Genomic DNA, 243021 nt, shown 5'->3' on the forward strand with positions numbered 1-243021 from the left:
ATTCTTCACTAGAAGACAGCTTTTTGTAGGCTTGGAAACTTTAATTACTATCAGGCATGAGACCAGGACTATTGAGAAAGGGCTCACATGTTTCAGACAGCCAGCTTTACTGTCCCTTGTTTCCAAAAGAAATAAAAAAAGATGTCCCTGCCACCAAATGGAGGATAAAGACAATAAGAATTGAATGGTGATATGCTATCAGCAAAGATCGTGGAACTTATATAAAACCAGAAATTACATAAATCAGATAGGTCAGATGTAATGGCCAAAGTAATATTATCATTGGTCTTGATGTTAGGTATTAAATGTATACCACTGACAGCTTGGTGGTGTCACCAGTGAGACATGTAAGAACAAAAGCAAAGTATCAAGGTCAAGTCACTGAACTTTGTCCATGGAGCGGGCTGGAATTGCTCAGATCACAAAAAGAACCAGGCAGAAGCCTATTGCTTCAAGGCTCTAAATGTTGCTGCTGCTGCTGCTGCTGCTGCTAAGTCACTTCAGTCGTGTCCGACTCTGTGTGACCCCATAGACGGAAGCCCACCAGGCTCCCCCGTCCCTGGGATTCCCCTAGATTATGCCAAATTAAAGTTATGTAAGAGGATGGCTTCAAATCACAAAATTTGTTTCTGAATCTGTCCTTCGTCATGACCACAACCTTTCCATGCCCAAACTCTTGCTTTCTCCTTTTATTCTTCTATTTGCATTAATTGCATTTTAGGCTGTGTTGCTTACTTTATCAACTTCTTTATCATCAGATGCTGCTGCTGCTGCTGCTGCTGAGTCACTTCAGTCGTGTCCGACTCTGTGTGACCCCATAGACGGAAGCCCACCAGGCTCCCCCGTCCCTGGGATTCTCCAGGCAAGAACACTGGAGTGGGTTGCCATTTCCTTCTCCAATGTGTGAAAGTGAAAAGTGAAAGTGAAGTCGCTCAGTTGTGTCCGACCCTTAGCGATCCCACGGACTGCAGCCTACCAGGCTCCTCCATCCATGGGATTTTCTCGGCAAGAGTGCTGGAGTGGCTTGCCATTGCCTTCTCCGATGACCTACTTTATTTTCTTGTCTCCTAATTCACCTTCCTATCTTAGCCTCTCCCCCTACCCCTCACAACAATAGTAAATTCCCTTCTTCATTTAATAAACATTTGTTGAAGTCCTACTATGTGCAAGCAGTTGGACTAAGTAGATGATCTGGCTTCGTGGAGCTAGGAGGCTTTACTTTGACCAAGGGGAGAGGTCAGAGTGCAAACCATTATCAACCTGTCTTTGGCAGTGGAAGCTGGTCAAAATAGAAAAAGAATTTTTAGCACCTTCCATAAATGGGTTTCCGTGGCTCTGGATGCTGGGGAATAAAGTTCTAGGCTCCTAGAGGCTGGATCTCTGAAGACAAATGACCAAGAAAAGGCTACAACTCCATAGAACATACTTTCTCATCACTTTCTCTTTTGACTTTGCCAATTATTCCCCCAAGGAAAACAGCACTGAAGATGAGGACCACTTTCCCAAGACAGCAGTGGCTTGCTGCAGTCTTTGGCTGCTGGCCTCCCTCTGTCAGAATAGAGTAGGCCTGAGGATGGAGGCGGGGCTCAGCTGCCCTGATGTAGGATCTCAGATATAATTGCTCCTCTTTCAACCAGTCAAGATTCTAGTGCTCAGAATGAATAAAACTAGACAAGCAGGATTTTTTTAATAGGAGCTTTTGTTAAACAGGACATTTCTGCCTAGGCATGACACATATTACACTTTTTCAGAATTTAAAAGAAATTTCAGAAATTTAAATTATTTCTCATTTTCAAAATTTAAAAGTCACTCATTTTTTTTGCAATTTTAAAAGTATTAAAAGGTGAAAATAATTGGGTCATGGGATGGAATTGTAATTGGAAAGAAAAAAGCAACTGTAGGGCAATTATGGGTTTTGAAGGGCTTCCCTGGTGGCTCAGACGGTAAAAGAATCTGCCTACAATGTATGAGACCTGGGTTCCATCCCTGGGTTGGGAAGATCCCCTGGGGGATGGCATGGCAACCCACTCCAGTATTCTTGCCTGGAGAATCCCCATGGTCAGAGGAGCCTGGCGGGCTACGGTCCATGGGGTCGAAAAGACTCTGACATGACTGAGCGAACTAGCACAGTACAGCAGTATGGGTTTCGAGAAAGGAAATGACATATGAAAAATGTTATGAAGAAAGTATTTGTATTCAGTTAACTAATAAGCTTGGGACGTTTTGGTTAATTAGGCTCATGGATTCAGAAGGTGATCACCTATATTCCATTATTTTGTAGGAAACGAGTCTCCAAAGCAGGCTTCCCAGGTGGCTGGGTGATAAAGAATCTGCTTGCCAATGCAGGAGCCACAGGAGATGCAGGTCCCATCCATGGGTCGGTAAGGTCCCCTGGAGGCAGAAATGACAACCCACTCCAGTATTCTTGCCTGGAGAATCTCCATGGACAGAGGAGCCTGGTGGGCTACCGTCCATGGGGTCACAAAGAGTTGGACACAACTTAGTGATTAAATCAGCACCACCACAGCTTTTAGGAGGGAGGTACGAAGGAAAGTTATAATTAGAATAACCTCTGCATGCAGAGAGACCTTTTACCCAAAGCCTTCTGAGTATTTGGAGAACCTACTAAACCCAGCAACTCTCACAGCAGAACTTGATTTTGAGCCAAAGAAATGTCTTGCAGGAACTCTATAAAATTTTTTTTTTTTTTACTAGAGAGAAATATAGAGTTAGATACATATCTGAAATCATGTTAGGTAGAGAATTTCTGTCATGTTCCTTATCTGTAATACCTTATTGCATTACCTCCCTAATTCTCTTTATAGCTACTTGGCTTTTAATATGTGTCTAATAAAAATTCATCAGTCTGTCCAAGAACTCTGCTATTAGGCCATGTGAGAAATTTATAAGAAAATCCACAATTGTATTTAGCTCAAAGTAAACAATGCCAGAAGAAGAACTGCACTATATATCCAGAGAATAAATGCTTCTGTGGAAATTTTCAGAATTCAGAGGAAGCAGAAATTGAAGGAATCTTTGTGATAAAACAAGGAGCCACCACAGAGTTTTCCTTATGGTACTGAATACATAAAACCAACAGGCTGAAATAAAAGAAACACAGAGAAGGCATCCTGAAATAGACACATTTGTTGCATGTAATAGAGGACTTTTCTGTTTTTAAGAAAGAAAAATTCCATTCAGTTCAGTTCAGTTCAGTCGCTCAGTCATGTCCGACTCTTTGCAACCCCATGGACTGCAGCACTCCAGGCTTCCCTTTCCATTACCAACTCCCGGAGCTTACTCAAACTCGTTTCCATTGAGTCAGTGATGCCATCCAACCATCTCATCCTCTGTTGTCCCCTTCTCCCGCCTTCAATCTTTCCCAGCATCTGGGTCTTTTCTAGTGAGCCAGTTCTTTTCATCAGGTGGCCAGAGTATTGGAGTTTCAGCTTCAGCATCAGTCCTTCCAATGAATCTTCAGGACTGATTTCCTTTAGGATTCATTGGTTGGATCTCCTTGCAGTCCAAGGGACTCTCAAGAGTCTTCTCCAGCACCACAGTTCAAAAGCATCAATTCTTCAGCGATCAGCTTTCTTCACAGTCCAACTCTCACATCCATACATGACCATGGGAAAAACCATAGCCTTGACTAGACGGACCTTGGTTGGCAAAGTAATGTCTCTGCTTTTTAATATGCTATCTAGGTTGGTCATAACTTTCCTCCCAAGGAGTAAGCATCTTTTAATTTCCTGGCTGCAAGTGAGATTACTGAATTGTGCACATCCTTAGATCTAGAGTGTTTGAAGGGCTCTTATAAACATTCCAGAATATAAATACCAAAGCTAGGTAACCAAGTTACCAAAACTGCCTTCAGGGGTAGGAAAATGATAAAAAAAAAAAAAGGTCATAAACATGTTCTCACGAAGTGTAGCAAACAAACAAGTACAGAAATAACAAAAATGACACAATGTGCTTACCTATTATTTATATCAACAGCTTCCTCCCAAAAGTATCTTTCAAGACAGCTCTGTTTTATTGGATGAAGTCACCGCAGGTATGGCAATGTTTTTTAAACACATGGAGGATAACTAAAAAACCGCAGGTCTGCCAATCCTAATCTCTCAGATCATCCGTCTCCCCTTCTCCACGCCTCCCACGTGTCTGTTCTCTATTCTGCTTCCCTATGCCTGCCCTGGAAATGGGTTCATCTCTACCATTTTTCTAAACTCCACATATACTGGTTAATATACTCTATTTGTTTTTCTCTTCCTGACTGACTTAACTCTGAGTGACAAGACTCTAAGACCATCCACAAAGCTAGTGGGAAGCTGCTATACAGCACGGGAAGTTCAGCTCTGTGCTCTGATCACCTAGATGGGTGGGATGGGAAGGGGCTGGGAGGAAAGCTCAAAAGGGATATATGTTTAAGTATAGCTGGTTCACTTTGTCTCGCAGCAGAAACTAACGCAACACTGTAAAGCAGTTGTACCCCCTCCTTCAAAAAGAAAAAAAAGTATTAGCCATCTCCCATCAAAACATCAGAAACTGTCACGTAATAAAGAAATTCTTTGACTTAATTTGCTAGTTTTATGACTTGAGCCAAATTTTTATGTGCCGTTTTTTTTTTTGTCGCAAAGCCTGAAGATACAATTGCAAATTATTCACGGTATATCTGAAGCTCAGGATACCGTTAGGGCATGTGACTTTCTTAGTGGGGCCCCAGGCTGACGGAGGCGCACCCCCGCGAAGCAGAGGCGGAGGACCCAGTCAGCGGAGGGGCGCCGGGACACCCTGGCAACCCAGGGCTCGGCCCAGCCCCGCCGGCTCGGCTGCCGCCTGCGGTGTTGGGTTCTCGCGCAGTCAGGTGTCTCCGGAGGCAGGCGCAAGATATTTATGACCGCGGGGTTGGGCCGGGAATGCGGGGCCGAGGAGCGACCGGCTGTGCCTCCTTCTCCCCCGCCTTATTCGCAGCCAGAGACCCCCTTCCGCTACACCCCTCAGCCGAAGGCGCTCCGACAGGTGACTCCAGTGCGGGGCGGCAGGCGTGGGGTCGCTCCGGACAGCGGCGGAGCTCGGCGCGCCGACTTCTCGCGAGGTTTCGGGCCCCCTCCGCCCCCTCACCCGCCCCCTCCTGGCTGAGGCGCCGGCAGCTCCCGCTATGGCTGCGCTGCGGAGGCTCCTGTGGCCGCCGCCGCGGCTGCCGCCTCCGTGCTCGCCTCATCATCCCGCCCCTGGGCCGTGGGGGCGGCCTGCGGGCACAGCCCCGGGCCCTCCGGGCCGGCCCTTCTCCTGCCGGGAGGAGGACGAGGGGGCTGTGGCGGAGGCGGCTTGGAGGCGGCGGCGGCGCTGGCGGGAGCTGAGCTTCGCGGCCGCGGCCGGCGGGGGTCTGGTGGGCCTGGTGTGCTACCAGCTGTACGGGGACCCCAGGGCCGACTCCGCGCGGGCGGCGAGCCCCTGGCTGCCCTCGGAGAGCGCGGCCGCCGAGCCGGAGGACCCGCCGGGCGGCCGGGCGCTGCTTCCCATCCCGGTCGCCGCTGCCAAGGAGACGGTACGTGCGTGGGAGCGCCTGCGCGCGCCTGGGCGGCCCGGCAGGTGACTCCCGGGTGAGGACCGCCAGGTGTTAACACCTGAGCGCCGGGAGAGACGGGGTGACGGCCGCGCGGGGCGCGCGTAGACCGGATGTTGGGGGTTGTCGCAGTGTGACTCTGGGGCCGCCGATCGGGGACGTCCTGTGAGCGAGACCGAAACCTTCTAGGCCGGGCAGCCCCGAGTCTTCACCTAGCGTGGGGAAGACACACCTGGTGCATCACATGTCTTGACGCATCACATCAGGACCTTTAGATTGCTGCAGCCGACACCTAGGCACCAGAGCCCAAACCCACGACAAAAAAAAAAACAACACCCCTACCCAGCAGAAGCCAAGGGCAAGACAGGCTGAAAGTCATGGCACAAAGAAGGGCTGCATACGCGGGAGAACAGACTCCCAGGCTGAGCCGGGCCTCAGCTCATGATCAAGGAGGTTCAGCGCGGTAGCAGAGCATCAAAGGCGTGGTCTGAGATCCCAGAGGCCGCTGCGTTATTGTATGGAGGTTCATGAGTCCCAAGAGCGGAAATGCCAAAACTGTGTAGCCTCCTTATAAAAGGTCAGAAAGAACGAATGAAGATGTCACCAGATTAAAAAAAAAACCAAACAATTATTCAAGAAGTATATTTCTCTCTCTCCCTCCTCCCCCAGTAAAGCCAGATACTCTCAAGTACGGTCAATAAGCGAGAAGATGGATAGGACAGTAAAAGTAGGAAACTGAAAGAGGGTTAACTCTTGTAGAGGAACTTAAGAGGAAACTGTTCAGGTATCATCGTGTAGTTGACAATATAAGGTAAAGGTGAGTATAAGGCAGGAGTGAGAAGAGGGGCTGGAAGCTTTTGTCTTAGTGTATTAAGAGTCATGCATGACTAGGAAGTCATCTAGGAAAATTCTTGCAAGAGGAAGAGTATGAAGGGCTTAGATGACAATAATTGGGGAAAGAGACAGCTATTCTGTTTTGAACTTTAATATAATTTATATACCCTTTATTCTTTGCCCAAATAGGTGATGGTGATCTGATGTAAGTTCATCAGTTCTTTTGGTGGAGATTGTTGATTTATTTAGAACAGGGAATTTATTTAGAACAGGGAATTAAGGACCAGCATTGTTCTTGCCTGGAGAATCCCAGTGATGGGGGAGCCTGGAGGGCCGCCGTCTATGAGGTCGCACAGAGTCAGACACGACTGAAGCAACTTAGCAGCAGCAGTAACAAATCACAAATATTTATATATTTGTGATGTATATATATATAAGCCAAAGTATATTTATACAGTGAATGCTTAAAATACTAGCAAATACCCTCAACCTTCATCCCTTTCCCCCCGCCACAAACACATGTTAAACTTGTGTCCTGTTTAACCAAGTGAAAGTGAAAGACGCTCAGTCGTGTCCGAGGCTTTGCGACCCCTATACAGTCCACGGAATTCTCCAGGCCAAAATACTGGAGTGGCTAGCCTTTCCCTTCTCCAGGGGATCTTCTCAACCCAGGGATCTAACCCAGGTCTCCCACATTGCAGGGGGGTTCTTTACCAGCTGAGCCACAAGGGAAGCCTTTTTAATCAACCACAGTTATCTGGGAACATTGAAGATTCAAATGGTATTTTCTTCTTTCTAAAAATTATACAGAGTGAAGTAAGCCAGAAAGAAGAACATCAATACTGTATATTAACGCATATATATGGAATTTAGAAAAATGGTGACCTGAACCCTGTATAAGAGACTGCAAAAGAGACATAGGCATTTAGAACAGTCTTTGGGACTCTGTGGGAGAGGGTGAAGGTGGAATGATTGGGGAGAATGGAATTGTAGCATGTATATTATCATAAGTGACCAGTCCAGGTTCGACGCATACATTTTCCTCTGTTCATTTCTTTGCATTTGTGCTTTTTTAATAAAATCCTTTTTTAGAAATAAAAAAATAAATAAAAAATAAAAATAAAAAAAATAAAAAATCAGTTTTACTTTTAAAGTTGAGAGAGTGTCAATCAGTTTTTGAAAGCCCACACTCAGAAAGCTGGGAGTCTGGTTTTATCACTTCCTAGTTGTGTAATTACTGAAACTCAATGCCTGTTTCCTCTTCTGTGAAATTAATAGAGTCTGTCTCATAGAGTTGTGACAGTTAAATGAATTAATATATTTAAAGGAGTTAGAATGGCACTCCTAGCATGTAGTGAGCATTCAGCAAATTTGTATTTTTATTTTATTCATTTGTTTACTTATTTATTGTCTATTTATTTACCTACATTATTATTGCTTGGTGTTTATAAAAATTCATGTACGTTGTTTTAAAAATCAAGTAATACTGAAGTCGTGTCTTACCTTTTTTCCTTTAGTATTTTGTTTTCCCCCCTCTGAAAACTTTTATAATCTTTTTCCCTGGTGTTTGAAAATTTCAGGATAATTAGCTTTGGTGTGGGAATTTTTTCTTTTATTGTGCCTTACATTTAAGGATCCTTTCAGTAAGGAAATTCACATCTGGAAGTTCTTTGTACTTTTCTTGTATTATTTCTTGGACAGTTTCTTCTCTGTTTTCGTTTTCTGGAATCTGTGTCAGTCTGAAGTTACACTTCCTGACAGATCCTAATCTAATTCAAATTCTAATCTTACTTAAATTCTAGCTTTTTAATATCTTTGTTTATTTTTATGAGAGGTATCTTTGACTTTATCTTCCAACCTGCCTTTTAAATGTTTTATTTCAACTCTCCTAATTTTTTAATTCAAAGAACTATTTTGTGTTCTCTGCTATTCATGTATTTCAGCGTTCTGTTTTGTTTTATGGCTGCTAAAATTCTCTTTGTATCATAAGGATATTCATTGTAGGGTTTTAAAAAATTGTCTACTACTCCATGCATTGTGTTGTTTCCTCCAGATTTTTTTTTTTATTATTTTCATTTGATTTTCTGAGCTCTCACTTCCTTTTTGGAGGTTTTCCTTGCTTACCTGTGGTTGTTGCCTGTCAGAATTTGAGAAGCTCTTTGTACCTGAGCATGACTTTTCATTTGGTAATCTGGGCTTTTCATTAGGGTGGCATGCAAATGTCAGTATTTTAAAAGTCTTTTTCTCTGGTGTCATTGCACTTCTGTAAAGAATAGGTGAGTTGGGAGGAGCAGTTGTCTTCTGGATTCAGGCACAGGTGCACGTTCGTGTGAGAGCATGTGTGCTGGGGGAGTGTCCAGGGATGGGCTTCCGTGCTGTTATCTCATCCTCTCTTTTCAGCCCCACTGCTTGCTCTGCTTCCATGACAACATGTGTTCCCTCGGCCTCATCCTTTCTGGGGTCTGTGCTGAAAATCAGCCAACTTCTGTTTGGCCTCCTCCTCCATGGCACCCAGGGAGTGCCTCTGCTTCTGTAGTCATTTATCACTCCGCCAGGTCTTCAATTTTATAAGTCTGATGAATTCTCTTGAATGTTTAAGTCTCCTTTCCTTCTTCACTTTTTTAGGCCTTGTGTGTTTACACCTTTTGAGAGATTCATTTATTGTGATCTTAATGTGGTTAGAGGAGGAAGGGGCTGAAAGTCATGAGCTCAATCTGCCATGCGTCAGAAATAGTTTCAACTTGTGTTCCCTTTTCGTTTATTATGCTTATATTTTATTTCCCTGAAGTGATTCCTTTTGATGTTTCATACTATAGCTAAGAAACTTTGATTTATAAAACCTCTTGTAAGCTTCATTTTATACTGAACATAAACCTAGTATATAAATTAACCTGTAGCTGTTATGAGACTAATATAACTGATGGGAGTGAACAACATTAACCTATAGAAATACAGTTCTGTTACCTTGAAGATGTTTGTTTTAAAGACACTGCATCTGAACTTCCTCCAGAAGGGCTTCCCTGATAGATTTGTTCAAATACCCCTGCTTATCCTGTATTCGCAGATGATGGCTTTTGGCAGTTTTTTGTTAACTGTCTTCTCTGCTGTCTTAGTCTTTTAAGGAGCAGCATAGTGTTGGTCTTGATCACCTTTATATCTTCATTGCCTGGTATGGAGCCTATTCCTGGTTTCTTGTTGTTTAGTCCCTCAGTCGTGTCTGACTCTTTGCCATCCCATGAGCTGTAGCCTGCCAGGCTCCTCTGTCCATGGGATTCTCCAGGCAGGAATACTGGAGTGGGTTGCCATTTCTTCCTACAGGGATCTTCCCGACTTAGGGACTGAACCCGCATCTCTTGTGTCTCCTGCCTTGACAGGCAGATTCTGAGCCGGCAGGGAAGCCCTCTAGTCCTGGTAGGCACACAGTAAATATTTGTTGAGCAAATAAACCCATGCTAAATATTTGCCCAGGACATACACATTGAAAAGACACAACCCCATTCTGTGAGAATTAATAGTTTCATATTTTGTTCAACTAAAGTAGTTATTTATAGCATTAGAATTGGGAAGACTTCAGCCAAGGTCAAAATTCCAGGCTTTGGGAGACCAGACCACGTGACATTGTATTTATTTTAATTGTGCAAGCTTGGCTTGCCAAAATTTTTCTGTAAATATGGACTTGAATGTTATTAATGCTATAGAGAGGTGTTGACAACATTTTGTTTAGAACCCTACAGTTAACCTTAAAGCACTATTTTTATCAGTGGAAAACTTTTTGGTCTAAAACTGCCTTTCTGTTTCAGGGTCAGAATTTTTTTAAATCTGCTGGGTTGCTTAGCGTACCTTAACCTAGTATTTTATATATTATTTGTAACGCATGACCTATTTTATGATTTGTTCATCTCAAGAAGAAAAGAGAACATTTTTTTTTGTTATCTCGTGTATTTCTATAATAATGGCCAGTGGTCATGTATTTTTAAGTTTCTTTCGCTGTATACCTTTTCCAACCTCTTTTTAAGGCAACACATTTTGATACTTGAGGTAATGCTTCTTCCTTCTCAGAATATTGAAGAGCTTGCCAGATGTGTAAATGTAGAAGAATTTTATGAGAGGAGTCACATAGATGGGAAACTGAAGATAGGTAAGTTCTGTGTAGAATACCCTAGTTGTATAGGAAGTTAAACTAGGTGATCCCCTCTTTTGTTTTCCTGGTAGATTCTGGGCTTCCCAGGTAACTCAGATGGTAAAGAATCTGCCTGCAGTGCAGGAAACCTGAGTTTGATCCCTGGGTTGGGAAGATCCCCTAGAGAAGAGCATGGCAACCCACTCCAGTACCTTGCCTGGAGACTTCCATGGACAGAGGGGTCTGATGGGCTACATACAGTTCATAGGGTCACAAAGAGTCCACTAGCACCTTCACTTTTTCACTTTCAGGATCTGGTAGATTTATTCGTCACAGGGTGGCCAGGTGAGATGCTATTGCCTCTTAGAGAATGTTAGAGGGTATGGTTCTCCACATTCTTGGTTAAAAAGAAAATACACATCAAGCAGTGTATGTTGTGTCATTTTTGCTCTGCTTTGAGGCTTGTGGGATGGTAGTTCTCTGACTGAGGCCCTCAGTAGTGAGAGCATGGGATCTCACCACTGGACTACCAAGAAATTTCCATGGCAAGCAGTTTTTAACAGTGATATTTCTTTACACAAGAGATGGTTGTGGCTTTACTAGGAAAATGACAGTGAGGCACTTAGAAGTTGCTGGATGGGAAAGAGATTAGGAGATCAACAGGATTGGCAGTTGATTGGTCTTCAGGAATGAGAGAGATGGAAGTGTCTAGGATGAGATTCAAGTTTTTGTTTTGGGTGACTTGGGTGGGTAGTGCAGCATTTCACTGAGACTAGGTCCTCAGGAGAAATAAACAGAAAGACAGGTTAGGGGTAGTATACATGGATGATGAATTTCTAACTTGCACAGTGGATCAAAGGATCTTTGGACAGCTGAAGGGATGTTTCCAGCTCAGTACATAGGTCAGAAGCACTGAAGAGAAATCTTTACTATAGATATTGACTTGGGAGTCTTCAAGTGTTGAAAGTCGTAAGGATGTATGACATTATTCAGAATACACAGAACAAAGAAAAGCACTTAAGGAGAGAGCCCTGGTGAGCATCAGCAATTTACAAGACCAACAGAGAAATGGAATGCTGCAAAAAGCTGAGACCCAGACAGATTAAAGAAAGCCAGGAAGGTCGTGGATGCCAACTAAAGATTGCAATTCAAATATTCTAAAGTTTATTACTCAAAAGTGCTCTCATGAACTAAATATTTAACTTTCAAAAATATTGCACCTATATATCACCAAATAATTAAAATCTAGAACTTATCCTGAGTCATTATGGTAGTTACCTAAAAGGTGTTCTAAAACTGTAGGCAAGGAGGCAAACTTCCCAAGGTGCCTGCCACCTGCTGGCAAATTATAAGAGAATAGCACTTGTGTCTTCTCCCTACACTCCTCCCCACACCCGCCATGTCTCAGAATTTGAAACTTGACTGAAGCCGTAGATCGAGTTGAACATTGATCTTCAGTAGAATGGTGAAAACTGGGAGTATACGGAAAAATGAACCAGACTGGAGTGATCTAAATGTCAAGATTTATAAGGGCAGAATTTGCTGGGATTATAGGGGGTGCATTGTTTGATGATCGACTGATAGAAAAATTCTGGAAACATGACTCTTCCATGTTTCGGTGATATGTTTTATTCAGGACTTAGATTCTCTTAAAATCTGTAGAGAAAGTGGCATTCTTCAATGCATATGTAAGCTGCATTACACCTGCAGCTGTGCTCTCTTAATTGTAGGTGAGTACAGTGACTCCCTAGGAAGTTTAATTCCTTTGGAAAAAAAAAAAAAAAAACTGGGAGACAGTTACCTGACCTAGAAAAATGGGTGGAGGCACTCTGGTGTAACTCCTGATTCACTAACAGTGTCACATACTAGTCAGAAGCAATTTGATCTTCACTTAATGTTTAGCTTCTGCCTGGGAAAGTACAGATCTTCCCTTCCTTTCCCTCCTGTCCTCCCCCTACAGTGATCTGTGCCCAAGGCTGCTTGTGATTGCCCTTTTGTAGTCATTCAGTTGCTAAGTGGTGTCTAACTCTTTGCAACCTCATGGATTGCAGCACGTCAGGCTTCCCTGTCCTTCACTGTCTCCCAGAGTCTGCTCAAACTCATGTCCATTGAATCGGTGATGCCATCCAACTATGTGATCCTCTGTCACCCCCTTCTCCTTTCGCCTTCAGTCTTTCCCAGCAACAAGGTCTTTTCCAGTGTGTTGGCTCTTCACATCAGGTGGCCAGAGTGCTGGAGCTTCAGCATCAGTCCTTCCAATGAATATTCAGGGTTGATTTCCTTTAGGATTGACTGGTTTGATCTCCTTGAACTCCAAGGGACTCAAGAATCTTCTCCAGCACCACAGTTCAAAAGCATCAATTCTTGGCCGCTCAGCCTTCTTTATGGTCCAGCTCTCACATCTGTACATGACTACTGACTGCCCTGTGCCACAGCTTTAAACTCAGGGATTAAAGTGATTATGGAAATAACATAGGTTGAAATAAGTAAAAGCAATGTGCCATGAGGAGCAGCTGGCTTGAGGTCAGGAAAAAGAAGTCAGGATGATGACCTTGCCTTTACTCTCCTGTGCCCTGTCTGGCTGAGTCAGCAGCCTTTAAGTTGACTTTCCAGGAAGTCTCAAAAAACAGTTTTATTTACATTCAGTTCAGTTCAGTCGCTCAGTTGTGTCCGACTCTTTGCGACCCCATGAATCACAGCACGCCAGGCCTCCCTGTCCATCACCAACTCCTGGAGTTCACTCAAACTCATGTCCATCGAGTCGGTGATGCCATCCAGCCATCTCATTCTCTGTCGTCCCCGTCTCAGGCAGTCTACCTGAAAGAGAATTCAGAATAATGATAGTAAAGGTGAGACCTCGGAAATAAATAGTGATGCAGATAAATAGAATGCAGGCCCTGATTGAGAAGATACAAGAAACATTTAACAAGGACCTAGAATAAATAAAGAACAGACAATCAACAATGAATTACATAATAACTAAAATTAAAAATACACTAGAGGGAACCAATAGCTGAATAACTGGGGCAGAAGAATGGATAAGTGAGCTGGAAGACAGAATGGTTGAAAATAACTGAAGCAGAGAAGCATAGAGAAAAAAGAAAAAAATTAAATAACAGTTTCAGAGACCTCTGGGACAACATTAAGTGCATGAACATTCAAATTATAGGAGTCGTGGAAGAAGAAGAGGAAAAGAAAGTATATGAGAAAATATTTGAGGAGATTATACATGAAAAATTCCCTGACTTGGGAAAGGAAATAGCCATGAATGTCAAAGAAGCCCAGGGTCCCACACAGGATAAGCCCAAATAGAAATACACTGAGACTCATATTAATCAAGCTAACAAAATTTAAACACAAAGAAAAATTATTATTTACATTAGCCAAAACTTAATCAAACGGCCTATCCAACTGCAACAAAGCCTGAGAGATATGACCTTGTTCTGTGTGCTCTTGGGCCCAGCTAAACACGAGTCCTCTTTCTAAGGAAAAACTAGAGAATGAGCAGTAGGTATATATTGGTCTTTGTCGGTTGTGAAATATATTGTATTGGGAGAACAGCTTTTAAGTGGAAAGAAAATGCTCCTAAATAAATTATGGGATGTTCACTTAATAAAATAAATGGTTTAGACGTTTGGTTTTATCCATACAGCATGCTCCATAATCTGTCATCAAAATATTTTAAACATCCTTTTAAATACCATTCCGTCCTTTTAAGAAACTAAAGGAAATTGCCAGGGCAGAAGTAAAGAGGAAATGAGGAGCTAGAATAGTATGAGCCGTGGCTTCAGTGAGAGAGCAATGAGTCATTATTCATGGAATCCTGGGGGTTTGGATTTTAAGGCCTTCATGGGGACAGGAGATAAGACCTTGGAAAGTTGGAACTGAAATTCCATCTACCTAAAGCCAGAGCCTACAGCAACAGAACAAATGATGAAAGAATGATTCCCAGACTCCACCCCTCCCTCCCGGTACTAGGCAATGACAGGGAAGCCTGAAGATCACTGCATAGGCTCTAAGTGGAAAAAAGGACTCTCCCGAGAATGTATAAAAATGGTCCCACACTACCTCATGGGGCTTCCCAGGTGGCTCAGTGGTAAAGAATCTGCCTGCGAACTCAGGAGATGTGGGTTCAATCCCTGGGTTGGGAAGATCCCTGTGAGAAAGAAATGGCAACCCACTCCAGTATTCTTGCCTGGGAAATCCCTGAACACAGGAGCCTGGTGAGCTACAGTTCATGGGATTGCAAAAGAGTTGGACATGACTTAGCAAATAAACAACAACAACACTGCCTCATATGGGTTTAGAGTTAGCACTTCTATTACCCGGGCCAAAAAAAAAAACAAACTGATAAAGTCGGCAGAAAAATAGGCAAAACTTCTTTGAGGGAGTTGCCCCAAACACTGGCCACCTGTAATTTCTACAGAGAAGGCCTCCAGGAGGATAAACTCATCAAACTGAGTGATTATATTCCTCACAGTTTAATAATAGGATCATTTGGTTGAGTCTCTCAATTAAGGATATTCAGAATGATTAAAGACATAATGAAAAATCAGTATGAAGAAGAATGGTAGATTATAATAAAGAATCAAATAGAACTTCTCACAATGTAAAATATGGTCTTTGAGGTTGGCGAGATTAGGCAGCATATAAAACATAACTGAAGAGGCAATTGGTAATATGGAAGATAATTTTGAGGAACTACACAGAATGTAACACACTTTTAAAGAAATGGCAGAACTTCTCTGGTGGTCCAGTGGTAAAGAATCCACCTGCCAATGCAGGAGAAATGGATTAGATCCCTGGTCTGGAAAGATCCCACATGCTGTGGGGCAACTAAGCCCATGTGCCACAACTACTGAGCCTGTGTTCTACAGCCTGTAAGCTGCAACTACTGAAGCCTGAGTACCCTAGGGTCCATGCTCTGCCGCAGGAGAAGCCATTACAATTAGAAGCCTTTGAGGTCACAACTAGGGAGTAGCCCCTACTTGTCTCAACTAGAGAAAAGCCCGTGCAGTGACCAAGACCCATCACAGCCCAAAATAAAAAATAATAAAAAAAAAAGAAATGGCAAATACTAAGGAGTGTTTAAGAGATGTGGAGATAGACTGAAAGGGTCTAAAATTCCTCAGTTAGGGATTACAGGCTCAGAGAACAGAGAGAATGAGAGGCAGTATTCTAAGAGAGAATACCTGAACAGTTCTTGGAAGGAACACAAACATTAATCCTCAGATTCGGGAAGTATAAACAGTCCTGAGCAGGATAAATAAAAATGGTCAGATTATAGTGAAACTGAAAATCAAAAAATAAAAGAAGATAGAACCAGTTTCCTAGAAAGGCATGGCTGTTGGCCTGATTGAAAGACTAATTTGTGACAATGGATAAAAGTCAGGAAATACTAGACTATATTTTCAAAGAGGTAAGAGAAAATAACTACCATTAGATATCTTTACCTAGATAAATTATCATTTAGGAATGAGGATAAAATAAATTCATTTTTCATAAGTCTGAGATTGCTTACCAATCTCTGATCATCATTGAAGGAACTATTAAAGAGTGACTATCAGGAAGAAATGAACATGAAAAAAGGGTGAAATTTAAGAAGCAACAGTAAATAAAGAAATTGGTAAAGATGAAGTAAATCTTAAATATTGACTACATATTACAACAATAATTATTATTATCTTGAAAGCTAAACCAAACTGGATCTCAAATATTGGATAACAGTGATACACAAAACAGTAGGACTTGACTAGAGTTGAAGTGTTCTGTGTGGGAAGCAAAAGTAAAATTAGATGCCTACCCCATTGCAATAATAATAACCCAGGTGGATTACAGCGTTAAAGGTGATAAGTAAAACTTTACGATATTTAGAGAAAAATATATGAAAATGAAATTTTGACCCTAGGAGGAGAAGGATTTTCAAAATAAGGCAACGAACACAATTTCGGATGGAAAACACTGCCTCATTTCACTTCATTAAAACAAAAATATCTACGAAAATACAAAGAAGTCTTGGAATGGAAGAAGATACTTAAGATACATAGCATCCCATGAAGTAAGTATCCAGAATATATAGTGATGATCTACAGATTAATAAGGAAAACAACAACACAATAGAAAAATGGACAGAAGGTCCGAATAGGCAATTCAAGAATAAAATATTCAAAAGACCAATAAATACATGAAAAGATGCTTAATATTACTAGCAATAGGGAAATATAACTACAGTGAAACATACTCTGCCGGTTAGGTGTAGGGATGGTTGATTTGATCTATAAGTTCTATTTCACTGATACAGTTTTTTAATCTCAAAATCATTTTACTCTTTCTAATATTTTATTAGAAAGTTAGAACTGGACATGGAACAGCAGATTGGTTCCAAACTGGGAAAGGAGTATATCAAGGCTGTATATTGTCACCCTGTTTGTTTAACTTAGAGTTAAACAAGAGTACAAAGTTAAACAAGTTAAACAAGTACATCATGCGACATGCCAGGCTGGATGAAACACAAGCTGGAATCAAGATTGCCAGGAGAAATATCAACAATCTCGGATATGCAGGTGACACCACCCTTAAGGCAGAAAGCAAAGATAAAGACATTCTTGATGAAAGTAAAAGAGGAGAGTGGAAAAGTTGGCTCAAAACTCCACATTCAGAAAACTAAGATCATGGCATCCAGTCCTATCACTTCATGGCAAATAGATGGGGAAAAAATGAAAACAGTGAGAGACTTTATTTTCTTGGGCTCCGAGATCACTGCAGATGGTGACTGCACTCATGAAAAGACGCTTGTTCCTTGGAAGAAAAGCTATAACAAACCTAGACAGCATTTTAAAAAGCAAGAGACATTACTTTACCAGCAAAAGTCTGTCTAGCCAAAGCTATGGTTTTTCCAGTAGTCATGTATGGATGTGAGATTGTACTATAAAGAAAGCAGAGTGCCGAAGAATTGATGCTTTTGAACTGTGGTGTTGGAGAAGACTCTTGAGAGTCCCTTGGACTGCATGAAGATCCAACCAGTCTATCCTCAAGGAAATCAGTCCTACATATTCATTGGAAAGACTGATACTGAAGCTGAAATGCCAATACTTTGGCCACCTGATATGAAGAACTGACTCATTTGAAAAGACCCTGATGCTGGGAAAGATTGAAGGCGGGAGGAGAAGGGGACAATAGAGGATGAGATGGTTGGATGGCATCACCAACAGGATGGACGTGAGTTTGAGCAAGCTCTGGGAGTTGGTGATAGACAGGGAAGCCTGGTGTGCTGCAGTCCATGGGTCACAAAGAATTGGACATGACTGAGCAACTGAACTGAATACTTTATTGGGTTATTATTAGTAATTGCTCTAATTTTGTTGCCATCCCTTAATCCTCTCCAAACTTAATTTTAAATCTGTTTTATAAATGAAGGCAGTAGTTTTATAAACTTTGTCCCAGATAATGCCTTTTCAGCTTTCCTTTCTATTAAATTCAGGTAACATTTAAGTTCTTCCAAAAAATTTAGTGCCAGTGTAATGGGAATAAACTACCCAAACTACATCATTTTAAAACTTGTTTATCCTTTTCAATAATAATTTCAACAGTCAGAAACAAAAGCCACATGGTAACTTGAACAGTTAAGGTTCAGTATAAAGAAATATTAACCATTTACAGGGGATTAGCTACTAAGATCTTGCCTGGAGAATTCCAGGGACGGTGGAGCCTGGTGGGCTGCCATCTATGGAGTCGCACAGAGTCGGACACTACTGAAGTGACTTAGCAGCAGCTACTAAGAAGGAATCAGGATTATAAAGAATGCCCTTGGGCTAAGAGAGGGTACCCAAGGGAGGAACAAAGTTGGAAGGGCAGCAGCAGTGGCCTCCCTCGGTTAGGAATCAGGCCTCTTTGGAAGAGGTGTGTTCACGCTAGAGTTGGTCCAAGTTGCTGGGCCAAGGCTGGCATAGAAAGAACCACAAGCTAGGACTGGCAGCCTGCAAGCCTCCTGCTGGGGTACCACTGGGCCAGTGTTGGCAGACAGGGAATCCTGGACCGGAAATGCCTGCCCCCCTCACCTTCCCACCCCAAGCTGGGATGCATACAGGCCAAAGCTAATTGGGCCGGGAATCTCAAGTTGTAACTAGCAAGCAGGGATCCCGCCACCCTCACCCCCACTGGGGTACAGGTAGGTTGAGGAGTCTGAGACTGATTTTATTTAGTGTTTTTTGTTTGGTTGTTTATAAATTATCCAAAAGAGAGGGAACATAGTTAAATCTCCAAATATTCAAGTTCTTCCAAAGAGTAAATTGCCGAACTTGATGGGAAGGGCCTATAAAAGAACATTTTTAGGGACTATGTACGTGAGTAAAGGACAAGGCACATGGGTTGCTCTATGCTTGGTGTTCCAGACTGAATGGAATACTTTGGAATAGTATCTCCCCAAAATTCATATGCTGAAGCCCTAACCCCTCGATTAGGGCTGTATTAGGAAGTGAGACCTCCAAGGGAGTAATTAAGGTTAAATGATTAGGTCAGGAGAGTGGGCTCCTGGTCTGATAGGATTAGTGTAAGCAGAGGCACCAGAGAGTTTGCCCTCCCTCTCTGTGCGCACACCCTGCAGAAGGGCCATGTGTGGACGTAGAAAGAACGTGGCAAGCTACAAGCCAGAGAGAGAGATCATACCACGTCAGTCCTGGCACCTTGATCTTGGACTTCTAGCTTCCAGAACTGTGGCAAAGTAAATTCTGTCACTAAGCCATCCAGTCTGTGCTATTTTGTTATAGCTGCAGATAAATTCAAGGTGACTTATTTAAGGAAAAATAGCCGACTATTAATGGTATGGCGTGTTTCTTTCAGTTGTAATCTAGAAAAACTGTTTGGAGTGATTATGTAATCAGGCCCCAAAGACAATGGCTCTCATAGCCAGAGGTTTTGTCATTGAGGGTCAGCCATCACTCTCAAGAAATCAGTAGAATGTGTGGTTTTGCATAATACCACATATGCAATATGCACATATTGCATAATTTGGATGTTTGGAGCTTAGGATGATTGAGAGAAAGGTCATAGCACATGAAGCCAATGGGAGCCACAAGGAAATGTCAGGCAATTGGAATTGTTTGGTCACCATGAACGTATTTAGAGAACTCCCAACTTAGAGTGACAGAGAAGTACTGAGCTGGCAAATATATGCGTGGAGCTGAGGTGTCAAAGACACCTGGTGACTGGACCCTGCTGATTAACAGATAGGATACTCTTCATAAACTGATTTTATTGACCAGAAGAGATGGAAGTGTTCCCATTTAATTTTCATGTAGACTCTTGAGAGTCCCTTATACTGCAAGGAGATCCAACCAGTCCATTCTAAAGGAGATCAATCCTGGATGTTCATTGGAGGGACTGATGCTAAAGCTGAAACTCCAATACTTTGGCCACCTCATGAGACGAGTTGACTCACTGGAAAAGACTCTGATGCTGGGAAAGGTTGGGGGCGGGAGGAGAAGGGGACGACGGAGAATGAGATGGCTGGATGGCATCACTGACTCTGTGGACATGAGTTTGAGTGTACTCCGGGAGTTGGTGGTGGACAGGGAGGCCTGGCGTGCTGTGATTCATGGGGTCGCGGAGAGTCGGACACGACTGAGCGACTGAACTGAACTGAACTGAACTGAATGTTTACACTTTGTGGTTAATGCTTGCTGTTTAGTCGCTCAGTCGTGTCTGATTCTTTGCTACCCCATGAACTGTAGCCCGCCAAGCTCCTCTGTCCATGAGATTCTACAGCCAAGAATACTGGAGTGGGTTGCCATTTCCTTTTCCGGGGAATCTCCCAGATCCTGGGATCGAACCTGGGTCTCCTGCATTGCAGGCAGATTCTTTACCAACTTTTTACAGTGAAAATGCTAAAGTTTAGAAATCTCTTTTTCCCAAGTTTACCTAATTAAGAAGTATTGAAACTGGCATTTGAACATAGGCCTGGAGGATTGTAAAATAGGTGCCCTTATATTTCAGTGTACCAAGTTGTGTAATGTGGAAGAACACTCAGTTGGGTGTCCTAAAAACTGAGTTTTGGTCTCAGACTCATTTGCTGCCTGAGTGGCCCTGATTAAGTCCTCTCTAGATGCTGGACTAAGCTAACTGTTTTGTAAAGTGGAGCTAATATATGTTCTGTTTGCTTTTAAAAAAATAATACACCATTCCACAATTTTTTGTCTATACGCATATGTCTATGTATGCGTGTGTATATGTGTATGTATCTATATGTGATATATAAATGATATATGTTTAAGAATGAGCTTTTTTGATTTTATCTTTTTATTTTTTACCCATTCTTCCGTAATTTACTTTTTCTCACTCTTCTATGTGTCTTGTGGCTCTTACCATAAAACCACCTCTAGATCTACCCAATCAAATCCTTTTTAAATGATCACAGACCTCTCCAGTGATGTGCCATAATTTATTTAACCATTTTTCTACTGATAGGAATTTTTATTGTTTCTGTTTTTCCACTGTTAACTGTGCTACAGTGAATATCCAGGGTTCTTTGTAGATGCAAATGTTAAGTTGCTGGGTCCATAGCTATTATATTTTGAAAGAAACTATCAATTTGTTCTTCAAAATGGTTATACTAAGATATACTTTTGCCAGCAATAAGTCATGGGCTTCCAGTGTCCCCTTTCACTTTGTCAAATTTGTTTTTCCAATTTGAATTTGAAAAATGATTTACCATGATTGTTATAATTTCCACTTCTCTGATTGTTAGTGAGGTAGAGAATTTTTTGTTTGTTTATAGTTTCCTGGGGATTGCCCATTAATATCCTCTGCCAACTTTTATTTTTTATTGACTGACTTTTAGAATATGTCAAAATATTAAATCCTGTTTCTGCTTTATAGGTCACAAATGCTTTTCTGCCCTCAGTGCTTTTAAAAATGTATTTTACAGGCCAGTAAACTAAATACATATCATTTCCTTTTTAGCAAAAATGTGACCATACTGTACATATTATTCTTGCCTTTTAAACTGATATTATATTGAGATATCAATATATGATAGGTCTCTTCTTATATTTTGATGTCTTCCAAACTATGGATATGTCATAATTCAAGTTTACTGTTTATTCCATTTTCAGTTCTTTTTAAAAATCAGACTTGGTAGAGGTTTGTCTGTTTTATTATGTCTTTTGAAATGCCACTTTTTTGTGTTTACTGTTTTATTGGGGGATTTTATTTCTGCTTTTATCTTTATTGTATGTTCCTTTCTATTTTCATCAAATTTATCTTATCCTTTTTTAACTTCTTGAGTTCTTAATCCTCTTTTTTAGTTTCTATGTAAATAAATACTTAGTTCATTAATTTTAAATTCTTAATTGTCTTATAGTAAATACATAGATGAATTTTTTTATGTCCGTAATGGCATTGACCAAATTATACAGGGGGCTCTTTGTAAATTCCTAAGTGTCATTTATTTTCAAAAAGCTAATAATCTCAGTTTTTCTTTCTTTTTTTATTTAATAGTGTATCTTAAATTTTCTGAAGTGGCCTTTTTTCGTTTAGTCTTTTTAGCATTTTTCCCACGTGCATCGGGGAATAAGCCTTGAAAGAATTGGTTTTTTAAAACAGAACATGTCTAACCTTTAAACAGATAGTAATGCTATAGTGCATATTAGCTGTGTATGTATTAGCAGCTTAAAGAATAAACTACCAGCATATGTACCTTCTCTTGTCAAGGTCCGCTCTTCCCCAAAGAGAAAACCATTTTATCATTCCCATAAGTTTTCATAGTTTTATTGCAAATGGATGTATCTCTGATGCAAAACTTATTTTGCAACTAAAACATTTTATATAAACAGTACCTACCTTTTTATAATTTGTCTTTTAAGTTAATGTTTAAGAAGTTTATCCATCTAGACACATGTACTTCTAGTTCATTTTCACTCCTATATAATGCTCTACTATATGAATATTTCATTAAACCTGTATAACTTTCACAGTTTTATCTTATTGATGTTTTCATGATGACTGATAAAGTTTATATATTCTCTGTTTATTGAAATCAAAGTTAATAAGTATAAGGTCAAAACGGCCCAATGATGTTAGATAAAAAGAACTCCAAAGACACCAAATAGGTGGTGTAACAGGCTAGACAGTATATTAAAAAGCAGAGACATTACTTTGCCAACCAAGGTCCGTCTAGTCAAGGCTATGGTTTTTCCAGTGGTCATGTATGGATGTGAGAGTTGGACTGTGAAGAAAGCTGATCGCTGAAGAATTGATGCTTTTGAACTGTGGTGTTAGAGAAGACTCTTGAGAGTCCCTTGGACTGCAAGGAGATCCAACCAGTCCATCCTAAAGGAAATCAGTCCTGGGTGTTCACTGGAAGGACTGATGCTGAAGCTGAAACTCCAATACTTTGGCCACCTCATGAGAAGAGCTGATTCATTGGAAAAGACCCTGATGCTGGGAGGGATTGGGGGCAGGCGGAGAAGGGGACGACAGAGAATGAGATGGCTGGATGGCGTCCCCGACTCAATGGACATGAGTTTGAGTGGACTCCGGGAGTTGGTGATGGACAGGGAGGCCTGGCGTGCTGTGATTCGTGGGGTTGCAAAAAGTCAGACACGTCTGAGCGACTGAACTGAACAGGCTTCAATGGCGAGGTGCCCTGGGGCTGGGTTCCCGGACCCAAGCAAGTGAGGTCGAGGAAGTCCACGCATGAACAAAGACAAAGAGCAACTTATATAGCTTCACAGCAAGGTTTGGAATGGTGGTCTCTCATAGGTCAGTTAGTTGAGGTGGCAAGACCGTGTTGGTTGCCCGATCTGCTCAAGGTTGTGCTGACACAGTGGAATAGTTCTTGCTGTTTCTGGGCTGCTGCTGCTACTGCTGCTGCTGCTAAGTCACTTCAGTCGTGTCCGACTGTGTGACTCCATAGACGGAAGCCCACCAGGCTCCCCCGTCCCTGGGATTCTCCAGGCAAGAACACTGGAGTGGGTTGCCATTTCCTTCTCCAGTGTGTGAAAGTGAAGTCGCTCAGTCGTGTCCGACCCTTAGCGACCCCACGGACTGCAGCCTACCAGGCTCCTCCATCCATGGGATTTTCCAGGCAAGAGTACTGGAGTGGCTTGCCATTGCCTTCTCCGAAATATGAGCATAAACAGATGCAATTCTAATTCTGAAATACTTCTGAACAATTCAACCCAAACACCTTCAGGGTACCTAGAAGACACCTGCTGCTACTTGAATGAGGACTACCACTCCATGCTCCTTCAGGATGGCTGGGTTTTGTGGACGTAAATGTATACAGAGGGGATGGGAGTCTGAAGGCTCCAGAGTGTTGACACTTTGAAAGGGCTTGAACCAAGCACAGGAGGAGTCAAGGAGACTCCAGAGAGATTCCGATTATCCTTACTGCCACCATGGATGGCAGTGAACCTGATGGGGCTCTATCTTCTCAAGCCTGACTGGGATGGGGAAGAGAGAATTCTTCAACCCTCTCCTTCCACTGAGGACCCATGCTGCTCCCTCCCTGAAAGACTGGCTATCGTAGACCAAAGCTGTCAGCTAGACCTTGGCCTTAAACCTCAAGTCCACACTCCCCAAGTACAGCCATTCCACCAGCTTCACAAAATAGCCACAAAGTAGAAACTGAGTAAAAAGAGTGGGAGGATTAGGGAGGGTGACCAGGATACACTAAATGGAGGGTGCGAGGACTAGCTGTAGCAGTTCTCACTGGGACATCAGGGGAATTCACACGTCCCTTCTGTGCCTCACAGCAGGATGAAGAAAGAAGAAATTTAAGTTACCAGAAAGTAGCCTAGGAGTGATTAACATTTTAATTTTAATCTAAATAAAACTTTGGAGGGAGAGGGCAAAATGGGTGAAGCGGGTCAAAAGAGACAAACTTCCAATTACAAAATAAGTCAGTCCTGGGGATGCAATATACAGCTTGGTGAATACAGTAAATACCTAGGTATCTGAAAGTTACTCAGAGAGTAAATCTTAAAAAGTTCTCAATACAAGAAAAAAAGAAAATTGTTAACTAGACTTACAGTGATGATCATTTCACAACATGTATAAATACCAAATCATTTGTTGTACACTTGACACTGTTATGTCAATTATATCTCAATTTTGAAAATAAAACCTTCTTTTCCTCTTCTCCTCTATCTGCAACCCTTCATGTTCCTCTCTTCCATCTCCATGCTCCTGTGTGTTTCCCAGGGCTACCATGACAAATTACTACAAACTTCAAACAATAAAAACTTACTCTCTCACAGTGCTGGAGGCTAGAACTCCAAAATCAAGGTGTGGGCAGCACCATGCTCCCTCTGAAGGCTCCAGTGGAGGGAGGGTCCTGCCTGGCCTCTGCCCAGCTTCTGGTGTCCCCCAGCAATCTGGTGCTCTTTGGCTTGTAACTGCATTGCTCCAACTTCTGCCGTGGTGTTCATGTAGCCTTCTCTGCATCTACCATGTCTGCTCCTCTCCTCATAAGGACACCAGTCACTGGACCTAGGGCCCACATGAATCCAATATGACTCCATCTTAATTTAACTACCTACCTCCAGAAAGATCCTATTCCCAAATAAGGTTAGGCTCTGAGGTTACAAGTGGACCTTAATGGGGGGGTTGGAGACGTGCTGTTTCTGGACAGGAGGTTAGGAGGGGGAGGTTAGGAGAGGGTTGATTTCTGCCAGGGACCGATACATCAAGGACACTCCAGCAGTGGGGGAGAGAATGAGGGAACAGAGCACAATAGTCAGAGCTCTGGTAGGAGCGGGGGGAGGAGAGGCCAAATGGCCACCGAGGTCTGACCTTACAATAAGCACCTTCTTTGTTTAGTTACTCAGATCCTTTTCTTGTTTCTCCACTTGACCTATCCATTTCTAATAAAAAAGTATTGACATCTCAGCCATGATTGTGAGTTGATCAGATTGCATTTTAACAGTTTTTTTTACCATATAATTTTAAACTGTTTTGTTCATGTGTGTATTACCTTCTTGGTGAATCTTTCTTTGTCCCATTTAACGCCTTTGGTTCTTAATTCTATGTATTTTCAAACACTCTTGGTAATGTTTTACTCTTGTAAGGAACATTTAATAGTTTTTTTAAAAAAAACACAATATGAGAGTTGCTCATTTTAATGGAGGAATTTAACCCAATCTTGCTTATTATAATTGTGGACATGTTTGCATGCGTTTTTGCTGTATTATGTGTATGTGTTATTATCTCTTTCCCCTTATCACCTAGCATTAGATTGGTCTTTTCTTCCTTTATCATTTCTCTTCCTCTAGTGGTTTGAAAGTTATACATCCAATTTCCAGTCTCCAGGTGGTTACATATCACTTTAACAAACTGTATATATTTTAATACATACATCTGAAACTTGATATAAATGGTATAAGAAAATTTACCATTCGAAAAAAAGACACATTACCATTCCAAAAAAAGACACATCGTTGAACATGTTTTCCTGTATCACCTTCCCCACTCCTGTTAGTACCAGATATTAACTGGTTTTTTAATTAGTTCAGTTCAGTTGCTCAGCCATGTCTGACTCTTTGTGACCCCATGAATAGCAGCACGCCAGGCCTCCCTGTCCCGTCACCAACTCCCGAAGTTTACCCAAACTCATGTCCATCGAGTCGGTGATGCCATCCAGCCATCTCATCCTCTGTCGTCCCCTTCTCCTCCTGCCCCCAATCCCTCCCAGCATCAGGGTCTTTTCAAATGAGTCAACTCTTCGCATGAGGTGGCCAAAGTATTGGAGTTTCAGCTTTAGCATCAGTCCTTCCAGTGAACACCCAGGACTGATCTCCTTTAGGATGGACTGGTTGGATCTCCTTGCAGTCCAAGAGACTCTCAAGAGTATTCTCCAACACCACAGTTCAAAAGCATCAATTCTTCATTTCTTAGCTTTCTTTATGGCCCAGCTCTCACATCCATACGTGACCACTGGAAAAACCATAGCCTTGACTAGACGGACCTTGGTTGGCAAAGTAATGTCTCTGCTTTTTAATATGCTATCTAGGTTGGTCATAACTTTCCTTCCAAGGAATAAGCATCTTTTAATTTCATGACTGCAGTCAGCATCTGCAGTGATTTTGGAGCCCAAAAAACAAAGTCTGACACTGTTTCCACCGTTTCCCTATCTATTTCCCATGAAGTGATGGGACCAGATGCCATGATCTTTGTTTTCTGAATGTTGAGCTTTAAGCCAATTTTTTCACTCTCCTCTTTCACTTTCATCAAGAAGCCTTTGAGTTCCTCTTCACTTTCTGCCATAAGGGTGGTGTCATCTGCCTATCTCAGGTTATTGATATTTCTCCCAGCAATCTTGATTCCAGCTTGTGCTTCTTTCAGCCCAGCATTTCTCATGATGTACTCTGCATATAAGTTAAATATGCAGGGTGACGGTATACAGCCTTGACATACTCCTTTTCCTATTTGGAACCAGTCTGTTGTTTCATGTCCAGTTCTGACTGTTGCTTCCTGACCTGCATACAGGTTTCTCAAGAGGCAGGTCAGGTGGTCTGGTATTCCCATCTCTTTCAGAATGTTCCACAGTTTATTGTGATCCACACAGTCAAAGGCTTTGGCATAGTCAATAAAGCAGAAATAGATGTTTTTCTGGAACTCTCTTGCTTTTTCAATGATCCAGGGGATATTGGCAATTTGATCTCTGGTTCCTCTGCCTTTTCTAAAACCAGCTTGAACATCTGGAAGTTAACAGTTCACATATTGCTGAAGCCTGGCTTTGATAATTTTGAGCATTACTAGCGTGTGAGAAGAGTGCAATTGGTGAGCATTCTGTGTGGTAGTTTGAGCATATGTGAAGGTACTTTGTAAACTTATAAAGAATCCTGTAATGTAAGCTACTATAACAGTGCAAGTGGAGACTTTAAAATAAATGGTCAGTTACTTTTTTTTCCCAATGTGATCTTAGCCAGGGAAGTGCTTCTTGACTGATCTTCAGTTGTGTATATTTCCAAATGGACACATTTAGCGAGCATCAAAATATTTCTCTTAGAGGACTTTGGGATTTTCCCACACTGAGAACTTGATGTTTAACCTTTCGACCACCCAACAAGCAAAGAAAATGTTACCCCTTTTATCTTCTTAGAAGATTTTGAATCAGCCTGAAGCCATTTGAGAAAGCCAAATGTAATACTTCCATGAACATCTTTTTAGCTAGAATAAAAATAGATGTGAATAGAATCTCATGCACATCTCTTAAGATTCTTGCCCAGAAAATATAAAATAAAGATCTAAATTCAAATGATATTTGCTCTTTAATGTTTTATAAAAATGTTGGTACAGTTGCCAATATCAGGTAGGGCCTCACACTAAATGATCACCATCCTACATGAAATCAAATGCATGTTTTAATCATTCTTTACTTTAAAAAATTAGTACTGATTTGATTTCATAAAACATTTAAAAAATAAACTACTAAGCATGAGTAATTGAAATAATTTTACTCAGTACAAATGGTTTTATTTTTCCTTCTTCCATCCTTTGTTCTCAGGTCTCTGTTTCTCAGCTGCTAAAAGGTAATGCATTTTATGGTGTTTAGATAATTGATATAATTGTTTCAAGTTACTTTTTAGGTTATTATCAGCTTGTAGGCATCAGTTTCTCTAATTGTTAAGTAGTGAACCCTTTATCTGGCATTTAATCTTGCCTCCCTGGGAAAACCAGACCTTACTACAGAGTAAATTTTCAAATTGCTGACCTGAAGTAACATGAGCCGGTGCCTTGGCAGTGAACCTTTGCTTTCTGTTATTCACAGGAAGGATAATGATGTGGCCTGAAGGCCCTTGTTTCAGTACCTTAAGAAGTAACATCCAAGTACTAGTTGCAAAGGTCTGAGCTTGGAAATTCCAGAGAAAATAATAGCATTGACACACTATCTTTTTATTTCTTTTGGGAAGATGAGGTAATTAAAAAATGTAACTTTTATCATTTCTACTGTTTCTTAAACCACTTGTCTTACTTATGTTGGCATGACTTAGAGGATCCACAGTTACCTGAAAATGATCATTATTTATTTTTATGACTAAATTATGACTGTTATTTTACAGGTGTGTTTGAAAATTTTATTTCCATCTATATACATGTATATGTTCTATTTTTGTAAGTAACAGGACTGAAATTTTAGAACTTGAATGTAGAATGTTTTACAATTTCTCGGTAAAAGATAGCAGGTTTTTTTTTAGAACTAGAAAAAAAGATTCCCTAAACATGTTCAGCAAACTTGAAAAGACTGTTAAGCAAATCCCATGAAATAATTTCCTAAAACGTGTAAAATGCAGTTTCCTAGCACCTATAAAATGAAAAGGCAATTTTGGAAAACACATTTAAATTTTTTTATACCATTTTTAAAGGTTACACTCCATTTACTGTTATAGCAAAATATTGGCTATATTCCCTGTGTTATATTGTATTGTGCATCCTTGTAGCCTGTCTTACATCCAAGAGTTTGTATCTCACACTCCACCACCTCTCTACTGCACCTCCCTTCCCTCTCCCCACTGGTAACCACTAGTTTGTTCTCTATATCTGTGAGTCTGCTTCTTGTTTGTTATAGTCAAGTCATCCTAAATTGCACCAAAACTCAGTGTACTCCCAAAGTATCAATGGAATTTTGGATGAAACTGGAGCCTATTATACAGAGTGAAGTAAGCCAGAAAGAAAAACACCAATACGGTATACTAACGCATATATATGGAATTTAGAAAGATGGTAATGATAACCCTGTATACGAGACAGCAAAAGAGACACAGGTGTATAGAACAGTCTTTGGGACTCTGTGGGAGAGGGCGAGGGTGGCATGATTTGGGAGAATGGCATTGAAACATGTATATTATCATATGTGAAACAAATCACCAGTCCAGGTTCGACGCATGATACAGGATGCTCGGGGCTGGTGCATGGGGATGACCCAGAGGGAGGATAAGGGGAGGAGGGAGTTGGGAGGGGGGTTCAGGAAGGGGAACTCATGTACACCCGGGGTGGATTCATGTCAATGTATGGCAAAACCAACCAATATAATATTGTAAAATAATTAGCCTACAATAAAAAAAAAAAAAACAGAACCTGACAGATTAATTTCAAAGCTCACGTAGAAGAAAAATTGCATATCAGTCAGCAAAAATATTTTTAAAAGATTGACAGTCATATGGAGTCTTGCTTTACCTAAAGTCAAAAACATAATCAAAAACTATAGCAATTAAAGCATTATGGTATTTGAGTATGAAGAGACAAATCAGTCAGTGGAAGTGAACAGAAAGTATAAAAACTGACCCAAGTATTGATTTTCTGTTTTGCTCTCTATCCCATCAGATCCTCCAGCCAGATGAGCTCAGTCCTACCAGCTAATGGTAACTAGAATGCTCTAGGATCAGGCCAGTTTACTGTGATTGCATGAGAAAATTGTTTTTTACTTACTACCAATCTGTGGTTCATTTGAGCAGTGCCAACTTCATGGCAAAAAGATGGGGAAAAAGTGAAAACAGTGACAGATTTTATTTTCCTGGGCTCCAAAATCACTGTAGATGGTGACTGCAGCCATGAAATTAAAAGACATTTGCTCTTTGGAAGAAAAGCTATGACAAACCTAGACAGAGTATTAAAAACAGGGACATCACTTTGCCAACAAAGGTCATCTAATCAAAGCTATGGTTTTTCCAGTAGTCACGTACGGATGTGGGATTGGACCATAAGGAAGAATGAATGACAAATAATTGTTGCTTTCATACTGTGGTGTTGGAGAAGACTCTTTGAGAGCCTTGGACTGCGAGGAGATCCAACCAGTCCATCCTAAAGGAAATCAACCCTGAATAGTCATTGGATGGACTGATGCTGCAGCTGAAGCTCCAATACTTTGGCCATCTTATGCCAAGAACTGACTCATTGGAAAAGATCCTGATGCTGGGAAAGATTGAGGCAGGAGAAGAAGGGGGTGGCAGAGGATGAGATGGTTGGATGGCATCACCGACTCAGTGGACATGAGTTTGGAGCAAGCTCCAGGAGATGGTGAAGGACAGGGAACCCTGCTGTGCTGCAGTCAATGGGGTGGCAAAGAGTTGGACACAACTTAGTGACTGAACAACAACAATATGTATTATTACACCATGTGATTTATCACACTAAATTGAGCAGAGGCGATGGAGGAACCTACACAACTGCAGTAGCTGGAGGCTCTTTTAAGCACTCAGACTCTGGTTATCTTTTTTATATATAAATCATATTCTTCCCCTTTAGGATATATATATGCCATATATATGTATACCAAAGATATGTGGGTATATAAATATATATTTATATTTATATATATATTTATAAATATTTGTATTTGTCTGGGGCACAAACCGTTCCCAAACTCCTCCACACACCTTCTTTTAAGGTGATAAACAGACGAGTAGGCACCTAGTGCCATTATCAAAAATGATGGGTACTTTTGCTGAGGCAACAAGAGGTAGAGCTCATACATACAGTGATGTTTTAATGAAAACCTTTAACTCAGATTTCTTCTGAAACTGTTTCTTGTGTTCAAAGAATACAAATTGTTCCACAGTTCCGCATGTTTTTTTCTTTCTTTCTCTCAACATAGGATAGAATAGAGACAAAAACCACAGGCCATAACTAAAATTTTAGGGAAGTAGTGATTGCATAAACAAAGGTAGTAGCAGTGGGCGGATGTGAGAAATTAGAGGGAGAACAACAGGCTTTGTTAATTGATTGTTGGTAGAAGTTAAGGAAAAGGAGGGTTTGTCAGCATTAGTTCATAGGTAGATCAAATTACCAGCTGCAGCAGGGAGGCAGGCGTGGTGTGCTGGGACCAGGCTTAAGGAGGGATAGTTTGGTGAGCGACAGGCACCTCATGAACACTAGTGGCAGCACCAGGTAAGGGCAGAAGTCACACATAAAGTGCATATTAGGTCACAGGAAATAGGCAAAAATTGTGGTTCTGGGTGTTAGATTGATGCATGACTTCAGATTATGGTGCAGAAGCAGTGATTGCCCCTCATCAAGTGGTCCTCCAGGGAATTCACTGGAGATGAGTCATGGTTGATGGGGGCCACCTCGACCCAAGGAAACAGTTTAGCAAGAGGAAAACAGGAGAGTAAACTATGGTCACAGACAAGATTGGTTCCCCTGCCCAGAGAGGAAGAAAAAGCCCCTGAGACAGAGATGCAGATGGGGACTTAAGATGCTCGATGGATCCCTGAGGAGTATTCAGGGACATTATTGCTCATTACTGACACCGAGTCAGTGAGTCACTCCTTCCCGATGTGCTCAGTCGTGTCCTACTCTTGCAACCCCATAGACTGTAGCATGCCAGGCTCCTCTGTCCGTGGGACTCTCCAGAGTGAGTTGCCATTTCCTTCTCCAGGGGATCTTCCCAACCTAGAGAACCCAGGTCTCCTGCATTGCTGTCAGACTCTTTACCGACTGAGCTATGAGGGAAGCCCTCCTTACCCATGGTAGAGCCCAAATAACTTCCCAATACAGGGATTATCTGACTTTGCTATTAATACTGCTGAGCTAGCTTATCTCTGTTACCATGTTGCTTTGTCTTTCTAAAGCACCATTTTCTTTCTGTCATTACTTCACTCAAGAATTTCCTAAGGCCATTTTTGTTTTCTGTCAGATGAAATCCCGGTCCTTTAGTCTTTCATTCAGAAATTGTTAACAGTTTACCTATACTTTTCCATGAATGCAAAACTTTTGTTGCAGGAAGATGATTTCAACCTTCAAATATGCTGTGTAAACCTAGAATGCTCATATCTCTTCCTGACATTAAAATTCATATGTTCTTCTTCCTGTGCTTAGTTGCTCAGTCATGTCCGACTCTTTGGAACCCCATGGACTGTAGCCTGCCAGGGCTCCTCTGTCCAAGGGATTCTCCAGTCAAGAATACTGGAGTGGGTTGCCATTCTCTCCAAGCGATCTTCCCAATCCAGGGATCTAATCCTGGTCTCCCGCATTAGAGGCAGGCTCTTTACCGTCTGAGCCACCAGGGAAGTCTTCTTAAAGCCTTCTTACTAACCTCAACCTATTGTGCTTTTCTTCTGATTACTCTTTCTTTTCCATGTTTGTACCTTTTGTCCCTCCAACTAGCATTTTGTCCACCTGTATAGATCATATATTCTTTAAGGGCTGAGACTAGATTCTACCTGTTACACAGGCCATTTTAAAAAGGCATTAAAAATTTTTTTTATTTGACTATTTCCATTATGTTTTAAAAAGTCTCAGTCTTCAGAGTAGTAGAAAAATAACTAATAATTTGCCTTGCTTTTCATTTAATAAGGTGTAACTTAGAAATATAAAATGTACTTTCCTTACTGAAAGTTCTTATGGTCTGTTTTGATACAACTTCTCAAAATAGTGGATGTTTAAATAATTTTAAGTTTATACACTTTGGATAATGACTTCGAAGAGGCAATAAGGAGATTAAGTTTGTTATACTAAATAAGAATTTTTTTCTGATATAAAATGTTTTGTGTGAAATGTGCAAAGGTATTATTTTATATTGTTGATAGCCTTGTAAATTGCCATAAGCTTCCTAGAAGCATCTCGATAATGTGTATGAAATGACTGTGTTTGACCAATCAAGTTTACTCCCAGGAATTAATCCCAAGGAACTATTTATAGATACATCTAAATATTTTCAAGGCTGGCCGTTATGTTAATAACATTATTTTATAGTAGTGAAGTACTATGAATTACCTAAATATTCAACCATGTGGAATTCATTAGTTAGGCAACAAACATTTACTATGAAATATTGCATGGTTACTAAAACTGGACTAGTGACATGGAAAAATGATATATTAATTAGTGAAAAGAATCAGATAACCAGACAGTATAGTATAACCTTGATTTTTTTGGCAGAAAACCCATAAACAATTATAAGTTTTTAAATTCTGTCTTCTGAATTATATACAGTAGCTATGCACTGCTTTTGGAATCAGGAAAAAAATCATTAATAGTTTTGTTACAATTCAAAGAAAATAATAGAAATTATTTATCTACAAGGAAAGATTTTTAAATTAAGGAAAACAAAAGAGAGTCCCTTCTCCCCATACACACACACTCCTTATTCTGCTTATCTTAACCTTGGGTAGAATTCAGAGTGATCATTGGTGGTAACTCTACCGTAATGACCTAGAGTTAGCAACTTCAGCACTAATCTAAACTCTGCCACTAAATGGTTTCCTTAGTGGTTGCCATGAACAGCCTCTCAGGGTTTCCCTTTCTTCTTTTATAAAATTAGCAGACTACAGTGAAAAGAGTTCTAATTAAATAAGTAGGTTGGAGAAGGAAACGGTAACCCATTCCAGTATTCTTGCCTGGAGAATCCCATGGACATAGAAGCCTGGTAGGCTACAGTCCACGGGGTCGCATAGAGTCGGACACGACTGAGCGACAGAATGGAATGGATATGGAGAGTACATAGTAGGCATTCAGCAAGTGTTGGTGTTCCTTCTGAAGAAACTACTAGCTCAGAAATTTAACGTTCTCCGAGACTGAAATCACAGAAAGAAAGAAATCACAAGTCCTTCAAAGAGCCAGTGTAAAGTCTTCAGAATCTGAATAATGTTCGTAGTAGGATCTTCTGAACGTTTATTTATTTTATTCATGTGGATATTTGTTTATGATTATGTATTTTCACCTTTTTTTCTTTTGCTCTGTTAATTCCCTATCAACATAATTGAAGACATGTATCTTCTGGAAGAAGGTGTCACTTCACGCAGTCCAGACTTACTTGTTTTCTTAACTTCAGGTTGCTGTTGGCAGAACAGAAGTTGAAGACCTGGACCTCTACGCTACATCTCGGGAAAGGCGATTTCGTTTGTTTGCTTCTATAGAATGTGAAGGGCAGTTGTTCATGACTCCGTATGATTTTATTTTGGCTGTTACAACAGATGAGCCCAAAAGTAAGTATATTTCTCAAGTTTATCTCAACAATGTTATAACATTTTTTATCTCTTATTTTTTAAAACTGTGGAGCAGTGTAAGTTTTTCAGAACAACTAACCAAGTAATGTGGTACTTCAAAAGATACTGTGCTTTGGTGTTTTGATACTATCTATCAAAAGATACAATGTTACCAGACTAATACTTCTTATAAACCCCTACTGGTATCTTTTCTGTTTTCAGAAATTTCATTTGTTTCCTCTTTCTCAGTACATCAGACTAAACACCCACCTTATTTTTAATATTCTTGATAAAGGTTCTTATTCTGCCAAATCAGTTCTTATATCCAGCCTGGACAGAAAAACTCAGAGGACTGGCTTTGCAGTTAGACTTGGACGAGAATTCTTCCTGTATTTCTTCTGAATATGTCATGGTTCCTGCAGTGTAAATGTAGACTGTTTCTCACCTTTCCATGTGTGAGGGCAGTGGTTCTCAAACTTCTTGGCATTATGCACATTCTTACAAAGTCACTTTAATGTCTGACTTAATAGAAGACATCTGGATTCTTATATCTGCCTTTGTGTTCAATTTGTTGCAGTGTTTGTTTTCAGAAAGTATTGACAGATGAACAAAATCTGCCTAACAGATATAGAAGGAAGAAAAGGGAAGGGTATTACAAAAGCCTTTTCAAATAATCATAGATATTCTTCTTTGGAATTATATCAGTACTTGGCTGCTGGTAGTTTCTTAAAGTTTAGCTGCAATGGGAACTCTTGACATTTTTGTCATCTGTTTTGTTAAAATCCATTGACCTACATTGCATATTTGAATGGCTCTTTTTTCTTTATATTGATATAATTTTGTACTATCAGCTGGAAAATATTGGTTCATTAAATTACACCGATCTGTCAAATGTTGCCATATTTCATTGTATAATATTTTTTAAAAATCACATTCACTAATACCATCAGAATCTTATCAGAAGAGTCTTTGCTTGTTGGAAAGCTGTCAAATGCATAGTGTATACAAGCTTTCCAAAATTTTAATTTTCACTTGAAATCTCAGATGTTATTATTGACAACAAATATTGTCAGGTGTTTTCTTTAAGCAAGAAACTCAGATTAACATTAGCTAATTTTTTTAATTTAATTATTTTTTATTTTGTATTGGACTATAACCGATTCACAATGTTGTGATGGGGTGGACAGTAAAGGGCCTCAGCCGTACATATACATGTATCCATTCTCCCCCAAACTCCCCTCCCATCCAGGCTGACATATAACATTGAACAGAGTTCCATGTGCTATACATAGGACCTTGTTGATTATCCATTGTAAACAGAACAACAGTGTGTATAGGCAACCATAAGTTCATTCCCTAAGTCTGTGAGTCTCTTTTTGTTTTGTAAGTAGTTCATTTGTATCATTTTTTTTTAGATTCCACATATAAGAGATATCATATGTCACACAATATTTTTCCTTCTCTGTCAATATCAGTTAATTTCTAATCAGTACTTATAAGATGTAATTAAGAATGATAACTGATCAAGATATTTGTAAAAGCTTTTTTTTAAAGTATAGGACTTTAAAAAGAAATATTTACCTCAAAAAAGAAAATATGCTTCAGAGACATAATATTAAGTCATACACATATCAAAATAGCATATTAAAATTAGACAGACTTGTGTTTAGATCTTGGCATTTTTTATGAGCTTTGAGAACCTGAGTAAGATATGTAGTCTCCTGTTTCTTCATTTATAAAAGTGAAAGTAACAAAAAGTCTTAGGTTATGATATCAGTTATGTTTAGTGTAATACCAATATACAGTAGGCACTTAATAAGCTTTGCTAGGTGTCATTGTTATCATCATCATTATCACTTGAATTAAGAACCATTATTTTTTAAAATCCTTAATTTTATGGCAACATCAACATGAAAATGCTATGCCATGTAAACATTTGCTTAATAATTATAATTCAAATAAATGTTAATTAAGATATACATCAGATCACTGATTATAACTTTATGTTTGAAATCAGGAAAATTTATTTTACCTACTTATATAGAACTGAAAAGGTAAATTTTCCATCTAGAACTAAAATAAGTAATTATTTTCATGTAGCTTCAAATATTTTTTAATTTTAAAGAATTTATTGTTTAAAAAGTTCAGACTTACATAAAAATATAATGAATATCAACCTATAGCCTAAGAAATAAAATATGTCCAAAAGAATGAAGTTTCTTTTCACCTTATATATGCAGTAACTTCATTTAAAATAAAGAATTTAGAAAATCAGAAAATCCTTTGAAGAACAATCTTAATGGCTCTTTAGTTTTATTTTTTAAAAAGCCAGTAATACTGAACATGGTGACATATCCGGCAGAATGAATATGTCTTCTGTGAATAATTTACCCTGGAAATCTCATAAACCCTACAAAACTCAAGAGCGTCTAACTTCCTCTTCTGATAAATACCTTCTGAACATTGCATAAGAGCGTGTGCTTGTACTTTTGTACCATTTATTTTTCTTCCTTTCTTATTGCTATATTTCAAAAGCAAAAGAATAATAAAATTATTTACATTGTTGTGTTTACTATGTAAAGGAAGATGTCTGTGAAATGAATGTATAAAGTATTATCCGTTCCGTTCCGTCGCTCAGTAGTGTCCGACTCTTTGCGACCCCGTGGACTGTAGCCTACCAGGCTTCTCCGTCCATGGGATTCTCCAGGCAAGAATACTGGAGTGGGTTACCGTTTCCTTCTCCAGGGGATCTTCCCGACCCAGGGATCGAACCTGGGTCTCCTGCATTGGCGGCAGATGCTTTAACCTCTGAGCCACCAGGGAAGCCCCAAGGTTAAATGCTGAAGTCTACCTTATAGACCTGTGATTTTAATCACTTGATTACAGGGTTCCATATTAACTATCTTAGGTAAAGAAAGGATGTTGTTACTGCATAGAGAAGAAAACTATCTTCATAGAAATCAGTTTGCTAAATTTTAGAATATAGTTCTTCCCTTGTGATCTTAAAATGACTTATTACATTGCTTAAAAGAGAGAAAAATACATAGCAAAAAATCCCTATCTTATAATCTTGAATTTGATATATTATTTATATTAACTATGGTTAATTATATAGAAAAACCCACGTGACCATGGAGAAAAAATATTGCTTTGTCATTATTGTGCTGTAGCTGAAATAGTTAATGTTTACTAGTTGCTGATACAGTTGTGTTATAGGACTTAATCACATCCAAACCTGGAGATAATTCTTGGACAGGCATTATATATTCACAGTGTTCAAATCTGAGCAAAGAAACAGCACTGTTGACTGCACTTATTTTAATATTATAAGACTTATAGTGTTTGAGGTCTTCAGGGATGTGAGGAGAAATCAGAGAAAGTGACCTCCGTTATTTTATTCAACTGTAACATTCTTAGAGAAGAAGAGTGGAAAACAGGCCCAGTCTTTCTAGAACATCGCCTGTTCTCTCCTTCATCTCTTTTTATCTTTGCCCTGTCCTTCCCTTTCACTGTAGAGAAACCCAACCTTCAAATTGTAATCAGAGATACTAACACTGCAGAGATCAAAGGTAACACCTTAAAATTATAATTTCTCTATTATTTTATATTCTAACAACATTTAATGAATATCATTATTTGTGTTTTAAGCCCATAGAATATTTAACTTGGAGTAAGTTAATTCACTTTGTAAATCTAGAAATCCCCAAAGTGAGATGATGATTATGGAAAATATGTTTTCTACTCCACTGATATTATTATAAATAGTTTATAGTACATGAGACAAATACAAAATGTATAACATACATAGGTCCAAACATCTTGAGGTTAAAAAAACTTTGCCTTTTAATGTAAAAGTCAGTGTCATGAGTTACGATATAGATGGTTACTGGATTTTTATATATATTACATGAAGTATTTATTATCCACTTTTTTTGTTTGTTTTTTATAGTTGCTAAAACATGGAAGTCACTTTCCAAGCAGGTAAGTTAAAGCTCTTGCTGTACATATGCATGCACACAATTAATGTGTGTATATATATACACATATATATATATTTATGATACATACATTGTGATATGTACATATATGCTGCTGAGTCACTTGTCGTGTCCGACTCTGTGTGACCCCATAGACAGAAGCCCACCAGGCTCCCCCGTCCCTGGGATTCTCCAGGCAAGAACACTGGAGTGGGTTGCCATTTCCTTCTCCAATGTGTGAAAGTGAAAAGTGAAAGTGAAGTCGCTCAGTCATGTCCGACCCTCAGCGACCCCATGGACTGCAGCCTACCAGGCTCCTCCATCCATGGGATTTTCTAGGCAACAGTACTGGAGTGGCTTGCCATTGCTTTCTCCGATATAAATATACATAAAGCTAAACTCAAAGGAGATTATTGGCAAATTTTGCTAAATTAAATATTAAAAATTTTGGCACACAAAAGACAATGTCAACAGTGTTAAAAGAGGTATGACGTGGGAGAATATGCTTGCAACCTATGGACAGAGAAGGCTAAGTATCTTATACAGAACTCCTGTAAATCAATATAAAAAAGATAATAAGAAAATAATGGATGGACATAGAGAGGCTAATAAATATGTAATCAGGGATGTGCAAACCTCACTAGTAATCAGGGATATACAAATTTAACCAATTATATGGTACTGTTTTACACCCATCAGGTAGTCAGCGTCTAGAAATCTAACAATACCAGTAATTATCAACAATAGAAAGCAGGAACCAGGTGAGAATGTAAGTTGGTGTTTTCTCTTTTGAGAGAAATTTGGCAATATCTTATGCACATCAAAAATTCTGCTTCTAGAATGTTTTTAAGAGAAACATTTGCATGCTTATACCAGGAGCCCTGAAAACATCAGAAACAATATAAATGTCAATTAGTAGAAGATTAATAAAAGAATGTGAAGTAGGCATATGAAGGACAAATGCAGAAGAGCTAAAATGAGTAATACATAAGACCTATGTTTATCAACATGATTAGGCCTAAAAAACATAGGGTTGAATAAAACAGCACATTGGAAATAATATAAACTGATTTTTCTTAACATGCAAAGAACTTTTGGGGGCATCCATAAAATCAAGACTGTCTTCATAATTAACTGAGAAGTTGCTTGTTCTGTTACTCTCATTCTCTCACAAGGGTACAGTGGAGTTTTCCAGAGGCTTCATGATGAGTGATGACATCATCACTCTGAGAGAGAATAGAATATGTGCTTATGTATTTTTGCATTTTAAAAATATATCGTTTCCTGGGAATATATCATTTCCCTGGTAGCACAATGGTTAGAGTGCTTCCTTGGTGGCTCAGTTGGTAAAGAATCCACCTGCAATGCAGGAGACCCGGGTTTGATCCCTGGGTCAGGAAGATTCTCTGGAGGAGGAAATGGCAACCCACTCTAATATTCTTGCCTCGGAAATCCAATGGACAGATGAGCCTGGCAGGCAAAATCCATGGGGTCACAAAGAGTTGGACACGACTTAGCGACTAAACTACTACCACCACAGTGGTTAGGACTCAGCACTTTCACTGCTGAGGTCCAGGTTCAATCCCTGGTCAGGAAACTAAGATTCCACAATCTATGGGGTGTGACCAATAAGAAAAGTATCATTTCTATTTCTACATGCATTAAATATAATTAAATATAATTCACATAAGCAATCTCTTCTGGATTCACAGGTTTTAAGAATATAAAAAGTTACTCAGAACTGCCATGTAGCCATTAAAATGAAAATGAAGAATGTTTGGCAGGAAAATATGATCATGATGTATTAAGTGCAAAGAGTAAGTTACAAAACTTTACATAGAAAATTATTCAATATTTGCAACAAGAATGACAATAAATAGATAAAGAATGAAATTAAAATGAGATTAAATAAAAATTTTAATTGTGGTTAATCCCTGGATCACAATCTGTTTTTATTTTCTGCACTTCCTAATTTTCCTGTAACATATATATTATTTTCTTAAAAAATTGTACTCAAGAAAATTGTATAAATCCTTTAAAAGGCATCTGTAATTCTAGGTAAATGAATTCAATCCAGCAAATATTTATTTAGTCCCTACTTGCAGCACTGCAATTTAATTCTGATATTGACCATCCAGAGTTAGCATCAGACCCCACAGATTTAAGGACCCAATCCCCCAAAAGATTGCCCTCATTTCAGATGCCAGCTGCATTTCAAGGGATCCCAGACCACCCACACTTCTGACCAAGTGACTACAAATTCAGATAGTTCCCACAACTTCCCTCAAGTTTAATAATTTGTTAGACAGACTCATAGAACTCAGAAACATTCTACACTTAGATTTCCAATTTATAATCATCATTATAAGGAAACAAATCAAGGCCAGCCAAATGGAGAGACACATGCAGCAAGGTGTAGGAGGGTTCTGAACACAGCTTCTGTGCCCTCTCCCTGAGGGTCAGGGTATGGCCCCATCCTGGCACAACCGTGTGTTTACAAACCTGAAAGCTCTGCTGAGCTTGGTGTCCAGAGTTTTTATTGAGGGTTTCATTGCATAGCTGCGATTGATTGAATCATTGACCACACAAATGAATTCAATCTCTGTTCCTTCTCCTCTCCCCTCCTCTCCCCTCCCCAGAGGTCAGGCTAGCTTTCACCCCCAACCCTTGAGTCACAGGGTTGTTTTTGAATGTCAGCCCCCATCCTGATTCTTCTCCTCGGCATAAACTTTGGTGTGGTCTAAGGATATGGAGTCTTGCTCCCAGAAACCAGGGACAAAAGCCAATCATTCTCTGTCTTCAATACTATTGCCTTTAAGAGACTAAGATAGGCACTGGGAGTGGGGAGACAGAGTCTGAGCCTGAGCAGAAATACAAATTTTAATAAAATTTAAAAGTCCCTAAAATTGACACGAAAGAAGATCAGTGTGTCACTTGGAGGATCTAGACCAGACAGAACTAAATTATTACAAAAATAAACTGCTTAGAGTGAGTAAGGATCTGGCCAGTCCCTGATTAATTGTGTGATCCTGGGTGAGTTACTTATCTTCTTTAAGACGCAGTAATATATGCATAATGAGAATTAATTTTTAGAATTAAAAGGAGTGTGCATTAGCACATTGCTAAGCACATAGAAGAAACTCAAATAAAAGGTAGCTCTGATTTTTTGGTTTTAAATTTTTGCTGAGCAGAAGAAATGGAGTTTAATACATGGAAAGAGTTCAAAGGGAGAAAGAGAGGTAATATCAATATAATAGAGACAGTATAAATGAAAGTGTATAAAGTGTACTCAAAATACTTTTTAATCTCCTGTTTTAACAAAAATCTTTATGAATTTACTGTTGTTTAAACATTAAGCATCATTCAGTTCATTTCAGTTCAGTCGCTCAGTGGTGTCCGACTCTTTACATTAGTCGTGAATTCTGACCTCTGTGCCATTGCTATCCTAGTGAGACAGTACTCAGCATTGGTGGCATCTGTTGCCTGCCGTGCGGAAACAACAGTATAAAGGAAGTGAGCAACGACTCACAGATGGACTTCAGGGCCTCTATAAATCCCCTAAAAATACCTCTCCTGCCTTTGGCATCCCAGAGATTCCCTATTTGTCTGCTAACTCAGCTCTGTAATGAAAAAGATGGTTTATAAATGTCACAGGGCTTTTTAAGGTACCACTACATCGGGAAAGGGGGGAAGATCCCTTGGAGGAGGGCACAGCAAACCACTCCAGTATTCTTGCCTGAGAATCCCATGGACAGCATTTTGATATACATGGGCTATGGTCCACAGGGTCGCAAAGAATTGGACACAACTGAAGTGACTTAGCACACACATCAGAAAGGATTGGTCTAAAGTGCTTCTCAAACTTGAGTGTACATAAAAGTCATTCATCAGTTCAGTTCAGTTCAGTTCAGTCGCTCAGTCGTGTCCGACTCTCCGCGACCCCATGAATCACAGCACGCCAGGCCTCCCTGTCCATCACCAACTCCCGGAGTACACTCAAACTCATGTCCACAGAGTCGGTGATGCCATCCAGCCATCTCATTCTCCGTCGTCCCCTTCTCCTCCCGCCCCCAACCTTTCCCAGCATCAGAGTCTTTTCCAGTGAGTCAGCTCGTCTCATGAGGTGGCCAAAGTATTGGAGTTTCAGCTTTAGCATCAGTCCCTCCAATTCATAGATTTTGTTAAAAGTAGATTCTGGTTCAGTAGGTCTGGGAGGGGATCTGAGATTGTGCATTTCTAACAAGCTGTCTGGCAAGGTAATGATGCCAGGGCCTTTAGGGAACCACACTTTTGAGTAGCAAAAATCAGATCTGGAAAAGAAGCACTTCCTAGTGTGTGTTTGTTTGTTTGTTTTTCAGTGTGTTATTTAGCAGACTAATTTTTATTTTTAATTTCAAATTATTTCAAGTTATCTCACCAAATCCTTTAATAATTTTTCTAATCTATTTATAATTTTTACAGGGTTGCTCTTAACACAAGTATGCACAATAAATACAAAATTGTTTTAGTATCTGAGCAATGAGTCAAATGTTTAAATTTTCCAAAATAGTCCCACTTCTGCTTGGTTTAAAAAAAAAAAAAGCTGACCAATCAGCAATTGGAGTGTGTATTCTTTACTGAATATTTAGGTTAGAATTCAGAAAAAATTGCAACAATGACTGTAATAACTCAATAGCCTGTTTTCCCACTTCATCTGATGTCATCATTCTTTCAGTTCAGTTCAGTTGCTCAGTCGTGTCCAACTGTTTGCGACCCTATGAATCACAGCATGCCAGGCATCCCTGTCTATCACCAACTCCTGGAGTTCACTCAAACTCATGTCCATCGAGTCGGTGATGCCATCCAGCCGTCTCATCCTCTGTCGTCCCCTTCTCCTCCTGCCCCCAATCCCTCCCAGCATCAGAGTCTTTTCCAGTGAGTCAACTCGTCGCATGAGGTGGCCAAAGTATTGCAGTTTCAGCTTTAGCATCAGTCCTTCCAATGAACACCCAGGACTGATCTCCTTTAGAATGGACTGGTTGGATCTCCTTGCAGTATAAGGGACTCTCAAGAGTCTTCTCCAGCACCATGGTTCAAAAGCATCAATTCTTCAGCGCTCAGCTCTCTTCACAGTCCAACTCTCACATCCATACATGACCACGGGAAAAACCATAGCCTTGACTCAGTTCAGTCAGTTCAGTTCAGTCACTCAGTCGCGTCCGACTCTTTGTGACCCCATGAATCACAGCATGCCAGGCCTCTCTGTCCATCACCAACTCCCGGAGTTCACTCAAACTCATGTCCACAGACGGACCTTTGTTGGCAAAGTAATGTCTCTGCTCTTTAATGTGCTGTCTAGGTTGGTCATAACTTTCCTTCCAAGGAGTAAGCATCTTTTAATTTCATGGCTGCAATCAGCATCTGCAGTGATTTTGGAGCCCAAAAATATAAAGTCTGACACTGTTTCCACTGTTTTTCCATCTATTTCCCATGAAGTGATGGGACCAGATGCCATGATCTTGGTTTTCTGAATGTTGTTTTAAGTCACTACGAAATACTCTTCATTCTTTCCCAATATAATCTGTTGCCCAGTTGCTTCATCTACCCCAGAATTGCCTAAATCCAAATGGGCTACAGAAAACAGACAGTATGTGAAATCTGCTGATCATATCTGACCTGCATTAGGCGTGCACCATTTCTTACGGCTTCCATGGAACCATCCTTTTCTAACTTGCTCCAGAACTTAAATTCAGTGTTTTATCTTAATTAGATTATCATATATACACATATATAATATATATATGTGGTGGTGCTGGTGCTCAGTCATGTCCAGCTCTTTGCAACCCCATGGACTGTAGCCAGCCAGGCTCCTCTGTCCATGGGATTTTCCAGGCAAGAATACTGGAGTGCGTTGCCATTACCTACTCCAGGGCAACTTCCCTACCCAGCAATCAAACCTGCGTCTTTTACATCTCCTGCATTGGCAGGTGGATTCATTACCACAGGCGCCACCTAGGAAGCCCTATATATCCCCAATTAATGCATTTATCTCTAATTGAATTTAATGTGGCATCTTTATCACTCACTTTTACTTTTTCACTTTTGGTCAAATATTGGGTTTTACTGTTGAATGGACCACAGAGATAGTAGTATAAATACAGCCATTATCTGAGGTCTTCCAAGCAGAGAATTTTTTTTGCATAAGCATTTAAATATTTTTGGTCTATTTTATAAATAAGTGACTTACCTGTTAATCAGTAAAATGATACTTTATGTAACAGGAATTAAATCAAATGCTATCAGAAACACCACCAGTTTGGAAAGGATCGTCAAAGCTATTTCGAAATCTTAAAGAAAAAGGTAAGTTAACTTTAGTATTTATGTATTTTAGTACTGACACTGTATTGTTTATACTATTTATGCATGTATATTGTCCTCATGCTTAAATAATTTTACAGCTACATATGTGTCTGTACAGAGAGAAGAAAACTAAAAAGAAAAATACCAAAATATCAATAATGAATGTTTCTTGGTAGTGAGGTTAAGGGTGGTTTTTATGTTAGTTTATTTATGATACATTATTCGTATCTTCCAACAAAGTGAACTTTGACAGTTTAAAAAAACCCTTTTTAACCATATTGAGAAGTATATATTATATTTACCTACAGAAAGCATTTTTCAGAAATACTGATTTCCAAATCTATTTTTTCTTCTTTCCATTTACTTCCAGGGGATTACAGATTTTCTTAAATTTAATCAGTATGAAAAGCTTATTGGATATATCTTTTGGCTGTACAATTTGAGCATTTTTTTAAGAACTCACTGCAAATTCCAGTTGTTTCAACTTACTGTATTACCCATATCTATATATATGTTAACTCGTTAATTCATGTATGTCCTTGCAATCAAATTATATAGCTGTTACTGCAATTTTCTTTTACAGTGTACTTTTTATAAATATTTATAGTAGAAACTAATCCGGAGAAGGCAATGGCAATCCACTCCAGTACTCTTGCCTGGAAAATCCCATGGACAGAGGAGCCTGGTGGGCTGCCGTCTGTGGGGTTGCACAGAGTCGGACATGACTGAAGCAGCAGCAGAAACTAACCAATATAATCTCTTTAATCTTAGCAAGGAATGTTTCTTAAAAATATGTACTTTTATATTCAAATATAAGCTATACAAAATAAAAATATAAAGCAATTGTATAAACTTACCTTTTTCTTTTTTATCACTTTTAACCAATATTGGTTTGAAAATAATATATTTAACGTGAAGATAAATACTTTAAAAGAGTAGTTATGTTGGAGAGTGTTTTGCCTACGTTTTCCTCTAGGAGTTTTATAGAATCTGGTCTTACATTTAGCTCTCTAATCCATTCTGCAGATGAATGGATAAGAAAGCTTTGGTACATATACACAATGGAGTATTACTCAGCCATTAAAAAGAATGCATTTGAATCAGTACTAATGAGGTGGATGAAACTAGAGCCTATTATACAGAGTGAAGTAAGCCAGAAAGAAAAACACCAATACAGTATACTAACGCATATATATGGAATTTAGAAAGATGCAAATGATAACCCTGTATAGGAGACAGCAAAAGAGACACAGATGTATAGAACAGTCTTTGGGACTCTGTGGGAGAGGGCGAGGGTGGGATGATTTGGGAGAATTGCATTGAAACATGTATATTATCATATGTGAAATGAATCGCCAGTTCAGGGTCGATGCATGTTACAGGATGCTCGGGACTGGTGTGCGGGGATGACTCAGAGGGAGGATAAGGGGAGGAGGGAGGTGGGAGGGGGGTTCAGGAAGGGGAACTCATGTACACCCAGGGCGGATTCATGTCAATGTATGGCAAAACCAACCAATATAATATTGTAAAATAATTAACCTCCAATAAAAATAAACATTAAAAAAAAACAAAAAAAGATAAAAGAGTAGTTATAATTCATATATGTTTATCTAAGTAGAATTAGAAATTCAAATTGCTTGTACCTAGATCTCATGGACTCTGGATGGAGGAGACACCTTATCTTTAATTGTAGGCTTTTCATAACTAGGGTTTATACATCTTTGTGAAGTCTGGGCTACGATATCTTTAAAGTTCTTAGAAATTTTTTTCTGGAAGTTGTGTTAAAGATTGCCATTCAAATCTTAGAGTGGAATGATAGAATCAAGAAAGTTCAAAGCTCAGAAGAATGGGGTAAATTGGTGAATGTAAAAAAGTATTTCCTTAATACCTCTCATGGGAAAATAAAATTGAATCAAATATAATCTAAGAAAGATAAATGGATGGAAGAAGGAAATTCATTTTAGTTAAAGGGAGGCTTAAATCTGGAAGCTATAGGTTTAGGCAGGTCCTGATCCTACTTACAAAAAAGATCTTCATGACCAAGATAGTCACGATAATGTGATCACCGACCTAGAGCCAGACATCTTGGAATGTGAAGTCAAGTGGGCCTTAGAAAGCATCACTACGAACAAAGCTAGTGGAGGTGATGGAATTCCAGTGGAGCTATTTCAAGTCTTGAAAGATGATGCTGTGAAAGTGCTGCACTCAATATGCCAGCAGATTTGGAAAACTCAGCAGTGGCCACAGGACTGGAAGAGGTCAGTCTTCATTCCAATCCCAAAGAAAGGCAATGCCAAAGAATGCTCAAACTACCGCACAATTGCACTCATCTCACACGCTAGTAAAGTCATGCTCAAAATTCTCCAAGCCAGGCTTCAGCAGTATGTAAACCGTGAACTCCCAGATGTTCAAGCAGGTTTTAGAAAAGGCAGAGGCACCAGAGATCAAATTGCCAACATCCGCTGGATCATGGAGAAAGCAAGAGAGTTTCAGAAAAACATCTATTTCTGCTTCATTGACTATGCCAAAGCCTTTGACTGTGTGGATCACAATAAACTGTGGAACATTCTGAAAGAGATGGGAATCCCAGACCACCTGACCTGCCTCTTGAGAAACCTGTATGCAGGTCAGGAAGCAACAGTCAGAACTGGACATGGAACAACCGACTGGTTCCAAATAGGAAAAGGTGTACGTCAAGGCTGTATATTGTCACCTTGCTTATTTAACTTATATGCAGAGTACATCATGAGGAACGCTGGGCTGGAAGAAGCACAAGCTGGAATCAAGATTGCCGGGAGAAATATCAATAACCTCAGATATGCAGATGACACCACCCTTATGGCAGAAAGTGAAGAGGAACTCAAAGGCCTCTTGATGAAAGTGAAAGAGGAGAGTGAAAAGGTTGGCTTGAAGCTCAACATTCAGAAAACAAAGATCATGGCATCTGGTCCCATCACTTCATGGGAAATAGATGGAAAAACAGTGGAAACAGTGTCAGACTTTGTTTTTTTGGGCTCCAAAATCACTGCAGATGCTGATTGCAGCCATGAAATTAAAAGACGCTTGCTCCTTGGAAGGAAAGTTATGACCAACCTTGATAGTATATTAAAAAGCAGAGACATTACTTTGCCAACTAAGGTCCGTCTAGTCAAGGCAATGGTTTTTCCCGTGGTCATGTATGGATGTGAGAGTTGGACTGTGAAGAAAGCTGATCGCCGAAGAATTGATGCTTTTGAACTGTGGTGTTGGAGAAGACTCTTGAGAGTCCCTTATTCTGCAAGGAGATCCAACCAGTCCATTCTAAAGGAGATCAATCCTGGATGTTCATTGGAGGGACTGATGCTAAAGCTGAAACTCCAATACTTTGGCCACCTCATGCGACGAGTTGACTCACTGGAAAAGACTCTGATGCTGGGAAAGGTTGGGGGCGGGAGGAGAAGGGGACGACGGAGAATGAGATGGCTGGATGGCATCACCGACTCTGTGGACATGAGTTTGAGTGTACTCCGGGAGTTGGTGATGGACAGGGAGGCCTGGCGTGCTGTGATTCATGGGGTCGCGGAGAGTCGGACACGACTGAGCGACTGAACTGAACTGAACTGATCCTACTTAAATTGTATGCAGATTTGTATATTTTTTTCAGGGAAGATAATGTATTCAATGCTATCCAGTAGAACTGTCTACAGTGACCGGAATGTCCTTACCCCTAGAGTCCATAGCCTTGAGTCAGTTATTGGCTATGAAGAACCTGAAATGGGGCTACTGTATCTGAGGAATTGAATTTTTAATTTTATTTACTTTTAATTATTTCTAAATTTAAGTAGCCCTGTGTGGTCAGTGACTGCCCTGTAGAACAGTGCAGCTCTATGTCATAGAGATGGGATTATCGAGGTAATCCATGTACCCAAGTTTTAGAACCATTGGGTTAGGTGAAGTAGAGAGTTACAGTCTTGTTGTTTAATAGATTAGGCGGAAGACGAATCTTAAAGCTAAGTTTTTAGAGTTGTTGAAGACTAACTTACAAAGGAATTCCATCAGCTTAAAATACAACCCGGCAAAAAAATGTTAGACAGTTTTACAAAAATTTAATTGGTATGTAGCATTTATGAAAACATGAATTACACAGACTTAGTTATAATAGCCAGCTGTAATGTATCAGGATATAGGAACTAAACAGTGTGGAGCTTTTAAAGGAACTTCCCTTAGAATTTTTTAAATTGAACTTTCAAAGGAAACCTAGTTGGCATCTTTCTTATCCTCTTTTTCTAAAGATCACAAGTTTACTATATGCTTAGCATTTACTGTTATTTTATTTTTGACTCTGGGTGACCTTAAAGCAAATTGAAAGATTAGTCTAATGATTCTCCATTTTTGTAATTAAAAGCATGAATCTACAGTTCATGTTTAGGAGTATTTTCTCTTCTTGACCATTTTTATTAAATTTTATCATGAGCTTCTCACTTTGTTTTTCTCTGCTGTGGATGACACCACCTCAAAAACCAAAAACTCCTCAAAACACCTCAAAAACTCTGTACTTCAACAAGTGTCTACTGCAGTACTCATGATCAGGACACCTACTGTTAAGTAATCCTTCACTGAGGGGACTCTTGAGTTGATTACCAAGTAAAAGATGTACCGCAGATATTAAACTTCTTTTCACTAACCAGTATCTCTTGTGTATTCCACCACATCAGTTAGAACAGCAGTCAGTGAGACTGGATTGTGGAGATCCAGAGCCCATTTGCAATTCTTTTTTTTTTTTTTTGAGGGATCCCTATGGAATCTAGGTATTGTATCTTTATACACATTGACCATTCTAGAATCTTTCTCCCATAACATTCATGGCAATCAACCAGAACTATGTCTATAGGTCACAGTATTCTAGTATAAACAAAAGACGGGAATGCTTTCAGGCCTCCTAGCTCGGTCCCTTCGCCTCTTCTGACAGACCGCCTGACAGGGCCTCCTCTTCTCTTTGTTCTGTAACAAAGAGGATAGCCTCAAAGATCATCAGGTAAAGTGGAGTTTTGAGGTTCACGATCTGATCATTTAAGAGTTTTTATACTGTTTTACCAAACATAAGGACTGTCTAGTATCTGGGTAAGTATTATTGGCTTATTCCTGATTTTAATTTTCTCAGGATCTGCTTGGAAAATCAGTTAAGCCATTAATTCTAGTTTTGGGTGTTATCATTCAAAAGCAAGAATTTGAGTAACAGAAAGTATATTTTTTTTACTTTAAACAAACTCCTTTTAAAGTTTATAATTATGAGATTACAGAGAACTCAGGATGTAATATGCAGAAAGTGTAAGCCATTTAATTAAAACTAAAATTTCTTAGACTTAATAGAAGCATGAAATATGTCAAGAATAATGAATAATAACTTAAAGGCAGAAAAGTAATAACTATAGAGTTGTATTTTTTGAATGCAATACAGCAGTCAAATCTCTAAGCAAGAATATCTAAGTGTTTTGTTCAAGGATGTCTAAGAAGTCATTAAGCACTTCACAGAGTTAACCATTTTCAACCTTCTGCTCTTTAATTAGATTCATATACTGAAAGCTCTAGCAACACGTTTAAAATTTACAGCTATATGTAAACATTATTAATAATTTTGCTTTTGTGTCATATCTGGAAGCATTAATGTGAATTTTGTTTCTAAGAGGGCATATGAAACAAAGTAAAATTTATTTCTTGCTTCTTTTGCTCCGATCTTATGGTAATAGTTTGGTCTCATTTAAAACAATATTTAGCATCTTTAAAGTCTTAATTTTTTGCAACTATTACTGCTATTATAAGAATAATATTTTACTTGATAAATATGAAAGAGAAATATTTTATATATAGCATAACTAGTATTATTTTTCTTCTAGGTGTGATTTCTTACACAGAGTATCTCTTTCTTTTATGTATTTTAACAAGTAAGTATACTCCTTAAATCTATTTCTGGATGCAGTTTTCTTTCTCAAGCATAACCTTGAGAAATAAATCTTTTTTTAGATTCTCTTACTTTGAAAATCAGTTTAGTTCTATCTACACTGTCTTGCAAAATTCATGTCTAAATGCCAGTGGAAAATGCTAAGCATAGTATTATCAAGTGTCAAAACCATAAATATGATTATGATTATTTATTGTAATAAAATGCTCATAAATTAAGAATTTAATACCCTACATCAGTCCTTGTGGTTTAATCTATGTGGGAACCTAAAGGTAAGGACAGGTAATAATTTGTAAATTTTCTGCTACACTCATTCAAATCACATTTTCTTCAAGACTAGTGTGAAAGAATGAGTCTTTTAACTACTGAGTCTATCAGGAGACCCATCATACATCCTCCAATAGCTTCATTATTCTCTTCTTTTCATATGCAGCAATTCTTTTGAAATATATGAAGAGTTTACTAAAGTGTTCAGTTAAATTTCATTGCATTTAATGGGGGAACTTATACCCTGTAGTTCACTGTGTTCCAACCATCTGTCTGACATTTTAAATTCCTGAAGTCTCATTTATATTTTCTGTTCCTTCTACCATCAATGCTTTTCCTCAAGATCCTCCAGATAATAAAAATAATTCAGGTTTTCTTTGAAACATGAAAGCTTAGGGAAGCCCTACTTAACTACCCTCCTTAATATCGCTCCCTCTTCCACCTCTCCCTTTTTCTCCCTGTCCAGTGTTGTATTTTCTTCATAGCACGGAAACTATTTGAAAGTACTTGTTTATTGGTTTACATGTTTTTGTCTGTGTGGGTCCACAATAGCAAAGATTTTATCTTTTTTGTTCATTTCTGTATCAAGAACAGTGTCGGGCGCATGGTAGCCTCTCAAAAAATAACTGGCAAATGAACGCAAGAAAGTGACTAGTGGAATTTCCAATTGTGGATATTTATGGAGATGTGTGGAAAAAAAGAACATCAATAAAACTGCATCATTAGAAACCAGTCTTAAAATTCCTGTACTTCCATGATTGGAAGATAACACAGCCACTGTTTTATTCTGAATTTAGTGATGGATGATGTTATGTTGGAGTTCTGTCACAGGAAGTTTGGGAAATGTGTGTGTACGTGTGCGCACATGTGTGTTTCAAAAATTACTGCCTTTTTTCTTTTTCCTTGCTTTTTTTCTCCTGGCTCAAAATCATTTAAAATGACTGAAGAAAAGTAAGTATTGTGCAGTTAGTACTGCCTGAGGACGTCCAGACTGGAAACCCATGGATTTAGAGTCCGGTTAAGGATGAATGCCACCATGGAAATTAGAGGAGTGGATGCCAAGGAGTGTCTCAGAGATTTGTTCCAAAGTTATCTTGTTAGCTAGAACAACTTTGGATGCAAAATCAGAAGTTATAAGTCTCTGAACCAGCATAGTGGTAGGTACAAGTAAAACAAAACTGGTGAGGAAAACCACATGTTGAGTGTGGACAGGATTGGTTTTAGCATGTTAGAAAAAATCCCATATAGTGATTTTTGCTTGTTACAGAAAAGTTAGGATATTTGAGTGCTGTGACTCTTCACACACACACACAAAAAAAACCCAAAAAAACATTATGGGTGTTATTTAATTATAATTTTTCAATTTAAACTCTTTCTCTAAGTTGAGTTCTGAATTCCAAATGAAATCACAGCACTCAAATATCCTAACTTTTCTTTAATTATGGGTGTTGTTTGGGTCTTCCCTGGTAGTTCAGCAGGTAAACAATCAGCTTGCAGTGCAGGACCCAGTTCAATTCCTGGGTCAGGAAGATCCTCTGGAAAAGGGATAGGCTACCCAATCCAGTATTCTTGGGCTTTCCTGGTGTCTCAGATGGTAAAGAATCTGCCTGCAATGTGAGAGACCTGGGTTTGATGCCTGAGTTGGGAAGATCCCCTGTGGGAGGGCATGGCAATCCACTCCCGTATTCCTGCCTGGAGAATCCCCAAGGGCAGAGGAGCCTGGCGGGTTATAGTCCATGGGGTTGAAAAGAGTCAGACATGACTGAACGACTAAGCACACAGGAAGTGAGCTAGATAATCCATGTTAGATGTGTATAGTTCCCCCCCCCTTTATTTTTTATTCAGTTCAGTTCAGTTGCTTAGTCATGTCCGCTCTTTGTGACCCCATGAATCACAGCCAGGCCTCCCTGTCCATCACCAACTCCCTGAGGTCACTCAGACTCATGTGACTTTATTTTCCCTTCCAAACAATGCTTGTGAGGACTTATTTCTGTGTGTATCTTCAAGATCTTTTTAAAGCTTAAAACTTGGTCATTGGAGATGGTCTAACTTTTTATTTCTTCCACAAGTGAATGAGAATGAAAGTAAGTCTAGATTCCTAAAATACATGCAAAAAATGAACTTGCATAAAAGGCTTTCATTTCCATTATTTTCAGAGACAGCCATTACTGGTTAAGAAAGCAAGTCTGTGTGCTTTGCTTTTGCTGGGTTCACAATTTCAAAACACTTAGTGGCAAGTGTACCTGTGGGAGGTCCCTTTTTAAACTTTTTGCCAGTCATCTCAAAAGAGGTCAAATGTTTTGAAAAAGGCATGTACACTGAGATCTGCTTTGAAGGATGCATTCAAATTTTCTTCTGTCCAAGCATTTTTCTTTTTGCTTTAGAAGTGAAAGGAGAAGAGGTATTGAATCTTATTATAAGTTTCATACAATTACAGCAGTTCATAGTGTATGAAAGTCTTTCTCAGAAAAGCAGTTTTTCCATGTATTTGGGGGAAAAAAGGAATTAATTATTCAAGTCCTCTTTATATTTCTGTATTTGAAGCCTCTGGAAGTTCAACCCCAAGTATGTAATCTCTCATGCCTGACTTTTTTTTGTGGGTTATTGTGTTATAATTTCCCCAGGATTTTAGGCTGGTCCATTGTGTTGTATTTTTTTTTCTTCTGCTCTAACTAGCTGACATATTAAAAATATTTCAAATGCACTTAGATGATATTTTCCTTTCAAACAAACTGACAGACTTTGGAAGAGAAAGAAATATTTATTTTTGGAAGGAAAGGAATCAGATTTTACTGTCAATGATAGGCAGCAAGTATCACACAAGTAGATTTCAAGTGTATTATCAACTGTGTTACTAAGTGTGCTAATATATGAAGCAGAAGTATATATACTTACCTATAGCTTTTATTATTGGAGAAGGAAATGGCAACCCACTCCAGTGTTCTTGCCTGGAAAATCCCAGGGACGGGGGAGCCTGGTGGGCTGCCGTCTCTGGGGTCGCACAGAGTCGGACACGACTGAAGCGACTTAGCAGCAGTAGCATAGCTTTTATTATATTTAACTAATAGTAACATGTTGCTTTTAATTTCTTGGTTAGAGTATTTCTGCACAGAATATGAATTGTTTACAACTAACGTGGATTTTGAACTTTGAAAGCATTTTTCCATTTCACGAATACTTTCCTGTTTTTGTCCGGCAGAGCCACATGCAGGTTTTAGAATAGCTTTCAACATGTTTGACACAGATGGCAATGAGATGGTGGATAAAAAGGAGTTTTTGGTGGTATGTATATTATTGGTTACATTTTATCAATACATATATTGCTTACTTATATTTTTTATGTTTTTGCATTATTTAGAGTACCGTTGTAGAAAAAGGGCTTCCCTGGTGGCTCAAACAGTAAATTGCACCTGCAATGCCAGAGACCTGGGTCTGATCCCTGGGTTGGGAAGATCCCCTAGAGGAGGGAATGGCAACCCACTCCAGTATTCTTGCCTAGAGAATCCCCATGGACAAAGGATCCTGGCAGGCTACAGTTCATGGGGTCGCAAAGAGTCGGACACGACTGAGTGACTAAGCACAGCACATTGTTGAAAAAAGAGTAAAAGTGTTATGCTTTTCCTTTAATAAAGTATACTATACTCATGTACTTCATTTTGAATTATTTTTACACTATAAAATATAAATTTATTCACTGTATAAAGATGATTATAGGGCTTCTGAGGTGGCTCAGTGATAAAGAATCCACCTGCCAGTGCAGAAGACACAGCTTTGATCCCTGGGTGGGAAGATCCCCTGGAGAAGGAAATGGCAACTCACTGTGGTATTCTTGCCTGAAAAATCTCACGGACAGAGGAACCGAGTGGGTTACAGTCCATGGGGGTCTCAAGAGAGTCAGACATGACTGAGTGACTGAGCACACACACACATGAAGATGATTATAATTGTTTACGCATATTCTGGAGGTTTGAAATGCATATTTTCCATGGGGTGAGAGACCGGCAATCCTGGCCGTTACACATGCCCAGACCCTGTCACATCAGCCACCCAGCTACAGGCAGCTCTTTGCCTGCCTGTGGAAACTTCCCTTCCTTCTCTTTAAAGGATTTACAATATTGTTTTTCTCTTCCACTCGTTGCTGCCTTGTATTCCAGACGCCCTTTCTCCCACTGCCTTCCCTGGTCTTTGACCAAGGGCTGTTAAGTGTGTTCTTGGTATTTGTCTTTCAGTCTTTCTTACCTGACTGGTCCCATGTTGGTGCTGGTCTGGCAGCATCATCAGCTACTCACTCATCTTAACCACCCTCTCCTTCCAGAATTTTTCTCTTTTTACCCATGTATCCTGTATCTATGTCTGTGGCAAAATGCCTTTTCTGATTTTCTCTAAAACAGAGATTAACATTAGTTTACTCCTCCCAGTAACAAGGTCTACCTTTAGCCTTTATGTGCAACTCAATATTTACCTCTACTCTATTAGCAAAAAGAGAAGGGGAAAATAACATAAATAGCCATTTCGTTTTCTGTTTTTCCTTTGTAACAAGCCAATAAAAATCCCTTGGAAAACCTCTTAGATAGCTTAGTATTTTCTTCAGAGGCTGGAGCACAGAAGAGAAATTATGAAATCATTCTTTTCCATGGTAGGAAAGAGGCGAGAGGGAAATCCTCACCAGAACAAATTAGCAGCTGCTCAGAAGGAGGCGGGGAACTAATTACTGGGATCTGTCAAAAGGCTTCCACATAGCCCTTGCCGAGTACAGCCCCTGAGCAAGTCTGGGGAGCTGGACCCACAAAGGGCCCCTCACTGTCGTGCTGCTCGCAACGGTGGCCGGGGGGAGCTTCACTGCAGTGGAGAGAGATGTTGCTCAGGCAGACTTGGTTCACTAGAGCTCTGTCATGATAGTGTACAGCTGTACTTTAGGACTTTCAGAATGAGCCTTGTAATCCAAACAGTCTTCAACAGACTTCCTGTGGCAGCACGGCCAAGTTCCACCCCACTGTCTTAAAGGCTACCTTTTGGAACTCATTGCATTGGAAGCTGCCTGTGTAGATGTCTTTGGGACTCTTGTCTGTTTGTGGAGGTGGGAGGTAGAACTTCAATTTGTTTCCACTCTACACTCTTACAAAAGTTGCTCTTCCTTTAAAGCAGTGGTCTACTCTGCCGTGGCCATACTAATGTTTTATTGTTTGTTGTTGTTTGTAAATGGCTAAGGGCTGGTAAAGAACCCGCCTGCCTAATGCATGAGATGTAAGAGACTCGGGTTCAATTCCTGGGTTGGAGTGATCCCCTGGAGGAGGAAATGGCAACCCACTCCAGTATTCTTGTCTGGAGAATCCCATGGAGAGAGGAGTCTGGCAGGTTGCAGTCCATAGCATCGCACAGAACTGAAGTGACTTAACACGCATGCACATAAACAGCTAAGAGTTCCTAAAAGCAGAGGTGGAGTTGGGCAGAGTTACTAATAGATTTGTAAAATCTATGATCCTCCTGCCTGTTTATAAAGTGGTATTAATAATGCTTGCTAAAGAGAAAAACTCTTTTCACTAAGATAAAGTATGGAATATATGTTTTAATAATTTACAGTTTGTACTGTATTTTTAAATTGTTATTATATAACAATTCCTTGGGAGGGAATACATTTTGGATTTCAGCTCTAGCCATACTAAGTGAACTAAAAGATTTTAGATAGCTGTTCAAATTACACAGACAAGAACAGTGAGTGACCTTACCAGAAAACTGAGATAAAGATAGGATTAAGCTTCCATGTGTAAAAGAGGATTTTAAACAGGAAATAATGCCATGTATAATAGGGTGTGTGTGCTCAGTTGCTGTGTCTGACTCTTTTGTGACCCCATGGACTGTAGCCCACCAGGCTCCTCTGTTCATGAAATTTCCCAGGCCGGAATATTGAAATGGCTTGCCACGTCCTCCTCCAGGGGGTCTTCCCAACTCAGGGATTGAACCCATGTCTCCTGGGTCTCCTGCATTGGCAGGCAGGTTCTTTACCACTGAACTACCTGGGAAGCCCATGTGTAATAGTAGCTAACATTTCTTGAGAAGTTACTGTGTGATAGGCAATGTGCTTGTGCTAAGTAATTACTTGTAATGTTTACTCTGCACATTATTTTTATAAGACCTATCAATTATATCTAGTATAGCTATAGCTATATCAATTATATCCAGTAAAGCTAGAGAAAAAAATATTGCTGTAAGGTAAGAAATTATTCATATTCCCCATATGGAAAACAGGCCTTAAATGATTAGAGTAACTTGCTCAAAAGGTTAGACATGCAGAGCCCATGTTCCTGCCATTACCTGAAAGAGACCTTAGAGGTCATTCAGTCCATCTTCATTTCATGTATGAGCAAACTGGAGCCCAGTGAGGACCTGTCCCCCATCCATAAGATTGGTTTATGACAGAGGATGGGCTCGAGCCTAGACCCCTGACTTCTGGTCCAGTGTTCTTTATTCCTCCGTAGGCGTCATCTCTTTTTATATATATGCCACAGGCTCCATGTGTTTGTGTCTTAGCAATAAAATTAAACTATAGGAGATACTATCATAAAGCAAAACTATATGATGGACCAAAGGATCTATTTCCTTTTTCTTAGGAAAAAAACTGGTATCAGAAAATGTTTTCATACTAGTTTTAATGTTCTTGGTGTATATGAAACTAATTATTTTCTTTGTTCTTAGAATATATCTAGCATGGGGTGTTAGATAGGTTCCCAGAAATTCATATCAGGTGTTTAATTTTTGATTGGTTTTCTTTTCAGCTTCAAGAAATATTCAGGAAAAAAAACGAAAAGAGAGAAACTAAAGGAGATGAAGAAAAGCGTGCAATGCTGGTAAGAATAATTTATAATGGTTTCAGGTGGGTTTTCTAGGTAAGAATTATTTTATTCATGTTGAGAAATAGTAATTAAAGCCTGTAGCTTTGGATCTGTCTGTTTCTTGAAAACTTTCTGAAGTTCTTATGTAGAAAAACTTCAGTATTTATATGCTCTGATATCAATATTTATATCAAGTATTGATATTAAACATCTGTATCCATAGCCATATTCATTCAATCATTTTCATCCATATTGTTGTTATCCATGAGATTTGAAGGGTATATCATATAATAGGTTAATACAGATCATTATGCATGTAAAAATTAAAGGTGAATTGCAAAGATTTAATTATACATGTGAGTAAATTTAGTGGTACTATAATAATATGAATGTTGAAGCAAAAACAAGGAAATAATATGTTTCTTTTCATTCATAGAAATATGTATTATAGATTCTTCTTCTGGGAAGAGTAATGTTTCATTTTATTTTGAAGGTAGAGTTAAGCAACATTTCCCTCCATTTTCCTTCTAGTTTTCTTTTTGCTTGTCCCAAGTAAATATTTCAGCCTGACAACATCCCAGGTTCAATTAATAAAAATAACAGACAGGTACTAAGACTTTAGTATGAGGCATTATATTAGACGCTTTGCATGCATTTTCTCTTTTAATCTAACAAACAGTTCCCTTATTATCTATAGTTATAGGTGAGAAAACTGACACTTGGAAAGGTTAGTATCTTGTCCAAAATTCCATAACTATTAAATGGCAAAGCCAAGATTTGAACCCATGACTGGCCAGCTCCAAAACCTATACTTTTACCTGTATCATGTTTCTTCCTCTGGTACTTAGACAGCAGAAACATGGTGAATTTTGTTAGCATGTAAATGATAATTGTTTCATTTGCAAATTAGTGGCCCTGTGAAATAGTTTAATTGGTTTATCTGGAGTTCAAATAATTAACTTTAAAGAGTTGCAACACTTTTTATTTTTCTCACTGTTACAAGCATATATATTAGGTTTTTTAAACATGGGTTATCTGTAGCAGATGGGTGTCATTTTCATCCCAGTAGATTTATAAACTGTGTATTTATATTAATAAAAGCAGACTATCAGGACTATGAATGTTTATTATTTCTCAGAATATTTGACTATGGTATATTTATCAGTATTTTCTTAACCTCCCCGATAGACTAAATTATGGAAGACACTGGTAGAAGACACTCTCTATTGATAATATACTAAAAGAGTAAACAACTATTTTAACTTTGATGGATTGCCAGTGATTAACTGGATAGGCAAGTTGTTGACAAAATATCATTTAGGAGGTTGAATTATGTTAATGAATCTTTTGGTACACCTCAGTGATAAAGTAGATAGTGTTTCAATGGATACAGATTTCATTGTTTGCTTATTTATACTAATTCCAGAAAAGACTTAGGGATCTTCCAGCAAAGTAACGATCCTGTTCTAATCAGTAACCTTTACTAAAATGCCCGAGTGAGTAACAAAGGCAGAGAGGAAAGGGATAAGAATAGCAGACAGCCCACACTGGGAGAAGTCACCGTGTCAGCACAGAAGCGCCACTGCACCCAGGTGAAGTAAATGTAATGCCGATGGTACAATGCAAGTACGTTCATAGCAGTAATAAAGCAAAACTTTGTTAACTTGGATTCTGTAGGGAAAGTCTATCTGAATTATGAAATCTAAATTATATCTGCTGCTGCTGCTGCTAAGTCGCTTACAGTCACGTCCGACTCTGTGCGACCCCACAGACGGCAGCCCACCAGGCTCCCCCGTCCCTGGGATTCTCCAGGCAAGAACACTGGAGTGGGTTGCCATTTCCTTCTCCAGTGTATGAAAGTGAAAAGTGAAAGTAAAGACGCTCAGTCATGTCCAATCCTCAGCGACCCCACCGGACTGTAGCCTTCGAGGCTCCTCCGTCCATGGGATTTTCCAGGCAAGAGTACTGGAATGGGGTGCCATTGCCTTCTCCGCTAAATTATATCAGTATACCCTAAATTGTGTTATTTTATATGAACATACGTAGATCAGTGAAACATTATCTAGCAAATATATGGGGAAGGAGACTTGTTTTAAAGAACAGATAAAAATAACTTTTAAGTATTCTATCACTTACTTATATGGAAACGAATGCTTGCTAAAGACACTGATCTCCATAGGTATTCCCAGAGGTGTTTATCTTACAGTTCAATCAATGCTCCTGGAATCTCACTTATAGAATTTAACTATCCAAACTATTTCTTAAAACAATCCAGAAATAATCTTTAGTCCAGCTTCTGAACTAAGCAATACTCTAGGACAATACAGCTCTCTTCAAATATTTTTTTACTGTGTTTTACAATAATAATAATAATTAGTGGTAACACTGGTAATAGCTGTCACATTTTAAACAATGCATGTCTGAACTGATGAGATTTTTGAGTTTTGAAGCAACTGAAATTTAGCTTATGGTGAAAATATATAGATTATGTTAGACATTGTAGGAGTCAGATTTTCAAGTTTTGACTATTAGCTCTGCCATTCATTACCTCTGTGACCTTGAACCAGGTCCTTAAATTTTTCTGTGCCTAAGTCTCTTCATTTGTACTAGAATAGGAGTAATGAGCACATATGATGATTATGGGGGTTAAATAAGTTAAACCGTGTAGCCACTTAACAGGGTATGAAATATAATAAATACTCAAAAAGATTAGCTAATTGTGAAACCTGAAATTCTCTTTTAATTAGTAGAATATTTTAAACTGAATAGTACATCCCCAAATCAAAAATTAGGCAAGACTAAATTTTAAAATATTTACATATCAAAATGAACTATGCTTCAGAAGAGAGAAATGAGCATAATATTTCTTGGGACACTTAACTATATGCTAAGGTTTGTACTATCTTCATTACACGTTACTCTCATTTAGTCCTCATTACATTTCTCTCAGGTAAGTCTTCACACCTTGCACAGAAGAGAAAACCACCTGAGAGAGGTTCATTAAGTTGCCTGGGTCCATGACACGACCAGGCGCTGAGCAGGATTCCAGCATAGGTCTCACGCCATCCCCACCGCCATGCTGCTGCATCGAGATCTGCCCCCTCATCGCACATGGAATTGCTGAAGCATGTCTCAGGAAAACTGCATACTTCGGAGTACCATGTTTAATTCAAAGCAATAGTTCCACCAAAAACTTATAATGAAAGTGGTTGAAATGAGCACAGGTTCACTTAATGTTTAATTATACGAGATTTTAAAAACTTTGCTACTCATCTTTAACATTTATCCCACTTGTACTGTGTGCGTGCTCTATAGAGAATGTAGCATAATGATTTGCCCTTCCTAATTGATTATTTTGTCGTCTTTTTCTTTTTTTTCTTTTGCTATACTTGGGTTCATTCTGAAATGTGACACTTCATTTGGCCCTTTGTGCTCTATGTCAGCGTCTTCAACTTTATGGATACCATTCTCCTACTAATAGTGTATGTACAACCCTTTAAATGTTCTTTATGTAAATAGCCCTCACCTGTTATACTTGACAATGCTATTTCTTTTGTAAAGCCAGATCTACTATCGAGACTGTTTAGGAATTTATTGAATATAATAATGTGAAACCAAGCCCCCAGTTTTTATTTCCTTCCTGCATTTATAAGAAAACTATAAACTTACAAAGCAATTCTTTCTCTTTAGCTTTAGATTAAAATAAGGTGAAGGTGAGTGAACAAGAACCCAAAACTCTGGTAGAGTAATTGACCTTTTATATTTTTCAGTGGTATTTGAAGAGTTAAGTACAATTTATGGAGCAGATTCTCAGGCTATGCTCCTGCAGGACACAGGTATTTTAAGAGCTAGATCTCTCCATCTGATATACAGTTCTTTTCTTAATTCTTATACCAAAGATATTAATGGATAAACTTTTGCTAGTTTTCAGTATTTCTCCCCATTTTTTTTTCTAAAACTTTTGATGCCTGCCTACTGCCTTTGGTCTCTACAAAAGTCTTGTATAAGATGACACTTGATATGTTCAATATATCACTGTAGCATGTTGTTTCTCAAGAGGATTATGATCTTCAAACTCGTCTTTTCCTGAAAAAGTTGGGAGTTCTTATAAATGATCTTCCAGATGTACTCTTCTGATGCTACGCTTTCGTTCTTTTCTTTCTCCCAGAAAGTCATAGCTTATGGATCAGCCCAGTTGCTACACAACCGAGAATAGGGCATGGTCTCTTCTGAATGTAAAAGGCACAGTCCATCTGATTTTCCCTGGCGTCCTTAAGTCACTTAGATGGATCCCTCAAATTATACAAATCCACCTGAGAGAAACTCTCAACTTTACAGTGCCCTTCTCAGTATTGTCCTACTGGAAGGTTCCATTATAGTGTAGACTCTAGCTACACTAGACTCTAGCTCCTGAAATTGATATTTAATAAAAATTCCAAACTCTAAAAACTAATTCTCTTTGAGACTCAAGTATACACTAAAGGCTGATGCAGCATAAAATAAATGTAAAATATCTAAGTCACAAGGAATGGACCTAGAATGGGTTGGAAAACAAGCCAAGTCCATGGGAATCTTATGACTGACTGGCTGTTTTGATTCCTTACAAGATACTTTAAAATTTTTCTGTGAAATTCACTGTTTTCCATGGAATAAAGCCTACCGTTCTCTTAAAATTTTTTAAAGATTCCTCTGTTAATTATTTCAAAAATATATAACAATGTGAAAGATGGAAATCTCAGAGATTCTAATGCCACATGCCCTGTGAAACTTAATAAATGTTAATAATAATTATGACTTTGTTATTTATTTTTCTAATCTGTCATTGCATGAGCCATTTTTCCAACTGTGGCAATTTATATATTTCCTTTAAACTCAAATAATTTTCATATAAGAGACAAACATGTTTTTTAAATAATACATTTCAGAGTAGTATTGTTGAAAGGAAACAAGTACTAATATGGTTCTAGTTTAAGCCACATATACAAATTGTAGTTACTTAGACATTAAGAGAATATATTGAGCAGCAGATTTAAATTACATGTTTCATTTATATTACGCTTGCTTATTTAATAGGTAATTTACATTTTATTTTAGTTATGTATATATATTTTATTAAAACATCTTTTTTCCATCTAAGAATATAAAATACATATAAAGTGATGTAACATGATGTCATTTTATTATCCAGTCTTCACTGGATTGCATGATTTTTCAAGTTGTATAAACTAATAAGAAATTTTTCCTCAGAAAGGAATGATTATTTTGAAAAAAGTCAAACAAGGAAAATTTATTTAAATTAGAAAAAAGTCTGAACATTTATATGAAGTATCAGTGATATATGTCATACAAATATAACAGTATAATGTTATGAATTAGCTGGCAATTATCTTTTAGTTTCCAGAACTGTAGATCAACTGTAGATCCAACTGTGGAACGTGTCAGTGCCAACTGTAGATCAACTGTAGTGATAAAGTATCTAATTTGAGTATAGTTCATGGAACTAATTATAACCTCAGATTCTACCTTTAAGAGTATGTTCCTTCAGGAAATGCAGTACCTCTGGATTTTACTATTACAGATGGAGGTTCTGTGGTGTCTGCAGTAGCCAGTTTCAAAATTTAATCATTCCTATGGTAGATTTTGCCTCTACTCTGTCAGATTATCCCTTCCTACAGTGTAAAATTGAATATGCTCCTTTGTATTCTGGAAGATAGTTACATTATAGCCTTTTTTGTTCCAAACAACCCTAATTCTTTTCATATTTCTTATAAAATCAATTCTTGATTATCTTACTATGGTGATGAAAAGAAATATAAAACATCCAGAAGAATAAGTAAGGTAAACATGAGGTCAATAATGCAAAGTCAAGGCATGATTTTGACATGCCTTATATTTGAGAAATTTTAAAAGCTTATTATCCAAATTTCATTGGAGTCCAAAAATGTACCAGTTATTATATAATTTTTTAACATGCATTGAATTTGTTTTATGGACTAAAACAGTGCCAATATTCATAAATGATCTTTGTTTGAAAATAATGTGTATTCTCCAACTTGGGGTACAGGGTTGTAATATATGCATGATCAAACATATTAAATATGTTTTAAATCTCTATCATTACTAATTTTTTGTCCACTTGTTTGGTTAAATAGTGTGTTAAATTACACATTCGTATGATAGACTTATTAATTTCTACCTGTAATTCCAGTTTTATTTTATATATTTCTAAGCCTTGTTATTGCCTCTATAGGAATATATTTAGATCACTTAAATCATCTTAGCAAATTAAATCTTTGATTAAGTACTATCCCTAGATCTCTAGAAATGTGTTTGTGTTAAAAATCTATTTTAGTTGTCAAAATAAATATACTACCTTTATTTTTGTTAACATATGACTTTTCCCTTTTTGTGTTTTTTACTATCTATTTTTGCCTCTAGTAATGATGAAGCTTTCCTTGATTTTTTTTAAATATATATTTTAGTTTGGAAATTTACTGCTGATAGAATGTAAATATGAAATAAAAAATAACAGAAGTTTACTATATAATATAGATCAAGAAATTAAACATTACCTTTACTATGCCCCAAGAAGCCCCTTCATATATCTCCAGTCATAATCCTTCTCCTGGAAAAGATAATCACAATCATGATCTTTATGTCAGTCACTGCTTTGTCATTTTACAACCTTTTTATGTATCTTAAATGATACAGTTTGGTTTTGCCCACTTTTGATCTTCAGTTAAATGAGATTGTATTATATGAGTTTTTCTGTGTCTTGCTTCTTTGACTCATCATGATTGTCAGCTTCATCTACGTTATTGAATCTAATGAATGGTCCTAGTTCATTCATTTTTATTACTATAAGCAACAGTGCTCAAATGTTTTGGTCTCAGGACCCCTTTACATTGTTGAAGATTACTGAGAATCCAAAGAAGTTTTGTTCATATTTTGGATATATTTCTTTATATTTACCATATTAGAAATTAAAACTCAGAAAATTTTAAGTAGTTATTCATATATTTAAAAATTATAAAAACTCACTTGTTATCATAAACATTTTTTATGAAAAATAACTTCAAAAATGTAATGAGGAAAGTAGTATTTTTACATTCTTTTCAAATCTCTTTAACACCTGACTTAATAGAAGACAGCCGGTTTCTTTTAGATGCTTCTGTATTCAGTCTGTTCAGTATATTGTTGTGGCTACAAATACTATCAGTTGTTTTCCTTGAAGCGACAGGCTTACTGGGTTCATTTTCCAAAAAGATGTCTGCCATACAGCAAAGTCTAAATAACCATAGTTTGTCTTATCAGTTGTTCTTTCAAGTAAAAATGATGGTTCATGAAAAAAGTGGCTAATTTACCTTGCAACACAAATCACCACCTGGATGTTTTTTCTCAAGACAACCATAGTACTTCATTAGCAGAAGTGCTTTATGTTTGCTTCCCTTCACACTGAATGTTAAAAAGATGTGTGCTCAAAGATCAAATTAACAAAATTATGAGTTCTAGTCCTTCAACAAGTATATTCTTAAGTGACTTTTATTTTAACGTGAGTTAAAATATGAAACTGAAGAATGTGAAAGTTTCTGAAGAATGTAATGACATTGGTCTTTTGTCCCACTGCTGTCATAGTGCTAAGGCTTCAGAAACTTTACCCACCATTGCTTTTGTACCTGAAAATATAGTACAAAAGGCAGATAGTGTCTTTAAGATGCTTTAAGATACATCTATATTATATTTTGTCTGGTTTTTTCAGTTGTTCTCAGTGAGAAGATTGGCATTGTTTTCTAGCTTGTCATTACTAGAAGCCTGGTTTATCATTTTCAACCTATTTTTTTCCTTATATTTTGGATATGTCTTTTTTAAGTGTATCTTGTGTACTTTGTCAGTTTCTTTTTTCTGGGTGGATAACATGGGCTTTTTAATAGGAAATTCAGTTTATATTACTGTGATGACTAACTTATTTGGATTTACTTTAGCCATTCTATATACTGTTTTTTTTCTCCTTTCTTCGTTTGTATTTATACTGATACAAACTGGATTTATTTTTAGTTTCGAAGACGTTCACTGTATTTCTTTTCTTTATGTAGTTATTCTTGAAATTTTAGTAAATATACTTAAAATAATAAAGTCTTAGATTGGACCGTATCTTTATTCTCTTTCTCAAAAATAGAGTTTAAAATTTCTTTAATGCCATTCTTTCTGCTCCTGGCATGTGTACTTAAAACAATAATGTCTACCCTTGTCTTTTTTAATCCACGAAGTTAGACTTCTAAAATATGTATCAGCCATGTTTTTTTCAAATTACTTATATATTTGCTATTCTTCTCTCAGTAATTCCCTCTTAAATTTCCCCCTTTCTTAAATCTCATAATCTTATACTCACAAAGTATATCCCCAAGTGATGATCTTCTGATAATTTTTTTAAAACCCTCTCTCAGGAAATCTCTTTATTCTGCCCTTATTTTTTTTCCAGTTTATTGAGATATAATTGACATATAACATGGCATCAGTTGACAGTGTATAACATAATTTGATATATGTATTTATCACAATAATCACCACAGTAAGTCTAGTTGACATCTGTCCCATCACACAGTTACAATTTTTTTTCCTTGTGATGAAAACTAAGATGTATTGTCTTAGCAGCTCCCAGTACACTGTACAGTATTGTTAACTATAGTTACCAGACTATGTTAATTACATCCCCAAGACTACTTATCTTATTCCTGGTAGTTTGTACCTTTTTACCACCTTCACCCAGTTTCCTACCACCTCCAGTCACTTGCCTCTGGCAACCACCAGTCTCTTCTGTTTCTGTGGATTTGTTTGTTTTAATTGAGACATAATTTGCATATAATATTATATTAGCTTCAGGTGTATAATGATTTGATACGTATACATGCCATTATTTTGAAAGATAATTTTACTAGGTATATTATTATAGATTGACATTTGTTCTCAGCAAATTGTGATGTCATTCTAGTCTTCTGGCTTCTATTGTTGAAATGGGTCTAATTATTCTTTTGTAGTTAATCTGTTTTCTTTCTGGGTGCTTTTAAGGTTCTCTTTGCCTTTGCTATTCTACAATTTTCTTACAATCTATCTTTCTGCTTTTACTTATCATGAAATTTATTGGGCTTCTCAAATATGAGGATTGTTGCTTTCATTATTTCTTGAATGTTCACTGCCAGTGTCTCTCTGAATGTTTCCTCTCTCCCATTTTCTCGACTGTGACTTTCTAGAGCTTTCATATTCATGTTTTATGTCTGTCAACTCCTCTTTAATATGCCACATTATTTCTTTTCACACTGCATTCTGTATAGTTTATTCATATTACCTTTAAGTTTAATAAGTTTCTCTCTAGCTGTATATAGTTCAGTTAAATTTCAGTGGTTCATTTTTCATTTCTAGAAGTTTTACTTTTTCTAATCAGCCTAATAATTTTCAGTAGTCTGTTTTTCCTAAAAAATCCCATCACATGCAACTTCATATTCTTTAAATTTATTAAGCTTATTTTGTATCCCACACAAAATATGGAATACATATTTTGTATGTATTTAATCATTTAAATACATTTAATTATTTCAACATCTGAAATCTGCAGCTCTGGTTCTATTTGTTTTTTTCTGCTAGTTCCTACTTGTGGTGACTTACGTTCTTTCATGGAAGGGCATGGCAACCCACTCCAGTATTCTTGCCTGGAGAATCCTACTGACAGAGGAGCCTGGCAGGCTGCAAGTCCATGGTGTTGCAAAGAGTCCGATATGGCTGAAGCAACTTAGCACGCATGCACAATCTCATATTATGAGCATGTATTTGTTGGAATGTGTCTGTGGTGATTCTTGAAGAGCTGGGTTAAGGGTGTGTGTTTTCCAGGAAGAGTTGTGCGTGGGTGTATTTCTGTGATACACTACAGAGACCTGCAGTCCCATGTGACTTTATATTACAATTCTCAGATTATGGTCTTAGGGCACAGTTGTTGTTGTATTGGCCCAAATTATAAGGATGTAATTTTCTTTTCTTTGTTTCTATTTTTCTGTATGTGTTTTTAAATATCACTAATAGCAAAGACAGTTTCCTGCCCAATTCTATGGGCTGCTATTTTGGGGATTTTTTTTTCATCTAGTTTGCCTAATCTCTGGGTATAAGCTTTCTCAAATATACTATATATATATAGTTTATTTGCCTATCTGGACATGATCAACCTTAGGGCACCACTGCTCTGCTTCCCACAGTGGTATATTCCCATTTCTAAATCAGTCTTTTTTCCCTCTAACCACCTTTTTTCTTCCTTTCTTCTATCCTCCCATTCTCCCTTATTTTATTTCCTTCCTTCTTTCCTTCTGTGTTTGTTTGAGCTGCAGTATAAAAAATACCATAAAGTGGGTGACTTATGATGAATAATCATTTTTTCATAGTTCTGAGAGTTGGAAGTCCAAGGTCAGCAAGCCAGCAGGGTCAGTGTGGTAGTTGCTGAGGGCCTGCTTCCTGGCACCTTCTCACTGTGTCCTCAGGTGGTGGGAAGGGGAAGGGAGGTCTTTCAGGTCCCTTTGCTAAAGGCACCAGTCCCATCCTTGCAGGCTCTGGCCCCATGACCTAGTCACCTCCTAATCACTAAAAGCCCCACCTCCTCCTAATGCCATCACCTTGGGGATTAGGGTTCCAGTACCTGAATTCTTCACACTCTAGCTTCCTCCTTCCTCTCTCTCTTCCTCTTTTCCTTCCTTTCTTCCTCCTGTCTCTCTTTTCTACTCTCAGAAGATACATTTTTTCCTATAGTGATCCATGTCAATATAGGTTGTCAAACTAATTTTATCCCTTCATATGTTGTAAATATTTTTAATGTCATCAAAGTCTATGTGATGGCTGGGAGGGGTGATGGTGACCAGTGTTTGAAAGTAGGGGAGAGGCCTGGCTTCAGAAAACAAATGTCCTGTTGTCCTCCTAATAATTGTGCAGTAAGCCTAATTTTCTAGTTTCATTGGTTTAACAATCCTTTTCTTTATTGTATACCAACTTTCTAGTTACAGTTTAAAAATATATCCACGGTCAAAATATTTAGATAACTTGGCAGAGTATTTAATCTAGTAACCATTTATCAAAGTTCTGCTATATCTATGGAAAAAAAAAAAGAACTGTGTTAGCTCTCCACTCAGCTAACTTTACTTGGTGAAAGCTTATTTAGTTACTAAAGGGGGTGATGAGCACAGTCTCTTGCCATATTACTATGTTTACTGTTACGGTAGTAAATACATCTATGTTATATAAGTGACTCCTGCTCAATGATACCTTATTATAAACATTTTATTAAGAGTTTATTAAAATATGGGCAGTAGGCAGTGTTTTCTAGTTCTTAATAGTGAATTAAAATATAGGTCTTTGAAATAATTCCCAGATGCTTACAAATTCATTAGGGGCACTGGACTTTTGAAAATTCACACAAGAAATGAGATTCTCTCACCGTCAGCCACTCACTCCTAAGTTCATTATGCAGCATTTTCTTCTCACAGTAACCCAAAGAAGACCAAGCCTGAGAATCTGTGAAATCTTCCCTGATAAATTCTAACAGAAGCCAGATTTACTTTTGTTTATACAGCCCAAGTTAAGCTTGAAGTTCTACAGTTCATATGAAGATTAGACAACACTTCTTCATCTTGATTATCACCTTCAGACTAGCCTGTGCTGAGGTAGAAGCTGGTGCTGTGTCCTTGGGATAAACCAGAAAGTACACGATCTATTTACCAGAGACACACTTACCAAATCCTTGGTTAGCTCTGAGTGGTTTGCCTGAAACTCACGTACTTCTTTCTGACAAGTTTTGGATTGATCTAAATTTTCTCTAACGTATGGATGTGGTCATTTTGATTCTTTGATGCACTAACATATGCTAGCTAACAATTCATTTTTTAAGTTAAGCAGAATTTTCCTGGGTTGCTATAAAATTACCAAAATCTCCTCCAAATGAATTTACTTCACACAGGTGTGAATTAGATTTTTATTTCACACTTTCTTAGAAGTAATGTATGTCTCAGTAGAAGGGCATGGGCCGGGGAGTGAAGAAGGTGAGTTTTTGACAAAGCCACATTGTACTTAGAGTGGTTATATGTGTTACCGCTTTGAAAATGGCCTGGTTTACCAGCAATATAATACAATACTGTTGTGTGCAGCAGAAAACAAAAAAGGTAAGCTAATGTGTTTTCTTTCCTTTTCAAGTTTGGCTAGAAGAGGTTTAGAGTGTATAAATTATCATTGTTTGGGACTGTTCTTTAGATTTCAGTTGTGCTTCTTAAAAACTTCTACAGGTACTTAAAACAGATGTTGAGGAACTCGTCTCCAGAAGCTACTGGGACACACTGAGACGTAACACAAGCCAAGCACTCTTCTCAGACCTCGCAGAGGTATAATCGAACCGCAACCAGGTCCTTGTACCATGCCACTTTCTTAATCTGGTCCTTATTTCATTTTAGGGTCACAGTGATGAAACCAAAAATGTATTTTCTATTTTCCCTTTTCTCCAGGAAAGCGATAATTCCTATATATAAATTGGTATATTTGAATATGTCAGCTGTGCCAGCAGGGGCTGCAAGGTCACCTTTAATTGTCTAAATCTACCTGCTTGTTGTAGAACACTTGACTTTCCAACCTAATTGAAAGGAAATATTATTTTTCACTTTAGGATCACTTTTAGGAAATTTGAAAATACTATTTATGGTTTCACTGACTCTTTTAACATTATAAGCGTCAATGTTACATGAACTTGGTAAAAGATATCTAATGCTTTAGAGTTACAGTAGATTTAAACAATCCAGTTTCCCACTATTCATAGTGAGTGGCTTACCAAGGGTGGGCATGGGGGAATTGTGCTAAGAGCAGTCGGTCCAGGAAGGGAGGAACATTTTTCCTTGACATTGGTTAGGATTGCCAATGCATGGAAAATTAAAAGCAGCCCGACCATTACATCATTCATTATTGTTTTTGAATTCCATAGAGACATGTACCTTTTTGCTGCACTCAGGAGGACGGCTCCCACCACCCCACTCTCTTTTTGCCTGTTAATAGGAATTTGTCATTTTTAAAGATGGGCTATGTGTTGTAGATTGAATAATGTTTTATGTTTCCTATTAAGAATTTTTAAGAACTTTATTAGAGATGGCTGGCTGGCCTATCGTAAAGGACTTTTTCAGTAAAGACTAAGAAATGTATTTTTCATTATCTTTTTGTCCTTAAAGTTAGCTTCTCATTTCTTTTTCTAAAGTTTTGTTTTAAAAAATTACACTTAAAAATATCTAGAGAAGTAAACTGGATCAGATATGACTTCTGTTACCCATATATACAGTGTTACTCAACTGACATCTCGAGAGCATGGTAGACACTTAGAGATGCTCATTTTGCCACTTGTGCTCAATTTTAAAATCCCAAAACAAGTAAATAGAGCATTTTCCCCTATATTTAGTCTGTATGTGATATACAAATATGATGTGATTATGGCTAGTAATTATTAATGTTTAAAAATCACCTTTTAAAATTCTAGCCATTTTGGGGCATAAAGTGCTAATGGATATTCCACTTACACATATTTTAGAAGTGCTTAGTTCTGTAATCATTTATGTAGGCACAGTAGTCAGTGCCTAAAAGTAAGAGCAACTGGGGACACTAGTCCTTACAGCCCCTACAAGCCAGCTGTGCCCAGCTTCAAGTTAGCAGTTCTGTCTTGCTGTCTCTCTCCACCACAGACTGTTCGCCTCTCAGCCTCCAGCCTATCTTTAATCTCATTTAACTCTGCCAGAAAGAAATTCTTGCAGTTAAACACAATCTGCTTTAATTTAAATCTTGGGAGGTTTAATATCAGAAGACCAGTCGGCTCATACATATACTCAAAGATCTTATATATAAGATTCGCCTAGGATCTCTTGAAGATGTTTACCGCTCTTTCAGACTTGTGATGGGGCTGGCTTTTACAGCACATCTCTTCCCAGCTCAGTATTCTGTGACATCCCATTGGTACCTTCATAGTGGCCATGATAGGAGTGTATTAGACATTTGCAGACACCACAAGTCTGACTTTTTTTTCCCTTTGCAAGCTAGTTTACTAGCACACCATTGACTGTAATCAATTCACAGCTATAATCATAAGCTGGCTAATTTAATTAAAACATCATGAAAATGGATGGAGGGAAGTATGAAGAAAAATGAAAAGAAAACAAAACTTGTGTTTTCAGGTAGAATAATTATTGAGGGATTATCTCTGTTACTACCTTCCTAACATTAGAGAGGATAATTGAGAATTAGCTGTAGTTAAATTCCAACTCATTATAATTCCTTATCAGTTATTACTGATGCCAGTGTAACATTGAATTGTTAATAGTATCAGTATTTCAAGATTCAAATTAGTTCAGAAAGAAAGCTTAGATCTATATATATTTGTATTTCTTTCTTTCTTTTATATTTAAAATGTAAATATTGAGAGTAAAGCAGGTCTTTTTACATAATGTAGGTAAACCTGAGATTAGCCTCTCATATGCTTATTTCAGAGCTGTTTCTAACCATAGATTTTTTTCAATGATAGTAAAACCCTGTGATAATGAAAATTTGAATATGCCACTTTCAGAAAAATTATACCACTTTCCAACCAAAATAATAGATAATAAATTCATAGTACAATATGTCTATTGGGCAACTGTTGAATACAGTCTGTGAGTACTGGAATTATACAAACTGTTTTGAGCTTTACAGATGAAATTTAGATTTTTTTCTTATTTGTTTTAAACATTACTAACCCTTAATATGTTTTAGTAAGTTATTTAAAACCTTCACTAACATATCAAGAGTTTGAAGGTTTCCTCCAGCTATTGAATAGAGCTTGATAAGATTATCACATAGTAATAATAAAAATACATTAAAAGAATTTCTTAAAACTCTAATAATTTGACATTTTTATTTTATGCAGGTTTTTAAATTTAATTCATTCTTGATGAAGTCATTTAAAGTAATTTTTAGTCAAAACAGAGTTAGATAATGGCTCTTCATGTAAATGGCCCATGGGGTTCTTTTTTTGCTTTGTTATGAAAACACCTGAATTCATTTTATTTTAACAATAAGCACAAGAATCAAAGGGATAAAGTCTCTATTTTTGTCTCAGTGCTCCTGTGATTCAAGTTATATAACACTTTGAGGACACCAAGGACACTGGTTCAGTTTTCAGTGACCGCCAGCAGTGCTCTGTTTCACTGAATGAGGGGAAAGGTTTTCACCATTTCCACTTTCTAATTTTTCTCTCTAATGTCCAACTGTTATTTATGCCTCTGTGGATCTGGATTATCTGGATCAGTGCAACCTAAGTCTAATAAGATTTTGATGATGAAAGACTATAAATGAAGATTTGCTCTGCTCAATGGGCATGAGAAAAACTGGCCGAATGAGGTCATTATTTAAAAGCTGTGAGAAACAAAGCCATCTCATTTCAGTGTATTATGTCTCGAGGTCAGGAACATGACAACACCAGAGGAAAACATTCGTAATTATGTTATCTAAGTTCACTAACTTTTAGTGTTCCTATATCCTCTCATTGTAAGGCATTTTGTTAGATCTGTATCATATATGTAGTTTCAATAACACAAAAGAAGTAAGAGCCATGTAAAAATAGTTTTTTGCATTAAGTTCCAGCATTATTTCCTGTCTTGTCTAGTCCTTTTTCAACTTCTTGGAATATACAGATTTGACAGAAATGAATAATAATAGCTAACATTTTATTGAGCATTTACAATATGCCAGTGATAGTGCTGACTAACACGGGTTATCTAATCCTCATGACAATGCTTTAGGGTAAGTACTGTTGTTATTCCTGAGGATAATAATATCCTCAGCGAGATTAACTTCCCCACGGCCACTTAACCAATAAGGGAAAAAGTCAGGATTTAAAGCTCAGAAATCTGACTCTTGAGTTCATTACTCCTGTTTGCTCATCACACTACTGCTTATTTGTGAAGTAGCAACTTGTTCTAAAACCTGTCCCCTGCTCCTCTTCTTAGTCATCCTGACCTTTTCCACATCCCATCCCTCTGGCCTGCAGATGGATACTCCAGTCCTTCTTGCTGACTTCTGATCAGCTTGAGCCTCCACTCTTATGCTCCATTTAGGCATGCTTCTCAATATCTTGATATTTCCTCCCCCTACTAAGTTAATCTGTTCCTTGGATAATAAACTGACTGACTAGAGTTGATTATACACAATCACAGAAGAATGTAATTAACAGGAGATATCTTCTCTCCCCCTCCAAAGGTTTTAATGCTTTTGTTCAAAACATCTTATGACTATCAATAAGGATATTTGTATATTTCATTTACACTCACATTCTAGTTTTATCCTCAAAATGGTTATTACAGATAGGATTTTTCCCATTTTACAGGTAAGGAAGCCAATGATCAAAAAAGTCAGTAAGCCCAGGTCTTCTGATTTCAAATCCTGTCCTCTTTTCATTACATCAGTCTACCTCCTCAACCTAAAGTTACTGGTAAAAGTAGTAGTGCCTTTGAAGCACTACTCAAAAATTATACTAACCTAGTGTCTGGTGACAGTAAAGAATCTGCTTGCAATGCTGGAGACCTGGGTTTGATCCCTGGGTCGAGAAGATCCTCTGGAGGAGTGCATGGCAACCCACTCCAGTCTTCTTGCCCTGGAGAATCCCCTGGACAGAGAAGTGTGGTGGACTACAGTCGATGGGGTTGCAAATAGACACAACTGAGCAGCTAACACTTTAGTATCTTTATTGTCACATAAAGGGTCTTGAAAGACTCAAACCACAATGTGAGGTTGAATACTTTTATAATCAAAGCTTTAAGCTTTTTGAAGGTAAACATCAATTTCATCTATAATTCTGTTTTCACATTTTTAACTTCTTATTAACTGTCATGGCATGTGTTGATACATCTTTATGGTTTTTCAGTTCAGTTCAGCTCTAATGTTAATATATTTACATTCTTTGGGGGATATTGGATATTCCTATTCTGTTTTGCTGTAACTAACTTTCAAATTGTGATTTTTTTTTTTTTAAGCGTGCTGATGACATTACAAACTTAGTAACAGATACTACACTTCTTGTACACTTTTTTGGGAAGAAAGGAAAAGCTGAGCTCAACTTTGAAGATTTTTATAGGTGAGCTTAATTTTTATACTCGTATTGAAAAATGTTAACATGCTAAAGTCAGAAAGCAGTCATCTAATGCAGTGACACTCACCTCTTTGCTGCTTTCATTTTAACTAAAGACACTCTCTATAACAAATATCCACTTACATCAGTGCCTATGTACCAGTAGTTATATTGGTAAATATAATAGGAAGTCACTGAATGATAAAAAAAAAAGTCTAGATATCTGGATTATTTCCTGTGTGTTCAGAAGAAAGAATATTACCAGTTCCTTAGTCTTAGTAAGCCACAGTAACAATATAATAAGCATGTATACAGTGCTTACGATAGTGAATACTAGGCAGGACACATTAACTCCTTTAAGTGTGATCACTACCCTGCAAGGTATTGTTATGCCCATTTTACACAGTGAGGAGCAAAAGTCTTCAGAGGCTAAGTACCATCTGTTACTATCACTCTTCACTTATCTTATTCATCGCTTATATATTTTTTGTCATAGGTTCATGGATAACCTCCAAACAGAAGTTTTAGAAATAGAATTCCTTTCCTACTCTAATGGGATGAATACTATCAGTGAAGAAGACTTTGCTCATATTCTTTTACGATATACAAATGTGGAAAATACATCAGTATTTTTGGAAAATGTGCGTTACAGTATACCTGAAGAAAAGGTATCTGATCCTCATTTTTATTTTGTTAACAGTACGTTATTAGCTTGTAATTATATAGGTCTGTAAAATATATTGTCCTGTTAGTTCTGCTCCCCTGTGGATTCATACATACTTTGAATATATTCCACTCTTTGTTCCTATGTGTCTTAAGTGCTCTGCTAAATTTTAAAAATTGATGAATTTAAAATTTTGGGTACATATCCTTATTCTTCTTTTCTAAAAATTATTAAATTTTTAATTTATTTTTACCCTTATTTTTCTTAGACATGTTGAAAACCTTTAATGTTATCAACAGTTGTTTTATTCACATTATGAATATCATTTTTCAAGAGAATTCTGCTGAGCTATATATGCTTTGGCTACTATGTAAACATCACCTCACATAAAACAGTTTATATTGACATCATTTCAGTCACACTTTATTTAATAAAAGGTCACTGGAAGACAGCTATTGATGAGTGAATGATTTTATCAGTAGTTGAAGTGAGGTTTTTCAGAGTTTGGACAGCATGAAGGGTGAAGAACCTGGGACAACTGATTGTCTGTTTGTTTAGTAGCACATATTTTGTCAGCAGTTCTGAGCAGTTACATTATCTAGTGCCATTTGAATGCATCACTGCAACCGAAGAGAACTGGTGTTACAAGCACCTCTTAAAGCATGGGGTGTTTGGGATGTATTGCCTTCTGTTTGTGTTTGCAGAAGGATCAAGTTAATCTATCCAAGGAAAACTTGCAAACAGTTTGACTTTGTTTAAAATGGATACACTGTGACGGTGCTAACAATTCTGCAGGTCCCCATGGAATGAGGAAAAAAGGACTTGATGTTTTTGACTATTAGTTTATATAATCTCTTAGGTTTTTTTTTTTAATCTGTTTTACATGTTGAAATAAATTTCTTCCAATTCATAGGCACTTCCCTAAGAATAAATATTGGAAACTGTACTATTTTCTCAAGCTACTGGTGTATTATTTAGGGCCTTGAGGTATCTGCTTTTTCTCTTTTATCCAGTGGAAAAATTTTAAACTACATAATTCAGAAAATTCAATTCTAGGGTAAAGTGTGTAGGGAACTCTCTGTACTGTTTTTTACATATACATTTTTACATTTGACTTCTTTGTAACTATTTTTTTACATAAAATTGTTTCAAAATAAGAAATTTTCTTTGGGTAATTCCCTGGCATTCCAGTGGTTGGGACTTGGTGCTTTCACTGCTATGGCCTGGTCAGGGAACTCTGATTTTTTTTTTTTTTTTAGGGAACTCTGATCTTGCAAGCTACATGGGGTAGCCAAACAAATAAAAAACAGAAAATTTCCTTTTAAGTTAAATTCAGCTTCTGAAAACTTTTAATTGATAGAGATATCTTAAACATACAGTTTTCTTGGACTTCCCTGGAGGCTCAGACAGTAAGGAATCCACCTTCAGTGCAAGAGACCTGGGTTCGATCCCTGGATCGGGAAGATCCCCTGGAGGAAGGCAAGGCAACCCACTCCAGTATTTTTACCTGGAGAATCCCATGGACAGAGGAGCCTGGTGGGTTACAGTCCATGGAGTCACAAAGAGTCAGACATGACTGAGCAACTAAGCATAGCACATCTTAAACGTAACAAATCACTACAATGAGAAAAGGAAAATATGGCAAGTGAACCAGCATTGATTCTCACTGATTTTTTTCTTTTTTTTTCTGCATTATCTCATCAGTCCTTCGAGCAACCTTTCAGATATTGACAGCTTTCTTTTAGAAAATGGAAACCTGAGGCTCTCAGGCACTTAAAAGACACTTGCCAAGGATTCAAACCCAAGACTCTCAGCCAGTGTTGTTCCTACCACATCTTACTTCTGCCGTTCCTTTCTCCTGTCATTTTCATCTCTCCAAAAGAATAACAACTAATAGTATTTCAATAGCACTTTACATTTCTAAAATGTTTTTTCATTTCCACTTATTTGTCTAGGAGATACTAAGCTATTATTTATAGTATTTACTAGGTTTTATTCTCCTGGAGAAGGAAACAGTAACCCACTCCAGTATTCTTGCCTGGAGAATCCCATGGACGGAGAAGCCTGGTAGGCTACAGTCCACGGGGTCGCAAAGAGTCGGACACGACTGAGCGACGGAACGGAACGGAACGGGATTCTACTGTTTACTAGGCCTTACTCTAGCCACTGTGGATAAAGTGATAAGATCAACAAAATCCTTCTCTCATGGAATACATTTCATTGGAGAGATACAACAAACAAGTAAAGGAAAAACAGTAAATGATATCTTTTCAGAAAATGGTAAATATTATAAAGAGGACCAAAGGTCATAAGGACTAGAAAAGGAGATAGGCAGTCCCTGAAGCTCTTCTCTTAGATATACACATGGCTCACTACATTACTTCTCAATGAGGTCTCTCCTTCCAACCTAATACATACTTACCTATTATATAAATATTATTTATTAATAAGTTTCCCCTCCCCTGCTACCCCAGCAGGAATGTCAGAATTTGTTAAGCCTAAGCTCTTGGCCCTCTGCTCCTTTCTCAGTTTATTTTTCTCTCTCAGTTTTGTTCATTTTGCTAAGAAGAACACATTAATTAAATACAGATCTTCGTATCCAAATCTATATTATCAGAGATACATTGTGCTTACCTTAAGTAACTCTCCTGTTTAACTGAAGCTATAACAGTGGCAATAATTTCATTTTATGTAAATAACATTACTGAGTCCTGTCCATGATCCTACCCCAAGCCCCGTGCTGGGCCTCCCAGAGCTCTACTTGCATTGTACCTCCTTCTGCTGTCCTGGCAGCCTTATCATAGCAGGAACAAGCAAAAACACACTACTGTGGGTTTTTGGACATTTTTATTTTGCATTATCATTATAAAGGCATTAATGACCTAATGCCAAAATATATTTAAAGAATACATGTACAGGAGCAAGTTTGTAAACTTTTTTTCTTAATAGTCATATTTACTTTTAAGGCTTAAAAAATCCAGGCTTGAAATAAAATTGAAACTTTTAAGTGTATTTTTATTGTAGCATTTTTTTAAACTCTGTGCTGACAGGACAGTGTTTTCACCTATCATTGCTAATAGTAGCAACATTACCCATGGGAAAAAATTGAGTGGAATTTTACATTGCATTTGGAGAAAGAAGGTTTTAGAAAGTACCCTGGAAATATTTACTTAGAAGATATATTGCCGAGGCTTAGTGTATTTATTTCTGGTAAGTGTGGATATTTATTTTAATTTGACAATGCTAAATATATTTACATGTATTTTCTCAATATAGGGCATTACATTTGATGAATTCAGATCATTTTTCCAGTTTTTGAACAACCTAGAAGACTTTGCAATAGCTTTGAATATGTATAATTTTGCAAGTCGTTCTATAGGACAAGGTAAGTAATAAACTTCCAAAAATTAAAAACAAACCATAATTCTTTAGCAACCTTTGACAACAAATTAACAGATATGTCTGTCATATTCATCATCTGTTTTTGCCTAAAAGTTTGGTGTATACTTCAATAGGAAATTTGTTTTCCCTAAGCACAGTTTAGGGAAATATTCTCAATTTTGGTATTAAACTTAATTATTGCCTTTCATTGCATATTATGGGGAAAAGCTAATGATGTTTGTAAAGGTTCAAAGAGGAAAAAACCTCATGGCTGCTCAGTAACATAGAGGGGTATGTGTCTCCCTATAGAAGGGCCATCCAGCCATGCCACACACATCATCACAGGTTGACATTCATAGTATTTGTTTGTATTACTGACTTGACCCGTACTCTCTGCTGGCTCAGAAACCCGAATTTTGTCAGCAAAGCCACCTCTTAGAGATGGACTTAAATTAACCGAGTTTTAAGAATGTTATATAAAATGACAGTTTTACTTAATTTACCAAAAACTACAGCTGCCCTAGAATTCAGAATGCTATTGTCCTCAGGGCCAACTCCTTCCTTCCCTGTAGGGAGGCTTTTTCCTTCCCTTGTGGTCATATCATTTTTAAATATTCTTGCCAAATAAGGACTTTTTGGTTATATCTTTACAGTGTTTTACCTATGCCATATCTAGTAAGTGCTAATCCCCCAGTTTAATTTCAGAGGACAGTCTCATTATTTTATTACCAAGTTCCAGGGAGAAGGCACACTGAAGCCCCTACATGACAATTCTCTCTCCAAAACACATTGAATCCCTTCCATAGCTTTATTCACTTTTTCATTGAGTAAAAGAAACCTGAAAATTTTTCATGTTTCACCCTTTGACTGATCTCGATGTCCTTAACGCAGTTTAGTGTTTTAAAACCAAAACCTGGAACTTCCCTGGCAGTCCAGTGGTTAAGCTCCATACTTTCACTGCAGGGGACATGGGTTCGATCCCTGATTGGGGAACTAGGATCTCATGCAGTGCAGCCAAAAAACCTTTTTTTCAAAAATTTAAACCAAAACTTTTGGGAGCCCTGCCTTAACACACCAGTGTTTTATTGCCATGATAAATCTGGACGAGTAGCCCGCCACGCTCCTCTGTCCACGGAATTCTCCAGGCAAGAACACTGAAGTGGGCAGCCTTTTCCTTCTCCAGGGGGTCTTCCCAACCCAGGGGTGGAACTCAGGTATCTTGTACTGCAGGCGGATTCTTTACCATCTGAGCCACCAGGGACGCCCAAGGGAAGTGAGTCAACCCTAAAAAGAGAAAAAGAGTCAGTACCTGCTTACCTGGTTCAGAATGGAAGGCTGCTCTTTTACTTTGTGGAACTGGGAAATGAAAAACATCATTCTTGGCAGGTGCTAGGAATAAATCTGCCTTTTTTTTTCTTCTTTTTCTGCTGCAACTTCTATCACCTTAATTCAGGTTCAGTTCAGTTCAGTCGCTCAGTCGTGTCAGACTCTTTGCGACCCCATGAATCACACAGCACGCCAGGCCTCCCTGTCCATCACCAACTCCTGGAGTTCACTCAAACTCATGTCCATCGAGTCGGTGATGCCATCCAGCCATCTCATTCTCTGTCGTCCCCTTCTCCTCCTGCCCCCAATCCCCCCCAGCATCAGAGTCTTTTCCAGTGAGTCAACTCGTCGCATGGGGTGGCCAAAGTATTGGAGTTTCACCACTTAAAAAGAACTATTGCTGTAGCCAGATCAGTGGTACTCGCGCCATTATCCACTCTACTCTTCCATGTTTCCGGGACAACGCACAAAATAACCTTCCTATAAAAAAGATTTGTCAACCTTTGACACACCGAAAACTCTTCAGTTCCCCAGTTGTCTGTTGAAGAACACACAGGTTCTTCAAAGTCAGAGCATCCCAGCCTCTGTGTGTCTGGGCTGCGCATGCTCTGAACGTGCATTGTGCTCCTGTTCATCCCACAGCCCCGCCCCCGCCTTTGTTTTTCCGTGTCATCTGCCGTTTCCTCTCGTCTCTGAAGTCCTCTATTCCGGGCTCAGCTCATGTACAAACCGGCAGACTTCCCTGATGGCTCTCTTCTCTATCCTTCCCCGGCTCCACACTACAGGACACTCACCATACATTTCCAAATTCCCATGGTGCTCTGTTGCTGCTTTCTGCATGATCCTGTGCAGTGATTATTTGGGCAGGTATCTCATCTTCCATCTGAACTGTATAACTTGAGAACTTATTCACTTTAATAACATCTAAAGTATCTGTGGTTGATACCAGGCCCTTTTAACCAAAACCACAAAAATTTTCTGTTCCCTAAAAGGACGATTAATGAAAAGAGTTACTTGAACATATGATCATGACCCATGTTTATGGGGGAAAAAAAAAACTTCCATTGTAACTTCGTTGACAACTAACACATATTATAAAAATAATATTAATGGTTTACCCCTTGTCTGTGTCATTTATCTAGATGAATTTAAGCGTGCTGTCTACGTTGCCACTGGCCTCAAACTTTCACCACATTTAGTGAACACAGTCTTCAAGATTTTCGATGTTGACAAAGATGATCAATTAAGCTATAAAGAATTTATTGGAATTATGAAAGACAGACTCCATAGAGGATTCCGGGTAAACCTATACATTTCAAACCTATTGCTCTCCTTTTAAAAACTGGGGGGAGGGGGGAATCCATCTAAGTTTCAGAAATAGTTTATATGAATATTTTAAAGTGTATAAACATGAAATGTTATATATTTGAAAAGTAAAGCATAAAGTCCAACCTGCTTTCAAAAATAATTTGAGGTGATAAAAGGACGTGCTTTTTTAAATATAAAATCAGTTTGAATTTCAAAGACTTGTTTTCATATTCAATTAGTTTAATGGATTTATCCCAGTTTGGGGTGGGGGGGAATGTTGCCAAACATTTTTATTACTTCAGTCTGAACACTGGCTGTTCAAGACTTGTTAGTATACAAAGATATATCACCATTTCTCATTTTATATGATGCAGATTACCACTAGGCAGCATGAGGTTCTTAAGTCACTGCATATTCAGTACTTTTTATATGGAAAATCAGGTAAAAAATTTTTTTTTGTTTGTTGAACTGTTCGTTCCTGTTCACATCTTACACTGCATAATAATTTCAAGAAATTCAATGATTTTTATCTCAAATATATATTTTAAAGAGTGAAATGGTGCATAAATCAGTGCATGTTTACACATTTATTTTGATATGCCACAAATAGAAAAAGAAAAAAAAAACTGTTTTCTATTCAGCTAGAATATTCAGCCTTCCTTCTTTGGTAAGAATACCTCTGAGTATTATACATTTAAAAAGAGAAAAAAATATATGTACAAAAAAATCAAGATTCATCATAGACAATGTTTTAATCCAAACTGCCTCGATAAAGATACTGTGTATTTAACTGCCACCTAGTGGTTAGTTAACATTCGCATTGGTGGCACAAGTCAAGTGACAATCATTTTTTCCCTCAAATATTTTAGAGTGGCAAGATCAAATTAACACATAAATTATGTATATGCTATAAATCCCAAACACTATCTTCCTCTCTCGGGTGTTATGCATTTTTATTTTTGCTTTATTTATTGCATATCTATGACCTCACAATATTTTATTTATACTTTACTTTTAATCCTCTGTTCCACAGGGTTATAAAACAGTTCAGAAGTATCCCACTTTCAAATCCTGTCTGAAGAAGGAACTTCATAGTAGATAAGTATGTTAGCACCTCTATTTGTCAAAATTTGCTCAGTAATAATAAAAGAAAGGGGTCATTTATTTTTCTATTATAACATTTAGGTAATAGCTAAAAGAAATAGTATTATAATTTCTTTTTAGATCTTAGGTCACTAACTCAATTTCAGAGTCAGTCTTGTAAGGTTTTCATTTTGGACTATAATTCAAGAATAGTTGTTACAACAAAGCATTAGTTTGCCACTATTAAGTTGTGATCTAAAAATGAACTGGAATACTCATCCTGCTGAAATGCTCATGGAGTGTCTTGACTGAAAAATTTTCTGTTTAACCTGCAGTTTTGTATGTGAGCAGGTACAGTAGAATGAATCCAGATTGCATTTGTATAATCAAGGATCATCAGCCTCTAAGGGATATCTTTTACTGTTTTTTAGAATGATGAGTCCAAACATCTGCTACAATAATAACAACTAATTTTTTTTGAGTTATTCTCGGTGCCTGGTGCTATGCTAGGTGTTCTTCTACATGCAGTATCTCATTTAATCCTTACAGATAGAAATCCCATTTAACAGCAGAGAAAATAGAAACTTGGTGAGTCAATTACCCAAGATAACTTGCTACTCAGCTGCAAAACAGGATTTGAACCTCATTCTATGTGATGACAAAGCCATCTTGGCTATTATTTACTGCACTATCACCAGAGAATGAAATGGTTGAGGAAGATACAGGAGATTTGTTCCGTTTGTATCAACCCAAAGAAATACCTTAAACTTGTTGATGATCTCCAGAATAAGAGATTTGTTTTTCCTTTTTTCTTTCAGTTTTTTCTTTTTTCTTTAAATAGTCAACTATAAAATTTTGGTCAGTTGTGAGTGCTGATTAGTTCTCAGAAATGAAAGTTTTGCTCATTTACATGCTTGCAAATATCTGTTTTTTCCTATTTTTCTCAAGCTTAAAGCATTTATATTTGTCTATAGCATCATTACCAACGAGGTCCATATGCGTAGGATATCAGTGTATGTTACTTAAAAGACCAAAAGCTATTTAGAAATAACTATGAGAAACATAAACAATCATAATAAACATGATTAAACATGTTACTTAAATGGGACTAATATCTTAACATGCCACTATTGATTTGTCTCCTTAAAAGAAAACAGCAGTATTCGATATTTTGCAAAGCTTTGAAGCCTAATGTTTTATGGAACTCAGTTAGGGGATTGCTGGTTTAAAATGTTGAGTGATAAGTAGGCTTATTTACTTAGCTAAGGTGGTAACTGTCATTGATTGAGCTAACAAAGTCAGGTCTTCCTAATCTCTGGGAACTTTATATCGCCCTTATTATAAAAAGTTAAACTAAACATTTTTTTAAAAAGTAGTAGGATTGTACTATTCATATGTTCTTATAGATCGTGTATCTAACCAACTTAAAATAGTGTCACATTAACATCATTGATTCTATGTAGTAGAATATAGAACCATATCTAAAAATGACTACATAGAGTCTAGAACTTTGTAAGACTGAGGATTAGATAAATTAGTAAAACATTCAACTTTTAAATTAAAGGAAATAATTTATAAGTCTGATTCTTATATTATCTGTTGGGTGTTTTTATTATGCTCCTTCCTGTTTCTTGTCATTATTATAATAACTGATCAATGCCATCATGTCCGAATTTCATTCTAAATAAATGTTACTTTTATGTTATTAAATATTTTTTTAATTAGGTGCTGCTGAAGCAGAGTTTAAAGGATTATTATCTACTTGAAAACAAACAGAAGCAAACATTTCAGAGGGCGGAAGCAGGCCTGAAATCAGAACTCGTAGAAATGAAGGAAAAGGTGAAACGCTAATTATAATTTTTTCTTGAACTGAATTCTTGAACATAAGACAGATAAGATGCATCTTCTTACTAATTACAGATGTTGCGTGTTATGTTGAGCTTTTGTGTTGATTTACTGAACTCTGCACTTTTTCATTCCCTTCAGAAGTATATAGATTCTTCCAGTGACTATTTAAGAATGTATTTTAAATGTTTTTTTAATTTATTAGAAATTTGTCTCATTTTTGAATAATGTATGACTCCTGGAATCTAGATAACTTAAAAATGAACAGCAACATATTCCCTTTGGTTTTGGACTGTGAACTTATTTTCAGAAAATGAATATTCTTTGAGATTTATCTTAGGGCCTTTAGAATCATTAATAAATCTCCATTACTTACCAGGTTTTTAATTACACTGAAATAATTTTGAAACACAAGTAGAAATTAAGCTACTGTACAATATGATGGTTTACATTGTACTTTTAACTTTTAAAAAGTACTTAATTAGCATTATTGTTTGAATCATATAAAGTTTTTTTTTAAGTTATTGTTCATTTACCAAGGTCAACAGAATATCTGGTATTCTTTTATGTGTAAAGAAATTTAAAATGTAGATCTTTTTTTCTCAAAAAAAGTCATACATCGATGGTGGAAACAGTGGTAGTTTTTGTAACAGTAGTCACTGTTATTGCCATTATTGTTTTAAACATGGTGCAGCTCTGACAACAGATGGTACATGTTAATAACACTAATAAAATTAGTATCTTATGGCACTGTAACTTATTGCATATTGTTATTATATGTCTGTAGTGTCAAAATGAATACTAAAAAGACTAATATAAAATGGTTTAGAAGACTGATGTATATATTAAGTAGAAGTTAATGTTTTGTTTCTTGTGAAAGGACCACATGGAATAGTGAGCCCAACAGGCAGTAATGATGAATAATTTAAATATAATTCATTATTTTAAAATGTCTTTAAAAAGAAAAGAAAAACTTTCTTTTGAAAAACAACAAAATTCAATTTTCACCTGGAGAAAATAATACTATTTATTGGAAATCTGTTCAATTTAAAAAGTGTAGTTTATAAAAGGATACTATACAAAAATAGAACAATGGATTTAATTTATATACTGTATGTGGAAGATAGGTTAATTTATCTTCTTTTCTAGGATGTATTAAATATAAATTGCACACACTCCAACTGTTACCTTGCTTTGCACAGGAAAATGGGAAATACTGACTTAGGTTTTGTAAGTTATTAAATGTGAAATTGATAGTTCTGCATCAGCCTATTTATTAAAGTATTATTATTTCCAAGAAAATGCTGTTAGCATTGACAGTGCATTTGGTAGACTTTTTACATTCTTTATCTGACTTATTTATTATATTGACATAGAAATATATGAATTTCACCTGCTTTGAAGGTTGTGATAGACTAAATGAAGATACCTTCTCATTTAACATGTCCAGCTTTATTTTACCTTACATTGAATGGCCTCAATATTATTTGCTATCTAAAATAATGGAAAAATAATGGAAAATATGTGAAGAATTTATGGAGCTAATGGAAAATTATAATAATGGAAGTAATGCAGCTTATTTTTATCTTTGATTATAACCTGTTACCTTGCATACATGGAAAAATTGATATTTAGAACAGTCCTATCAATAAAGATTAAAACTGAATTAGCTCATTAATGATTATTAATAATTCTGCCATTCTCCAAGGAATACTACCTATGCAAACTTCACTCATTATTGCTTATCACAATGGTATTCATCTAAAACTGCAGCATAATATTAAACTGCAAATAAATAAAAGTATTCTGATCAATTAAAATGGGAAATAGTAGTAAACTATGGTGATTCTCCTTGTTATCACTGTTGAACTTTTATCATCTATAAAATGGGAGGTAAAAATATCTCACTGGACTGTTGTTTACATCAATTTAAAAAATTTTAAATGCTTTGAAAATAGTACTGTACTAAGTACATGTATGCAGTTCTCAGTATCTTCTACAAATTATTCTTTGGAAAGATGAAGCTATTCATAAAATTTTAGTATCATACTGTTTACAGGAGACGGTGTGATAAAAGGTTTATGGTCTTCTAAAAATCATTTCATACTAAGAGTGTCATTTAACTTAAGTTGTAGTCTATTGTTCTTATTATAAAAAATAACTGTAAAGTGACCTGTCTTACATTCTTACCATAAAATAAATATTCTTGCTCTCAAATCAAGAAATGTAGTACTTTGCTTCTATGTATATTTGTGAACTAAATAATGTCTTTCTGAAAAATGGCACATATAAACTTTGAAAATCTTTGCTGGTTACCACACCTCCATTGATCTTATGTCGTCTGCTATATCAGTACAGGCCAAGAAATTAATCTCATCAACACTTCCGTAAGTAAATAAATCACAGAGCCATAAAACCTCTCAAAGTGCCTAATAGGAGTCAAACATTATAGAATTATCATCGGTACTGGAAAACTTTCAGAAAGTTTACATGTGAATGGAATATCAACTTTGCTTTGTAAGTGGGCCATTTTAATGACTTAAAATAATTAAACCACACTACAGCAGCCCATTTGACTAGTGTTGGTATCTTGTAGGCATCATCTTACCAAGACAACTCCTAGAAATCTACCAGTTCCCAAAATAAACTGCAGTAGTCCTCCTTTATCCACAGCTTCACGTTCCATGATTTCAGTTACCTGTGGTCAACTTGGGTCCAAAAATATTAAATGGAAAATTCCAGAAATAAATAATTCATAAGTTTTAAACTGTATGCCATTCTAGGTAGCAGGATGAAATCCGACTATGTCTTTCCTGAGTTGTGAATCATCCCTTTGCTCAGCATCTCTTGCCTGTTAGTTATCAATCAATTGTCATGGTATCACAGTGCTTAAGTTCAAGTGACCATTGTTTTACTTAATAATGACCCCAAAGCACAAGGTTAGTGATGCTGGCAATTTGGATATGTTAAAGAGAATCCGTGAACGTGAATGTGTTAGTCGCTAAGTTGCATCCAACTCTTTGCGACCCTATGGGCTGCAGCCCGCCAGCCTCCTCTGTCCATAGGATTCTCCAGGCAAGAATACTGGAGTGGGTTGCCATTTCCTTCTCCAGAGGATCTACCTGACCCAGGGATTGAACTCGGGTCTCCTGCATTGCAGGCAGACTCTTTACCATCTGAGCCACCAGGGAAGCCCAAGAAGCTATACAGTGCTTCTTTTAAGTGAGGTGAAAGTTTTCAACTTAATGAGGAAAAGAATACAAATCATGTGCTGAGGTTGCTAAGATCCTCCATTCTACCTTTCCTGAAATTGTGAAGAAGGAAAAAGAAATTCATACCAGTTTTACTGTCACACCTCAAGCTGCAAAAGTTACCTGAGCATGGTAAGTGCCCAGTTAAGATGGAAAAGTCATTTAATTTGTATAAGAAGATATTTTGAAAGAGAGAAAGGCCATGTTCATGTAACTGTTATCATAGTATATTGTTGCAGTTGTTCTATTTTATCATTAGTTTCTGTACCTAATTTGTAAATTCATCTGTATCATAAGTATGTATGTATAGGAATACTTTTGTTCTCTTCATTTACTTTTCACTGTCTGCTGTTCATGTTTTGCATATTCATAGCTTTTATTCTCTCTGATTCTTTAATTTCAGCTTATTTGCAGTTTTCTTCTCTCTTCATTGCCTCATTCCATTATTCTGTTTGTGTTTTGGGTGTCTCATATTAAAGGTTTTTCTCGAATCTCTGGTCATCTTTTGCTATATGTTTGTATTTTAAAACAAATTGGAAGCTCTGTGTGCATGGAATGGGTTTTGGTTGATGGGTTCTGCTCACTGCTGTTTTGGCGGGGCCATTTCAGGCGAGGGACCGTGACTATCAGTATTGCTAGGTTTTTTTCTCTTTGTCTGGTCAGATTTCTCCTACCTGGTAGTCCACAGCCTAGCTACTGTTTTTTTTCAGAAGGCCCTTTGACGATGGAGCCATAGGTATATTTAATGAAGGGAGCCATAAGCTCATATATTTAATGAGCTGTTATTGAGCTATTTGAATGTTTTCACCATGTCTTTGTTTACTTTTTCAAGAAAAGCACATTTTAAAAACTTAGGACCTCATTCTGGTCCTAAATCATGAAAGTCATGTGCTAGATGGACTCATTTACCAAATCCAGAGTTAAGTTACCTCTTCTTGAACCAAATAATAATAGTTTTAAGAAAAATTAAAGTATAATGGTGATTGTGGACTTATGGAACTACCACATATTTAAGCTTGGATGGTAGGCATGAGAAAGACATTAATTGATAAAGGAAAGTCAGTGGATATCAGTTATTGGATTTGAAAATTAAAGATAGCAGCCGTACTCTCTTACAGAATGTATTTTGTGATGTTTACTGAAGAGAGAAAGAACTGAACTAGACCACTAGTCTAATTCAGTACAGCATTTCCTATTGCATATTTTCAAGGATGGAGCAGGCAGCTTGACGGTAAGGAGATTCATCTAGCAGATTTTAAAATATGGTAAAATGAGAGTTTAGGACAGAAGGAGAAACAACTAATAAAGATATTTCTAATCCATGGTATATAATGCTTTATTCCTTGCAAGCTCTAGGTGCTATAAGAGTTAAAAGTTCAAGCTGAAAAACCTACCCAAAAAACACGCTGAAAATCTATACTTTTTTTTTATGTCGTTGCTCTTTGGTGCTAAGAGGTTCTCAAGAAGGTGAGTATCTTATGTACCATTTGTGCTGTAATATTTAATTACAGTGAGTGTACAGAAGATTAGCTGTCTCAAAGATTCTTTTGAAATCAGATTGCACATCAGAACTGCATTGTGCCCTGCTAAGTAAGCAAATTTAAGAAAGTGGAGAAGGTGATGTCAAGACTTATTGCAAAATGAACAAATAAAGGAATAGGATTTGCTTGGTGTTCAGCCTATTAAAGCATGGCCAAATGTCAGTCTTCATTTGTCAACTTAAATATGTTTTTCTAAAATTTACAAAGATTCAAGTCAATGGAAAGTGTCCTTTAGCTAGTATCTGAACTTGAGAAATAAATTAAGCAGCACCAAATGCTGAGCAGATTATACTAATAACTCAATTTCTCATAGTGATTAATTACCACATAAACATGTACATTACTAATTCATACAGATACCTGTTGTCCTTTTCTGTTATTTTTCTGACTATAATGTTAATGCTTGTGTTTTTGCTCCCTAATATTTGAAGTTTAAGAGACTCAGAAGTTAACTTCTCCTCCACAATAGCTAGACTCCCCTCCCCACAAAAAGTAAAAGTAAAATTTTAAATAATCCACAAGCCAAGCCCCAATTAACTAGGTAGATTAAGGTAGCTTGTAGCCTAAATTGAACTCCCTGGAAATAATCAGGAACATAGGTGAGGATCTCAGGCCAAAGCAACAAAGTTCACAGGTGCTTGAAACTAGAATGATAGGGAACCTCCAGACATTAAATAAAAAAATCAAGAGTTGTGGGTCCAGTTGTGATTAACTGGTATTAGAGACAGTGTTCTGTCAGAAACTACAGCATTGTGCAACAAATACTTTAGGGCTTTGATCCTTGAGAGGAAGGACATTCATGCAGTGACCTCTACATTCACTCTGGCTTGCTGCCTGGAAGCACTTTCCAAATTGCAACAGAGCGAAATGAAGCCCAAACAGAAAACAGAAGATGGAAGAAATGAGATGAGAAAACAGCTTCTGGAGGTCACACAGGGCTGGGAGACACTGGAGTTCAAATCATCCAGTGTGTAAAGTCCTGACCAAACAACCCAAGAATTAAATTAAGGACATGCCTTAGGAGTAAGACTACTCTGCTGCTGCTACTGCTGCTGCTAAGTCGCTTCAGTCGTGTCCGACTCTGTGCAACCCCATAGACGGGAGCAAGCTGATCTGCCAGTATAGTAACTACCCACCAAAACAAAATCCAGTACTCTTTAAAGGAAAATAGCAAAAATCCACATTTTCAATAATATCCACAACAGGACTTCCTCAATGGTCTAGTGATTAAGAATCCACTTGCCAATGCAGGGAACATAGATTTGATTCCTGGTCTGGGAAGATCCCACATGCTGTGGAGCAACTAAGCACATGTGCCATAACTGCTGAGCCAGCACTCTAGAGCCTATGAGCCACAGCTACTGAACCCAAGTGCATCTACTGAAGACCACATACCTGGAGCCCATGCTGCAACAAAAGAAACCGCTGCAATGAGAAGCCCATGCACCCCACTGAAGAGTAGCCTCTGGTCGCCACAACTAGAGAAAGCCTGTGTGCAGCAACCAAGACCCAGCACAGCCAGAAATAAAGTAACACATATTTCTTTAAAAAGATAGTACATACACTCACAAAGACAAAACGAAAAAAGTAAAAGGAAAAATATCCATAATATCCACTGTAAAGCAAACAAGTATGTATGCTAAGCAAGAAAATGTGACCCTTAACCAGGGGAAAAATCAGTGAATGGAGACAAATGTTTGAGTTAGTAGATACAAACTTTAAAATTTCTTATAAGTATTGGGTTTTCTGTAAGATGTTATGGAAAAACCCAAACGAACTTTTTGGTGAACCCAGTGTATTAAAAGGTTTAAAGGAAAGGATAAGCATAATGAGAGAAGTGGGAATTACATACAGTCAAGTTAAAACTATGAAAAATAACCAAATGGAAACTCCAGGATTGAAATAGATAACGTTTACAATAAAAATTGATCACATGGACATAATAGAAGATTTGAGACAGAGAAAGAAAGGATGAGTAAACGTGAAGGCAGAGAAATAGACTATCCAAAGTGATACACAGAAAGGAAAAGTTACTGAGGCAATCAAAGGTTCCTGCTATCACTATTACTGTTTCACATTCTTCTGAAAGTTATAGTCAATGCAATAATAAAGGAAATAGAAATATGAACAATAATACAGGAATGGCAAAGATAGTTACTATCATTTGCATATAACATGACTGACCAACAGAAAACTCAGCTTATAGAGGTATAATGTTAATTTTTTTGGTGTCACCTTGACTGGGTCATGGAGTACCCAGATACTTGGTTGGACAGTATTCTGGGTGTTTCTGGAAGAAACATGTTTTTTTGCATGAGATTGATGTTGAAGCTGAATCTCTGATACTTTGGCCACCTGATGCGAAGAGTTGACTCACTGGAAAAGATCCTGATGCTGGGAAAGATTGAGGGCAGGACGAGAAGGGGACAACAGAGGATGAGATGGTTGGATGGCATCATCGACTCGATGGACATGGGTTTGGATGAACTCCGGGAGTTGGTGATGGACAAGAAGGCCTGGCCTGCTGTGGTTCATAGGGTCTCAAAGAGTCAGACACGACTGAGCGACTGAACTGAACATTTAAATCAGTAGACTGAGTAAAGCATATTGCTTCTCTAGTGTGAGTGGGCATCATCCAATCAGTCAAGGGTCTGAATAAAACAAAAAGGCTGATTCTCCCCCAAGTAAGACAGAATTCCCTCCTGCCTGCCTCCCTTGGACCTGAAACACTGGCCCTTGAGCCTGCCAGTCTTTGGACTGGAACTAAACCCTCAGCTCTCTTGGTTTTTCAGGACTTCCTGAGACTCAGGAACATTACAACGCCTTTATAATACTTTTGTCCTACCCAGGAACAATTATTTCAGTTATTTATTCTCAGGATTTATGGCTTTTGCTATCTAAGTCATACTTAGAAGGTCTTTTCTAGATCCTGCACACTTACTGTTTCTAGATTACTGCGTACTTATGGTTGCTTTTAAGAGTTGGAATTCTTCCCATTAGATTTTCTATCTGATTACTGTTGGTATATGGAAAAGCAATTTGATTTATTCAGCCACTTAACTGCTAGTAGTTCTGACATTTTTTTTTCTATTGATTCTCGAGTTTTCTGTTGGTCAGTCATATTATATGCAAATGATAGTCTGTCTTTGCCATTCTTATCTTACTGCTCATATTTCTATTTCCTTTATTATTGCATTGAGTATAGCTTTCAGAAGAATGTAAAATACTAATAGCAATAGCAGCAATCTTTTTATTTCCTGTTTCAATAGGATTATATATAATGTTTCAAATTAAGCATAATATTTTCGTGTCAATCTGAGACAAATAGTTTATCTTGTTAAACTATCCTTTATTTCCTTAATTTGGATGAGTTTGAAAAAAGGAATGAGTATTGAATCATCTCAAATGCCTTTCAGCTTCAACTGAGATAATTAAACATTTTTCCAATTTGATCTCCACATGCAATATATCTGCTTTATAGGCTTCCTAGTATTAAATGATCATACATTATTGTAATAAACTCTGATCACAGTAGACCGTTCTTTCATTTCCTGGTCTTAGACAGGTTGCCTTTCCTATATCAGGTTCCTTATCTCTTAAATTAGAGCTAAAAATTGTATCTGCCCCATGTTATAAGGGTGAGATAATTCATAGAAAGTAAACTTATGTAAACTGTTTAGCCCTGCAGTCACCACCTTGAAATTAATAATGTTACCTTTGGATTTTTGCTTTGTAGATGAAGTCAGTGAGACAGTGGAGCTTGTGCAGGGGCTTGGAGCCTCTGCTCACACCCAGTCCTCCTTCCCACTCCCCAGGATGGGTTCTTAGCCACCTTCTCCTTTGTTCAGCTTCACCCTCCCCACCCTGAGCAGAATCCAGTGCCTTGGCAGGGGTCTGTGTGTAGGTATGGGTAGGAATGGGGAAGGGCACCCACACCAGTCAGAGCCTTGGGGCAGAGTATGGTGGAGACCATTGTGCCCTGGACTAGCAGTGCCATGGTGCCTCAGCGGGCAGCCAGCCAAAGGGCATGGCTTGATTAGATGAACCTGCCCCTAACCTGAGGACTGGGAGCTTTTTAATTTTGACATCTCAATAACCTGAGGGGGGCTTATCCACTATGGGTTGGGGTACCATGCCTATAGAAAGAAGAAATATCTGTCTGAACTCCAAGGTGTTCCCCCAGCTGAAGCCCGGTGCCTCTCTCCAGCAGCCAGCATGAGCAGGTGTGTGTGTACCCTGAGTCATGGGATGGGGCCCAGGACACCTGTGAGGTGCACACTCACCTTGGAAACACCCCTGTACTTGAAGGAGCATACCCATGGCTTGCTTCATGCTGGATGAAGCTTGTCTTCCTCCTCCCAGCCTTCCTGAGTCTGACTTTCAATGCCTCAGAAGCTGTGCCATTAAATATGAATTATATTATTTCGGTGTTTTCACATAGAAGGTAAATGCTCTGATATTTGCACCTTAAACAGGCATTCCATAATATGAAGGTGAATGGTAAGAGTCATGCGAATAACTTAAAATTTTAAATTTGTATTTACTTAAAATGACATTACTTTGCCAACAAAGGTCCGTCTAGTCAAGGCTATGGTTTTTCCAGTGGTCATGTATGGATGTGAGAGTTGGACTGAGAAGAAAGCTGATCACCGAAGAATTGATGCTTTTGAACTGTGGTGCTGGAGAAGACTCTTGAGAGTCCCTTGGACTGCAAGGAGATCCAGCCAGTCCATCCTAAAGGAGATCAATCCTGGGTGTTCACTGGAAGGACTGATGCTAAAGCTGAAACTCCAATACTTTGGCCACCTCATGTGACAAGTTGACTCACTGGAAAAGACTCTGATTCTGGGAGCGATTGGGGATGGGAGGAGAAGGGGACGACGGAGAATGAGATGGCTGGATGGCATCAGCGACTTGATGGACATGAGTTTGGGTGAACTCTGGGAGTTGGTGATGGACAGGGAGGTCTGGCATGCTGTGATTCATGGGGTCACAAAGAGTCGAACACAACTGAGCAACTGAACTGAACTGACTGAAAATGACATTAAATAGCCAATTAAAAAACATGACATTCTGAGAGACTATGGAAGGAAGAAAAAGCTTTATATTTTAATACCTTACTACTTTTTTCTGCTTTGTTGAACAAAGAGCCCTGCATTTTCATTTTGCATGAGGCTCCAAAAAGTATCTAGCCAGTCCTTCCCTGGAATGTGGACACTGGGGCCACTGTGCAGGGGTGTCTGTGGGTTTGGTGAGATCCAGGATGGCAAAAAAAAAAGAAGAAAATAACATTTTATGCTACTTGGGAGTGGACTTTGAGTTTCTCAAAACACTAATGGAAAAAATGGTTTCTGTATAAGAAAAAAACAAGAGAAAAGAAGGCTAAGTGTGCTGCTCATGACACCCAAGGTGTACAGCAACAGCAAGCATTAAGGCCTAAGGAGAACTTGATGTCTAGAGAGCCGTTTTGATGAACTGTCTGAACTGACCACTTGCGTATTGACTATGTGACTTAGGGACCCTACTTAACAAAAAAAAAAAATTCCAAGTGGGTTCAATTTTTTTAAATGTATGAAATTAAGTTTATAACTAAAGCAGAATGTAAATTTATAAAGAATAAATAATAGCAATATGTTATAACGTTTAAATTTCACAAGGCAGAAGGGATTTCAGTAAAAAAGGGTTTAAAAGACCCACAGAACGTACCTTCAACTGTGGGTTTGAGCTGTGGGCTCTGGGCAAACAGCTGTAACAGATATACTAGTGAGTGAGTGTTAGTTGCTCAGTCGTGTCTGACGCTTTGCAACCCCCAGGACTGTAGCCCACCAGGCTCCTCTATCCATGGAATTCTCCAGGCAAGAATTCTGGAATGGGTTGCCATTTCCTCCTCCAGGGGATCTTCCCAACCCAGGGATTGAACCTGGATCTCCTGCCTTGCAGGCAGATTCTTTACCATCTGAGCCACCAGGAAAGCCCCAATAGATAACCTAACCTTGGAACAAACTAAGAAAGGAAATGAATGACAGCTGAAAAGAAGGGAAAAAAAGCAAGAACTAGCAAATAACGAAGTCAACTTCGTATTTAATGTACCCAGTACTGGAAGGAATACTGGTCACCTCAGTAATAAATACACAAATCATCATCTTCAAACAGAAGAAAAGAATAAGGAACAATTCTTTAAAAGTCATTGTAATGGTTCTCACATCCAGTACTTCAGTAATCACTGTTGTCACACAGTGTCTTGCTTGAGAAGCATTTTTCATTCAAGATGAATACGTGGTTGATTAGCACTTTTCAAAAAGCAATTGTCTGAGGTTCTCTGTACTTGATATCCTGGTACCATTTTCTCATTAAGATGATTCATGAAATTTTTCAATTAGGTTCCTATGGTATTTTAAAAAGTCAATTTGGTTTCAACCTTTCAACTAAATGAATGAGTCAGTGTATCATTCAGACAGGTGTGGACCTGCATAATTATAAAGTTAAATGATGCTTGAATAAAATTGAGAAAATGAGAAAAGATTTAAGGCAGAATGCAAGATGACATAGCTATTTCAAAAAGGACATACTGGAAAATATGCATGAACAGGTGAGATACAGTTAGCCCATCCATTCAGAATGGTGTGGTCTTGAGTCAGCTTCAATGGTTCAGATCCCGACTGTCACTTTCTACCTTTGTAGTTAAGCAAAGCTCTTACTACCTTTTCCAAATCTCAATTTTTTTTTTGTATGTAAGATGAGATGACAACAGCAGCTAAGTCTTAGGGTAGTTGTGAAAATTAAATGAGAAATTGCCTGTAGAGAGCTGACTTTAGCAAACAGACAATGCATGTTAGTTATTACTATTCCTAAAATAATATCTCTATTCATTTAAAATTTGCTTATTTGTAAACAGGTTCATCAACTTAGCCATGAGAATTAACACAAAGGCAAAAATTCATGAGCTATGAAAAATATAAAGTGGCATTTTCATTGTTAAAGTGGACTAAAAATAGTGAAAAGAAAATATCTTTTTAAAATTTCTTTTGATAAATATGGCCAAGCACTTTAAACCTATCCTGTACGTAGTTCCTGTTTTAGTTGTTGACACTGTCTTCGTCTACTGAATCCTCTTGGTTTCCAGGCACCTTCTTATATTGAATATTTTATGCTGCACATGTGAAATATATAGTCCATGTACCTAGGACTGTTTCTGTCTACTAGTTTTTCTTGCTTCTAAAAACAGAAAAGCAGAATGCCTACAGCTAAAAAGAAAATTCTATCTTTCGTCAGTTCCTTCTGCTGATATTTCAGGACTCCAAATTATATATTCACATAATTTGGTTTTTCTGACTCTCAGTTTTTTTAAAAAACAACAACATGAAGTCAAAAACTAAAATGCATTGCTTTTCATAGCAGAAAATAGCTTCAGTTGCTCAAAGCTAATTTAGAATAAAATCCACTCAACCTGAAAAACATAAAATATGTATATATTTAAAGTTTGCCTGCAGATCCCTTGTCACTCATAGTCCCATACAAACATCTTTTATATCTTTTTAATGTAATATTCAAGAAATGGGAATGAAGCTTTATTCTTGTTGAAAAGCATTGCTCAATCCTGCCCTTAGCATAGTACCTGGGATCTGGTGAATTATCAGTACAAACTTTGTTGAAAGAATAAGTGGGTAAACCTATGGAATAAGTGAATAAATAAACAAAGTAAGGCATATCAAGCCTGAAGAACACAGTCTTTGCCTGACTTTTACTTTACTCCTTAACACATTTCCTAAGCTGTGCCTCTTCTTTCCAATATTAAAACTAATGAATACAATTACATACTTGAGAGCTTCCTAGTAAAACACATAATTAAATTGCTTCTGCCTCAATGAAATGAATTTGCCTTCTGTGACAGTAAATGCTGACAGTAGCTAACATATATTAATCATATATCTTATGCATATAAAATACTTAAGAACAGTGTACACATATACACATGCTCTGTATATATAACATCTCTCTACAGGCTGGGCACAAGGCCAGGCATTTCTTACATAATCTCATTAATATCCTCAACAACCCTATGAGGTACTAGATACTAATATATTTCCCAGCTTATATCTGAGGCTTAAAGAATTTAAGTAATTCCCCTAAAGTCAAATAGCCATTAAATGTCAAATCAAGAGTCAGACCCCAGTTTGCCTAATTCCTGAGTCAGTCTCTTAACTGCTGTGATGAATTCCTTTCTGTGATACTTGATTACTGGGAAGCAGAGAGAGGAGACTTCCTCTAGGAAGAGGACACCTAGAAGAGGTGTCAGTGGCAGCTATGGTTGGGTGAGAAACAGGCTTCTGAGCAGACTGGAGAGAAGTGGTCCATGGGGGAAAGGAATAGCAAGACAGAAAACTGGCCTGTATTAGAGTCATATAATTGATCATCCAAACCAGGATACTTTTGAAAATGAAAGGGAACTCATTCAAAATGACACCAGGGTCACACCACAAACGGGGACTGTCCTGGGAACACTAGGACATACGGTCACCTTTCCCACATCCCTCTCTTGCTTTTCCTCTTTTATTCCTTCTTTCTTTTTCCCCCTCTTCCTTCTTCTTTTCTCTCCTCATTTGTTCTCCGCATGGCTCTCACCAGCTTTTTCCATATACCTTTAGTGGCAATAACTTGCCATGATTATCACGAATTGAGATGCTCACTAAGTGTCCCATATTTGAACTTATTTAGACAAATGCTGGAAAACAGCATTTCCTTTGCTGCTCTGTTAGTTACTGCTGTGTAACAAATTACCCCAAAATGCAGTGGTCTAGGAAAATGTGTATTATCTCACACAATTACTGAGAGGAATTCAAGAGAAGCTTAGCTGGGTGATTCTGGCTCAGGGTCCCTCATGATGAGCAGTCAAGCTGACGGCTAAGACTACAGTCATCTAAAAATATGGCTGGGAACTGGAGGATCGACTTCCAGGCAAGCTCACCCACATGGCTCTTGGTTGGAGGACTCTGTTCCTTGCCATTTAGGCCAACCCACAGAGCTGCTCACGACATGACAGATCACTTCTCCCAGAATGAATGATCCAAGAGAGAGGAGAGAGGCACAGAGTGTCTTACGACATAGTATCTAAAGTTTCCTTCTGTGACTTCTACTGCATTCTATGGTAGAGACACTGAGGACTTGACCAGAGCTAGAATATGCACTTCTAGGAAGACTCACTCACATGACTGTTGATGGGAGGCTTGTGTCCCTTGCTATGGCCCTTCCATAGGTCTGCTCCTGACAGCAGCTAACTTCTCCCAGAGAAAGTGATCTGGAAGAGAGAAGAGGAAGTCACAGTGTCTTTTTAACCTCGTTTTTTAAGCCATCCACCATCAATTCTGCTTTATTCTGTTCATTAAAAGTAAGTCACTCAGTCTGGTCCACACTCAAAAGGAAGAGAATTAACCTCCACTTCTTGAAAGGAGGAGTATCAAAGAAGTTGTAGACATACTTAAAAATCAGTGCAACTGCATAATTTTTTTTTCAAACTCTGACTCCTTGATTTAATTTTATTCAAAATATTTGATTTTATTCAAACAATAAGAAACAAGAGAATGCTATACAAACTAAGCTATTTACATTATATTTTACCAGAAAAATTAGAAAACACACCTAACTATACAGCAGTGGAAGAATGGTTTGATGAATTACAGTACTTCTATGGAAGAGAATATTGTACAACTATTTAAAATCACTCAGAAGCCTGTGTGTTAACATGAAAAACATTTATGATGAAATATTTATAGGAAAGAACAGTAAATTGTACATTGAAAAAATATGCATAAAAAATAGATCAAATGGGAACATACCAAAATAACAACAATGGTGAATCATGGGAGGTTTGTCTTTCTCTGTTTCCACATTTTCTGTGGTGTAGCTGTTTCCACGATTTCTGTTGTATATTATTCTGTAACGTGTAATTTTGTTATGATTATTTTTTATTTTAAAAGATAATTCAAGATAATACTGACTTTCTAAATAAGGATTCAATAGGCATTTTTGTATTTTTTTTTCCTATGTAGCAAAAAACAGACTGTGCTCAGATTTTAGATAGAATTCTAAGGGGTTAAGTCTCTGGTGGCTTAGATGGTAAAAAATCTGCCTGCAATGCAGGAGACCTGGGTTCAATCCCTGGGTCAGGAATATCCCCTGGAGAGAGGTATGGCAACCCACTCCAGTATTCTTGCCTGGAGAATCCCATGTACAGAGGAGCCTGGCAGGCTACAGTCCACAGGGTTGCAAAAGAGTCAGAGCCATTATGTTAGTGGTGAAAGAGTAGGAAAGTGGTGACACACTCAAAGAAAAGTGGTAATTAGTTAAGAATTTAATTAACGGAGACAGAGTATGGTTGAACACTCTAGGGAGTTAGATACTCACCCTTCTTTGTCTGAAGAGGCAGAGGGAGAGACTAGCTGTAGCTCATGGAAGCTGTGATCTTCAGTGATCAGGCTCCAGGAAGTGAAACAAACATCCCCATACTATTCTCTGACTCTCTAGATCACCTGCCCACCTTCCACTGATGGAACCAACCAGACTCCAGAGTGGAAGGATTTCTCTGATAAAAGATGATCACATACATAACACAAAGAAGGGGAGAAATTGGATCTGAAAGAGTAAGTAGAAATGCCTAGCATATGGGGATTATTTAAATTAGCTGGGAGATGCTCTGATGAGAAGATTCTAAAGATCTTACAATTATACCTCTGTACTAAAAATGTATATCAACAATGTTTGAGGACTATATATTTTGGCAATCAAATTGTTCACATAAACATGTCCAGATATCACACTGGTTATGGACATTTTCACCCTTAGACACGCACACACTGCCTGCATTTTCAGTTCAGTTCAGTCACTCAGTCATGTCCGACTCTTTGCGACCCCATGAATCACAGCACTCCAGGCCTCCCTGTCCATCACCAACTCACGGAATTCACTCAAACTCATGTCCATCAAGTCGGTGATGCCATCCAGCCATCTCATTCTCTGTCATCCCCTTCTCCTCCTGCCCTCAATCCTTCCCAGCATCAGAGTCTTTTCCAGTGAGTCAACTCTTCGCATTTTAAATCACCGTAATTCATACTGATTGTTGCATCTGTTCATGCATATCTTATACCAGGTTTTATATTAGTATAGACAATATGTACACAAACCAGAAGAACATTTTCAATAATATACACACCAGTGACCCCCCACCCCCCGGTAAAGTTATTTCCTTTGAAATAAGAGATGTAGAAGTGGACATATCCTTTAGTTGAACCATGAATCTCACCAAGGTAAGCTCCTTGTTGGGTTGAGTTTCATTTGATTTGGTTTGCTTTACTTTGCTTTTTTGCTCACCATGTAATCTCCACACATCATAATACCTCAACAGGAAGTCATCGAAATTTGTTGAATGGATTTATTAAGACTTTATCTTTTAAAGCCCCTACTGACAGTAAAGCAGCCTCAATAGAACCATGATTTTTATAGTTTATGAACATGTTGGAAACTTCAGCTCTTTTGTAATGATTATAGTTACAACTGATCTTTTTATAAACAAAGTTAATTACTACTCTTAAACTAGATATTTTATTCCAGTATAAGTCACTGCAGTGTTCTATATTTAACAAAATAATAGAATACTGATGCTTTTAACATTAACTTAAGTCACTGGAATTTGCATTCACGTATGTGTGTTCATATTCCTGCTAATTAAAGAGTAATTATAAACTTCTATAGGTAACTATCTTTACCGGTGTGAAAGTTTCATTATCACATTCTGTATAAAGTCCAATTTACCTTATATCCATTGAAAATATTTTAAAACTGTATAATTTCTACATTGTGATTAAATTAACATTTTGAATAATTCACAAGATGACCATGCCAAGTTGTCGAATCTTTTCCACTTGGGAATTAAAAATGTTATCTTCACTATTTTATGGAGTTTAAGAGAAAGCTTAAAAGAATGAAAATGTATTACCCAAACCCATTACTTGGTTTAAAGCATAAAATCCAGAACCTCTAATCATTTGGATTTTGAACTTTCAACCACTATATAGAGTGCTTGAAAAACCAAACATCCATGTTGTCTCATATAAAGGTTATTGATATTCCACTGCCAATCTATTATAGCATTTCATAGCATGACCCATTATCAAAAAGACTGAAATATAAGCAAATGGAAAAAGGTTTTATCAACCAGTGAGACAGTCCAAAGAAATTCAGAATCTGAAGTGTCCAAGCATCGCATTGTAGACTCAAAGAGTCTAGGATTTCCCAGATGACACCAGTGGTAAAGAACCTCCTGGCCAATACAGAAGACTCAGACAAGGGTTTGATCCCTGGGTTGGGAAGTATGGCAACCCACTCCAGTATTCTTGCCTGGAGCATCCCACGAACAGAGGAGCCTGCCAAGCTACAGACCATAGGGTCACAAAGAGTCAGACACAACTGAAGCAACTTAGCATGCATGCAAAAAGTCTAAGGTATAAACCATAACTCACACTGAGTAAACTCTAGCTGATGGAAGAATTCCCAATAATCAAATTTTTTTCTACTACATATTCGAAGTCAACGTGACTTTTTTGTTAAATGTCATCATTAAATATTTATTCTCCATTTTTCCTGCTCTTTTTAAAGACCTGAGAAAATTCCAGTTAGATATTTTTTTCTTCTACAGTAAAAAATTGCAGTGTGAGCTCGATCTCTTAAGTTTCATTTAAAATCTTTGACAACACTTGAAATACTTACTAATATATAGCAGGACAAAAGCATGTCTTGAGCCAGAGCCAGTGTGAGTGAGTTTGTACAGACCACTGAGCAAGATGTATTAATTCCACCTCCTCCCACATCTGCCATACAGAAAATCCAGCATGACCTGTCCAGCCTACAGCTTGACAGAAATAGTGCTGAATATAACCCACCGTTCTTCAGGTCCCCTTGCTTATTATCTGCTCAACCAAAAGAGCAGGAAGGGTATTGATGGCCGCTGGATGAAGACCCATGATTCTGTGCTTGAAGGCTGGAGTTATCGCAGAATAACGCTGTGTCAAGCACTTTGAGATGGAAAAACCAAACCCAAGATGTAGCTTTATGGGTAGGAATTTGAGTGTAGTATTGTAACACATTTCCCCCTGCGTATCCTTTGGAAGTAGCAGTTGCTGTTCAGCCACTCAGTGCTGTCTGACTCTTTGTGACCCCACGCACTGCAGCACACCGGGCTTCCTTGTCCTTCACCTTATCCCCGAGCTTGCTCAAACTCATGTCCATTGAATCGGCGAGACCATCCAACCATCTCGTCCTCTGTTGACCCCTTCTCCTATCTTCAGTATTTCCCAGAACAGAGTCTTTTCCAGTGAGTCAGTTCTTCGTATCAGGCGGCCAGAGTATTGGAGCTTGTTTCAGCATCAGTCCTTCTAGTGAATATTCAGGATTAATTTGCTTTAGGGTGGACTGGTTGGATCTCCTTGCAGTCCAAGGGACTCTCAAGAGTCTTCTCCACAGTTCAAAAGCATCAATTCTTCAGTGCTCAGCCTTCTTTATGGTCCAACTCTCACATCCATACATGACTACTGGAAAAATCATAGCTATGACCAGACAGATCTGTGTCGGCAAAGTAATGTCTCTGCTTTTTAATATGCTGTCGAGATTGGTCATAGCTTTGCTTCCAAGCAGCAAGCATCTTTTAATTTCATGGCTGCAGTCACCACCTGCAGTGGTTTTGGAGCCCAAGAAAATAAAGTCTGTCACTGTTTCCATTGTTTCCCCATTTATTTGCCATGAAGTAATGGGTCAGATGCCACAATCTTCATTTTATGAGTGTTGAGTTTTAAGCCAGCTTTTTCACTCTCCTCTTTCACTTTCAACAAGAGGCTCTTTAGTTCTTCTTCACTTTCTGCCATAAGGGTGGTGTCATCTGCATATCTGAGGTTATTGATATTTCTCCCGGCAATCTTGATTCCAGCTTGTGCTTCCTCCAGCCCAGCATTTCCCATGATGTACTCTGCATATAAGTTAAATAAGCAGGGTGACAATATACAGCCTTGGCATAATCCTTTCCCAGTCTGGAACCAGCTCGTTGTTCCATGTTCAGTTCTAACAGTCTCTTCTTGACCTGCATTCAGGTTTCTCAGGAGGCAGGTCAGATGGTCTGGTATTCCCATTTCTTTAAGAATTTTCCACAGTTGTGATCTACACAGTCAAAGGCTTTGGTGTAGTCAATGAAGCAGAAATAGATGTTTTTCTGGAATTCTCTTGCTTTTTCTATGATCCGACGGATGTTGGCACTTTGATATCTGTTTCCTCTGCCTTTTCTCAATCCAGCTTTAACATCTGGAATTTCTTAGTTCAGGTGCTGTTGAAGCCTGGCTTGGAGAATTTTGAGCATTACTTTGCTAGCATGTGAAATGAGTGCAATTGTGCAGTAGTTTGAACATTCTTTGACATTGCCCTTGTTTGGGATTGGAGTGAAAACTGACCTTTTCCAGTCCTGTGGCTGCTGCTGATTGACTGCAGCACTTTCACAGCATCATCTTTTGGGATTTGAAATAGCTTAGCTGGAATTCCATCACCTCCACTAGCTGTTTGTAGTGATTATTTGTACATAAACCTCAAGTGGAAGAATCTAGAGTGTGACCTCTTGTCCCTCTGGTGTGGTACAGTTAGCTCTCGGCGCTTTAGATTCACATCTTCAAGAGAAGAAAGCTCCTAATACTATTAACCTAAAGTGTCTTCAACTTCCCTGTTGTTCAGTTGCCAAGTCATTTCCGACTTTTTGCGATCCCATGTACTGCAGCACGCCAGACTTCTCTGTTAACTTCCTATCAGCTCTGAGTTTTTTGTTTCTATAAAACAGTAGAGCTATAATTAGAGATAATTTTTTCCCTTGCAGTTATAAACATATGGCTTGCCTCATGAATATTCAGACGAGTAGATGTCTAAGCAGCCCTGTTGAATGGAACCCTCTGTGATGATGGAAATGTTCTAGATTTTCACTGTCCAATACAATGGCCACTATTGTCATGTGGCTATGAGCCCCTGATGCATGGCTATTCCAACTAAGGAAATGGAATTACGTTATTTTACTGTAACTGATTTTAATGTTGAATAGCCACACAGGCGGAGAAGGCAATGGCAAGCCACTCCAGTACTCTTGCCTAGAAAATCCCATGGATGGAGGAGCCTGGTAGGCTGCAGTCCGTGGGGTCACTAAGGGTCGGACACGACTGAGCAACTTCACTTTCACTTTTCACTTTCACACATTGGAGAAGGAAATGGCAACCCACTCCAGTGTTCTTGCCTGGAGAATCCCAGGGACGGGGGACCCTGGTGGGCTTCTGTCTATGGGGTCACACAGAGTCAGACACGACTGAAGTGACGCAGCAGCAGCCACACATGACTGGTGGCTACTTACTGGACAGTGCAGGTCTGGAGACTGATTTGAAAGCACCAAGTAGGAACCTCTGTGCCCCAGTTCCTGTATCTCTATTTCTCGTAGCACCTCAGCCTCCATGACCCTTTAAGAAACAGGGTGCTGAATGAGATTAAAACTATGTTCCAGGCACAGTTCTTATTGCAAATACAAGTCAATGCTAGTGGACTTACACAAAAAAAAAAATGTTTTTGTAGGTGTGTATATACCCCACAGAATCAACTGGAAGCCTGGAGAATTGAACTTGAACTGGCAGTCTCTGAGGATACCACTGCTGGCCTTGACACTGCTGGACACTTGCCACCTCACTGCCTCCCCTGGTCACTCTGCTGGCCCCTGAACTCTCAACTCCACAGTGGCCACGTCTCATCACTTCTAATTGAACTTTTTGCCATTGTGTCCCCACTCTAAGATCCTGCCAGTCCATGAAGAGGAAATATCTGCTCACCTTTTGGGTTCATAGATACAGTTTTCTCCCTGTTTGGGGCAAGGGATGGGGGTCGATGTAGACAAAAGCATTCATTTAAAGGAAAAGTTCCAACTTTATTTCTAAAGAGATTAACCTTAGCCAACTGAAAAGAAGTGGAAGCAGAAACAGAACGATTTGCTAAACTGAAAAAATGTTCTCTTAATTGTTTTCAATTTTCTGAATATGGCTTTTAATTACTCATTAGCCACTAAATTATAGCATAAAATTGTATAATTATAATGTAATTATAATTTGTTACAAGTATATATAATTGGTCATGAAGTTATAATTCATAATTTGTAATTGGCATGGTTAAACTAATGACTGATGCCATTGAAATCGCTATGAAAACATGTCAGCAGAGCTGTACTGCATGGCGCGCGCCTGCCATCTAGTGGCAAGATGCTATTAACACTATCATAGAGATCCCACACTGGAAAAGACCCTGATGCTGGGAAAGATTGAAGGCAGGAGGAAAAGGGAACAGAGGATGAGATGGTTGGATGGCATCACCGACTCAATGAACATGAGTTTGAGCAAATTCCGGGAGATGGTGAAGTACAGGGAAACCTGGTTGCTGCAGTCCATGGGGTCGCAGAGTTGGACATGGCTGAGTGACTGAACAACAGAGATCCCACAGGGCTTGAAAGGCAAGCCAGAGTTTTTCCCACTCTACAATTTTCTCAATGTTTTGACCCAATCCATCCGACACTCATTAGGCCTTTGCAATTCTCTCCCATTATATTCCAATCTATTCCACTCCAGGCTAATTGTACACTATAAATCTCTGAGAACCAAAGAGTATCTGAGCAGCACTTTGAACCACATTCCCTAAACCAAGTTCCCTTTCTAAGACTGCTTTTATGTTACTTGTGTCCGGAGACAACATGTGGTTTGGGCATGCTATTAACATCCCACAGAGAATATCCTGGCTACTATTGCAAAAGTGCAAATTATCACTGGAGTCATGGATGTCACAGTTCTCTGACTTCTAAAGGGATTTTTTCCCTCCAAAGAGTGATAAACTTAGTTTAAGAAAATAATGAAAGAGGATCTATCAGTATTGTTTTCAGACCGCTCTAAGGTGGTTTGGCTGGAAAAATGAGATGAGGTTGCGATAGGCAGCAGGAGCGGAGGTTCATGCTCCCTAGAGATGGCCTGGGTCCAGGGCTCCCTGGGGGTGGTTCAGGCTGTTCTTGATTCATTCTATGAAAGGCAATAAGCAAATATTTTCATCTGGATCTGGAAGCAGGAGGAAGATTTTGGAGTATTAACCAGGAAGGCAAGATGGATTTGAAGTTGGGGACTGAAGGATCTGGGGATTGTTTCCAATTAGATCTTGACTGGAGGAGACAAGAAAAATCATTTTCTCGGTGGGGGCAGGGTGTCATAATAGGAGCTTTGAAAAGCAAATGACTTCCATAAACTACTAAGTGGATGGAGCATGGAGACAGAGAGGCCTGGTAAGGATAGATCTACAGTTCTTAGAGACTCTCTCCTGCCCTGCTTGCCAGGCCATCCCCTTCTTCTCTCCTTTTGTGTCACTCTCTCCTTTGCCATGGTTGACTTGCCTTTTCATAAATGGCAGTAGCAGTTTTATCAAAGTTATTACATGGAATTCATAATTTGATATAATTAGTGAATATCTAAAACTGGTGAGTTGAACCTTCTGTACTTCTCTCTCAGGAGTAAGTCTCCAGTGAAGTTTCTTCATAACTGTCGATGACCTTCAGATTGTTTTCTCATCAATGCATGGCTCTAAATAAAGCAAAAAAAGGTGGGTGTGGGGGGCTCTATAGTCCTAAAAACTAAGTTATCCTCCTCATTTCCATCAGAGACTATTATCTAGAGGTTGCCCACTCACCAAAGAGCTTACATTTGTGCATGCATGCTTGTGCCTGTCTAATTAGTGCATGGTTGTTGTTTAGTCGCTAAATCATGTCCCACTTTTTGTGACCCCATGGACTGTATGTAACCCGCCAGGCTCCTCTTCCATGGGATTTTCCAGGCAAGAATACTGGAGTGGGTTGCCCTTTCCTTCTCAGAGGGAACTTCTGCCTCAGGGATTGATCCTACGTCTTGTCTCCTGCATTTGCAGGGGGATTCTTAACCACTGAGCCACCTGGAGGTGCCCAGGCAGAGCTAAATCCTGTCTTCGTGTGGTTTTAGAAACAAGCATTCATGAACTAGATTTTCTTTTTTAGGTAAAAGTGATACATTCAGAAAACTAAAATCATGGCATCCAGTCCCATCACTTCATGGCAGATAGATAGGGAAACAGTGGAAACAGTGGCTGATTTATTTCTCTGGGCTCCAGAATCACTGCAGATGGTAATTGCAGCCATGAAATTAAAAGACGCTTACTCCTTGGAAGGAAAGTTATGACCAACCTAGACAGCATATTAAAAAGCAGAGACACTACTTTGCCAACAAAGGTCCGTGTAGTCAAAGCTATGGCTTTTCCAGTGGTCATGTATGGATGTGAGAGTTGGACTATAAAGAAAGCTGAGCACCAAAGAATTGATGCTTTTGAACTGTGGTGTTGGAGAAGACTCTTGAGAGTCCCTTGGACTGCAAGGAAATCCAACCAGTCCATCCTAAAGGCGATCAGTCCTGGGTGTTCATCGGAAGGACTGATGTTGAAGCTGACACTCCAATACTTTGGCCACCTGATGCGAAGAGCTGATTCATTTGAAAAGACCCAGATGCTGGGAAAGATTGAGGGCAGGAGAAGAAGGAGATGACAGAGGATGAGATGGTTAGATGGCATCATCGACTCAATGGACATGGGTTTGGGTGGACTCTGGGAGTTGGTGATTGACAGGGAGGCCTGGTGTGCTGCAATTCATGGGGTCACAAAGAGTCAGACACGACTGAGTGACTGAACTGAACTGATACCCTGGGAGAACTCATTGATGATTCAAAACAGGTTGCAATTATTCCCCAAATATTATAAATTACATTTTTTGTGCTCATTCACATCTGACTCTTTGGGACCCCATGGACTCCAAGCCTCCCTGTGCCAGGGCTCCCTGTCCCTCACCAACTCCCAGAGTTTGCCCAAATTCATGTCCATTGCATCAATGATGCCATCCAGCCATCTCATCCTTTGACACCCTCTTCTCCTTCTGCCCTCAATCTTTCCTAGCATCAGGGACTTTTCCTATGAGTTGGCTATTCACATGAGGTGACCAAAATACTGGAGTTTCAGCTTCAGCATCAGCCCTGCCAATGAATATTCAGGGTTGATATCCTTTAAGAAAATGTGAAGTGAAGTCAGTCGTGCCCGACTCTTTGAGACCCCGAACCCGGGTCTCCCGCATTGGAGGCAGACGCTTTAACCTCTGAGCCACCAGGGAGCTGCCTCTAAATGGCTCAGACGGTAAAGAATCTGCCTGAAATGCAGGAAACCTGGGTTCGATCCCTGGGTTGGGAAGATCCCCTGCAGGAGGGCATGGCAACCCACTCCAGTATTCTTGCCTGGAGAATCCCATGGACAGAGGAACCTGGTGGACTACAGTCCATGGGGTCACAAAGAGTCGGACACACAACTGAGTGACTTAGGACAACAGCACAGCCTCCTTCAAATTCTCCTGCATATTCTTCCAAAAGGGTAAAAGATGTGAAAACTGTAGAATACTCTCCATTTCTGACCACAAAACCTTGTAAGACTGCTTGAAGAGAAGCAGCAGAGGACACTATAGCATCTAATATCCGAAGAAGCACACTTGGTACTTTCTTCCACTGTTTCTAGCATGGGAAAATTGATCCCTTACTTTTCATTCCTTAGAATTCATCAGTGACCTTCAAGGCTGACTTTCTCATATTTATGGAGGTATCTGAGCCCTAGTAGGGACTTTCTTGCTTTTAGAGTCTTCTGACTGGGAACATAGTTTGATATCCAAAGGTTATCAGGTTGAGGATTCCAAAAAAAAATGTTTTTATATTCATTACCGTATAACGGTACAAGGCCTTTTACCAACATTAAGTGATTCACTGGGATAGAAGTCATCTCACTTCAATAATTCAAAGTCTGACAGAAACTTGACAGGCATGTTCTATGCATTTTAAAATAGAAGTGCAAAGAGAGTTGGTGTGTGTGTTTAACATAACAGCTATTTCAGGACGGAAGATTAGCTTGCTGTTTAATCCAGCCACAGAAAGATAATCGCAGATATAAGACCTTAAATTTCTTTATGTAAATAGGTACTTCTTTTTATCGTTCATTCATTCCACAGATGAATACGAAGTAATTTCATCCAGTATGGCAGTTGTGTGGTGTATACACATATATCCATTAATTGTTAAAATCGCACACATTATATATAGTGATTATGCACATAATTCAGAGACACTATATTGACTGGGGGGCGGGGGGTGGTTTCCACTTGTAGCCCCGTTCGTTCGTAATCGGATGAAGGGGAAAAGAAAACAATTTCAGAAGCATTCGTATCTTTTCCGTTTCATCAACCTTAAAGCCAAGGGCGTCGGTCTCACTACATTCAGGATTCTTGCAGGATTTTTAGCAATGGCTTTACAACCAGCGATATGCTATGTTTAGAACTGCCCTCACAAAAGAAAACACTGTAGTGAAGAACCGGCCGGGGAAAGAGGACAGACGGGGAACCCCCGGGCTTTGGGGAGGGGCGGTGGGAATGTTTACTCTAACAACCACAAAGTGACTCGAACGAGTTCAAATTCCCAGAGCAGGGAATTGGTGTTTCTGACTCCAGGGGTCTCTGGATGCCCAACCCAAGGTGCTCCCTCCTCACGCACGGTGCACCCCCACGTCCCCCCAAAAGCCTCGCGGAACGGAGGCGCCCGGGCCGTAACGCGCCAGCCCGGCCCTCGCTGCCCCCCGTTTACCAGGACCCGCAAGCGGAAGCGACCCTTTCTGAGACGCGGGAGGCGGGGACCTCGGCCTGGGCGCCTGAGGACTTGGAGGTGGCGCGCCCCCAGGGCGGCACCTCGCCCGCTCAGGGCTGGGCCAGCGAGGGGCTCGGGTCCGCGCCGGCGGCTCCCGGGGCGGCCCCTCCCCGGCGCGTCTCCGCGCCCCGCGCCGCCGCCCAGTGTCCTCGCCCACGCGGGGCCGGTTCTTCGTGGTCCGGGGACCCCGGGCGGGGATGGAAGGGCCAAGGTGGGACCCTTCTCTCCCCGCTCGGATGCCCGTAAGGTGCCCCGCGGCGAGGGCCTGGGGCGCGGCAGGCAGCGGAGGCAGTGCCCCGAGCGCACGCCGGAGGGCGCCGCGGGCCGCGCGGGGCCGGCGGCCCGGAGGGGGACGCCGGGGGGCGGGCGGGCCGCGCGGAGGCGGGGCGGAGGCTCCCGCCGCCGCCGCCGCCTCCTCCTCCCGCTCGCGGTCCGCTCCTCCTCGGCCGCCCGCTCCGCGCCCTCCTCGCGCAGCCACCGCCTCCGCCGCGCTGAAGAGCGGGGAGTCCGCGGCGCCGGCTCGGGGCTGCGGGATGGGGACTTAGCGCCACGGCGGCGGCAGTGGCCGCGGCGCACCCGGCCGCCGCCCCGGGGCCCGTCCCGCCGGGACCGCCGGGCGCGGCCAGCCCGCCCCGGAGCCAGGCCCGCGGGCGGCGGCGGCGGCGGCGGAGCTGGGCAGGTGGATGCGGCTGGAAGATGGCGCCCTCGGGTCCGGGCAGCGTGAGGCGGCGCTGCCGGCGGGTGCTCTACTGGATCCCGGTGGCGTTCATCAGCCTCCTGCTCGGCTGGTCCTACTACGCCTACGCCATCCAGCTGTGCGTCGGTGAGTGAGCGCCCGGCCCGCCGCCCCGCGCGCCCCCGACCCCGCCGCCTCCCGCCTGGCAGTCCCGGGACGCGGGCACCCCCGCGCCAGGCGCCGCGCCCACCCCGCACCCCCGAGCGCCCCGGGCGCCAGCAGCTGGCTGCGGCTCCTCCGGCGCCGCGGCCGCGAACAGCCTCGGGGCGGTCTCCTTCCACTCCCAGTACGGTCGCCTTCCCCAGACAACTCTCCGGTGACGGTGGCACCTCCACCCCGGCGCGCTCGCAGCCCAGCCACACCCCCTCCCCCGTCTGGCCGGCGCCCGGCAGAGCGGGGGACCCCCGGCGCCCCGCCGAGCGGGGAGGTCCGGGGAGGCTGCGCTGGGCCCCGGAGGGCCCCGGGCTGGGCCGGGAGCCGAGCTGCGCCAGCCCCGCGCGGGGGACGGGGCCTCGGGTGTCCGAGCTGTCCCTCCCTGGTGGTCGCTAATCCACTTTTGAGACATCCGTGACAGCACGCACGGCCGCTTTTGCTGCCTTTACGATTTGAACATTGCCAATTGGACACTTTCTAGCTACGGAGCGGTGGAGGGAGGAGGGTGGAGCGGGGGGCGAGGTGAGCTACTAGAAAGTGTTTTCAGAGATCTATGCGATACGCAAGACCAGAATTTAGCTGTCAGGATAATAGAAGGAAAAGAAGAGGCGACCCTTCCGCTGTTGTTTGGTGTTTTTTTCTTTTTCATCCAGGGAGCCAAGTGGCTCAAGTCCAAGTTTTAGGCTCCCGAATTGGTGGATTAGGGTGCTGTCAGTGCTGAAGATGAGAAGAAAACAAAAAGTTGATTATGCACAGCTAGGGAATGCAGTTATGTTCCTTAATGTAAGCAGGTTTACGTTAGAGGTTTTGTGAAAGCTCATGTGTTGTCAGAAAAGGAGAAACCAGACGATGACGTTTCTGCCGGTGACTTGTGTTTTGTATTTTGATCCTCCAGAGCACTAGCTTCTGGTGAGACCGGGAGAAAGGTTAAAGAGTGGCCTGCTCAACTTAAGCGTTTTTCAAGCTGCCAGATTCAGACAGAATCTTCTCCGAAGCTGTCTTACCCCAAAATGTTGCCCACTTGTGAGAAATAGCAGGTGTCAGAAGAATACACCAAAATAATGACTCACTTTTAAGAGAATTGAGACTGATTTTCCATTTTGTATAGTTTTAAGATTTGATATTATTACTTTGTTTATTGGATTAAGAAACAATATTTCAGTACCAAAAGAAAGTGAGCTTTATTTTTTTAAAGGATTGTGTACTGAAATTAGGACAGCTCAGCTAAGTACCTAGTATTCAAGTTATCTAAAATGTATAGCAAGAAAGTTTTCAGAACCATGTTGTACTTTTTGTATTAACTGTTAGTTTTAAAATGACCTGCCTTGCTGAGGGATACTGTAAATGTTACATAACTATTAGAAAGCTTTGTTGTATTTCATTCCTTCTCTCTCTTGGATGCAGTGAGCAGCTCCAATTAATAGAATTGATACAAAAGAGGGGAGTCTCAAAAGGCCTCAATTATCAAAACAGGCAAACTGATTCACCTCTCTTATCACATTAAGCTAAGAATCTTAGCCCGATGCGGTCTCATGTCCATCAGGAAGAAACACATGAAGGCAGAGAGAGCTGTTTGACCCTTCCAGTTACTTCTGCCCCGTGAGATCTGCATGGAGGTCTTCCTGTGTTGAATGGACAGGTAATGGGGAAGGAAGTAAATGGAAGATTGCTGTCTTCTCTGGATATCATTTTTATATATGTGTATATGTATGTATATGCTCAGTCATGTCCGACTCTGCAACCTCATGGACTGCAGCCCTTGAGGCTTCTGTCTCCATGGGATTTCCCAGGCAGGAATACTGGAGTGGATTGCCATTTCCTACTTCAGGGAGCTTCCCCACCCAGGGATTGAACCTGAGTCTCTTGGGTCTTTTGCATTGGCAGGTGGATTCTTTACCACTGCACCACCTGGGAAGCATATATATATACATGTATATACACATATATATACTTTTTTTCTGTAACTTTTTTTACATATACTTTTTAAGTTTAAGATAAATCTAAAGTATCCATGAAATCCCACACCAGTATTTTGCTGCTGCTGCTGCTAAGTCACTTCAGTCGTGTCCAACTCTGTGTGACCCCATAGACGGAAGCCCACCAGGCTCCCCCTTCCCTGGGATTCTCCAGGCAAGAACACTGGAGTGGGTTGCCATTTCCTTCACCAGTATTTTAGTAAGTGTAAACTTGACTAAGGGAGGAATGCCTCTATTTTTTTAAAAAAATATTTTGTTATTCTTTTATTTATTTTTATTTCTTGATTGTGCTGGGGTCATACGGGATCTTAGTTCCCTGACCAGGGATTGAACCCATGCCCCCTGCATTGGAAGGGCAGAGTCTTAACTACTGGACCACTGGGGAAGTCCCAAATACCTCTTTTTAAACTAAGTGACATGGTCTGTTACTGATCCTTTCCGTGATCATCGAAAGTGAAGTCTGATATTATTTGTCTCACTGCCTTCCTAGCCTGGTACAATGCCTGTCATGTTGAAAGCAATCAATAAATAGCCTTGAATAAGCAACAACAAAATGATTCAGAGGCAATATCTCTGAAGTTGTCAGAAAGTAGTTTTTATACTAAAGCCATTGGAGAAGGAAATGGCAACCCACTCCAGTGTTCTTGCCTGGAGAATCCCAGGGATGGGGGAGCCTAGTGGGCTTCCGTCTATGGGGTCACACAGAGTCGGACACGACTGAAGTGACTTAGCAGCAGCAGCAGCAGCAGCAGCATAGAAACAGGTTGTAAGTAACCCTATGAAAGGTCTAGATCCTAGAGTCTAGAGTGCATGCATGCTCAGTCGTGTCAGACTCTTTTTGCCCCATGGACTATAACCCGCCAAGCTCCTCTGTCCATGGGGTTCTTCAGGCAAGAATACTGAAGTGGGTTGCCATTTCCTTCTCCAGGGGATCTTCCCCACCCAAGGATCTGTCTCCTGACCCAGGGATCAGACCCGTCTCTTTTGCATCTCCTGCATTGGCAGGCAGGTTGTTCATCACTGGTGCCATCTGGGAAGCCCAGAGCCTAGAAGAGCAAATTGAAAATGAACTTAATTCTAGAAACTGTGGCAGTTTAAGAGTGATAAACTCTAAAAGCTTGGATAGTCTTGGTTGGGGGGCGGGGGTTGAAATTAGCTGTGCGATTCCCTGAAGATGATTGGTGGTGGTTTCCTCGCTAAGTCATATCCCTCATAAGCACCAGGAATGAGGGCCCCTAGTGTGGCGGGCACACAAAACCAGGCTTCAGTCCTTTTCACAAACAAAGAGGAATGCCAGCCTTCCCTACCCACCCCCACCCCCAGCATTGTTCACATCTCTGACTGCCCTGCCCTCTGTAGATTCTTTTTCTCTGGGAAGTAACTGTTTACAAGCTGATTTTCCAGATTTCACCCAGAAATCATTGGCTAGGGTTGGGACCAGAGGGTGGGGGTTGGCAACTGGAGCTGGTGATGAACAGAATAAAAAAGAGGGCGGTTTAGCCTTCCTTCTGCATCTGCTGGCAGCTGGGATGACCCTGAATATAAATGACTTTGTGCCCTTTGCTGAATTAACTGCAATTTAGGAGTAGTGCTTACCCTGGTATCCTTGGAAACCAGAGATAATGGTTCTCATTACAGTGGGTTTCTATATTTAACAAGCTGGATGTGTGTGGCTCTCTAGGCACTTTCCAATTAGCATAATGTTTGCTTAGTGTTTGGATTTTAGAAAAATAAACTCACATCTCTTTTTGGAATATGTGTACATAAAAAATATAAGGGGCGTACATACATTGTATGAGAGTCAAGTACTTGGGGGTAAGTTTCCTTCCTGTTCCACCAAAGAAGAGCTAAAACAGAGCTGCTAATATTTGTGATCACTCAGAATGTGTTTATCTAGTTTATTGATGAACTGGTTTCTTCTGTGCCTTCCTTCTGCCTCCCACTACTGTCCCCACTCCAGCTTCTTTAATGTCTTATCTGTCATTTGCTCCTTTTAGTTTCTAGTTAGCTCATTTTCCATATAGTAAGATATTAGGCATTTAGAACAGTCTTTGGGACTCTGTGAGAGAGGGTGAAGGTGGAATGATTGGGGAGAATGGAATTGTAGCATGTATATTATCATAAGTGACCAGTCCAGGTTCGACGCATAAATTTTCCTCTGTTCATTTCTTTGCATTTGTGCTTTTTTAATAAAATTCTTTTTTAGAAATAAAAAATAAATAAATTAAAAAAAATAAATAAATAAATTTAAGGGTTAAATGTATAAGGTGGGTGTTTAGGATGCAGGATAGAGGGGATGAGGGTAGTCTGCGGGCATGCTTGCTTCAGGGAACATACTGAGCATGGGTGATGTGTTTTTCAGATCCATTATGGCAGTCTTTTTGTTAAATTTGTTGAATACGGTAACTGAAGTTTCCCCCTTTTAAGTGAGAACATGTAAAATTGCTTTAACCATTTTTATACTCTGGGGCTTCCCTGATAGCTCAGTTGGTAAAGAATCTGCTTGCAATGGAGGAGATGCTGGTTCGATTCCTGGGTCGGGAAGATCCGCAGGAGCAATAGGCTACCCATTCCACTATTCTTGGGCTATCCTTAGATAGCTTAGATGGTAAAGAATCTGCCTGCAATGTGGGAGACCAGGGTTTGATCCCTGGACTGAGAAGATCCCTTGGGGAAGAAAAGGCTACCCACTCCAGTATTCTGGCCTAAAGAATTCCATGGACTGTATAGTCTGTAGAGTCGCAGAGTCAGACACAATTGAGCAACTGTCACTTTTTCAAAGTTATAGGAGAGTTTCAAGAATCACACAGTAAAGCTCCGCATACCTTTCTGTAATCATTTTGGTTTCCACTTTTCTGAAATGTTTTCCTTCCCTGCCTTGACCTTCGGTGGGTGCCAGGAAATATTTGTTATTAAGTTGTGTGCTCATAGGGTTCCAAGTTTGTGTGTGGGCTTAGTGAAGTCATTTCAAGGAATCAGGACGATTGAAAAACTTAAATATCGTTTAGGCCAACTCCCTTTGGCATTTGTAGATGAAGATGTTAAATGTCTCAGAGTTGCTACCAATTCTATGTCCTTTTTCCAAATTAACCAATGTGACTTCAGCTGCTGTGCTGCAAATGTTAAAATGTCTCCCTTTCCTTGCAAACTTCTTGCCAAATCCCTCTAGCCCAATGAAGTCCCTTAGCAAATTTGTTAAACTTTATGGCTGTTGTTTAATGAGTTAACAACTCATTAAAAATAAGCTTTACACTGATTTCAGAATTTTAAGAGGGTTTATAATTTGGGCTAGATAGTTACAACACTGCTGTTGTAGTACAAAAGTACCGTTAGCTAATTTAGCAAATGGGTCTGACTGTTCCAATAAAACTTTATTTATAAAAATAGGTTGGACTGGGCCCTTGAGCAATACATTACTGACCCTGGAGTATGTTAGAAGTTAGACTATTAGAACTTTGTGATTGTGCAGTCTTTATTAATAAACACCTCTCAGAAATGATTGCAACCTCATATTACACAGTGATTATTGAAGATGTTCAAGAATGAAAAGAATTAGTCTACATATTTAGGGGTCATTTTGGGAGATAGAACATTATGTTTTCCTTCTTTTAAGGATATCTTTAAGGATTAAACATATAAAACCTCATACATGGATTCTATGGTGAACTACCATTAACTTAAGGCCATGACACATTCAAGGATGGAAGCTGAGTGGGAGTCTAAGTTGTTTTCCATGAGGAAATGAATTTGAGCCCCACAGAGGAAGAACTGCGTTTTTGTTATTGGTAAACTATCATTTTTAAAAATTATGCAGGACATTAGAGCTTTTTAAGAACAGAAGTACAGACAAATGATCTTGAGAATACAAATGTTAATTATTAAGATCATTTTAAGTGACATGGAAAGTGACATCCATAGAAGATTTACACGTACAAAATATTTAATGCCTAATTAGAAATTATTTCTTGTTGACAGCAATGATGTGAAATGTATTAATTCTGTAACTTTTCTTGATATTATCAAATATTTCAAAGATTTTAAATTATCTAAATAGAGGGATAAGAACTCAACATTACTTCAAATCTAAAATTCAAATGTATGAAATATACTGCAGATCCTTAACCTATGTACCGTTTGACTTTAATATAAATGGTCAGTGGGAAGGAGAAGAAAAGACTCTGCTTTATGCTTTCTTGATTCCATTTAGTGTGTCAGAAAACTACTTTTAATTTGTATTTTAGACAATGCAGCATTACTATTTGCTATTAAATCCTATTAGAGACAACAGAAGTAAAGCCGTTACTATAGCACTTATAATGCAGAGGTACTCAATAAAAGTTGAATGAATTAATGTCGGTAAATTTTATGAAAACATGAAATTGTATCATGTAAATAGATGAGAGAAGAGGGTGTAGAAGTAAAAACAATGTAAAGTTTGTTGGGAAAAAGTTTACTTTCAAATGCTTACTGAGAATGTCATGCATGCCATCAAATTAAATACTTCCTCGAGTGTTTCCAGTAATTAAGCCAGAAGCTGGAGGGATGGTTTCTTAAGTCAAGATAATTGTCTCTAGAGAAGGTTCGTTTCCACAAGGTTAGAAAGAGGCCAGCCTCAGAGAGGCAGTGGAGCAGGATTCATTCAAAAGCATCTATTGAACCCTTGTAACGTGCCAGGCACTTTTTCCCCACAGAGGTGGTTTAGAGGAGAACTGAATAGAGATCTTTTCCTAATAGCTAAGGGGGGAAATTGCTTCTGTAAACACAAGGCAGAACTGAAGCCTTCTGTCCAGCTTGGGCATAAGGAGAAGGGTGGTTAACATGCAAAATGCCGCTCCCACAGCTCAGGGACAGGAAAGCAGAAATGGAAAACAAAACATCCCTCTCCTGGGAGCAAGTTGCTGGACCAAGGTTAAATGAGAGTGATCAGTAGGTAAAAAGAGCTGATGGGGAGTGTGTCACTAATTTTTTCTTTCAAGAGTTTATTTATTTTTGGCTGTGCTGGGTCTTCATTGCTGTGCACGGGCTTTCTCTCGTTGTGGAGATCGGGGGCTCCTGTCTAGTTGTATTCCATGGGCTTCCCACTGCAGTGCCTTCTCTTGTTGCGTCTCCCAGGCTCTAGGACTCACGGGCGTCAGTAGTTGCAGCTCAAAGGCTTAGTTGCTAACCGCATGTGGGATCTTCCAGAACCAGGGATTGAACTAGTGACCCCTGCACTGGCAGGTGGATTCTTACCCACTGGACCCCCAGGGAAGTGAGAGCGTATCACTAGTAATGGGGCTGTCTACTCATATTAACAACCTTGCACATATAAGTATCTCAGAGCAAGGTTACGAGCAGTGATTTTTGCCTCAGCTGTGGGGCTGTTTCCGCTGCTTCATTTCTTCCCTGTTGCCTGGGCATCTCTCACTCTGCTCCCAGCTCAGGACCTGTGACTTGCTGAGTGAATGTGAGCAGGCAGAGAACTTCCCGAATGCAACTCTTAGAGTCCACGGGAAGACTGGAGATCCCAGCTTAGAAAATAAAGCAGAAACCAAGAGAAGGTGGCTGAGCTGGAGTGGACATCATGCCTTTGGAAGGAGCTGCTGCCCTCGTGACTGGCCATGCCCGCGCCCTGGAGCTGCCCTGCTCCTGTGACTCAGTAAAGATGCTTCTGGGAGCATCAGCCGCCTGGGCTGCTGTTGAGCCCACATCCCAGGCAACAGGGTTTATTTAGCAAGAGCAAGGTGCTGGATCTCTTTGGCCTTCATGGTGGGGAGAAGTGCCAGGGAGACAAAAAACAAACAAGACAAATATTCCAGAGATTAGTATGGATGAGGAGTTCTCAGTGAGAAAATTCTCAGTGGTTTTTTGTTTGTCTCATGTGTTTTTCTTTTTCATCTTGATGGAAAATTATGGAATCATGGCTTACGTGTTGTGATTTATACTGCTGATTTCATGCATTTTGACTGTTGTATTGCAGCTCTCAGCCCTCTTAGGAAGTGATGAGTTTGTGGGTCCTCTGAGACTTCAACACTGTTTGTGATGACTCGAGAAATATTGTCTCATCTTACTTGCAAAGTGATAGGTTAGCCATAGATTCTTAATGTTCGCTGTTGGGAAAACAGTTTTCCAAAGATCATTTAGCAAGATAGTCTTACACTATGTGGAAACCTATGATTTTATATTACCATGTAAATATATTACAGAGAATTAATAATAAAAATATAATATAATTGAATTAATTTCTTTAATGGTCCATTAAAAATGGTTGTAATGTTTTTTCTCTTATTCTTTTAAGGGTGATTTTGTTACATCTTAATGGTTATCTCAGTCAAATGCTGAGAATGGAAAAGGGTGGAATTTTCAGGGCAGGGTTGGGATGAGGGCAGCAGGGAGGAGGTAGATGACCTGATTTCTTAAGAAGCATATGTTAGCAATAAAGTCACCAGCTATGATGGCTTGATATTTTTCCTTTCAAAATGAAATCGCATTTGAAACCTTTGTGTAGCATTTTTCCTAATTTGACTTTTCATCTGACTATGGCTTTTAAATTGAATTATAAATATTAGTGCCAGAAATGTTAAAAATCATATTTATTTGGGAGACACTGGAGCAGAAATATCTACTGCATTTATCATCTCAGTGCTTCTCTGCACTCTGAAATGCATACTTGACAGCAGTTCATTTTAGATATGTTGTTGATTACATTTTTAAATGCAAATGAAAGAGAAGTGCTTTTATAGATGACTGAGCTTTATTTCTTGGCCAGTTTTCCTCCATGGTGTCCTGAAATTTCTCCTCATGTGGAATGTCAATTACGCTTTCCTGCTGTACTTAAAATATCTCGACCTCTTTGGGTTTATTCAGTAGCATCGCTACCCTGGAGAAACAGAATAGTCCAGATCAGTGCATCAATACATTAAACACCAAGCAAAAATAAAACAAAAAATCTTTTTCTCTACATCCTTTAAAACCAAATGTCCAAAGAGTACAGTAGTTTCAAGGGGTAGTTTATCTTCATGATTATATTATGATAGGTATAATCCTTGTAAAAAACATTTCATGTATTTCCAAGAACTTTATAGATTTATTTGATTATTAACTTGATGAAATTTGCAGACCAGAATGCTTTGTAATGCGTATCTATGTTCTTACATGTAGATAAAGTTAAATTTCTACCTCTGTTGATCGCATTATGTAAAAAATGGATTTTCACAGTATTTAAGTATGTTTAGGATGACGTGACTTAAAACCCAGACTAGACTGTGTCGCTGATGGTTTTGGGGGGCCCAAAGGTCAGCTCAGGAGAGGTAGTAGGTGGCCAAATCTGAAGTGGGGCTTTTCACCAAGTCTGTAAGGATGTGAGAGAAGTACAGTCTCTGTAACGTCTGTATAATTCAGACTGGAATTACGGAAGACAGCCCGCTCGAAACAGCTGATGCTGAGCCCTAAATGAGAGACACCTGGTACCATTTACCAACCAAGAAAAAGATTTCAGTTTTATGAGCCTCACACTGGAAAGTTCTAAGCCAGCTCTGAACTGCAGGGGCTAATTTGTGATCAGGGTTTTTATACAGTGGACAACTCCATGTGACTTGTTCTAAGAAGAAAGGCAGTAAGGGATTTATGATGCTTAACTATGAGTAGTGATTATCCAGGGCACCTCCAGGGAGGTTCATTAATGTGGAGGGATGAAGGGCAGAGACCAGCTGGACTTAATCAGAGTTTTAATTAGAGTCTATTTTTAATGAAATGCGGCTTATTCCAGGACTAGAACACACTATAAAATATGTGGAACTGAGCGCTTTATGTTGGTTGGAAGGGATCCTTGTAGGCCCCCGTAAACTTGCATTTTAGCAAGCAATTTTAATCCAAGAGTTGAATGCATTTCAAACCGTCCATATTGCTACCTCTTCATTCATTCATTCAAAAATATTTGTTCATGGCTCTTAGAGTTTACACTCTAGTTGGAGGATAGAAAGAACAGCTCAGAGACAGTGAACAGAGATGGTTGGGGATGGGGTGACCGTGGAGCCACAGTGGTATGGAGCCGTGGGAACAGATACTCTGAGTAAGCAATTGCACAGATGAGTTTGGCATTTGGCAGAGAGTCTGGACCAGAAAAATTGGGGGAGTCCTCAGCATATAAATCAATTTAAAGTCTTCACCTTGGATACATTTGTTCCACCAAGGGAGTGAATGTAAATTAAGCAGAGACGAGAACCAAAGATGACCAGCGTTGAGAGTTTGGGAGATGTGTAGGAACCATCAGGGAAGACTGAGAAGGGATTACTAGTGCAGTAGAGGAAAGCTAAGAGGTTGTGGGGTCCTGGAGCCTGGGGAAGAGAGGGTCTCAAGGAGGAGGGAGCAATCCCAGTTGACAGATATGTTCAAATGGCAAGTAAAATAGGGACTGAGAACTTAACAGTGAGAGATTAAACTCTTGTTGGATTACTAACTATGCTCTGAAGACCCCCTGAATTTAATCTCAAAAGTTCTACCAAAATGAAAAACACATACCAGTGTGTGAGTTGATGGGATATCTGAGTTTGTTCTATCCAAATTACAAAGACTTTATTCTGTTAGGCAAGCTTAACTTTCTTATATTCTGAAGATAACCTGTAGAAAATTTCATGAGAGCAGTAACCATGTCTGGTTACCATTGTAGCCTGGTGCCTGACACAGAGTAACATTCAAGACATAACTTCTCTTAAATGAATGGGTGCTCACTGAACTTGTTAACTGACCCTTTTGTGATCACAGTAGACATTTCAAGCTTCAGAGAACATGAATCCTTTATGAGAGAATTATCTGCTTCAGCTTTTTATTGTATGATCACTCAGATGTTCATAAGTTTGTAATGTTTTTACAGTTTCAATTTATTATGGGCCAAGTTGTACTGTCACCCCTGCACCCTACTCATATGTTGAAATCCCAACCCCCAGTACCTCAGAACATGACCCTATTTGGAGATTGAGCCTTTAAGGAGGTAATCAAGTTAAAATTAGGTTGTTATAGAATGAGTCCTAATACTGTATGATTGGAGGAAATTTGGACACACGTGTACAGAGTGGCCATGTGAAGACAGGGAAAAAATGGCTGTCCACAGGCCAAGGAAAGAGGCCACAGTAGCAACCAAGCTTGCTAAATCTTGATCTTGGATTGCTGGCCTCCAGAATTGTGAGAAGATAAATTTCTGTTGTTTAAGGCACCCAGGCTGTGGTACTTTGTTATGGCAGCCCTAGTGAACTAATATACAAATGTAACATTCAAATGCCTCTTTTTTTTCTTTCTGAATATTGAAATGTAATCATTTATAATAAGGATTTAGATGACAAAATTAATTGTATAACCCATTTGAAAAGTTATAATTTAGACTATGCAAAATATTTGCCCCAATATACTTATAAAATAGTCAGCCAATGTTGTCCAGAGATACGATATTAGATTTTAAAAGTTTTCAGATAACTAAAATCTCCCCTGATAATGCTAAAAGTTTAACCCATTTTAGATTAAACAAAAAAGACTTCCTAAAAGATTGCAACTTCCCCTTCCTTGCCTCAGCCTTCTTAAATAGAGTGTGCTGTACATAATTTCGGAGAAGGCAATGGCAAGCCACTCCAGTACGCTTGCCTAGAAAATCCCATGGATGGAGGAGCCTGGTAGGCTGCAGTCCATGGGGTCGCTAAGAGTCGGACATGACTGAACAACTTCACTTTCACTTTTCACTTTCACACATTGGAGAAGGAAATGGCAACCCACTCCAGTGTTCTTGCCTGGAGAATCCCAGGGACGGGGGAGCCTGGTGGGCTTCCATCTATGGGGTCACACAGAGTCGGACATGACTGAAGTGACTTAGCAGCAGCAGCAGCAGTACATAATTTAACTTTAATTTGAGGCCATCGGTCTGAGACAGATGTATGTATGAAGTGACTATCCAAAAATATCCAAGACCCTTGAAGTCCTTGGATTTTACATTCATAGTTACATCTATTTCCTATTGACTGTAAAAGGCCAAGGAGGCGTGGAATTTGTCATTTTGCCTAGACATTCTTCTGAATCTCAAACACTGAGAATCTGGAAGGACACATGAATGAACCACTTCAGTGGAAATGCCTAGCTAGACATCTGTATCTCAATAAAGCTTTGTTTTTCTCTACTTACCGTTTCTGAGCTCACATTTCTGAAAAAATTAAACAATGAAAAAACTCCTCATTGTGGAAATAACCAGAGATGAGAAAGAAGACTTTATCTGCAAGTGAATATTACCTTAATTTGTGGTTTGAGAATAGTCTCTGGAGCAGATGATTTTTTAAATTTGTATTGTGGTAAAATATACATAAAGTAAAATTTTTCTGTTCTCAGTGTGCAGTTCAATGGCTATGCAAGCATCATCGTCAACCATCTCCAGCACTGTTTTATCCCAAATGGCACTCCGTACCCATTAAGCTGTAACTCCCTGTTCTCCCTGTCCGCCAGCCTTCCCATTCTGCTTTCCATTCCTATGACTGTTCTAGGGACCTCGTCAGAGAAGGCAATGGCAAGCCACTCCAGTACTCTTGCCTAGAAAATCCCATGGACGGAGGATCCTGGTAGGCTGCAGTCCATGGGGTCGCTACGAGTCAGATATGACTGAGTGACTTCACTTTCACGCATTGGAAAAGGAAATGGCAACCCACTCCAGTGTTCTTGCCTGGAGAATCCCAGGGACGGGGGAGCCTGGTGGGCTTCCGTCTATGGGGTCACACAGAGTCGGACATAACTGAAGTGACTTAGCAGCAGCAGCAGGGACCTCGTATATATGGAATCATGTATTTGTCTTTTTTGTCTGTTTATTTCACTGAAGCGTATGTCTTTAAGGTTTAGCCATGTTGTAGCATGTGTCAGAATTTCTTAATGATCTATTCCATTTTATTATATACCACATCTTTTTAATCTCTTCATTTGCTGGTGAACATTTTGGTTGTTTCCACCTTGGGCTATTGTGTATGCTGCTGCTGTGAACATCCATCTGCAAATACACGTTCAAGTCTCTGATTACAGTTCTTTGGGTATATGCCTTGTTGTTTGTTCAGTCGCTAAGTTGTATCTGACTCTCTGTGACCCCATGGACTGTGGCACAACAGGCTTCCCTAAATTGTTGGATTATGTGGTAATTGTGTGCCTAATTTTTTGAGACCCGCCAGGTGTTTTCCTGGAGTAGGTGATTTTTGCTGGAAATGTGATTCCAGAGCTGCCTATAAACATTATCTAAGTTTAAGGGTCCCTGGAAGTGTCTGTGAGGTCCATATCAATGTCACAAGAGCAATTTTTTACTGCCTTGCCCTTTCACAGTGCTGCAGGAAAGTTGGTGGTTGGGGGACTGTGACTAATCCCATCTTGCCCATGCAGCAGACTTTTACTGGGGGCTGTGTCCCTCATGAAAATGCTGGCCATCAGGTGCGTGTTGAGACCTGCTGGCCGACTGTGCATAGTCTAAAATTCAACAACAGTGTTTGGGTAACTAGAACACTATTGCTAATTGGTAGAAATTTTAGCCTTTCAAAGAGCAACATGTTAGCGAGTTTAAAGCGTACATACACTGGGCAAACATGAGCTGGTGGGGAGCCATGGGGGGAACATACATGTGTCTGTGGATGTGTCAATAACCTACCGTGTTAATTATGAGCTAGATCCTTGTACACAGCACAGAGAGGAAACATGATTCATGAATGAATAGCAGACTGTTTGTTTTGTCTCCAGATCTGGGGTAACTGACAGTGGTTTTAGGAACAGAAAACAAAGATCAATACATATAACTGGTGGAGAGATACAAGTAGGAAATGTGAAATGCAGCTCACACATTGAGCAGAGGAAGAGACTCAGTCCAAATATTGATGACTGTCTTACTCAGCTCTGTACACAATTGTGTAGCGCTTCCCCTTTACATTAATGAATACATCTAGTCAATAATTAGGTGGTATTTGTGTACTACTGTGCTTACACCGTGGCTTATATCAGTAGTTGTACATGCCTTTCATCTGTGACCTGCCAGTTTATGATTATATTAAATTTGCTTTTGCTGCAACTGGATATATGTTCTATCTCTGCAATTACTGTCAGGCAGACTGAGCTGGTGCTGTTAATAAATGCAGTGTAGGACAGGGCTGTGATTTGCTTCAAGTAAGAGGAAAAATATAGACTGTAACTCAAGCTGAGATCAAAGAAAGATTGTGTGTGAGAGAAGTTTACTTCATGAATAGATGGCAGTATAGTTATAAGTAAAAATACTGCTTCTTGGTGTCCTAGACTGCAGGGAACCATTCTGCAGTGCTCTACTGTAGTAACTATTGCTGCTGATAATGTTGTTTTAAATCTTTTAATTCATCCCTTTATATGTGCCACTGTTAATTCTATCCTGATGAGCATCATAAAACCGAGGCTGGAATTATAGCTTTGCACACTTCCTTTCTCTAGAGTACTACAGAAGTGTCAGATAACTCACAAAGAACCTAGAAATATTGGTTTAATTTTTCAATATGTTTTATGTGTTCTATTCTAAGTACTTTGATGATTTGGTATTCAATGTATAGCTTCAATCCCTGGGAGACAGTTTTAGAAGGTTATCTGTTTCCATAGAGAAGCAAACAAGAAATGTTGATTTTTCTACTTAATCAGAAAGTGATTGTTTGGTCCTCTGAGTATACCAGGTAATAAGAGATTGACCTAATGACATTAAAATATAAACTACAAAAATTGTTTCCATCTGCTTTTATATGTGTATTTTTAAATGCTGAAATATCCAAAATACAAGTGGGATTTTTGCTTATTACCAATAAATAAATACACACATATATAAGAAAGATGAGTGGTTACATTGAGCAAAATAATAATTAAGGTCGTTCCAATTCTAAAATGTGGGTTCTGACTAATGAGGGGAATGTTTTACAGGATCTAAAATCCCTGCTTGACCTTCCCCCCAGTAGTGGACAACCATTATTCGAGGAACGTGTAGACCTTGCCTGGGGCTTCCCTCACGGCTCAGACGGTAAAGAATCTGCCTGCAAAGCAGGAGATTCAGGTTCGATCCCTGGGTCAGGAAGATCCTCTGGAGGAGGAAATGGCAACCCACTCCAGACCTCTTGCCTGGAGAACCATGGACAGAGAAGCCTGGTGGGCTACAGTACAGGGGTCAGCAAAGAGTCAGACACGACTGAGCACAGCACATTATAGACCTTGTCTGAAGACTTAGTGTCCACACCAGCCTGCCTGGTTCAGAGGGGTCGGTCATGCCTCCGTGGCCAACCCAAAGAAAAGCATCTGGAATTGGAAAGGAAGGGGACTGGAGTTGAAAAGACCCAGGCATTGTAGGAACTTGAGCTGAAGAGGATGGACCCATACCATTCTAACAGAATAAATAAACTCATTTGCACTGAAATCTGCAGAGCTTGCTGGCACCAGGAGTCTCCTCTATTTTAATTGAGACAAAGGGATTAGAGGATTCCAGTGAGTAAGCTTTGAAGTAAGGACGCTAAGCCAGGGACCAGCCCCAAGATCAGAATTCATTGTTCAACAGCCCTGCTTAGTACACTTAGTGAGTCAGGGATTGTTTTTCTCTTTGCTAAGGCAAAAGTGGTAGCAAGTTCTTTCAGGGCCAGAACTGGTACATCGGAAGATCAGCACACCCTCAATGGTTAGGTACAGACATTCTTTGTGTTCCCAGCCTTCCTCTGGGAGAGTTCGAAGTGAAGTGAAAGTTGCTCAGTCGTGTCCAACTCTTTGTGACCCCTTGGACTATACAGTCCACGGAATTCTCCAGGCCAGAGTACTGGAGTGGGTAGCCGTTCCCTTCTCCAGGGGATCTTTCCAACCCAGGGATCGAACCCAGGTTTTCCACATTGCAAGTGGATTCCTTACCAGCTGAGTCACAAGGGAAGCCCACAAGGGAAAGTTAAGAGTTTATGCCAGATGTTTCCATAGAGCTTCTTAGGTATTGAGAGGAATGATTTGGTCAAATTGTTAAGAAATGTGGAGAGAAATAGAAGAACTTCTGACTTAGAAAAGTTTAGCAGTAAGAATTACAAATTCCCATTCCAGGATGGCTGTATGGTTCCATCCTTCTTCATCATCAGTTTCTACAAGAGAAGGATGTTCCTGTCAGGGAGTGTATCTGGGCAGCCCGACCTCAAGACCGAGCTTTCCATCTACGGCTGAGAAGGGGGTACGGGAAGCCCCCATGCCGTCCGCCAGTCTTCCCGGCATCACCCTCTCACTGTCGTCCTGGAAACCCGGAGCTCGCTTCCTTCCCCAGCTCTTGAATTGAGAGCTTAGGAAAGCTAAACTCTTAAGCACTGAAATATAACCAAATGTTTGCATTTTTTGTGCCCAAAGTTTGTAAAAATGACCTGTTTCCAGGTTATATTTAAGTTGGCTGATGGAAGAAGTGTGACAAAAAAAGGACATCTTAAACCCTGATCTCTAGAGCATCCCTCATCAGAAATACCAGGTAACGGCCCAGGTGCCAGTGTGTGGGAGCAACTGGGAAAAGAACAGCTCCCCTGGAGGAAGAAGCCTGGAGGGCATTCAGATGTCACAGATCCTGGGGGGCCAGGTGGGATCCTTGAGAGGGTTTTGGAGCCAGGAAGACTTGCTGTTTAGATCCCGTGTATGTCAGTCATCCAGTCATGTCTTGACTCTTTGCGACGCTACGGACTGTAGCCCACCAGGCTCTTCTGTCCATAGGATTCTCCAGGCGAGGATACAGGATCGGGTTGCCATTTCCTTCTGCAGGGCATCTTCCCAAGCCAGGGATTGAACCCAGGTTTCCCTGCATTGCAGGCAGATTCTTTACCATCTGAGCCACCAGGGACGCCCCATCTAGATCCTAGCATCATAGATTATGGCTGAATGACATTAGGAAAGTTACTGTACTTCTGTGAGCCTGTCTGCCCAGGTTTCAAGATTATGACAGTAATACCTTCCTTTCAGATTGTTGTAAGGTTTCAGTGAGATAAACATTTGAAAAAGTTTAGTGCAAGTCCTCGCCTATAGTAAGCATTTAACAAAACTCCATCCCTTTAGTTTCTTCTCACCCTCGTCATTTGACCATCACCCCTTACCTGATGCCCTGTCACCCCCACTCAGTCTTCGTGTGTTTAGGCCGTGCTGGGTCTTCATTGCTGCACTGGCTTTTCTCTGGTTGCGGCACGTGGTGGCTACTCTCCGTTGTGGGGCATGGGCTTCTGACTGCGGTGACTTCTCTTGCAGAGCCCAAGCTCGAGGGCACGTGGACTCAGTAGTTCGGGCTCCTGGGCTCTTGAGCCCAGGCTCAATAGTGTGGTGCATGGGCTTCCTTGCTCCACGGCAATGTGGACTCTTCCCAGACCAGGGATCGAACCAACGTCCCTTGCATTGCAAGGTGGATCTCAATCACTGAACCACCAGGGAAGTCCTAAGGCCGCAGTCTTATCTCATAGAGTGTTACGGGCTGAATTGTGTCTTCCTCCAAGTTCTTCGGTTGAAGTCTTAACCTGCAGGACCTCAGAATTCAGAGATAAGGCCTTTAAAGAGGTAATTAAGCTGCAATGAGGTCATCAGGGTGGACCGTAATTCAACATGACTGGTGTCCTTGTAAGAAAAGGAAATTTGGATCTAAAGATGAACAGGAAGAAAACTCTATGAAGATACGGGGAGATGATCGGACACAACTGAGCGACGGAACGGAACGAACGGAACGGATGGTGATCTACAGCCTAAGGAGAGAGGCCTCAGAAGGAATCAGTCCTACTGACACCTTTATCTCCAACTTGACGCGTCCAGGGCTGTGAGGAAATAGCTGTTTGATGTAGAGGTCACCCAGTCTGTGGTGCTTTACCAAACAGACTAATATGGTAGCCATCACTGAAGACTTGGGGTGGGAGGAACATCTGCTCTCATAGCCTAGCCCGTAGGAAAAGAGGAAAAGGGCAGCCTCCTGTCTACTTGGTAGAAGGGAGGGGAGTGTGGATGCAGCAGACCAAAAAGGCTCACTTGACACCAAGCAGCGAATTTTTGTAGTGTTGTTCATTGATAATTTTGTGATGTTGTTTCAGGTACATTCAGAGGCTCCTGGTGGCTGATATGGAAGCCTGACCACCCAGATAACACATGACTTGAATAACCTCTTGGATTATAACATGTTTGGTTTTTTTACAACTTTTATTATAGTTGATTTACAGTGTTGTGTTAGTTTCAGGCATACAGCAAAGTGGATCAGCTGTACATATACATCTATCAGTCTTTCTTTAGATTTTTCTCCCATTCAGGCCATTACAGAGTACTGAGTAGCGTTCCCTGTGCTATACAGTAGGTTTCATATTAGTTATCTATTTTATGTATAGTGTGTGTGTGTTAGTCGCTCAGTTGTGTCCGACTCTTCGTGGCCCCATGGATTGTAGCCTGCCAGACTCCTCTGTCCATGGGATTTCCCAGGCAAGAATACTGGAGTGGGTTGCCATTTCCTTTTGCAGGGGATCTTTCTGACCCAGGAATCAAACCCGCGTCTCCCGTGTTCCCTGAGCTGCAGGCAGATCCTTTACCGTTGACTTCTCCCCAAATCACACCAATTCCTCCAGTCCTCACAGTGAGATGCTGATGCCTGCCAAACCCTGTCAGAATATGAACAGGGTGGGGGTAGGAGCAAATTTGAGAGAAGAGCTCTGGAAGGAATAGAGAAAGAATATGTAGTTTTTTTTAAATTCACTGATTTAGTGTTTTCTCATTATGTTAATTTGCCCACATTGTCATTCACCTGCTTTTTTTTTTGCTTATTCACTCGTTTTTCCAGCAGTTTATTCCCATCTACTTGGTATTTCACTCTCCAGAAAATGGTAGCACTGCTGCAAGCTAAAAATGCATCGTGTTCTTCTTTCTTCAGGTTGTTTATAGAACTGTTAACACTCAACTTTGGGGAACCCCTCCTCTCAATGTTTCACTGTTTAGCGATTTATTGTATTTATGCTCCATAATCAGCTAACATCTAGTGAGCTCCTCGTAAGTCCCAGGTTCTGTTCTAGGTGCTTTTACTTCTATTACCTGATTGATTTCTCAGAGCAGCCCAATGCGTAAATATAAAGGTAAGGCTGAGGTGAGGGTAAGTAATTTGGCTGAGATAAAACATCAACCCCAGGCACAGCCAGGAGTCAGACCTCAGTGACGGACGTGGAAAAGGAACAAGTAAAAGCAGTTACAGATTGTGCTAAGAAACTGTGTGGCCAGAGTGGCTGAAGTGCAGAGCATGAGATGGGGAGAAGCGTGAGATGAGGTTATCAGCCTGGGAGGCAGGGACTTCCGTTGTCAGTAAAATCACAATGACATGTGAGGATCACAAAGGAAAATGCAGTTTGATAAAGACCTAAAAATGTAAATTTGTTGTAAAGAAAATAAATTTTAAAACATGTCTTAGGAAGAAAAGAATGCAGTTGAAATTCAACTGAAATATCAGTGTGAATAATGTATTTTTCTTTGGGCTGTCATTAAAATGGTCTAGCAGCAGTGTCACCAGTATTCATGAGAATGATCTGATGTATTTCTCCTACTGCCCCAATTCTGATCTCTATTACATTCAAAGTGAACTCATGCTTCTTGGAAAATAGCCAAAAGGACAGAGGATCTTGCTTCAAAGGGTTTTCACTGGCCAGTTTCACCAAAGAATTCACTGTCAGTTCAACAGAGCATTTCAAAAAGAGAGCAATGAATTCTGTTAGAGTAACTTGAGTACTGAGATTTAATAGAGAGAATATTGGTGACCTTGATGGGACTGATAGCAGTGGAATGTTGGGGGTGCAGAAGCGCCTGGTGTTGATGGAGAAAGTAACAAGAAATTAGGGGATAGAGGCCATGCATTTGGATGATTGTTAAAATAAGTTTTCCTGGGAAAGGACAAGCAAAATGGAATGACAGCTAGAGACATGAGGTCTCAAAGGAGAGAGATTGTTAGGACAGGAGATATTAAAGTATATTCGTAGTGCTAGTACTCTTGCCTGGAAAATCCCATGGATGGAGGAGCCTGGTGGGCTGCAGTCCATGGGGTCGCTAGGGGTCGGACACGACTGAGCGACTTCACTTTCACTTTTCACTTTCACACATTGGAGAAGGAAATGGCAACCCACTCCAGTGTTCTTGCCTGGAGAATCCCAGGGACGCGGGAGCCTGGTGAGCTTCTGTCTATGGGGTCACACAGAGTCGGACACGACTGAAGTGACTTAGCAGCAGCATTCCTATTTTCACCTTAATTTTCTGAATCTGAGCTGTTTCTGTTAGGTTAACTGAAACTGTTTTACTGTTTTAATGTCCTTGTTTTCTTTTGTTTTTTCATCAGTTTCAACTTCTAACTAAAATGGTCCCATAAACTCTTAAGCTTTTTGAGCAGAGGGGTAGTCTCACGTCCCATCTTATCCTCAGTGCTATAACTATGGTATAATCAGTGAATATTTTCCAGTAAATTAGTTAAAGATCAGCAGAAAAAAATAGAGCTTGGCTGTAAAGTTATCCTCACTAGAACCAGTTCCTTACTTTTGGTGTTCTTCATTATTAGACAGAATCTATGGGGCTAAGCTATCTGTGTGAGACTGCCCTAGTGGATTTATAGAGAAAGGTACTGTGTTTATGCAATACAAGCAAATCAGTCCTCCAAAGCAGAGAGTTTGAATTTGAAGACAAGGAAAAGAAAATTCAAATCAAGAAAGGAAATAAAAAGATCACAGCAGTATACATTTGTGTTGAAAATACCCCAAAACCAAATTGTTCTGGAAAAAATTATGTAACTGTTCTTTGCTAATTTAAGAGAGAAAGTTCCTTTTTTTTTTACCTACTATGAAGGCAGGTTTAGTATCTGAAGTTTTGGGTTTGGGATGTACTTAGGACTAACAGTTGAACTAGGTTCAAGTTTAACAGTGGGGGAGGGTGAGTGCTACTTATCAATAGGTAACAGTTTTTGACAGCAAACTATCAATTGTATAACCACCACAGCAAAAATTTTAAAACACCAGTTGGTAAAATATAGGACTGGATGGATCTTTGAGATGAACCTTTACTTTTAATCAAGATTGAATTTAAATCAATCTAGACTGCATCGACTCTAATATTTTTAGAGCTGCTTAGAGAATAGGATTGGAGAGCATCTCTAGGCAATCATGTGGGTGTATATATAAAGTTAATTTGGATAGGATTATTTCTAGTCAAGTTTTTAGAGTATGACAAAGGATTTTATTGTTGTTTTCTGTCTAGCAGATATATACATTTCATTTGCTAGCCATAATTCCAATTTATTTATAATCAATAATAAACTTGGCTTCAGAACTGATACAAAAGATCAACACCTGTCTTCTTAATAGACTATTTCCAAAATAGATTATAGATTCAAGGTGTGATGATTAGTTTTATGTGTCAACTTGGCTAGACTATGGTGGCCAGTTGTTTGGTTAAAGACCAGTCTAACTGTTGCTGTTTTATTTTATTTTTATTTTATATTGAAGTATAGCTGATTAACAATGATATAGTAGTTTCAGGTAGACAGCAAAGAGCCTCAGCCAAGCATATACATGTATACATTCTCCTCCAAACTCCCCTCCTGTCCTGGCTGTGTGAAGCCAATTCTAGATGTGATTAACATTTAAGTCAATAGACTTTGGGGAAAGCTGGTTACCTTTTAGAATGTAGGTGGGCCTCATCTAATCAGTTGAGGGCATTAAGAGCAAAGACTGAGATCCCTTGAAGAAGAGGCACCTCTGCCTCTGGATTATTATCAGATCCAAGATTGCACTGGTAGACTTCCCTGGCTCTCCTGCTTGCCGGCCTGCTCTGTAGATTTTGGACTCGCCAGCCCCATAACCATGTAAGGCAATATTTAAATTAATATTCATTCATTCTCTACCCCCTTTCCCTCCCTCTTTCTCTTTGTCCCTTTCCCTCCTCCCCTCCCTGTCTCTCTCCACACATGTGCACGCACACGCGCACACACACACACGTGCGCGCACACACACAACTCCTATTGGTTCTGTTTCTCTTTTTTAAAAAATTTATTTTTTAATTGAAGCATAATTGCTTTACAGGATTTTATTGTTTTCTGTCAAACATCAGCATAAATCAGCCATAGATGTATGTAATGTCACCTCCCTCCCATCTCCCTCCCCATCCCACCCCTCTTGGTTGATACAGAGCTCCTGTTTGAGTTTCCTGAGACACACTGGGAATTCCCATTGGCTCTCTGTTTTATATATGGTAATGTAAGTTACCATGTTACTCTGTCCATACATCTTACCCTCTCCCTGTGTCCATAAATCTGTTTCTCCATTGCTGCCTATGTATAGTATCATGTCATCTGCAAACAATGAGAGCTTTACTTCATCTTTTCAGATCTGGATTCCTTTTGTTTCTTTTTCTTCTGATTGCCATAGCTAGGACTTCCAAAACTATGCTGAATGATAGTGGTGAGAGTTGGTACCCTTGTCTTGTTCCTGATCTTAGGGAGAATATTGAGAATAATGTTTGCTGTGGGCTTATCATATATGGCCTTTACTATGTTGAGGTAGGTTCCCTCTGTCTTGTTTTTTGAAGAGTTTCAATCATAAATGGATGTTGAATTTTGTCAAAGGCTTTTTCTGCATCTGTTGAGATTATCATATGGTTTTTATCTTCCAATTTGTTAATATGGTGTGTCACAATGATTGATTTGCATATATTGAAGAATCCTTGCATCCCTGGAATAAGCCCAACTTGGTCATGGTGTAGAGCTTTTTAATGTGTTGTTGAATTCTGTTTGCTAGAATTTTGTTGACGATTTTTGCATCTATGTTCATCAGTGGTTTGGCCTGTAGTTTTCTTTTTTTGTGTTGTCTTTGTCTGGTTTTGGTATCGGGTGATTGTGGCCTCATAGAATGAGTTTGGAAGTGTTCCTTCCTCTGCAATTTTTTGAAAGAGTTTCAGAAGGCTAGGTATTAGCTCTTTTCTAAGTGTTGGATAGAATTCACCTGTGAAGCTGTCTGGTCCTGGGCTTTTGTTTTTGGGGAGATTTTTTAATCACAATTTTGATTTCAGTGCTTGCAATTGGGTTGTTCATAATTTCTATTTCTTCCTGGTTTAGTTTTGGAAGATTGAACTTTTCTAAAAATCTGTCCATTTCTTCCAGGTTATCCATTTTATTGTCATATAGTTGCTCATAATAGTCTCTTATAATCCTTTGTATTTCTGCATTGTTTGTTGTAACCTCTCCTTTTTCATTTCTAAATTTGTTGATTTTTCTTTTTTTTTTCTTGATGAGTCTGGCTAAAAGTTTGTCAATTTTGTTTATCTTCTCAAAGAACCAGCTTTTAGTGTTATTAATCTTTACTAATGTTTCTTTTGTTTTGTTTTCATTTAGTTCTGCTCTGTTTTTTATGATTTCTTTCCTTCTGCTACTTTTGGGCTTTGTTGTTGTTGTTCTTCTTCTTTTTCCAGTCATTTTAGGTGTAAAGATAGGTTGCCTATTCTATGTTTTTCCTGTTTCTTGAGTTGCTATAAACTTCCCTCTTAGACGGAGAAGGCAGTGGCACCCCACTCCAGTACTCTTGCCTGGAAAATCCCATGGACGGAGGAGCCTGGTGGGCTGCCGTCCATGGGGCTTCGCTTGTGGCTCAGCTGGTAAAGAATCCACCCACAATGCGGGAGACCTGGGTTCATCCCTGGGTTGGGAAGATCCCCTGGAGAGGGGAGAGACCACCCACTCCAGTATTCTGGCCTGGAGAATTCCATGGACTGTATAATCCATGAGGTCGCAAAGAGCAGGACACAACTGAGCGACTTTCACTTTCACTTCCCTCTTAGAAGTGCTTTTGCTGCATCCCATAGGTTTTGAGTTGTCGTGTTTTCATTGTCATTTGTTTTTAGGAATTTTTTTATTTCCCTTTTGATTTCTTCAGTAACCTGTTATTTAGAAACGTATTGTTTAATCTCCATGTGTTTGTGTTTTTTACAGTTTTTTTCTTGTAATTGATATCTAGTCTCATAGTGTTGTGGTTCTGTTTCTCTGGAGAACTAACATACAGGGGTTGAAGAGCTTTCTCTATAGAGGGCCTGATGGTAAATATTCTGGGCTCTTGCAGGCTGTACTCTGCCTGTCACAACTACCCAGCTCTCCACTGCAGCAGAGAGATAGCTCTGTCAATGAAGGAGTGTGTCTGTGTTCCAAAAAACCCTGTTTATAGAAACAGGTGGCTGGCTGTATTTGGATTGAGAACTGTAGTTTACTGACCCTTGGATTAAATATAATTTGACAATTCACGCAGAAGAGATAAGGGAGGTATATTTTTTTTTTGGTGTATATTTTTAAGGATGTTTACTTAAGCCAGGTTTGGAACAAGATGCAGTTAGTCACCCTTTGGTATATTTGGGGTTACTACTTTGGCTGACAGTCTGACTCTTCATCCTTGGCTTTACCTGTTTTATTTTTACACAAGAATTTCTTAGCACACATCAGTTCTAACCTGATAGCTGACCAGTCAGCCTTTTCTCTAACATCCAAGTTTGTTTCTTAGAGGAATGATTAATGGGGGAGGAAGTGGGTTAAGCTGTAGAAAGCATAGCTGGAAGACACAACTGGATGCCCAGTCTACCAGCCTTGAAATTTCTTGATGGTTCCAGGTTCCAAGATGTAATTCTTAAAGGCTTTTATTTGACTCTTGCCAAAAGGAACATTCTTGCTAACACTGGTAATAATTTATCATTCCTGCTCTCTCTCTTTCAATATACCACCAGTGCCAAGAAAGTACTTTAATTCTTTAGGCTCTTTCAACAAGGCAGAGTTCTTGTTTCCTCGTTGTACTGCAATTAATCAGGGAGGAGTTTTAAGTCCTGCAGGTAGATTGGAAAATTAGAAATCTCCAAAGCAAAGTATTATCATTGTAGGCTAAGCAACCAGAAAGAAATTTAATCCAAGATAAAATTAGGCAGATAACACTTCTGAAATGAAAATTAAAATCATGTCCCACAGTGTGACTATCCTGTGTATTTAGGTGGCCACCAGATATGGGTAGGGGAAGTATTTTAGTGTAAGAACAGTGGTGTTTGTATTGCCAACGGTAAACTACATCTTATTCTCTGGAATGTTTATAAGATGTAGGCATTTTTAAGTCACTGTTTTTCTTCATTATGTTGAACAGATGGTGTCACATCCAAAATAGGTCTTGTCCCTTTAAAGTGAAGGTCTCGTGTGGACTGACTGCCATATCAGCAATAGGATTTTTGTGTCTTCTCATCACCCTTTGTAAGGATGAGTCCCACCATCTTTGTTCCTACTACCAAGTCTCTAGAATGACACATCTTTATTAAAGGCAAGATATGAAATCTAAGTCATTTTTCACCTTTTTTTTTCACTTTGTAAAGTCCATTTGCAGTCAGAATTTTGCATGGATGTCTTTCAGAGGTTTGTACAAATATAACTTGTCTCTTTGTAGTTTTTCTTCATTTGTGGTCCCTTTTCCTATATGATATCTTTTACAGTTAGTATTCACAAAATTAACTGTCATGAATTATAATTGCTGGTATATTTGGAGGGCTTACTGTGTGCCAGGCTGTGTTAAGTACTTTACACTTACTTCCTCTTTAAATTCCACCGCAGCTCTAGTAATACTGCATTTGTTACTCCTACACTCACTTCGTGATGGAGTATCTATTAAATAGGATCACTGTGAAACTAGCAGGTGGCAGAGATGGAGTGGGGCTTTGCCTGTCTTTATCCAGAGTCTTTGCTCTTTAGTTCTGTTATGCTTAGTAAGGTTCTCTTTCATTTTGACACACTAACCTGTTAAAAAATAAGATACTAAGGAAGAGTCAAAAGGCAAAAACCTTATAAATGTATAAAACCTTTCTGTCTTCTTTTAAAGTTGCTTGAAGCCCAGTTGAAACCAGTGTCTTGTTCAAGATTTTCCTTTTTTAGGGGATCAGGTACCACTTGGTCTTCTGTCGCTTCTTTGCGTAATGAGGTATTGTCTTCACTTCTGGGGGTGTAAGCTAGCAGGCATTACAGATAAATTGCTTTTGGTTTTGCAGATTACTAGTTGAGTTTCTATGGTGTGCTAAGATGACAGGTAAAAGAAATAACTCTGTTCTTGAAATTTTTGAGTCCACAGAAGAAAGAATTGCTTCTCATAGGTCTGCATTGGGATTCCACTTTTATGTGATTCAAATTCATGATGTTTACTTCTGTTTGTTGATGTTTTTATTCAGCAAACATTTATGAGGCAGATGCTCTGTGCTAGTTATTTTGCTTCAAAGAGGAACTAATTTTAATAAGATCCAGCAGAGCCCAAAGTCATCATATTTTTGTCACATGCATAAAACTTTAAAATTGAAAACAAAAATCTCAGAAATAACTAATATGCTGCTCATTGTGACTTGTAGTAAAGCTCATCTGCCTCCATTTTCTTTTAATAAAAATATATATAGCTATGTTCATTTACCTCAAAAACTGGTTATTAGAAAATAGAGTAAAGATGTTTATAAGAGATTCGAAATTTCTATATGTGTGCAATTGGAAAATAAGTATCAGCCTAGTATTTAAACAGTTCAGTTCAGTTCAGTTCAGTCGCTCAGTCGTGTCCGACTCTCCGCGACCCCACGAATCACAGCATGCCAGGCCTCCCTATCCATCACCAACTCCCGGAGTTCACTCAAACTCATGTCCACAGAGTCGGTGATGCCATACAGCCATCTCATTCTCGGTCGTCCCCTTCTCCTCCCGCCCCCAACCTTTCCCAGCATCAGAGTCTTTTCCAGTGAGTGAACTCGTCGCATGAGATGGCCAAAGTATTGCAGTTTCAGCTTTAGCATCAGTCCTTCCAATGAACAACCAGGGTCGATCTCCCTTAGAATGGACTGGTTGGATCTCCTTGCGGTACAAGGGACTCTCAAGAGTCTTCTCCAACACCACAGTTCAAAAGCATCAATTCTTCGGCGATCAGCTTTCTTCACAGTCCAACTCTCACATCCATACATGACCACGGGAAAAACCATAGCCTTGACTAGACAGACCTTTGTTGGCAAAGTAATGTCTCTGCTTTTTAATATATTATCAAGGTTGGTCATAACTTTCCTTCCAAGGAGTAAGCGTCTTTTAATTTCATGGCTGCAGTCACCATCTGCAGTGATTTTGGAGCCCAAAAAAATTAAGTCTGACACTATTTCCACTGTTTTTCCATCTATTTCCCATGAAGTGATGGGACCAGATGCCATGATCTTTGTTTTCTGAATGTTGAGCTTCAAGCCAACCTTTTCATTCTCCTCTTTCACTTTCATCAAGAGGCTTTTGAGTTCCTCTTCACTTTCTGCCATAAGGGTAGTGTCATCCGCATATCTGAGATTATTGATATTTTTCCCAGCAATCTTGATTCCAGCTTGTGCTTCTTCCAGCCCAGCGTTCCTCATGATGTACTCTGTATATAAGTTAAATAAGCAGGGTGACAATATACAGCCTTGACGTACTCCTTTTCCTATTTGGAACCAAGCGGTTGTCCCATGTACAGTTCTGACTGTTGCTTCCTGACCTGCATACAGGTTTCTCAAGAGGCAGGTCAGGTGGTCTGGGATTCCCATCTCTTTCAGAATGTTCCACAGTTTATTGTGATCCACACAGTCAAAGGCTTTGGCATAGTCAATGAAGCAGAAATAGATGTTTTTCTGGAACTCTCTTGCTTTCTCCATGATCCAGCAGATGTTGGCAATTTGATCTCTGGTGCCTCTGCCTTTTCTAAAACCTGCTTGAATATATGGGAGTTCATGATTCACATATTGCTGAAGCCTGGCTTGGAGAATTTTGAGCATGACTTTACTAGCGTGTGAGATCAGTGCAATTGTGTGGTAGTTTGAGCATTCTTTGGCATTCCCTTTCTTTGGGATTGGAATGAAGACTGACCTTTTCCAGTCTTGTGGCCACTGCTGAGTTTTCCAAATTTGCTGGCATATTGAGTGCAGCACTTTCACAGCATCATCTTTCAAGATTTGAAATAGCTCAACTGGAATTCCATCACCACCACTAGCTTTGTTAGTAGTGATGCTTTCTAAGGCCCACTTGACTTCACATTCCAAGATGTCTGGCTCTAGGTCAGTGATCACGTTATCGTGACTATCTTGCTCGTGAAGATCTTTTTTGTACAGTTCTTCTGTGTATTCTTGCCACCTCTTCTTAATATCTTCTGCTTCTGTTAGGTCCATAATATTTCTGTCCTTTATCGAGCCCATCTTTGCATGAAATGTTCCCTTGGAATCTCTAATTTTCTTGAAGAGCTCTCTTGTTTTTCCTATTCTGTTGTTTTCCTCTATTTCTTTGCATTGATCACTGAGGAAGTCTTTCTTATCTCTCCTTGCTATTCTTTGGAACTCTGCATTCAGATGCTTATGTCTTTCCTTTTCTCCTTTGCTTTTCGCTTCTTTTCTTTTCACAGCTATTTGTAAGGCCTCCTCAGACAGCCCAAACTGAAATTCTGTGAAATAATTAATACTGGATAAAACTCAAAATTCACATTAAAATCCCATATTATTTTTGGAAGATCTGTTATAAATATGATCAGTATTGCTATTTAATTCTCACATTGATATAAATAATTAAGATACATTTAACTTAACATCTATTTTTTCCAAAATTGAGCCTGTATTTTCCATATATTGTCTTTATATATTAATATATGTGTATTGGAAATGTTAGTAAATAACCTTAAACGGTTATTTATGAACAAAATAGAAAATAACACTGTATTCTATGTGGTTATGTCATAAGAAAGGGATATTGAAACTGACAGCTCCTCCCCTAATTTGAAAATTACAAGACAGGGACTTTCTAGGTGGTCCAGTGGTTAAGACTCCAAGCTTCCAGTGCACGGGGTCTTGGGTTTGATCCCTGGTCAGGGATCTAAGTTCCCACATGATGCTTGGTGCAGCAAAAAGAAAAATATTACAAGATAAACCATTAACCTCATAATGATGTAAACATGGTTGCAAGAACATCAGTTTCCTCAGTATAATAAAGCACAACCAAGTATGGTCCATATATATGTTAGTGACATAGGTCAGTTTCAAAGTTTTGGCACTGCTATTTAAAGAAAGTGTTAGTCATTCAGTCGTGTCTGACTCTTTGTGACCCCATGGACTATAGCCCATCAGGCTCCTCTGTCCATGGGATTCCCCAGGCAAGAATACTGGAGTGGGTCACCATTTCCTTCTCCAGGGGATCTTCCCAAACCAGGGATCGAACCCAAGTCTCCTGCATTGCAGGCAGATTGTTTATTTTTACTAGTATTTATTAAGTCATTTGAAAGTAGTTATACACAACTTTATTTGGAACATATGTAACAAATATGGGATTACTTCTCAGAGTATATAAAAGGCTCTCAAAAAGTAAAAGAGAAGAGACAGAAAAAATCAGAAGAGATAGGAAAAACCAATCAGTTAATTTTTTTAATAAAAATTATTTTTTAAAGTTCACTAGTAATCAGGGAAATGAATACTAAAACAGTGATTTTTATTTTGGCCAAAATGTTGACAAAAATTAAAGACATTTTACAGTCATAAGAAATTTGATAGGCTCAGAATTTTTGTGGAGTATAATTGATACAACCTTTTTGGGCTTTCACGTTTTAATCTATAATGTTATCGGAATTATTTTCCATAAACATGCATCCATGAGTAACTCATTTAACTGAAAAAAAAAACTGTGAATTTCAAAGTATATTAAAGAAAAACAAGCTGTGAACGACAGAAATAGCTTTTCAGAAGATATCTTTGAATGCATATCCAGCCAATATATTAACAGTCCCGGACAAAAAATCTTATTACCTCATACTGATCATACTTTTTGTTTTTTTTAAATGTCATTTTGTTTTACTGTTTCAGTTCTGACAACTAGAGTCACGGGTTAGCAAATACATTTTCTTTAAAACACCAGAACCTCTGGAATGGTCATTAAGGGTCATTCATACATAAATGCACAAATGGATTCAAATTGCTTTTGCTTTTCCTTCGATTAGCTGCAGGGGTAGAAATTTTGATCCAAGGAAGAACTGTAGTCAATTTTGAAGAAGGGGAAGTCAGGGCCTAGAGAGAAATGCATGATGGGAGTGGTGGGGTCGGACAGAAAAGACAGCTCTGTCCTTCCTCTGCCCTACATCAGCCACTTAGGGATTCTGTGAGAAAGTGCCCTCTGACTCCCTCTCGCCTCTGATGGGCAAGCACACTTGTGTTACAGGCCATTTGTAAGTCAAAGATCATCTCATTCTACCTGTCCCATCCTGGGGATCAGGAATGTTAGCAGAAATTGAAAGACCAGGAAATATTTAAAGGAGCCACATCAAGATTGGTGAGAAATCGTCTATTTGGGGGGCTAAAAAAGAACATATGAAGATCTGCTTTTTAGATTTTCTGTTTATAGCTACAGATTGGAAGCTCCACAGGAGCCTCATTTCAGCACACCCTGATCTTACAGTCGTTCTTAAATCTGTCCAGTAAGGGAATGGGCTGCTCTCCAAAACTGTGGTTCCCACTGGCTCTAGAAATGACTGAACTGTAGCCCTCCTGGGAAGGAGGTTGGTCTCATCAGGTAATCTTAAAAATCTCTCACAGCAGTGCCCTTCCGGTGCTCCTAACGCAAATGAAATTATACTCCAGGACAAAGGCTGAAAATTCTGTCTGCTTTTTAACAGCTGAATAGAAACAAAAATGCATCAGGAAACAAAGTCAAATCTTGACTTGCTACTACTGAGCTAAGGCAGACCATCCCAAAGACTTTAGTACAGACAGAGGGAGACCACGTGGGAAACAAAGCAAGCAGACAATACAGAAGACTTAGAGAACATAAAGTTGCCAAGAGGGAAGGATGACAGGAAGGGGTAGTTAGGGAGTTTGGAATGGACATTTACACACTGCTGTTTTTTAATGGATGAACAACAAGGGCCTACTGTTCCCCACGGGGAACATAGCACAGGGAACTCTGCTCAATGTTACATGGTAGCCTGGATGGGAGCGGGGTTTGGGGCAGAATGATAGTGATTGGTGGTTTAGTTGCTAAGTCATGTCCAACTCCTACAAACCCAGGGACTGTAGCCTGCCAGGCTCCTCTGTCCTCTGTCTATGGTATTTCCCAGGCAGGAATACTGGAGTAAGTTGCTATTTCCTTCTCCAGTTGGGAGAGAATGCATACTTGTATATGTGTGGCTGGGTCCCTTCGTTGTCCACTGGAAACTATCACAGCGTTGTTAGTCGGCCATACTCCAATATAAAATAAAAAGTTTAAATGGCAAAAACAAAAAAAAGAAAACAGCTAGGGTTACTGAGTCGGGTTTCTTGTCCCTGCTGGTTGCAGCTCCGTGACCCCAGTGCTCATCTGCCTGCCACCTTGCAGTATTCACAACAGTCCGCACGGACGGCAGTTTCTCGGGCCCCTCGTCGTATGGCAGGAAGCAGTTAGCCATTGGGCATAAGAATTTGTACTTTCAGAAATCCGGCAAGAGAGGTCTGTGCAGTGGACATGATGTGTTTTTTTGTTTTTTTTTTCCTTCTGGAAAGCTAACTCAGTGGTTGCCAACTTACAAAGAGCAATCAGTGTCTCTGGGAGTGTGATGAGCTAGCAAACCTTTATCTGAACTCTGTAGTTGAAAGGAAACCTGAGATAGCAATGAATAAAGGAGGAAGACTCAACAGGGCCACAGCTGACGGGTTTCTTTCCTGCCTGGGAGCCAAGGCTGGGATGCCTAGCAGGGCCTGGCTGAAGGCCCAGCCTTCCCTCCCCACCTCTCCCACAACACTCACCTCTCCTCTAAACAGTCTAACAAATATTTAAAGAACGTTGGCTTGGAAAGAGCTAAATTATTAACCTACCCAAGATCTTATGTCTCTTTCAGGCCCTGTGTTTGCTATAAGCTTCATATAACATATTTCCTGTCTCTTTTCTCTATTTCTGTAGTGTCCATGGAAAACATTGGAGAACAAGGTAAGATACATCATTGCTTTAGATCCGAAATTTTAAAGATAGTTTGAGAAAATAAATAGCATGCATTCATTTAGATTTGATTGTAGTTAATAAAGCGATACTTTGAGAATATTGGAGTCAAGATGGGGTAAAAAGACATCTCAGGCTAAATTCTCTGAGACGCTTGGCAGAGACCTCTAGCCTGAATGGCAGTCATTGTGCCAAAGACTTGTGGCTTCCCGATACAGGAACATCAACAATCTCCTATTTCCACACAGAGTATGACCCTGTACCTGAGTCACCTACATAATTCATGAAAAAGATCATTGGCTCTATTCCTTGATCATCTCACACCAATTTTAGCTGCCTTATTAGATAATTGGATGTTTTAATGATTCTGTAACAGAAATATCATCTTCTTTTAAAAAGCTGAAATTGCTGTTAAGGTTTAAAAATGCCAAACATGCTATATTTTAAATTCACACATTTTTTTCTACACAATTAAGTTATATGTTAATGTATTATCCAATACACTGAGTACCAAATTAATATTTTAGATTTTCATGTGGCTCAGACGGTAAAGCGTATGTCTGCAATGCAGGAGACCCAGGTTCGATCCCTGGGTTGGGAAGATCCCCTGGAGAAGGAAATGGCAGCCCACTCCAGTATTCTTGCCTGGAAAATCCCATGGATGGTGGAGCCTGGTAGGTTACTGTTGATGGGGTCGCAAAGAGTTGGACACAACTGAGCGACTTCACTTCACTTCAAGTCCAAAACACAACATGGAGTGTGTTTGTGTGCATTATCTAAGAAGAATATTCAGAATGCTTTTCTTAATCATCACATGTGATCAATAAGAAACTTAAACTCCTCTTGGAGGAATTCTCTCTTTGTTCAGATGATCTCTGGTTAAAACTGTGGTCGCTGAAACAGGGCCACCAGATTTGACTCAGGCTGAGCAAAATAAGCAAACAGCTTATTTTTCTTTTGCTATTCTTTGTTAGTGAAGCAAAGTTATTAAAGTCTGAATGTTTTAACATTTGTTTAACACTATAACTCAATTTATAGCTTAAATTGAAAGGTCCCTGTAATTATTTTGCCAATAGATGGGCCTGTTTACAGATGGGAGGGTTCTGATCATAGGATGGTAACTAAATAATTAAATTATTTAATTATTTTAGAACAAGCATACCTTTTGTGAATACCATGATTTTAGTGTGTATTTGCATACTACAGTGATAATTTTGTTTCTCTCATTTTAGTTGTGTGCCTGATTGCTTATCATCTACTCTTTGCAATGTTTGTCTGGTCGTATTGGAAAACTATCTTTACATTACCAATGAATCCTTCAAAAGAAGTAAGTTAAAATATTAGTATAGTTATCTCCTAAAGATGGAAATCTGAAATATTGCTGTCTAAAGAATGAGTTTGATGTCTTTTTATTAATATTGCAAATCTATTGAGCCTAATGGTTTTTTTATATTAATATGTTAAGTAGTTGAATTTTTACTTGGTAAATATTATTTTTCCACCATATAAGTATTATATTTACAATATTAAATATATGTTCCACTTCTCCTTTGGAGTCAGACACAAGGATGGATGGATGGTAGATAGGTTGATAGATAGAAAGATAAAGCTGAAGGTAGACATGTTTCTATTATAATTATCATATTAGACTCCAGTGTTCTTGCCTGGAGAATCCCAGGGACAGTGGAGCCTGGTCGGCTGCCATCTATGGGGTCGCACAGAGTCGGACACGACTGAAGCGACTTAGCAGTAGCAGCAGTTGGCTGTCAGCTGCCAGAAACAACAATAATAAAATAACAACTTACCTAATCTTTCCCACTTTCAAAGTCTGTAGCTACTCTCCAGCTGCTGGGCACCCAGGCTCCTCTCCTGTTACTCTGACATATATAGCATCTGTTCCCAGCGTTACTTCTTGACCTAAAATGGCTGCTTCAGTTCCAGCCATCATGTCTACATTCCAGATAGCAGACCAAAGAAAGTAGAAAGGAGGAGTGGAAGTAAATGTCTTTTTCTTAAGGACACTTTCTAAAATTTGCTGATGTCATTTCCACTTATATTTAGAATTTAGCTAGTTATGTGGCCACATTTGGTTGCACAGAAGACTGGAGTTTGGTCTTTATTTTCAGTGGCCATGTTAACCATGGGGCTTCGCTGATAGCTCAGTTGTTAAAGAATCTACCTGCAATGCAGGAGACCCCCGTTCGATTCCTGAGTCAGAAAGATCCTCTGGAGAAGGGATAGGCTACCCACTCCAGTATTCTTGGGCTTCACTTGTGGCTCAGCTGGTAAAGAATCTGCCTGCAATGCAGGAGACCTGGGTTTGATCCCTGGGTTGGGAAGATCCCCTGGAGAAGGGAAAGGCTACCCACTCCAGTATTCTGGCCCAGAGAATTCATGGACTGTATAGTCCATGGCGTTGCAGAGAAATCAGACACGACTGAGCGACTTTCACTTCACATTAACCATGTTACGAGGACAGAGTAGATACTGAGGAACAACTAACAGTCTCAGCTCAGAAGGTTTTAAATAAAGTTATTTCTTCAAACATGCATTTTGAAAAGATTATTCTGGCTACCTTTTTGTTTCTGGGTTCTTAATCCTGTTTAAATGTCCTTGAGCAAAGGGCTATATTTTACTCGTTGTATCCTTGGCACTTAGTCTAGTACATAGATGTTGAATAGAAATAAACTTTGCTCCAATAATAATAGTGTGGTTTTAGTAGGCTAACCTGAAAAAAAAAAAAGAAAAGAAAGAGGTCTAAGCATCACTGTGAATTAGTTCCTGAAGTAATCTGTTTGAGATGCAGCTGTGGTCAGAAAGGTCAGTAAATATGCTGCGTGAACTGAGAAAGGATTTTAAAAACAAAACCACAGATATCTGCATAGCATTCATAGCAGGCTTGGTCTCGAGTGCCAAGAGGTAGCCTTTTCCCTTCTTTTCTCACTTTTTTCCCCTACCTCTTTTTCCTCCCTCCTACCGTGTTTTTTCCCTTCCTATCATCTTTTTTGCCTTCATCGTGGCCTGAATTGTAGGTTTGAGGGAGAATGCTGACTTTTATCATAGATCAGCTCGTCCACTCTGGTGGTTTGCTTATAACCTCTGTGTTGACACAATTTCCACATCTGTTTCTAGCCTGACCTCTCCCAGGAATTTCAAACTTCTGGATCTCCCTGCCAAAGATAAGCCCTTGATCGTTGCACTGACACCACAGACACAGCACGTCACAGACTGAAGTCACCACCCTCTCCTTCCCCAAACCGTGACTCATCTGTTTCTTATGCATGTTCATGCCACTGCCAACCACGTCATCATTCGAGCCAGAGGCTTGGCATCCTCACCCCTCCCCCAGTATCCACATTCTGGAAGTGTGTCACTTCCTCATTTTTCTTTTCCAATTCCAGCCCCTGTCCCTTTCCTTTCCATTACTGCCCTGATTCGGAAGTTCAGTCATCCCTCTCGTCTGACACATCGAAGTCTTCTCTGTCGTGTCACCCCTGCAGTCTTGCCCACACTCCGGGATTCCGAGGATCCTGCAGAAATCCATCCTTCATTCTGAAGCTGAGGCTTGACTCTTTCACTCTGCTGCTTCTGGCTACGCAGGGGCTCCGCCCACCCCACAGGGTAAAGGCTGGACTCCCTGGTTTGGCAACGATGACTCTTGTCCAGATTTTGGACTTCTTGCTTTATACTCTGCATCTGCTGCTGCTAAGTCGCTTCAATCGTGTCCGACTCTGTGCGACCCCATAGACGGCAGCCCACCAGGCTCCCCCGTCCCTGGGATTCTCCAGGCAAGAACACTGGAGTGGGTTGCCATTTCCTTCTCCATGCTTTATACTCTAGTAACTCTTAATTATATGTCATTTCCTGTTAACCATGCCATTATTTTCTTTCCAGAATTTCCTTACCTCCTTTCTCATCGAAATAATTTTATTTTTATGCATAGTGGCAGCTCCTTCTTGGTCTCCTTTGCTGGTTCCTCATTATCTCCTGCTAGCATGTGGCAGAGGTAACATTCAAAACAAAGTCTTTCGACCTTCACAGCTGCACTCTTGTCCCTACGCCACGCTCTAGCAAAAGGAGTAGAGACCGTATTCAGGGAGAAGGGTGCTCAGGACATCAGTTGGAGCATAGAGGAAAAAAGTAGTAAAATCTCTATTCGTATTTTACTTCTTAATGTTTCTCCTTTTTAAAAATTTCATATATTAGGTACATAATGTATTAGCTAATAATATATGTGTATGACTAAATATACATATACTAGCAGTACAGTCTCCAATTATTCTTTTACTGATGGGGTTACATGAGCAAAAGAGTTTGGAAACCATTGTCATGAAATAAAGAGTCCTTGTTTGCTGGTTAATAATCTTATTCCATTAATAAAATGCAAGATCTTGGGCCAGTCTTTTACCTACCTGATCAGCAGCCAGAGAACCTTCACTTATAAAATGACAGTCCTGGACTTCAGCTGCCCTTTGGAAATGAGATTTTAAATGTAGGGGAAGAGAAAATAGAAGAAAATAATGTAAATATCTTCTAGTCACTATTGAGAGAATATAAGTTTTCAATTCATAAGATTTTCTCCCAATATAAAAATAATATAACCATACTAAATAATATTTTGAAAATGAAGAGTAGGCAGAAGAAGAAGAAAACAAATCCCACCACACTAATTCAGCCAGTTTATAGTCTGAATTTCTTTCTAGTTATTTTTCCTAGTTGTATTTAGAGGGCATATACTCTATTTTTTCATGTAATAGTTCTTCATTGGTTTATTTTTAAGAACAATTACCATTTTTAATAACAACGTGATATTCTCACTGAAACATTGGAGTGTTAGGCTGATCCCAACTTTTCATATTATAGTGTTGTTAATGTGTTTGTTCATAGAGCTTCACTCATATTTTGGGTTATTTTCCTTAATGTAAGTTATCAGAGGTAGAATTACTAGACAAAAGAAATTTAAGTCACTTGCCAAATTGTTTCCCAAAAGGATTGTAGCAATTTCCAAAGCTACTAGTTTCATCAGAGCCTTGGCACACTGAGTGCTGTTCTTAAGAAAAGTTTCCAATTTAATAGGAAAAATGTTTTATGTGTTAATTTGGACATTTTAGGTACTGATGAGGTGATACCTTTCTTTTTTTTTTAAGTTAAAAACAACTAGCAAAAAAGAAAACAACAATTCTCTGAGTTTCCTGTGTGTTATTAGATTCTGCTTTTTTCTTAGTTTGTGCATCCTTTTGAAACCATACTCTCCTTTTATCTGAAAACTGTATTTGATTCCAAATGTTGATTTCGGATATCATTCTCTAGTAAAAGGAAGAAGAACTCCTTAGAGAAATGGCTGATTCTAGAACTAGGGCAGGAGATTTTTTGAAGATGAGCCAGAAGCATCATATCATGCCAAAAAATAAAGAAATACTCTGTAAAATAAAATATATCAATGGTGATATGTCCAAGGGCCATAGGATCCGGTTGAATGTCCCAGTGACCAAATCTGGAGCATTTCGAGCAGGAAAATAAATAAAATAGTGTTCAATTACAACCGGGTGGCTCAGCGGTGAAGAATCTGCCTGCTATGCAGGAAATGCTGGAGACACCGGTTTGATCCCTGGGTCGGGAAGATCCCCTGGAAAATGGCACGGCAACCCACTCCGGTATTCTTGCCTGGAGAACCACATGGACAGGGAAGCCTGGCGGATTACAGTCCAAAGGGTTGCAGAGAGTCAGACACGACTGAAGCAACTAATCACACACTCACACAACGCAAAGTATAAAATAAATATCTTTGCATTTCTCAGTATACAGAAATGATTGAATGAATAAATAAGTGGAAAAAAGAAATTTCTTTTACAGAAGAATTCCAAATAATTTATGTAGATACTCTGCCCTCAACGGCTTCCCAGGTGGCTCAGTCCATAAAGAATCCTCCTGCAATGCAAGAGACCTGGGTTTGATCCCTGGGTCAGGAAGATCCTCTGGAGAAGGAAATGGCAATCTGCTCCAGTGTTCTTGCCTGGGAAACCCCATGGTCTGGGGAACCTGGTGGGCTCCATGGGGTCGCAAGAGGCAGACATGACTTAGCAACTGAACTACCACCACCTGCCTTCAACGATGCATGCACGCATGCTATGTTGCTTCGGTCGTGTCCGACTCTTTGCGACCCTGTGGACCATAGCCCTTAAGGAGGGGAGGAATAAATCCCCGCTTTGTAAAATGCAGGCTGCCTGTAGTAAGTTCCTTCCAAAGACTACAGGATGAGATAGGGAAATCATGATTCACTTTGCAGTGGAGAAACCTGAAAAACACCTCCTCGACCAGGTGACTCAAGTCACCATCAACAGTTCTAAGTCACGTTGATTGTATGTTCTCTTGATACGATGTGATAAGAATGGCACTTTGCTTCTGTGGTCTTCCTCCACAGAACCCGTAACCCCAGTCTAATCATGTGAAAAACATCAGAAAGATTCCAGTAGAGAAGCACCTTTATAAAATACCTCAGCAGTACTATTCAAAATCGTCAAGCTCAACAAAAACAAGGAAATTCTGAGAAACTGATATAGCCAAAAGGAACTTAAGGAAACGTGAACAACAAATGTACTGTGGTATCCTCAATAGGACCCTGGAACAGAGAAATAAGATATTCAATAAGAACTAAGGAAATCTGAATAAACTATGAACTGTTGTTATTAACAGTGTATCCACATTGATTCATTAACTGTCCTAAATGTTCCATACTAATACCTGATATTAGGAATATCAGCAGTTTGATGAGAGGATATATGGGAACCTTATACCATTTTCTCAACTTTTTGGTAAATTCCAAGTATTCTAAAATTGATAAAACTACTTAAAAGCAAAACAACTTGCATTAACTGGCCAAAGGATTGCCACAATCTGGAGGGTTGGAAGTTGGGTGTGTTATTGAAAGGTAACACCCCAAGAGATCTTTCATTCCATCAGATCTCTACAAATGTCACCTTTCCTCAAATCTGACATGCATTTGTATATAAAAGTGTTCTAAGGAAGGGGAGTGCATATTTGGTGCATTCCAAGATAGCATTAGGTATTTTGACATCCGTCTTAGATAAGTAATAGTTCTACCAAACAGTATTTGGTCTTTCAGACCTGATGGATGCAGTGTGTTACGTTTATTTATAAAAGTATTAAACACACCGAGGAGCCATCAAGTTCCATCACTCACTAGAACTTACCTCTAAGATTAAAAGGATCCAGAAATCTATAGAAAATGTAATAAAATGTTGATGGTTTTATTCCTTTTGACTATTATTAAGTCTTTTACTAATTTTCAATGCTAGGTTTTAAATTAATTTTAGACATGAACAAGGGAGACAAATCTACTTGAATTGTGGGAATCGGGGTTCTGACAATGGAAAGCTAGAGACTAGAGTATGAAAAATCTTCTGCCCTGACTTTCGACGCTCTGACTTAGGCCTGCTTTGGTAGTTGTTCCTTTGTCCATTCCACAATTCTCACAGAGGACTTACTCTGTGCCAGACTTAATCCCCTTGTGGGGTTCCATGCTTGTGGAAGAGAGAGACAAAGGGCAAATGAACCAACAAAATAATTTCAATTTATGGTGTGCAACACAAAGAAAGCACACATGGACCTGACGGGGAATCTGGCGAGGGGAGGGACGAATTATCAGGGTCCCTGCTCGAGTAAGGGAATCATGGAAGTCCCCTGAGAAGATGACATGAGAAAAAGCCATCCAGAGAGTGTGAGGAATAGTGTTCTAGGCAGAGGAATTGAAAGGTAATAGATACTTTCTCGTAGACTGACCCTATCCTTTCATGACTATTACAGTAGTATAGCTTCATTTGATGTTATCCATTTTCTATCACTCAAAACTATTTCCAAACAAGGTACCCAGCCCTGTGAATAATTATTGTCATATAGTCATAGCCCCAAAAATAACATTTATAATAGTTTATTTCATACATCTGCTCATCACTATGTTGATAGTCTTGGTTGAACACAGCTGTAGTTCATTGAATGTTAAATGCCATATGGGATCCAAGTTATTTGGATGGATTATACTCCAAGTTATTTATCCATTATCCTTGATGGACATTTTGGTTTAGTTTTTTTATGTTTCAAACAATGATTCTGTGAATATTCTTGTACACGTCTCCTAGAGCATATTTATAGGAGTTTGAACAGACTTAAAAAAATTTTTTGTGTGATTATCAAGTTGGAACCCAAACAGCTTTTCATTTTTCTCAAAGAAGTATTTTAATTGGTGGGACAAAATTTGAAGTATAAGAAGTACAATTAAAGACTACTTCTTTTGAGTGCTAAAGAATTCATGTAATGATTATCCCTAAGTTAAAACTCCCTCTACATGAGAATACTTGCTTAATGTATTTGTTTCTGTTTTTGTTTCTAATTGTAACCGATTGTAAGCTGCATCCATTGAGCTAATTGGTTTATTTTGCCGTTTCATCTATTAATATAACTAATACTTGAGTAGAACTCTACAGTTTGTAAGAACACTTTTACGTTCTCTTTTCCTCCTGAGGTTCACAAAGATCTGAGGAAGCAAGCGTTATCATTTTTCTCCTTTTCTAGATTTATAAACTATGGAATGAATAGACTTGCCCAGATTTCATACTCCATTGCCTCTTTGAATATATATGCTATGTCCTGTTAATATTTTATAAATATCTTTTTGTGGGTATAGTAGATCAATATGTTATTCCTTTGTGAGCACTGATTAATATTTAAGTTTCTTCCACAGTTCCATCTCTCTTATGCAGAGAAAGAATTGCTGGAGAGAGAGCCTAGAGGAGAAGCCCATCAGGAAGTCCTTCGGCGAGCCGCCAAAGACCTCCCCATCTACACGAGGACCATGTCTGGAGGTACAGGATGATGAGTGCTTTAGCAGGACGGGTTGGGGTGGCAGTTAGAAAGCATATCTGTACTTGAAACTCTCAAACGCTCATTGAAACACACTGTGCTGTGGCTCAGATTGTTATTAACTGTCTTCTATAGAATCCCATGAAACAAAATGGAAATCTGATAGGGCTATGACATAGAGACCTCAACCAAGTCAGAACTGACTTGCCTTCTATTCTGCCTTCCTACTTGTGACTCAGTGAAGATGTTAGAACTGCTGAAATCTTGATTTGTAGTCGTGCTCATTTTTAAAGTTTTAATTACACACCTGCCTATTCTTCAGTCAAAAGAGCAGTATATGTAATGAACATATTGTTGGTAATTTTACATAAATTTAAAAGTTATTATATAAATTATACAAAACTTAATTCAGCTGTTGATACAGTTTATCTTTAAAAATTTTTTTAATTTTTATTTAATAAATGGTACAAAGCACAATGCCATAAACATTAACAGTTAAAATTTCACCAAATGAAAAAAATACTGTAGAATACACAGTTGCAAAAAGCTACATTAAGTTATTTATAAGTTACATATAAGTTATTAAATAACTTAATGTATCTTTAAAATTTATAGTAATTTTTTTTTTAAAAATACAACCCAATAAATCTCATTTACTTGGGTCAAATTTTTTAGGTCATTTACAGCTGTCTAATAAAGCTGAAACTCCAATAGTGTGGCCACCTCATGTGACGAGTTGACTCACTGGAAAAGAGTCTGATGCTGGGAAGGACTGGGGGTGGGAGGAGACAGGGACAACAGAGAATGAGATGGCTGGATGGCATCACCGACTCGATGGACATGTGTTTGAGTGAACTCTGGGAGTTGGTGATGGACAGGGAGGCCTGGCGTGCTGTGATTCATGGGGTCGCAAAGAGTCACACACGACTGAGCGACTGAACTGAACTGAACTGAATCAAGTAATTGTCTTAAAAACTGACACACACGGGGACTTCCCTGGTGGTCCAGTGATTAAAACCACACTTTCCATTGCAGGGGTTAAGGGTTCGATCCCATGTCAAGGAGCTAAAATTCCACATTCAACAGTCAAAAAACCAAAACGTAAAACAGAAGCAATATTGTAACGAATTCAGTAAAGACTTTAAAAAAATATTTGTTATTAAAAAAAGCTGACGCACTTGGACGACTGGTGCTTGCCCACCAAACGCTCACCCAGAAACTTTGTGACTTTGGCTGTGTGCTGCCTGCTTCAGTGGCCACAAGCTCCATGTGGCTTTTGAACCTTAAAACATGGCTTGTCCAAATTGAGATGTACTCTTAAGTATAAAATACACAACTAGTTTCAAAGACCTGGGATGAAAAAAAGGACTGTAAAATATCTCATTAATGTTTTTATATTGTATATATTCAATCCTGACTCACTTTAGAATCATAATTCACTATAACTCTAAGTTTCACGCATGATGTTTCCTGTTTGTTTTTACTGCTTGTCAGTGAGCAAGTGGTGATTCCCTGATGTGATATTAAGCCACTGATTCTATCCCACAAAGATAGAAATGTGTTTCTGTATATGTATATATATATACATTTACCCTCAGTTCAGTTCAGTCGCTAGTCGACTCTTTGCGACCCCATGAATCGCAGCACACCATGCCTCCCTGTCCATCACCAATTCCTGGAGTTCACTCAAACTCATGTCCATCGAGTCGGTGATGCCACCCAGCCATCTCATCCTCTGTCGTCCCCGTCTCCTCCCGCCCCCAATCCCTCCCAGCATCAGAGTCTTTTCCAATGAGTCAACTCTTCGCATGAGGTGGCCAAAATATTGGAGTTTCAGCCTCAGCATCAGTCCTTCCAGTGAACACCCAGGACTTATCTCCTTTAGGATGGACTGGTTGGACCTCCTTGCAGCCCAAGGGACTCTCAAGAGTCTTCCCCAACACCACAGTACAAAAGCATCAATTCTTCGGCGCTCAGCTTTCTTCACAGTCCAACTCATATCCATACATGATCACTGGAAAAGCCATAGCCTTGACTAGATGGACCTTTGTTGCAAAGTAATGTCTCTGCTTTTTAATATGCTATCTAGGTTGGTCATAACTTTCCTTCCAAGGAGTAAGCGTCTTTTAATTTCATGGCTGCAATCACCATCTGCAGTGATTTTGGAACCCCCAAAAATAAAGTCTGACACTGTTTCCACTCTCCCCATCGATTTCCCATTAAGTAATGGGACCAGATGCCATGATCTTAGTTTTCTGAATGTTGAATTTTAAGCCAACTTTTTCACTCTCCTCTTTCACTTTCATCAAGAGGCTTTTAAGTTCCTCTTCACTTTCTGCCATAAGGGTGGTGTCATCTGCATATCTGAGGTTATTGATATTTCTCCCGGCAATCTTGATTCCAGCTTGTGCTTCTTCCAGCCCAGCATTTCTCATGGTGTACTCTGCATATAAGTTTGGGCCTAAACGAATATGGAGGAAATTTAAACCCCCTAAAAGTAAATTACTGCACAAGTTTCCAAAACTATTTAATGGCAGAGACAGTATCAGATGCAAAAATCTAGTTTCCACATTCCTAGTGCAGTGCTTTTTCTACTCAACCACTTGATGCACCAAATTAAGACTAAGTCACATCAGAACAAAGTATTAGTGTTCATTAATAACAACTGCATTTTGGATTTATGTCATCTCCTTGTGAAAATTATGTGACACTTGTTCCTTGGAAGAAAAGTTATGACTAACCTAGACAGCATATTATAAAAGCAGAGACATTACTTTGCCAACATGGTCCATCTAATCAAAGCTATGCTTTATCCAGTGGTCACGTATGCATGTGAGAGTTGGTCTATAAAGAAAGCTGAGTACCAAAGAATTGATGCTTTTGAACAGTGGTGTTGGAGAAGACTCTTGAGAGTCCCTTGAACAGCAAGGAGATCCAAACAGTCCCTTCTAAAGGAGATCAGTCCTGGGTGTTCATTGGAAGGATTGATGCTGAAGCTGAAACTCCAAAACTTTGGCCACCTGATGTGAAGAACTGACTCATTGGAAAAGCCCCTGATGCTGGGAGGGATTGGGGGCAGGAGGAGAAGGGGATGACAGAGGATGAGATGGCTGATGGCATCACCGACTCAATGGACATGAGTTTGAGTGAACTCCGGGAGTTGGTGATGGACAGGGAGGCCTGGCGTGCTGCAGGCTATGGGGTCACAAAGAGTTAGACACAACTGAGCAACTGAACTGAACTGAAGACTATCTTCTCTTGTATTGTATGCCTATCTCCTGGGATGAACTTATGATTCTCATTATTTTTGACAATCTGGAACAGAATCTGAATTTCCTAATATAGTCTTTATATTTTTAGTGCAAAACTTCTGGATGCGTGCTGAAATCAATTTTAACTGACTGGAGTAGTAGACTAAATTAAATTACAGGAAGTATAATAAACAGATGATAATGTTGGTGTGGTTAATCTCTCTCTGGAATCAGTGGGGTGTAAAGGTAATCATGAATGCAGAGTGGACATGCAGTGAAGGGCCACAGCGCCCCCAAGGCAGGAACATGAGGGTCCTTTTTCTTACCCCTGCCTTGGCCGAAACCCCTGGGTTGTTCAGATAACTTCCTTCCTCACCCTGCGAAAGGCCATGGACCGAGGCAACTGAAAGGCTCAGTTGATGTCCACACACTTTATATGTCTTAGAGAATTGAAGAAAATGGATAGTAGTATAATTGAGGGTTTTCCCATTCATTCTAGATCCACGGTCTTTCCTCCAAACCTGAAAGAGAAAAATAGTGACTGCCTAGGTTACACTGACTGCCATACATAGAGAACAAATTCAACTGTGTACAGTCTTGGGTGTGTGAGGCAAGTGTTAAGGCTGTTCATCTCACTTCTTTTTGTCCTGTGCTTTCTTTCTGATCCAACCATCTCCTGATTTCTTATGGGGCTCTCCAAACTCTATTATATTGTTAGTTATTTTTATTAATGAGGACTATTTGCTTTTCCGTCTCTTCTTTGCTATCTATCCTTTCCTACAAAACAATATTTATAGACTTTTTGACTAGGAAGATTACCATTAGAAGTGATGTAATTAATTTATCACTTTGCACACAGATGTTGGTAATGTTTCTTTTTCAGCATTTACCAAAAAAGTTTTAAATTATATAAATAATACATGAATAAATTCTCAGAAGATTCAAGCAAGACAGTTAAAATTCCCCCTCCACTGTTAGGATTTTTTAAATGATAATCAGATGACTGACTTTAAATTCCGGTGGGATGATTTTAGTTGAATCTGATCTGGCACATGGAGTGTGTTTTAATTATAAGACTAAATTTCCATTTCTGAAAAACCATGAACAAAAAGATTTTCACAAAAAAGATTATAAATGAAAAATTACAAAATATTTTTGAGTTATCGCCCACTTTAATTTGCAAGGGGCACCCCCGGCCAGTGTACTTTAGAGATAATCACCACTTAGGGAGAATGCACAATTGCCCAACAAAGCTCACATGGAAACTGTATGAAACTTTATACCCATGCTGCCCCTTATGGAAACCACTAGTCTTTTGTGATTATGACAACTTCAAATTTGACTATAAGTGGAAAACACAGAACAGGTTTTAAAAGCTATTTAAAAGCAGCACAAAGGTTCAGTTGACGTTCACTAACTTCATTTGTATATAATTAATATAAAATATAATATGATATATATTTATAATTAATATAATAATTATATGTTGAAATATGTATTAGGTAAAATAAAATATATCATTAAAATTAATCTACCCCCCTTTTTTTTTTAACTTCTTTTAACATAGCTCCTAGAGAGTTTAACAGCACTCGTGTGGCTCACATTATATTCCTTCTGGACAGCACTGCTCCCATTTTGATACCTGGCATGAGCCAGGGATACTTTAGAGCTTCACCTGGAATGTCCCTGTGAGACTTCTTCATTCAGGAGATGAGCAGGCCATGCCATTCATCTCTGGAATTCCTGAAAAAGAAAGTTTTATAAGGGGATGATTAAGGACTTATTTCAGTATTGAAAACAACTCCTTCTAGGCCTGTTGTCTTAAAAATGAAGCTCATTTTAGTCTTAAAAATAAAGCTCATTTTATTCTTAGTTTATAACAATTTTTGCCTTTTTTTAGAGATTATGATATTAGCTAATGTAATCTTGATAATTGCTTGCTGCAAATATGTTTTCCAGATTTTAAGTTTGCTCATTTGGTTTTGCCGGCCCTACTCTACTGCTCATTTAGGATCTCCTGTAATTTTGACAGACTGAGGGCATCCCGTCAGATGCATGTGTACTGAAAGAGCATCTCCAATCATCCATAACTGTCTCTGATGTCTGTTTCAGAGAAGAAAGGCTCAGGACTTCAGTCACAAGAATTAAAATTCTCTAGTGGAAATATCTCTTGGAATACGTACTCCTCGTCTTGCATCTCACCCAGCAGGGAAGATGTGAACTCTTTCCCAATTCAAACAACTAGTTGAATTTATTCACAAATTTCTAAAATGTGTTTCTCAAAAAACTTCTAAAACGTGGTTTTATCCTTTACCCAGTCATCCTGGCAGGGTCCAGGAACTGAAATGATTTAGTCAAGGGAGACATTCTGTTTACTTTGATGAAAATGGACATGGTTGCACCCTTTGTAAGTCTGTGATTACTTTGTAATTAGATAGTATATTTATAGTTCAGCATGCCTTAGAAAAATTTCACCAAAAGATCTATTCTTGGGAAATCTCTGCAGAGAACTGAGGCTGTAGTCAAATCATTTCATTTTTGTATTTATGCAGTCAAATATGTCATTTCTATCAAATTTAAATTCATTATGCTTTACAGAATTTAAATTTGGATAAATGATTAAAAGCAATTTAATTGTGTATTCAATTCACTGTTAAATCTAAAGCTAAGTGGAGCTTTTTGTTCCTAGCAATCCGCTATTGTGACAGATGCCAACTTATAAAACCAGATCGCTGCCACCACTGTTCCGTCTGTGATAAGTAAGAAAAACCCTTTACTTCTAAAATGTCTACACGCCCGTGGGGTTTTCTTTAATGTGTTTCTTTTCTCGCTGCTTTCCAGATTATTTCCTTTTCTCCTTATTCATGCTTATCAGACCTTTATTTAGGGGATTTGACCAGCACTTGCATAAGTACGAGTATGGCTAAGGGCCATGATCAGTTGTCTGTTCCCCCAGATTCTTTGTGACTTGAATGAAGTGCATGATTTTAGCAGCTCATTCTTGGCTAGTTCTAGTTAACAAAAATTTCTATGACTCATTTCCTTTTTATAAAGATAATTCAGTTGGCTTCATGACAGTCAGATGTTACATACTTAAGAATATGGTGCCACATGAACAGTATAACATGAGCTGCAAGAACAGTACCATATACTTGTCTTACAGTTGGACATTAATGGAGAAGTTTTATCCAGACTGTCTGTAACTCTGTTGACATTTTGTACTTTCTTCAGCATAAAATAGTTGTATATTAACATATTGTGTTTTTAGAAAATGAGTTATTTTATTTACATCTTAAAGCATGTATATTTTGAATTTAAAGTTCTATTTTGTATCATCTAGAATTGGCTATAATGTTTATTTTAGATGAGGCCTTTTGCTATTATTCAGTTTTTAGATAAATAAATAATTTTGCAGTATTTTACCTGCCACAACTCTTTTGAAATAGTATGTCATTTTAATGACATATTGGGATTAAACTTTTGTGGGATGCTGAATTTTGTATGTGTGGTTTTTTTTAGATGTATTTTGAAGATGGATCATCATTGCCCATGGTGAGTATGGCTCTATACTTAAAGAAGTTTCTGTCCTTTATAACGTAAGTTGAATCATTGATCTATTTAAATCTTTTTATAAATGAAATCTTGCCTTAGCTAACCTAGGAAGTCCCTTCAGGTTTAGTTTGTAGTGTTTGTTTAGTTAGCTCAAAAGAGCCTTTATTCCATGAGTTTCCATGAAATAATTTTAACACCAGTAGGTTAACAATGTAAAACTTATTTTCTTACATTTGCTCAGAACAAATGGTTTTCTTTGTATGCACATGCATAAACAGATTCTAGAATACTTCTAGAATACAGAAATTACACCAAAATGTGCACATAAATTATACATAACACTTCACTTGAAGTATCTAATAAGGAATGCATTCATCTAAAGATTTAACAATCTGTTTTAAATAGAACTTAATGTTAAGAGTAGAATAGCAGATCTGTAAATACACACATGTGTTTCAACAAGGGTTTCCGCTTAGAATTCATTAAAATTTTTTAAAAAATTTCTAAGTCATGAAATTAGGTAACTGACTAGAGGATGAGTTGAAAGACCTAATTAACTAGTGAAGCTTGGCTTTTCTTCCTTATAACTTTTCATCTCAGTGCACACATCCCTGTGACACCACACCAAGGTGGCCAGTCAGGCTGGATTTGGACATAAAGCATGATCATTCTGCAAGCCTTGTCTACCTTCATGGTTGGCACCAGGCAAGGGAGGGCTTCCCTGGTGGCTCAGCCGATAAAGAATCCACCTGCAATGCAGGAGACCTGGGTTCAATCCCTGGGTTGGGAAGATCCCCTGGAGAAGGGAAAGGCTACCCAGTCCAGTATTCTGGCTTGAAGAATTCCATGGACTGTATAGTTCATGGGGTCACAAAGAGTCAGACATGACTGAGTGACTTTGACTTTCAGGCAAGGTAGACGTACCCACAAACCTACGCCAGAGGCGGGGGAAGCATACATAGTGAACAGTTATCTTAGCTGCCAGAAACAGTAGCGGGATGTCAGGTTTGCAGTATTCTTTCTCTCTCTCTCCAGGGTACCTCTTACTTTTCTTCACCTAGATTTTCTGCTATAACAGGTTAAGGCTAACTGACTCCTATGAAAATAATGCTCCTCTTAGAGAAAGATGTTGGTAAATAACCTCTGTTTGAAGCAACGATTTTCATTTGTGGTGACTTCTTTCCTCATTCTTTCCTTCGTTTCATTCATTCTGTTCTCTTTGTTAGCACGTTCTTTTCCCACTGATATTTCCAATTTTATGGCCCGAGTCTCTCTGCCTTTCCGCCCCTTCACTTAATATATCCTGGAAATGTTTTCATATCAATATACAAGAGATCTTTTTTACAGTCATTATGTAAACGTAACAGTCACTTATTAAGACTTATAGTGAGGCAACCTTTTTATACAGGTCTTGCATATGATTTTGAAGCTCACGATCTGTCAACTTTTAGTGTTTGAAAAATCAGAGAACCATGCCTCCTGTTCATGATGACTTCAACATATCTGCTGTGGCCAGAATACCCTCTGGGGTGCAGGGGACCAACTTCACACTTCTTTTTTAACTAAAATAGATATCCTGTAGTCTTTGCCTTATTGGCTATCCTATCAAATAAGTGTTTTTTCTTTTTAATATAATTTTTAAATTTATTAATTATATTTATAATATTCTTTGACAAGGCTGCGAATGGTTAGGTGGCACTAATTAAATAATTTCAGATTCAGTTTATTGAGTGCCTGTAATGTCTAGAAATGATATATCCATATATCTGTAAAATCTGTAATCCTTATAACCATGACAGATATTATTAGAAATTATTTGTCCCATTTTTAAACAAGAGGAAAGTGAGGCTCAGAAAAGTTCCAGAGTGGACTTCAAGTCATATATCAAGTTGTTTGGACCTCAGCGGCCACTTTCTTTCCACCTTTTTTAATATTATGTTCTTTTTCCAATTTAGATTCAGAAAGCATTTTCCCTAAAACAGAGTTAAGAGCTGTTTAACTGAGTTTAAATGAATGTGTAAGGGATGTTTACCTAGAATGTGTTTATTTCTCCGTATAAAGGCATTCAGATTCAGAATACATGCACTTTTCAAATTGAGTCTTCAAAGTAGTCGGCAGTTAAAATGTCTAACCAAAAGCTGTCTGTCAGGAAGAGAGTAAGTTATTATTAAAAATAAATATTATTATCTTAAGTATAATAATACTTATAAATAAAGACCAAGCTCGGTCTTTATTGACTAAACTTCTCTGTGTCTTGACTTTGACATGGCAAATCACAGCATGCCCCTAAGTAGAAGTTAGAGTAAGCTAAATTAGATGTAGTAAAAATCTCCATTCAAGATCATTTTCTTTTCTATAAAAACGCTATTTGTCATCTAGTACAAAAGCTGGATCTTACATTCCTGCAGAAAGAGCAGTGGTCTTTCCTATCCCATCTCATGTTCCCCTTGTCCTAGAAGCGTCATTGTCTGGACGTCCACGTGGCCAATCTTAATACCCCAGCCTCTGTCTCCCATTCAGCCCTCTAGTAATCAGCACAAATAAGCATGGGGATATCCTCCCTCCTTTTGTGACAGAACACATTTAGACTCAGCTTGTATGGAATTGTTTGCAGTATTACTTCTTACCATTATTTCATTCAGATGTCGTCAGAGACAATCTCACCGAGTGGTTCGCACTCACACTGGAATCTCTTGAGCTGCCAGTGCAACTGTTTTCATGCATTGTGCCCCCACAGTTTTGCCTTCTTCATGAATCTGTCATACACAATACCCTTAAGTTCCAAAATTACTAAATCTAATGCTGTTCCCTTTACCTTATATTTTTGGAGGTAGAAGATGTAAACAGTTTCCATTTTTGTTCCAAATTTTGGGTTATCCATAAGTCCAATGTTTCACTTCTGAATTTTTTTAATTAAAAGTTTTAACTTTAAGAGCACTTACCATGAACTCTGTCCTCTTAACAAATGTTTAAGCTTGTAGTGACAGTATTCCCAACTCTAGGCACATGGCGTATAGCAGACCTAGTTCGTATTCATCTTGTGTAACTGAGTCAACATTTTTCATACGAATATTGTTTCTCCTCAACAATAGAGAAAGAGAAGCAATTAGCTTATTGGCAAGTCAAGAAAGAGGAGGATTATGTTATGCCAGTACTGAGTAGGAACAAAGGTGTTTGCTGGAGAAGGACATGGCAACCCACTCCAGTATTCTTGCCTGGAGAATCCCATGGACAGAGGAACCTGGTGGGCTTACAGTCCATGGGGTCACAAAGATTCGGACATGACTGAGTCACACACACACACACACACACACACAGGTGAAAGAAGAAACATCTATGTGTTCTATGCAGTGAGTTTATTATTTTTATTGCTAATTCATGGGTTCACTACCCATGAAGACAGCAAACAGTTCCATTTAGGTGTTGTGTCACATTTATACTGTATCATCCAGGAATTCCCTTGTCTTAATAAAAAGAGGAAAAATAAGCTTTGAGAGAAGTGTGACTATAAAGTATGAGTTGTGTTTGTATTTATGTTTATTGATACAGTAGTTTGAGTTCTTAAACTGCCCTCTCCAAATACAGTGATTTCAGAGTAAAAGCTGAGAATTCTGAATCTCCATTTTTGGAATCATAGCATAGAGACCTAGTTCTCAGAAAGATTCTCAGAAAGGATCTCAGAGTGCTGATTTGACAGATGAGGAAAAGGAAACCCTTAGAAATTATGGCACTTTGTCAGGGGCACATAGTTATTTAGCATCGAATGTACGTGACCACGTGACTATCTGGCTCCCAGTCCTGTTTCTTTCCTTAAACCTGCCGTTTAAGATGTTTTGATAATCTGGTTGCTTCGGTGTTGTACTGTCAGCATGCAAGTAGTCTGTAAAGACATCTCATCTAATTTTGGAAAACTTAAAAAGTTTTAAAATTGCTTAATCATAGTTAGAAATCAAATCCAAAGGTAACACAGAAAAGAATTTAGAAATTCCTCTTATCTGTTTGGTGTTAATAGATTTCTCACAAGATCTATACTTAAGGCATGTGCTTATTTGTATAATTAGACAGGAAATACAGGGGTCATGAGTAATTAAAGCAATATTACATATCAGATTTCTAGTTTGAACATAGAAATTCCTTTTTAGTGAAATGGATTTTTTAATGTTTGTGTGTGTAAAAAAATCTTTAAAAAATAAATAATTTTTAAAAAGAAATCTTTTGAGTTATGCTTAAAGAAAGGCCAATAAATTTTAATGTTGGGAAATCAAATACTTGTGTTAAGGTTGAGCATATGTGTACCTAGGGTAACAGCATAAAACTCACTGAAAATGTTGTTTTTGTTTCATTAACAGGGTGAACAATTGTGTTGGATTTTCAAATTATAAATTTTTCCTCCTTTTCTTGGCTTATTCTCTGCTGTACTGCCTTTTTATTGCTGCTACAGACTTACAGTATTTTATCAAATTTTGGACCGTAAGTTATTACCTTGGTGACTTTTTTTGGTATACAAAAATACATACATAGACTTTCAGTAGTGACTTAATCCAGACACTAATTTTATAGAATAGAGCTAATTTATATATAGTCATTCCTCATTATTCGCAGATTCTGTGTTTGTGAATTCACCTACTTGCTAACATTTATTTTAAATCTCAAAGTCAATACTCAGCGTCACTTTTGTGGTCATTTGCAAGCATACACAGAGTAGGAAGAATCTGAGTCACCCACATACACATTTCCAGTTGAGATCAAACCAGAGGTCTTATTGCCTTCCTGTTTGAACTCTCATACTGTAAATGAGTGTGCTTTTAAGTCTATTTAGTGCCGTGTCTTTTGTATTTTTGTGCTTTTCTTGTTGGTTATTTCATTGTTTAAAAGGTCTTCAAGCCTAGCGCTGAAGTGCTGTCTAATCTCTGAGCAAAAGAAGAGACTGTGGTGTGCCTCATGGAGGAAATACATGTATATAGATAAGCTTCCTTCAGACATGACTTATGGTGCTGTTGGCTGTGAGTTCTCTTATTTAATGTACATTAAATAAGGTATAAATTAGGTTTTATAAGCAGAAACACACAGAACAAGGTCATTGATCATTTGACAAAAATGTTGTGACCAGAAGCTTGTTTCTTCCCAGGAGCAATGGTTCGGGAATCATAATTTCAGTGTTCATGGCAACTTTAAAGACCATCACCACTGCGAATAACGAGAAGTGACTATATAAGAAGATTTTTTTTCTTAGTATTTAAAATAAAAGTTCTTCTTTATGTGTAAAAAGATTATTAAACTGGAATATCAATCAAGTCCTGAATTGATACTCAGTGTATGCTTTAGGCAACTCATTTGTTTTCTGCACTGTATATTTTAAACGTAAGCAAAACAGAATTAATACTATGTATTTTGGAGAGGGAAATGGCAACCCACTCCAGTATTCTTGCCTGGAGAATCCCAGGGACAGAGGAGCCTGGTGGGCTGCCGTCTATGGGGTCGCAGAGAGTCGGACACAACTGAAGTGACTTAGCAGCAGCTGTTTTACATTTGGAAAAGGGAATGGCAATCCACTCCAGTATTCTTGCCTGACTAATTCCACAGACAGAGAAGCCTGGGGGTGCTAAAGTCTGTGGGGTCACAAAGAGTTGGACACAACTGACCGACTAACACACACACACACTATGTATTTTAAGTACCACAAGATAGTCCTCATGAATACCATACAATATAAAAAGCAGTTATCCCTGCCAGAGTTGCCTTATTACATTCATTAAATTATCCTTTATTGTAGGAAGACTATATGAATTATTAGATCATTGATGTGAGATTTGAAACACGTTCAGCGCTAAAGATTTATTGATGCCTGCTATGTGTCAGTTACATTGCTAAGCGCTAGAAATACACAGGTAAACGAGCATGTCCTAGTGTTCGAGGGAACTTGCAGTGTCTGTCTGGAAGAATGATCTCTCATGAAGGTCTGAGAGCACATGGCCTTACAGTTCTCATTCTTGGGGATGGTTTTATATCCAAACCACAATTACATCTGTAAGGATTGACTGGCATTCACTGTGAGAACACTGCTGTCAAAAGGTATCAGTGAGGTCTTGTGACCTGGCTCAATCTGACAGATAACTACAGGATATTGAAGCCGAGTATCAGAAGGAGGCACACCCTAGCATCTCAGGTGCTTCACTGAGTGTCCCTAAGCCCACATTCTAGAGGGACTCCTGGTCTCCTTAGACACATAGACTGGGAGAGTCAGTCTGGTTGTGCTTTGATGGTCTTTTCCATCCCATGGGTATTGTTAAGGTTTATTTGACAGGTGTTATGCACTGGTGGTGAACTTTTCTGTGCTGACGTTATCTAAAGTAGCTTGAAGCATCATTGTGAGTGTGTTGTATGTGCTTGTAGTTGATTTTGTCATTTGCAGTAAAGTAAAACATCAATGAGAAGACTAGCTAAATCATGCCACTTATCCTTCATTTTCTGGCATTATAATAAAATAATGTTTAAACATTTGTAAATCTAGAGTATGTTAACAAAACATTTTCAGAAAGTAAATTAAAAACAAATTTTATAAATTATAAAAATGTTATAGCTCCTTTTATCTTGCTTCCTACTTGTATAGTTTACACACATATTACTATAACTTTTCTATGAATTTGATTATACAAAATAAATATCCAAAATTTTAATATCTTTTCCATATATATATATGTATATTCATGTTATAGTAAGCATTGATTTGAGTTTAAAGATGTATTTTTCCCTTGAAGTTTTAACATAAAGCTGTATATCTTTCTCCATATCTAAATTTAAGAAAAACTTTGAACAACAACAAAAAAAAACTTATCAAATTAGGGGAATACTCATTCCTTTGACAAAACATTTTATTTTCTCCCTTTCTTTATAGAATGGCCTACCTGATACTCAAGCCAAGTTCCATATTATGTTTTTATTCTTTGCTGCAGCTATGTTTTCTGTCAGCTTGTCTTCTCTGTTTGGCTATCATTGTTGGCTAGTCAGCAAAAATAAATCTACATTAGGTGAGTATATAATTATTGTAGTTAACAGAACTTTCAATACAAAACGAAATATTCATCAGAAGTTGCCATATGGTTAAATGCTAACCTGTCCTGAAGTTCTAAAAACCACTCTTCCTTCCCACATTGTCTGGTGGGACAAATACAGATTCACTCATTCCATATATTTTTAAACTGTCCATTGTGTGCAAAGTGTTGTGTATATATTCAGTGGTGAGCAACACAGAAAATCAATAACCAAACATAAGCCTAATTACAAAGTGTTTTGAAAGAAAAAACAGGATGTTGAGTTATGAATCAAGGTCTGGGGGTGGTAGAAGGGAACCTATCTAGGAGTGGTCAGGGAAGAGTTCATGAAAACAGAAAGTATTTAAGAAGTCGTGGAAAGAGCTAGAACATCTCAGGCAGAGAAAACAGTATGTTCAAAAGCCCTGCAGAGATGGGATACAGCAAAGCAATGCTACAACATGTATGAACGTCAGAAACTTACTAAATAGAAGAAGTCAAATATAAAAGGTTACATGTCATATCATTCCATTTATAGGAAATATCCATGGAGAAGGAAGCATTTTGATGATTTCCAAAGGGTGGGAAGAAGATATAGTAAAGAACTACTGCTTTAATTAGTATAGGGTTTCTTTTGAGGTGATTAAAATATTTTGGAATTTGATATAGGTATCGGTTACAAAAAAATATGAATTACTAAATGCCACTGAAATGTTCACCTTAAAGTGACCAATTTTATGTTCTCTGTATTTCATCTCTCTTTTTTTTTTAAAGAGCTACATATGTTTGAGAAAAACTATTCATGTTTGAGAAACTATTCATAGAAAGCTAAAGAACAAAAAAATATACTATGAAGTTTGAGAAGTAAGCGGGGGCTAAGCTAAATGGAGTCTTCTAGACTAAGAATGGGAGTTTCAGAATGCAACCAGGACTTATAATTTCTTCTGATCGCAAAGGATACTCAAGTTATGAGATTCTGTTACTAAAATAATGAAAATTAATTGTATAAAATTGTGAATGTTTATTTTCAATATTGAGGTGAAATCTAATCACCTGAAGTACTAGCTGAGTGAAAATATTGGTACAATAAAGTAATTTCTAAATGAAGTATCATATTTCAAATTATAGAGCAATTCAAATTGTAGAGCAATTCAAATTATAGAGCAATTAAATTATTTTTCAAATGTAAGTGTTTCTGCTAAGCTTTCAATTTTAGAAACTTGTAGATTTTACTTGGAACACTGAAAGGATTTCCTCTGGACAATATGGTCCTATAATTATTAAAAAGTTTTATAAAAATCTATAAACTAGGGTAATAAATATTAAGAATCTTGCAGATCAGCACATTTTTCATAGTACCTTGACTCTGCTAGTTAGATTTTTCCTTTCTCAAATAATGGACAGAAATCATTATACTTCTACGTTTATTCACATAGAAAATCCCAAAACTAACATTTTAGGTTTTGCATCTCAGCATTATTTAAGACGAAAATGTAGCATAAAGGGCAGAACTTTAATGACCTTGTTCAAATTCCACTTGTGTCATTTACTTTTTGTGTGATTTTGAGCAAAGTCACGCAGCCTCTCTGAACCTCATGGGCATAACCAGCCATGATGTGTGACCCTGCATTGCATCCTGATTTAGACAGAGAGTTTTAAAGTACCTTTTTGATTACCTAGAAGAAAATTTACGATTGGATGACATAAAATTCTAATGAAATTGGAAAATGGAATTTATTGGTTGAAAAAAGATTATAGAATGTATCTTTAATCTCATTTTGATTAAACAATATCTATTTATATCTGTCTTATCTCTGTCTATTCAGCCGTCTAGAAGATGTAGAGTTTTAAATTATTTGCTTGTTTGTATTTTCTCATTTTTAAAATACACATGTGCTGCTGCAGAAATAAAAGGGTTACTTAAAAACTACAACAGATCTAATCATATTTTAAGTTTGTTTTAAAAGAATAGGCAGTCTTCATCTGTGGGGCTGTTTACCGACATATAGAGAGTCACAGGAGGCTAGCCATTGGTTTTCAGAGTTTCTTCATTTAATCCACTCCTTTCTAACTATAGCCCTTGCTAGTTGATGTGCTGTTTCCTTATGTGGTTGCTCTGCCATCTTTTTTAGAGGCATTTAGAAGCCCAGTATTTCGACACGGAACAGACAAGAATGGATTCAGCTTGGGTTTCGGTAAAAATATGCGCCAGGTTTTTGGTGATGAGAAGAGGTACTGGTTGCTACCCATTTTTTCAAGGTATTTTGTTGTGAAATTTTTCAGGGTTTAGACTACTGAAAGTAATCCAACAGAAGAACTCCATCCTTCTGCATAAGAACTCTTATTTTTTAAAGTATTATTTTATGATCTACTATTATATCAAAGTGGAAATCAGTTGACTCACATCTCCATAAACATACTGTACTGAAGCCAGTGTCTGAGATACATGTTTTGTCCATAATGTAACTGTGTTCTGCTCACAGAGATCATCTTTCTTTTACTGCACAATTGTAACTTTTTATTTTGATTATAGTCTAGGTGATGGCTGCTCCTTTCCAACTTGCCTTGTTAACCAGGATCCTGAACAACCATCTACTCCTGCAGGATTGAATTCATCATCTAAAAAGTAAGCCCATATTTATTTTTTCTATTTTACTTTCAAATAATATAGTTTATCCTATGGTGTCCTTTGCTTCTATGATCCTTTGGGAAAAAAAAGTTAAGAATTTAGGATTATTTACTACACTGGTTTCCAGGTTGGCATGAGGGCGGGAGGAAAGTGTGACTGAGGTTGGAGTACGTAGGGAGCTTCAGTCATAATTATAAAATTCTGTGATTAATCTGGGTAGTCAGTAAACAGGCGTTAATTCTCTGTAAGTTGCCTGAAATATATTATGATTTTTTAAACTGTAGTGCTTAAAAAAAAAGCAGAGTGTAAGTCCAAATTAGTTCCACTTGTGATCATGTGAGCTGGCAGGTTACTTTGCTTCTGACCCACTGGGTCTTTCCTCTTGGTAATCAAAAGACCTTCCTGCCTGAACCAGGCCCTTGGAGATGAATGGAATCCCAGACATTGGATTGACAGCCCCATTAGCAGTGGGTGCCATATTCTGGATCCTCTTTAAAGACTTCTAAGCTTGATCTGAGCCATTTCTGTGGAGAGAGAAAGGAAGGAGTCTAGGAAATTTATTTTCTGGACTTTTGGACACTGTTTTAAGTCTCTTTTGGTTTTAAGTCTCTTTTGGTTCTAAGTCTCTTTTGGTTCTAATCTCTTTTGATTCTGACTGGTAAAAGGCAAAACAATCTAAACATTTCAAAATGCTCTTTAAAAAAATGTTCTATATGAAGTTTCAAGTAGAACCACTTACTTTTTTAAATGTTTAAGACAGATTTTTTTTTTAATATGACAGTACCTCTAATTTTTAAATGAACTCCAATAGCAAAAACATAAACTATCATGTCATAAGCTTTTCCTCATTACTGGAATGCCGTGTTCACAGCACACTCCTCCCAAGCGGTTTCTTACTGTTTATAACACTTTCTCCCGTGGAACCTGATGTGACCCCAGAATCCTTTCTAAGGCAGTGATCCTGGCAGCCATTACAAAACCACCTGAAATGATCACGAGATGAAACCTCGTGATACCAACCCCATCCCTAGAGCGAGCTATGTGCCTACCAGTTAACATGTGTGTCACATGGGACTTTCAAAGGCACCATAGTCCTACTTGGCCCTGCCCTGTGAGTTTTGGCTTGAAAATTTCACAGAGCTGAAGGCTGTTTTTTTTTATACTGTGTTAAGTGGTTTTGGTAGTTAAGACTAGTTGGGGTCTAGATATAGTCCGCCACCTACTAAGTGGGCATGGGGAGAAATCCTAGTTCTGGCACTATTACCCATCAAGGTGGTCTTGACAAGGTTAAGTAACCTCTGGCCTTCTCTTTCCTTTAAATATTGAGGTTGGCTTTTGACAACTGAAGTCTCTTCTACACAATTCTATAATTTCCCCTGATGGGCCCATACCCATTTTCTGTGCCTAGTTCATGTCTCCCCTGTGTACTCTGGAGTTGTGTGTGCATTGTCTACGTAATGTGCCCACATAAAAGTCATTGCCAGCTGAACAGGTGCAAAGCAGAACTCTTGATTCCAAGCCACCTATCCCCTCACCCCAGCCTAAACCTGATTCTCCTTCGTTCTCTCATATTCATGAATAGTAACTTCCATTCTCCCAGATGCTCAGGCCAGAAACTTGGGAGTCACCTAGATTCCTCTCTTTGGGGACCCTGTATACCCTGTACATTGCAGATCCTGTCAGATGGTCCCCTTCAAATATACCCATAACCTGGATACTGTCTTACCGCCTCCAGGCCTGCTTTCCTGGTCCATCTGTCATTTCTCACATGGATTCTGGTTTCATGTTTGCCCGCCTCCAATCTATTCTCCATTAAAAAGAGAGAGTGAGCCTTTTAAAACGTGAATCAGATTGTGTCACTCTTCTGCTCAGAAGCCTCCACTGATTTTCTGTCTTGTTCAGAATAGAAGCTTGTGAATGTCCTTCCCTTGTCCTGACTAATCTGACCCTTGACACCTCTCAGTGTAATGCCTTACCTCTTTCCCGTCGTTCACAGTCCTCAGACACACAGATCTTGCTGTTCCTCAAATATACCAAGCATGTTGCTTATTGAGTGGCTTTGCACTTGCCAGTTCGTCTTCCTAAAAGTTCCTCCTCCAGATATCTGAATGGTCTGTGCCTTCAGTTCACTTGCTGCTCAGGTGTAACTTTACAGGAGAGGTCATCTTTGAAAACCCTTTGTATCATAGCAGCCTGCCCCTCTTCCCTTTATATTGCCTTTTACTGTTGTCAGAGCTCTTAATCTCATCTGATTTATTATATATTTCTTCTTCTCCTTCCTCAATTAGATCAAAGACTTTACTCGTTGATATAATAGGTACTTCAATGAGTATTGTTGGATGAATACATCCTTGCTGTTTGTTAAGAGTCCTGTTGCAGTAATGACTCTCCAAGGAGTCCCGAAACTAGGACTTAGCTACTTTGCTGTACCTGTTCTATGGTCCCTTTCCTGAGAACGAATAAGAATTAGTGTAAAAAATTTTTCATATGAATAGGAGACACAATTTTCTTTTTTAAAGTGTTCCTCCAGAATTTTAATAAGGGATTTATTAGAGCAGTACAAAATTGAAATGATCTCAAATTTTAGATATGAGGTAATTATTAAGGAAAAAAGGCATATCCTTTAAAAAATGTAATAGTAATAGTCAACTAAAATATGTGAAATTACTCTTGGAAAAATTTTAAGTAGTTTTTTCTTTTTAATATTACTATAATTACTATTTTGGTGTGTTGTAAAAAATGTACTAATAGTTTCTGTGCCAATAATGTTTTAAAATCTAAATGAAATGTTATTTATTTTAAACCAAACTTTATATCATTGTCATCAGTGAGAAACTAGTATAATTTGGCATCAAATATAACTTAAAATCAATAATAAAATACTGGTAAATTCTAATTACATTCCTTTACCTGCTAAAATTGGAGGCCGAGGCTTATTCTGTGTATTAATAATGGAGATTTGCCAAAGTCAAGGATTGTCATCATATTGTAATCAGAGGAAAGAAGAGAGTTGAGGCAAGAACACTTTTTTCATTGCGAGTCAGTATGACTTAACACCTTGTTCCTGCTTTCCTGAAGTTCTCTTGGTAACTCCTACAATTATCTTGTACCATGAGTGGTTTGAGTTCCTTTCTTTAAGAAATACTCACTTCCTTTAAGAAATACCATCAAGAGTTAACCTGATGATCATAATGATAATATTTTTCAGTCCTGAAAACCATCAGTTTCCTGCAAAGCCATTGAGAGAGTCCCAGAGCCACCTTCTTACTGATTCTCAATCTTGGACGGAGAACAGCACAAACCTCGGGAAAGGCAAAGCTGGTAAGGGTATGCTGTGTGGCTGTTTTGAAATACTTTAGTTTTAAAAGGAAAAGTAGTGAACATTTTTAATTCTTATTACCTGTAGAATATGTCTTGTTTTGGAGTCAGACAACCATTGTAAGTGTAGAATTATTTTCAAAGAACCATTTGTGAAATGCTTTGATTAATGTCTAGAAGCTGTAGAAAACCATTTTGTGAAAGATAGATTTATCTTACTTTTTTTCTGGTTTAGAGAACCAAATCTTCATTACTATGTATTAAATAAAATGATAAACTCAAAATATAATCTATTTTAAAATGGGGAAGACTACAGTAAGTGCAGGCAGAAGGTTGAAAAGTATCTGTTAAAAGGGATCTCAAATTAATGTGGTTTTTACTTGAAAGTTTCTATCCAGTTTCAAAATATTGGATATATTGAATATATATTGGATATATATTGGATATATATAGATAGATAGATATAGGATATATGGCCACAGGATTGGAAAAGATCAGTCTTCATTCCAATCCCAAAGAAAGGCAATGCCAAAGAATGCTCAAACTACCGCACAATTGCACTCATCTCACACGCTAGTAAAGTCATGCTCAAAGTTCTCCAAGCCAGGCTTCAGCAATATGTGAATCGTGAACTCCCAGATATTCAAGCAGGTTTTAGAAAAGGCAGAGGCACCAGAGATCAAATTGCCAACATCTGCTGGATCATGGAGAAAGCAAGAGAGTTCCAGAAAAACATCTATTTCTGCTTCATTGACTATGCCAAAGCCTTTGACTGTGTGGATCACAATAAACTGTGGAACATTCTGAAAGAGATGGGAATCCTAGACCACCTGACCTACCTCTTGAGAAACCTGTATGCAGGTCAGGAAGCAACAGTCAGAACTGTACATGGGACAACCGCTTGGTTCCAAATAGGAAAAGGAGTACGTCAAGGCTGTATATTGTCACCCTGCTTATTTAACTTATATGCAGAGTACATCATGAGGAACGCTGGGCTGGAAGAAGCACAAGCTGGAATCAAGATTGCTGGGAGAAATATCAATAACCTCAGATATGCAGATGACGCTACCCTTATGGCAGAAAGTGAAGAGGAACTCAAAAGCCTCTTGATGAAAGTGAAAGAGGAGAGTGAAAAGGTTGGCTTGAAGCTCAACATTCAGAAAACAAAGATCATGGCATCTAGTCCCATCACTTCATGGGAAATAGATGGAAAAACAGTGGAAATAGTGTCAGACTTTATTTATTGGGGCTCCAAAATCACTGCAGATGGTGATTGCAGCCATGAAATCAAAAGACACTTATTCCTTGGAAGGAAAGTTATGACCAGCCTAGATAGCATATTAAAAAGCAGAGACATTACTTTGACAGCCAAGGTCTGTCTAGTCAAAGTTATGGTTTTTCCCATGGTCATGTATGGATGTGAGTTGAACTGTGAAGAAAGCTGAGCGCCGAAGAATTGATGCTTTTGAACTGTGGTGTTGGGGAAGACTCTTGAGAGTCCCTTGGACTGCAAGGAGATCCAACCAGTCCATTCTAAAGGAGATCAGTCCTGGGTGTTCATTGGAAGGACTGATGCTAAAGCTGAAACTCCAATACTTTGGCCATCTCATACGAAGAGTTGACTCACTGTAAAAGACTCTGATGCTGAGAGGGATTGGGGGAGGGAGGAGAAGGGGACAACAGAGAATGAGATGGCTGGATGGCATCACCGACTCGATGGACATGAGTTTGAGTGAACTCCGAGAGTTGGTGATGGACAGGGAGGCCTGGCGTGCTGTGATTCGTGGGGTCGCAAAGAGTCGGACACGACTGAGCAACTGAACTGAACTGAACTGAGGATATATATTGAAGTAAGCCATTACAGAATTGCCGTAACTTTTAGCTACTTTTTATTTCTTCATATCCCACTCACAGTTCTCTGGTTATTGTTGACTTTAATCTTTTGATTACTTGGGTCAATATAGTTTATTAGCAAAGAACAAGCAAGTCTTTGAAGGCAGACAGAGCTGATAGCAAATCCCAATTTGGGCACCTAATCAATGTGGGGCATTTGTTAAGTTACTTAACCTCCTTTAGAGTTAGCATCTTCATCTTTAAAATACTACTTAATTCTCAGGGATGTTACGTATCGAACAAGACATGTGATGATACATGCAGGGGTGTGTATGTATTTGTGGTTTTCCAAGTGTAAAACCATGCATCCACAATTAAGGCACTGAGGTCTATTTTTTTTTAATTATCAAAGATTATAATTGTACAATATTGAGATGTATAGAACAAAATACAATTTTTGGAGGGCAAGTGCTCTATAATATTGTGTTAGCCTTGAACAAATAATTCTCTGTCTTTCTCTATAAAACTGAAACAACACATTTGAACATTATCCTGCAGGAATGTTGGAAACATCTGATATCATCAGGCCTTATAAATATGATGTTTAATCAAATACAAATAAAAAAATAAACAATGATGATTAATTTGGGAACTAAAGAGTTTAAAAGAAAGAAGTGAAGTTTTAAAATTTAAGTAGACAGGCCACATACTGACATATTGAATGGTATGAAAAAATACACATAAATGAAAATTAGTCTTGTTCTTAAGGAATGTGCGTTCCCTCTGAAGAGCCCCATCATTTGAATATTCATAATTTGGCCTGTCTCTCCGTCTTCAAACATGCCATTCCATTTTTCAGTATATGGGAGGGATTAGGTATTTATCTAAACAAAATTGATGTCTCCTTTTTGCCCTTTGAATCCCTCAGTTTCCTTAGAGCCTAAGAAGTGATGTGTACTTGGAGGGTAGAAAGACAGAGAACTCTCTTTCAGAACAGATTCATATTTCATCTTAGTTCTACATTAGTGTAGAGGTGATTTTCTGGTTGCTATGTGCTATTTGGGGACATGGTAGATTAATTTTCTGTAACTTTGATAGATGAATTTAGAAATTGTTTAAAGGATGGTGTAAAAGAAAGAAGAGAAATAGAATGGTGAGATGAGAAAGGGCTCAAAGATGAGTTTGACAAGAATGAAGAATTAGAAAACAGTGATTCAGGGTCATGTGAGAAGGGCGAGGTTCAGCATATTTTACATTCTTTTATGCACACCTCCTACTTCCTCAGGTGTATATATGTAACTATATATACACTTTTTAAAAGTGCTATTTTGGGAGTGCTGGTTGTGGCTGACTGTATTGTATGTATGTGTGTGTTTGTTTCTATATACCATCTTGTAAACACTCATAATAATGTACAGGATAACTTTGGCAATACACTGGTGGGATTCATGGATGAGTAAACAAGTCTCTGCCTTTTTATTCAAAAGCAGCACCCACAAAAGTTGCTAACTTATGTTTTCTCTTAAAGGTATGAGCAATCCTGCACTGACCATGGAGAATGAGACTTAACTCTTCTAACAAAATGTACTCATACTTCATGAAAGTAAGCAAAGTTCTTCCTTTATTGTTATGTTTTATATTTTTAATCACTAGCTCTCTTTGGGCAAATAGTTTCCATAAACATTTATTTTTGAGTAACTCAAATAGAAGATGTCTTAGCAGACCCTTGGGATTGTATTAGTCATGCAAGAGACCTTTGAATATAGATCTAGCTTCAATATTAGCTAGTTATTTGGTTAACTTAATAAAATATAAGTTGATGAACGGAATTCATTTTTATAGCAAGAATTGATCCTAAAATGTTGAACTTTAAAATGACAATTTTTTATTGAACTATAAAATGATAATTGTCATTTTATAGGATCTTGCAGTTTTTTGTTTTTTCCTTTCCTTCAGGACTCCAGTGGTCTTATCCATGACCACCCATTAGCTGGATCTCACTGGGTCTAAAAATATAAGACAATTATGGCTTGTTAGCGCAGATCTCTCCCGTCCTTATTTTTTGTCATAATAGGACGCCACAGCATGTGTCACCCTTAAAATAATCAGTGTTCCAAGTCATTTTCTTTAACCTATAATTTTTTTAAACCTGTAATTCCAAATCAGTTTCCTTAAAGCAAAATCTATTTATGAGCCTGCAGTTAATAAAAAGCTCCAAAAATGTCCTCTTTGGAACCAAGTCATAAGTATCTTAACAAGATAAACAACTGTATGTACTGCTACAATAAACAAATGGGCTTTCCCAGTGGCTCAGTGGGTAAAGAATCTGCCTGCAATGCAGGAGACACAGGAGATGTGAGTTCAATCTCTGGGTCAGGGAGATCTCCTAGAGAAGGAAATGGCAGTCTACTCCAGTATTCTTATCTGGAAAATCCCATGGACAGAGGATCCTGGCAGGCTACAGTCCAAAGGGTTGCAAAGAGTCATACATGACTGAGTGACTAAGCAAGCAAGCAAGCAATAAACAATATGAAGAACTGAACTTGTGGTTGCCAAGATGGGGTTGGGAAGGACTGGGAGTTTGGGATTAACAGATGCAAACTATTATATATAGGATGGATAAACAACAACATCCTACTGTATAGAAAAGAGAACTATATTTATATCCCTGATAAACCATAATTGAAAATATGAAAAAGAATATATATATACACACACATATAACTGAATCACTTTGCTGTACTGCAAAAATTAATACATTTATAAGTCAAATTTAAAAAAATATGAAGAATTGAACATTGGAATTATCAAGATAACTCTCTACTTACAGAATTGTGACCTAGCAGGAGAGTAGCACCTTAAACAGAGTCATTTGTGTCAAAGTACTTCATAGATATCTGGTTTTTACTTTGTTCGGTTTTGGTTTTGATGAATAGCCATGCAATTCTGTGTGCCAGCTAGCCAGCGTTTTGGGTTTTGGATGACTCTGCACGATGGTATTGTAGATCTGATTGATTGTAACTATGGTTAGTGTCATGTACTCGGTTGTGTCTGAACTGTTTGCAGTCCCGTGGACTGTAGCCCGCCAGGCTCCTCTGTCCATGCAATTTCCCAGGCAAGAATACTGGAGTGGGTTGCCGTTTCCTTCTCCAGGGGATCTTCCCAACCCAGGGATCAAACCCTTGTCTCCTGTGTCTGCTGCATTGCAGGTGGATTCTTTATCCACTGACCAATGAGGAAGCCTATAACTATGTAGGATAGTGAAATTTTAACATTCTTAGTTGGGTTAATTAGCAAACAGACAGTGTAATTTCTGGAAATAATTCTTCAAATGTAACTATGATTAATCAATGAATCATTAACTAATACCACAAACAACGTATTTTACAGAACATAGTTCTGTAAAGCAGACAAAGTTTTATGGGATTCTTTTTTTCAGTATGTTGAAGTAGCTATAATTACCATTGATTGTGAGGTCATCTGGTTAAATATTTTATGAGCTTTAACATAATGTCACTTTGTGTGTAAATCAGGTAGATTTCCAAGTATTTTGACAAGATCAGTGTTGGGTTCGTTCATCATTCTTCTCAACTCTTTGCAGGACCAGAGACATAGTGGTTTCTAAATAATTGGTAATTGGGTGATAAAATAGCATCATTTAAATGTAAAAATCTCACAGAAGCTTGATTTTATTACATTTGGATATATAACAGTAATGGTCACGAAACCCAATTACAATATGAATCAGTTGTATTGATATAAAAGAAAACAAATGATTTTTTGATGTAATGTTTTTCATTCTTTTGGCATAACCAGGGCCAGTAAAATATGTCTTTAAAAAAAAAAAATTTCCTATGGTAGCTGATTATCCAAATAGTTTTTTAAAGTTTTTCCTGCTTTACACCTCAGATTTGCAATTCTTTGAATACACATTTATACTGAATGATAATGTGATATTTGACTATATTACTAAATGTTATCTTTATAGTCTCTTCTCCTTTTTGAACTATATTAGTAAATAACCTTAACCTGTGGCCTTTTTGTAAAATGTTTCTTTGTTTCAGCATAGTTTCCAAATAGTCAAAATGTGTCTAAATCCGTAATAGTGCTGAAGTATAGATTAAACAGCCTACCCAACTTTTTCCCTCTTATACAACAGGAAGTTTAAAATGCTGTGCTCCTGTGCACACGAAATTTCAAAATTATTTTCCTAAATCCTCTAACAACTCACTTGAACTCCTATCGGCCTCAAAACTAAGAACATAGAGCCCTGTAGCTCAGATTGGGGCCCCAAACCAGAAGTATTGACGGCACCTGGAGCTTAACAGAAACGCAGAGTTGTGGATCTTACCCTAGACTTATGGAGTCAGCATCTGTATTTCCTGCATTATAACAGGGTCTGCTGGTCTTGTGAATATATTATAGGTTAAGAATTCATGTAAAGGTCTATCTATATTCAAGAACACACCCAGTGAGCCTTCTAGTATAGAAAACATTTAGTATTGAATGAGAGATGTTATTGCAACCAACAGTGAATGAGTTGGTTAGTTTTTTGTTTGTGTTTTTAGAGCTAACACAGAGTTTGACGTTTTCTGTTTCCTCCTAAGGTAATGAATGCTGTCGATGGATAGAAGAGGCTTCCCCCAGGAAGGCACCTCTAGCCAACTGTTCCCATCCCCTTTGGCTGGGTGTGCAGAACGTGAATTGACTAGTTCTCTCAGCATTTGCTTAAAACATAACACATTTTTACTCCAGTATACAGATTGTTTCAACTAACACAAATTCTTCTTAAATATTAAAAGTAGTTATGGTTTATGAATCAAGGACAAAGATACCTATCATAAAAACTTGGAATAAATTCATGGGCCAGTTTTCACCCAGCTATTTGGGTAGCACAATGTATCACATAAGAAGCCCACTGATCCTCTGATTTTCTGATTCAGAAAACTGAGACTATTAAGATACTGAGATTAAAAGATGTCACATCACATTATAATGATAAGCTTTATTCATAAAACCTATTAGTTACCTACGAGAGTGTGGAGGTAGCAGATGAGACTTGTTTACGCCCTCCGATAAGAATCCAGCCTCAGACTGAGTGAACTATAAAAACTATGAATTCATTACAAATTTCAAGTGGCCTGAAGTTGAAGATGACCATCCTTTTTTTTTCTTGCCAGACTTTAATTCTAGCCTTTTTTGCCTGCTGGAAAAGCAGTATGATCATTGAAACTTGAGCTCAGCTGGCTAGAAAATCTTTGTCAGATTTAATACATTTCTATTACATCAGCAATATATTTTTTATCTCTTTTAATTATCTGAAAATGGGTGAAACTCTGTAATAACAATTATGAAGATTGGTTTATGATACTCTTTTTTGGGTTTGGCTTTTAAGTCTCTTTTTAGGTTATTTCTTCTATCGAACATAGCAGACATAATGATTTTTTGTTAAGAATTCCTGATGGGCCAATAGATTAATCCTCCATTGATATCTTTATTATTTCTTTGTCCTCTCATCAGAAGTATGACAGTTAAACTACGTAAATACCTATTAAGATTAAATTATGCAAATCATCAAGCAAAAATCATATACTTTTGGTAATTTAGTTCAATATGAACTAAATGGTATGCTGTTTGGAAACTGAGTTTAAGAGAAACTAAAGTGGTGTGTTTGTTGATGCCAAAATGTTCGGCTTCAGTAAATATACTAAGAAGCTCTTGTGCCTTGTATGCACTATTTAAAAGTCTTATTTTATTCTTTTTTAATTTGGTGAAGTGCAAGTTTTGTAAATGTTAGCAATTAGATTACGCAGTATACATTTTTTTGGTACTGATTTTGAGGATTTAAAGCAGATTACCTTTTAAGACTACACAGCTAAGGAACTGGTATTTAATCAAAGAGACAGTGGGATTAACTTTTCAAAATCTGAATTAGGCAAATTCAACACAAAGTAGACTGGAAGACAAGAAGATAATGGAGTAATGCAATTCACTCATCCTTGCTAGAAGTATGCTGTGTTATATTCAGTGACTTTATGAAAGAACCAGTCCATTTTATAAATCATTTGAGTGCAGTTCTTTGAGCAATAGGATGGTGGTCTTTTTCAGATTTTCTTTAAAGTGAAAGATTTTGATGACAATCTACTTAAAGAAAACTCAGAAGATATGATGCATTCTTACTTTTATCTTAAAGCATTTGGTCATCATTTTCCATTACCTGAAGTGCCAGAAGTCTTAAGGGCAAGAGCATCATATAATGTATCAAGAATTATATGCAGCCAGATTTTTTTCAAAGCACAGTACTAGAGCTGTTTTTACAGACAGGATTCTGTTAGGTATCCCCTCCTGTCAAACTAGAAACTAGGGGGGAAAGTGGCATTTTTATTCTTTACCTTGCTAGAGTACTTTTAATCCCTGCTTTAGCTTTTTCATGTAATTATTGAAATACATAAGTCAATACACATTAGAATCAGATATGAAAACATTTTTTAAAATAAAATTTTTCTCATTAAGTTGTAAAGTTTCCCTTTTTGGTTTCATACAATGACTAATTTTTAAAGGGTTTTTTGTTTTGTTTTTAATTCTGTGGGGTTATAATTTTTGGAGATGACGACATATCTCATTAGATATGTAGTATAAATTTTACCTGAGTGAACAGAGCATCAAATAGACCTACGTTTTGTATATATTTATAAAATGTACCTTAAAAACACTTTCAACAGTTTACTTTAAAAAACTTAATTGCTTAGCTCAAATTTGAAGACACCTGAAGTATAAGTCCTGAGAGTCCATTAAATGATAATTTTGATTTTTCCTGTTTTTAGAGATTATATCATATAGGCATCAATATTTAAGAATTTTTTCATTTAAAAATATTGTACAAATGCTTCATAGACATTAACTACTTGCCATTGTGCGGTGAAAGGTTTGTTCTTTCAAAGGTAAAGAAAAACTGCATCTAAATACAATGATGAGACATTCAAGTAAGTGCTTATCTATGAATTCCCTCCTGTTATATCATAATAAAGTCTGGTTGATCACCTTTGATAGCTGTCTATATGAAATTGCCTTTGCACTGACAATCTAAATTGTTTTAAAGATACAGTTTTCCTAATTGTCTACCAGAGATACTTGCAGGCAAAATTCATGTCAACAACCTGGTTACAACATAGGTCTTTTGAGAAGAGGCGAGGTGATTACTCATTAGTTGTTAAAGGAATCTTAGGACAATTAGAAAGAGACTATGATATTTGAGTACACTGTACTCAAGAGATAGCTGTTGGAAATACGGCATGTTTGACAAAAGCGGTCTTCACTAGGAAAATCATACACAAAGGTCTTATAACCCATGTTCATAAAAAGTTAAGCTAGGAATCATGTGATGTATGCTTCAAGAAAACCTGTGAAAAAGCTGTTACTCCATTTGTGTTATCATCTAGCAAATTTTCCCTATTTTGAAATAGTACACATAATCATGCTGGGCCAATTCTGAAGTTACACTGTATTTATTATGGTTCACAATTACTGTCACATGTTTACTTGTAAAATTCTGAATTTAAGAAAAAAAAAAACCCCACACATAACAAACTTGTAAAGTTAAACGCAAAGCCACTTAGACAGTAAACCGAAATGAAGGCATCCTTGAGTATGGCCATCCCACCTGTCTCCGCAGACCACAAATTCTGATCTGCTTACATTTTGGTTGAAGTGATAACATTTCAACAATGGATTTTCACTAGTAACATGTATCTCTAGTGGAGATAGAGATATTCCACATCTATCCTTCTGTGGAAAACTGCTCTGCTGCTGCTGCTGCTAAGTCACTTCAGTCGTGTCCGACTCTGTGACCCCATAGACGGAAGCCCACCAGGCTCCCCTGTCCCTGGGATTCTCCAGGCAAGAACACTGGAGTGGGTTGCCATTTCCTTCTCCAATGTGTGAAAGTGAAAAGTGAAAGTGAAGTCGCTCAGTCGTGTCCGACCCTTAGCGACCCCACGGACTGCAGCCACCAGGCTCCTCCATCCATGGGATTTTCTAGGCAAGAGTACTGGAAAACTGCTGTAAGTAACCCCAAATGTTTTAACATTCTGCACTCCTTTTCCACCTACTTAGCCCACGTGGCACTAGTGGTAAAGAAGCCGCCTGCCAATGCAGGAGACAGATTCCTGGGTGGGGAAGATCGCCTGGAGAAGGAAATGGCAACCCACTCCAGTATTCTTGCCTGGAGAGTCCCGTGGACACAGGAGTCCATGGGGTTGCAAAGAGTCAGACATAACTGAAGCAATTGAGCATAGCACGGCCAGTTCAGAAGTACTTTCTCTTGTGGAAGCGGATTGCGTTATATACCTTAAGTGTTCCTTTTTTAGAGATGCCGCTGGAATTTTTTTTTTTACCTTGTCTTGGTAACAATTCACAGATTCTAATTTTTATTAAAACTTTAGCAATTTGATCATGTCACTTATTAAAAGCATTACATTCCAACCTTATGAAAGTCTTGATCTAAAATCCAGAAGTCTTTTCCTCTATTAGATTTAGAACTTCCTACCAAACAATCTTACTTTGTTACAGAACACAGGCAACTGTGTTACACTTTGTTAATGGTCCAAACCCTGTACTTTCCTCATGTCTTTGCCATAATGGATATTATTCTTTTACAATAGTGTCCTGATTTGTATCAAGTGGACAGCACTGAAGGGATGAGTTGAAGTAGTTTCAACTCAAGTTTGAAAGGAACTCCTGTGGATGTTACACAGGTATCTCCCAGCCTGATCTTCAGTGTAGCAGAAGGCTCTGAAATAGGATCTTCCAAAAAAAAAAAAAAAAAAGTGGGGGACGTAAGTAAAGAGGATTCTTGTCCATAATGCAGTCTAGGTTACAGGACTCATTCCGTGACACCCTTTAAGTGTTCTTTAACAACAAAAAGTTCAAATGAAAGTCTAGCCAATGCCAATAAAAACAATTTAAATCACTTGCAACCCTCTCACCACAGGAGAGTTGACAGCAAAAACAAAACTGGTGACAATGCCAAAACGTAGATCTTTGATAGTCTTGTCATAGCCAATATTCACTATTTCTGTAGTTTACAGTTGGGGGAAGAGGAGGAATGTGTTTTATATACATATATATATATATATATATTTTTTTTTTTTTTATTTTATTTTTTTTTTTTTCTTATTTCTAAGTACCAGTTAAACCAAAGGGGGCCTTTTGATCAGTGACTTTAAGCTCTGGTTTATGCGAAAACAGCTCCTCATTGCTCACAAAGGACAGTATTATTTTATGGTTCATGAAAACTGATTTGTTTTGCATCTTCCAGGGAAGGTTTGACAATGTAAGGAGTTCAAGCCTGACCTGAACTTAATAGTTCTTGTTTGGCAGGTAAAGGTGCTTAATCAATTTAAGAAAAAAGAAAACATGCCATAGAGTTCTGCTAACGTTGAATTAAAAGAACTGATACCACGGAAAGCTTCAGTTCTGTTTATTCAGCTGAAACTAAGATTATTTTCAGAATTTAGATTTCATGTCTTTTTCTGTCAGTATGTATAGCCCCTGAAGCCTAGTATTAAAAGTATATTAAATGACGTAACCAAACATTTATTGTGTGAAAGCTGAGTATTTTTTAAATGCAACCTTGATTACACACTAATCTTAGTGTAACATGCAAACATGTTTTAAAGTTCTTTAAAAAATGTTACTTAGGCAAGAAGTTATGAGCGAGCCCTGGAACAGCTAGAATCAACAGGACAGTCTGTATACATATGTACACTTCAGGTATGGTCTTTTGGTTTGTTTATGCTTTTGCTACATGGTCTTTGCAGTGGTTTAAGACACCAGCTATTAATAAACACTGTTCTTGTTAGAAGAAAAAAGAGGTGTATGACACGAGAAATGGGTCCCCAGCAAACACCTTATGTCGTCACAAGTTTTTAGATTTGATCAAGTAAACTTTTTCTTGCTCTATGCTTCTTTTACCACTATCAGTTATACCATTCCACTTCCGTTTGTACCAACTTAGTGGTCTACTTGTGTGAAATATTCTTACCTGTAGTTATTCTGAACTCTTAATAGAAACAAATTGTTTGGTTACTTGAAACTCAGCACAGATTTCTCAAACGTGAACAGCTGGGCAGTACTGTTAACATCTGACTCATTAAGAAAAACACTCAAAATCATGTCTTGTTTGCCATAGTTAACTGCTGACAGTGTGTCCCACTCTTCAAGTAACTGTTCTCATCAGAAAGCTGTCGGTCTTTTCTCTGGATGGATTTCTTTGGGCTACCGCATTCAGACATGATATATAAACTCACCATCAGTAAATGGCTTTGCTTAGCTAACAAGTGGGTCACTTGTAAACATACTTTGGTTGCAGCTTTATTTTTGTGAAGAAAATTCTGCTGTTATAAGATATGCCATTTTTAAAGTTTTAATTCTAATTCTGTTGCCTTCCCATGAGTTGGGAATATTGTGATAAATGTTTAGTCTGGTTATGTCAACATACGTTGTATTTTTTTTTTTTATTTGTTGTATTTTTTTTTAAAGCAGTTAGTGTCACAGTTGACTGTAACCTGATAATCCACACTCCAATGTGCCTTTCTTAAAAGCACACCATTCAAAGTGCACTTTTCTTGTTTTGACACAGTGGGTATGAATTGGTAACCTAAAAAAATAATAAAATGTGTGGTACAGAGATTCACATGGCATAACAATTGCTGTCGGGTCATCATCTCTATCACTGACTTGTAGCACACCAGGCGAAAATGTGAAATGTTAAGAATGCCCTAGGCAGTTTCTGTAGCAGCCACTCAACTTTCCCTCTAAAGTAGAAAGATGGCCATAGACAGCGCATAAATGAATGCAGATCCAATCCAACCTTTATTTATGGACACTAAATGTTGAATTTCATATAATTTCCACACATCAAGAAATATAGTTTTTCCCCAACCGTTAAAAACTATAAAATCCACTCTCATGTCACTAGCCAGACAAAAACAGGCAGCAGGCTGGTTTTGGTTTTGGTTGATGGGCCGTAATTTGCTGACTCTTGCTTTAGTAGATTTAACAGAATATGGTGAGTCCAGAATTAATGGTTTAGGAACATTAAAAAATGATCAAGCAAATATCTTTGATCAAAAAGCTATGTTTAGCGAGGGTTATATAGTTCTTCTTTTAGAAGTTATAAAAAATATTAATTCTTGAAACCAAAACTGATACAAACTATGAAATTCAACAAAACTACATGGTTATTCAAAAGGCAATCTTTGTGATTATTTTTTTAAGGAAGTGAAGATCAAAAGAAAAAGAAACCAAGTAGATACCTGCTGTATTGACTTTAAAAGGAAGCCACAGAAGGTTAGCTCAAATGCATTTACTTTTGTCTTTCAGAATAAATGCATCCCAGAAAAGGGGAGTCGGAAGTCAAGTCTTAACATTTGGTAGAGGTATGCATAAAAAAAATAAGCAAACACTGTTGTCATATAGAAGGCTCAGGTTGATTTTTTTCAATTAAGACATTAAAAACCATGTAGTAAATGAAATTACTGAGTTCTTGTTCAGTTGCCCAAATTTAAAAACAAAAAACCACAATATCCCCCCAAATATTTCTAAAACAAAATTACCAGTCACCAACATATATAAGAAAACATTTCTGAAGCCTTTATTTACAAAAGCTTTAAAAACAAATAATCCCTCTGTTTTGCAAATGTTTTGTTTAAAAAGGACCACCCAGTTACAGCATTGAAGTATCATGAATAAAGAATGTACAAGGGAAACAAACTAATGTGGCTAACATTTGGAGATTTGCTAATATTACTGATTGAAGTGCAGATGACACACATCATAACTTGTAGTCTGTCATTTCAGGGCAGTTAATGATTACCAAAATGCCTTCCTACGCATGCTCTGGTCTGGTCACATATTCCACATGGCTAAATATTTCACAGTCTCTTTTGTCAATATATATAAAATAGATTGCAAAGATATACACAAAAAAATAAACAAGCATTACACTCCTCAGGTAGTTTTATTAGCTATACTGTATATAGCTAATAAATATATAATTTTGTATTATGTTGTTTTGCACCAAATTTCTCCATTATTTATCTTTGTAGCAACTATGAAAGCTTGAATTTTTTGTAATTTAATTTGGTACAAAATATACCTAAAGACTTGGCAATCTTTGGATTTGAATGAAATTGATTTATGGAATCAACAAATCAAGAGCATTGTCAATATGGCTATAAAATTTTTTAAAATAAGGGTAAACAGAGATGGAATAAAAAGAAGCAGATAAGGGAAGTGTGCTATCATAAAATAACTGCAGCTTCAACATCTTGGGTACCAGTTTCCCAGCAGACATTAAATGTCCAATCACAAAGGATTTTTCCTGAAAGGTGTAAAGCTGGTTTGAAAAACACTTCGGTCACAGAGCAGCCTACACACATGCCAATTAGAAACTGACAGACACTAGATGTGCTTGGAAGATTAACTACTACGCACAGAAACAGCAGTTACTAAGCTCCTCAGTAGTTTTTTGTCTTTTCTTTTTTGTAGTCCTGCTGATTCAACCATTTGCACAATGCATGTGCTATATTCCATGGGTCAAAAACAAGTAAATACGGTAAAAGTTGGCAGATGGTCATTTTTCCAGCTAAGAGCAAGGAAAACCAAAACTGCTGATAAAACAGAGGATTTGAGTCAGAATCACTCTCTAAAGTGCAAAATTGATGGTCCACAATCTCAAATAGCTAAAACTCCTGCAGAATGGAAGGGAGACATGAAACAGGGAAATAAATTACAGTCAGTGCTAGTTAATTTAGGAACGGGAAAAAACAAACCAAGCTCAAGTAGGTGAAGTTTATCAAAGTATTCAATACCATGTAGCTTTCCCCACTCACACACGCCTACTAACAAGTGTATTTAAGGCCGGATTGAACCTGAATACTTTTCTATTTATGAAGATCTGAGATAGGAATGGTAGATACTTAGTGCTGAAAGGCAGAAAAATAAGCTATGAAGAAAAAAAAAAAGTAATGTCTACTGTTCAAGGGATTCAACCAGAGATAAAACCTATATACAAGCATGTGTGTATCTCAAATAAAAATAAAAGAACTATTTCATGTCATGACTGCTTGCTGGCTTCCTCTTCATATGCATTCCCTGTGCCATTCTGTACATAGGATGAACCAGAACCAAGGCCATACAAATGACCACAATATTTGGCATCATCAATATGATCTTCAAAGAACATCTAAAAAGGAATTTTGGAAGAAAAAAAAAAGATAATTTTAACCAAAAGGTACGACTGGTAATTTATACTTCAGCAATGTAAGTACTGACTGTTCCTTAACTAGGACAGCTCTTATCTATGATGCTCCTCTGAAGCCACACATTTAAACTAAACATATAAGACTGATGTTCCTAAGGACAGAGTTCAAATGAAATCAAAGAAAAAGACTACCAAAAACTATATAAACACAATGCCTTTCCTATTAACACTCAGACCATTTTATGAGGATTTGTAATAATGGAAAAATGGCAGGCATTTTTAGTCCATTAATTTAATAATACTTAATCATGAGAATGAATAAAAATAGCCAATAATGGGTTGGGGAAGGGGCTAAGGTTTATAAGTAGCCTTAAGTCTATGTGAAAGGCCAAGACTTTTGGCTAAAAACAAACCCCAAACATGTCTGGACAGCAAAATCTGAACATTCACATTAGGTTATTATACTTAATAAAGCCAAGAAAAATAAAGGTAACATTAATAGCAGAGAATCCACCATTAACCAAACCATCAAGGCGTATTTTTAAATGCAAAGCTGAGAACACAAAAGGTTGTCTTTTAATTCTCTAATGGAGTACTAGGAAGATGTACAAAACATTTACTTGTCAGGAATACAGTCCAAATCACTTCTGTATCAATACCACTTGGCAAAATAGCTGCTTCCTATTACACGTATTATTAATACATTTCTACAAAAAGTTCTAAATTCCCAGAATTACCCTCAGTCATTTCTTTAATGTCTAAGAGGATATGCTCTAAAGAATTCTATTTTGCAAAAAGGAAAACGTTTTTGTAAGCAAAAATGTCCACTGTTTTCTTTTCGCATAACTGGCTTTCTTTTCTTTCCATTTATCTATTAGGTACACCTATGTCCATCACTTAACCTAAGAGTAGACTTGGATTCATTAAATTTCATTTTTCTGTAACTGACTTCTTTATATTTGAAGAACTTATCTCTGCCTTTTGCCTCTTAAGGAATGTCTGCCCAACATGATTTTTGACTTACCTACTATTTCAGATTTGTTTAACCTCTTTAGAATTTGAAACCTCTTTGTAACAATCTACTAAACAGCATGAGTCCTACTCTGTAAATCCTCAAAGTACTGAAGTACGGCAACAGTTTAATATCTAAGAAAAGCCAGTGCCAGGGAAAACTTAATTATATGGATTCCTTGACTTGACAGAAGCAACACTAACGTGATTAACAGGAAGGACTCTGGAGTTCCCCTATTATTGTGTATAACTTTGGATAAAAGCTACTGGCCTCTAGCCTCGGCTTCCCCATCTAAGAAATAATATGGTTGGACCTACATGATTTCTAAGGTAGTTTAAGTTTCGTATTCTACTAAGAACTTATTTTCTTCTTTTCCTTCTGAACTGCATTTCAAGATGACTCATTTTTGATTACTTTCATTCAAGTGTGGTGGATATGACTTACATGGCAACTGTAATTATATCTTCACTTAATATGTATTTATTGCCCCCAAAACTTTTGCCATTATATTTTAATGTTCTCAACCTAACAACCAACTGAGAAAAAGGCACTGATGTCTTCATACTTCTCTCATTTTGAAAAAGGCCATTCCTGTGAGCAATGAGTCAGATCCTGCCTGATGCTGTGGTCCTATCCGTTCCAGCTCTAACTGTTCAGCAACTTCCTGTAAACCACCCTACAAGAAAGAAAAATTGCTTGTCAAAAGAAAAACATTGCAACATCTGGATTCAAAAATTACATAACATAGACAATGATCAAAACAGCAATGAGTTTCAGTAAAGATGGACGTTATGAAGATCAGCAGAAAATAAGAGCATGTGAATCACTGATGCATTTGTTGAATGTGGGAGATGTTTATAATTCAATGGAAAATGAGATCCTAATTGGGGAAATTTATCTTCATCATACCCTTTAAGGCATGTGATGGCAAGCAATTTCCCTCAAGATATGGGGGCAGCAGATCATATACAAGGTAACACAGGCTAACATTTACCAAGTACACTCACAGGCCATCTCTCCATCCATCAGTTCTTATAAAATGGACCGTAGACAGGGACTTTATAAATTTTCTTAAGCTTCATCTAAAAAGTTTCATCTAAATATCTCTAAATAGCTTCATCTAAATTGCACAAAACAAAGCTGTCATGACTATTCAATCCTTGACTATAGTTTTTGTTAGTTAAAAAGAAAAAGAGTCTGATGTTATGAGAATATAACCCTTTAGAAGGGTCTGCTAACCACCCACCTATGTAAATACTGCTAGGATTAGAAAGGAAAGATAATGAGATTGAAAGAAAGGAAGGGAAAGAATAAAAGAAGGAACGAGGGAATAAGAATAAAGAGGGGAACATGGGAGAAGAGAAAGCAAAGAAACAAGCATCAGGACCAACGACAAAATGCACACCAATTTCTCTCTAAACTGTTAAGGCCTCTACCAGCAAACTAGCCCTTTTCTACATCACAGCTTGAAACAGTCCTTTGCACAGCAGTTGCATCAGGGCTAAAAACAGCACAAGGATTAGGCATCGTTAGCAGCTGCTCAGGAGGGCAACAGAGTAGTCATTCAGTATGGCTGACTATAGGTCAGAAAGTACCTTTGTCATCAACCTGAATTTTAACACTGCAGTTCCTCAGGGCATATTCAGAATGTCTAATATGCTCAGAAAATTTTCAACAGCATACACATAATGAATAATAATTTGGTTCTCTGTTCGCCCAAACTGTCACTATTCAGACATGTCAAATTTAAACAGTATTTCCACAGCCAGATAAAAATATTTAGGCCTTGGATTCTCAGCATGTAATACTTTCAGGGGATATCCTGTCTAGAGACATCAGGACAGCCTACTGTAAGTTCACCTGAGTCACAGTAGAAGTCTATTCAAATTGCACAGAATTCTGCTTTTCTTTGGTGCTACAAACATGAAGTAGTATTTCTTAAAAACTTTCCAGATTGTATGCTATATCTTATAATGAGGTAAGGAAACTTTGGCCCAAAGACTGTTTCTTTTAGGATTTTCAGTTCATCTGTCAAAAGCAAAGCTTCCTTAGTCAATTCCTAAATTATTTCTTCCTACATAAAAGTAAAACTCTTTAAGTTTTCACCATCTTCTAAAAGTATGACTCCTCGCACTTCTAAAAAGCCGGGGAGGAGAAAACTTGATCAGCCTTGATGTAGGTTCTATGAAGCAAAAACTTTATGTAAATGTTTTTCTTGAGTTACAGCTTAAGCACAAACACACCTGAAAAAATAAAACCACTGTATTCTTTAGGAGTCTGTACCCCTATCAGTGAATTCACTCTAAAACTAAGAGCACTTTTCCTGATAAAGACAGTTTCTTTTTGAAAGAATGCTCAGAACTAACAAATCATTACACACATGGTAATAAGCATCAGAATGTAAGCTGCTGTTTAGATAGGATCTCCCAGTTATCAGCACTTACTACTAACAAGATGATGTCCATGGGCTGGTGGTGAGGCGGAAAAAAGAAAGAAAAAAAATCCCTTTATAGGAACATGACCCTATAACTAGACCTGAGGCTATAACCTCTCACACCAAGACAAGCTGAAGGGGAAACTCTCTTTGCTACATGACTGACTCTAGCTGCACACTGCTGGTCCCGAGACTTCCTCTTACATGGGAAGATTATGTGTTGGGAGAGAGGGAGAACTTGCATTTCCATGTCAGAGTCTCAGATTCTGTGCTAGTTCATGTTCAACGTGGCAAAAGAATGATACGAATATGATCTTTGGTTTGAATCTTGCTAAAGCTTATTCTGCAAATATATCATGAAGCTTTGAATAAGGATTTCTTATAAACTATTTTTATGCAAAAAAGGAATCAGATGACAATAATCAGATAATGTGCATTTAATATAAAACTTAAAAATAAGGTTTAAATCAACATCCAACCCAGCATCTTTTAAGTCAGTTACCCACTCTGAAAAGCATGTTGATTACAAATAAAACCATTTAAAGACTTACTTTGAGATTTTTGCAGCTCTTCATGAGGTACTTCACATCATAAATGACAGGAAAAAACAATCGAAGGATCTCAAAGAAGTCAAGTTCTTCTTCAGGCAAATTAGAGTTGGTCAGGATTTTGATTAAGTAGCCAAAGTCATAACCACTATGAAAGGGTTAAAGAATACAGAAGAGGCACCATAAAAACCATAGAAGTGAAAAACAATTATTTTTTCAATACAACTTTTAAGTGAGTCACACCCTAAACGGAGAGGAAAAAAGAACCAGAAAAAATGCACAAAAGAACAGAGAAACACATTTACAGTTATAATGAGGAAATGCCATCATTTACAGACAGTGATAAGTAACGGCTGAGAACTACTGTCTGGAGAACAGAAAGCCAGCTCTCACACACGCAAAGCAAGACCCTGGCCCTGCTGTCTGGCTTTCTCACAGCTTCATTCCTCCCTGCACTCCATCCCACAATCACACCCCTTCTCCTCCCTGTCAATCTTTTCTTAGGACCTCTCACAGGATGCCTTCCCTCAAGAGCCCTGCTCCCACCGATTTCTCAGACAAGTTGTTTTCTGTACCACCATTGAAAGCACATGGACTGTTTTCTCCACTTCTTTAAAGGGCAGGTGTCACATCTTGAATTTTTTTTTCCTTATGACACACAGTTGGGACTTAAATATTTGATGAGAGAGGCTATTTAACATACCTTTTAAAGTAAGAGTACATATAAAATTTCTATTCAGTGTTTAGTTTTACTTCTTACTTTAAAAAGAGGGGGAAAAAAGCTTTAACATTGAAAACCATAAGGAATATCAAGATATAAACAATAAAATCAGAGATTGTAGCCTATTTTGTAACTTAATTCCTAGAATCTTATCAAAGTGCTTGACATATGGTAGATAATAACTGTTTTTTTGATGAATAAATGTTTTCATTCTAAGGCTTAGAAATGTTAACTCTATTTATTAAATAAATAAACCTATGTAATAACACAGATTCCAAATGGCATTGCTGGACTTAAACCAAGGTCTGTTTTTTCAGCCTACACTCTTTCCACTATGCAATACTGTCTCCCTTAGTCTGAAATGGATTTCACATCATTAAATGAACCTTTAAGGAGACCAACATTAGCCTGGTGAGCTATATGACAGCCAGTTCTCTGCAGAACTAAGCCTGAAATGCTGACACCATGACCCAACTCAAGTGTGAAGCAGCTAGAAAATGGTAACACAAATACCATTTGCAATGCAATCTTTTACCTATGAAATGATAACCATTTGACCCCTTCACAGAGGACTACTCCTGATGTCATTAGAAGTTCTGCAAAGTACTGGGTCTCAATTCCTTCCTCCTCATGTTTTTTAAACTGGATACCAGATGTTGTGAGCAGCTCTATAGAGTCTTGGGCATACATGTCCTCCCTGGCAAGGAGAAAAAGAAAGACAACATTCAGAAGTGCCGTATTTCAAACTGTGTTTCTCCCACTGACATCTACAACTACAGTGCCAGAAATATCAAGAGAGAATGGGTCTGAGTCCATTTGTTCCAAAATTTCATATATACGGAAGGTAAATGTGACTGAAATAAAAAGGTTAACTTAATCTGAGAAGAATGTGCATACAGCAAGTTATCATTCGAAACAGTCCAATGGTGAGATTTTAATCTTTACTATCCATCTCATTAGCCTTTCACAGGTTAAGTAAATTTAACTGGGTTCAAAAAAAAAAGGGTCTTCTACTCACCATAGCTACCACCACAGAGTCACAGACATCTTCTTACCGGGCTTTCAGTCTCAGCAGCCATTTTAATGCTGCCAAACAGAGCTGCAGCCATAGGGGTGAAGCCTGTGTCTGTCTCCCAGGCTCTCAGCAGAGAGAAGGGAAAGAGACTGAAGGGAAAACTCCTGCTGGGCCTGTGTTAAACCACACTCTGTCTTAAAGAAGGAGGAGTTGCTTCCTCTCACTACCGATGAGCCTCTCAAACGGTTCCCATCAGCAGTAAGCTGTTTAAAATGAAAGACTCTGCTGGAACAGCATTAATTTCTCCTTCTAACAGTCTTACTCCTAGAAGATTACCTCTCAAAAATCAAGCCAGGAAATCTAAATATAAACCAATCTTTCAAGATTTTACTTAAGCCAAAAAGAAAACCATCTTTAATACCTAAGCACAAGCACATGGGTATCCAAAATACTATATTAAGTCAAAAAAGTGATCAAAATGAACGTATGTTTCTGAGAATGAAAAGTATTTCATGCAGTGCCCACTGGATGTTTCTATTTACTTTGAAAATTGTGAGAATACTGGTTTCTACCACTTAGCAAAAGAAAGTTCTATAAAAGCTTTAATAAAACTGAGCCAAAAGGAATATTGCCTTTGAAAAGTAATAAAACTAGCAAATGAAATATTTAAAAACAGGAATTGCAACAATTAATCTTAAGTCAAAATTCCCTGGAAAATTATGCCAGAAAACTCTTTCAAAAGGATATCTGAATAAACCCAATACAAATTTTTTCAGTTACATAACAGATATTACTGTCCTTCTTATACTAAAACATGTACCTTAAACAAGTAGAATCTCACTCATCATGCCCATATGCTCACTAAGAGACATGCTCTAGCAACTATAACCAACCAAAGACAAAAGAGACTCCTTCTCCAGGCTCACATTATTCTGGGCCATATGCTCACTTTACTTTTATGATCTCTCTCTTAATCACAATTTAAGCTTGAAGAGAGCAATGATTTTTGTCTGTTTTGTTCAATGTTATATTACCAGGGAGTACTGCACTATTTAAATCAGTATTTCCCAAACTTGCCCAATGATAATAATCACTCAGAGAACTTGTCAACAATATGGATTCACAAGTGCCACAGCTGGACATACTGGATCACCATCTCCAGGAGAGCGACCTGGATGAGTAACTCTGGTGTTTCATGATCAAATATCATATTCTACTTGAACTTTCATGTATGTATCAAGTCCAAATTCACTTTAGAGCAAATTCCCAAACATTGATCAGTACCTAACAGTTCTAATTCTTGGATTTCAGCAATAGAAAGCAGACAGAAGAGTTATAATGACCATGACCAACTTTCCTCAACATTATGTCCCTGGGACCTAGCACAGCTGCTGACACATTCATTCTAGGAACTCAATAAAAGTCAATTTTCATCTTTCTTCAAAATATCCAAGATTCATGGTGCTCTTTCTCACATTAGGTAGCACTGGTTTTATTTTCCAACTGACCCTTTCTATTTAAATAATATTTTTCATTGCATCCTTAAAGATCTCTCAAGATATTAACATTAAGATGAATGGCAGCAAAACTACAGCATGAGTTTTGCTGTATGAGAAAAAATGTACTAGAAAAAAAAGTCTTTCAGAAAATGCAGTAACAAAGCAGTTGTTATAAGAACAAAGATGTTTCTAGAAAGGAAAAATGTCTATTTTACCAAAACCGAGACCCTGATAGGTCACCTCCTACTCACATACTGAGATCATAGCACTACCTTAGTACACAACAATCTTCTGATGATCAGCCTGGGAAAAAAGTAACATAGAGCAAATGAAACGGTAGAGAACCAATTTTAAAAAGGGTTACCTTTCGGGAAAAAGATAAAAGGGAATTTTCAGAATTAAAGGACTTATAAAAGGTTATCAGTTTGAATAGAGCTAAGGGTCGGACACGACTGAGCGACTTCACTTTCACTTTTCACTTTCACACATTGGAGAAGGAAATGGCAACCCACTCCAGTGTTCTTGCCTGGAGAATCCCAGGGACGGGGGAGCCTGGTGGGCTTCCATCTATGGGGTCACACAGAGTCGGACACGACTGAAGTGACTTAGCAGCAGCAGTAGCAAGTACCTTTCACTCTTGACAAAGTTCTGGAGAGTATATTATTAAATCCAACAGAGTGAAAACACAGTCAGGCTAAACATAATGCAATTAGAAGCCATACTATTAAACCATTGACAACACTATCCTCTAAGCTCATCAGCCCTGCTTTTCTTTAGATCTTATATATGCTAAGTATCACACTACAGAGACCAGAGGTCCTTAAATGGCACTACCATCAATTGGGGCTTCTCTAGTGGCTCAGATGATAAAGGATTTGCTTGCAATGTAGGAAACCTGGCTACACACTCCAGTATTCTTGCCTAGAGATTCTCATGGATAGAGGAACCTGGTGGGCTACAGTCCATGGGGTCACAATGAGTTGAACAAGACTGAAGGGACTGACTACCACCACCACTACCACCATTAACTGTCCTACAGCTTCATTTACTATTTTGAAAATTGGATGTAAGATTACATGAAATAAGCAGAGACTGTCAAACAGAAGGATACTGCAGTATAGTAACATATTCAAAATATATTCAACATTTCCCCATCTTACAGTCAGTTTGTAAACAATCTGCCCTCACCCAAAAACACTGGAAACTTCCCTAAGCTATCAAGACTCTTCTTACCAATGATACAGAAGTACTGTAAGTAAAGAAAACGGGCTGTGACCCAGGACTTGAGTTAGAATTCAGATTCCAAATTGTTTCCTAAAAGAAACACCAGGCTCAAGGATACTAATACTTCTCCCATATGTAACCTGTAAGAGGTTCTGTGGGCTGGGCTGACCCAATAACTGATTTGAAAGGAAAATGCACACAAGTTTCTAGGATCTCATTATCACCTCTGATGAGCCTTCTATTCACACAATGGACTATAACCATGATAAGAATCTCTTCATGAGAAGGATAACTTTTACAACAAAGACAAATATATTTCAAATTGCACACAAAGTTTGAAAGCAAAATTAATGTTGTAAAGTTATCTTTTTTCTATCAAGAAATATTTTCAAAACCCAGTTTTCCAAATTTCAAAATAGTGGTAGTTATGCTTTTCAAATAACAGCTCTAAAACTCAAAGTATCTGAATTTAAGTCTTCTTTATCCTGATTTTTTTGATCCCATAATAAAAAGAAGAAACATAAACTTTTGAAATTTTAGGTTTTAAATATTTCCAGGGTAGCGATACAAAATTTCATTTGTTGTACCTGATGGAAATTAATTTCTAAAATTAAAAAAAACAAGTTTGGGTTAAATTTATTTCCTACTTACGTCAAATTAAATTTAAAGTTAAACTGCCAAGTTGAAGTTCCTGGTGGGTATTCTCCTTGCTCATTCATAAATGTCAGTCCTAGCTGAATTATCTTCAACAAGTCTACATTACACCGCAACAGTTGGTACTGATAGTCAGCATTGCTCCTGAACTCTCCAATGGGTCTTGCAACCACACCTGGAAACTCGGTGTCCTGTAAAACAGTTTTAAGGGTTATTATGACCAACCTTGATAATATATTAAAAAACAGAGACATTACTTTGCCAACAAAGGTCTGTCTAGTCAGGGCTATGGTTTTTCCCATGGTCATGTATGGATGTGAGAGTTGGACTGTGAAGAAAGCTGATCGCTGAAGAATTTATGCTTTTCAACTGTGGTGTTGGAGAAGACTCTTGAGAGTCCCTTGTACTGCAAGGAGATCCAACCAATCCATTCTAAGGGAGATCGATCCTGGGTGTTCATTGGAAAGACTGATGCTAAAGCTGAAACTGCAATACTTTGGCCACCTCATGCGACGAGTTGACTCACTGGAAAAGACTCTGATGCTGGGAAAGGTTGGGGGCGGGAGGAGAAGGGGACGACCGAGAATGAGATGGCTGGATGGCATCACCGACTCTGTGGACATGAGTTTGAGTGAACTCCGGGAGTTGGTGATGGACAGGGAGGCCTGGCGTGCTGTGATTCATGGGGTCGCGGAGAGTTGGACACGACTGAGCAACTGAACTGAACTGAACTGAACTTACTAAATAGTCAAAACCACAATCCAAAAATTCCTAGAATAATTAATTTTGAGTACACACTGAAGAATCCTGTTATGGGTAATATTCTACACAATTCATGTTCAATTACAATGTACCTTTTAACTAGGAAGAGTATTACTTTTTAAAACCATAAAACCACAAACTTAATGACTTCATCTTACTTTAAATGTCATATCAGTAAAAAATTACCATGTATAATGTACACATAATAAATGTAACTAAGTACTCTATTCCCGAGGAAGGAGGAAGAAGAAAATCATAAATTCATGTTTTTCAACAAGTATGTGAAACTACGCTCGCAGTATTGTAATATTAAAACCAATGAAGACGGTTAAAAAGACTAGAAAATGTACCATACTTTTTAATTGCTTTTCTGAAGTAAGTATTTAGATAAATACCAAAACCCTCCTACTTTCTTGGCCTAAAACAGTACTCTCTACACTCCAGAGAAAGCATACCCTTAAAGACTGCATGCCACCACTCATTCCTGTAGAATGCTATCACATGTCTAAAGTTGTCACTGCTTTCATCTGAGAAATCAATGACCACTATGAATTTCTACTGGAAAAAATAACTTCATTCTAATTATGGATAAGAAAATACATCTATTAATTAGGACATTATCTGTGTACATTCAAATATTCATGTTTTAACCAACCAACCTCCCCCTCCGAAAAGAAGCATATTTATTTACTTGTATTAAATATGCTAAGAAAATAAACATATCATTTTAGGAATAAAATTCAAATTAAGAAACTAAGAAGTGAAGTGAAGTGAAGTCGCTCAGTCGTGTCCGACTCTTTGCGACCCCATGGACTGTAGCCCACCAGGCTCCTCCATCCATGGGATTCTCCAGGCAAGAATATTGGAGTGGGTTGCCATTTCCTTCTCCAAAGAAACTAAGAACAAAAGAAACTAAGAACAAAACCTAAATTTCAATTCTTAGGAAGGAGGAGAGAAACGGAAACTTTTCTAAATTCAGTCAAACTCAACAACCACTTTATTGGATGCTATGTATTACGCTAAGTGTTGGGGGGGGAAGGATGATTAAGAAACTAAGCTCTTTCTTCTCGAAGCTAATAATCTACAATACAGTAGAGAAGTCAAAACAGACAGTACTCAAGAAGCAAAAAAATTAATTCAGGCTAGGCAGAGTGAACAGTATCTGCAAAAGTAGAAATGATTAACAACACAGCATGTTCATGGAACTCCACTGGTAATTAAAAAACAAAAAAAAAAACTACAGATCAACAATGCTTCACTGGGAGATCTGAATATTTTTGTTTGAGAAAGACATCTAGGAGCTCCACCTGGTATTAGTATCAGGCCTTAGTGTTGCTAGGAGCAAACCTGGCATTCACAGCTAGGTCCTAATGGGTCTTCTGCTGAATATAAACAATTTCACACCAGAACATCAGACAAGGCCAGTCTGTAATCATAACTGAACATATGCAAACACACACACATTGTCCAAAATAAAAATGATCAAACCTCCTTCTATCTCAAATAATGAGTGACTGTTGCTTCTTTACAACTTTAGCCTCACTCTAGTCTTCTCTCATTCTAGTTGAGACTCATTAAGATATCCTATTGTGGAATTACCCCAGCTTCCCAACAGTTCAGAGCAGAGCCCCACTTTTTCACTCCCTTTCTAAAACCACCGCCACAGACCCCAATTCCTAGAAGGCCTTTCTAACACTCGCTTATGCAAATAACCCCACGGTTCTAAGAATGCATTTTCCCTCAATGCAATGAGTTAGAAACCCAACTTGTCACATTACTGGTGTGTTCTTGGTGGTCTTTAGCTGGGAGGTCATTGACAAAATTATTTTCATTAAATACCTAGAAAAAAAAATCAACCAGAAGGGTTGAATTCAATTCATAAAAGGCATTTTAAAGATTTTGCTCATAGGCATACCATAGCAACATAATTATATTTTCGGATAACTTGACGAATTTTCTTCATCTCTTCATCCAGGTTGCAAGCCCAAACTTCACAAATTCTTTGGCTATGATCTACAGTTGCTGCTGGCATAGTGAGGGCACAAGGAGTTTAGCTGCCAAGCATCAAAATGTTATACTTGATTGAAGATTTGTTTCGTAAATACTTTATCCTTTATTTGTATACCTGTCAAAATAAGAATCAGTTATACCAGGAATCTGAATCACAGAATGATTGAGTTGACAGAAACTTAAGAGATATTTATTTGAAGTCTTTGATTTATGAGAAAATCAAAGTTTAGGACGTGACTTGTCTAAAGTCACACAGCTAATCAGTAGGAGGAAAAGGACAACACAGGTTTCCTGGTTCTAATGTTAGGTAAAAAGTGTTTTCTTCATACACAGTAATCATTTTTTTAAAACTTCCCATTAATTAAAAATTGCTCTGAATTCAACTCACTCTCTGAATAAAACTTTATAAAGACATCCCTTTTCAGGTAAACGTGAAAAGTGACATACTGATACACGTGACAAGATCAGATGTTACTAGGGCAAAGGTAGCATTAGTACTTGCTTTTATTCCTAACTGAACATTCAAAGTCTGACTTAACTACAAAATTTACCAGAATTTATTTAGGTGAGATGGGAGGGGCCAAAAGTAAATAATTTTTTTCTTTTAAAAAGTTATTTCTGAGCAATAAAGCATAGCCACAGAAACTGTTTCAATGTCTGTAACTGCGGATGGGAGAAAGAAAGGAAGCGATAGAGTTTCTGCATTTCAAACTCTAATTTCCTAAAAATCCGAGCATTTTCCCTGGTTACCAAACACACATGTCACGTTTATGGTCCTTACAAACACAGGTTTCATGGTAACAGTACAGACCAACATTTCGGTTCCTGAACGGGGAAATTACAGATCCTCTTTCGCTTTTCACACAAGTTTGAAAAAACCGTAACAGACCAGTGTAAAAGGGAGTTGTGACCGCTCCTTATAACTCTACAGTCACAGATGTAACCTCGAGTGCTCTAAGAACAGAAACCAAAGATCGAAGGGCTGCTCCCTTTATAACCCTCTTTACTCGGCTACACAGACACACACACACAATCTGGAAAGACCCTGTCGCTGAACACTGCTTTCCTCCACCTCGCTCTCTACTACACTTCCAGAAGACCTGAAGAGGCACCAGAGGCCTTCTCGTTACTGGAGGTAGCCAACTCCGAACTGCGGGTTCCCAACGAAACGCGAGGACAGTACAGACACATTCAAGTCACAGATAACTCTCTTCCCTGGCAGGGAGCCAGCGCGAAGGCTGCTGATAACCACTGACTGGAGCCCGATTGACTCCCAAGCCCCGCCGCGAGAAGGACTGCGAGGAGCTGACGGTCTGAGCCACCGCCCTCCACTCCCAATTTCCGTCCCGCACCACTGAAGCCCCAGGTACAAAGCCTTCGCGTCATCACCCCGCGCCACCCCCCCGACAGACCCCCCAGCCCCAATTACCCTGCCCGCCGCCACCCGCCGCCCGGCCCGTCCCCGCGCCCGCCGCGCTCCAGCTGGCGCCATCGCGCACCCTCTCAGGTTCACCGTTCCCGCCCCCTTCCTACTTCCCCAGCCCGCCCCTCCCCCCCAAGTCTGAGGTAGACGCGAGATCTACTTGTGTCGCTGCGCTCGCGCTCCTCCTCCTCCTCCTCGCCATAGAGACAGCACCCAGCGGCGGCGGCGGCGGCGGCTGCGGTAGCGGCGCGGGCAGCGGCGGGTGCCCCATAGACACCGCTCGCCCGGCAAGGGGGAAAGGGGAGCCGGAGCGTCGCCGCACCGCGCTGTCGCTCCTCGCGCGTCCGGGCGGGGGCGCCGGGTGATGACGCCATCCGCAGAGGGGGCGGGGCACGCAGGTGACGGCGGCTGAGGCGGCGGAGAGTTAGAGCGGTCGGGCTGTGTGACTGGCTGGTTGGGGCGTCAGGGCCGCGAAGGTTGGGACCGCCAGTCTCGAGCGGCGAGTTCCCTTCTCTTCAGCTGCTGCGCTGACAATAGCATGCCCCGCCGGTCCCGAGGAGCCCCCGCCGGGCCGGCGTAGAGAAGACGCGGCTGCCCGGCACTTGGGCCGGGCCGTCCCTGCCCGCTCCTCCTCTGTCGCTGGGGAACCGCCGGGCTGAGCCGCGGGGAGAAGCAGGCCAGAGCCTTCCGGGGCCTCGGCCCGGGGACCCGTGGAGGATGAGCTGGCTCTTTCCCCTGACCAAGAGCGCCTCCTCCTCCGCAGCTGGGTCCCCCGGTGGTCTCACCAGCCTCCAGCAGCAGAAGCAGCGCCTGATCGAGTCCCTCCGGAACTCACACTCCAGGTGACTGGCCGCTGCCTCTCCGACCGGAGGAAGAAAGTAGGGCGGGAGGGCGGGCTGGTGCTAACCACGATCGCAACTCCTCAGGCCGACTCCCGCCAGCTGCCGCCCTTTTTTTGGACATATCTCCCTTGGTCCTGGGCCTCACGCTTGCTCTCCCATCCCTGACCCACGTTCAGGACTTCTTCCGGGACCCCTTTCCCACCCTCCCGCCCCCACCACTGCTCAGCTCCCCTAATTCCCACTTCCCTCATTTCCCCTGACACAGCGCTGCCGACTGCAGTCTGTCTCCTGTTTTGTCTGCAGCATGCCTTGCTTTGCCCGGCTTCCTCCCCAACCTTTCCTTTTACCCACCTGTTTGCCGCGTTGGCCGAATTGTTAAAATTCTACACTGGGCTAAAAAGAATTGTGAAGAGTCATCTCCAAGTTTCACAAATACTGGACCATTTTTGGAAAAAAACTTTGCTTTCCCCTTCCTTTAGGGTTCAAAGTTTTCGTAAGTGAGTTCTCCTCTGGGAGTAACGTACTCAATCCTCTTAAGTCTCTAATAGATTCACCCTGTTCGTTCTAACCCACCTCCCCGCAGCTGGCAACTATCAGTCGGTTCAGTCGGTTCATTTCTCTTTGTGATTCTTGTTCCTACACTCAGGATTCAAGTCATTTTGATTGTTCTGCTGGCGTTGTTTTTGTTTCGTTTTGTCAGGTTAGAAATATTTTGCAATTCAAATTATTTCAGCTGTTTTTATTGCAAGTATCTGTGACCGCTAGTGATTTTAAAAAATTAGAACAGCCTCTTTATATGAATTATGCAACTATATTTACGTGAGTGTCAGCATGTACTTTAATGGAAAGATATCAACATCTTAATAGACTATTCATATATTTGAAATATATATTGAGATATTAAAATTGATTAATTCTAGGAGCCATTTTATGTGTTAGACTCATTTTTTTCTAAAGTTATAGTATGGGATATTTTTAAATTAGGTGTATTGTTGAAAAAAATCATTGCAAAATCGTTTTGGCTATAGTGAGGTCTGTTGCTGATTGAACTTCAGGTGTTCCTTGGTTCTTTTTCTCAGTTGTTCTGCTGTTCAGAACTTTAGAAAGGTGAGAATTTGTCGTATTAAACAGGAAAGAATAGCATGGTATTTGATTTAATGGTAGCTTTCTTTTTGGAAAATTAAGTTCATAGAGTTCTTACAAGTCAATCTGACTCTGGTTTTCTCTACTAACATGTAAGAGCTACTCTTACAAAATAGGTTTATAAAATAAGGATACTCCTTTTTAATAAACATAACCGAAGATCTCACCTTGGAAGGCTGTTTGTTTACAATTGCCAAAATACTTTCTAGAACCATACCTTTGGAATTAATTGCTTTAAAGCCTTTAGGATATTCTGTTAGATATTATCACAGCTGGCAAATTTTGTTCTTTGAGGTTGGAGTTGAATTTTCAAATATTCCAAAGTCCCTTGCTGCTGAGGCTGGTAAATAAGGGAAGTGATTGATGTGAAATGTATTGTGTATTTTTCTCTATGTGTCTCCCAAACAAAGTTAGAGGTTAAGGTAGGAATTGCTAATCTAAGGAATTCTGTAATTGGCTTAAAAGGATCAGTAAATACCCTGAGTCAAAAGCAGAAAGGATCTATTTTATTTGTAGTTTTATTTTTTGAGCCAGAAATTATGGACATATAATTAGACATGTCACCTTATCTACAGTATTTTGTGATATTTTATGAACAGCTACCTTTAATTGCTTTGATTCTTTTAATTTCTTTTATTAAAAAAATATTTGAAGTTTTTATTGAAATATTTCACATTTATAAACTATACTTGGATAATTCTGGTGACAATCAAGTAGGTCATGTACTTGGCAGTTTTTAAAGAATGGTATGGTCCCAGAAAAAAATTTCACCTATTCTTGTTAAGTTTGCCCTTTTAACTTATGACATACATTTTAAAACTAGCAGGTATAAATGAAACATCTGTGCAGTATCTGACAGTATGTTTCTTGAGTAACCAAATTCAATACTACACCTTAAAGATTTTTGTACAAAAAGACATTGCAATTGGTTATTCTGAAAATGAACTCTGTAAAAGTTGAAAGAATGTTTCAAATGGTATTTTAATGAATACTACAAAACTTCCTCAATTATGAATATTAATGTATTGTTGCACTCCGCCCCCCTGCCTCATGTTTCATACTCTGTCCCTTCTCCATTTACAGGGTCAGTGTCTCACTTTTTTTCTTCTCCTCAGTAACCTTCCCCACCCCATTCTCTCATCTACCTTCCAACTTCTGTTTTCTTTTAACTCCTTCAAAAAAATCCCATTTCAGGAAAGACTCTCTTTAATTCCCTTTCCCTAATTTAAAGTTCTTTTTGGTTACCTTCAGTTCAGTTTAGCTCAGTCGTGACTGACTCTTTGCGACCCAATGAATCACAGCACGCCAGGCCTGCCTGTCCATCACCAACTCTCGGAGTTCACTCAAACTCATGTCCATCGAGTCGGTGATGCCATCCAGCCATCTCATTCTCTGTCATCCTCTTCTCCTCCCGCCCCCAATCCTTCCCAGCATCAGAGTCTTTTCCAGTGAGTCAACTTGCATGAGGTGGCCAAAGTATTGGAGTTTCACCTTCAGCATCAGTCCTTCCAATGAACACCCAGGATTGATCTCCTTTAGAATGGACTGGTTGGATCTCCTTGCAGTACAAGGGACTCTCAAGAGTCTTCTCCAGCACCACAGTTCAAAAACATCAATTCTTTGGCAATCAGCTTTCTTGGTTACCTTAAGAAATTCTATTAAGTCTTATTGGTGAGGCAGGGCAAATGGAACTTCCACTGTCCTAATGAGGACCCAAAAATTGTTACATAGTAGCATGTTTCTCGAGAAGGCAATGGCAACCCACTCCAGTACTCTTGCCTGGAAAATCCCATGGATGGAGGAGCCTGGTAGGCTGCAGTCCATGGGGTCGCGAAGAGTCGGACATGACTGAGCAACTTCTCTTTCAATTTTCACTTGCATGCATTGGAGAAGGAAATGGCAACCCACTCCAGTGTTCTTGCCTGGAGAATCCCAGGGACAGAGGAGCCCGGTGGGCTGCCGTCTGTGGGGTCGCACAGAGTCGGACACGACTGAAGTGACTTAGCAGCAGCAGCATGTTTCTGTCTGCTCTGAAAATGGAAACTGGAAGTTAAGGAGATTACTAGGCTTAAGTAATGTATGCCACTTTCTAAGTAACAATCATCATAATATTCAACTTACCACTAAATTTCCTGACTATGGGGCAAGAGTAGAACTAATTCTGTTGTTTCTTGTACTTCCTAAAGAAGCTTACTTTAAGCCACACTGTTGATTTCCCATCTAACTCCATTCTTCTGATTTCTTGGAAGAACATTGCCTTTTGGGGTTCCTGGTCTACAGGGCCACTTCTTTAGTGGAGGCCAAGCCCCTTCAGTCTCTATGGGATGAGTGATTGTTTACTCCAGTGATGATAGTCTTATTCCCACCGCTAGTTATAGTCAGAAACTTGACCTAATCTTGGTCAGCGGAGTTGGAGAAGAAGTCTTTTGGGGAGCTACTCAAAACATTTTCTTAGTAATAGAGATGTCTAAAAGGAAATGCCTCTTTCTGTTTTTGGATATTGTTATGTTACATGGGATGCCTGGAACTGCTTGGATCATGAAGGAAGGTAGGCTGACTACTGGATGTGGTAGAGTAGAAAGATGGAAAGTCTGTGATAATATTGTGATACTGAATTAACCAGACCTGGAACCTTCCTGCCTCTAGACTTCTGTCTGTATAAGATTGTACATATACATTTGTATTACACATACACATGAAGCACACGTTCGAACTGATTTTTCAGTTACTTGGAGTTGAAACTATCCCAGTTGATACACACTAATCCCAGTATTTAAATATTCTTTAGAATTGAATCTGTTAAGTATCTCCCAGCACTGCACCTGACAGTCAGAAAATACCAGAATCTGATGGTAAATCAACAGTTACCATCCTAACTATTCTGGTTTTTCCTCTCTCACAATATCTAGTTACTTAGCTTCTTTATTATTTTAATTCCTTGGCTCTGAAACAATAGCCTGAAGCTGTGCTGTGAATAGTATTGTCTGTAATTAACTGCAAAGATTCAAAGTTATACAAATAGTGTCTTTGTTACCTTTTACTTAGGGAGATCAGCTCTCTCAAAGAACTTCTCCATTTTAATAATCTGTTATGTGATAATTCTGGTGCTATTTTTATTTTATATTCAAAAAGAAAATTAATTTGGGAGTTATTTATCGGAATTGCTTTTCTTTGTTTTCACTCTGATATGAGATGCTAGACAAAATGAATTTGAGGAACGTAAATGCAAACAAGCAAAAATTAATGACATCAGGAAAAGCAGCATGACTTAGGTGAACTCTAAGCCTTAGTTCAAATCTGTAAAATCAGGAATTGGGATTTTTATCCTGCAGAATTGTTGATATTTAAGTAATATATATATATAAACATTTATTAGAGTTTCTGACACACAGTAAACAGGTAACAGATTGTATTCCTTCTTTCCACTGCATGGAATAAGTGTGCCTGCAACCTTTGCCTCATAGCCTGTGTGGATCTAGCCAGCTTATTGTTAATGAATCACTCACAAATCTCCAGTTCATTTGTCTGGCAGGGCTACTTCTGACTTTCCATTCAGAAACCAAGTCCATTCCAGAGAGTTTTTCTTCACAAATGAAATGTAAAATTTAATTTTGAAAGATTTCAGACAATACATGTAGAGAGACTAGAATATTATCCGACACACACTAAAATGTATCTATTCCGTTCCATTCAGTCGCTCAGTCGTGTCCAACTCTTTGCGACCCCGTGAACTGTAGCCTACCAGGCTTCTCCGTCCATGGGATTCTCCAGGCAAGAATACTGGAGTGGGTTACCATTTCCTTCGCCAGGGGATCTTCCCGACCCAGGGATCGAACCTGGGTCTCCCGCATTGGAGGCAGATGCTGTAACCTCTAAGCCACCAGGGAAGCCCAAATGTATCTATAAATGTCAGCTACTTTATATTTGTATCTTTAATAGTAAGATTTTTAAGATACAATTAAGATATAATTGTATCTTAAATACAATATACTATTTCCATAGTCTATAAACATCATTTTGCAATTTTCTTTTGCTACCAGTCCTTCGACATTCTTTCTGATTACCCAAATCTTTCAAAAGTCTGTAACTTCTTTGGAGAGTCTGCTACTGTATAGTTTTGTACCCTATAGCTGTTTAGTTTAACCCCTGCTCTAGGGTATAAGGCTGTCTCCTGTAAACTCATGTGTTTCTGCGTAAGCCTAGATTCCAAATCTTTCTTTTTGTAGTTTTTACTGTCAGCTCAAAAGGACTCACATACAAACTTTATAACACAAAAAGTTTGTAATGAGAGGATATGTGTATATGTTTTAACCAGTTCAGTGCTGTATTTTTTTAATGGATATGTTGTCAACATAGTGTGAAATTTTTTTCATTAAAATATCCAAATTTCCAACTTTTAAAAAATAGATTTTATTATTTAGAGTAGTTGTAGTTTCATAGCAAAGTTTAGCAGCAAATACAAAGATTTCTCTTACAGACTTTGTCCCCTCCAACTTTTCTTTCAAAATAGATCTGGCAACATTTCCCAAATAGCAATATTTGCTTTGAGCTTAGGAGTGGCTGTCCTGTTTACTGGGGCTGCTCTTCTCCATTTTACCAGTTCACTCTCTGTTGTACTGCAAGCAGCTGCCTTCTTTAATGCACATTATCTAACTCTTAAAGATATGTAAGAATAAAACTTCCTTGTGAAAGAAAATGACCTTGTTACAATAAAAAATCCTATAAGAATCTGCAATGACAGCCTGTTGAGCTACAGAAACCTACAAAATGTCAATATTTTGACTCTGTAAGTTTGAACTCCTAACAGTGAACTTAAAAATTACGTATATCAAACAATCCCATAATTAAGGGAATTTTAATTTGGTACGTCGTCATGTAGTCTATAACCAGTGATTAAAAGTTACAATTGTAGAGTATATGACACAATAAAGCGTGTTACAATTTAAGAATACTTTTCCTAAATAGATAGTAACAGTCAAGTGCTCTCTCTAGTTAATTTTCCACATAGCAGTATAGATCCATACCTGCTTTAAAAAAAAGTTACCACAAAGGTAATCATTTCTCCATTGCTAGTTGAATCTGACTACATCTACTCTTCCCCTCCTACTTATGAATTTCTTCCAAGCTGTCTCTCCTGCCTGCTCACCTAAGCCAGAAACCTGGTCATCCTGTTTTCACTTAGTCATCTGTGTTAGCACTGCATCATACTAGTCTCTCTGTCTCCATTCTTATTCCCTTTTCTCTTCCACATGGGTGCCAGAGTAATCTTGAAAATTTGAATTTGATGATGTTATTCTTTTCAGTGGCTTCCTAACTCTTGCCAGCTTCTTTAGCTTAATGCCTGGTTGTCACAGAAGATAGTTATGTGACTGGTGGAAAGGTGCCAGCAAACACAATGTAAAGTTTCTTTAATGGCAAAAGATACAGAGACTTTTAGAGACCCAGTGTTATTTCCTACTGAAGCTTTTCTAATTGTCCTTCCTCTGTCTGGAATGTACACTTCATTTCCCTGGTTCTGTTTCCTGGGGTTAACTCTTACCTGGCTTTTAAATGTAGCTCAAATACTATTTTTCCCCCAAAGACCCCATTACCCCCATCCCTGTTTAGGTTAAGTCCTTTCTCCTTGTTCCTATAGCTCTTTGCACATCTCTGTCATTATCCAGTGTCTTCTACAGAGCAGTGTTTGAAAAATAGCTATGAAATAAGTGGTCTATGTCAAACAGATACAGAAAACAAAATTGAGTACTCTAGAACTTCTAAAAACCTTTATGCTAACATGCGTCAACATTTTCCAAGAGTAAGGTGCAATATGAAGCATCTTCCAAAAAGCAATGAACCGTCTATTCAACTATTTATTTTAAATTTCAAGTTTCTTAATTATTCACTTTCTAATCAGCCAGTGTGTGTGTGAATGCAATGTAATAGGGAAGAGCTTTTGTATTCTGTTACAAGTTAATTACTAAAGGGTTGTTGCCTACTGAAGAGTTGGTGTGTCTGTGTGTGTGTAAGCAAGTGTAATAGGGAAGAGCTTTTGTATTCTATTACAAGTTAATTAATAAAGGGTTGTTGCCTATAAACTTCAACTACACATAATGGTCTGTCTCTAGAAACCCTGCTTCCCAAGTAATCAGCATTAAGGTAAAATACCTGATGAGGCCCACCTGTGAATGCCTTCAGGAAAGAGAAAATTAGCACCTCCCCTCTGGAGGCGGACCAGAAGCAGGAAATACTTGACCTTACTCCCTCCCTTTTTAATATAAAAGAAGCCTGAACTCTTCCTCAGGCAAGATGGTACTTTCAGTACAGGAGTCTACCATCTTCTTGATTCCCTGGCTTTCCAAATAAAGTCTCTATTCCTTGCCCTAACAACTGTCTCTGAATTTATTGTCCTGTCCTGTCCTGCGCAGAATGGTACAGGCCTGGACTGGTAACTCAAGTGCTGTTTTCTGTTGTTCCCCTGAGGATATTGTAACAAATGTATAGTCTTCAGTTTGCTTCTCTAATTCTGTATCTTTGAGTTTTTGTGTTTGGAGCTTATTCATTTTGGTGCATGCCTCTAATGCTTTTGTTTTGTTCAAACCTTCTCTATTTAAGATTCCTGGTAGTCTTGTTTGTAGGTCTTTAGTTCTGTGTATCCTGGCCTGCCTCAGTTGATAGGTGAAGAAGAAGAGTGACTTGGCTTTGTCCTGGGGCAAGTTGTCCTTTGGAGATGGAGGCTGCCTAGGAGTCAGGAGCTTCCTGAGGTGCTGCCACCTTAGAGGCTCCCTCCCCATGGATTTCTGGGGCAGACTGGACTGCTGTCTGCAGGTTGGAACAGGCCAGGCACCAGGAGAGAGCGCTAACTTTCTGCTGCTCCAGGCGGCTTCTCACTGTCTACTCAGAGAGGGGCTCCTGCCCCACCTTCCCCACTCAGGCTTGCCTTGACCTGGTTCAGGGGCGTCAGCTTTGCATTGGTGTTATGTTTGGGGGTGTCATTAGTTCCTATTAAATATTTTAAAATATTTAATTTTTTAAGCACTTATCTTTTCCTTTAATCTCATCTTTTTAATCTTTCTTTTATCTTTCTAAGATTCCTCAGTTTGTTGTCAGGCACTGTTACAGGTTTGCTTCTTAAAAGTCAGTTTCCGTATTTCCTGGAGATTTAGATGGGAGAGGGAGATTGTCTAGTGTCTTTATCTAAGCATCTAAACCTTTTATCGAAAAGGATCTCCTAGAAACCTTTCCTTGAGTTAAACATCTTTTTTTTTGGGTGTTAGTTCTAAAAGGTCTTGTAGGTCTTCATAGAACCGATTAACTTCGGCTTCTTCAGCATTACTGGTTGGGGCATAGGCCTGGATTACTGTAATATTGAATGGTTTGCCTTGGAAACGAACAGAAATCATCCTGTCATTTTTAAGATTGCATCCAAGTACTGCATTTCGGACTCTTTTGTTGACCATGATGGCTACTCCATTTCTTCTAAGGGATTCCTGCCCACAGTAGTAGATATAATGGTCATCCGAGTTAAATTCACCCATTCCAGTCCATTTTAGTTCACTGATTCCTAGAATGTCGACATTCACTCTTGCCATCTCCTGTTTGACCACTTCCAATTTGCCTTGATTCATGGACCTAACATTCCAGGTTCCTATGCAATATTGCTCTTTACAGCACCGGACCTTGTTTCTATCATTGGTCACATCCACAACTGGGTATTGGTTTTGCTTTTGCTCCATCCCTTTATTCCTTCTATAGTTATTTCTCCACTGAGCTCCAGTAGCATACTGGGCACCTACCGACCTGGGGAATTCCTCATTCAGTATCCTATCATTTTGCCCTTTGTTACTGTTCACGGGGTTCTCAAGGCAAGTATACTGAAGTGGTTTGCCATTCCCTTCTCCAGGGGACCACATTTGGCTGTGGTCCATGTGATTAGATCAGCTAGTTTCCTGTGATTATGATTTCAGTTTGTCTGCCCTCTGGTGCCCCCTAGCAATACCTACCGTCTTATTTCGGTTTCCCTTACCTTGGTCGTGGAAAATCTCTTCACAGCCGCTCCAGCAAAGTGCAGCTGCTGTACCTTACCTTGGACGAGGGGTATCTCCTCAAGGCCCCCCCTCCTGACCTTGAACGCGGAGTAGCTCCTCTCGGCCCTCCTGCGCCCGCGCAGCCACCGCCTGTTGGACGTGGGGTAGCTCCTCTCGGCCGCCGGCCCTGGCCTCAGGCGTGGGGTAGCTCCTCACGGCCGCACCTCTTTGCGTGGCTCGTTGCGCCCGGGCCGGCGTCTCTCGCGTCGCGTCTGCGCCGCCGGGGCCGGCGTCTCTCGCGTCGCGTCTGCGCCGCCGGGGCCGGCGTCTCTCGCGTCGCGTCTGCGCCGCCGGGGCCGGCGTCTCTCGCGTCGCGTCTGCGCCGCCGGGGCCGGCGTCTCTCGCGTCGCGTCTGCGCCGCCGGGGCCGGCGTCTCTCGCGTCGCGTCTGCGCCGCCGGGGCCGGCGTCTCTCGCGTCGCGTCTGCGCCGCCGGGGCCGGCGTCTCTCGCGTCGCGTCTGCGCCGCCGGGGCCGGCGTCTCTCGCGTCGCGTCTGCGCCGCCGGGGCCGGCGTCTCTCGCGTCGCGTCTGCGCCGCCGGGGCCGGCGTCTCTCGCGTCGCGTCTGCGCCGCCGGGGCCGGCGTCTCTCGCGTCGCGTCTGCGCCGCCGGGGCCGGCGTCTCTCGCGTCGCGTCTGCGCTAGAACTAACACCCAAAAAAGATGTCCTTTTCATTATAGGGGACTGGAATGCAAAAGTAGGAAGTCAAGAAACACCTGGAGTAACTGGCAAATTTGGCCTTGGAGCACGGAATGAAGCAGGGCAAAGGCTAATAGAGTTTTGTCAAGAGAATGCACTGGTCATAGCAAACACCCTCTTCCAACAACACAAGAGAAGACTCTACACATGGACATCACCAGATGGTCAACACCGAAATCAGATTGATTATATTCTTTGCAACCAAAGATGGAGAAGCTGTATACAGTTAGCGAAAACAAGACCAGGAGCTGACTGTGGCTCAGATCATGAACTCCTTATTGCGAAGTTCAGACTTAAATTGAAGAAAGTAGGGAAAACCACTAGACCATTCAGATATGACCTCAATCAAATCCCTTATGATTATGCAGTGGAAGTGAGAAATAGATTTAAGGGACTAGATCTGATTGATAGAGTGCCTGATGAACTCTGGACGGAGGTTCGTGACATTGTACAGGAGACAGGGAACAAGACCATCCCCATGGAAAAGAAATGCAAAAGAGCGAAATGGCTGTCTGAGGAGGCCTTACAAATAGCTGTAAAAAGAAGAGAGGCGAAAAGCAAAGGAGAAAAGGAAAGATATAAGCATCTGAATGCAGAGTTCCAAAGAATAGCAAGGAGAGATAAGAAAGCCTTCCTCAGTGATCAATGCAAAGAAATAGAGGAAAACAACAGAATAGGAAAAACAAGAGACCTCTTCAAGAAAATTAGAGATTCCAAGGGAACTTTTCATGCAAAGATGGGCTCGATAAAGGACAGAAATGGTATGGACCTAACAGAAGCAGAAGATATTAAGAAGAGGTGGCAGGAATACACAGAAGAACTGTACAAAAAAGATCTTCACGACCAAGATAGTCACGATAATGTGATCACTGACCTAGAGCCAGACATCTTGGAATGTGAAGTCAAGTGGGCCTTAGAAAGCATCACTACGAACAAAGCTAGTGGTGGTGATGGAATTCCAGTTGAGCTATTTCAAGTCTTGAAAGATGATGCTGTGAAAGTGCTGCACTCAATATGCCAGCAGATTTGGAAAACTCAGCAGTGGCCACAGGACTGGAAGAGGTCAGTCTTCATTCCAATCCCAAAGAAAGGCAATGCCAAAGAATGCTCCAACTACCGCACAATTGCACTCATCTCACACGCTAGTAAAGTCATGCTCAAAATCCTCCAAGCCAGGCTTCAGCAGTATGTAAACCGTGAACTCCCAGATGTTCAAGCAGGTTTTAGAAAAGGCAGAGGCACCAGAGATCAAATTGCCAACATCCGCTGGATCATGGAGAAAGCAAGAGAGTTTCAGAAAAACATCTATTTCTGCTTCATTGACTATGCCAAAGCCTTTGACTGTGTGGATCACAATAAACTGTGGAACATTCTGAAAGAGATGGGAATCCCAGACCACCTGACCTGCCTCTTGAGAAACCTGTATGCAGGTCAGGAAGCAACAGTTAGAACCGGTCATGGAACAACAGACTGGTTCCAAATAGGAAAAGGAGTGCGTCAAGGTTGTATATTGTCACCTTGCTTATTTAACTTATATGCAGAGTACATCATGAGGAACGCTGGGCTGGAAGAAGCACAAGCTGGAATCAAGATTGCTGGGAGAAATATCAATAACCTCAGATATGCAGATGACACTACCCTTATGGCAGAAAGTGAAGAGGAACTCAAAAGCCTCTTGATGAAAGTGAAAGAGGAGAGTGAAAAGGTTGGCTTGAAGCTCAACATTCAGAAAACGAAGATCATGGCATCTGGTCCCATCACTTCATGGGAAATAGATGGAAAAACAGTGGAAACAGTGTCAGACTTTGTTTTTTTGGGCTCCAAAATCACTGCAGATGCTGATTGCAGCCATGAAATTAAAAGACGCTTGCTCCTTGGAAGGAAAGTTATGACCAACCTTGATAGTATATTAAAAAGCAGAGACATTACTTTGCCGACCAAGGTCCGTCTAGTCAAGGCAATGGTTTTTCCCGTGGTCATGTATGGATGTGAGAGTTGGACTGTGAAGAAAGCTGATCGCCGAAGAATCGATGCTTTTGAACTGTGGTGTTGGAGAAGACTCTTGAGAGTCCCTTATACTGCAAGGAGATCCAACCAGTCCATTCTAAAGGAGATCAATCCTGGATGTTCATTGGAGGGACTGATGCTAAAGCTGAAACTCCAATACTTTGGCCACCTCATGAGACGAGTTGACTCACTGGAAAAGACTCTGATGCTGGGAAAGGTTGGGGGCGGGAGGAGAAGGGGACGACGGAGAATGAGATGGCTGGATGGCATCACCGACTCTGTGGACATGAGTTTGAGTGTACTCCGGGAGTTGGTGATGGACAGGGAGGCCTGGCGTGCTGTGATTCATGGGGTCGCGGAGAGTCGGACACGACTGAGCGACTGAACTGAACTGAACTGAACTGAGTTAAACAAGGGGAAATGATGAAATCAGAGCCTTGATCTCTTTCAGTCGGTTGGTGACTGAAAAAACGAATGGGGCCACGCTGTTTCCATCTCCGTGGGAGGTGCTGAGTGTGTGGCAGCTGTTCACTTGAACCTAGTCTTAGTAACAGAATCCAGGTTTACGCAAAATATAAGTAAGGAGATAAATGATTCTTCTGTGAAAGGGATCCCAACCATAGCTCGTGTGTCTCTTGCATTTCAAAGTCTGTTTGCATATAGTTTTAGGGGCTGTCAAAGTATAGTGGGTGCCAGTTAACCACACATTCTGACAAAGCTACCTGTCTCAGCTTTCTTTAGTCCAAAACAGTCTCAGAGTTGCTGAAATAAAGCCATAGTAATTCACTGTTCTCAGAGAACCTAGAGAATAAAATTATTAATGGAAGATTATCTAAATTTTCTCTGGAAAGATTGCAGTATTACTTTAGCACACATGTGTGTGTTTACATCCAAAGAGTTCTACCTGTCAATGTAAAGATATGACTGTAAGAATGTTTATCAAAGCATGGTTTATAGCAGTAAACTTGGAAACAGTCTAAATATTGATGTTGAACACTCAGCCTCTGTGCATCATTCGGAATAAAATCTCAGAGTTTTGGCTGAAATAGAGAAAAATAGCTTTATTATTTTGCCAGGCAAAGAGAGACACAGCTGGCCTGTGCCCTGAAAAACTGTGTGTCCCAACCTGGGACGATTTGTTGAAAAGTTTTACAGCAGGTTCAAGGGCAGAGTTGCTAATAAGGAGCAGGGTTATGCCCTTGCCTTTAGTCTGGCCTGGGGGTAGGTGAGATGGGGGGCAGTCTACTCCCTTGTCTCTGAATCTACTCCCATCCCTGATTAGCAACTGTTTGAATTTGCCCTTTCAAGGTCATGGAGACTGGAGTCTATTCCTACAAACAAGAAATGGGGACTTAGAAAGGCTTCCATGCCCAGGAACCCCCAGGGTCCTGCTTAGTTTTAGGTTAAACAATATATTAGAACATTATGTAGACATTTAAAACTCTTGTAAAATAACATTTACTGATTTGGAAAAAAATTTTTTTTTTCCTGATAAATAATTATTTTTGGAGTAAGTTTTTTTAAAGTTACTTGAAATAGCAAAAAATTCAGAATCACATTTGTGATAAAAATTCGGGGAATGATTCTTGTTTTAGTTAAGTAGAACAAGTATCTGCCATTTTATCTAATGCAACTAATATAGGGGAGGAAGCAGCTTTCCTTGATGCTCTTGTTCTTAGGGTTGGGTCTGAAAATTAAACCAACTAAAGATTAATAGGAGAAAAGTACACAAATTTAATGTGAGTTTTATATATCAGGGAGATCTTCAAAAGGAAATGAAGATCCAGAGAAATGGACCTGAGTATACACTGGGCTTGATGAAAGTTGTGATGACAGTTGTGGAGGAGTGTGGTAGGTTAAGGAGTGCAAGGCATGTCTTAGTGATATTGCCAGCTGAGTGCCAGCGTGCATGCGTGCTCATTTGCTTCAGTCCTGTCCTTTGCGCCCTTTACGACCCCACGGATGTAGCCCGCCAGGCTGTCCATGGGATTCTCCAGGCAAGAATACTGGAGTGGGTTGCCATGCCCTTCTCCAGGGGATCTTCCCGACCCAGGGATTGAACCCTAGGTTTCCCACATTGCAGGCAGATTCTGTACTGTTGGAGCCACCAGGGAAGATCTCTGTTGCAGTGAAGCATGTCACATGAATTATTGGGTTTCCCAGTGCATATAAAAGTTATGTTTATATTATACTGTAGTTTATTAAGTGTGCAATATCATTATGTCTAAAAACCAATGTATGTATTCTAATTAAAAATACTTTACTGTTAAAAAAACAATAACCATCAGTTGAGCTTTCAGTGAGTCGCAGTCTTTTTGCTGGTAGAGGATTTGAAATATTGTGAGAATTATCGGTATGTAACACAGAAATATGAAGTGAGCAAATGATATTGGGAAAGGGATACTAGTAGTCTTGTTCTATCTATGCAGAGTTGCTGCAGACCTTCAATTTGTAAAAAAAAAAAAAAAAACAGTCTCAGTGAAGCACAATAAAGTGAAGCATGCTTGTCATTGTAGTAAGTGGGAGGGGCAGGGGACATGTGGTTGCAGGGAACACTGATGACTTAGCAAGTCTGGCTTCTTAGGTTCTTTCACTGTCCCTGTGTCTTCTGAGATTCAGATGCTCCTTCCTCTTGGTGTAGGGTGGGCACCTCTTAATGAGGTCTTATGACCTATTTTCTGTTTTAAGAAAGAAAGATAAGAAGGGAGAAGGTCAGAGTAACCTTCCTGTTTCTGCTGTTTTCTCATATTCCTTCAGTTTAAAATATTCAAGATGCCAAGGTGCCACATTTAGGGACAGCATGTCCTCAACCAATCAGTTGCCATGGCTAACCTGTTTTGGAATTTGTTAATGATGATTCAGTTCTTATTAATATTATGAATACTTGGCTCAGAGGTTAAAGCGTCTGCCTGCAGTGCAGGAGACCTGGGTTTGATTCCTGGGTCCAGAAGATCCCCTAGAGAAGGAAATGGCAACCCACTCCAGTATTCTTGCTTGGAGAATCCCATGGACGGAGGAGCCTGGTGGGCTACAGTCCACGGGGTGGCAAAGAGTCGGACATGACTGAGCGACTTCACTTTCACTTGACTTCCCTGGTGGCTCAGATGGTAAAGAATCCACCTGCAATGTAGGAGACCTGGGTTCCATCTCGGGGTCGGAAAAACCCCTGGAGATGGGCAACATAATTATGGGGACAATGAATTGAACGCTTCTAGCCAAAAATTATTTAAATCAAATTCACTTTGTTTTCTATAAAAAGACAGTGTCTGAAAAAAAGTGTCTTAATACAAATTTAGACAGGCTCCAACTTGGATATGTGTTTTAAATGCTTGCTTAATAATGCTGAAATATATTGAGCAATTATGGTATTATGTGGGGAGGGCGTTACCTGCATTATCTCACTTAATCTAACAACACTTTTAGCAAGATGGGTATTTTTAACATCCCCATTTACCATGTGAGAGATAAGGCTTAGGCAGAGTGTGATCACACAAGTAAATGGTGGAGGAAGGATTTGACCCCTGGAAGCCTAATATGAAGAGGTTATGCTCTTAGTCACTAAAATGCTCTACTTGGCTTTGATACTGTTGTGATCAGTATTCCCCTGAAGCATTGACACCATTGACATCTAAGATAACAGAAATAAAAAGCTTAAGCCATTTTATTGATTACACAGGGTTTATATCAATACAACTGGGAAAACGGTTTAGTATGTAGTCTGAACCTGATTCCCAAAGAGAAACTTAACTAACTTATTGAGTTAGTCTTAATATTGAATATCTTCTTGAGTCTTTTCTCAACTATTTCTTCTCTTCAATCATAACTTCAGTCCATGGGATGTCAGAGGGGACATCTATGATTTCTCCGTAATTCCATCCCAACACTTTTGAACCTTTCAGGTAACCTGAAATTTACATATTTGAGAGGCTAGGTTTTTATCAGAAGGCAAAAAAGTCAAAGTCCCCCTAAAAATGAGGAAAATAAGACAGGTCTTCCAGAACTACTAATTAAAACAACCCAAAGAACAAAAAATAAGTTATGTAACTGCTAGATCTTTTAAAAGTATTCATGCTTGAAAAGGATTCATGTCCATTTGGATATCAGGCTTCCTTTCAACCATAACTCATAAATACTACTTAACATTTTTCCCTTTGGAAAGATTATAAATGCTGGTTAGAACTCCAAGTGAGTCACGAAGAGATATGGTTGGTAGATTATACTTGTAATAATTGCATGCCAGCATTCAAAAATAAAATAAAATTCTGGGGACTTGCCTGGTAGTCCAGTGGTTAAGATCCCTAGCTTTCAATACAAGGGGTGTGGGTTCAGTCCTGGTTCAGGAAGCTTTAAGATTCCACATGCTATGGGGTCATGGCCAAAAAAAAATTTATTTTCTTTAAATAAAAATTCTGAATGTAAAATGTTAAAGTATAGGGAACTTTTGTTAGATGGCAATTATATTCAACTGTTAGAAGTGAAGACTCCCCAAATAGTAACTTGATAAAAGTAACATGATAAAATTTCTTTTTCTCTACATACAAGAAATTCAGTTTGTTGATTCCATAACCATTAAGGACCCAAGCTACTTCTGTCTGCTGAGTTCTCCCTAGTGTTTGGCTCTGATTCTCAGGGTCACTCCTGGTCCAGTATGGTCATTCAAAGTTTGTCTTTCAGGGCCAGGCAGGAAGGGCAAATAGACTCTATACCAGTTTTTGTTGCCCTTTAAAATGTGTTTCTGGAAATTCCACCTCACAACTTACCTGTGTTTTATTGGCTGGAACTTAAGCCTTTAGCAACAACTTGCTACAAGAAAAGCTACAACATTGCTGCTCAGAATAAAATCAGGATTCTCTTATTTACAAAGAAGGGAAATATTTGGTTTTGAAAAGCAGCCAGCCGTCTCTATCTATCATAAGGCTGTAGGAGACATCTCATCCAGACTTCTCAATTTAAACTTTGAAAGCCTTGTCAATACACCTGGCAGTGGCAGGATTATAGTCAGAACATAGGTCTTCTCTTGCTGACCTGTTTAAACTGGACGACTTGGCAATTGCTTCTTTTTGTTCAGTTGCTAAGTTGTGTCTGACTTTACAGCCCCATGGACTGCAGCATGCCTGGCTTCCCAGTTCTTCCCTGTCTCCTGGAGTTTGCTCAAACTCATACCCAGAGTTGCTTTTAGTAATGATAAATTGCTTCCCTGGTGGCTCAGACAGTAAAGAATCCACCTGCATATTGGAGATTTGGATTTGATCCTTAGGTTGGGAAGATCCCCTGGAAGAGGACATGGCAACCCACTCTAGTATTCTTGCCTGGAGAATCCCCATGGACAGGAGCCTGGCAGGCTACAGTCCATGGGGTCACAAAGAGTCAGACAGGACTGAGTGACTAAGCACAGCACAGTGATAAATTAGGTAAAGCGACAGTGATCGATGTAGCACCAGTACAGGAGTTTTTCTTTGCCTCTTTACCTCACCAGCTTAACTCCCTCTCTTAGCAATCCCCTGACAGTATCTCAGAATAGTATTGGCTGCTTATTTGATAGTCTTTTCTATGGTCATTTCCCCCTCAAGATACAAGTTATATTGGCTCTCTAGATTCTGTGATTAAAATGAAGTAGTTTTAGTAGACTCTACAAATTTTAATGTTTGCTTTTAACATTAATGGTCTTTATAACTTTGGATAAATTTTTTTCTCAAATTTTCTCCTGCAGTATAGCTGAAATACAGAAAGATGTGGAATACAGGTTGCCTTTCACAGTAAATAACCTGACAATTAACATTAATATGTGAGTAGAACTGTATCCTATTTTTTCATGTAATAGGACTTTGAAAAATCTTTTTATCATTTTGTTTCTTAGCTACTGTCAGAAGTAAACTGTTTAAAAGTGAATTTATTTCCTTTTCTAGTATCTAAAGTTTATTAAACTTACACAATTCTGTGAAATAAAATTTAAATATGTCATTGTGATAGAGATTGCGGTAAGAAACTATGAAAGAGGAAATGGAATACAAAGATATGATAGTTTTTATTGATTTGCACTAAACTCTTCATTGGAGGCAGGCTGAAAGAGTGAGCATGACAGCAACAAGCAGTGGAAGGGATCGTGTGCAGAAACCATTAGAGGAGCAATCACCTTTACATCAGAAACAAGTTAAAATATTCTAGTTTTCAGCAGCCAATATAATACATCAACCAGCAAGTTCAGAGTTGAATTTGATCTGCCGATTATTTTTAAAGAAAATAAAAATTAAAAGTAAAAAATATAATCATGAGGTTATTAAGTAATAAAGAGGACAGTTTGGGCAAAGTGATTGCTAGTACTCATTTAGCCATAAGTGCATTTATTAGACTTCAACGTTAAAGAATTATTATTACCTCAGATTGCATTAGGTGGCTGGCTGCTCAAGCGAGTGTTTGAGTGAGATACAGTAAAAATGCACTTAATTTGAAGATGGAAACTATCTTGTTCATCGTCAGATCCTCATTGCCTAGTGAGGTACCTTCACGTGGGATCCCATATTAAATCCTAGTTGAATGAGTGGAAATTAAAGAGTGAATATATAGCAGTGCTAACCATTATGCTGTGTTATCTCGATATATGGGAGCTTTATGAATCATCACAGCAGCCCTGAAAACTAAAACAAATTATATACAAGTAGGTAGTGAATACAGTAGTCAGGAGAGAAACCCAGACTGTTTGGGCTCCAAAGGCCATTCATTGCCTCTTTTCCAAAGTAGTTTAACAGCCTAAACTATATACCTGAAGTAGTTTTATCACACACCCTGGTACAGCTAAGTAGGAGAAGCCAACAAAGACCTAGGTTCCCTCTTGACAATGCTGCCAACAAATAGTACCCTGAGCCAGGAGGGGAACAGAGTGGCAGTTTAAAAGGATGTATTCATCTAGATTTTAGAGATTTGGAAGGTTCCATGTCCAGTAAAAGTATACTGTTAAAGACTTCACTCCCTAATTTCAAATTTGCAGTAGTTCTGAAAGGGTTAAGATTTTTACTCTTTTTCCTTTTGGTATTGAGAATTTACTGATAATTAACTGAAACCATAGGACTGACCTCAAAGTTGGGAGAGATGTGTTAATTGAGACATTTTGAAGAGAGCAGCATAGCACCAAAGCATGGTGTCAGCTCCAGTATTCCAACCCTAGTACTTCTCATTTTATCTACTTGCTCATTAAGAATTCAGTGTCTAGTGAAATACTTGGCAGCATTTCAAAAGAAGGAAAGCCACAAGAAAATTATATGCCAAGACCTGTGGTTCAGTAAAAAGCCAGGCTGGCATAACATGGTTCACCTGATGAAAATGTATAATTTTTAGCTGAAATTTTGGATAGTTTGGTATAATGTGATGTGTTTGAAAGCAATTAATTGGCCCAGTTTGAAAAATAGTCTATAATTCACATTATCCTTACTCCACATTAAGAAGGTTTTACTATATTGCATTAATTATAGTCTTGTTGCCAAAGTGTGTCTTTCTGTATAGGTTCAGTCAACAACCATAATAGAGCACTAATTACTGAATAATTAATCTAAGTAACTTTTAGAATTATGATTATATAATGTTTGTTGTCTTTGTTTTTGAATCTGTTCTACTTTTGCCAGATTGCTTCCTCCACAATTTCCTCAGGAAAAACCAGTGATCAGTGTTTATCCACCAATAAGGCATCACTTAGTGGATAAACAAGGAGTATATGTTACCTCTCCATTAGTAAGCAATGTATGTATATGGTATGATTTATTTCAAAATGTTCACTGTACTTAATAGATATTCCTGATTTGGAGGGTGTTTGTTTTTCAGTGGTGAGGACGTGTTGATGTTAAAACTTGGGTTCATAGTAGATCTTTTATAGTAGTTAGGAAGGGGTAAAATTCAAATTTGCCTTTTAGGATATGTATATGATTCACTAAGATGAAGGACTATAACTTCAGTGTACTTAGTATTTACCTTTGAACCTTCAGATTACTGTCAGTAGTGAAGTGTGGAAATATTTCAGCTCCATTATTGACTAAATAAACTTTTAACTTCATTTATGGTATTGCTTCTATAGTAAGTTGTGGATATTCAGTTGACATAATATCCTTTGCCTTTCATTTAATTTTTGACTTGCAAAAGTGGATTCAAGGTTAAGTGTTACAGTTTAATTATCTTAATGAGACTATATAATCTTGTTTTGAAAATGATTTTGATCACTGTGTATTACTGTTACTTTTAGTTTACAATGCATTCAGATCTTGGGAAAATTATTCAGAGTCTATTGGATGAGTTTTGGAAGAATCCTCCAGTCTTGGCTCCTGCTTCAACAGCATTCCCATAGTAAGTATGTTTGTAACAAAAGAGTTTGTATATACATTTATTTACTTTTGATCTATGTAATCAAAACATAGCTTAAAAATTCAAATAAAGTTAAAAGGCAGTCTGCTTTCCACATCCTCACCTTCACACGCAGACACAGTCATACTTTTTAGAGGTAACTGGATTTTCTTTTTTAGCTGCTTGTCTAATATTTATCTTCATCTTTCTGAATAATATATAGATACTGCTATCTGTTGATTCTTTGATTTTAGATACTGTCTATTCGCACAGAGTCAGACACGTTGAAGCAACTTAGCAGCAGCAGCAGCAGCATTGACTTCCTATCATGATTGATGAAGGTTTCAGTTATTTTTCACATACCTTTCTTTTCCCTCATCCTCTGTGAAATTATGATTTTCACTTAAGTTTATGTTGGTACTTTCATTACATTGACTCTCAGAATTTTCCCTCCTGCTGAGCCAAGCATTTTATAATGATTACATTTCCATTATGGTAATACTTTTTGCTTTTCTCTGGAGTTAATAACTACTTCAGTTTTCCATCTGTTTTGTATTCTTTGATCTCTTTAATTTCCCACCTCTTTTCAGTTCAGTCACTCAGTCGTGTCCGACTCTTGGCGACCCCATGAATCACAGCACACCAGGCCTCCCTGTCCATCACCAACTCCCGGAGTTCACTCAAACTCATGTCCATTGAGTCGGTGATTCCATCCAGCCATCTCATTCTCTGTTGTCCCCTTCTCCTCCCGCCCCCAATCCCTCCCAGCATCAGAGTCTTTTCCAGTGAGTCAGCTCGTCATATGAGGTGGCCAAAGTATTGGAGTTTCAGCTTTAGCATCAGTCCTTCCAATGAACACCCAGGACTGATCTCCTTTAGAATGGACTGGTTGGCTCTCCTTGCAGTCCAAGGGACTCTCAAGAGTCTTCTCCAACACCACAGTTCAAAAGCATCAATTCTTCAGTGATCAGCTTTCTTCACAGTCCAACTCTCACATCCATACATCACCACTGGAAAAACCATAGCCTTGACTAGATGGACCTTTGTTGGCAAAGTAATGTCTCTGCTTTTTAATATGCTATCTAGGTTGGTCATAACTTTCCTTCCAAGGACTCTGAAAAATATCATTCAAATAATTTTTTCACATCATCAAGCCTGTCAGGTAGTCTTGAGGTTCTGGTATTTTTTCCTTGCAAACACTGCGCCATTTTCCCTCTCCATTCTGAATTACTGTACAACTGCTGTCCACCTGCCATCCTGGGATTTACCTTTCCCACCCTCCTCTATGGGATTCTCCTTTTCCTGCATCCTGTGTTTTTTTTCTTTCTCGGGCTATTTCCTAGTTTCTTGCTTTACTTACTCCCTGTGGCTTCCTAAGTAAAGGTGTGTTCAAGTTCCTAAGGATGAGTAACAATTTATCCTAAACTTGTGGTTGAAATAATGATAGCATTTATTTTCCTTGTGAATCTGTAGTTTGGTTAGGTACTAATAGAGCTTGTTTGTGCTCCACCTTTGACATCAACTGGCATGGCTTAAAACAGTAAACACATTTATTTGCTCATTATTCTTCAGTTCAGGAAGGGTTCATCAGAGAGCTCTTCTCTGCTCTACTCACCATCAGCAAGCTCTCGTCAGGAGCTCTTACCTCTGGAGGTCAGTTGGAATACCTCGATGCAGCCTGGGCTTCCTCACACCACCATGGCTGGGCTTCTGGGGTGAACATCCTGAAAGAGTTATGAGAAAGTCGTATTCACCTTCTCTGGCCAGCTGCTGAAGTCACTCAGTGTCACTTCTGCTGCTTTCAGTTTGCTGAGGCAGTCACGGAGTCCTGATCCAACTCGAGGGGAAGACAATAGGCTTTTCATCTTAATGGTGGAGTGGTTAGGTTCTAGAAGAGCGTGTGTGCGTGCTCAGTCACTCATTCGTGCCCAATTCTTCGTGACCCCCATGGACTGTAGTCTGCCAGGCTTCTCTGTCCATGGGATTCTCCAGGTAAGAATACTGGAGTGAATTGCCATTTCCTCCTCCAGGCTATATCCGGACCCAGGGATTGAAGCCATGTCTCCTGCCCTTTCAGGCAGATTCTTTACCACAACCCCCCTAGGAGAGCACATGGGACCAGAAATAGTGCTGTGACCATTTTTGGAAAGTACAGTATGCCAGAAGATGCTGGGAAGAATAATTTTGAGACTTCTTCTTTTTAACCTGCAAATATCTTTAATATACCCTCACACTTCATAGTTGGTAGAGTTCAAGTTCTGTGTTGAAGTGGTTTCCACTGAGATTTTTTTGTTGTTGTTTGTTTTAGTTTCTTTTTTTTTGTTTTATTTGGTTTTTCTCCATTGAGAATTTTGAAAGCATTCCTCTATTCCTAAGGTGTCTAGTGCCATTTTTATTTCTGATCCTTTGTAACTTTTTGTGTTCAATATTCTAAAATTGCATAATATTGCAACTTCTGACAGTCTCTATTTCCTCTTGCTGTAATATCTCTTGCTTTAATTGCCCAGTTCTTTTACTTAATTTACTTTTTCTTGTTCAAAAATCAGGTTGCATTTTAACACTGCCTGGAAATCAGCTTGGGCTAGATTATCCCATTCATATCAAACTCAGCCATCACTTTGTGCTCCTGTGTCTTTGTCCTAGAGTCAGAAGCCTCTCTGATATTCTTTATCTAAAAACTGAATTTACTGTTTTCTTCCAGGATAGGGCTAAATATATCTCATTCACCTTATTTGAAAACATAAGCCAACAAGTCTGTCTGTTCCCATATCAAATAAGTTCTGTGATTCAGTACACATTGTTTAAAAAGCAAGTTTGCTACATTTCCTAGATTATATTATAGGTTGTACCTATAATACAGTTTTGTTCAGAATTAAGACTATTTCAAGGATATATTTCAAGTAGAAATATTCTCATGTTGATCATATCCTTTCTAAAAGTAAAGCTCTAAGATTAAGATGAGCCATACTTTGAAATAAACAAGCTTATTAGAAAACTATTTTAACTTATTCAATCATATATTCACTCGGCTTAAAATTTTAAAAATATAAAGGGATGTGTGGTGAAAAGTTCCCTTCCATTTCTTTTTCTCTTATAATTCACTTTTTCTTCTCATTGGTATCCAAAGTTGGTTGTTTGAGTGCATATGTATAGAACTCCTGAGGTATTTTATGTATATACAAAGAAATATGTACATGCAGTATGTTATTCCCTCCTTTTTTTACCCAAATGATAGCATACTAGTCCTTTGCCTTTTTTTTTTTTTTTTTAATCTCACTAGTGGTGTGGTTCAGAGAGCTTTCCATATTGGTACATAAAGCACTTCCTCATTCTTCCTTATGGCCACAAATTACTTGTTTTATGGACACAACATAACTTAAGACTCCTATTAATGGAATTTTTGTTGTTTCCAATCTTGCATAAAAGGCCCACCCTTTTGCCCTCAGTGATGCAATGAATAACATTAAAAACATTTTACCCAGCTGCAGGTAAAATTTGTTGGATACATTCTCAAAGTGGTGTACATATTTGTAAGTCTGACTAATACTGCAGAGTTGCTCTAAGGAGTAAGCTGAAACAGAGTCTACTACTCTGCTGCTGCTGCTGCTAAGTCGCTTCAGTCGTGTCCGACTCTGTGCGACCCCACAGACGGCAGCCCACCAGGCTCCCTGTCCCTGGGATTCTCCAGGCAAGAACACTGGAGTGGGTTGCCATTTTCTCCTCCAGTGCATGAAAGTGAAAAGTGAAAGTGAAGTCACTCAGTCGTGTCAGACTCTTCGCAACCCCATGGACTGCAGCCCACCAGGCTCCTCCGTCCATGGGATTTTCCAGGCAGGAGTACTGGAGTGGGGTGCTAGTGCCTTCTCCTTCTCCTATATGCAATGCTTATTCCTTTTGCTGACATGGTAATTTATCAAAAAGGATCTTTGCTAATTTTTAAGTGGAAAATGATGTTAGTATAACTTAATTTGTTTTATCTTACAGTGAAGTTGAGTCTTTTCCTAATTTTTTTTTTTTTTTCTCTTTACTTGAACTTGTGTATTCTATCTGATTCTCCGTTTTGCTATTGGGTTGTTAGTCTTGTCAATGTGTAGAAGTTCTTTATGTATATATTAGAAAAATTAACCATTTTCCTATGACATGAGTTTCAAATATTTTCCCCCAGTTTATTTGTCTTTATTTATAATAGGCTTTGTCATATATTTTTGAGAGAGTTTTGTTTTTGTTTGTTTTTTTTATGTCAAGGGAGTTATCATTTTCTCTTACGACTTTTGAATTTGGGACCACAGAAAGTCCTTTCCCAACCCAAAGTTTTAATTTCCATGATATCTTCCAGTTCTTTAAGATTTTTGTTTTTTTAAAGAAAAAAGTTTTCTATTTTAATTTGTTCCATTTGGTTTCTCTTTTATTATTATTCTGAGGATCTGGCTTCAATTTAATTTTTTCCAGATGTTGCAGTGCTATTTATTGACCTCTCTCTTTTTTTTTAACCTGATTTGAAATCTTGTTTTATTATATCTTAATTGCTATATATGCTTGGGAATTTTCTGGATTTTGTATTCAGTTCCATTGATCTTCCTATCAATTGCCGGTGTTTTCCTTTAAAAAAAAGGTTTTTTAAAATTAAGGTTTTCTGTTGTGCTTTGCTTTATGCCAGGGTTAAACTCTCTTTACTCTCTTTTTTCAGGTTCTTTTCTTTATATTCTTATTTATTTTTCTGTATAAACTTCAGTATTATAATTTTAACATTTGTGACAAATTTTCTTCCAAACAATTCCAGTTTTTACTACCTTATATCATTAAATATGACATTAAATTATGTTAAAAATAGTAGCACTCCCATTTAAAAAATTGTTTAAACTAGATATATTTTGGGACATTTCAATACTCTGATATGTATTTTTTCCCAACACCACCAAGTAATTCTCCAGTTCTCAGCAAACACTGTGTTCCCTATGAATTGAACTCAGTTCTGACTGTCCACCTGGAGATGGGGTCAGATCCACAGATGAGGGACTCAGTCTTCCAGACTGCTGCATTTCACATACCAATGGAAAATCCATAGATGGTTCCTGTGCTTCTGACTGCTGCTGCTGCTGCTAAGTCACTTCAGTCGTGTCTGACTCTGTGTGACCCCATAGACGGAAGCCCACCAGGCTCCCCCTGTCCCTGGGATTCTCCAGGCAAAAACACTGGAGTGGGTTGCCATTTCCTTCTCCAATATGTGAAAGTGAAGTCGCTCAGGCGTGTCCGACCCTTAGCGACCCCACCGACTGCAGCCTATCAGACTAACTGGCTATAAATCAGAGGTTCCCATGGATTCCACCCACCCACCCCCGTTTTGATTAATTTAAATGGCTCATGAAACTCCAAAAATAAATTTACGTATGTTTAGTGGTTGGTTATAAAGGATACAGATGAATAACCAGTTGAAGAGGTACCTAGGGCAGGGCACGGTCTAGGAGAACACTGAGCACAGCAGCTTTTGTCCCCATAGACTATGGATGCATTCACGAGCAGGTTGCTTGTTGAGTCTTCCTGTTCAAGAGATTTTATAGCACTTAATCAGAGCCCCCCTGTTCCCTGAGATTGATGGTTGGAGCTGAAAGTTCCAACTTTCTGTCACTTGATCTTTTTGGTGACCAATCCTGTCCTCAGACTGTATAGGGATTAGCCTAGATGTTGTTAAGTTAGACGCCTGCCCCCTCGGGATGATGCTTTAAGATGGGCAGGTGAGCCTCTGTCACAGTAAGTGGGGTTCTCTAATGCACTGGGCCCTGAGCCAGGAAGTCTGAGCCTCCGAGCCCTTTGAGAGCTGTTCTTAGTTTGCTGCATGCACCTTGTGACTTTCTGGGATGTGAGCTCTTTTGTCTTCAGAGCTAGAGGTTTTAGGTGTTTGTCTCTCAGGTTCAAACTCAAACCTTAACCCTCCAGGGAAAAGCTCTGGGTTTTGAGTTTTCTCCAGGTTGTGGGTCCTCTTCCTGAAGGTGGAGTTTACAGTGAGATTGTGTCTCAACCTCTCCTACCAGCTTAGATGTCATTTTCTTCTTGTTTGCTTGATTTGCTCAGATACTTTGGGGGTTTTTTCCAGAGGAAATTGTTCCATATATAGTTGTCTATGAAGTTTTTGTGGGAGGTGAATCCAGGATCTTCCTATGTCACCATCTTGAATCAGAACCCTGTATTTATCATCTTGCAAAAATATATTTTCTGATTTTATCTTGAGTACATACTGCGTGCCAGTTTTTCTAATATATATGCATGGTTTTAACATGCATCTTTAAAAAAAAAAAATTCAGGCAAGGCTTTCCTGGGACTTGTGCTGCAGCACGAGGGAGTGAACTCAAGAAACTGGGTACCCTTGCTTGCTCTCTGAGGAGAGCAGGCTGGTTCCTCACATGAAGTGAGGATTGGGGTGGCTTGTGGTTGGGCAGAAGAAGGGGTGGCCCTGCTGGCCTGCCCACCCCATGCTGTTGCTGTGTACAGGGATCATGCATAGTACCCTGCTTTGCCCCAGGCACCTCAGAAGTGGCTGTTGGTTTGTGGCCTTTTTGTGACATTCATAATTTTGTAATATTATTCATAATTACCCTGACTGCCATGCATTCGGTTGTTTTTAGTCCCTTAAAGTTTCTTTGTATTCTATTGCTCAAGGAGACATTTGTCCAGGTGTAGGCACTCCATCCAATAAAAGGTCTCAGATTCAAGGTGCCAGCCTATCTGAGGTGTTTATGCATCTTTTTTATAGTTTAACATTTTTAGTAACTCATCTATACAATTAATTTTTCTTTGAAATTTTCTAGAAAAGCGGTCTTGACTTTCAGTCAGATTTTGCCAAATATAGTGAAAGCTACTAAACAATTGCTATTTGAACAAGTTTCCTGGATTAAGTGTTCTCCATTTCATCTCTGGAAATATTCATTGATGCCAGTAGAATGCTCAAAACTCGAATATGGCCTTTCTATTCACTTCAACTGTGATCAGTTGAACTTATGTTTTCTAAAACATATTTCTTTTTCATGGAAAGAAATCAAAATATTCTTTTTAAGGGGTGTTCTTATTTTTTCAATTTATATGATGTCTAATTTACTTATATAATTATAAAAACTAGTGGCACCTGCCATAAACAAATTCCATCTATACTGCATAACAATTGTTATTTAAAATAATTAAGGAATGATTTTACAAATTTACTCCTAAAATCTAATCACATGTTTTTCCTGTCTTTTTCTTTAGCCTGTACAGTAACCCAGGTGGGATGCCTCCTTATGCTTCTCAGGGTTTCCCATTTCTTCCTCCATATCCCCCACAAGAAGCTAACAGGACTATCAGCTCTTTATCTGTTGCTGACACTGTTTCTTCTTCAACAACAAGTTATACAACCGCCAAACCCGCTGCTCCTTCATTTGGTGTCCTTTCAAATCTGCCATTGCCCGTTCCCACAACAGACACTTCAACGCCGGTTGGTATCTTCAGATATCTGTATTTGTACCCTTGAAATAGTCAGCAAACATCATATTCCTCCTCATGCCAACCACTATGGCACAAAAGATAAAAAAATTTAATCACATTTTCAGCTTAAGGAACAATGTCAAAGAGGTAACCATCAAATAAGTGTAAGTAGTCAGTGCTCCCGGGCACCAATGTCGAGCTGGAAAGATAACCTTTATATAGGATGAGATTCTTTTTTTATACCACTTTATCTTGGTGCCTCAAAGCATGCCTGATGCATACGGTAGGTGCTCATTTAAAACGAAGCAGATGAATGAATGAACTCACGCTTGAGGCCACATTTTTTGATAGATGGTAATGAATTTGCCAGAATGATAAGGTGTTGTCCTGTAAGGTAATTCTAAGAGACAACAGCTCTGACAAAGATGTGGAAGCATAAACCAGATGGCACATTTGCCTGTTACAGAACCCTCAGGTTTCATAGAAAACGCAGGCAAAGACACAAGAAGGATTTTGTAGGAGAAGCACAAATCAGGTTATGGAAGGAATGCCCTAGGGTACTAAGGACATTTAAACCAGTGTCTCATTGGTTTAAAAAACAGTGTTCTTAAATTAAGCTGGTAACTGCTGCCACAAGAGACATTACTGAGGGAGAGACTGTGCATTAAACGTATTAAGGGGATTTAAAGGCCTTAATTTTTAACCCTTAGTAAAAGAGAACTTTTCATGGGTCCTTGATTTTAAAATGTGACCCATATATTCAGACAATGTATACTCTATTCCTTATGTTCCCTACTGTCTTATAGAAGTTACTTAGGTAACTCTTGAGACTTTTTGCCAAGTTAGTAATTTTTCTAAACGTAGTACCTTTTGCTTGAGACAGACATACTCATATACATCAATGAAACAGGCATATAATTCTCCACATTTGTCACAGATATCTCACAATTAGAGATTTATTTTAAAACCATAGGTAGTCACATGATCCTTCCTCATAAAAAAAAAAAGGCCAGTAACCCTATATGTGTAAAGATAAACTGAAAAAGTGAAAAAAGAATGGGAGGGTAAGGACAGTGTGGAGTGCCAAGAGAATGTGTGATAATGAAAATAGTTATTGGATGCAGTACATTAAAAGTTACTTTTATAACCAGATAGGAATAGTCAAAAAAGTGGCTAAAACTTAGCACTATTTCAATCTCTCTTTAGACAAGCCAAAATGGTTTTGGTTACAAGATGCCCGATATTCCTGATACATTTCCAGAACTCTCAGAACTAAGGTAAAAAAAACTTGGACAGTAACATTGGTGTTTGTTGTCTATTTAATTTGTAAATGCACACATCATTTTCATGCCATCACTATTCCTATATTTTAGTGGGAAGTGGAAAGTTTTATGAATCTGTGGTATATCTTGCAGTTCATATTTACTGACTTTCCAGTACTCTTGCCTAGAAAATCCCATGGATGGAAGAGCCTGGTAGGCTGCAGTCCGTGGGGTTGCTAAGGGTCGGACTCGACTGAGCGACTTCACTTTCACTTTTCACACATTGGAGAAGGAAATGGCAACCCACTCCAGTGTTCTTGCCTGGAGAATCCCAGGGACGGGGGAGCCTGGTGGGCTTCCGTCTGTGGGGTCACACAGAGTCGGACACGACTGAAGAGACTTAGCAGCAGTAGCAGTCTGTGTCCAGGAATTTCTCTAGATCTAGGAATGCTATAATAGTTACCAGGATAACGATGTCCTTTCTCTTGTGTGGCTTACCTTCTTGTGAAAACTATTTCTGAATACATTAAAGTTCTCATAAAGTAATGGAAAGTGTTTTTACAAAGCCATATTTTATTCAGATTTATGGCAGAAAAGTTGAATATTCAAGTTTAAGGTATCATTTTTCATGAGACACTGTTTCCCTAAGAGGCTCCGTGAAAAAAATGTTTTGTGGCCACTCAAACTTGTGAAGTTGCATTCTTTATACCTCTGTTGAAGGATTACAGTAGTTGTGAGGCTGTTATCAATGAGACTACTCAATGCTATTTAAAATGTTTGCAGTTGTTCTTGTCTTTAGTATATATCCCACCAGGGATGTACAGCCAAATACTCATGAGAAATCCTATAGTTAAAAACAGTTTAACTTTGAGCCAGTATTTTTCAATCATTTTAACAAAATAGTGACTTTTATTTTATGCTAATAATGTTAATTAATGAAGTTTACAAATACTGCATACATGTTATAAAGCAGTTGCATGCAGCGTGGTGCTTGCAGCCACCCCAGAAAATAGGTATTATTATTGTTGCCATGTTATAAAGGATTCTGTCTTTCCTTTCTTCGTTTTTAAAAAAATTATTATGAAAATGTCAACACGAAAAGGTGAACCCCTTTGCTAACCTTCCTCCAGCATTTTTCAGGAAGTATGGGTATAGGTCAGAATTAAACTCATAAAACTTTAAAAAATATTTGAATTGTTTCAATCCATTACTATCTTTTTTTTCTGTTTTTTTTTGTTGTTGTTGTCATTTAAACAGTTCCATCTTTAGTCAATAGGGAACTTTGGCAAAACAAAGATGTCATGGGTTCATCGTGAACAGTATTTTCCCCTGACCTAAAGTCAACCATTTTTCTGAACGGAACTTATTCTTTTTCAAAATAACAATTCCAATAAGATAACAGTATCAATAACAGTTACTGAAAGCAGAGTAAGTTTTTATTTCTTTTGTTTTTTACACTTCATTTGTCTTTAGGATATATTTCATCAGAGATGTACAGCCAAATATTATTTTTAAAGGCTTTTTAATGAAACTTTTTTGGATGACAATGTAAGGAAAAAAAAAAATAGGTTCATTTATTTCCTCTTGCTTTGAACTTTAGAGACTTTTTTCCTTGTTTAATTTTATTTTTTACTTATATAATGCTTTTGTGTGGATTTCTAGTCAAAACTGAAAGACACTCAAAAGCTTTAGCTTGCTCCATACCCCATCCTTCCAATTCCCTCTTAAACTCTGTGGATACTGATTTTTGTTTTGGGATTACCCTTACACCATTGTTTTGTAAAAACATTCTTATGAATACATGTACATAGACACATACCTGTATCATTTATTGTGATAGCCGCATGCCTATTAGCTAAATCGTCTTGATAATGTGTTTAGACTACTTTTTGTTCCATTGTGTTTGGTGTTTTATTTGCTTTTAAGGTTACAGTTTGCCTTCTTCTGTGTATATATAAAAACACTTGTCAAAGATTATGTAGAGCTCTGTCAGCTGGATAAAGCTGAAAAACTGGATATTTATCGTCATGGAGAAAAACTAGATAACTGATATTCATTAACATGTTTTTTTCTATTGTGTTTCTAGTGTGTCACAACTGACAGATATGAATGAGCAAGAAGATATATTACTAGAGCAGTTTGTGACTTTGCCTCAACTAAAACAAATTATTACTGACAAGGATGACTTGGTAAAAAGTATTGAGGAACTAGCAAGTATGTCTTTCTTTACTTTTTAAATTTCCTAAGAAAAATGTGATCCTTATCTAGAAATAAACTAGAATTTATCTTACAGGAAAAAATCTCCTTTTGGAGCCCAGCTTGGAAGCCAAAAGGCAAACTGTTTTAGATAAGGTACGAGTTAGTTATCATTTTTAAGAAGTCCATATAATTTTAAAGTAGAATGAAACAGCATTTTAATTTTCTCTTTTAGTATGAATTACTTACACAAATGAAATCAACTTTTGAAAAGAAGATGCAAAGGCAGCATGAACTTAGTGAGGTAAGATTGTCGAGCTGTCTTTTTTTACCATAAGAATTTTTACTCTTTTTTTTTTTGACAGTTAACAAAAACATGTTTATTTTTGTCTTCAGAGAACAAACTGCTCTTTTCCTAATATCTTGATTAACTTACAAAAATGGGCATTTACAACGCATCTTCAAAGCATTTCCCTTTAATGGGAAACTTGACTTCACAGAATACAAACATTAAAAGACTAAAAAAAACTTTTGTTGTCATTATAAGACAAAATAGAATCTAGCATAAGTCAAGGAAATCCGTTCATATTTCAGGTCCTTGTCCTCCAGGAACCAGCATTGTTATATTATTTCCATTTAGCAAAATTTGATCTAATTTAGTAATTCTTCTTCCTTCTGGTATGATTTCAAATTCAATGACGTCTTCCAGTACCATATTGACAGTCACCAGATCCCAGAAGTATGCCAACAATCTCCTCATCACTCTTCATCTCAGTGTGAATTCTTGATCCTATACACTTGTCCACAAGCTCTAGAGGAAGCAGCTACAACGGGTTAGGGGTAGAGTTAGCTGCCATGGCTAAGCCGGAAGTGGACTAGAATTTTTACTTTTAATATGCATGTACCACATTCTTAAATATATTATTATTGGAAAGCATTTATTAGGCATTTGAGTTTATAAGGCAGATAAACAGCCTTGAGTTATGCAGATGAACAGCTCTCAGTTTTATGAGCCATTATCAGTCATTTGTGCTCATGCAAGAGCATTTGGTTCCAAAACAGAAAAATATAAAAAGCCCCATAAATAACTGTTCTGGGAGAGTTATTATAAAGCCAATCTAACTCTTCTAATAAAAGTTAAAAAGAAAAATTTTAATTTTAGACTCACTTGCAAGCCTGTATACAGCTATCTTAAGAAGTTAGCAAATTGTAAAATATAACATATAGAGAGTATAAAGTATCAGTTCAGTTCAGTCGCTCAGTCGTGTCCGACTCTTTGCGACCCCATGAATCACAGCACGCCAGGCCTCCCTGTCCATCACCAAATCCCGGAGTTCACTCAAACTCATGTCCATCAAGTTGGTGATGCCATCCATCCATCTCATTCTCTGTTGTCCCCATCTCCTCCTGCCCCCAATCCTTCCCAGCATCAGACTCTTTTCCAGTGAGTCCGCTCGTCACATGAGGTGGCCAGAGTATTGGAGTTTCAGCTTTAGCATCAGTCCTTCCAGTGAACACCCAGGATCGATCTCCTTTAGAATGGACTGGTTGGATCTCCTTACAGTCCAGGGGACTCTCAAGTCTTCTCCAGCACCACAATTCAAACGCATCAATTCTTTGGCACTCAGCTTTCTTCACAGTCCAACTCTCACATCCATACATGACCACGGGAAAAACCATAGCCTTGACTAGATGGACATTTGTTGGCAAAGTAATGTCTCTGCTTTTTAATATACTATCAAGGTTGGTCATAACTTTCCTTCCAAGGAGCAAGCGTCTTTTAATTTCATGACTTCAGTCAGCATCCGCAGTGATTTTGGAGCCCCCAAAAATAAAGTCTGACACTGTTTCCACTGTTACCCCATCTATTTCCCATGAAGTGATGGGACCAGATGCCATGATCTTCGTTTTCTGAATGTTGAGCTTCAAGCCAACCTTTTCACTCTCCTCTTTCACTTTCATCAAGAGGCTTTTGAGTTCCTCTTCACTTTCTGCCATCAGGGTGGTGTCATCTGCATATCTGAGGTTATTGATATTTCTCCCAGCAATCTTGATTCCAGCTGGTGCTTCTTCCAGCCCAGCGTTCCTCATGATGTACTCTGCATATAAGTTAAATAAGCAGGGTGACAATATACAACCTTGACGTACTCCTCTTAATTCACCTCAAATAATAACTTTATACTAGAAATCCAGTTATGTGAAAAATCGAAAGCTTTTTATAAAATTAATCCTTGTTTCTGAAAAAAAACTTGTGGGGAAATCATTTCACAAATTAAATAGGACATAATCTTCATATATCAACAACCCACATCATAACTAACAATATTGTTTCCTTTAAAATCAGGAATTCTAGGAAGTGAAGCCAGTGTAGTAAAACATAAACTAGAAATAAAACAACAGCAAAAAAAAATGGTAAAGAGAATATAAATTTATAAAAGATTTCATATAATATGATCGTTCTTTTTAACTTTTTATTTTGTATTGGGGTATAGCCGATTAACAGTGCTGTGATAGTTTCAGGTGAACAGCAAAGGGACTCAGCTGTACATACACATATATCCATTCTCCCCAAAACTCCCCTCCCATCCATGCTGCCATGTGACATTGAGCAGAGTTTTCCATATGCTATACAGCAGGTCCTTGTTGGTTAGCCATGTTAAATACAGCAGTGTATACATGTTGCTCTCAAACTTCCTACCTAACCCTTTCCCCCATCCTTGCTGCCTAGTAACTGTAAGTTCATTCTCTATGTCTTCTCTATTGTCTCCTTGCTTTCTTTCCCATGTGGTCTTCCTCCGTTTGTACTTAAAGTCTTTGGGACGTTCTGGTCTATCTCAATTTTCGCAAGGGAAGATTTGTCTTTGTTTATTGATGTATTTTTGGCTATTATGTTCCTGGTTGGCTATTAAAAGGCATATGGTACTCTAGACCTTTGTCCTGTAGTATAATTTCATTGCCTTAAGGAGCACTGGAATCAGAGGGTAATATGAGACATTTTTAAGATTACTTGATCCAACCAATTTCTGACATTGTGCAATTGTTATATCTTTTGCATTGCACTAAGCTCGTTGCATATGTTGCCCATTATTCCATACAAAAACCTATGAGGGTAGCTATTGTCACTATTTTTCCGTTTTACAGATGAGGAAACTGAGTCACGTGGATATTAAATAACATCCCTGAGGTCATACAAATGGAAAGTGTCAGAGTCAGGAATCGCACGTAAGGAGTCCTCCCCTCTGTTAGCCAGAAGATCTGAGAGAATCAACTGAAATACTTGTGGAGGCACGTTAGAGCTTACTAGATGAAGAGGCTTTTCCCAATCATAAACGTCATTCCTTAGACAAACTTAATAAACTAATTCCTTAATTTAATAAAGAACACTAGAAACCAAAAGCAAACATCACAGTTAATGATTCAACATTTCCAGGATCATTTTAGTGTTAGGAGTGAGACAGTGATACCCCAATGTCACTGCTGTTTGACTTCTGCCCCATTTTCCTTCCCACTAAGGAGTTTTTCAGAGCATCAGAAATTAATGATTTTCTTTCTTGATTTTCTTTTTCAGAGCTGTAGTGCAAGTGCTCTACAGGCAAGATTAAAAGTTGCTGCACATGAAGCTGAGGAAGAATCTGATAATATTGCAGAAGATTTCTTGGAGGGAAAAACGGATATAGATGATTTTCTCAGTAGCTTCATGGAAAAGAGAACAGTATGTAATATTCTTCGGTTGAGGACAAGTGACAGCGTGATATCAAATTACTTATGTGTATTCATGAGTAAAAAAAAAACCTTAGCACATTACTGAGCTGGAGTTTTGAGTGCCATGAGAGGAAACTGAAGAACCTCTGAGAATGATAGCAACTTGCTACTGTCACTTTAATCCTGCTTGTTGTGAGTACACAAGCATGTACATCACATAACAGTTCTGTTTCAAAAATGATAGCTGAAGTCTACTGTAGTCTTAATAGTCAAATACTATTTTTTAAAGTCTTTAATGAAGGCTTTTTTATTTCCATTTGCTTTGAACTGTAGAGAATTTTTTTCCTTGTTTAATTTTATTTTTTAATTATATAATGCTTTTTTGTGGATCTCTAGTCTAGTCTTAATAGTTGTGATATACTCCTGAATAACCTGTTTCATAAGCTGCTTAAAATTTAGAAGAATAACTTAAAAAGATTTTTTTTGTTTGTTTGTTGTCCACACTGCGTGGCTTGTGGGATCTTCATTCTGCAGTCAGGGATTGAACCGAGGCCACTGCCATGAAAATGCCAAGTCCTTCCCACTAGACCACCAGGAAATTCCCTATGGAGATTTTTTTTAATTTTTTTTGTTTTAATATTACTTGAGAACATTCTGGGGATAGTTTCTGTTCTAGTATTTCCATTATATTTAAAGAAAAGATTTTGAAGTCTGCCTAGCAGTATCTTATCCTTTGATAGAGTCCTATGTATTTACCTAATTCTCTGAAACATCAGTTATTTATAACCTTTATACAATTAAGTGCTACTGTAAAGGAATGTGGGCCAGATTTTATTATTCCCATTTTCCATGAAAGAAAATTGAAGTTCAGGGACATTACTGACTATAGCTTTTATGAGGCATTCATTTCTAGTCCATTTTTTTTTTGGTACTATATAACTGTATCTTGAGATTTTTGTTAAGCTTCCAGGGTAACAATGATAGGATTTATTTTCATATTTTTAAAACACAGATATTTGAAATTATAAAATCAGAGAACTGGTATAAAGGATCAGAGTGTTTTACATTCTAGAGGTTTACAGACAAAGATTATCTTCCAAACAAATTTTTTTTGGATTCTTAAATGCTGTGCCACCTTAGACATCCACAATTTAATGTCAGTAGTTAAAAGATTCTTACTTAGGACTGTCAAAATGTAGCTAGTTGTAGGAAGATTATTGGAGAATTGACTGGTATTTAAATAATTTATCTTCTAGATTTGCCACTGTAGAAGAGCCAAGGAAGAGAAACTTCAACAAGTGATAGCAATGCACAGCCAGTTTCATGCTCCACTATAGGTAAATTGTATTCTGGAAGGTTTGCGTCTTGAGGCTATTGCATGGCTCTTTTTAATGAAGTGTTCTTACCAGTGCTTGTCCAGCCAGCTTTAAGCATAATACTGTCGTTACAGCTACCATCCTATATAACATGTAGAATACTTTGTATTATCTATTAAGCATGATGTTATACACCTAAGCATATGGCCAGTATACATTGTTTGTAGGTTTTCTTAGTATGATATTTGCTTAAATGAGTTTTGATTTCAGTATTTGATAGCTACATGTGTAGAGTTTAAGTTCCTTTCTCTCAGCTGGTGTGGGGCATATACCGTAACACTTAAGTTGATTTATTTCTCAGTAGTCTCCTTTGTCATTTTTTCCTTTAAAAACGAACTTCCAATGTGTCTCTTTTCCATCTGTTCCAATAAGTTTCTGATCAGTCTTTTGACTTCAGGTTTCTCCTTTGTGCAGAGCACTGACAAAATGATCCTCCTAAAATACCACTCTGTGATAACATCTCTGCTCCAGGACCTTTAAAGAACCCTGGGGATGATAAATGCCACATCTCTCTCTCTGGTTTTAAGCCTTCTATAACCTGGCTGACATTTTAGATCATCCATTCTGATTTTCCATTTTCCTCTGTGTTCTCTTCTGTCACGTTCTGTTTCTACCATCATGTCTTTGTTCATGCTCTCATCTGGTTTCAAGACAGTCTTCCATTTTCCTCTCTCTCTTGTTTTAGGACTGTATTTGGTTGCAAAGACTAGCTCCCACCTCAACAAGTTAAAGTAAAAGCTTGTGTTCCTGGATAATGCAGGAAAACAGCCCAAATGCAGGAAAGCACACCTCAGTCTCCTGGGAGTGCAAGCATGAGGCCATCCGAACCAGAGCAGCTCTTCCTCCTCAGATGCTGCCACAGGCTGCTTGTTTCTCATTTCTGCATTCCTCCCCTTTTCTGTCTCTCGCTCTCCTGTGCCTTCTCACTGGCTCTCCAGAGAGCCTCTCTTTTCTGCACTTGCACGTGGTTCAGCCACTGCTGCCTGATCTGACAGTCCAAGCAGCCGGGGGAGACTGACCAGGGTCTCACAACAAATCAAGGAAAGAGACTGGCCCCGTGTAGATGGTGTCCGTCCTGACCTCACGGTTTTACCCAGAGACTGGTATTGTCTGCTTTGCTGGGCTGAAGGAGCAGATATTGAGAAGAGAGCATGGGAGTTTCCTTTAAAAGGGAGCCGGCTACAGGGAAGGCGGTGACAGGCATTTCTCATCTCCAGCTCAAACTCATCTGCCCCTTTTCTCAATTTAGCTGTCCTTAGCATTAGTAGCAGCATTGGGTTGTGTTATTTTACAGCTCAGATTGTTAATCCCTGAGGGTATGTTGATTTTTAATATCAAGTATACATCTCTCAAGGTTGAGAAGTGGGCAGTGAGTTTATTCTCTGTTGACACATGCATGCTAGAATCCTTTCTTACCTCCTTTTCCCTGTCAGGTTATCTTCTTATGAAATCTCAGTTTATCATCTTAAAGTAAATCTTAGGTTTTTGATTTTCTTTTCTTTTCAGATTTTCCTGAAAACATGAACTGCAAAGAGAGGAATGGGACACAAAACTAAGCACATTTATATTTATGATTTGCAAATTGGCATTTCATCACAGTGGCTGAATTCCTAGATGTATTACATAGGTTGTATACAGAACTGAGACTGATTTTGTACAGATTAGAATGATTGCTATGATCTTTGCTTTGAAAATTTTTTCTGCACTATTTGCACTAAAAATGTTTATTTATTGTTGATAAATTCTATCATATTTAAGTTCCACTGCTGTTCCTCTCTTATTATTGATTAAATACCTATGCATGTAATTTTAGCTATTTTCAATATTTTATAAAATTACTCCATTTAAATTTGTATTTTTAATTTGAAACTGCCTCATTTATTTATCAAGGATAGTTTGCTTAAATTTTTTTTCCTCTCAACCCTTTTTGAAAACTTACTATTTCAACTGTAGAAAGATTCTTATTTTTTCTCTTTCTTTCTGGATGATAAAACTTTGAAAAATAATTTGTTTTTAAATATTCACAGTGTCAGGAAACACCAAACCAGCTAATGTGCCGTCTCAAGTAATTTTTAATACACAGAATAAATCAAAAAAATAAGCCAGCTGTTTTTATATATTGTCTTATTTTTTAAATTAAAGATGCATTTCAAAGGCAATACAGGTAAATAAATATTTTACCTAATAGAAAAATTGCCTTTCATTTAAATTAGTCCAACATACACTTTCATGCTAGCTTTTTAAATGTAAGTATCTGATGGGTTTGTGGTTTAGATGAGGATATGCTGTCTGAATTCTGAAGTTTAAAACAGTATTTTTGTTAATAAATAGTAAATCTAAAGAACACAAAAAAGTCAGTGAAATTTTCTGACCTTTACTGTGTTAGCTTTTCTCTTATGAAAGCTTTAATAATAAATAAAACTAATATTGAATTTTTAGGCAGTCAAGTTTTTCATTTGATTTTCACTTTAACGTGTATATGTTAAACAGTTTGCTTTTACAGTTCATTACAGAATGAACATATTTTATGGATAGCCGTGAAAGTCAATTAAGTAGAAAATCTTGAACTAGATTTCCAAGGCTTGGTAAAGTTTCCTAATGCCTATTTTCATTTAAACTTCAGTATGATTGCCATTTTAAATCCTAGCATACAGTATGGGTTTTTTTCTTCATTCTTCTTTCTGTACGTATTTCTGGCAACAGTTTAGGAAAAATAAAATTATTTTCTGAGACTTGAAAAATGCTTAATATTTAGTCTGTGTTTAAGGAAGGGCAAGTATTCACATGGACTATAAAGATATAATGAGTAAAGAAATTAACTTTTTTAACTTGTCTTCCTGGTACTATGCTAAGAGCATACCATTTAATCTTCAAAATGACCTGACAAGGAAGTTGTGATTATTATTCCGGACATATAGTACATGACTGAGGTAAGTGTTTCAGATTTGTTGCAGTCTTCTGGGTGTTGAGAAACCTTTCCTCACTGCACTGGCCACATAAGCTTCAGTTTTCCCAGCAGTCACCACAGTGGAGGACATGATTATCCCAGTCTTTTGGAAGCAATCAGGAAGCTTTCTTAGAAACCAGACGGAGCCCAGAACAAGAGCCCAGCAGACCACAACCATTAATTCATTTGATTTATTAATTTTATTAAGCCCTCTAAGAGTGAGGCACTGTGGAAATACTACCCAGTGACAACTCAAACATGGCTTAGGTGTTTATGTACTTATCCACCTTTTCTCCACCAAAAAAAAGGTCATTTTCATACATAGTAAATCTCTTCTACATAATCACATAAGTAATTCATCTCAATATCTTATTTTTTTAAACTTGACTATCCCAGTTTCATTCTATACCAGTTAACATACCTTGGTTTCTTCTTCTACAATTAGGTAACCTCCTTACAACCTAGTCATTAAGAAGAGGACTCTGATCATCATTATCTGCTTTTAATAGATCAGATATTAGGTCATAGACATCATCCAGGATGGAAATTAGTCTACATTTGAATATGTATGAATTTTGGTTCTGTTATTACAATAAAAACTTAAGTGACTTTTCTATAGTACTAGTATTATTATTTTTTTTTTTCTTAAAATTGGCCATATTGGAGAAGCAGTGCCAGGAGAAAAAGTGCCTGTCAAAGTCGAGATAGTGATTTTCCTCTAACACATAATAGAGGACTACGTGGAAATCAGAATAGCAGAGAAAAGCTTAGGAGTTATCAGATTGTGCAGAGTTAGGGGTTTGTCATAGGTAGGACTTTAAAGACTGATATCTCAAATAGCTTTCTAAACAAATGTGATACATGCCAGATATAATGTTTCAAAGTTGAAAGATTTTCTAGGAATAATCTATACTAGGAAATTTATATTGGAATAGAGATTGTCTGACAGGTAAGTCTGATCATAATTCATGTGTGTTTAAATTGAAGGACAGCTCAGATTTATTTTTAGGGAAAGCAAGTAAACTAATCTTGTGCTCTTAAAGAATAGAAACCTCATGCCAGGGTTTTCCTTCTTTTTATGTTCCTTTACTCTAAAAAAGTTCCATTGTTGATTGTAGAGTCATGATCAAAATGCTTATCTACTTAATATCATTAAATTTTCCTGAAAATCACTAAATAATAAATCACTTGAGCTCTAAATATTACCAGTGGGGAAGTAATCTGTCTTGAGTCAGTTTTACATTAGTTTAAACCAACTGCTCTAAAGAAAACACTTTCTCATTGATGTTTGATTTAAAGTGAGAATTTACTGTTAGAGATTTTAGTCTAATCAGATTGGCCATGCTCTTTTAAGGCTCCATGCTACACAATAACGACTTAATAAGCAATAAATAAAATCTTTAAAAAAAAATAAATTTCAGTGTTAGGTTAACTTCTAGTAAGTAGTCTAAATGAACATATGCTGAAATTATAAAGTTTTGTAAAATGGTGGGGGCTGGAAAAAAGTTGGTGTCTAATATGAAAGATACCACAATTAAAGAACTAAACTTTAACGGATCAAATATTATTTGCTTTTCAGATGAATGCATAGTTCTGTTTGGTATAGTTACTGTGTCATTTTTTTTAATTTGTTATTTAATTTTGTAGATGTATACTGCCAGATGGAAGAAATTAAATTCTCATCCTTAGTACTAGGCAAAGAAGTTTCTAAGAGTTGATATCAACTACAAGAGTGGTTCAGTTCAAGTTATAAAAATATAAAAGCCATTACGACTATATCATATAGTATTTTTCTCTGATTTATTTCACTTAGCATAATTCCCTCAAAGTCCACTCATATTGTTGCAAAAGACAGCATTGCCTCATTTTATGTCTGTATATTATCCTGTAGTGTGTGTGCTGCTTTATTCATTCATCTGTTGGTGGACAGTTAGGTTGTTTCCATGTCTTGGCTATTTTAAAACAATGCTGCTGTGAACATGAAGGGGTATGGCTATCTTTTCAAGTTAATGTTTTCATTTTCTTTGTATGTATTCCCAGAAGTGGATCTGTATGCTGGATCATACAGTAGTTCTATTTTTAATTTTTTGAGGGTCCACTGTACTGTTTTCCATAGTGACTTTACCTGTTTATGATCCCATCAGCAGTACACAAGCATTCTCTTTAATTCACATTATCACCAACATTTCATATCATTTGTCTTTTCGATGTTGGCCATCCTGCCAGATGTGAGGTTCGGTTTTGATTTGCATTTCCCTAAAGATAGTGATGTTTAGCATCTTTTCATGTACCTCTTGACCCTTTCATATATCTTCTTTGAAAAAAGTCTGTCTTTTGCCCACTTTTAATTGTATTCTTTATCTTTAATCCAATTTAAAAATGTATTATCCAGAGTGAGATATTAGTATACATTTGGTTCAGATTTCCTGTTTCCTTATGATTCTCTTTGGATCATCTACCCATTGTCTATAGAGTGGAGTGTTAAAGTCCCCATTGTTTCTTTTAGCTCTGCTGGATTTTGCTTTATGTGTTTAGGTGGTCTCTTTTGGGGTGAGGCATCTGTTTGAGCCCTGAAGCGGAGTGGAGGGTCACTGGCTGAGACAGCTGGGTAGGGCCGCTGGCTTGGTTCCCCACCCACGCAGATGAGGCTGTAGGATGGATTCTGTGGACTGGTGGGTCCAGTCCCAGTTAGGACTGGATGCTGTATTCAGCATTAAGTGGGGCAGCAGGATAGGATGCAGGGCCTGCACAGCTCATTGTTTGGGGACGTCAGGCAGGGATGTCCATGGAAGGTGCTGGCGACCAGTTTCACTCTGCAGACAGGTTAGGCCATGGGCTGTGCTCTCTGTTCAGCTGCCACAGTCAGCGGGGCTGTCGGATGGGTTGTGCGACTTCCCACGTGTTCTGGGAGAGCTCCCTGGTCGGGGGCAGAGGCTGATGGCTGTTTGCAGC

General features: G+C 38.7%; 4 protein-coding genes and 1 pseudogene across 7 annotated transcripts; 3 read left to right on the forward strand and 2 right to left on the reverse strand.

Moving 5' to 3' along the window:
- The first annotated feature begins 5134 nt into the window (after positions 1-5134).
- MICU3 (mitochondrial calcium uptake 3) lies at positions 5135-87789 on the forward strand. Of its 2 annotated transcripts, XM_055416504.2 has the most exons (15): positions 5135-5548; positions 34288-34441; positions 38391-38422; positions 44679-44757; positions 50631-50678; positions 54162-54244; positions 57736-57807; positions 61236-61274; positions 70101-70196; positions 74850-74950; positions 75441-75612; positions 78885-78993; positions 81458-81615; positions 82657-82725; positions 84432-87789. In XM_055416504.2, the coding sequence occupies exons 1-14, from the start codon at positions 5159-5161 to the stop codon at positions 82723-82725; spliced, it is 1602 nt and encodes a 533-aa protein (XP_055272479.2). In that variant the 5' UTR covers positions 5135-5158; the 3' UTR covers positions 84432-87789. The 2 variants fall into 2 exon arrangements, with proteins under 2 accessions (XP_055272479.2, XP_055272480.2); XM_055416505.2 differs by lacking the exon at positions 61236-61274 and having other exon boundaries at positions 84432-87788.
- A 22803-nt stretch (positions 87790-110592) lies between these two features.
- ZDHHC2 (zDHHC palmitoyltransferase 2) lies at positions 110593-180536 on the forward strand. 2 transcript variants are annotated; one of them, XM_055416502.2, is made up of 13 exons: positions 110593-111000; positions 142963-142989; positions 144231-144325; positions 151757-151877; positions 157816-157885; positions 158646-158678; positions 163028-163148; positions 165574-165706; positions 167842-167968; positions 168243-168335; positions 171547-171659; positions 175018-175092; positions 178097-180536. In XM_055416502.2, exons 1-12 carry the CDS (start codon positions 110874-110876, stop codon positions 175056-175058), a joined length of 1101 nt encoding a protein of 366 aa, XP_055272477.1. In that variant the 5' UTR covers positions 110593-110873; the 3' UTR covers positions 175059-175092; positions 178097-180536. The 2 variants fall into 2 exon arrangements, with proteins under 2 accessions (XP_055272477.1, XP_088688663.1); XM_088832537.1 differs by lacking the exon at positions 110593-111000 and adding an exon at positions 112599-112705.
- Positions 180537-185118: 4582 nt separating this feature from the next.
- Positions 185119-200376, reverse strand: CNOT7 (CCR4-NOT transcription complex subunit 7). The gene is made up of 7 exons (XM_055416503.2): positions 200216-200376; positions 198538-198747; positions 195858-196051; positions 192004-192165; positions 190751-190895; positions 188331-188441; positions 185119-186735 (listed from the first exon to the last, which is right to left on the reverse strand). Exons 2-7 carry the CDS (start codon positions 198652-198654, stop codon positions 186607-186609), a joined length of 858 nt encoding a protein of 285 aa, XP_055272478.1. The 5' UTR covers positions 198655-198747; positions 200216-200376; the 3' UTR covers positions 185119-186606.
- Positions 200377-200471: 95 nt separating this feature from the next.
- VPS37A (VPS37A subunit of ESCRT-I) lies at positions 200472-240678 on the forward strand. Of its 2 annotated transcripts, XM_055416500.2 has the most exons (12): positions 200473-200897; positions 218520-218594; positions 220426-220540; positions 221037-221137; positions 228371-228596; positions 229793-229863; positions 231935-232062; positions 232142-232200; positions 232280-232348; positions 235613-235756; positions 237003-237083; positions 238629-240678. In XM_055416500.2, the coding sequence occupies exons 1-11, from the start codon at positions 200773-200775 to the stop codon at positions 237081-237083; spliced, it is 1194 nt and encodes a 397-aa protein (XP_055272475.1). In that variant the 5' UTR covers positions 200473-200772; the 3' UTR covers positions 238629-240678. The 2 variants fall into 2 exon arrangements, with proteins under 2 accessions (XP_055272476.1, XP_055272475.1); XM_055416501.2 differs by having other exon boundaries at positions 200472-200897; positions 237003-240678.
- On the reverse strand, positions 232628-232901 carry LOC148773757 (U6 snRNA-associated Sm-like protein LSm5 pseudogene; annotated as a pseudogene).
- Positions 240679-243021: the final 2343 nt, after the last annotated feature.

The sequence above is a fragment of the Moschus berezovskii genome, chromosome 26 (assembly GCF_049115385.1).
Source record: "Moschus berezovskii isolate FMDL1 chromosome 26, NW_MosBer_1.0, whole genome shotgun sequence".
Classification (NCBI taxonomy): Eukaryota; Metazoa; Chordata; class Mammalia; order Artiodactyla; family Moschidae; genus Moschus; species Moschus berezovskii.

Excerpts from the sequence above, each read along its gene's own strand:
- MICU3 (XM_055416504.2), top strand. The coding sequence starts at position 5,159 with ATGGCTGCGCTGCGGAGGCTCCTGTGGCCGCCGCCGCGGCTGCCGCCT. Across the intron at positions 44,758-50,630 it reads TCGAAATCTTAAAGAAAAAG|GTGTGATTTCTTACACAGAG; the intron begins GTAAGTTAACTT and ends TTTTTCTTCTAG. Across the intron at positions 50,679-54,161 it reads TCTTTTATGTATTTTAACAA|AGCCACATGCAGGTTTTAGA; the intron begins GTAAGTATACTC and ends TTTGTCCGGCAG.
- ZDHHC2 (XM_055416502.2), top strand. The coding sequence starts at position 110,874 with ATGGCGCCCTCGGGTCCGGGCAGCGTGAGGCGGCGCTGCCGGCGGGTG. Across the intron at positions 158,679-163,027 it reads ATGGATCATCATTGCCCATG|GGTGAACAATTGTGTTGGAT; the intron begins GTGAGTATGGCT and ends TTTCATTAACAG. Across the intron at positions 171,660-175,017 it reads CCTCGGGAAAGGCAAAGCTG|GTATGAGCAATCCTGCACTG; the intron begins GTAAGGGTATGC and ends TTTCTCTTAAAG.
- CNOT7 (XM_055416503.2), bottom strand. The coding sequence starts at position 198,654 with ATGCCAGCAGCAACTGTAGATCATAGCCAAAGAATTTGTGAAGTTTGG. Across the intron at positions 188,442-190,750 it reads AGAGCTGCAAAAATCTCAAA|GGTGGTTTACAGGAAGTTGC; the intron begins GTAAGTCTTTAA and ends TCTTTCTTGTAG. Across the intron at positions 186,736-188,330 it reads CCTTTTTCAAAATGAGAGAA|ATGTTCTTTGAAGATCATAT; the intron begins GTATGAAGACAT and ends ATTCCTTTTTAG.
- VPS37A (XM_055416501.2), top strand. The coding sequence starts at position 200,773 with ATGAGCTGGCTCTTTCCCCTGACCAAGAGCGCCTCCTCCTCCGCAGCT. Across the intron at positions 228,597-229,792 it reads CAACAGACACTTCAACGCCG|ACAAGCCAAAATGGTTTTGG; the intron begins GTTGGTATCTTC and ends ATCTCTCTTTAG. Across the intron at positions 235,757-237,002 it reads GCTTCATGGAAAAGAGAACA|ATTTGCCACTGTAGAAGAGC; the intron begins GTATGTAATATT and ends TTTATCTTCTAG.